At 38.4% G+C, this 288,358-nt stretch overlaps 1 protein-coding gene and 1 pseudogene across 2 annotated transcripts; one reads left to right on the top strand and one right to left on the bottom strand.

Moving 5' to 3' along the window:
• Positions 1-162,411: 162,411 nt before the first annotated feature.
• Positions 162,412-162,561, bottom strand: LOC117677358 (U1 spliceosomal RNA; annotated as a pseudogene).
• A 1,360-nt stretch (positions 162,562-163,921) lies between these two features.
• Positions 163,922-282,655, top strand: NR5A2 (nuclear receptor subfamily 5 group A member 2). Of its 2 annotated transcripts, none has more exons than XM_034437438.3 (7): positions 163,922-164,137; positions 184,717-184,835; positions 186,585-186,726; positions 191,536-192,185; positions 246,357-246,476; positions 257,819-257,966; positions 277,812-282,655. In XM_034437438.3, the coding sequence occupies exons 1-7, from the start codon at positions 164,074-164,076 to the stop codon at positions 278,057-278,059; spliced, it is 1,491 nt and encodes a 496-aa protein (XP_034293329.1). In that variant the 5' UTR covers positions 163,922-164,073; the 3' UTR covers positions 278,060-282,655. The 2 variants fall into 2 exon arrangements, with proteins under 2 accessions (XP_034293329.1, XP_034293331.1); XM_034437440.3 differs by lacking the exon at positions 163,922-164,137 and adding an exon at positions 177,586-178,251.
• Positions 282,656-288,358: the final 5,703 nt, after the last annotated feature.

Raw genomic sequence — 288,358 nt, 5'->3', positions numbered from 1 at the left:
CTATCCCAGTTCTCTTTGCTGGCAGCAACAGCAAATTCCACAATGAAGGTGGAATCCTGTTGCCGCGCAAAGGAAAGTATAGGGGTGCTTTGCTCCCACACTAAGGCTCCACCCATCACCACCACCACGATAGGCCAACAGCTCTTTCATCCCTGTGCCACGACAGGACCACAGGGAACCGCAGCAGAGGGGTGAAAGAGCCGCATGGGTTGCATTATGGCTCCGCATCGCAATGGGCTTCAGGAAGAGGATGGGACTACTCCTCCCGCATTGTGAAACGCACAAGTGAAAAAGTTCACTCAATCAATTCCAACTTCGCAAGATCTTTTTCTTTCATGAGAAGTTGGAATAGATTGAGTGAAACGCAATGGAGAAAGGTGATTGGAGCTGGGCTGGGGCGACTGCGCATGTGCCCACAGAGAGAACCGGTTGTTAACTTTCTGAGCAGTTTGGCACACTGGTTGCTGGAAGAAATCATTAGGGCAGAGAACCAGTTGTTAAATTGCCTGAATCCCACCACCAGGAGGATTCATAGAGCATTTTTATATGCTGAGAAAGCATTTCTGGAAATGTAAAACATTAAAAATCAATGATTGACTAATCATTTAATAAAATAAATAAGAATAGCAAGAATAACTTACTAAAGGAAGCTTATTACTAGGACATTTGAATATTTATTTAGTTGAGAATGACCTTCTGTTTCTTCTTACCAAAGACTCCTATCAGTGGACATTTATTTCCTCCTTCTCCTCCTTCAGCAAGAATATCACCTTGCTATATTCAGCAATGATTTTGACAGGAACATAAGCAAGTCTAATGAACTTAAGCCTTTTATATGCATTACAGTTGCTATGTGTCAGAAACAATGCTTGATATCTGAAACGGAATCACAAGGAACAAAAAAGAGAGAGCTTTTTAACTGTATAAACCACTTGATCCTTACCTCAAAAGCCTGTCATGAGTAGGGAGCTTTCAAATGCAGATTTAATCCACGGAAATTTTATGTTGTGCATAACATGTAAACACACAGCAGACTTCCTTTGGTACAGCGATTTTTCTCATTTCTTATTTACTACAGAAATGCCAGATTCTTGTATGTTTATGGGCCATATGCAAGGCCTTCAGCTACTGATCTCTGTGTATTACCTGATCATTTAAAATCTCTTTTTTCCATTCATGAAAATAAAACATTTCTATTTAATACTCGTTATTCTTATTTTGCTGATTTGTTACAAAGTGTTTTTGATTCATATTTCATATTAGGAATTTGAATTTTCATTTCATTAGAAGCTGTTCTGATGGTTGAAAAAATCCAAGAAGCAACCAAGGAAATTCTTTTTGGCAATAAAAAAAGTTAAAATATTTTTCTGCTAGGCTTTAAACCCCGGTGGTACTGTAAAAAATCTCAGATTGTTGAGGAGAGAAGTTTCCAACTAAGATGAAGCCAATGTGCCACTGGACACTACTTCCCAAGTCTACTTGAAGTCAAGAATAACTAGGGAAGAATTTACATCAAAACCATGAACTTCCTTTCACCAGGGTGGCAGAGCAAATAAAGTGATCTCTAAAAAAACTTCCAGATCATGCTTATTTAATAATCCGAAAGTTAAGTAACGTTGCTGCTGTTCTGAGAGTACCTAACACATTGTGCCTTGCCTTGAGCCATTGATGTCTATCTAAAGATTATAATTGACAAGAATTTGGGACCTCACTTCAAGACTGTCTCTTAGGAATGATTAGAATTTTGTTATGCTAGGTCAGACTTTCCAACCAATAAATATGTTGGATTCAAATTCCCATAATCCCCCATCAAACTGGCTGGGGCTGATGATGGTATCTGAAGGTCCCAAGCAGTGGGGGGATTCAAATTCTTTTACTACTGGTTCTGTGGGCGTGGCTTGGTGGGCATGGCGTGGCTTGGTGGATGTGGCTTGGTGGGCGTGGCAGGGGAAGGTTACTGCAAAATCCCCATTTCCTCCCGATCAGTTGGGACTCCAGAGGCAGAGAATAGACGGGGCGGGGCCAGTCAGAGATGGTATTTACCGGTTCTCCGAACTACTCAAAATTTCCTCTACTGGTTCTCCAGAACTGGTCAGAACCTGCTGAATACCACCTCTGGTCCCAAGGTTAAGGCTGCATTAGATATTTTCTGCCATCAAGTTTAATCCTGCAGTGCCACAATTCGCTGAGCTTCAGTGTCCTAGTCTAGCTTTTCATGGTCTCACAATTTCGCCTTTCAATGATTTTGGTATGTCTGCTTCAATATATTACCTCATGGCAAGTTCATAGATGACTTTCTCTTTTGTTTGTCAGATGTAACTACTTCCCCATAACTGTAGTAACCTCTTTAGCATTTGGAGAAGATTAAACTAAATACATCTTGCCAACGGCAAACAGTCAAAGGGTAACTTTCATTTTAATTACTGCAGACAAGGAGAAAAGAAGCTCTCTGAGAAGTCTGTCAATTTGGAGCTATATATAACTCTTTGAGGAATTCCTTAGTGATTTCCTTGCTTAAACAGATTTCCGTTAAAATACATTTGTTTTCTGTGCAGGCTGGAATTATTGTAAAATCAAATGTTCACTTTTATTTTCCAAAGGTCTCTTCAGAATTAGAAATGCTGGCACAGTATGTAGCATGCATGCACTGGTCCTTGTAATGCTCAAGTTTTATTGAATTGCATTGAGGGCAGGAAAAGGGAGAGGTTAAAGCAAAAAAAGATTGACTTTGCATTATAGAGCTAATGCTCTTTTCCCCCTTTGCAAAACCTAATTACTGCAAAGTAGAGTCAATAGCCAAGTGGGCATTCTGTCTGCACCAATTCTAAAAAGCATAAGAAGTCATGAAGAACCCAGATCTGGTCTCCATTCTGTTTCCAGTAGTGATCAGATGTATACTTCTAGGAAAGAGGGCAGAAAGATCTGCCTCCTTGTTTCTTCCCTAAGACAGATAAACAATGAAAACACTTAGTAATTTAATGATAGCCTTTATGACCTTTCTGGGAACACCTGATTAGTTATCTAGATTATGTAGTACTACTACTTCAATAAGCTCTGTGTAACCAATATCAGTAATATCCAATGATAGCCAGAGAATTACAAATTCTCAGGCCCTGAAATAAGTCATGGGTAAGAAGGCAGGCAGGAAGGAAGGAAGGAAGGAAGGAGAAAAGGTCTAGAACAAAACAAAAAGAAATAGAAGCTTCTGACTTCTGCAGCAAATATTAATAGAATTACGATATTGGCTCTTACTCCATGATTTTTTTTAAAAAAGCTGACTTTTTTCTAATATCCGTTTCTTTCTAATCATCAAATCAGGAGTACATTCTTTTCTGTTTCATGGAAAAAGTCAGTAACCAGTATCCAGAAAGCCATAAATACAAATATTGTTTCTTTCTTTAATCAAAGAAAAGAAGATTCAAAGTACCTTTATATATTTTAGATAATTTCTCTTGACAAATATCAATGATAATTTTATAGAAATTCTCTTGAGGGCTAGAACTTAACATGAATTTCAGTCCTTTCACCCACATTTTCCCATTTATATATTATAACCAAAGTGTTTAGCTGATTTTATCATACATACCATACCTTCTTCGGCTTCATATTTCACAAACATTTAGCAATAACATGATCAATATTAGTGCAGAATTCTATTTCAAACTCAATCTTATTTTGTTCAAAACCATAAATTTTTTTATCCGCTTTATACCTTTCTGATAATGCACATTAAAAAAATTGACATGGATGTCCGTCTGTTATCAAATCTGTTGATTTCATTTTTCAATTCCCTTGAGATAATTCTAGTATATAAGGTAAGTTAACCATTTATATTCACTTATCATTTCGCCTCTATAAATGCTTCTTGCTGTGAAAAATCACAAAATAATTTTTGGACAAAACCTAAGTGTATATTCATTCCATATTGTATAGTCATTCTAGCATAATAATTTTTAAAGCCTACGTTCACTTTAGCTTTATCATATTCTTGGAAAAAATATCCATCTGGTTCCAGGAGAAAAGCACTGGAGGCAAAATGGAGCTGGGGGCTGATTGGAAAGATGGTTTAATGAAGCAGAACCACCAAGCACGTGTGATTCTGGTGCAGCTGACCACATGGAGTTGAGAGTGAGGGGTTTTATACCTTCTCTTGGGCTTTGCATTTGAGCTTCCTGTTCCTGTGCAAGAGCATGTATTCTATTGGCTGTTGTAGGGGGTAATAGCTGGCTCTATAGTTGTCTGAGCTAAGTTTGGTTGAAGTTTGGATGCTGATGCAATGTCCTTAGGAGATTGTGCAATATAGTGAGCTCTACTGCTAGATGGTAGTGGGCTAATCCTATTATGTCCTGAAGGGTCATGTCTTAATCCCATCATCTTGGAACTGAAAGTCTTTTGTTTTGTAGATAGGATGGCCCAGTCTTTCTTAATGGGCATAAAATATCTACTGGGGGCAGGGAGCTGGGGCTCTAAGTTTCTGTCTCCCTTAATATTTTTACTTCTCTTTTAGGGAAATATTTTATCCTGCCTTTTTTACTATTTCTCAAAATATTTCATTCTTCTAAGAGCAGACTGGGTGTTAACTTTCTACAATACCATAAATATTCATGCTATTCAAATCTCATATCATGACATCTACTACATAACAACATCCACTTCAACATCTACTTCATCCAAGATAAGCAACAAGAAACAAAATATAGTTTCAAATCTGGTAGGCCCAATCCTCCTCTTTCCTTCACATCTTGTAGCACCTTATTAACTCATTAATAAATTAACTTGTGGGGTTTTTTTCTCTTGCCATATAAATGTAGATATGTCCTTCAGGCATTGTTTAAACAATACATCAATCATCAAAACAGATATTGTCTGAAACATAAATAGAATTCTAGGTAAAACATTCACCCTAATCACAGAAAGTCTACCTAACAATGACATTGTAATTCATCCCATCTTGACACATCTTTTTTAATTTCATTCCATGTCAATTCATATTTATCATAGTTATACCCATGTTCTTCTCTTTCTTCTCAATCTTAAAGCCCATTTTATTCAGCAATTCTGTTTGATCTTGTGTCTTCATATTTTTTGCTAACATTTTTGTATTCTTCCTATGGAAATTCTCTGTCATCCAGATCATGGTTGTCCCAAGGGTGCTTTTTCAAGAGGCAACTGGACTTTCTGGTGTTTTTTTTAAAAGACGTTTCGCTTCTCATCCAAGAAATTTCTTCAGCGCTGAAGAAGCTTCTTGGATGAGAACTAAAACGTCTTCAAAGAAAAAGTAGAAAGTCCAGTTGCCTCTTGAAAAAGCACCTTTAGGACAATCTTTGTATTCTGTTTATTAATCTTGAAACCTGCCAAGGTCCCACGTTTTTTTAAATTTACTCATTAAAAACTGAACTCCCATTAAGGTGTCATCCAAAACCAAAACCAAATCATCTTCAAAAATTCTTAACTTATATGACTTTAAAATCTTTATGCCCATGGCCCACTCCTCTTTTCTAATGATCTCATTTAATATATCAAGAACTAAAAGAAACAAAAGAGGAGACAATGGAAACATTGTCTTGTACTTTTTTGAATCTCACATGGTTTGGTTAACACCCCATGAAAATTATTTGTGCCACCTGTGAAGTATAAATTAATTTTATCAATTTTATAAAATTCTTCCCAAAATTTATATCTTCCAAAGCCTTAAACAAAAGAATAATAAAGGTAAAGGTAAAGGTTCCCCTCGCATATACGTGCTAGTCGTTCCCGACTCTAGGGGGCGGTGTTCATCTCTGTTTCAAAGCCGAAGAGCCAGTGCTGTCCGAAGACGTCTCCGTGATCATGTGGCTGGCATGACTAAATGCCAAAGGCACACAGAATGCTGTACCTTCTCACCAAAGGTCGTCCCTATTTTTCTACTTGCATTTTTATGTGCTTTCAAACTGCTAGGTTGGCAAAAGCTGGGACAAGTAACGGGAGGTCACCCCGTTACGCGGCACTAGGGATTCAAACTGCTGAACTGCCGACCTTTCGATCAACAAACTCAGTATCTTAGTCACTGAGCCACCGCATCCCAAAAGAATAATATCAAGTATTATATTAGCTCTTTCCAGGTTTCTGGCATTTTTCCACTTGTCAAATAGCATTATTTATTTGTTTGTTTGTTTGTTTGTTTGTTTATTACATTTGTATACCGCCCTTCTCCTTTCGGACTCAGGGCGGTGAACAGCCAAAATAAAAACATTTGTATACAAAAGTTAAAATAATTATTAAAACTAATTTAAATGAAATTTGGCCCATAATTTAAAACATATCAATTAAAATCAGTATCAAACGTTAAAACCAACATGGAATCAGGCCAGCCCAGCTAGCTGAAAAAAGTAAGTTTTTAGGGCCCGACAAAAAGTCTGGAGGTCTGGGATCACTCATATCTCTGGAGGTAGATCATTCCAGAGGGTAGGTGCCACCACAGAGAAGGCTCTCCCCCTGGGGGTCTCCAGCTGACATTGTCTGGCTGACGGCACCCTGAGGAGGCCCTCTCTGTGGGAGCGAACCGGCCGGTGGGAGGCAATTGGTGACAGAAGGCGGTCCCGTAAGTACCCTGGCCCTAAGCCATGGAACGCTTTAAAGGTGGTCACCAACACCTTGAAGCGCACCCGGAAGTCCACCGGAAGCCAATGCAGCTCGCGCAGGAGAGGTGTCACGTGGGAGCGCCCCGTCGCTCCCATAATCCCCCGCGCGGCCGCATTTTGCACCAGTTGGAGCCTCCGGGTGCACCCCAAAGGGAGCTCCATGTAGAGAGCGTTACAATAGTCCAGACAAGTCCAGACTTATTAGTTGTTAGAATTAGAATTAGAATGTTATTCTGTAAAGGTTGTAAAAGTTCATCCTCAAAACGTTTGTAGTATAGCCTTGATATACTACTGGCCTGCTCCTCTTTCCTGGCTCCTCTTTTTAATTGCTTCTGAAACTTCCCTTATCATTATAACCCATTCATAATTTTTCAATGTTCTTCTCTAATCCTCAGTATATTTTGTTTTCTCAGATATGCATCTATTTTTTTTTCCAATGGGATATCCTTCTTCATACAAATTAGAATAATATTATTAGAATATTATAATACAGTGTCACCCGTTTTACTATTAATATCATTCTGTTGATTGATTGATTGATTGATTCGATTGATTGCATATGCCAAATATTTCCCTGGTTTATTTGCAACTTCAAAATAATTTTTTCTCTTATTGTTAACATGGTTAACTTGTAAAATCTAAATACATTATGTGAGATTTTAAGAACAGAAAAGCATAATGATAGTAGGTTTATCCATACTGCTCAATTGCTCCACTGCCAGAACAGGCTGGAAGAAACAAATGATGTCACTGTGTTAATCCCTTGCTCTCCATCAAAGGAATCTCACAGTATATTTCTTGGCTCTGCTTCATTTTTCCCTTTCCACTGCCTCAAGTGCTCCTATTCCATATCAGACTGGCACCTGTTAATCTCAACCATTCATTGGATTGCATCTTCAACTGAGCAATTGCTTATGATGCATACTATTAAGTTCAACATTCTCTCTTACCATCATTGCTGAATAGCATTGCGATTAAGATGTGCACTTAACATAAATAAGGTTGCCATTTCAAAACCTCATGTCATTCTGTGTGTAAGAAAGACAGCAAGAGTGAAAACAATACATACATCATGATATGTGTGCCTGAGTGTCTGTTGTTTGTTGTCTGTCTGTCTGTCTCTGTCTGTCTCTGTCTATCTGTCTGTCTGTCTGTCTGTCTCTCTCTCTCTCTCTCTCTCTCTCTCTGTAGCAATCAGTTTACAAGAAGGAAAGTAATTATCAACCATTTTTCTGATTTTCTCAATCAGGTGAGAGGACAATGGGAATTGTAGTAGTTTATAGTCTGGACTAAATTCTTAGCAAGCTGTTGCCAATTTGCCAGGCAGGATTTTCATAAACTGACTTAAAGTTAAGATGGGATGAGGATAGGACAAGAGCAGTTTAAAAGGTAATACAGATACACCTAAAGATATTCCTGAGCTGCAGTAGCTCTTACCATTTATGCCAAGAGCTTCTGACAAGATAAAACATATTATACAGATCTCATGATGAACAAATCCATTCCCCATAGCTTACTAAATCTATTCAAGTTCTAGCCCAGTTTGCTGTTAGACAGAATTTCTCCCCAATACCACAGGCTAGCTTCCCCAAATTTAATATACCATAAATATTTTGGGACTGCTACTCCAGATTCCTGGAAGTTGCCATCCCAATGTATTTGCCCTGCCTTCAGCAGACATTTGATGGTCTCATTGACTTGATTATGCATTAAAATTTGAAATAAAGCTTCAGAATGACTAGATCTGCAATCCAAACCACAATAGTGAAGAATTGGCCATCAGAAGATTTTCTGTTTTTAAATCTCTTTTTAAATCGTTAGTGGCAGTGAGGCATGTTCTAAATCATAAAGTTTGCCATCTGAATTTCCTTTGCTGATTGCAATGAACTCTGAAGGAAGCCAGTTTCTGAAAATCACTCAGGAGCAGATTTCAAAACTGGTGCAGCTCATGTTTAAACACAGAGTTTAAATACCAGATTTTCAGAATTGTTGAGGTTAAATCTGCCTTTCTTCCGAATCATTTGAGAATCTCCAGATGTTTCCAAAAGCCCAAACAGCTGAATAAATGAGTAATAAGTTGTTTCTGAAGATTGTAGATGAAGTCAAGAATTTCCAGAGGAAGTTCAAATTGGAACATAATGGTAGGCCCAATAAATTTTTAAGTAAGTGATGCTCATGGATGAGGAAGTATCATGGTAAAACAATTATTAAATGTTGGGTAGAAATAATTTTCATGATTGAGAAAAAACAAGCTAAAATAGTTCCAAAACAACTGGTTAACATATCTGCTATATTAATTGAACATAGAAGCCGAGACTATAGATGGTTCTAAAACACAAGCCAGCAACTATACTTTGTCTTAACAAGGTGTGGGAACCTAGTTTGCATGTTCATTATATTTATTATATGTATATGATGTCTGAACAGATACTAGCAAGCAAGGGAGAACTTTTTTCATTATATGGAAAAGTATATTTGCACACAAAAAATTAACAAAAGCCATTACATTTCACAGCTGGAAGGAAGATTAATTTTTTTTACAGAATGGCCATTTGTTATAGTAATAGTTATTACAATACATCCCCCTTCTTCAATCCTCTCACCCTAATTACATCTACCTAGCCCAGGAAGCACTATAAAGTCTAACAGTGATGGAAGACACTTGACATATGTTATCTTAACTTCTTAACTGCTGCTATTTGCAATTAGTTTGGGTTTCAATATAGTCAGAGTGGGCATTAATCTATGAGATCTATTACTGTCATCTCCTCAACGAACATCATACCATAATTTGTCATTATCACTTGAGAAGAGGATCTTAATTTAAATGTTTGACTTCTTTCCAAGTTCTCATAACCTTCAACAACTTTAGTGGACCATAGGTATGAACCTAAAAGCACTTAAGCATTTAATCCTGTAAATAGTTACTAACTCAATGTGGATTTATTGAAGATGGAACATTAATATCATAGTAAGTTATATCAGCTCCAGAGGGAAGCTTAAGAAATTTTATGATGGATCCGATTACTGTTAGAGCACTCCCATTATCCTGGAAAGTGACAGTCCTGAGCCAAATTCATTATGGTATACTTGGGAAATATCAACTTGTAGGTTAGTACAGGATTTCAAGGAACTTGAAATGGATTAGATGGTAATACAAATATGTGCCCTAGAAGAGATAAAATAAAAAATGAATCACTCTGCAAAATTGCTGGAATGATAATCAATAAGCATTTGTACAAAATATTCCATTTGTAGTTTCTCATTTGGCTCTTTTCATATGTTGAACATAGAGCCCTAAGTTTTTCATTCCCGAAACCAAACCTCAAATTTTGGTTGCATGTAAATATTTACCCTGCCTCGGTGTTTTTATGTAAATAGAAAATTATGTCTCAAGCATTAGAACTAATGGTATATGAGGTTTCACAGATTCTGTACTCATACTTTATGCCACTAGCACTCCCAGCTTTATAAAAGATATCACGGATTTCCTAACAATATTCAAATCCATAGGCAATCTCCTTAACACCATCATTTTAGCCACTATAGATGTACTATATGATGTCTCAGAAACATAGATTTAAAGCTATCAAGGACATTTTCATTGATGCCAAAAAGTATACTTCCCACTAGATTCTGTGATTTTGTCCTCACCGATAACTATTTCATCTTTGGCAATACACACTTGCAAATATGTGGCACCGCCACATATGTCCAGAGCTTCATGGATGATCTAAAACAATTCTTACCTACTGAAGCCCCTCCTTTACTTGAGATTCACTGATCATATTTTTATCATAAGGACTCATGAACCTCTCATCAAATTCCATCATGACTTCAACAACTTCTATATAAATTTGATTAATAAACAAATGAATAAAATAAACTTCCACTCCATCATCAATCTCAGGTAGACCTTTCCACAAGAACAAATCTTCTTCCTTGATGTTTCTGTGAAACTATACAGTGGATACATAACATACATAAACATTATATTATCCAGATTGCAGTGACTAGATAAATACTTCAAGCTTCTAACCAAAACACACCAATGAAACTATTATCTATTGGCAAATTCTGTGTTACAGCTGCATTTGCTCTTATCAACTTGAAGGAGATGCTCAAGTCATGGAATTAAATCAGGCATTTAGGGGAACTACCCATCTAATGAGATCAATAGACAAATCAATACAACTAGATCAATCCCCAGGAAGTTTAAACTACATAACCAAACCACAGACCATCCATGGTTGCCATCAACATCTCACTATTCAAACCACTCAAGCATATTACTGTATGAGTAAACTATAGCCCATACTGGAAAATGACACTATACATTCTCAGTCACTAGGTGGCAGGCCCATACAACCAACCACCTAACCTAAAACAAATTCTTATAAGCAACAAGAAACAATAGGACAATAGGACAAACAATGGGAACACAGTCAGATGACTATTTTAACCATATATTTACTCCAATAGCACTATATTAGCCCCAAGAATTTTGCACATACTGTAAGATTACAGATGTACTTTCTCTAATGTGGTATTTGTAATCATCTACCAGAATTGCCCTTAGGATTCTGACATAGGACAAACTAGACAAACGGAAGAATTGCATGGAAGAATTAAGGGACAGAGGTTTGACATCAACCTTAAAACAATATCAGAGCATTTCAACCTTCCAAAAAACTCTATGGCAGACTTCATAGACAGACCCACTGTTTTGGAAAATCTAGATTTTAACAATACTCTTGAGCAAAAGATTGCTGAACTCACTTACTTCAAAAGATTTCAGGCAACCTCAGGTCTCAACAAACACAATGGATTTTAACCCTTTATAATTGCTAAGGAATAAAGCACTTGTAATCTCTCTCAACCTGCATCTGCATAATCAACCAATATTTCCCTCTCTACTCCAATATAAATCCTATTAGATTTACAGTTGATCTGGCCACTCTATGCATTTGAAGTTAGCTGCAGCCAGAGGTAGGTTTCAGCAGGTTCTGACCAGTTCTGGAGAACCGGTAGCAGAACTTTTGAGTAGTTCGGAGAACCGGTAGTAAAAATTCTGACTGGCCCCACCCTCATCTATTCTCTGCCTCCCGAGGCCCAGCTGATTGGGAGGAAATGGAGATTTTACAGTAACCTTCCCCGGAGTAGGGTGGGAATGGAGATTTTACACTATCCTTCCCCTGTCACACCCACCAAGCCATGCCCACCAAGCCATGCCATGCCCACAGAACTGGTAGTAAAAAAATTTGAAACCCACCACTGGCTGCAGCTCATGAAAGCTTAGTCCTTTTAATTAAATTTCTTAGCCAGAAAACCTCTTTTTCTAATAAACTCTTGATTTCTTTTTTGCCACCATAAACTAATATGGCTCCAACTATATTGAAATAATTCTTCCACCTTCTAGAGGTGGAAGTAACAGGGCCAACTAAAAGTTCTTTAATCTAAAATCCATAATTTAAACCCACAAGTGAGATAACGCCATCCTTTTGCTGGCCAAGCACAGTTCTAAGGAGTAAGAGTTGAGCAGAATCTTAAACACTAAGCGCTAAGTACATAAGCAGGCCCATGCAAGAGAAATATTTGCCAGACAAACCTTGTGAAATTTTGTACAACATTTAAGAAAATTACTAAAAAGCCAAAACAAGGTCATTGGAAGGCCTAGTCAAAATAAAAGAGCTTGGAACCCCACCAAATTATCGGAACAGATATGTTGGGTCACAAAATATCCATTTATCAGAAGTTAAATTAAGGACCTAGCACTTCCCCAAATGATGACTGTCAACCAGTCTACTTTTCTTTGTGGGGGAGGGACTCAAGCTCAGACTTTGAGCAGCCCATCATTCCCTCCAGTCTGGCTATGAATGCCTTGGTGGTGTCTCTGATATTTGTTTTGCAGCATACTGATTTCTGATTTTTTTTTAAATAAAAAGAATAAGGTAAAATAAGGTTGGGTATGGAGTCTGGGAGAATCAAATAGAGATAGAAGAGAGCTTATGAGCATCTCTAGGCGGAGGACTGTGATGAGCGTGCAAGGAATTCATGTCAAGTTGAAGTACGTTTAGTCCTCATTTGGTGATTATCTCGTTTAATGACCATTCACAGTTATCATCACAAGATGATGAAAAAGTAACTTTTACAATCAGTCCTCACATTTCTGACCTTTGCCGGTCTGCAAATAATGGAAAATTGAAACAAGTTCATAAGCATAATCAGGATTTCTCCTAGTGGCCATTTTCCTTAGTGACTAAGTTGCCAGTCCTAATTTCAGTCACTAAATGTGGACTGCCAGAGTCTCTCACAATAACCATTTTTCTGCCTCGTTTGCAGTCTATTTTGGTAATGTTTTGAGTTCCCCCTCTTCATAGCACACGAGGGGGCTATTTGTGTGTGTGTTTGTGTGTGTGTGTATCTATGCTCTTAACCTGAAAAGGTCTTGTGAGAGAAATTATTTCATAATTTAATTGGATGACAGGAAGCCAAGGAGGCAGCAGAGAGACGGACAGATTATTGCATGCAGTCAAGTGAGTTAAATGCAATTTCACCCACGAGCATTTCACTAAATGTTCCTTCCTTAGGGTGGGGGGAGAATCAAATATTTCCATCAAGTTGAATGGAAAGAACTTATAAAGAAGAAAAATTGCAGCCACCATGCATGAGAACTAAATGATAGGACTCGTTCCTCATCACCAAAAATGAATGATGGAAAATTAAATTTTAAAAATTAATCAGTTAAAAGAGTTAAAATAGACAGGCTTGAGAAGATAACATACCGGTACTTCATGTATCTGCAACATAGGAGTCCTATCAACAATTGTGTTTCTTTTTTTTCCAAGTACCTTTCTGTTTCTCCTCACATTGAGATTTTATTACTCCAGTGACGCTGATAGACTTTAAAGTGAATATTTTAATACCAGTCACAGGGCCCTTGAAAAGAGTTCGTTGCTTGTCTAGTTCCCTCTTTTTATGCTCATAAGCCCATTGTTTTAACAAACTTCCAGAGATACTTTGAAGGGAAATTATGTAAGGGAAAGGACTTTGTTTAAATACAGTATATAAACAAATGTGTTGAAAACTGTAAAAAAAAAAAAAAAACCAACTTCTAGTTGTTATGGCAATAAACTTTTGTTACTCCTTTTAGATCCTTGCACTTTTCAGGGTCAAATATGAACATTTTTGCTTTCCTTTCTGAACTGGAAAGTGGCTGAATGAATAGCCTGATACATAATCAGGAGCTAGGAGGCAGGGTAGGACAAAAATTATCTCCCCATTTCCACTGAAAATCACCTGGCCAACTTAAGGTCCCCTGTGGTCCTCTGGAAAGATGGAAGGTGGAGCTATGACCTCTGACCTTTTAAAACAACCAATCCTTTATTTGTGTATGTATGTATTTATTTTAATTTATTTATTTATTTAATTAGCTACCCAATTCCAATGGCCTCTGAACATCCCCATCAAAACAAAATAGAGGATGTGATCTCACAATGGAATGTCAAAACCTCAAAATATACTGAAAATGTAATTTAAAAAGTGTTATTTATTTAATGTTATTTATTTGATGCATGGACTAGCAATATATATATTAACATTTAATCTACGTTAGTAGAACACAATAATTATATAAATGTTAAAAAGGTCTATATTCAAATACCATCTATTAATTGAAGTGCAGCATCGTTTACATTAAAAAAAAAATCAGATACTGGAGCAGTATATGCGCCTTAGCTCACAGCTAGTTATGACGTGTTACTACTCACTCCTGCTGACCTTCCTCATTTATCAGCAGGAAGACTCAACTCCAGGAATCCCCCACTGCACTTGTGCAACATCTGCCCAATAACTTTAACATTGATTCCCAATGGAAAGCCAAATGGGTCACTGAACGCCTAGTCATAGGAAGACATATAAATGTCCCCACAAAAAAAGGGGGGGGCAGGCTTTGAAGTACCATGTCAGCAATAGACAATCCTGGATAGGATTCGTATCTCATACGGCATCACCAGGACTCTCTGTATAAATGGGGCTTAGTATCCTCCCTTCAGTGTGACTCCAGAGTCCCATGTCAAACTGTAGATAAAAAACAGTGTATTATATTATTATGTTGTATATCATGTGACCGCAAAATGCACAAAAACTCTTAGGCAAAATATAATGCAGAGATTTTGGGATCAGTGGTGGAATTCAAATTTTTTACTACCGGTTCTGTGGGTGTGGCTTGGTGGGTTTGGTGTGACTTGGTAGGTTAGGCTTGGTGGACGTGACAGGGGAAGGATACTGCAAAATCCCCATTCCCTCCCCACTCCTGGGGGAAGGATATTGCAAAATCTCCATTCCCACCCCACTCTGGGGCCAGCCAGAGGTGGTATTTGCCGGTTCTCCGAACTACTCAAAATTTCTGCTATCGATTCTCCAGAACCTGTCAGCACCTGCTGAATAACACCCCTGGTTGGGATACTAAATATAATTTCTTTTTCCTCATCTCTCCCTTTTCTCTGCCCACCCCCCAACTTTTTCTCTCTTGCACACATATACAGGTTCCAAAACACTTACATAGTCCATAATGTAAGTGTTTTGTAAGTATTCTGTAGCAATCATAGGAATTTACAGCCCTGGTCTTAAATTATCTCAGTGTGAGTTATTATTGTTTTGGAAGAAGCTGGATATATAATTTCTGACTCTTTGCTCAAGCATATTTTGGGAAAACAACAAAATGTCTTGTTTTGTCAGCTCTGGCATCATGTTCTGCTTATTGTGGGTACACAATTACATGTTCACTTCCTTAAGCACTGTTTAGGGCTTACCCATATACTAAAAGATAGATGAGAGATCCTCATTGTAATCTGCTTTTAACCTCTCCTCTCCTTTACCATGACGGCAGAGCATTACAGTAAATGATGGCTACCTTGTCTATAAGATGGACAATTGATTTGACCTGACGGCCGCTGATGCACTAATGGACTTGTGGTTGAATCCCTGGAGATATAAAATATGTCCAAGTGAATTGGGGCAGGTTAAAGAACAGACCCGTTTTCTCTCTCCCTTGGCTGATTCAAGGGATAATAGATCTTCCAGTTGTTCAGAAAAGAAGATTAAAAGTGATCAATACCCAAATCATTTTTAAAACTGTTGACTCCGGTATGCTCACTTTTTACTTTGAAGGAAAATGGATCTTCAAACTGGTGAAAAAAGTATTTGGAGGGAGGAAGGGGATCTTGAATAAGGTTGGGCATAAATTTTCAGCAGCTTTTTACAATAGAATAGAATAGAATAGAATAGAATAGAATAGAATAGAATAGAATAGAATAGAATAGAATAGAATAGAATAGAATAGAACAGAACAGAATTCTTTATTGGCCAAATGTGACTGGACACACAAGTGTGATTGGACATATTTAGTTATAGTCAAGGTTACTAATAAGCTATCAAATCGTACTAGGAAACAAATAAAAACAATATAATTGAAAGATACAAGCAACACGGTTATAGTAATAAGTGGGAAGAGATAGATACTAGTAAGGAAGAGAAGAATAATAGTAATACAGTCTTAGTAAATTATTTGACAGTGTTTTAGGAATTAGTTGTTAAGCAGAGTGATGGCATCTGGGAAAAAACTGTCCTTGTGTCTAGTTGTTTTGCAGTGCCGTATAGCGTCTTTATTTTCATGAGATTTTCTGTCAATATCAAAAATTGTATTCTTATTCCGAGAACCCTTTCTTTTAATTGCAAAAAAACAAAAACAAAAAATGAAAATATTGGGGATATAGAGGAGTATCAAAACACAGTAGAAAAATGATAGTTAACCTAATTGTTCAAAAAAATTGTTGCTGGTTATGCAGTGATAGGTGCATGGCATGTAAACCTTTCTTACAATCTGAAGATAAAATTTTACTAGAATGATTGGCAGAACTTCTCCTTACCATGGTGTAGGGTTTCTTGCTTGAGCAGGGGTTAGATTAGAAGATCTCCAAGGCCCCTTCCAACTCTGTTGTTCTGATATAGATTACCATAGCCATGGAATAAGGGAACAGATAAAATGAGAAAGTTGGGCAGTAATATAATTTTTATTTAACCAAAGTTCATTTCAATGGTTGCTCTTCAGGAAAAAAGCCATATTGTCTCTCAGTTTAGTTCTTTTCTCCCAACCCTCTCTGGTGTCATCTCTCTTCTTAATTGTAATTTTTTTTAGTCACAACCTCCCAAAATTATACATGTACAACCAGTTGGAGTCAATTACCATCAATTGTCTTGATGATAAGACACTTTCAGCATAATGCGATTACGGGGCCTCCCGACAGACTATCCAACATATAGTGAGGGAATGCTCTAACAGAAGGTATCCAGGAGATTTTAGGGACTTCCTCTGCGTAACAATGACAGCTACTGAATGGATCTCCAAACTCGACATTAAACTCTGAAATGTTATTTCTGTTTTCCTCTTAGGTTTTCTTACTGCTCTTTTTTAAATTGTTTTAATTGTTTTGACCTGTAAAAATGAAGTGTTTTAATATTGTGTGTGACCAGCCATACACTAAATAAATAACCATCAATTGTTCGCACCGGCCTGGTTTCTGAGATTACTCTTCAAAAAACTATTGTCGAGATACTCTGCTTCAGAACAGAAAATGGAAGCAAGTGGGTTTTCTAGAGCAAAGAGAGCTGGGTTGGGGGAGGGGGGGAGAGAACATCATGAAATATAGTCCAGGCAGAAGACCAGTTCCCTCTATTCAGTTTTTAATTTAACATAGAAAGAAATTGAGGGGCTTCTTTCTGAAGTTCCTAGCAAATGTTGCCTGCTCTGTTGACATTGTTAAGGTATTACATTCCAAAATTCATTCAAAGTCTCATTATCATCTCTATTTATCATGTCTACTTCAGTACTGTAGATATTAATTGAAAGAAATGTTATGCTACCTGGTGATGCCTTGGTTTCAATCTGAGCACTTTTAAATGTGAATCATGATTCACATTTAGTCTAGAACTAGCTCTATAACTCAGTGAATCTAGAACTTAGCTAGGTCCTTGCTGTGAACATTCTTGGATATTTCTTTTTTCTTTATCATATAATTTGTAGACATTCTTCACATTGCACTAACATTTAGCAAGGGTCCATGCGCAAATCAGTAAAAATCATTTTAAGAACCAAATACAGTCCAAGAGCTGCTGTTGGCGATCTCCTAATTTGATCTACATTGACCAATTAGAGGCACCACGTGATTAGTTTCATCCTTTCTTCAAATATGGGTAGCCAGAAGTTATTTTTTGGGGTTCAAATGCTCTACATGAAATTGAAGTCACTGATCAACACAGTTTAGATGATTATACACAGTGCAGAAGTTTTAGGACCTACTCACATCCTGGTGCTCAATGGTGTAGAAAGGAATATCCTGAAACTAGTCATATAGGCCTCTATATAGGTAGTCAGTGTAACTGAAAATATCCTCTCCTCCAAAAAGGGGGTATGGAATACATAGGGACATCACATTATGTAACACTGCCCAGTATTGCTGGAAGTCAAATGGCATATAAATAATCATAACAAAATTACCATCAGTCAATTGCAAAAGGCAGCTTTATTGGAACAACATACGTTCTGTGAGGATACCTTTAACAACATCAAACAACAACATTTTGCCTATCCCAGGTCCTTGGTAAGGACACAAGAGGTTGACAAAAATGCCAAATCCAGTCTAAATATTTGGCTGACTCTATGACCAACCATAATAACTACAACACCATCACTCTCTTCTCTGAGATCTTAAGGGAAGGTGGACCATTCTGACAGTACATCTAGTCTAGAATAGAATAGAATTCTTTATTGGCCAAGTGTGATTCGACACACAAGGAATTTGTCTTTGGTGTATATGCTCTCAGTATACATAAGGAGAATAAAATAAATTCATTGGGAATAAAAAGATACAACACTTAGTGATAGTCACGGTTACTAATAAATTATCAAATTGTACTAGGAAACAAATAAAAACAATATAAATTGAAAGATACAAGCAACATGGTTATAGTAATAAGTGGGTAGATACTAGTAAGGAAGAGAAGAAAAATAGTAATACAGTCTTAGTAAATTTTTTGACAGTGTTGTGGGAATTAGTTGTTAAGCTAATTGATGGCATTTGGGGAAAAACTGTCCTTGTGTCTAGTTGTTCTGGTGTGCAGTACTCTATAGTGTCATTTTGAGGGTAGAAGTTGAAACAATTTATGTCCAGGATATGAGGGTCTGTTCGCAGCCCTCTTTTTGGCTCGTGCAGTATACAGGTCCTCAATGGAAGGCAGGTTGGTAGCAATTGTTTTTTCTGCAGTCTAAGTTAAAGATATTTACATAAATATTTTTCTGTAATAGTTGCTTCCTATTGGGAGCTGCACAACACAAAATCAAATTCCTTCTAGATAACAATACAGAGGAAAAGTGATGACCTTTTTACAGCACCCAATCTTGTATTTGGAAGTAGAGTCAAGTGGCAGAAACACCAAGGTATGTGAAAGGCCAAAGTTGAACACTACATTATCTGAATCGGTGACACCTTATTCTTATTCCTACCCAATTTCAACCACTCTGTCTCTTCTCAACCTCTTTATGAACACAGATGTCATTTTAATGGGGGTCTAGCTGAAAGTGACAAGAAAGTGACCTGCGGGTGAACTCATGAGCAGGTGAGGCCTATCAGTTTCTAATTCGAAACTGTTGTCAGTCTTGAGGAATGGCTGCTATAATGCTATTTGTAACTGATATATACTGCAAACACCACAATCATTCAGCGTGTGTCTGCTATGGGCTATATGAAATTAACAATTCATGTTTATCACTATGGATACCAAACTAAATCAAGTAGATTAAGTTATCTATATCATCTCAGGAATATCTGTTGGTGTGTGTTGGTCTGAAAAAAGATTACTTTGGCACAATGATCTGTTAAAGCTTCATTTGTATTAAGATATGTATTGTTTTAAAATTCTGTCAATATAAAATGTCATACACCTAGAATAAGTGTGTGTGTGTTTCCTTTGTCCTGAAATTTCTCCCTCAAGTTCATAGGTCTCCCCAGGGGTGAAATCTACTTACCTTCCCAACCGGTTCGGAAGTGCACGCGCTGCGTGTCACATGCGCGCTTAGACCCTCTGTGCATGTGCAAACCCTTCTGCTCATGTGCAGAGGGTAAAAAACAGGTTACTTCCTGGTTAACGACTGGGCAGGTGGGCGGAGCCTTGCACCACCATCACTACCAGTTCTCCGAACCAGCGGCCACCATCGCTATCAGTTCAGCCAGGAGCATTTCACCCCTGGGTCTCTCTCTCTCTTAATCTCTTTCTCCCTTCCCCACCCACTCTTTCCTTATAAATTTGCCAATATCTGCTATCCAAATCACCACACCTCACCCTCAGAGTTAGAACTGTCAACTAACATTTGAGCTTCCCCTGATCTCCCATGTTTGGATAGCATTTCTACTGAATAATAATAAAGAGAGGGAGGGAGGGAGGGAAGGAGAGGGGGGGAGGGAGAGAGATCCCAAATCATAGAAGACTTGATATATTTTCACTGTAGTTAGAAATCAACAGATTAATCCTTGAAACTGCAGGAAATGGTCCAATGGTTCTTTTCTTAGGAGAAAGGTGGTTAGAAGCTGGATCTGTCCTTAAAAGCAATGGGAAAATCTTCCTGGAAATGGTAGCAGAGTTCATAATAGGTTTGGTTCCAGTTGCTCTTTAAGGGTGGTAAAAACTTCCAATTTTTTTTTTGGGGGGGGGGGGGGGAAATAGAAATGGATAAAGTTGGGAAAGTATTTAATAATAGTAATGAGTAATGAATGATAACTATATATAGTTACTATACATAGTCAGACAATGAATAGAGGCATCAACTAGCTTATTATAAGTGAACTCAATCATAGGAAAAAGTTCAGAGTTGTGTCTTGCTAATAATTTTCATAACAATGAAGGTAACAGGTATGCCTCCAGATGCTGATGTCTCCTCTGTTCTTCTTTCAACGGGCCATGGACTGACATCAGGTAATGCCTACTGCCTAATAGTTGAGATGGTACCTTCGAAAAAATATCTCATGAATTCTGGAAGTCTACCTAAAGAAAAATCCTTTTTACCTCAAGGAAAACCTTCTCTTTTTAAGTCAAGTTAGCAATGTCCTATGTGGAGCACATTAGGAAGAAATATGAAATGAAAATGAAAATGGGAAATACATGCTCCAGTTAATGTGATTGCAGGTGTCACTGTCATAATCAGGGATGGGTTCAGCCAGTTCGGACCAGTTTGGGCGAACCGGATGTTAATTTTAATCTGGTTCACTGAACCGGTAGTTGCAAGGACTGGCTGACCACGCTCACCCTGCCCCGCCCCTCCCAGGAGTCTCCATGTGGCCCATTTTGGATGCCAGGTAAATGCAGCGCCTGCATGGAGGCTCTGGGAGGGCGAAAAACGGGCCTACTGGAAGTACCGTAAGTCCAGAAATGGGCTTGTTTCCGGCCTCCAGAGGGCCTCCATAGCCCAGGGGAGGCTGTTTTTGCCTCCCTGAAGGCTTGAGGAAAGCCTCTGGAGCCTGGGGAGGGTGAAAAACGGGCCTACCGGAAGTACTGGAAGTCCAGAAACGGGCCCGTTTCTGGCCTCTGCAGCCCAGGGGAGGCCATTTTCACCCTCACGGAGGCTCAAGAAAAGACCCTGGAGTCTGGGGAGGATGAAAAATGGAAGTACCAGAAGTCCAGAAATGGGCCCATTTCCAGCCTCCGGAGGGCCTGTCCGGGGGGAGGCCATTTTTGTCCTCCTGGAGGCTCGAGGAAAGCCTCTGGAGCCTGGGGAGGGCAAAACCATGTGTCTCCCCCCCCCGCCATGGTGCAGGAGCAACTGGGCAGCAAACCGGTTGCTAAAAATTTTCAATCCCACCCCTGGTCATAATCTATTTCTTTCAAGGAAATAGAGTAACCCAAAGTATTCAAGGCAAACAGATCAAAGGCACAATTCTCTATCTCAGCTTAAGGCTGTATCTTGAAGTCACTGAAGATCTGCCTAAATTTGTTAGGTGTGGATAACAGAATCCTTAGAGTAGATCAGCAAAACATCCAACTACAGATAGTCCTCGACTTACAACCACAATTGAGCCCAAAATTTATGTTGCTAAGTGAGCTTTGCCCAATTTTATGACCTTTCTTACCACATGTGCCACATGTGTTAAGAGAATCGCTGCAGTGGCTAAGTTAGTGACAGGGTTAAGTGAATCTGGCTTCCCCATGGATTTTGCTTCTCAGAAGGTCACAAAGGTGACCCCGGGACACTGCAACCGTCAAAAATGTGAATCAGTTTTCAAGCATCTGAATGTAAATCATGTAACCATGGGGATGCTGCAACGGTCATAAGTGTGAAAAATGGTATTTCTATACTACTTTCAGTATTGAAAGTAGTATTGTAACTTTGAACGGTCATTAAACAAACTGTTGTAAGTCGAGGATTACCTGTAAACTACTATCCAGTTCCTCCCAAGGTTCTTGATTTCTTCTGTGAGTGAAGAATAGCATAACTGCTTCATAATATAAGGATATATTGCTCAGCTTTAGTGTTGCAAAGCAAGGGGCAAATTTGTTCCCGTACACTTACTATCAATGTCAAATGCTAACCTCAACACAGAGGAGGTGGAACTGTATCAAGCTAAGCCATTGGGCCACTGCTTTGTCTGAATAAAGGGGGAAGTCTGGTCCAGGAAATTTATCTATCTATCTATCTATCTATCTATCTATCTATCTATCTATCTATCTATCTATCTATCTATTTGTCGTCAAGTACAAGGAAACAAGTAACAGTATAGACATAGACATGGACACATGAAAAAAAATTGGCACAAATAAAAGGACATAAATAGGCAAAACATAGCCATAAACACATAGAATGATTACATATAAATGGGGAGAGTAGGACAGGGATGGTAGGCATGCTGGTGCACTTATGCACACTCCCTTAGGGACCTCTTAAGAAAAATGAAAGGTCCACGGTAGACAGTTTAAGGTAAAAGGTATGGGGATTAGCGAGACTAACAACAGGATAAGGTAGAGTGTTCCAGACATTTACTACTCTATTGCAGAAGTCATATTTCCTACAATGAAGATTAGAGCGAATTACATTGAGTTTGAATCTATTGATTACCCTTGTGTTATTACAGTTGAAATTAAAGAAATTAAATTAAATTTGGAGGATTTCCACTCCTCCTTCCAAAATTGAAGGAGTGTGGCAGTCACTGTGTAGATCCAGTTAATCCATCTGCCATATGAACTATGGAAATTTACTTGATGTTCCTCTATATCTATTCTATGATTCATTATATTCAATAAATATCCACATCCTAGGCACAAAATTTGTTTCAGTGAAGTTGATTTGTCACATATAAAAAAGTTAGAAACTTTAAAAATCTGCTAAGAGATACTAGATCAGCGGTCCCCAACCTTTCCAGCTTTGTGGGCCAGTGGCTGGGAGGGGGAAGGGTAGAGGGGATGGTTCCATGAAAGTGGGGGGCAAGCACAGAGCTTCGCACATAAGCATGTGCACCCACCATTTGCACAAGTGGAGCTTCACACTTGCCTGTTGCTTGTGCAGCCTGGTTCCAAATGGGCCACAGCCTGATTCCGGGCCACAGCCTGGGGGTTGGCGACCTCTGTACTAAATAGTATCACAGTGAAGTTGTGAGAATTATAAAGGTTTGGACACAAACCTGCAGTATGATTTGAGGAGGGAAAATACCACAATTTTTAATCCTGTATGTGATCTAAATATTAATTTGGTATATATCCTACTAGAATGCTATGTTAAGTACTGTGGATACGGATCTGAACACTATCAAGTATATACAGGTGTGATGACTATGGTGGAGGCGTTTATTTTAAATTATATAAAAAGAAATCACAGTGAAGCAGAATTGTTTGATATTTGAAAAAGGGAGAGCAATACAGAAAACTGAATCAGAACAGGCTCTTTTGCAGTCACTCATCTTTCCCAAATCAGTAAAACTTATATTCTGTTTTTCTTATATTCAACATATGTTTTAAATAGAGGGCCTACCTCAGCCAAGTTAAACAACATATGTTCTACACAGTTCAAATCAATATGGAAGTATTGGCAGCTATGCAGGGAAATGTTTTATATCGCTCACCAGTGTCTATCTTTTATCCATAAGAAGGAGACCCAATTTGGTGTAATGGTTAAAAGTGCCAAATTGGAGGCTATGATTTCTTGTTCAGACATAGGTATGAATGCCACATGGGTGATTTGGTCACTCTCTCGGGCTTAGGAAGGAGATCCTGGTAGGTAAATTCTGAAAATGTTGCCAGGAAAACTGCATGGACTTGTTCCTGCAGTTCTGCTCTCCCTAGGGTCCAATCAGTTAAAATATAACAGCTACAATCTACAAAGCCATAATCAGTCAGAGTTATCTATAGTTGTTGTGGTCCGCCAGCAGCCTGCGGAGTTGGCAGCGGAGTTGGACAGTGAGGAGGCTGAGGAAGAACATGGGCCAGTCCCGGAGGCTGGGGAAGGCCCGGAACAAGGCTCTGTGTCAGAGGCAGTGATGGGGCCAGGGCCATCTGGGAGTGATGTGCAGACTCCGGAGCCTCCAGAGGCCGACAGCAGAGAGGCAGAGGAACAGGAGGAGCCTGTTCCTAGTCCATGCATGAGAAGAGCTTCCAGAAGAGCAGCTAAAGCAAAAAGGACAATTTGGGAGTAGGGCCAAGAGATGATTGGCCCCTCCCATAAGGCTTAAAACACCAGCAATGGCTCTTGGGCTCTTTGTCGGAAAACAACGTTGATAGATTTGTTTCTTGTCTTGCTGCATTTATTTCATGTCGGCGTCTTCTGCTTCTGAACTTTGGCAGGTTGCCTAATTACACCAAGGTTGGTTATAAGGCTGAAGAATTGTGTTATGAAGAATTTGTTTTGAATTAGTTTGGACTATGCTGAGAATGAGTTAATTCTCAGCTGTTCGGATAAAATCTGTTTGTTTCGAACTGTTTGCGTCTGATAATACCTACTTGGGCCTGGGTCACAACAGTAGTATGTGAGGGGATGCAGATAAACTAGTTGTCATCTTTTATCAGGAGCTGTGGTGGCGCTGTGATTAGAATGCAGGCAAATTCTGCTCACTGTCTGGAGTTGAATCCTGACCTGCTCAAGGTTGACTCAGCCTTCCATCCTTCTGAAGTCAGTAAAATGAGAACCCAGATTGTTGGGGGCAATATGCTGACTCTCTAAACCTCTTGGAGAGGGCTGTAAAGCACTGTGAATATAAGCCTATATAAATATAGACTTATAAGTGTATAAGTCTAAGTACTATTGCTATTCTCTCTCTAGTGAGTGGATTTATCCAGTGGCAACAGGATTCTAATAAATCAGGCAACTGAGCAACTGCTACCTGAACTTGAGGGCCAGGTAAAACTCCATTCCCGATTGGCCTTGCAAGAAGGTAGAAACTCAGGATGCAGCCCCACATGACAACTAGCTTCCAGTGCTACCTGAGAAAATTGCAGTTTCCCTGGTGACACTTTAACACCAGAGAAACTGCAATTTGCTTGGAATGCGGGATGCTATTCAGACTACCATAAAAAGAAAAATAGAATTGACAGGTTTTGCCCCTGCTGATTTCATGGAGCTAAGGGCCAAACTAGATATGCTGTTAAACATGTGTAAGCACTTAACAAGTCTGATTTCTGTACTTTAAATAGCAGCCACAGGGGGAACATCAGGATCAAGACCACAGAGTGGAAGGAAAAGTGCTGATATGTAAGACTGTACCCAGAGTTTAAGAAATCCAATGTCATATGAGTCTTGCAATTACACAGACTTCCTGAAGAACTGTTCCTATGAGAAACGGTTGAAGGGGGTAGTGACTCAGTATCTAAATGAAGCTGATGGAAAGGAGCATGCGTGGATTTGGAGCTAGTTACCACCAATTACAGAGATGATGCCATCAATACAATGGTAATAGAGTCATCTTTAAGGGGGCTGAGATGGCTCAGCTTGTTGCTGAGCTTGTCAGCTAGAAAGCTGACGGCCCAGAATCAAGACCATCTAGCAGTTCAAAAGCATGCAAATAGGAGTAGATAAATAGGTGCCACTTTGGTGGGGAAGGTAAGAGCACTCTGTGAATCTCAGCGTATAGTCGTGCTGGCCATATAACCATCGAAATGTCTTCAGGCAACGCTGGCTCCCTTGGCTAAGAAAGGTAGATGAGCATCAGTGATGTGATTCAAAATTTTTTACTACTGGTTCTGTGGGCGTGGCTTGGTGGGCATGGCAGGGGAAGGATACTGTAAAATCTCCATTTCCTCCCGATCAGCTGGGACTCGGGAGGCAGAGAATAGATGGGGGCAGGGTCAGTCAGAGGTGGTAATTACCGGTTTTCTGAACTACTCAAAATTTCCGCTACCGGTTCTCCAGAACTGGTCAGAATCTGCTGAATACCACCTCTGGAGCATGGCCTCCTAAAGTAGGACATGACAGGAAATCTTTACTTTTTTCTTTATTTTTAGAGTCAGTTTGGATAGGGAGTTGAGTGGCATATAAAATACATATGTACATACATACATACATATATACATACATACATACTTACATACATGCATATTCAGATATATTTCTGTCTTGTAGGCATAGGCTTGAAAGTTTTCAGAGCCTTTGTATATTCAGGAAGAGAACAAACTGAAGACAAATTTGGACAAGATGGAGTTCTTGCTGATTAAAGGGGTGAGATTCCAGGAAGCGAGTGAGCTGCTGTTTGGGGGGAGGCACTTATTTTAAGAATACCTTTCACTACCTTTAAAGAATAAGATTCATCTTGCATGCTGGACAATGAAAATGGGAAAGGGAAGGGTATTAATTAGCTTCAGTTGATCAGCTAATGGCACCTTTAGTTAGAGGATAGAATCATGGTGTCAATGAGACATGCATTGGACTACAGCAAACTGCTACTCTTGGGGCAATCCTGCAAGATGGTTCATTGTGGGACAAGTTGCCACTGGAATTGAGGCAAGCTTCCTTCTTAGTACTTCTAAGTTTTGACTTAATCCTTTTAGAACTTCAAAGATTTAATGCTGCTGTTTTATTTATATTTATGTCTCTTTAAGATTGATTTACTGGTGATTTAAACCAGCAATAGCATTTGCAACAGGCAACATCCAAAACTGTAAGCATAACTAAATTAAATGATACATTTAATTAGGTAATAGGCTAACCCTAAGAAGCTTCTTGGGTGGAACAGACTGCAGTGGAAAGTGATGGATTGTCCTTTGTTAGGGATTTCTAAGCAGATGCTGGATGTCCCTCTGACATGGATGTTCTAGAAATGGAGTTCTTGCATCTGCAGGGTGTCAGACTTCAAAATCTAGTGAGTCCCTAGAGCAGGGCTGTCAGACTCGCAGCCTGCAGGCAGGATGCGTCACACACTGGTTTAGCAAAGGGGGGAAAAGTCACGATACGTCACATGATGCTCTCGTGATGGCGCGAGTTTGACACCCTAGAGGAAATCCATATCATTCTATGATCCATCCTGCACTGCCCCAGTAAGGGGGGGGGATGGGATTGAGAGAGGGTGCAGTCAAAGTCTCTACCAATTCTATTTTTGTAAATAAGAAATACTGTAGCAGAATTTTGATTTTAGTATTTAACTCCTGGGTCTTAGTGTCTTTTTTCTGTTGCTGTTGCTGCTGTTAAAAGCCACTATTTAAGTGAGAGTCCATAATTGTTAACAGCAACTCTGGCAAACATCCACTAGATGTCAGTCATGCAGCTTTACATCAATTTACATCCATAATAAAAGTGGACATGCAGCACTTTCATATCTCAAAACACAATAAACAAAATTCCCTTGTAATGCATTTTAATTTGCCCTGCATGTGACAAGGCCACCAAGAATTCAGCATTCCCTCTGCCCCAAATTGTGTTCTTAGACAACAGGAAGGTAGCTGATTTTATTTTATTTTATTTTTTAATCTCCCAGTAAGCTTTCTTCTTTCCCTTAAAGAGTTGTTTGCCTTAATAAGCATGGAGGAAGACTAACTTTTGAAGTATATTATACTCTGTCCAGACTAATTAAACTGAGAAAGGATGAAATAAATGCAACCGGTAAAGGGATTTAAAACAAAAACAAAACAAAAAGCACTTTAAAATCAAGTCTCTGCATCAGCCATTTTGAATCAATATCTCACCAAATGATTGTGAGAGTAACAGCTTCATGAACTACCTTCTCCAACAAAAGTCACACATTCTGCCTATTGTCCAATTTGATATTTTGTTACAGATGAAAAATAATAAAGCAAAAAGACGCATGTGTGTGTGTTTATGCAATGGGTTTCATTCTGAACTTAATGTATTTATTATAATATCTTCAATTATGATAAACTCCCTTTCCTTTTGTTGAAGTATAACCCAACAGCCATTGACGGTTGCGTTGAACTGAATGCAGATGTAGTTCTGCTTTTCTCTGGTCTCAGCTAACCCCAAAATCCAAGTTCAGTCCCCAAGGCTTTCCAACTCAGCATTCTGGCATGCAGTTAACCAGAAGAACCTGGGAAATAATCATAATCAATATCCCGTACCATCTTGCTTCCAAGCAACTCACGATTAGGGTATTCTGCCATTGGGCCTGAGCTATTGAGACCAATCTCCATATGTCCCATGAATTGGTCTACTTTTAAAACATTGAAATATGAGTTGTGTAAATAAGTATTTCCTTTTTATCACTCTTAAATCTTCCCACATTCAGCTATCAACACTTCAGTAACACATCAACACTTCAGTAGAAATGACAGCACTGCCAAAAGATGGAGGACACGGAAGAAGAAGGGGCCTTGTATTTATACTGGTAAAGAGTAGGTGTATTTCCTAGGGCATTTCTTCAGCTAAATAAATTCAAGAACTCCTTCTAGTATGAAATACCTGAGTGATCTAATGATGGAGGGGATTTGAAGAGATTTTGATAAGATATTTAAAGTGTAATGAAGACAGGAGACCTTCATACATTGCTAAATTTTCCTCAGCTGTTCATGTTAAGAAAGTTTGAAGCAAGCCTAAAATTTCTCCTTCAACCAAAACACCTGAACATATAGAAAAAGTCAGAAGTTCCAATAAGACTGCATAACTTTGTCAAGTGGAGATTTATGTAAGATAACTACATCCATTCATATTGGATGTACAATAAAAGGATTGTTTCTGCATGGCTCTGTGATATTCTCCCTCAGAATGTCTATGGAGATTCTCAGTCATCCAAGTCATGGTTGTCCCAAAAGTGCTTTTTTCAAAAGGCAACTGGACTTCCTTTATTTTTCCTTGAAGATGTTTCACTTCTCATCCAAAAAGCTTCTTCAGTTCTTCAGTTCCTGTTTCCTTGACAACTGATGTACAATGGCAAAAGGATATATGTAGATTTGTGTGGCAGGGGAAAAATACCCATGAGTTAAATATAAGGTGATACACAATGCAAAGGAAAAAGAAAAACTGAGTCTCCCTGATTTCAAATTGTATTTTGTATTAATTTTTACCTTTTTAAAAAAATCTTTAATAAAAATCACACAAACACACAGACACCCTCTAGGATAATCACACTAGTGATGTTACCGCTTCTAACAGTAGAGCCAATTTCTAGAACAGTTTTTCCAAAACTGTTCACATCCTGCCCAATTTTTTAATTTCTGGTTAAAACTATTTTACATGAGCCCCAAACTTCTAATATACTGTATTTTTTATGTTTATTGCTTCTACTTTTTATTTAGTTCTCATATCCTGCCTGTATTTTATGTTTACTTTAATGCCATTGCGATAAGTTTAATATTATTTCTAAACTGCCTTGAGGGTTTAAAAATACCTTTAAATTGAAACATGGAGATTAAAAAAAAATCTTTAAATAAATAATTAAACTTTCCCCTCATGTTTGCTTATAAGGGAAGCAAATTATGTTTGGATTACTCCCATCCCCATCAGCAATTTAATTCATGAAACTGCAAATGTCAATATTTCTGTTATGAAAAGTTTACAAGTCAATTACAATGAACAGCAAGTGATCTGACTTTTTTTCTGTTCAATCTTACATACAGAAAACCAAGCATCTATCTTTAGTGTTGAATATTCATTTACTGAAGTAAATTGAAAGTCTTTAAATGTGTCCTTTTCTAGAGGCTATTCATTATGTCTCCATTTAAAGAACCCAATTTGAAAAAAAAATAAAAGTCTGGAAACCCACCCACCCCCTTTTAATACTACACAAGCACAATTGTCATGTTTAACACAATTACAATTGTGCTATTATTTCCAAAATAGCTATATTATTAAATTTAATAACATGGAAATTCTGATTCTTCTGACACAAGATTTCTCATACTTATATCTAACAAGCTACCATGATAACAGAAAATACTCACCTGAAGCTGCACGTATGTTCCAAAATGTACAATGGAACTGCTCCACTAACAAATCAAATATATGAGCAAAAAGAACTTTCTGCTTAAATCTCTTTTGTCTTAAAAACCAATTGATGCTTTCTTCTGAGTTTAAAACTTCCAGAAACTCAACCAGATTCCTTGAGCAAGATATCCAACCCAATGTTCTTAGGTTTATAGTAAAGAGGGATTGCATCTGTAATTTTATATGTATATGGGAATGTGTGCTAGTTATTAGTTATTTGGGTTTATGGATTTATTTTTCCTTTATTTTGAATTATTGAGATGTATTCTGTATTTTGGGAGGGGCGCACCAAGGGTGGCTTGTTCAATCTCATTGTACACATGTTGTGCATTGTGCATTGACAATAAAGGTTTGATTTGATTTGATTTCCAAGCCTCCTATGCATCTAAGCTAAGATATTTGCTTCTATGCTTTCCCAGAGTTTGCTTTTGCTTTTATGCTTAGATGGGGTTAACTAAAATGTTGAATAGTAAAAGCTGAGAGTGAAACAAAAACTGAAAAGTAAGAGCTCATATCAGGATAGATTCAGAAAGGTGAATGAAACCTTTGTGGAACAGATACATTGGATATTCATTCATTCATTCATTCATTCATTCATTCATTCATTCATTCATTCATTCCCCATCTTTGTTATTTTTATGATCAACTCAAAGCAGTGAATATACCAGTACTTAATAATTCTCCCTCCTCCTATATTCCCCACAAGAAGAATCTTGTGATGAGGTTTGGTCTATGAGAGTACTGGGCCAAAAGCACACATCCAGCTTTCATTATGTGGATGGAAACTCCTGCAAAAATCATTTCCATATTGCTGCCAAGAAACAGGAGTAAAATTGAATAAGAGGAAGATTTAGCTATAATTCTGTTGGCTAGCAGCTGATAACAACAATTCTATGTTGCTAACTAGGACATATAGATACCTATTATGCTGAGATACATCTCTGACCGTATTAGGATCCTGCCTACAAGCAGCATCCAATAAAAAAAAGGGGACCAAGGAAGTTCTCACGTAAAATGATGAAAATTATATTTGGAGCTGAAGCCTCCTACTCCACTATCCCTTGTCAATACAGCTATGGATCATAATGATTATGTATCAAAAATGCTATATTTCTAAGGGACAAGCAGGTGAAAGACATCACAATGAGTTAACTTATGATACTTTAATTTACTGATCTGTCTGAAATGAAGAACATTCCAAGACTGTTATTTCTTGCCAAGACACTAACTTGTGGGCTATTCAACCCAACATGAATGTCAGAAAGGCATTTTTATTTATCCAAGTCTCTGCTGTCATTCTCTCATTCTATAAAACACACACACACACATATACAAAGACACACACACATACACACTTATATATTTTGATCCAGATGGACAATGCATGGGTTGTAAACTTTAAAGATACTAGAGGTAACTTAGTTTGCCTTGGTTGCCTTTACCTGCTTCCTTATGTAACCTTTCTGGGACAATATATCATACGTACAATAGAATGCATGATGAGTAAAAATCCTGCCTAAACCTCTCAGTAATGTGTTGTTAAATACTTGCTTCTAATTTTCTTTTCTCATCCAAAGATCAGGAAAAGCCTTCTGCTTGCAAAGGATGGAATAGAAATTGTTTTGGATCCAATCCATTTTGTTTACTTGATCTATTATTGTAGACAAACTTGGAAATTACAAATCATGTTGCACCGTGGCTTTTCCCTTGATTGAGACATAATGCAAATCTCCAGGTTGAGAAATCTGATGGAAGGTTTGTTTTTATGTTTTTTGAACCCTTGAACATCCGACCATAATTGGTAATGCGGGAGCTGCTGAGTGCTGGTCCCACTAGAATGCCTGGCACTGAGCTCTTTTGCAAATCTGACCTCACTCCTCTAAATTGTTATCCCAAGGAAGCTTTGATGTCTTCAGCATAATCATTAAGTTACAACAATTTGTAGCAGCAAAGGGTGAGACAACTTGACATTCTGTACCATCTATGATATCCTAAAACAACATGGACAATTGTCATCTAGGGCCTGGTTGAGGGGGAAGGAGAGAATCACCAAGCTGGTCTGCATTTAAATGTGTTTAAGCTAACAATGCATATCTGTTGGATGGTGTTTTCTATATTTTATATACACTACCAAAACATCCAGAAAAATTCCAAAAGAAAAAGCTATTTTAGGGAAAGAAGTAACAATTATTGGGGTTCAAGAATGTAATCCACGCTATTTAAGACAGTGCTTTGATCATCCAAGGACAAGGGCCAATCACAGATAACATCCAGGTTCCCCAAAACCTCTCACTGACTGTTGTTTACGTAAACTAATATGTTTAAAGCATCATATTACTAAATGTAGGTTTTAAATTTAGTCATTTATGGAAAATTAGTTTCTGTATAAATTTTAAAATTCACTTGGCATATTGCAATATAAGATGCTTAGTTCAAAACAGCTGTGTAGCTTTGATTTAGGTTTTAGTAGATTATGACAGAAAGCTGCAAATATTGGGAAAGTAGATATATTAGGAAAGTCCTCACTACTATTTCTAATCATCTCTAATGGTAGCATAACTTCACAGAACTCACCCCAAAATTATACTTTACTATTGTTATGCTAAAAATTCCTGCTTCATATTTTTTTACCAAATTCCCTTTAATATGACCATTCATTCATTCATTCATTCATTCATTCTTGTTATATGGGCATCTATGTCAAATACATGACTCTGGATGGCAAACAATATTTAAAATAAGATAAAAACCAGTATAATACAATTATAAATACCATATTGACATATTATTTATAATTTGACTGGAAAATAGTCAAATTTCAATTTTTTTAAAAAAAAAAGGAGTTGAACAGTTCACTGAAATTCTGAATGCTGTACATGTGATTGCTTGTCCAAGATAGTCCTCCTATAATTTTTTTCCTAACTAGGAATAAAGCCCACTAAGGAATTCACAAGGTTATGAAAAGATTTGTAATTAGAAGCAAAGAAAACTCAGTGATCACCTGGTAAAGCACAGCAAACCCAAACAGATCACCAAAAGTAATGAGATTGTAAAATGCCAAGAAATTAAAACAGAAAAGCCAAAGCTGATTTTTTAAAATTTTAGTTTAGTTTTTGAGGGTGGAGAAAACATCCAAGAAATTACAGGGCAGAATACATTCTACTTCTACCCTGTTTCCCTGAATATAAGACATCCCCTGATAATAAGCCCAATCGGGCTTTTGAGCTCATGCGCTAAAATAAGCCTCTCCTGAAAGTAAGCCCTCCCTGAAAATATTTAAAAACATGTGCAGCAACTCCCCGCCATTTCCTCTGGTTAGGATTAGGGAGACAGAGCTGGAAATCAGATAAGATGGCAAGAGGAGCCCCGTCTTGCGCCACGTGCCCCAAAATAATAAGGCCTCCCCGAAAAAAAGGCCAAGTTCTTATTTCAAGGTTCAAAAAAATATAAGACAGGGTCTTATTTTCGGGGAAACACAGTATTTTGCAACTGCTTGCACCTGGGGATGTATATTTCTCATTGCTGTAAAGACTGAGCATCTCCACACTTTAACAATCATGTCTAAAAGCCTTTATCTATATATTTTATATTGGCATGAATGGTGAATGATATAAACATGACCTACAGCCTTCAACAATTCTTGCCACATGTCATATGCTCCATCAAAATCTCCAATACACATCAGCACAGGATGTTGCCGTGAAGTTGGCCGCTAAGGATCTTCCATCTTAAGGGATGCATAAAAAATGTGTAGCAGTGAAAAAGAAAAAAAAATGCTTAGGCCATTATATGGCTTATTCTTACTAGATGCCTTGGTTCTTCTAGTGCAACCTTGAGACCTTTTTAAAAAATGAATTTAAATAATGAAAGATGATATTGTTGTGGTTTCAGAGGTGCCTGCTAACTGTGCAAAAATGTCCTGAGCCATCCACAAACTGTATCATAACTATCTATACCCTCAAGCATTTAATGGATTTTCTATCCACTTCTATTTGTTTGAATGCATCAGTTTCCTTCCGAGTGTCAGCGGAAAATAGCAGAGGCGCAGAAGGAATCTTTAGATCACATATCACCGATATGGGAAAACCTCATACATGTACGAGATAGAAAAGCAGTGATTTGATTTTTTTCAAAACCTCATCAAACATATACATAGAAGTGGTTCTCAACTTATATCCACAATTGGGACCAGAACTTCTGTCACTAAGCAACATGGTTATTAAGTGAGCTGGAGCCAATTTTACAACCATTTTTGCCAAGTTATGGGGTGGTTAAACAAATCCTGATTTCCCCATTGATTTTCCTTATCGGAAGCCCCCTGGGAAAGTCATGAATCATGTGATCCTAGGATGCTTCAACCATCATAAATATATACTGATTGCCAAGTGCCTGAATTTTTATCATGGAGCCCCAGGAATGCTGAGACAATTGTAAGTGTGAGGACTGGTCATAACTCAAAAGTTCATTAAACAAATGGTCATAAGTCAAGGACTACCTGTATGTCTATGAAACAGCTGTAAATTCTCCATTTCTGGAGATTTCAAGAAGATGCTAAACTATCACATCTTAATCATGAATGAATTGGTGTTAACTGAGGGTTCTTGTAGTGCCTCCCATCTCTGTAATTCAACCATTTGATTTTATGAACCTATACTCATGCTAATTTTGCCAAATTAAAATATATAAATGTCTGCATGTATATACATTGGAGTATATGTACGTGTGCATGTGTATCTCTGTTTGTGTATGTGTGTTTGTGGATATATATCCAGTTATTTTTATATATACCTCACTAAAATAATTCTGTTTATTTTCATTGCCTAGCCCTTTGTCCTTACTGTTTTTTTTAAAAAAGCAAATAATTAGCATCCTAGTTTTGATTCATTGGGCTAACTACAGAACCAGTCATTTTAGATCCATTTCACTTGTTTCTCACAATCTCTTCATATATTCAACAGTGGTGAGTTCTGCTCAGGGGTGGGTTCTACTTACCTTTACTACCAGCTCGCAATAGGGCTGCGCACACGCGCTTGCTTCGCTTGCATGCATGCACGTTCTTCTGCGCTGAAGCATTCTGATGACATCGGGGTCGGTGGGCGGAGCCTCCCGCCAGTTTTACTACCAGTTCTATAGAAGCGGTGCGAACCGGGGGCAACCCACCACTGGTTCTGCTGTAAATTGCAACAAAGCAAATGGGACCAGAATATCAAGAAAGAGATTAACATAGATACATATATACGTTAAGGGAAAAAATAATATATAGGGAGTCCTCAATTTATAACCACAAGTGAGCCTAAAATTTTCATTGCCAAGCAAGATAGTTATTCAGGAATTTTGTCCCATGTTACAACCTTTCTTGACACAGTTGCTAAGTGAATCACTGCAGTTGTTAAACAGTCGTTAAGTGAATCTGGGTCCCCCATTAACTTTGAAGTTCGCAAAAGCTGATCACATGACCCCGGGGATGCTGCAGTTTCCAAGCCAGTTTCCAAGCATGTGAATTTTGATCTCATGACCAAGGGGATGCTGCAACAGTCATAAGTGTGAAAAACCTTCAGGGCCATTGTAACTTCGATCGGTCACTAAACAAATGATTGTAAGTTGAGGACTACCTGTATTTGAAAAAATGATGAAAATCATTTGCCACTTTATTTGATTTAAATCACTTGCATCTTTACCTAATATAGCCCTTATTTTGACCGTTTCAGGGCTCAAATCTTAAATAACAGAGGTGGGGGGGAAACATATCGTGTCTTTGTGTTATCTTGTTATCAATTCCATATTCTTGAGATAGAAAAAGATTTCAGTCTACAAATGGCATGTAGCTGGCTGGTTTCTCATTCAATATAAAGACTTTTAGTATGTGTTATTTTAATTGTGAGACTTCTGACACGAATAAACAATAGCTTTTTAATTCTTGTTACTGGGAGGAAAAACTGAAAAAGAATATTGCATATTTTAACTTGTATACTTTTTCCAGCTATTTGCACAATCTGCATGTTCAAAGACAGATTAGCATTCAGAGAGTAACTTTGAAAACAATTTCAGAGATCTATGTTTCCAGCCAAAAATCCTTTAGGCATATCAGTGACTTATTTAGCCAGTGTGGCTTAGTGATTAAGACACCAGATAGAAACCAGGAAATTGTGAGTTCTAATCCTCTCTTAGGCATAAAAGCCAGCCAGGTGACTTTGGGCCAGTTACTTTTTCTCAGTCCAGCCCACCTCACGGGGTTGTTGTTGTAGGAAAATAGGAGGAAGGAGTATCAGTAACAGTAACAGAGTTGGAAGGGACTTGGAGGTCATCTAGTCCAACCCTCCCTGCTCATGCAGGAGACCAATATGAGGGATTCGAACCGCCGACCATTCTGATCGGCAAGCTCAGCGTCTTAGCCACTGAGCCATCAGATATCCTTTAAATTATTTTTAAAAGTAAAATAACAAAAGTAAAATAAAGTAATAAAATAATAAAATGAAATATAAAAAATAAAATAAGATAAAACAAAACAAAATATCAGCAGAGGAAAGACCTGCCCGGATAACCCTTCAGTCTGCAGTACTTAATCTATGGCTCATTGGGTCCTGGCCTTATTTTTCTTTTGCTGATGTTTCCCTTTTTCATTTGCCTTACAGTTCAGAATCTGTCAGGTTGTCCTTCCTTCTCTATCAGGCAATTGGCTGTATCCGATTTACCTCAATGGCTCAGCAGGCTGGTGATTCTATTGCCATGAAAGGCAGCACATCTGATGCTTCATAGCGCTGTGCTCGCTCTTTTATAGGCTATTGATCACAAGTCATTGCTTTCTCCATATCTTCTGTGTGTGTGTGTGTGTGTGTGTGTGTGTGTGTGAGAGAGAGAGAGAGAGAGAGAGAGAGAGAGAGAGAGAGAGAGAGAGAGAGAGAGAGACTCATTCATGTGATTTAACTGTTATTCTGAACTCTGTTAGGATAGGAACAAATTATAAATTCTCTTTTTAGACCTGTGTTTCTCAATCTTAGCAAGTTTAATGTATGTAAATTTCAACTCCCAGCAGCCAGCATGTTGGATGAGAATTCTGAAGTTCAACTTTTTATTTTCAAGTTCCTGAGGTAGAGAAGCACTGGTCTAAAAAGAGAAGCAAAATTATTATGTAATAATAATAATTCCCCTCCCGAGATGTTGGCTGCAGAATACTGGGAGTTGAAGTTCTTACATCTCAACATTGCTAAGGTGGAGAAACACTGATCGTAGATGCAGCTTGCAAGAAAAGATATTGTGGCTATTTGTAATGTGTAACGTCAGTCCATTTTGCTGATTTGCAAAGCCTTCTCTTATTTCACTAGAATTCAAAATCTCATGAGGTGATAATGGGGCAGATGTTTAGCCCAGAAAGGAAAATCTCTGATATGTCACTTCAATAGCTTGATAATCTATCATCATTCCTTGCAAAGAGATTACTACATCAACGGTTAATGCAAGCTTTAATTGCTTTTTATTTAGGCCTTGCTTTCACCCACCATTCCCTATCAAGGATAAAACAAGGCAAGTACGCTGAAATAATATGAACTTGTATGTATTGACATGTGATCAGTGCCAAGCAAGAATAGAAGTGGGTGTAGGGACAGGTAGTCCTCAATTTATGACATAATGGAGCCTGGATTTTCCATTGTGAGTCATGACAATGTTACGCTGAGGCACTCGCATGACCAACCCAATCTTATGACCTTTTTTTACAGTGGTTCTAAAGCAAATGCAGCAGTCATAAACTGAATCCATTCATTCCTATGGGTTTTTTTTTTGCCACGAACAGGCTGAAAAAAACAGAAACAGGCAAATTACATTGTAAATAGTGATCATATGATGGCAGCATGATGCAACAGGCCATAAAAGTAAGCGAGTTGCCAAGTGGCCGAAATGTAATCATGTGGCCATAAGGGATGCCGTCATTAGAATTCCAGAACCAGGGAGTAAGTAGATTTTGATGGGTCAATTTTAACTTCAAATGGTCCCTAAGTGGACCAGTTGTTAAGTGAGGGCTACCTATAGTATATTAAACCATTGGTTTTTCTACTTTCTTGTTATCCAAAACTTGGCATATTGATAATGATTGTCCTGGATGATGTGCTCGGAGCTTTTTCCTGGATAGTCCCTTTGGTTTATGTTAATATGAGATAGTCCTCAACTTACGGCCATAATTGAACCCAAAATGTATGTTGTTAAGTGAGTTTTGTCCCATTTTACGACTTTTCTCACCACATTTGTTCAGTGAATCACTGCCACTCTTAAGTTAGTAACACGGTTAAGTGAATCTGGCTTTTCCCGTGGACTTTGCTTGTCAGAAGTTCGCAAAAGGGGACCACATGACTCTGGGACACTGCAACCATCATAAATATGAGTCAGTTGTGAAGCATCTGGATGTAAATCATGTAACCATAGGGATGCTGCAACGGTCATAAGTGTGAAAAATGGTTATAAGTCACTTTTTTCAGTGCCATTGTAACTTCGAACGGTCACTAAGTGAATTGTTGTAAGTCGAGGACTATCCTTAATGACAACACTTGCCTGGCTATTTTCTGAACTGGTCTTGTGCAAAATCCTTATTAACACATTTACTATGGTTCTAAAGCAGCTCCAGGTTTTTTCAAAGCACAGCTTCAGCACTCTTGTTGGAAAGCAAAAGCTGGACCATTCATTCATTCATTCATTCCAGTGGTGGGTTTCAAATTTTTTGACTACCGGTTCTGTGGGCATGGCTTGGTGGGCGTGGTATTGCTTGGTGGGCATGGCTTGGTGGGCTTGGCAGGGGAAGGATACTGTAAAATCTCCATTCCCACCCCACTCCAGGAAAAGGTTACTGCAAAAACACCATTTCCTCCTGATCAGCTGGGACTCTGGAGGCAGAGAATAGATGGGGGCGGGGCCAGTTTTACTACCGGTTCTCCGAACTACTCAAAATTTCCGCTACCGGTTCTCCAGAACTGGTCAGAACCTGCTGAAACCCACCTCTGATTCATTTGTTTATTCATTCGAAAAACCCCAAGACTTCTAATATAGCTAGTTCTTTGCATGGAAAGTTGATTTGACTAGGAAAGAATTTCTGTTACTGGAGTTGCTCACTGCTTCTACTGACAAGAGGGTTGGCTTTATAGTTTTTCACTTGGGGGGGGAGTCTCTTGTCTGCTCCATTTATTCAATATTCATCCACTGCTTGGCCTTTCACACAGTGCATTTCCATTCCTGTGAGCACCTTTATTTTTTCTCTCAGAAATCCTACTGAGAAATTACAGGAACTTTTACAGATGGCTTCCACTGCAACCATTCTGGAAGCATTATTCAGGAAATGTGTCATTCCTTCAGCTGCAGTTTGCGTTTTGTCTTGTACCTTTTATTGTACCACCAGCCTATCAGTCTATTTCTAGTTTGGGAGGGATAGCAATAACGCTTAGACTTATATACCACTTCACAGTGCTTTACAGCCCTCACTAAGCAGTTTACAGAATCAGCATATTGCCCCCAACAATCTGGGTCTTCATTTTACTGACCTCGGAAGGATGGAAGGCCGAGTCAATTTTGAGCTGGGCAGGATCGAACTCCTGGCTGTAGGCAGAGTTAGCCTGCAATACTGCCTTCCAACCACTTTGCCACCACAGATACTACTTTCCCAGATAATACTAGTCATGTGTTCATAACAATGTGGCAGCCCATTATCGTAGAGCACCACCATGCTAGCAGGCTACCATTTGAAAGGTGGCTTATTTTGATGTAAATATAATTGACCAGATCCTCATTTAACATCTTGTGATGAAAGAAGGGTGCCAGATCTCTACCCTGTTTCCCCCAAAATAAGACATCCCCTGATAATAAGCCCAATCAGGCTTTTCAGTGCATGGCAATAAGGCCAAGCACTTATTTCAGAGTTTTAAAAAAATATAAGACAGGGTCTTATTTTCGGGGAAACATGGTAATCCCTAGTTTCCTATCATGTAATCCCACCTTATCACAATGCTAAGCAAAAACTGGTTGTTTTTGCTGTTTGGCAGACAGTAATCGAAATGTTGTTGGAAGAGAAACATGCAGAAACCTGCAAACAAATATCAAACACTGATCTTTATTTATTCCACATTAAAATGATAAGGATAACATTATTCAGCTACCTTGTCACTGAGGCTAAATAGAGATGGCTTGTGAGGCCAGACATATTATGTTGACATAGTTTCCCCCATTTGCTCTACCTTGAGCAGCCAGAGAAATGAAATAATTAAAATACAATTGATATCTATTTGCTAGTGTGGCTGAGTGTACTACAGTGTTTTAATTTACAAAATGAGATGTGTTGTTAAATCCATCTGTCCATTAATGTGACCCGCCAGCCAAATCTAGCAAGCAAGAGAAAAGACTGGACGCAAATACATTTTGCAAGTCAGCTCTATTCTGAATGTTTGCTCCATTAATTATTATGCTTAGGAAATTATGCTTGTTTCCATTTCTGCTTGCCGGTGTGTGGTTTGCTTTGTTCTTATCTTAATGAGATACTGAATATGTGCTAAACATTTGCACTTTAAAGACCACTGTCTTCCAGCATGAAGGGACGGATACATCCAAGAAGCACTCATAACATGCTGGGATTCTCAAGATTTCAGTAGATTAAGCTGGCATCTATTCAACTTGATTGAAACACAGGGATGAAAATAATGCAGGTGAATTATTTCATAACATTTATGTAGTGGGAACAAAAGCTTGTAGGTCTTTCAAAACTCAATTGGTGAAAAAGAGGGGAAAGATACAGATAGTCCTCGACTTACAATAGTTCATTTAGTGACTGTTCAAAGTTACAAAGTCACTGAAAAAGTGATATGACCGTTTTTCACATTTACAACCATTGCAGCATCCCTATCCCCATCCCACAATACAAACTATCTTGCGTCAATTGGTAAGTGAATCACTGCAGTTGATAAATTAATAATCCATTTGCTAGGTGAACCTGGCTTCCCCATTGACTTTGCTTGTCAGACGGTTGCAAAAGGTGATCACAGGATCTTGGGACATAGCAACAATCATAAATATGAACCAGTTGCCAAATGTCTGAATTTTGGTCACATGATCATGATGATACTGGAAAGGTCTTAACCATGAAAAGGTGTCATAAGTCACTTTTTTCAGTGCCGTTGTAACTTTAAATGGTCACTAAACAAACTGTTGTAAATCGAGGACTACCTGTAATAAAAATATTTTCCCAAATATTCACAGAGAGTTCGACACACAAATACATTTGATTTCAGCTGCAATATTTGGAAAATTGATCTCTGACAGTGTTTGACTGATGATCCGTAATGGTATCCTTGACTTTCCACAATACCTGAAAGACAGTTGTGTTTCGTATTGGGCTTGATAGTTGATCTGCAGTGGTGTGTAACCCTTGAGTAAGCTGTTAACTAACATTGCAGGTGGGGGCTTTATAGGGTTTCATCCTAGTTTATCATTATGGACAAGTAACTGAAAATCATGTTGTCAATGTGAAGATGGTACAAATTAATTTCAGCAGAGTTGATTTACTGAGAATAATTTAGAAGTAGGGTGAGAGAGTTATCTGTAATCAACTCAGATATAAATAAACCATTATGGAGCAACATAAACATCTTCGGTTTTATTACTTATGAATAGGACTCTTAAATTGAATGTTGCAACTCAGTTCTCTTTTGGAGAATCAGTAGAATTTTTCATGTTTTCAATAACCAAACCCATCAAACAACCTCACAGAGAGTTCAAAAGTTCAGAATTAAGCCTGCAACTATGACCTACTACCATTTCCTGACACTCAAAAAGAAATATCTATATGTCTAGGGAGATGTTAGAATTTGAACTGAGCAATATTGGGAAGCTTGAACTGTGAACATGTTGTGGTACTTTGCAAAGTGAAATGGTAGGTTTATCTGACCTTATTTAAGATATGTTTTGGTAAAGGTGATTGTGTTATCAGGAAACTGTGACCACGTTTAGTTAGAGCATAACATGTTCTGGGCATATCTGAAATTATTTCTCTCCTAGGAAATAAGTCCTAGGATAACTTGAATGTTTGATGGTAATTAGCTTCTGCTACTGTATATATTCTGCCAAAGATTAAAATGTCTACCTGAAGAGCTTGTCCCTCAAAATACACAGGAGAACATCTTTATTTTCATTAGTAATATGTTTGTATTGTTAATAATATTAGTAGAAATATTTTAGTACCGATTATTAGTAATAATACTAATAGTAATATTATACATTATCCTTCCTCTTAGAAAAACTCAAGTGGTATAGAAAGCAATAAAAGTACATAATCACTGTATAGCAAATAAACATTAATTGAAAAATTAAGAACGCACAGTATATTATGTATGTATGTGTATGGGTATACTGTGTATATATGTACAATGACAATAAACTTTATACATATTAAAAAAACAGAATTCACATCTACTTAAAATATAGTTCAGTAGTCATATATGAAGGCCTTCTCAGAGCAGAGAGAAGCAGATAGAACATTACATTTGAACAGATTATGCCATTTTACTGGAGAAAGAAATCTGGTTCCATAAGCATTGAACTGTGGCCCAACCCTACCCATAGCCTTTCCAGACTGCTATCGACAATAGTTGTTTCATTACAAACTAAGATTCATGGCTGTCCAGAGTTCAATTGCTATCTAGACAACCATTCTGCGTCATTATTCTGGAGGGATCCTCATCTTGTAAAGTACAGCATTCAGTAGGAAAGGCAGCTGCTATAGCTATTTCACAATGTCTTGTTTGTTTGTTTTTGTTTGTTTGTTTGTTTGTTTATTGAATTTATATTGCTGCCTATTCGTCCATGGTGACTCAAGGCGGCTTACAGAATAAAAAAACCACATTTAAAACAATAAAACTAATAAAAAGAATCAAATAAACTAAAATAATAAAATATAATAAAATCATAATAAAATCACATACACACACCCCACTTCCCGTCCCAGCAACAGCAAATCACACGAGCCATTTAATGGGCTCCATCCCACTCTGGGTTCCCCAGGCCCGCTGGCAGAATCAGTTCTTCAGCACCTTCCGGAAGAGTATTAGAGTGGGGGCCATTCTAATATCTGGGGGAATGATGTTCCAGAGAGAGGGAGCCTCCTCTTCCTCTACAGGTCCCTTCAGATCAGTCTTCCTGAGACTGTATGGACTTTAGCTCCTAGAATATTCAGCTACAGGTTTGCTGGCTAGTGAAATCTGAGAGTTGAACTATACACTGCTTGAAGGTAGCTAGGCTAGAAGAGACAGATTCTGACTGATATTTGCAAGGTAGCTAGCTGGTTGGGTAACCAGAGCCTGAATGTGGCACAGCTGCCACTGGGGAGAACTGCATAGGAGGTGTCAGGCCCCAAAACCAAGAAAAAACATGTGGTGATTCTTCCAAGCTGAGTTCTTTATTGTTCCACATCTATAGACAGAACCTTGCAAAACCGAAGCATTCTAGTATCTGCACCTACCAGTACCACATACACTGAAAACTATTAAGGAGAAGTTGTCTTCACCTTCTTTCTCTCACACAAACTATCTAAACTGAGTTGCCTCTTATTCCTCTGGAATGCAGCCCCTCTCTCCTGGTAATCCAGCCTACTATATTCCATCACAGGAGGATCTTCATGGAGGATAGTAGTGGGGAAGCACTAATTGTCTTCTCTTGGAGCATTTCTAGTTTTCCAGTTATTATTCTATTTCAGGTAGTAAAACATCCTAGGTTAGCCCTACAAGAAAGAACCATGGGTCATCATCAACCCTCCTCCGCCTCCCCGTAATTTATTAATCTCCAAAGCATTTTGGAAGAAATACCCTGCAAGAGGCTCGGGGGATGTTTGAGTCTATGAGGAGATATATAATATTGCTATTGGCCCCTACCGTATTTGCAATTTGTTCAATCCGTACTTTGAAGGTTCTTCTTTTTTTTCCTCCAGAAATGTAAAGTATTCATAAAAGCTAACAACTGAGTAAATTAGCATTGATGGAAGTTTTCTTGCTCTCCATCAGGAAATGGTGTACTTGAAACTCATTACAGATATTCACAGAATGTCTGTCGATTGTGCCTTGGGCTTTGTGTGAATCAGCACACTCTGCTTTTGCTGCATAATTCATATCTCTTGTGTCATGTTTAATGTCTAACATGCATTCCTTGTTAATTAACAAAACAAAAATTGCCCCCCTTCCTTACTCTGAAATAGAACCAGAGGATTGCTGTAAACATCAAGAAGAACATAGATTTTATTTTTCACACTATATATATTTTAATGGCTATTCTATATCACTTTTTTAAATGGAATATGAAAGGATTGGACTAATTCTGGAAGGCTTACCTCTCTGGGTTTTGTCTGGCATTTATTTATGACTTGATTTGATTTGTAAGGCCAGCCATAAACTTAAGTGACTCTAAGTGGCCATAGAAATCAAATAAATAAAAAATACAAATGAGATTGAAATTAGAGCCTCCTGTTCTGTTTTATTTAGCTTACTACATCTAACAAATGGAACTTACTAAATTACTGTGAGTTTCATGAGACTGTAAATTTCCTTCCTCCTGCCCTTCCTTCCTTCCTTCCTTCCTTTCTTCCTTCCTTCCTTCCTTCCTTCCTTCCTTCCTTCCTTCCGCTGTAAAGCATCAGGTTTCAATTATGGTAATGCTTTAAACAACATAAATATTGAATCCAAACTGTACACATTTTTCTCTTATTCTCTGATCTTCAATCTTGTTAAAAGCTTATCAATCTTCATTTGTACTTGATCTACAGAATTTTGGGTCAGCTCAGTCTTAATCATAAGATTATAGTCCAATTGAGATATTACAGGATCCCAAATAATTTGAAAGTAATTTGAAGTATTATTAGCGCTCCTTAATAACTCTTCTGATGCTGTCTCGAGTTCTGTCTGGTTCCTGCTTCAAAACAAAGGAATGGGCTTGATAAGAAAGACAGAATCACTGAAGAAACTAAAGAAATGGAAGGAAGATTCTACCCAGGAAGAGATAGAATTTCAAGCAGTGATCATGAGGACCAGGAAAGAACAGAATCTGGAACTCTGAACTTGGATTATTTAATAACTTCATAGAACTCATGGATATTCTTCTTTTCTTAGTGGTTCAGTTCCTGCTCTAGTCTTGACCCTCCTTGATCCAACCCCAAGATTCCCTAGATCTACTCCTGCTAAACTCTAAACCATACTTATTGTACATCTATACCAGAAATAGGACATCAAGGAATACATCTGAAGGGAAAGTATTTTTAATGATTTTTCCATCATTTGAAAAAAAAAGCATTCTGTATTATTTGAGGAAATGGTGAAAGATATTCACCACAATTGCATGGTGAAAGTTGTCTTCCTCTCTTGTCCAGTGGGAGCCTTTACTGGATCTCAGTCCTTTCTGTAACCACAAGGATCCTTCCAATAGCACAAGGGCGATCCAAGATCCAACTAATTCTCACTGTTGAGTTGAGCATAAACAAATAGTTTTTCCTGATGTAATATATGCACTGTGCTGATTGTGTTTGCATGGAGAAACATTCAAAATTATGAACTCTTGTCTCTAACCACTTGCAGTGTAAATAATGTAGTCCTGATTGCCCAATTTGATATTTTTTGATCTATGATTTCATTATTGTTTAGGCCATCTATTACCAATTATGAAATATATGTAAAGCAGGGAGATGGGCAGAATGAAGAAAACAGTATTGGACACAATGAGCAAACATTGACTGGTGAAATATTCTTTCATTTATGAACTATAGCATTTTTGTATGCAGTAGTTCATTTATAATAAAGGTTTTTTCCATCACTTTAGCATTTCACCCCAAGGCAAAAAGGGAAAAAAAACTTTCATCCCAAGTATTGATTCTTTGTTCTGTCCTAAATGAGAAATAGGGATTAATTTTTCTTCCTCAAATCTAGCTCTGTTTTTGAAAGGTATTGTCTTGGCTCAGCTGAGTCCAGCATTTTGAGCTGAACTATATCACATTTAACCTCCTTGTGAGGATTTCACTGTTAAAAATGTTTAATTTCTTTTGACACAAATCTTACCATTTTGAATATTGGTTAAAGGTGAAAGAAAAGCAATAGAATTATTAATAAATTGAGGTGAAGAATATTCCTCAAGGAAAGAGCGTGCACATTGTTAGCCTAGAGCTCTCTAATAATTTGAGATGATAAATTAGTTTCCGTTCCTTTTCTGAATATAGGCAGAAAATCTAAACAATATTTAGAACTGTGTACTTACGCAATTCCTAGAAAGTAATCCAGTTGATCTCAATATGCATTGATTGACTTTAAATATACATATTATTATATACTTCTGCAGTGGTTTAGCTAAATAGTAGTATATCAAGGATATATAATCCATACTTTGCATACTTGTGAGAACTTTTGTGTGTATGTGCCTTCTAATCAATGTTAACTCCTGGAGTCTACCTAGATAAATTCCTGCAGTTTTCTTGGCAAGTATTTTCAGAAATGGTTTGCCACTTCAAATACTGTGATAATTTCATCTGAATTACTAACATACTTTGTGGCTTATAATTAAAATATAAACAGTACCAAAAACACAGAATAAAACAACCATGCAGACAATACTAAACATTAAAAACAATTAAAACCATGTAATACAGCCACCAAGAGAATATAATTCATAAACACGGCAACCATTTTCATGGACTTTGCTCCACACTCAGGCCAGATATGGCAAAGTCATCTATGAACCCCCTAACAATTCTACATGCATTTATCCAGAGGGAAGTTCAATTGAGTTCCATTGGCCTTATTTCTGGATTATTTAATTGGTGGTTCATTTACTCTGGATTCTTTCCTTCCTGCTCCTATTCAATGGCTGCCAAAGGCTTTTGAGAAACCTAAGGATCAAATTCCTTCTGTCCAATTTTCTTTTAAAAAGAAGAAAATGCATAAACCACCTTTTAGTCAAAGCGCAGGGAACAACATATCCTTAAAAATATTTTTAAAAATAAATTCAGCAAAGCAGAAGTACCAAATCAATTCAGCAGTCAGTAGTGTTGATAAAATTCACAATGACTCAGCTTTACATCGGGCAATTAAAAAAATGCTAATATTGATGCTAGGTGAAAATCAATGGACAGGAACCTATTTGATTTCAGGACAAAGAAGATTCAAAGACAGATCTCTATGGAGGATCATAATACTCAGGAACATATATGCAGTAGAACAGCAGAAAGCCAGAGATTATATTATGTAAAAAAACTTTTTGTTGGCATTTTCCACAAGTTTTCCAATATTACCTAAAAGTGACTAAACAAAGCTGAATTGTCAAAAGATATTAAGACTCTAGAAAGAGTGCAGAGAAGAGCAACAAAAATGATTAGGGGCCTGGAGACTAAAACATATGAAGAATGGTTGTAGGAACCGGGTTTGTCTAGTAGTTTAATGAAAAGAAGGACAAGGGGTGATATGATAGCAAGTGTTCCACTATCTAAGGCAGTGGTCCACAACCTTTCCGGCTTGGTAGTCCAGCAGGGGAGAAGAGGGGATAGTTCCATGTGAGTGGCAGGTGTGCATGCTCACACGCAAAGCTCACACAAATAAAGCTTTCCGAATGAACTTGTGTGTCTGCCATTCACATAAATGGAACTGTGCACACACATTGCTCGCCCGATACTTGTACGCCATGGTTCTGAAAAGGCTGCGGGGCCTGATCCAAGCAGCCCCTTAGATCTGCTTGATCCAAGGGGCTGCTACAAAGAAGAGAGGATCAACTTATTCTCCAAAGCACCTGAAGGTAGTACAGGAAGCAATGGGCGGAAACTAATCAAAGAGAGATCCAACCTAAAACTAAGGAGAAATTAGAGTTAGAACAAGTTAGAACAATTAATCAGTGGAACGGCTTGCCTTCAGAAGTTGTGGGTGCTCCATCACTGGAGGTTTTTAAGAAGAGATTGGACAACCATTGGTCTGAAATAGTATAAGGGGGTTGGATTAGAAGACCTCCAAGCTCCTTTCCAACTCTGTTATTCTGTTATTCTTATTACCTCTTGCTCATCTTCCTAACATACTCTACTTCCTTTACATCATTACGCCACAATTACAATATTCACTGACATTTCATCTTCCATTATTTTCCCCACCACAAGAAGCAATGTTTCTCTAAGGATGATTACAGAACTCCCAAATGAGAACTTCCTATGTGTGATTTGGTGATCAACTTGAAAAAGAATGAAATGGTTACTGATCCCAAAACTCCCTTCTCTTTTTCTGGGTTGGAGAAAGGGGCTTCCTGTATCGATACAAAATTCTGCAATCCTTCATTCAACTTCTGTGCACTGAATGATAGCAGGGACTATCAGCCTGAGATTCACTTCACTTTTAGGAGCTAAATATGGAAAGCAAAGTTGTCCAACATACAGTACATATTCTCCTGATAAGAGAGCGACTTCATACACTGTCAGAAGAGCTCCTCCTGCTGATGCGATGAAACATTGCAGATATTAAATACTGACTATAAGCAGTGAAGTCCATATATTTAGACCTGTGCTCCAAAACACATATGCAAATAATATGCCAAAAATTCACATTTCCACACCTATAGTTAAAGGCAAAAGCAATAGGCTACAAGTAAAATATTTTAATAAAGTATAATTGAGTCATCTTCCTTTTGTATAAAATCATTTAAAATATTCCAAGATGAAATAAAAATAGCACATTGCTTATAAATAATGTATATTCCATTACAGGTAGTCCTCAACTTACAATTATTCATTTGGTGAACATTACAACAGCACTGAAAAAAAGTGGTTTATGACTGATTTTCCCAGTTACAACCTTTGCAGTATCCCCAAGGTCACATCTTCAAAATTCAGGCACTTGGCAACTGGATTGTATTTATAACAGTTATTGTAGGAGATGACCAGGCTGATCCTGAGGGAGGGGTCAAATGTGTCACCAGTCTCGAGCCCTTTCGCAGTCACAAGGGATCCAAGTCCAACCCACCTTGAATTCCGTTGACTCTTATCTACCACCGGTTTGCTCTGACCATTAGTAATTTAGATTCTTGCAGAGAACTTACGCTTGCAGTAAACTTATATATTCATTTCAACTGCCTAGACTCTTGATTTCCTGCGCTTGACATTAATCTAACTACTCACTTCTACACCAAAAATTTTCAAGGATCCTGGAATACCCAAGCCATGGCTTCAGATCCCAGAACTGCAGCTACAGCAGACGAGCCAGATGTATGCTCTGTCAGCAGCCATCAAGAAGGAATAGAAGATTAAGTAAGGAATTTAGCAGCCAGTGTTCATCAATTAATCCAGCAAGTACAGATCCTGGTGGCGCGGCAGACTAAAGCACTGTTATTAACAGTTATTAACATCAGCTGCCTGCAATTACTGCAAGTTCAAATCTCACCAGGCTCAAGGTTGACTCAGCCTTCCATCCTTTCTAAGGTAGGTAAAATGAGGACCCAGATTATGGGGGCAATAAGCTGACTTTATATAAAAATATACAAAAGTATGAAGGCTATTGCTTAACGCATTGTAAGCCGTCCTGAGTCTCCGGAGAAGGGCGGCATATAAATTAAATTATTTTTTTTAAAAAAAGGACTGCAGCAACTGGCCTCACTCATCCAGACACAACTGCCAGTTTTCCCCATGTTTATCCTCAAGACTCACCCAGCAGCCTACCACAGAGATTCACCAGAGAGTCTGAAAAGATGAGACAATTCCTAGCCCAGTGCAAAGTATTCATCAGTACCCAACCAGAGGAGTTTTCAACAGCCAGATCGAGAGTTATCCTCTTTCCTTCAGTCTTTTAATCAACACCCTCCTGTGATGGGCCTTCCACATCTGGCCTTCAACTCCCGGGCAGGGGAGGCAGGGGTGAAATCTAAAATTTGTTACTACAAATTTTTGCTACCATTTCTCCGAACCACCTGCCTCCATCGCTACCGGATCGGGCAATCTGATCCGAACTGGGAGCATTTCATCCCTGAGGGGAAGGGAGGGAACCTCTAACTATGTTTTTGTGTTGCAGCAACAACCATCTGGCTCACCAGCGCCTTCAGACGAAGGGAAGGTGGATTCCTTTGAGACTGTTTCCCTTCTGTCTTTGCAAGTTCCCATGAGAATGCGGTCTTCAAAGACACAATGCAGGAGGGGGCAAGCAGCCAAGAAGAACCCATGGAAAAGGAGGGGGGCCAAGGTGGAGGGGTGGGTGATGTAGGAGATGACCAGGCTGAGCCCAAAAGAGGAGTCAAATGGGTCATCAGCCTCAAGTTCCTTCACACCTACAAGAGATCTAAGTCCAGCCCACCTTGAATTCCCTTGACTTTTACCTACTGCCGGTTTGCTTTGACCATTAATAGTTCAGATTCTTGCAAAGACTTTAAGCTTGCAATAAAGCTTTATATTCATTTGAATTGCCTGGACTCCTGATTTCCCATGCTTAATAGTTACACCAGGGGTCCCCAACCCCTGGTCTGTGCACTGCCATCAGTCCCACAGTATGCCAGCAACCAGGCCGCACAAACAAGCGAATCCCCATCTGCTGGATGTAGGCAGCATGCAAAACTACACCCCCTCTGGTCCACAGAAAAGCTTCTGTCCACAGAACCGGTCCCTGGTGCCCAAAAGGTTGGGGGCCTCTGAGTTACACTGTCTAGGAGTCATTTGATCACCATTTGTAATCTTCCCAGCTGGCTTACCACAAGCAAAGTCCATGAGGGAAGCTAGATTCACTTATTGACCACATGATTCATTTAATAATTGCAGTTTAATAATTTAATAATAATTAAAAATTTAATAATTTGCTTAACAACTGTGGCCAAAAAAGATTTTTAAAATGGGGTAAAATAATAAAAGAATTCAATGGTAAATTCTAAATGTTACTAAATCTGAATCCAAACCTGTAAATTAAGATTATTATTTTTGTATTCTTTCAACCTTCTTCCCGATATCTTCTTTAATCCTTTTTGTCTTGTCTTTTCTATTAATTAACACTGGCACATTTTAATTTAATTTAAGTATTGATGATAGCACTAATATCTTGGTTCAAAAACAACTGCTTTGTCACAGTCATAGAGATCTCACAGATTTTTCAAAACACACCTGGAATGTTTGACTTAATAATTCTAATAAGAAGAAAGGGATTTAACTTCAAACTAGTTTCTAGAAATTCAACTCAATTACTCCCAAAGGATTTGACCTCTGTTTCCACAAAGTCTGTTTCTTCTGTAGTTTTCTACACTTGAAAGTCTCTGGTATTTCCTCTAGAGAATGGGATTTTTTTCCCCTCCTACTTCTACTGCTATAGCAATGTCAACTGTGCTGGCAGCCCAGCTATCATTTTACATCTGACACTATGCACCAGGATTACTACTAAAGGGAAATGACATTTGCCATACAAAATGTGATGGAAAGTATTCAGGAAACTTTCAGGAAAATGGCTCAATGGAGAGAAAAAAAGAAGAGCCATAAAATATATATTGTGAGAAGTGAGAACATAAGAAACAAGAAATGTAAAGATCTGATATCTTAAGAGGGTGCAACTAACGCAATATCTAAAAAAGACATCACACTAGCTATATGTTAAACATCAGGGCCTATCTCGAAAGTTGGCTGTTCCACTCTCCTTTGAGAATAAACCTATTCTATTTTGCAAATATTTCTAAAAATTTATGAATCGTGCTTATAGAGAAATGAATGAGTATACCCCAGAGCACTCTTGTAATAACATTTTCAACTTCTCTTAAGAGTAATAGCTACAACTGCACTCTGAAAGCAGATTTTTTTACACTCCCAAAGATAGACCTGAATAAAATTTCTTTCTCTCTCCTCTCTCTCTCCCTCCCTCCCTCCCTTTCCAGTAAATTCAGTGAAGGACCAATAAAGGAGAATATTTGTAGCTCGGGGTTGAAATGATGATGTGGCACTGATGATGTTACCTACCTTGGATAATGAAACATATGCAAGAAAACAACTAAGCTCAGAGATCACCAAGGACCCCTCACCACAATATTTGCAAAACTCATGTCCAAAAAGGAATACATGTTACCAAATATTTGGAACCAAAAAAGATAGTTTTATCATTTTATAATTAAATTCTATTGAATGGTACATAAAAATGATATCATGAGACGTTAATTTTTAAACTTCAGGGAATTTATCTTCAAAAACTTTATACGTTATAGGAAAACTCATGCAAGGCTAAGACACTTGTAAAAACTCATAAAACACAGATTATTTAGATCTTTTTAGAACTAAGGTCCAGAGAACTGTCCTAGTAATGCAGGTAACAGATATGACTTCATTGATATTGAACTCCAATATCTCAGACTGCGATGCATCTGTCCTCAATCTCACTAGCAAAATGGGTAGCCAATATAAATTAGGATACCAAAGATCCAAAAAAAGCAGATGGAGGTCCATATGCAGCATAGACATTGGAAATGAAGGAGTCATACGACTGCTCCTTTACATCCTGCTTCCCTTCTGTAACTCCTGTCTTTAGCTTTTTTCTTTTCTTTTCTTTTCTTTTTCCTAACTTCAGCTCCTGGGTGTGCAGAAAAATGGTTGCAGAAGATTTAAATTGTTCTCATCTGCCTATTGCTTCTTGTCATTAACTTGGGGGGCTTCCACTAATTCGTGGTGAGGATCAGATCAGATGTGGTGTGAAAAATCAGTTTAATACTTTTATTGTTTCTTCCAACAGGTAAATAGCAGGTTTAGGGAGAAGTGAACAGAAAGCACAAAGAAATTAAGGAACTGCAAGAGAAAATGGTTTCTTCCCCTCCCCCCCCCCCCCACTTTCATTGACATTCAATGTGCCCAGATTTCTCGGAGGGCAGTTTTCCATATCTCAAATTGCAAGCAAACTAACAATCAAGATAAGACACTCTGCAGCCTGTGTTAAGCAGAATGGATCAGTTCCTGTGTTTTTTTTTACTGAAAAACAATCTCCACTCATGTGTTTAAGATGCATTGTTAGAAATAAATGAATATTTCAAGGGCAAAATTGCCCCTTGCACATTGTAAGCCGCCCTGAGTCTCCGGAGCAGGGCGGCATATAAATCAAATTAAAAAAAAAAAGTGTAGTATCTCTCTGGCAGAACAAAAAAAGAGTTTTCTTTTACAGTTTAACTCAGTGAACTGAAGCTGACTGTGAGGCCAATTGTCACTGGGTTTTCAATGGCCTTTTATGAATAATATACAGGAGGAAGAATAAGCTGGCCTTGAGCTCACTACAGTAAATGTTTTATGAATGATACCCCATTTTGGGGATGGGTGGATGCAGGAATGATAGAAATATGTTTTCCAGATCTTTTTTCCGGTTCTTTCCTACTTTCCTTCAGGCTTCCTTTGGTACCAAATGCTTTTCAATCTGATCAAGATGCTTGTTAAAGAGATGGTTGGGGAAACAAAAGGCATCATGTTAATAATAAATTGAATACTTGGAAAATACAAGAAATTGATGCTCTGGGAGTCATGGTGACTGGAGTTTCCTCAAAGGGTACTGAGAAGGGTCCAGTTGCAGTAACTAAAGATGGAACCCTGCCACATCACACTACTGCAAAAAGATAATTTATTTTCAAAGAAATAGCCCTCCGCAGAGCTTAATCATTCATAAATACATAGAGGGACATAAATCAATCTGGAGCCAAAGCTGTACTTTAAATAAAAGTTATTTAAATATGTCAGAGGCAAGCAACATGGTTCTGATGTGTCTAGCATAGGCCTTTTCACAGGATCCCTTATTTGTTTTCATTAATAAGTTTATTCAATTTTATCCCAATGGTGTAGAGTTGCTGTCATGTTTTGTTTAATTTTATTTTTAAACAGGAGAGAGAGAGAGATGTAGAAACTTAGGTCAGGAACCACAAAGTCCCAGAGGAACTTTCTAGGCCCCTTTTGGTACATCAAACTCTTTTTTCCATGTTTTAGAAACACTCTTTAATTTTGAGAACCGTTTACCATATGGAAGAGGAGCTGATTTTTCTTTTGTTTTTTCTTTTTTCATTTGTAAGGGAGAAAAAACACTTTGAGTTTATTTCAAAGGCTTCCTAACATTCTGTTTGAGATTTTTTAAAAATCCCAGGTTCTCTTTGTTTCACTTCCTTTTAAGCAGCAATAAACTGTCCAAAACTGGGGAGAGAGGGAGGCAATCATGTCACATTATAAATTAAAACAACGTCCATAAATCAGACTCTTGTTAAATCAACACATCTTGAATAAGCTTCTGGCTTAGGCCAGGCTTCATTATTATTTTTTTTACAAAAGACAACAAAATGGTGCACGATCTAGAATAACAGTGAATTTACCTCAGCCAGGCAAACCTGACTTCCAATATAGAATCTGAAACAATTATTTATTTATTGTAACCCGTCTTTGCTTCCCCCCCCCTCTTCTTTCAGTGGTTAACATGATCAAAAGCTACTTGTTGCACTGACTTGCTTTGCTATGTAACTTTCTCAGAAACAGGGTAGAAAGAGGATTTTTAGGAACTACTTTATGAAGAAAGTTTTCCTGTTTGCTTCTATTAATCTATACCAATGCAGCAGATAAAGAGAAGTGGTTCCAGGGGTGGGCTTCATGGGATTTGGGAGAACCTCTAGCTAAGATTCTGTGCAGTTCAGAGAACCCCCAAATCCCATTCCTGGCTGGCCGCACCCTGCCCCTACCCAGGAGTCCCCCTGTGGCCTGTTTTGGATGCAGGTAAGTGCAGTGCCTGTGCGGAGGCTTGAGGAGGGTGAAAAATGGGCCTACTGGAAGTTCGGGAAGAACAGAAACGGGGCCATTTCTGGCCTCCAGAGGGCCTCTGGAGCCTGGGGAGGCCTTTTTCACCCTCCCAGAGGCTCAAGAAAAGCCTTCAGAACTCGGGGAGGGCAAATCCCCCCCGCCATGGTGCAGAAGGCTGACTAGGCCATGCCCACCATGGCCAAGCCCACCCAACAACCGGGCAGAGAACCTCTTGCTAAAATTTTTGAAGCCCACCCCTGAGTGGTTCTGCATAAAAACATTACTCTCTATCTTTTCTACTGGAAAGATAATCTAAGTAGTATCTTTTTATGCTGTACTAATATTTTGAGCCTCCGTTTAGGGGATGGAGGATCCCTTCAATGGGTTTTTCTACCTATAGTAGCTTGCGCTGCTGCATTCCCATTTAGTATCTCTATCTGGGGTCATATTACATTACTCTGAGAGGGACCTGAGAAAAGTACAGCTTGCAGCTCCTTCTCTTTGATCCTATAACTGCCCAGTCAGTTAGAAAGCACAGATGAACTGACAATGGTGGTTAAGAGCTAATGTTCATATTGCCAATGAATCCCTGGCAGTTTTCTATTCTATTTTACTTGATTCGGTATAATCTACGCTCCTTGGTGCCAACAGTCTGATCCACCTATGTTATCATTGCACAGAGGGAACAATTCAAGGTAAGGATTCCTTTTTTGAATTGATAAATTTAGTAAGAGCCAGCTTCCAGATTAGGCCAGATGAAGAGACACCTGTTGGATAGGAAATTTGAATTAGGAAAGAACTATCTTTGGGTCATTCTTGACTTCCAGTTCTCTCAGAAAAAAAATCGTACCAGTTTGATTTAAAAATATTACACCTTTTCTTCAAACTTCTCCATTTTTGTTGGAGTTGGGCCAAGAGATGTTGCTGTCTAAAGCAGGGGTCTCCAACCTTAGTAACTTTAAGACTTGTGGATTTCAACTCCCTGGGAGTTGATACACTCTTTTGTTCTTCAAGTAGCAGAATGAGAGAACCAAACTTGGCCTGAGAGTTGAGGGGTTTTTTCCTCACTACTGATAGTGATTCCTTCATCCCATCTCTGAGAAAGGGTAATTAGGGAGGCTCAAAAGACATTATGAGGAAAGCACAGTTATTTTCCCCTGAGAAAAGAATACTTGGAAAAGCTCAGAAGGACTCTGCCAATTGATGAAACTGCTGCATTCTTCTTAACAGAAGAAAGTCCCACATTTGGTTCATGGTATACTATAAACAAATATTTAAACTATCTAGAAGAATATTAGAGAATATGTTCCACTCCTGAAGCCATTGTCTTGTTCAATTTGTTTCTTTTCCTTATAAACTGTCCATGTTTTGACTCCACAAAGTTTTGTTCTATGCAAAATGTCTGTACTACCACAATTCTACTTTCATGAAATGAAGAGAACTTCTGTCACTAAGTACCATAGCTACAGGGACCCAGGGAAACTGGAAGTCTCCACTTCAAATCCTACTTGAACCATGAAATCATAATATAGCCTTAAACAAACCACTCTGCCATCTTCAATATGAAGATATTGATGTTGTTTGACCCAATTTCCAGATCATTGTGTGTTTTATCAAGATAATATAGATAAAACATTTGCTCTTATGTGTTTATCAATATGCCCAATATCATACTGCACAATATGCAGTATGTTTTAACTATTTAATATTTTAATATTAACTATAGTATTAGTATTATTATGAGTAACACATAATACTTTGTGAAGCTTCCCCTTTTCACTGAGGTTTATGGAGGCATCCCAAAGGGATTGTGACCTCTTTCCATTTCCCTTCAAGTTCAGGAGTTCAATTTGTTCTATTTAGAAAGTCTCCTAGGCCATTTCATTATTTGTTCAATTATTAGGGCTTGTATGAACTGCTTTAAAAAATGAACAGCCTCAGCTGGTTACTGGATGTGGAGCTATATTTTAGTAATACAGTGCTAAGAGAATTTAGATTGTCTGTATCGTGGAAAACAATCAGATGAGACATCTTGACCCAAGATTTCCATTACCCATTTTAATTGAAAGCTTTTATTTTTTTTTCTGAGGGATAAAAAAAAAAAAAGACAAGAAAACAATTGTTCAAAAAATGTTGAAAAAATAATCTTCTGCTGGTCCATTCTGAGCACCCCTGCCTTGTTCCTGCTTTGTAAGCACTGAAACATCCTTGCTGAGGTTGCTGCATAGATGTTTCGGTCTTAATGTCCCTGTTTGGGGACTGTATTTTCTCTCTTTCATGACGCAGGGAATCTCTGTGCCTTGATTCTCAAGTGCTGTTGTGTTTATCCTGGAGAAGCATACCAAGTTCTGTTTATAGAACAAAAAGTAGTTTGCTAATTTTGCTTGCTCGAAAAAGTGCTCACCCTCCATATCTGCTCCCTTCTTGCTCCTAATTGGACACAATATGCGGTAAGAATGTGTCACCATAGCCTTGATTGTTGTGGTAACTCTTATCATATAAACACTCTTTGTTGCCAATAGGGCAGTCACAACCCACTTTCCACACCGGGCATTGATGCAGGGAAACTTGAAACTCCGTTCTTATCTTCTGACACACCTACAAGACAACTACATGCTCCATTAGAAAAACACTGTTCGCCTAGGGTTGAGCTGCTTCTTAAAATATCATGATGTTTTCAGGTAAGAGTGTTTTGGCTTACATTTCCAGCAGAGGGAGTGCACCATAGACCTCTGATAACAAGCTGAACATCCTTGCCCTAATTATTTGATTCCCCTCCCCTACTGCTGGGCTTTGCTTTACATATTTCTTGAATTGGGCAGGTGCTATCCGTGACAAGTTCTGAGGATAGAACTGACTTCCCCTACCTTTGAGGCTGACAGATGCAATTGAAGAATGAAATGCATTTGTGTGTGATTTCCTCTGCTCTGTAAGATAATAGTAATGTAGTGTGGAATCTTCTTTAGAGCATTACTTGGCATGGGGTTGGGGAGCTGGAGGCTGGCATTGCACAAAATTTTATTCTAGACAATATTAGTTGGGATGTCCTCTGGACACTAGCATGGCTTTTCAAACATGGGGCTGGTATTATAGTTTGCTGTGTTAGCAACAGCCTGTCCATGTCTAGTGGAAACAGGACTATAGCTTTATAAATTCTGGAATAGTTTTAACCCATTTTCTATTCTATTTGAGTTATAAAATTAATTATGCCACCTATGGAGCTTCTATTTGGATGGAGGAGCTGCATAAAGCTGATGTTGACTGCATTGAGAATGTAGAGCCAAAGAACTCTTTGTTTTATTTTTTTCTGGCATTCTTTGAGCTCTGCAGATTCAATCCTACCTAATATTTAATCAGAATAGAGCTGGAAGGGACCTTCGAGGTCTTCTAGTCCAACCCCCTGCTCAAGGAGGAGACACTATACCAGTGTTGGCGAACCTTTTTGGCACCGAGTGCCGAAACGGGAGCGTGCTCATGTGCGTGTGCATGGAGGAGCACTGGAAACCGGAATAGCAACTTTGTGGTATGCCCACGAGGGAGCACCGGAAACAAGAAGAACAGTTCCCCAGCATGCCTGTGCATGCCGGGAAGCTGAACTCCCAGTTTCTAGTGCATATGCGCGCACAAAGACTACCTGGCCAGTGTGCATGCACATACCGGAAACCAGAAGCTCAGCTTCCCGGCACGCGCATGTGCCCCAGGGAGCTATTTTTCCGGTTTCTGGCACTCCCCCGCATGTGAAGACCAGCTGACCGGAAAAGCAATGGGCAATGGCTGGTGTGCCCAGAGAGATGGCTCTGCGTGCCACTTCCGGCATGCATGCCATAGGTTCGCCATCACGGCCCTATACTATTTCAGACAAGTGGCTGTCCAGTCTCTTCTTAAAAACCTCCAGTGATGAAGCACCAACAATTTCTGATGGCAAGCTCTTCCATGGTTAATTGCTTTCACTGTAAGGACGTTTCTCCTTAATTCCAGGTTGCCTAGTTTCCATCCATTGTTTCTTGTCTTGCCCTCTGGTGCTTTTAAAATAAGTTGACTCCTCCTCTTTGTGGCAACCTCTCAAATACTGGAATGCTGCTATCATGTCCCCACTTCTTTTCTCTAGACTAGCCAAACCCAAATCCTGCAACCGTTCTTCATATGTTTTTGTCTCCAAGCCTTTAATCATCTTCATTGCTCTTCTTTGCACTTTTTCCAAAGTCTCAACATTCTGGGCTTCTCTGTCAGTCTATTTGAACTATACAAAAAACTGATAGTACAGATGTTACCTAGTTAGCTTTTCTCAAGTTATCCTTGTCTTTCCAAGGGGCCTTGTTCAATGTTAAGAACTAAAGTTCGCTACATACTTCTCTGAAGGTAATTCCTCCTGGATGTAGCAGAACAAATAACTACATAAAACGTACTTGTCATGTGCCCCCTTTCTATACTTTATCTTTTCCTTTTCTTGAATTTCTACATCAATACTTTTTAGCACTAGGTATTTAGTTACAGTACATCAAATGTTCTCTATGATTTCCAGAATTTGGAGGCTCTTTATCTCCTGGAATCCCCAAGAATATTTAGAATGTCTTGCCCCTTTTGATGTGTTTCTCTAGTGAGCGTATTAGCAACTCCTACAAGTAAAACCCAAATTCCAGGATAATTATGTAGCCACTCATCAATGGGAGTTCAGAATCATCTTTCCATAGATAAGCCACGGTGACCAAGGATGATGCCTGCTGAGTTTTAACAAATATTCAAAGCAACATTTTATTGAAAAATCATTAGGATAGTTTTGAAAAGAATCTGGAGCAAATAAGAGTTCCAGTGACTCTTAATTGCCTCTGTGTCATTAACAATCAAGTAACACCTATATTTTAATGCATAAAACTTTTTTGAATTTGTCATTTAATGCTATTGTGTATATAAACTATGATTTGCGATGCACAGATGTACCCACATACCTCTTCGTATGTTTATATACAGAACACATACAATGATACCTGGAGAGCCAGTTTGGTCTAGTGGTTAAGGCACCAGGCTAGAAAGCAGGAGACTGTGACATCTTAGCCACGAAAGGCAGCTGGATGACCTTGGGCCAGTCACTCCCTCTTGCCCAATTCATCTCACTGGATTGTTTCTTATGGGAAAAATAGGAGGAGGAGGTTGTGTTGCCTTGAGTTATTTGTAAGTAAAATAAAAAGGCAGGAAATAAATAAATAAATAAATAAATAAATAAATAAATAAATAAATAAATAAATAAGTAAGTAAGTAAGTAAGTAAGTAAGTAAGTAAGTAAGTAAGTAAGTAAGTAAGTGAATGAATGAATGAATGAATGAATGAATGAATGACAGCCTGAATGAATGAATGAATGAATGAATGAATGAATGAATGAATGAATGAATGAATGAATGAATGAATACATACATACATACATACATACATAAATATATAAATAAATACATAAATAGTTTTTGCTAAAACACAGAATATTACTAATTGGATGAAATACCAAATGGGAATTTGCACTGCCTCCCCAACCAACTTGCTTACTTCTGCTGGACTTTTCAGCCAATGGATCTTTGTAGATGCACTGTCCTTCAAGGCAATCTGTGGGGAGTAGGACACAAAGTAAAACAGATTATTTTGTTTATGTAGTCACAGGCACCATCTTGACTTTTTTTTTTGGCATCCCTCCCACAGCAATTGCCCTTGCTGTCTTATCTGTAATGAAAATTGGAAGTAGGATCAGCTTTCTCAGCCTAGTGGATTAAAATAGAGCATAGATTTGAAATGTTAAGTCAGCTGCTCTCAGTGTTGGGTGCCTTTCTGCTGTCCAGGGCACATGGAAGATCTTCTATAGCTAAGTATTCCTCCTAACCTCCCAGTGGTAATCTTAATGCTAATGATCAAGCAAAGTACCATTGGCTCACCACCTAAGTACCTAGAGGATCTGTAGAAGTCATCTACAGGAAATAATGAATCTATAACTGTTGGTTTTGAGAAACCATAGAACCTGGATGAGGTGCAAAATAATCGGAGTGGGGCAAACATTATCCATATCTTCAAAAAGGGAGGAAGAGAAGATTCATAAGACGATATGACATCAATTCTTGAAAAGATTTTAGAGCAGATCATAATGGGATTGATCCATAAGCACTTTGAAAACAATGCAGTGCTTATCAGAGATTGGCACAGATTTGATGACAAGAAGTCTTTTCAGGCTACTGTAGCCTTATTTCATATTTTGTTTAGATAATTAGGGGTATAATATATATTGTGACAATGATTTGATTGCTTATTTGCACCCTATGACTATCATTAAGTGTTGTACCTTATGATTCTTGATGAATGTATCTTTTCTTTTTTATGTACACTGAGAGCATATGCACCAAAGACAAATTCCTTGTGTATCCAATCACACTTGGCCAATAAAGAATTCTATTCTATTCTATTCTATTCTATTCTATTCTATTCTATTCTATTCTATTCTATTCTATTCTATTCTATTCTATGCAGCAAAGCATAACATTTTGTCAATGGATAAATATCTTCTGAGATTATGATTAGCAAGTGTGGGTATGGGTTGGATGCTAATCTGTGATGGATTCACCTATTATCTATTAGGTGAATCTTTCACAGATTTGAAAATTAGACTCCATCAATCTTCATCAAAAATTCCTTCAAACTGGAAAGAAAGATCAAAATATGTGGACAAGATCCATGTCGATAATTATCTTACCTGCACATAACAAAAAGCTGGGAGAGTTAACTAATACTTGAAAGACAGGAAGAATCACCTAATCTTAATACGTACATAGAAGGAAGTTGAAAATAATAGAATGAAATTTATTTGGTACAAAGACATAGTTCTTCATTTACCTAAAATGTAAGATGGAGGTTGATTTGTATTGCTAATAATATTGGTGGGAAAGGTTTTTAGAACTGTGGTTGAGTCACACGCATAATATAACTACAAATATGACAAATGCAAGCATAGATAGCATAAGAAGTATAGTTACAAATTTCAGAAGGTAGTAGTTTTACTATATTCTGCATTGGTCAAATCCTACCTTGAATATTGTGTTTATTTTAGAACATCAGATTTTTAAAAAGTTTCAGCGAAACTGGAACAAACGCATAGAAGAGCAAGAAAAAAAATCTGGTGACTAAGTGTTAGGTTGTGACTGAGGGAGGTTGATATGTTTAATATTGAGTGGGAAAATGACTAAGGGAATATTTACTGCTTTGGGGGTATTTGAAAAATGTATGTGATAAAAGTCTGAGATTTATTATCTATCATCTCAGAGTACAAAACATGGAATTATGGCTGTAAACTACAAGAAACCATAGTTGACTAAAATGTTTTATTATTATTATTAATCCTATCTGAGAACAAATTGGCAGTGGAATCAGTTACCAAAAGAGGTGGTGGTTTCCCCTTTACCAATTGTGTTGAAGGAAATTTTTGCATGGAACAACAGTGGATTCTTGCATTGGCAAGCTGGACTAATAGCACTTACTTGGAGAAAACAAAAACTGCAGACCGAATCATCCCAGGTATTTAAAGACTTAATTTTTTTTAAAAAAAAGTCTTTTGAAATCATTTTTTTTTTTTAATTTGATTTATATGCCGCCCTTCTCCGGAGACTCAGGGCGGCTTACAATGCGTTAAGCAATAGCCTTCATTCTTTTGTATATTTTATACAAAGTCAGCTTATTGCCCCCACAAACTGGGTCCTCATTTTACCTACCTTAGAAAGGATGGAAGGCTGAGTCAACCTTGAGCCTTGGAGAGATTCGAACCAGCAGAAATTGCAGGCAGCTGTGTTAATGACAGGATGCACTAAACCACTGTACTATCAAGGCTCTTTTTTAACAGACTAAATCATGGTATCACTTGTCAATCTTCTTTAGGAACATGCTTTCATCTGTAGATATAGAGCACTTGAGAAAGCTTTTTCTAACTATGGATGCTGAACAATTCCTTGTGAGAAAATCCCACAAGCTGAATATATGATATATGGTGAACAGTCACTGAAAGCATGTTGAATCTGGCCCCTTTGGCTCTGACAAAAGCAAGTACTGTCCCTTGCTCTGGAAAGACTTGTTATTTTGATGTTGTTTCAAAGAAAGGAAATATAGGGAAAGGTTCAGGGGTGAAATTCAGCAGGTTCTGACAGGTTCTGGAGAACCAGTAGCAGAAATTTTGAGTAGTTCAGAGAACCGGCAAATACCACCTCTGGCTGGCCCCAGAGTGGAGTGGGAATGGAGATTTTGCAGTATCCTTCCCCCAGGAGTAAGGAGGGAATGGGGATTTTGCAGTATCCTTTTCCTGCCATGTCCACCAAACCACACCACGCCCACCAAGCCACACCACGCCCACCAAGCCACGTCCACAGAACGGGTAGTAAAAAATTTTTGATTTCACCACTGGAAAGGTTCTACCACATCCAGGCTTGGATACATTCCTCTAGAAATTACTAATAATGTTTCAGACTGTTTTTGACGTTGTGCTTGAGATGGAAAAAAAATGAAATTTTGAAACTTGGATTTTGGATTTTGCTGATTAGACAGGTTTGTTGTTATAGAAATGGCTAATATATATTATTATACAAAAGTAAAATATTGAGGTTCTACATTACCACCTTATTCTACACTTTTTTCTCTTCCCTTTTTTCTCTTTCTTGCCCTATTTTCCCATTATTTTCATTTTTCTTTGTTCTTCTGTATTTTACATTTTGATAAACTAATAAAATATTTGAAGTAGAAATTACCAATAATGTTTCAAGTAATTAATCTAAGTGTAAGGAATTAAATGTTGTGTGCTACCTACCTCTTTATTGATGGTTACTTACATATTTATCACAGTTACAGGTATCAATGCACACAATTTAATAGCATAAATGTGTAATACAAAATTGGATTGTGTTAATACTGCTGATTTTCCTAAGGTTTAATTAGTTATGGTGTATATCAGGACAGTTTATCTGATCCTGAATACTAATTCTGATGGATCCTGATAGGTTCCAGATGGAGCTTGGGCCATTTCCTGAGGCTCTGACTCATGACTCAGCCGAGGAACTGGTGGCCGCTTGGGATAGGGCGGCCGCTGGCACTTTGGACCGAGTCGTGCCTTTGCGGCCTTTGACCCGTCGCTGAGTTTACTTGGCTCCTTGGTTCTCTGAGGAGCTGAGGGAGATGAAGCGCCGGAAAAGACGCCTAGAGAGCAGTTGAAGGTCTAGTCGGTCCAAATCTGACCGAACATGGGTAAGAGCTCATATTAAGACCTACCTAGTGGCGAAACCCCCCCCCCCCCATTTTTGAGATATTAGATTTTTAATTGTTTAATGGGTTTTAGTCGTAAGGTTCTTAATTTTTGGCCAAAGGGTATAATTCTTTTAAATTTTTAAATTTTGTATTGGATGTTTTTTACTTGGCTGTGCACCGCCGTGAGTCCACCAGGAGAAGGGCGGTATACAAATTTAAATAAAATAAAATAAATAAATAAATAAATAATTCGTGGATATATTAGATTAATAACAAGTAAAATAAAGAAATAACAGTGCAGGGGTCAATACTGAAGCTGACCTGACTGAAGCCATTTTGACTACTTCAGTGGTGCCACACTGGAACTGGAAGGATAGGAAGTGGGGAATTGAGATAGAGGGGAACTTATAGCCAAAACAACATATTTTCTCTTGGGAACCAAGAACCAAGGATTTATTACTTGGAACCCTGACAGCAGGGTTTTTTTTAGTTAAAGTTTTCATGTGTGAAGTTTTTTTCTCATGTTTTACCTCCATTCAGTTATCACATGGAGGAGAACAGAGAAATAAGCAAAGATGGCCACTAACACCGCCAACACCCTGCCAATGCCCAATCTTTACAATGCTAAGCTAATTTTAAGAGCAATTGACATTATACAGAGATAAAAGCAGAATACACAGTCAGGAACTCCTTACGCACGGTCACTCATGCCCTCGTCACCTCCCGCCTGGACTATTGTAACACTCTCTACATGGAGCTCCCCTTGAGGAGCACCCGGAGGTTCCAACTGGCGCAGAGTGCGGCCGCGTGGATGGTAATGGGAGCAACATGGCGCTCCCATGTAACACCCCTCCTGCGTGAGCTGCACTGGCTCCCGGTGGTCTTCCGGGTGCGCTTCAAGGTTTTGGTTACCACCTTTAAAGCGCTCCATGGCTCAGGACCTGGGTACTTGCGGGACTGCCTACTACTACCAATAGCCTCCCACCGGCCGGTACGCTCTCATAGAGAGGGGCTCCTCCAGGTGCCGTCGGCCAAACAATGTCGACTGGCGGCCCCCAGGGGGAGAACCTTCTCTGTGGGGACACCTACTATCTGGAACGAGCTCCCCCCGGAGATACGGAGGATCCCGGATCTGCGCACCTTCCGCCGCACTCTAAAGACCTTTTTATTTCACCAGGCGGGCCTGGCCTAACTTTCTCCCTCTTTTTGAACAATTTTAATATTTTTAATATCTTAAATACTCAAAGTTTAAATTTGTTTTAAATTGATTGGAGTTTTAATCTGTCTGGGCCAAACTATTTAATTTGATTTTATTTCTGCTTTTTAAATTTTGTATGTATGTATTTTATTATTGGCTGTTCACCACCCTGAGTCCTTCGGGAGTAGGGCGGTATATAAATCAAATAAAAGTAAAGTAAAGTAAAAGGAAGCCTAGAAACATGAAAAAAGGACTATGAGTGAATCACACCAAGGGCTTTCAGGAGCTTCATGCATATCTGAACCCTCAGGTTGTACATTTCTGACTTAAGGGAATAATTATCCATATGTAAGTAGAGTGTAGAAAGGGACACTGTGGCTCAGTGTTTAAGACGTTGAGCTTGTCGATCGAAAGGTCAGCAGTTCAGTGGTTCGAATCCCCAGTGCCGAGTAATGGGGTGAGCTCCTGTTACTTGTCCCAGCGTCTGCCAACCTAGCAGTTTGAAAGCACGTAAAAAATGCAAGTAGAAAAATAGGGACCACCTTTGGTGGGAAGGTAATAGTGCCCCTTTGGTGTTTATTGTTTTATTGTTTTATTTGATTTGTTTAGTCATGCTGGCCACATTTTAATTTGTTCTTAACCTGGGGTTTTAAATTTGTCTTGGGCTAAATTGATTTAATTCGATTTTACTTTTGCTCTTAATTTTTGTATTCTATGTGTTTTATTCTGTGCCTGTTCACCGCCCTGAGTCCTTCGGGAGTAGGGCAGTATACAAATTAAATAAAGTGAAATGAAATGAATGAAATGACCATGGAAACGTCTTTGGACAGCGCTGGCTCTTCGGCTTTGAAATGGAGATGAGCACCGCCCCCTAGAGTCAGGAACGACTAGCACATATGTGCGAGAAGAACCTTTATCTTTACCTTTATTTTTTTAAAAAAGTTTTTTATTTTAAGCACATTAAAAACCAAACATAGACATACAACATTTATAGAGTAATAAAAAAAAAAAAAAAGATTAACATCACTTTTCTTTTCAATTGGTTGCAGCGGTCCATTCTTTCTATACATCAATATTTACAGATATTTTAGTAATAACTTATTTGACGTTCATTTTCTGCTTTCTATCATTCCTTCTATCCTATAAATTGATCGTACACATTTTCCCCCTCCTTTCTTCATTCATTTATCTTGTTTCCTTATTTTTCAACCATTCATACCATCTACTCCATACCTTATAGTACTTTGATTCTTCTTTCCCCTTAATTTCTTTAATTAATTTATCTAATTCTGTGCATTCCAGAATTTTCTTAATTAAATCCTCTTCAGATGGTAAGTTTTCTCTCTTCCAATATTGCGCGTATACAACATGCTGCAGTCAGTATATGCAATATGAGGTACTGTATTCCTTTGGTATAATTTTCTATCGAGATTCCTAACAAAAACTGTTCCGGTTTTCTCTCTATTGAATTCTGAGTTATTTCTTCTATCCAGGTTTTAATTTTCATCCAGAATTCCTGCGCAATCGGACAAGTCCACCATTGATGGTAGTATGTTCCATAACTAGTCTTGCACTTCCAACATTTTGGGGAATTACTAGGGAACATTTTCGCAATTCTGGCTGGTGGGAGGTGCCATCTATGAAACATTTTCATCTGGTTTTCCTTGTATGCCATTGCAATTGTCTATTTCATGTTCGTTCTCCACATCTCCCACTTCTCTAATTCTATCACATGATTAACAATTTTTGCTCATTTGATCATCGTGTCTTTCACTGTTTCCTCTTCATTTTATACTGTAATAGAAATTTGTATAATCTGCTGATTAGTTTTCATTCATTCCCTAATAGAATTTTGTCTAGTTCAGTTTGTTCTAGTCGGAGTTGGTCCTTTTTTATCTCTTCTGTATACTTTGAACTTATCTGTAGATATGTCCACCATTGCATTTCCCTACCTAAATCCTGTTCCAGTTCGTTTTTGGTTTTTAGTGTTCCCCTCTCATTTATTACATCGCTATATCTAATTATTTTAGTCCAATTTACTAAATTTGGGTGTGTTAGAGTTTCTTCTGGGGAAATCCAAAACGGTACTTGTATATAATGTTGTTTTTTAATTTTATTCCAAATTATTAATAATGAATTCCTAATTGTATGTCTTTTAAAGTATCCATTGGTATTTTGTTTTCCCCCCCACAGAAATACATGTCACCCTATAGATAAATCATGTCCTTTTAATATTAGCAATCTTTTATTTTCTAACTCTATCCAATCCTTTATCCAGACTAATCCTGCTGCTTGATAATAAGACTCCCAATCTGGGAAGGCAGCCCTCCCTCTGTCTCTAGTGTCTCGTAGTACTTTTAGTCTAATTCTAGGCTTCTTCCCTTGCCAAATAAATTTTGTTGTCAATCTATTTAATAGGTCAAATTTTTTTTCTATTTTACCTTTAAGTAGAGTGTTGTATACTCACAGAATGGCAAGGCAAGGAAGGGGGCCATCAGTTGAAGGAAGGTGGCAGGAAGGAGAGGAAAAGAGAAAATCTTGTTTTCTTGGTTTGTTATAGATGCCAAATATTCAGATTTGGGCTGGTTGCCAGTTTTGAATGTGGACACCTTAAATCTACAATTACTTGGGGTACAGTCACCTATATGCTATGCAAAGACTAATTGTAGCCTTTGGCCAAGAGTTTATATTGAATACGTTATGAGGAAGCTTAAAATATTTGGAGAACTGGCAGGGGTATAAATAAACTAAAGACAAAAATGTTGGTAAAGAATATGAATGAAGAAGACCAAAGAAAATTGGAAAATAAAATGAGATTTAAGGTTGTGAAAAAGGTGATTCTTTGTAATAAAAGCTGATTCTTTGTAATATTACAGAGGTTATTCTTTATAATAAAAATTCTAAGTTGTATAAAAATAACTAAAACATGGAGTGAGACAAAAATTGGATTTGCACAGATGGGAAAAACTAGATTTGTCACTGATGGGAAGAATTTCTGTTGCTAAAATATCTTTTACCCGTCTTGGAGGAGAATTTTAAAAATCCGAGGCATCCCTATTTCTAACCCCTTCTTCTGTCATGGTGCCATCATATCTTACTGAAGAAACCCAAACTGAAGGTCTGTTTTAGTTGACAGCCTTCCACATGGTGAAGGATCTGCAAAATCCTCCATGAAATATTGAAAGATCTAAGTATGAACTGCCAGACTAGCCTATAAATTATTTTCAAACGTGGAAAGGGGTTTGTAGATTTATTTATGGAAGAGAAAGTGTTGTTCATAGCCTTTGGGGGCAATAACCATGCAAGCCCTTAGATTCCAGTGGGAGGTGGTTGGGCTCCTTGGTTTTGTTTTTTAATCCTGTCTTCTACAATGACCAAGGCAATAGCTTCCACAGAACATAATTGCTTTAACACAATGACTTGTAGCTTAAACACTGAAAGGTAACTGGGAGTTTTGCTCTGCTAAAATTTACTAATGTATCCATCAGTCTGGTGCTCTCATGTGTAAAAAACTTCAACTCCCAACCTCTCCATTCATCATCCCTATCAGGCTGGCCATGCTGTCTGAGAATTATGGAAGTTGGTATCCAGCACATTTGAAAGGCACCAAGCTGTGGAAGATCCTAAGATAACATCAGGATAACAAGTCACATTCCATTTCATACAGTCAGTATCATTTTGGGAATTTATTTGGGAAATACACCTAAAATAGTTAAAGCGTCTCATGTGTATTTCTCCTGCTATATAAAGTTTAATATACACTTTACCTAATATGTATTGCAAACATTTTATCTAATATAATTCCTTTTGGTGCCCTGCAGTGCACATTATTGCACTATATCTAATGTAAACCATATGTCAAAACTGAAGAAAGATCTTAGCATGTAATTATATTCTTTTTTTAATGTAAAGTTGCAGGAAGTATAAATTGGCTAAGGTCACATTAAAATGATAATCAAACTTTTTTTTTTCATTCTGTCTTCCCTAAATGCCTATCTTAGCAGATGGGAAAAATCATCTACTATATATACATAGTCACCAGTTTTAATAAAAACTGGATTATAATCAGTTCACTATTACATTTATTAATAATTTTAACATCTCTTCCATGACTTTTAATGTGAAATGTTCTCAAGGAGGTTGCAAATTTTAAAATTTTAACTGGGAATAGATTTCACTGAATTTGGTAGGATTTAATTCAATAGAATCTCCTCTGTAGAAATATATATTAATTGCCTTTCTCTGAGACACTGATGTATTTGATTTGAATACCAGACATTTGAGAATATCAAATATTTGTAAATATCAGTTGCAAAATAAATTCAGTGCATTGGATAATAACAACATGATACTAAAAGAGTTATGGGAATACATGAAGAAAGTTAGGGTTGAATAAAGTGAAAAATATTTCATTGAATAAACTCTTAGAATCGTTCAGAAATGTAGACAAGCAAAAAATCAGAGGAGCAAGAAAAGCAGCTGGAGAAGTGAACTAAAATTTCCAATATTTTGAACAAAAAGAATCACCATCACAATAGAATAGTAGAGGAAGAACAAAGTCACTTTCCAAATACTACAAGAATTAAAGAGACTTGAAACCTACCAGGGATTTTCTGGAGATAAAGCAAGCGCATTTACGAGGTCAAATTTGTTATTTAAAAATAACCAAATTTGAAAATTTTGCATTTCTTTATTTTTAGTGTCTCACATTTGGGAACATCTCCAGTCTTTTGATGATACTTTTGTGGGCATGGTCCTTAAAGATAGTGATAATAATTTTATCGATAAGCCTTTCAGCAAGACAATCAAATCTTTAGCATTTGATTTCCTAAAACTGTGCATGCTTGCACTAGCTGGTTTCGCCTCTCATAAAATGGTCTCTCATCAATAGGGAAACAGCTCTTGATTCATGTCCATCAGAATTTTCATCATGATAATGACACCCATTCCCTCATATTTTATTCATTAAATAATATTTGTCAATGCATTGGACTATTTTAAACGCTTACTGTAAAGCACACCATTATCACCTTTATATCTTGAGCATTTGTCAATATGATTCAGACAACCTGTGTATTTAGAATTATATACATTTTCTCCCCCTTTCTAAGAGCCAGCAATGTTTCAATCAAGCTTAGTTCAAGTATCCTTATTTAGCGACTTTGTCCTTCAGGGTATAGATTATTTTTTTAAAAAAGAGAGAGAGAGAGATTGGGAAACAATTAAGTTGTTTTATTCTGTCACACTTAAAATAAGAGGTCGTCAAAACCATGAAATCAATTTGGCTTTTTATTCCTGCAGAACAGAAGCATGGTTTTGTTCTTCACCCAAAGAGTTAATGTGTTGTAAATTAATTATCTACAATTAACTCAGAGCTACAAAATCTGGGAATGATGAAGATGTAATGTTTAAGCATTGTACTTCCTACCACCAATTCCCAATTCTTGTTCTGAGGTTTTAATATACTGGGCAGTAAGGCCTACTTTTGTAGTGGGTGTTGTTAAGGATTCTTAATGTTCCTCTAAGGAGTGATAGATAACTAAAGCAGGCCAGAGCATAAATTTCTTCCCAGTGTTTTTAAGCTGTCCAATGAAATGAGTTTTGTCAAGAATCTTTGCTTGAGGAGTTCTTGATGTTTGAAATATAGCACTGCTATGTTATTCCTAAAAAGTGCAAAGGCAAATACATCACCAATACATCACAATTGCCATCCATAGACTGATCACACTTTTTGCACACACATGCATTGCATACAGCTTCAGTCAGGTACTTAAATAATGTTAATCTCCTATTTCTTAGAGAGGAAGGACAAAAGATGGGATTGAATCTAGGACTCTATTCCTCATCCTGAATTTATTAAATAACTTTTTGTTTGTTTGTTTATATGAATAATTTGCTTTTACAATAAATAACTTTATTCGATTTTTAAACAGGAAAATTAAAAGTTAACAGAAACTAATATTTAAGATAAAGAAAAGAAAGAAATGAACAAAGCCAAAGGTATATGAAAAAAAAGAAAGAAAAAAATACAAAGAAGTGACTTCCAATTTTCTTTTACAGCAGTTATAGACATACATTTAAATTACACTCATTGTTACAACATAACTTGCATTTTTCTATCATCTATTATTTCTTCCAGTCATCAAACCGATATATCATAATTTCATTTTTTTTCCCGTTTCATGTAAAAAGTCCAAAATGGACTTACAATGCATTTTATCTAATCAACGCCATCTATGCAAGCTCCTTCATCTTCACAATCCACTTCCACTGTGGGATAATATTAGATCTTTCCACCATTGTGCATATAATTTGGTTCTGTAACCCAACAAGACAAACACAGATTTCAGAGGAAAATTAGAACTGCAGAAAAAACAATTACTACCAACCTGCCTTCCATTTAGGACCTGTATAGTGCACGAGTCAAAAAGAGGACTGTGAAAATATTTACAGACCCCTCGCATCCTGGACATAAACTGTTTCAACTCCTACCCTCAAAACGATGCTATAGGGCACTGCACACCAGAACAACTAGACACAAGAACAGTTTTTTCCTGAACGCCATCACTCTGCTAAGCAAATAATTCCCTCAATACTGTCAAACTAGTTATTAAGTCTGTATTACTATTACTCTTCTCATTGTTCCTATCACCCATCTCCTTCCACTTATGACTGTATGACTGTAACCTTGTTGCTGGTATCCTTAAGATTTATATTGACTGTTTCCTAATATGATTTGATTGCTTATTTGTTCTCTATGACTATCATTAAGTGTTGTACCTTTTGATTCTTGACGAATGTATCTTTTCTTTTATGTACACCGAGAGCATATGCAGTAAGACAAATTCCTTGTGTGTCCAATCACGCTTGGCCAATAAAGAATTCTATTCTATTCTATTCTATTCTATAAGGGTCTTGCTGCAATTATATATAAAAACAAAGTCCTGTCAGTTTTTTCCAAGTTTTTGTCAGTCCCCAAAGAAACATCTCTGAGTTCATTTTACATTGTACATTTATCTTCAAATTTTTCTGAAATAATGTATTTGAATCCAATTTTGTACCTTTTTAAATATCCACCAAGAATGATAAAAAGTGCCCTCTTTTTGTTAACATTTCCATTTTATTTCGCTTTTCCATACAGAGCATTCATTCCTCCATTTTTTTTCTCACAACAAAACCCCAATGGGATAGGTTACATAGAGGGAGACTGATTGGTCCAAAGTCACCAAATGAGACATGAACCTATGTTTCTCACATCCTAATCCAGTGATGACAAACCTAGGACATGTGTGTTAAAAGTGGCATGCTATAACTTTTTGGAGTAGCACACCAACATTCATCCACATCTGACAACTATTCTCAAAAGCAAATTTCATTCTTGGGCAATTTTCAGAGGATGCAGAGTGAGTATGCTCTTGTGCATCCTCCAGAAGCTGTGTGAGAGGGCCGTGCTCTCAACGTGTCCTCTGGAGCCTCCAAAATTTGCACAAGAATGGAGGAGGTGCTTTTGCATGGGTTTTGGAGGCTGCAGAGGCCCTGAAACAGCATTTTATTTATTTATTTATTTATGCAATTTATATGCCACCCTATCTCCAAGGACTCAGGGCGGCTCACAATGGTAAAATGCATAATTCCTTATTAAAACAATATAAAATTAAAACCCAATTTAAAACAGTTTAAAATTCATTAAACCCCCCCCCCCCCCATCAGTTCAGGCTATGGAACAACCAGGTCTTCAACTCGCGGCGGAACGAGCGAAGGTCAGGGGCTATCCGGAGCTCCAACGGAAGTTGGTTCCAGAGGGTGGGTGCGCCCACAGAGAAAGCTCTCCCCCGGGGGTCGCCAGACGACACTGTCTGGCTGACCGCACCCTGAGGAGGCCCTGTCTCTGGGAATGCACCGGGCAATTGGGGATTGTCACTGGCTGCAGGGGGTCTGACAGGTATCCCAGGCCTAGGCCATTAAGGGCTTTATAGGTGATAACCAGCACCTTGAACCTCACCCGAAGGGCAACCGGTAACCAATGCAAGCCGCGCAGGAAGGGTGTAACATGGGAGTGTCGGGACGCTCCCATCACAACCCGCGCGGCTGCATTCTGCACCAGCTGAAGCCTTCGAGTGGTTTTCAAGAGCAGCCCTAGGTAGAGAGCGTTGCAGTAGTCAAGACGGGAGGTGACCAGCACATGAGTAATGGTGTGTAGGGCATCTTGGTCCAAGTAAGGGCGCAACTGTCGCACAAGACGAACCTGGGCAAATGCCCTCCTGGTCACGGTTGTCACATGGTCTTCCAGAGACAACCGTGAATCCAGGAGGACTCCCAAGTTGTGGGCCCTATCCACAGGGGGTAACACCTCACCCCTGATGGTCAACAATGGAACATCTCTATTGGAACAAGATGCCGGTACCCACAGCCATTCGGTCTTGGCAGGGTTGAGTCGAAGCCTGTTCCTCCCCATCCAGGTCCGTACCGCTTCCAGGCAACAGGACATCACGTCAAGGGCATCACCCTAAACAGGGCAGCCAGGCGATTATCTGCGGACATGATGAAGGCGGAGAAGTATGCTTGCTTCGCCGCCTCCATCGCCACCAGATAGGATCGTGTAAACGATCTCAACTGGGAACGGTCGGATTTGGAATGGCTGGCTCTCCAACCACTCTCTAGGCCTCTCGTATGGCGCTTCATCTCCCGGAGCTCCTTGGTAAACCAAGGAGCCAACCAGGATCTGCGTCGAGTCAGAGGCCGCAAAGGCACGACACGGTCGAGTGCGCCAGAGGCTGCCTTTTCCCAGGCATCCACCAGAGCTTCGACTGGGGCGTGGGAGAGGGAGAGAGGTATTGTCCCAAGCTCCGTCTGGAACCTCTCCGGGTCCATCAGGCACCTGGGGTGGAACCAGCAGGGGGAGTGGCATTCAGGAAGCCTAGCTGCAGGAGATGATGATCGGTCCATGGCAGGGGATGGATAACTGTACTCCTCCACCGAAGTCATCATGCACTGTTCCGAGATAAAAACAAGATCGGGGGTGTGCCCCCCCTCATGAGTCGGGCCCTGAATTATCTGGGTCAGGCCCATGACTGCCATGGAAGCCATGAACTCCTGGGCTGCCCCCGACGCTCCACCCAGGGATGGCAGATTAAAGTCCCCCAGAACAATAAGTTTAGGGAACTCAACCATCAACCCCGAGAGAGCATCGAGCAGCCCAGGCAGGGCCGTTGATACTCAGCTGGAAGATAGGGACGTAATCAACAGGCCCAACTGCCCTTGTGGACCCCATCTCATAAGGAGGGACTCACATTCGTCTATCTGAGGAAAAGCGATCTCCCGTGGGCCAAGGGATTCCCTAATAACAACCGCCACCTCCTCACCTCTACCCTGGGCCCTCGGCTGGTGTAGCACCCGAAAACCTGGTTGGCAAAGTTCAGTCAGAGGGACCCCTCCCTCCGAGCCCAACCAGGTTTCCATAATGCAAGCCAGGTCTGTGTTCTCCTCCTCAATTAACTCGCGGATGAGGGGAGCTTTGTTGACCACAGACCTGGCATTAAAATAAACCAGCCTAAGCCCAGGGACCCTCTCTCTCAAACCCCCAGGAGTCAGACAGAATCAAAAGGGTCGGATTTTCTGAAACACATTCAAGAATGTAGGCCTTGTGAAACCAGGGGTGGCCTTCGGTAGGCTGCAGGAGCCTGTCAACAGAAAAAGAATATCTCTTGAAGTGGCATGCAGCAGCTCCTCAGGTGTGGGAGGCAATGGTAATAATTGTGCCTCTCAGAATTATGCTGCTACTCAAAAAGGCCAACCTTTTTGAGGGCCAGCAGTGGTACTAGGACTGAAGTTGAGATCCAGGTCTCTACTAGGCCCAGCCTTGATACTGCCTCTAAGTGATGTTGTCCAGAGTTAGCTAGATGGTGGAGATGTAGAAAAATATCTTTTGTTCAGAGAGGGAGAGAGGGTTGTGACATGTCTGCAGAGTCAAATTAGATGTTTTCTGAATTTTTGGTATGCCAAGCCCAAAAGGCTTGCCACCATTGTCTTTATCTAACATCTGAAATAATACACCACACTTGTTCTCAACCTGGGACACAATGGGTAAGTTCTCCAATCTATATTAGGTTTCAAACAACACCCTAACAAATACATTTTGTTCTTGAACTTGGCTATACAAAATTCATTGCCTGCTAGATATACAATTTCTAACTGGATCTATGCCTGTCTGTGTGTCTTCCTCAAGTCTTGTAATGGAGACAGAGGTTGAGATAGAGTGTGTGTGTGTGTGTGTGTGTGTGTGTGTAATAGTTCCACACGAGAATTAGGATGCTGAAGTCACCTTTAATTCATGGAGTAAAATTATTTTATTTAAGCTTTTGGTTCTACTTCATATGTACACTTGTAATTTGTACAGTGAGAAAGGGGCACACTTTATAAAGGATGGATAGAGTTTTATAATATGAAAAACTGCTATCAAGAATGATGGACTCTTGGCTGTGAACACTTCAGTTTAAAAGCTTGAGATATCTTCTCCTTTTAACAAATAAAAAAAATGGGAGGGAGACTTATTATTTCTCCAGAATTGCATTGCTATTAATAGCTATAGAAACAAGATTAGTAGATGAGGTGGTCCAGTTCTCCATACAACATAATGGTCCACATGTTTAAGAAAAAGGATAAGAAAAAAGTTGTTTTAGGAGAGGAGAGGAGAGGAGAGGGGAGGGGAGGGGATGGGAGAGGAGAGGAGAGGAGAGGGGAGGGGAGGGGAGGGGAGGGGAGGGGAGGGGAGAGGAGAGGAGAGGAGAGGAGAGGAGAGGAGAGGAGAAGAGAAGAGAAGAGAAGAGAAGAGAAGAGAAGAGAAGAGAAGAGAAGAGAAGAGAAGAGAAGAGAAGAGAAGAGAAGAGAAGAGATAATTGTGCTACAACTGAATACCATGCACATGGTATTAGGGTCAACTGACATCTGGGGTCTATTTCAGTTCAGTGTTGAATGATGTTGTCTTCTTTCGGACAGAGCCTCAAGCCTACTTCACTTCCCTTGACAAAAAGGTCCTGCCACTTATAAATCTGTTCTCTCCCAGTGCAGTTGTTAGTGTCAAAGTATGTCAGCTCAGCAGGACATAAAAGTTACACAACGTCAGGAAAATGCAAGTGTCTGTACTGTACCCTGCTCATATGCTCTGCTTCCCAAATCTTTGATTTTTTTTTTTACCAAACATTTCTTAAGTAGAACTCTTAATAATCTAATCTTAATGGTTTGTCTTTAGACAGAATATCATTGTGAGGATTATTTCAGTTCCAGCAAAATACCTGTTCTATAAATGTGGGATTTAAATGTGCAAATAGAGAAAAAGGAAGAAGCAAATGATTGGTCCATAAGTTTCTGATCTCACAATAGTCTTTAAATTATTGTTCCTAAACAGTTGGGAAGCATGTATCTTTCTTTCAAATGATTCACCAGAGCAGTCACATATAGATGACTTCTATTGCCCTTATTTTCTTCTTTGTTTTACTTCTGGTTTCACCAATGACTTTGCTTAGGAATAAAATATGTTTATATTCTTCTCCTAAGCACTTGAAAAACTGTTCTTGAAGTTAGACATGTCTCATTTTTAAAAGCAATGTGCAACAATTTTTGCAGACATTGGAAATCACCAGCATGAAAATTAGTAGTAAAACACTGAAAAATAGTAGCTCAATTTCTGTTGTAAATTATGCAAATAGAGGTATTAAGACCCTAATAAAGTGAACGCATCCTTAGTAACTCAGTCAAGAATCACAACCCTGTCTCTTTCCAGGGACATAATTACATTACAGCTCTTGGCCACCAAAAATAATAATTCTTATCCACATTTTAAAACTTATTTGCACTGCTCCCAACTAACTCTTTTGGTTATTTCAGTTTGAACTTGTTTTATTCATTCTATGTTGAGTCTGTGAGATTGTGCTACCATGAACAAGAGAGTGGAGTCTTGGCAAGAGAATGAGATTTAAACATTAATCCCAATCTAATTATGGCAATAGTAATAGCACTTAAATTTATTTACTGCTTCATAGTGTGTTACAGCCTTCTTTAAGTGGTTTACAGAGTCAGCATATCGCCCCCAACCATCTGAGTCCTTATTTTACCAACTTCGGAAGGATGGAAGGCTGAGTCAACCTTGAGCCGGTCATGTCTAAACCATGAAACATGGAACTTCTAGGATGATAAAGGCTTTTTTTCTGCACATCACAAAATGAGTATCCATTTCAAAGGGATTTAACTGAATATTCCAATATAAAATTCCCAGCTTTCCTCACTATGGACTTTGTTGCCTAGGATGCTAGGAGTTGTTGTTGTTTTTAACTTCTAGCAGATTTCAGGTTCATCATGCCTGATATAAGGCATTTCCATTTATAGAGGCTATAGTCACATGGACCATAGATCTTTTGTGCTGGCACATAAACTACTATCATGTGTTCCTCAAGAAGGAAGAACATCACTGGAGGCTTTTAAGAAGAAACTGTACAGATACTTGTCTGGAATGCTTATGCAGGGGATTGGACTAGAAGACCTGCAAGGTCCTTTCCAACTCTGTTATTCTGCTATAACTGAAGATACCTTAGAATGGAAGAGTCCATACTGTATCAGTCTAGCATTCTGGGTTTCTTCTTTTTTTTTAGGTGGTAGATAGCCAGATGTCTATGAGAAGTTCCAAAACAGGACATAAGGTCCATAACTCCTTTTGGCATAGTTTACTAGCAATTAATGTTCAAAGGCATGCTACCTCTGATCTTGGGAGTAGCATATATGTATATGAGTAGTAGTCACTTTTAACTTTATTGTGAATTTAATAATAAAAAAATAATCCCTACTATAATAATCCCTATTGTAATTGAATTTGGTGGCACTTAGTTCTGTTTATGCTAGAGAAATCCAAAGCTAAAGTGTGGATTATGTCAAAATATACTTGGTTTCATAAAGAAAAATATTATTGAGGAAGTCCCTTTTTTTCTTCTTTTATAGTATGTTTTATGTTGGGATCGAATAGTTCAAAGCAGCATACTATAATGTAATTTTCGTTTTAAACAGTTTACACATTCCAAAATAATGAATGTTCATGATCTGTCCTAAGCAGCTGAACCACTAAATTCAATATTAGTTTTAATCATTTATTGAATGATTGAAATTGATACATCAAAGTAAAGACGTTTTATCATCCAAAGGTTTCACACTAGTCCCATAACTGTGGTTTACAGGAGGCCTATAATAAATAAGGAACAGCAGGGCGCCAGTGGTAGAAATTTCATGCTGATAATGATCAATTGCATCATACAGGGTGTTTGAAGCCTCCATACCGTACAGGAGATGAGTGTCAGCTTTTAGGGTAGATCATTTCCCTAATGTCCTGTGCAGTTGAACTCTTCCATGTGGCAAACTTGTCTGCATCAAATACCGTAGATTGCATCTACCTAACCAGCAAGGACTTTGCATTATTTATTTGTTTGTCTACTTACTTACATTTGTTATAGCCACCCAACTCCGATGAACTCCGGGTGGTGTATAAAACCAAATGATCAGGAAGTTTCAGTAAGATTGAAAATGAATTCGTTTTGCTATCCTCCGTATGGTTCAAGAGGCCAACTAAATACATGGCACCTATGCAACCAACAGCATTTTTCTGATTTAAGAAAATCAGAACATATTGATTTCAATTAGCTTAGAAAAGGATTAGTACTGAATGGGACCTATTTATAAGTGATATTACAATAGAATGTTTGTGGTGGGTTATGGTTTTGCTGGTTATATAAATGTATTCTAACCCTTGTTGAATCTTTCATTTTCATTTCATTGCAGCTGATTGACAACAATCTGGATAGCTCAACACACTAAAAAGATTTCTTTGGAAGCCCTCCTAGCAGGCCTTCGGCACAATTTATGGACAGGAGTAACTCACATGTACATAAAAGCCAATTCTCAGTACAATTTTCAGTTTTTGATGGAAATTGTTTTGATCAAAGAGAACTCTAACTGACACAAAGGCATCTACAGTACCATGGGATGTAATTCTCCTTTTGCTTTCGACATCCTACACAAAAAATAGTGGAGGTAGAGAGGGAAGGTTTTTGTGCAGAAAACCCTCAAATACACTGGATTATATCCCAGAATGCAATATATAAATTTATAATTAATGGAGTAGAACCACTGGAATTCAGTATTCCTATTCCTGTAATTTTCATTACCCTTAATACTGCCTTAAGGCTAATGAGATTTTAGGTCCAATTATATATAGAAAGAAGAGGGTTCATCATCCCGCAAAGTTTTGCTGTGCCAAACATGGGTCTATCTAAGCATTTTTTTTCCAAGTTATGATCCAGGATTATTTCTTTTTGTTAGTTTCACCATCCCAAAAGTCAAGATTGAGGTAAACATGACATTCCAATCTTGCTGGAAAAAAATTTCAAATGTTTCCAAGGCAGAAAGACAAATAGGAGCTGTAGCGTCTGGAAGATCATTGACTCTCCGTCCATCCTAAGTCCTCACAAAAGAAAACAGACAAAATACAATTTAGTGCAGGTGTCCTCAAACTTTTTAAACAGGAGGCCAATTCACAGTCCCTCAGACTGTTGGGGGGCAGACCAGCTAGGTGGGCATGACTAGGTGGGCATGTGACTGGGTGGGCATGGCCAATTTAGCAGTCCATTAAACAATACACACAAATTAAACTTTAAATTAAATTAAATTAAATTTAAATTAATTTTCTACATGTGGGTGGAAAGCAGGTTAGTTGAAGGGATATGGCTGCCTTGGGGTGGATGAGGGACTTCTGTTTGTGTGTGTGTGTGTGTGTCCCTCCACCCTGTCTCTCTCTCCCTCCCTCCCTCCCGCCCTTTCTCTCTCTTTGGAAGCTGGGGAGGGTAACAGTACCACTCCAATATCACTCTGCCACCCAAAAACAGGCCCGTTTTTGGCCTCCTGAGGCCTCCACACGTCCCATTTTTGGCCTCAGCTTCCAGAAGGCAGGTACTGATATGTCTCCACAATTATCTATTTCCCCAAAATTGGCCTCATTTTGTTTTGAACCATGTTCAGTTTTACATTTTTTAAAAAATTTCCTGTCAAAACTATTTCTTTTTCTCAATCTACTGGTCCCACTTTTTTTCACTCAGCATTTGGGATAAAGACATTCTTGCCGGCTAATCATCAAAATATTCAGCAAAAACTGTTGATATTCACAGATTTTTGAAATCTACAAATGAATGGTCTGGAAAAGCATTCTCTGGAAAATAAAACACTATAATCAACTACAGATTGGAGCAAGAAGATTGGTGTTACAGTAGTGGCCAAAATTATGGAAACTTTTTGGGAAAAGTGTATTTTTGAGATTTGATGACTAATAACATCACTTTTTTGGAGTTTCAAGATAATCATATTCCACTGCTGGAATGGCCTGGGAATAACCCAGACCTTAACCCAATTGAAAATCTATGGAGCCAACTGAAGAAACTTGTTAGTCAGAAGAGACCCAGCAATAAAACCCAGTTAATAGAAGCAATCATTCAATCTTGGTTTCACATTATAACAGCTGCAGAACTAAAAGATTGGGTTCACTCCATGGGAAGGCTGTAAGGCTGTAATTCATGCTAAAGGTTACCCAACTAAGTATTAACCAATGTGATTATTTTTGTATATCTCATTTTTTCTATGGTGATAATTTTTGTATATCTCATTTTTTCTATGTGTTTCACTTTTCTTCTTTATACTATAACTGCTATTCTAATAGTAAATCCTTCATAAAAGCTATTGCATTACATTCTTGATTAAATTATCTTTCCATTGATATATAATTTTATGATACTATTCCAAAAAACAGTTTTTCCCAAAAGGTTTCCACAATTTTGGCCACTACTATATATATAAATATATATGGAATTTTTTTCCAGGGAAGAAGGAATTGCTTTCAATAAACAGGAAGGAAGATTGTGAATTCCTTTGATTTATATGTCTTTGGAGATTCTCAGTCATCCAACTATGGTTGTCCCAAAGGTACTTTTTCAAAAGGCAACTGGACTTTGTTTTTTTTGAAAACATATTGCTTCTCAGGACTGACAAAGCTTCTTGGATGAGAAGTAAAGCATCTTCAAGGAAAAACAAAATATACACTTACAATTAAGTTATAGAAGCAGTACAAGAAAAGTGAAAATCTAATGTTCAAAATAAAGGCATGATGCATTAAATCTTTTTATATAGAGAGACGGGGGGGGGGGGGCTCAGTCACTTCTGTAGAGGATTGTGGTAGAGTAAGCCACTATGGATACAGAATAATTTCCAAGGCACCATTCTGTAACCAAAACACTTATATCAGTGTGCATGAATGAACTCAAAGTTCAAGTTAGTCTATTCCAGAATAACCAGCTATGCATATTGCATATATTTTTTAAAAATCTATGGAATTCATGGATCATTATTCTTTGTAGTGTTTTCTCTCCATCTTTTAAGATAGTGAAACAAAGACCGCACAGAAAAATTACATACACAAATGTTGGGAAAATGGAGTGTTTGAAATCAATTTTAATGTTAAATGCAAAGGACATCCTCGGCTCATTAAGTAAAAATATCTCATTTAATGAGCAGGAAAGCACTGGAGCACACTGAACCTTGACACAAAGCAAATTATTTAAGTGATAAATTATATTTTATGGGGAATGTAAAAGTTAATAATACTCCGGAGTAAGGTAATAAATGCAGAGGTGTAACTAACATCACTGGCAGCTTTACTTACAAACATGCCATATGTACTCAGTTACTTACAAATGTAATAAAAAGGGAAGCCACAAATTCTTGAGGGAAAAACTCACGTCTTCCAAAGTAACTTCCATTTCTGTTCTGTAATTTCATATCTCTCTCTCCCTCTCCCTCCCTCCCTCCCTCCCTCCCTCCCTCTCTCCTTCCCTCCCTCTCTTCCCCAGACTGTTTATATCTCAGTACATTCTATGAAGCTCTTCACTTTCTGAATTCTATCTCTTTTATTGTGCTCCTTTTGCTAACCGACTAGGTGACTTTTCCCCAATTACTTTCTCTCAGCCCAACACACCTCACGGGGTTGTTGTTGTGGGGAAAATAGGAGGAGGAAGGAGTATTAAGTGTTCACCACCTTGAGTTATTTATAAAAGTAATAAATGTGGATAAAAAGTATCCAATAATCTTATCTAATCTAACAAAAAAATTCTAGACATACAAGGGACCAGAGGTGGGTTTCAGCAAGTTCTGACCAGTTCTGGAGAACCGGTAGCGGAAATTTTGAGTAGTTCGGAGAACCGGTAGTAAAAATTCTGACTGGCCCCACCCCCATCTATTCTCTGCCTTTCAAGTCCCAGCTGATCGGGAGGAAATGGGGATTTTGCAGTAACCTTCCCCTGGATTGGGGAGGGAATGGAGATTCTGCAGTATCCTTCCTCTGGAGTGGGTTGGGAATGGAGATTTTGCAGTATCCTTCCCCTGCCATGCCCACCAAGCTACGCCCACCAAGCCATGCCACGCCCACCAAGCCACACCCATAGAACCAGTAGTAAAAAAAATTTGAAACCCACCACTGCAAGGGACCCTTTGGACTTAATAATATTACATGAAGTTAATATTCACTACAGTCACACAAAACATAAGTATTGTAAATAGAAGGATAAGATGCAGAAATGTTTGCATTTAAAGAAGCCAGGACTTATCCTTAGCCTATCAGACGAAATCAACAACTCCTTGCTTATATCTTGTGGAAGACACTAAAAACCATGATGGCTAGAAAGCAATTCTTCGAAAACAAAGGATGATCAGGATGTGACATATTGTTAGGTCAGGCATGGCATGACATTTTCTTTCTAGACCTCTTCCCATCAATACCACCTCCCCTTCTTCCAGAAATGGTGATTTATTAAATTCCAAGTCTTACTGTATGAATAAAATATGGAATTGTACTCTAAAACTCCCAATTCTCCCCAAGAAAGAATTGCTTTATGCAGTGGCCACTTAAAAGTATCTTGCAGGGATGGTCATCCCAAAAGCTGGCATGAGATAGAAAACTAGAAGGCACGTGTACTATTGTACATGTAAATTATAGCTTTCCCCCAGCAAAGATTCAGAACGATAACGCAACCTATTCCGAAAGCATTATTGCCTTCCTTCATGATTTAAATTAATGAAGGCAGGCATTAATGCCTCCAGAAGAGGTTGTATTACCATTCTGAATCTTTGCTGGGGGAAAGCTATAATTTACATGTACAATATCCTTTCCCATTGCCTATTCATTATAGGCATAGTGTGTCTCTTTACAAGCAATCCATTCGAAAACATATGCTGCAATAATTAAAATGTTATTATGCTGACAATGCCTTTCTTGGAGGAACTTGTAACATCTGTATTGACCGTGATAAGCATTGATTATCTTGAGCGATATAAATATTTGGGAGCTAATAACAATCAGGTAGGAATTCAGCCCATGCCATAAGCAGCAGGAATAAATTACAGGAAGCCTGCATCAAAGCCTAATGCACAAGTTTGTTTTTATACTTAATGGCTCCTAATAAAGCGCGCAGAGAGAAAACTCTTCAGAGATTTAACGCGTGAGGAAGTGCCGTCAAGACACTTCCCATCCTGTTGGCATCCAGCATTTCGGAACATCTGTAGAGACTTAGAAAAAAATGGTGAAATTAGAAAATCAGAATGGAAAAAAATATATATGCCCAATGCAACACTGCGGATAAAGCCAATACAATTCTGTATAGACTAAGCAGATTGTGTTTGGAAGAAGAGATAATAGGGCTACCGAGACCTTCTGGAAGTATGTACAGCATAGAGGAATCTACTTCGCATCCATCGGCCCCCACAGCCACCTATAAGGCCTGTTTTATATACTCCGCATATTAAATTGGATGCCTGCCTTTCAGGTGGAAAGACTCAATATGTATCCAGTTTATGCCAGCATACAGTTGGTGGGGAAGATTGCCAAGTAGAGTGGTAAGAAGGAATTACCTCTGCTATCTCTGCCTCTCCCAATTGTGGCCATTTCATCAGGCCCAGGCTTTTCAAAAATCCATTCATTTCTAAAATAATGTTATATCAGCTGTTTATATCAACTCTAACAACCTCAAAGCTGTTTGTCACAAAAATATGTTGATATGGATAACAATGCACGCAGAATCAAAATAATACTGTTTGAGCCTGTTTGTATTTGTTTGTTTGTTTGTTTTGTTTTGTTTAATCAACTTCTATAGCCACCCATCAATACCAGTGACTCTGGGAAGCTTACAGTTCTAAAACTATAAAAACAGTTAAGGCAATAAAAAATGTTATATGTAGCCAATCAATCCAAAGGTTCCTTTTAAAGTAGCTTTCAAGGTTAAGTTTAATAAAATTAATAATAATACAGAAATGGTAAAGCAATGAACCAAACCAAACAAAAGCCTGAAATCAAACATAAATATCAAAGTGAAACACACTAGAACACTTTCCTTCAGACTGCCAAAGAGAGGACCCTAATTCCCAGCAGCAATGATCTATTAATGGGGTGCTGCAACTAATTTATTTATTTATTTATTTGTCAAGCATATATAAGATAACAGATAAAAGTATAAACATGATTATGAATACATGGAATGGATACGAATAAAAAGGGACATTAGGACAGGGACGGTAGGCACTTTGGTATGCTTATGCACGCCCCTTACAGACCTCTTAGAAATGGGGTGAGATCAACAGTAGATAGTCTAAGGTTAAAGATTTGCGGGATTGGAGAAGAAACCACTGAGTCAGGTAGTGCATTCCAGGCATTGACCGCTCTTTTGCTGAAGTCATATTTTCTGCAATCAAGTGTGGAGCAGTTTACCTTAAGTTTGTATCTATTGTGTGCTCATGTATTGTTGTGGTTGAAGAGGAAGTAGTCATTGACAGGTAGGAAATTGTAGCAGTTAATTTTATGTACTACGCTTAGGTCAGACTGAAGGCGGCATAGTTCTAAATTGTCTAAGCCTAAAATTTTAAGTCTGGTGGCATAAGGTATTATATTGCGAGCAGAGGAGTGGAGGACTCTTTTCATGAAATATCTCTGGACTCTCTCAATTGTATTAATGTCCGATATGCAGTGCGGGTTCCAGACAGATGAGCTGTATTTGAGAATTGGTCTAGCAAATGTTTTGTATGCTCTAGTTAGTAGTACAATATTACCAGATTAATAATTAAGAACTTTGCTAGAAACTGGTTGAAACAGCAAACCGCTTAAGGTTTTGCAGAACAGAATTTTTAAACTAGGCACAGGGAGATGCTGGCAAACTGTTACACTGACTACCAGAAAAATACTGGAAATACCACGCAGGATATACTCTGTATAAAAATACAGAAATTCACTCCCCTCCAAGAGGAGAGGGCAGATGTCATGTAAAACATGTGGGCATGACAATGTAACATCTGTATATCTCTTTGAGAGATTAAGGGAAACTAAACTGTATATAATATTCTAATAGGCAGCTGCTGGCAATCTGTGCTGATTGTGTCACATAGTTTAGCCCACATTCATCAACATGCCAACAGCTCAGTCCTATAGCAGTTGATGTTTCTGTATCACTGTTCAAGACAACCACAGACAAAACATGTAGCAGCAATTCAATTCTGTGTGCACTGTAGCGAAAATGCTATCTTGTAGTTGTTAATTATTCAACAATAACATTAACTGAGCGTATGGCCACTGTGAACATGATAAATTCCATACTGAGTACCATTAGAGTGGAGTAGAAAATAAAACTGCTTATACTGTAAGTGCAAACCATGGACTTCAATTTCCATTAACCTTAGTCAGGATACCTAGGGTCAAGAGATTGTGAGAGTTGCATATATGTTACATGCCAAGTTGCTCACTTGTAACACACACTTAAGAATATATAAACAGTTCTGATCATCATGTGCCTTAAACAGGACATTAAAAAGTTGAAGAAAGAGCATAAAAAGTGAAGTACGGTGATCAATGGATTGGAAGGAACAATTCTCATATAAGAAAAAGACGGCATCTAATTTCAGTTCATGCTTTCATTAATAACTAATCACCACCTCACAGTCCTACCTTCTTCTCAAAATTGCTAGGAATTGTGTCTGAAATGTTACAGTTTGTCTGAAATGTTATAGGTTTCCTGCTTGAACAGGGAGTTGGACTAGAAGATCTCTGAGCTGTCTTCCAACTCTGCTATGCTATTATTCTGTTATTCTTTGTCTGCAGAGATGGAGACAGAGTTATGCTGAGTTGCTTCTAGTGTGAAATACAATCAGTAAGTACAGTAAGTAGTGTACTGTACATACTGTATATAGGGCTTTCTTTTGTGTATTGTGTCATGTTTTATTCCATCAAAGAAGTCATTCCCATCAAAGCCAAAGGCCACAATTCAGCCTCCCACATTTTCAGTCATTTACAAGAGACAGTCCAAAATGATGTGTGGGTATGGCCATTTTCGGGGGGAGGGATTTAAAGCCAAGATTGGGATAACCCTCAATTTGGCAAATATTGTCAAATTGGGCCATTTCTGTAATTTTGCTGTTAAATTTCAGTGACATCAACAGTTGGAGGCCTACAAAATGCCTTTCAGACTGAACTTCATATTGAAGCAGACATGTTCTGCAACCAAAGATGGTACCAAGCCAATACAAGCTTCATTTTTTTGTAACTATCTTCTAGGTTAGTTAGGTCAAACAAAGGTTTTCTTCATATTTCATGTTGTGACCCCGACTCTCGAGCCTGTCCTAACAGAGGAAGAGGACTCCAAAGGTGATGGGGAGGAACTGATAAGGACTCCCTCTCCAGGACCCTCCTCTCTGGCAATGCCTCAAGTTCCATCCGAAAGCCAAGAGGAACAGCCTGGGATATGCCAGGAGGAAAGCATATCGGAACAACAACAGATAGGGAGCGAGGATGATGAATCCTGGCTTGATCCCAGGCAGCGTCGGAGGGAGAAGCGTGCGCAGCAACGAAAGAGGCGTGGGAGGGCCAGAGAAAGGAATAAAAGTGGGAGTGATTGCTCTTCAGGCTTTGTGACCATTAAAGTTAAAAACCTGAGAGTCACATCGCATTACCTGAAATCTGGCTTGGGCATATTTGGATTGGACCTTGGCGAACTATTGCTTCGTGGATTACTTTTTGCTACTGAATCAGACTGAGGATAAACTCTCTCTTGCTTACTGTGAGTAAAAACTGACTTGGCAGGCATTTCGCAATTTACTGCCAAAGCTCTTATCTGCAAGGGTTTCTAGTCTGATTGCTTAATAAAATCTTGGCAGGCGTGCCTGGTTGTGTGTTTGCCTGTGTGGGGAAGGGGGACAGAACATTTCATGTAAAAATGTTACATGGCATATATACGCTCTGAGTTCCTTCCTTTATTCTTTAACAAACAAACTGAAAGAGTTCTAATGAGCCTGGCTAATGAAATTTGTCACTGAATAGGCGTTATCTTGTTTCCTTATAACCTCTGACAGTTTTTCTATGATTGCTGTTAACAGAAATGCACAGATTAATTATTTCCCACTATCATCATTTCCCTGTGTCTTTTTTTTTAATCCCTTTCTAAGAAAAATTTAAACACTCACAGAGACATTGTAGCTACTTTGAACATAAGTTAAAGCTTCCTAGACACAGCCCCTTATTGTTGTTTATATAAACCTTGCTTTAAAAAATATTATACTCAATCGTTTATAGCTGCAGAAACATCAAGTGACTTTTACAGCACACTGCACTGGGGTACAAGACAGTATTTAAAAAACCGTAGGAAAGTGTGGTAATGAAAACTGCATTTTAAAAAATGAAATAATCCTATTTTGTTGAAAGTTTGTCCATCGACCATTTCAGATAGCCCATAAATTAAATAGAACTTTGTATTTAAATACTTACAGGTTTTCATTATTCCATTGAATGAATAGCAGCCTTTCCTGTCACATATAAATAGTACACTGAAAAGATGTCTATGTTTTAACATTTTAAAAAATGGATGCGGTTTTCATGGACAGTAATGTAATTCCATTGATAGACATAATATGCCAACAGCATTGCATGCTGTGTTTTTAGCTCAGAAGTCAAACAGGTAGTTGTGACTTTGGTTAATTGGAGAAAACGCTGACCCAGATTGCTTTGGAAAAAAATGTCCTGTTGGTTTATTATGCCTGGGGATTGAGAATTTTCCCCCTTTCACAGTGGTTTATGCAGAATTTTTGATGTAATGTCCTGCTTTATACCAGTGGCTTTAAGTATGTCAGTGAGTATATTAGTGTGGTTTGATAACATTCTCTAGCCATGCTACTAACCTTCCTCACAAACTTATTTATTGTAGCAAATGCAACAGTGGTATCTCCTAGTCTTTACTTACATGGTATCCTGGAAAATTGGCAGTTGCCTCATTTTATGACTTTTCTTGCCACAGTGGTTAAGTCAATCGATGCAATTGTTAACTTAGTAACATGGTTGTTAAGTGAATCTCACTCCCTCATTGATTTTGCTTGTCAGAAGATCACAAAAGACGATCACATGACCTCAACACACTGCAATCATCATAAATACAAGCCAGTTACTAAATGTCTATGGAGACTCTCAGTCGTCCAGGTCATAGTTGTCCCAAAGGTGCTTTTTCAAGAGGCAATTGGACTTTCTGGTTTTTCTTTGAAGACGTTTCTTCAAAGAAAGACACTTCTAGGATGAGAAGCAAAACATCTTCAAAGAAAAACCAGAACGTCTGGTTGCCTCTTGAAAAAGAACCTTTGGGACAACCATGACCTGAACAACTGAGAGTCTCCATAGACATCTTGAAAAAGCACCTTTGGGATAAGTCAGTTACCAAGTGTCCAAATTTTGATCCATGACAATGGGGATGCTGCAATGGTTGTAAGTGTGGCAAATGGTCATAAGTATTTTTTTTCAGGGTTGCTATAATTTCAAACAATCACTAAACAAATGGTTGTAAGTTGAGGACTATCTGTACTGAAGAAAGAGAGAGTACACTTGAATATCCGAAATAAAAGAATTATGGACTTGAGAGTGAAAACATAATTAACACCCTCCTCTGTAATCTTTGTGGACCTACATTCCCAACAGACATTTCCTGTGATTGTTGGGGTAGGGGAATTCCATGACTTCACATTATATTTGGTTTGAACTTTGCAATGTCATGGGTCAGGTATCTTCATTCGACTATTGCTAAAAAAAAAAAATTTTTTTCTTCAGATATTTCTCAGTTCTAGCAGTGAATCTGGACAATATGAGATCAGAACTGGAATTGCCCACCTCATAACCCATACTCTGAACTCCTATGTTTGTCTGCTTAGCAACTTGGCTTTAGTCCTGGTGTTTAGAGGTGTCACAGCTCATAATAATGTTTAAAGTAAATAGTTATATATCTAGCATATTCTTAATGAGGTTACCACTTTATCAGAATTGTGTTTGTGTGATCTTTTGCTAAAATTAGAAGATATCACATGGGAAGATTAACTCAGGCATGGTGATGTTGCTGATGGTGGCATGGTGATGTTGCTGATGTTGGTGATGTTGTTAACTCAGGCATGGTGATGTTGCTGATGGTGGGGACCTGAGAAGGACTTGCACACAAACTGGTCCACCTCCATCCCATTGTGCTACATAGCACTGGTTGGCAGCTATCAAGTAGAACATTGTATTTGCTATTCCAACAAACCTGATGTCTGGTTAACTATTAGATTACAACTCCCATCATTCCCAGACAACAAAGCAATTGATGGAAGGGATAGCTTGGCATATTTGGTGGGTCAGTGGATTAATAGGAACGATTTGAATAGAACAGTCTTGAGAATTAGACAATTAATCATCCTATAGATCCAAGAAATTGCTTTTTAAAAAAGCACTGGTTTAGTTCTGATTTCCAGATCCAGAATGAGCAAGCTGTGCAATTGGTGGCTTCAAGTTCCCTTGTTGTAGCTCCTTATCTCTTCTGTTGTAGCTCATTGTCTCTTCACATCTTTATCACAGTCCGCTCCATTTCTCTCTCTCTCTCTCTCTCTTCTTCCTCCCATTTCTTAGCTGTCATTCAACTATTCCATACATCTTGCAAAATCACACAGTGTTGTCTAGCCATTTGGGGGAGTTTTGGCATTTTTTAAAAAAAAATAGTTACAAAGTTAGAGACTTTTGCATTCCTTGTCGATATCATATCAACTAAGATACTTTATCCAAAGAAAAGCTACCTTGAGACATAAGGTCATTTTGTCTTTGAATCCTTAAAGAATGTTGCTCTTTTTGAAGTGAAATAATATTTCATCTCAGCAGAAGCTTCCACCCAAGAAAAAAATCTCATGGATACAAAATATTGGCAATCTTAACTCTTATAAACCGTTATGAAGATAATTCAGAATTCTATGTGGATGGAAGAGTATGTATATCAACAGTATGATCTGTGCCCTTTCGGATTTTGTTGAACAGCTGTTTTCCTCTATTGGCTGGTGCTTGGGGGAATTATGGTTCAAAACATTTGAAGAAACACAAGTTATTTATCCCTTTAGGACTCCAGAGCTTTGCACCTTCAAATGTGTTCAAACTGCAACTCCCAGAATTTATGGATCAATAAAGACAATATGTTGACTGGGAATTCTTTCTTGCATGTTAGAATTCAGCATCTGGAAGACACTAAATTGTGGAAAACTGGGTTGCAGTGTTTTAAAATAAAAAATGTAATATATTAACATTTAAATTTATTAAGGTTTCCTCTTGTTTGTGCTCCATAAAAGCCACACTTTCATGCTAGAGATTTGTAGGCCAATTTTACTGATTATTACTTTCATTAGGAAAATTGGTGCAACTTCTTAAACATTACATGCACCAAATTATTGAAAATGTTTGGCCATAAACAAAAGGAGAAAGATTGTGATGAGTCAGTGCTGAATCAAAAATAAATGGGGAATGAATGTGAATGAAAATTAAAAAGAAAACAAAATGTATATAGCCTATTCTTTGAGATCTTGGTGTGGACCGAATTATTTAACTGAAGCTATGTGTGGTAGAAGGCCATTTATGAAAATAGTATAATTTCTTTTGCCTCCTTCTATAATAATAGAAGTAGCCATAGTAATAATCATAATTAGTCCACCAAATATAAATACATCATGAGTTATAGTATAACTGAAGAAAAAAATGTAATTTGTAGACGAAGATAAATTTTTCATGCCTCTATCAAACATAGATAATAAAGGTTTTAATATTTATTGTTACCTATGGCCAAAGTCAGACTTTCTGTTCCAAGAGGGTCAACACATTTAAATAAGGGATTGCCTATGGTTATAGTTGATTGGGAGGCTGTTGTTGTTAAGGATTCCCCCCTGGAATTTCACACTGGTCCTCAGTGCTGCTTAATCTCCTTCATATTCATACTTACATATTCATCTGTACTGAATTATAATGTATTCTCAATTTATTTTGCCTCTTTCTTTTAACAATGGCAGGAAGCACCCTTGAGGTATTCCCATTAAGATCAGCAGGCTCCAGCTTCATATTCAAAACCAATTGTCTCCTGCATTAATTCTGCAGAGGCGATTCGCAAAGCAGTAAGCAAAATTTCATTTCATCATGGTTCACACTAAATGGTTTATCAGGCTACTCATGGCTTTATTAGTTTTTTTAAAAAAAGAATGATTTTTATTAAAGAAGCACATAGGCTTCAGTCCATGAAGCAATTGCTCCAAAATGCATGCTTTTCCACAATGCCAAAGTAAATGTTCAAAGAAATGGTAAGAAACAGTGCTGGCGAGAGAGAAGATGGCTCCAGGGAGTTACAATAGGTTGTGACTTTGACCCCTAGGTCATTGTTATGAATATGACCCAGGAAATGGAAAGATCAAAACTGACCCCTACCTCACAACTGGTGAGCTAGTTAAAATATTTTTCTATGTTTTGCAGAATGCTGTGGTATGTTTTTGACGCTTTTTACTTTTTAAATATTCTATGGGAAAGTAACCATCAAATATCAAGAAGTGGCAGAATGTGTACTTTAATTCAAACTGAAGAGCTTTATCATCTGTATTTTACTGTGCGATTATATGACAGCTGTATTTAAAGATCCAGTACCCAAATGCATGTGTGAATTGGCCATTAACGAGAATAGGATCAACTCTTCTGTCTCATTCATCATTTCTATTATTTCCTCCTTACACTTTTTGTACTGCAATTTGTCTGTATTAATACTAATCAACTTTTCATCTTCCTTCCTTCCTTCCTTCCTTCCTTCCTTCCTTCCTTCCTTCCTTCCTTCCTTCTACAGCAATCACTAGCTGTCAACTGTAGCAAATGTTATATCAATGACTTTAAAAAGTGTTTGTATGTCTTCTTTTAGGATTCACTGAACTCATGAATACCGTAAGTGTTTACTACACGTCTAAGTCCAAAGCAAAAAATCTGCTGTTTGTTCTTTTCTATAGAATAGGTTCTTCATACATAGGATGGGCACTTTGTCCATGCAACATGTTTACAATTGCCTATTGAGATGAGTGATACATTAGTTGCTCAGTATTATTTTATGACATTTGATTACATAATTTAACTTGGAGGAAATATAGAATAGAGTGGAAATAAATATTTATCACTGTATTACTGATAGGTACAGTGAATTTAGAAAGTATCCAAAAGCAGCTTGGGAAACAAATTAATCCCATGTGAGTTATTCAGAACAAATCCTATTTATATACATGTGTATCCTCTGAGATAAGTAGTTGTAATGTCAAATAATTATGAAGTTTATATCTCCTACTACTGCAAACAATTAAAACCTAATCTTAATATGATGCTTCAGAAAGCTAACACTGGATTATGTGCTGTGATATAAATTCCATAAAATTATAATTAGTAATAAATTAATACAAAAGGCCTGGTGGCTCAGCAGACTGATAGCATTGTGATTAACACCAGCTGTCTGCAATTACTGTAAGTTCGAATCTCACCAGGCTCAAGGTTGACTCAGCCTTCCATCCTTTCTAAGGTAGGTAAATTGAGGACCCAGTTTGTGGGGGCAATAAGCTGACTTTGTATAAATATACAAAAGTATGAAGGCTATTGCTTAACGCATTGTAAGTCACCCTGAGTCTCTGGAGAAGGGCGGCATATAAATCAATTTTTTTAAAAAAAACCTGCATCATCATTGGCCAGAAGAAAAATCCAGGAATTCATTCTGGAACAGTACTTGTATTTCACCAAAAATGTCATAGATACTGTATGTCAAAAGGTTTGTTGAAAGCTATATATTGCTATTTTAACCTCCCATCATTAACACTATTAGTAATTCTAACAGTATTAGTAATTCTCCAAATCAGTTCTAATGGGATAATAACTATAATCTACACAATGGTAAGCCTTCCAAAAAAATTTATCTGTATAATTTTCTATCCCATCTTGATTTCATTTGTAATTAAATCTAAAACTCTCAATTAATGAAACACATCTAAGGTTACTCAAATGTTTACTTAATGGCCTATTAAGTTTCTTGCTTCTCTGTTATGTTAAAGCAGGACAGGTGCTCAGTCCTCTGAAAAGTCACATCAAAGAAGCCAACAGGAAGTTTCAGAAATGATCCAACAGAGGGTTAAGTTTTATCTGCCACTCTTTAGCCGATGCCTTGTAGAAAATGTGATTGCAATAGTCTTCAGTTTTTACACGGTGGAACCAGGGGTGCTATTCAGTAGGTTCTGACAAGTTCTGGAGAACCGGTAGCAGAAAATTTGAGTAGTTTGGAGAACCCGCAAATACCACCTCTGGCTGGCCCCAGAGTGGGGTGGGAATGGAGATTTTGCAATATCTTTCTCCCAGGAGTGGGGAGGGAATGGGGATTTTGCAGTATCCTTCCCCTGCCATGCCCACCAAGCCACGCCCACAGAACCAGTAGTAAAAAAAAAATCGAATTCCATTGGAACTGTTGGAACTGTTATTGTAAATCTCTATTCAAAGTGGTGTCTCTGCTTATTCTAAAGCAGACAACATGATTGTTTGGGAACAGGACAATTCTGAGCTTTTATATTTGAAATATTTTCAATTTTTCCTTAGAATAAAATATCCAACCGGAAATTTCCCTTTTAGAGCAATATTTATTTAGGACAAGACTTGTATATATTATATACAGTATATTAATGATACAGATTTTCTAGATTTTACATATTAAATTAAATGTGTATTTATACATATTTATACAATTTATATATATATAATGTATGTATAAAGAAATGTGTAAAGAAATTTATATTTAATATTATTATTATTCTTACTAATTGCTTGTGGGGGGGTTCAGGTGCTTTTTTATTCAACTACAAGGAATTTTCCAAAATATAACATGCAGCTTATCAATCGGGCTATGGGTCAAATTGGTCTCCTGAGATAAAGATTGCTAAAAGAGAGAGGGAGGGAGGCAGGCAGAGAGACAGAGATAGAGAGAGTTCTATGGAAGTTCATAAACATGCTTGATAACTATCACATCCACTTAAAAAGTCTAATAGCAGATAATGTGAAAAATCTCTGTTTTATTTATTTTATCCCTATTATATGGTTTAGAACGGGCAGGTTTGATTGCTCCACTAAGGATCTTGACCTGGCCTGAGAAAATCTCACTTAATGGTTGCAAAAACCCTGACTTTTCTATTTATTTTCAATAGTTATCTAGGTTATCTGCAGGCCACATCTGACAGCTGTAGCTCTTCCAATATTCAGTGGTTTATTGGGCAAATTGAAAATGGAGGGAGATGGGAAAAAGCAGGTAAATTTTTTCCTGAAGGGTATATGATTTTTTTAACCGGAGGCAGCTTCTTCTCCTTCTCCCCCTTCTCCTCCTCCTCTTTTTCTCCTCCTCCTCCTCTTCCTTCTTTTTTCTCCTTCATTTTCCTCCTTCCTCCTTCTTTAGGCAAGCTTTCTTCCTCAGCAGCTGTCTGACTAAAAACTACCCTTAGCTTTTTTATACTAACCCAAGGTCTCAGAACTGCACTATGCAAGCTTTCAAGTTTTCCAAAATGAAACAAAAGGAGGCAGGGGCAGGGATAACCAAAAAAAAGTAACTGTTATTACAGTCATGGCATCTCCATCCAGTTACAGAGCGTGGGAGGAATTCTGGATGATTTGGAAGTGACTTTGTGGCCACTTTCTGAATAGCAAATTGTGAGAGGTACAAAGATAAAGTTTTGTTGTTCACTTATTACCATCTGAAGACAATTATAGCTTTAGAGAAATGGAAAGATGCCATATATCAGGAGCATCTGGTGAGCCCAAGTCACAGAAGATATAAACCCAGGGGGAGCGAGGAAAAAGGGAGAGAAAGAAAGTATACACACATGCTGGACATTTTAGTGATGGATGCCAGGAAGGATCAAGGGGAAATATTACTCCTCCATATACTTGGAAAGGTAAAACAGCAAAGAAAGATGTCCTAGTTTAAAAAAACCTTGACCTTGGTGATAAATAAGGTATTCCTAGGCTGTAGATACTTAGCTCTCAATTATAGTAGAAAAGGTAAATTAATTTTGAGAGGTCTTATCGATATGTGAGTTTGTCACAGATGCACCTTGTATCACTCCCTTGATAGAGTTATTATCTTTGTAAGACGCCTTAGACAGGCTGCACAAACTTCTCATGAGAGGAAGAAACCAGGAAAGATATGAGCCATGGAAGGAGACGGAAGATAGAAGGTAGAGGCAATGGGAGTTGCTTAAGAGTACAATGGCATCAATAATGTAAATAAATAAAACTGATTACCTGGGTATTTTTTATAGTTTCAATTGATTCAGCATTAATAACAGAGAAATTCTTCAGGTGTTTCTCCTCCGTGCATACCATGTGCCTTCCTCTTTTCCTGCATTGGTTTAATAAGCGATGGCAAAAAAGAGAATTCATTTGAATGAAGATTGGCAATGCTTAGAAGCTATAGGATGTTGAATGTCAAATGCAGAAGAAAAAGTTGAAAATTGGAAGGAAGAAGAAAGAGTGTAAGAAAAAATTAGAACAGTCCTAATAAAAAGTTACTCATGATTTCTCCATGTAAGTGTATACTGTTACGGACAAAGATGAGATCATCTTATGAGGTCACCTGTGACTTGTTTGAGTCTGTGACACTTAAAGAAGTAAACCAGAATGAATTCAGCCTTCTATAATTTAAATCTGTGCCATCACCCAAGGTGTCTGAAGTGCACCTACAGAAGACCTTGGATGAATTATCTGGATCCCTTCCAACTCTTGTTCAAGCCTAATCATGGTATAGAAACTGCACTGGTTGTTCTTTTGGTACCTCATGCAAACAGAAAAGGTGGCGGGAATCATAACCTGGTGTAAGAGACTGTGAAGTCTGATTTGAGGGGAACAGACTTCAATAAATCTCCTTGTTGGTACTTAACTCCTCTAGTTTCATATCATTTTATCTATCACACTTGAAAGAAATGCACTGTTCTTGAAGGAGCAGCTTTTCAATCAGGTATTGTTGTTTTGAACTCACAGTTCCTGCTAGAGCAGCAAGTAAAAAACATGGCCAAAAGACCCTTTGGTCATTTCAGCTGGCCCACCAGTTCCAACCTTTCCCAGATCAGAAAGCACTCAAGACAATGATTCATACCCTTCTCAAATATCAGTTAGACTACTAGTCTTCTATTTGCTGTACATGGGCCTGTCCTTGAGGACAATCCAGAAGCTGCAGCTGGCTCACAAGACATCTGCTGTTTGCTGGCAATGGCAGCTCTCTCTAAAGCCTCACAAAATATAACTGGGTTCCTTTTTACCTTAGGGACTGTCTACTCCAAGCACAATCTGTCAAGCCTACATAGTTTAGCTGGAGGGAACTATCCTGAGTGGTTTGTCCCCTCCCTACCAAAAGGGCTTTGGGCAGGTGCTCGTCCCCAGGATGGCCTCCACCTTATTATTATTTAGGAAGAGGGTGAAAATGATGCTCCCTCACAGAGCTGTTGGAAAGAAAAAAAAATCTCACTATGCAACACCAGGGATAGAAGATAATTGAATTTTGCATTTTATATGGTTTTGTCATGGTAAACTCCAAAGGCTGGTAAGTATGACATATTGCTAGCAATCCTGCAGTTATGGGCATGTGAGGGGCAGGGAGGAAAGAAAGGGGGAAGTTCTGGAATGTGCATTATGACATTGTGAAACAAATCCTGTGACATGTGTCCAATATCAGGACTCAAGCACAAAGGCCACAGTTTGTATTGTGATATCATGGTGCAGGTTGCATTGTTTGGGATGGGGTGGGTTTTTTTTTTTTTATTTGTTTGTTTTGTTTTGTCTTTATGGCCTGTAGTGCTTATCTGTGCCTGCATTTAAATCAAGAAAGGTGCTTTCTTCAGTGGCCTGGAATCATATACTCACATTTAGATGTGCAGCCCCATTGCATCCACATATAAAATGCTAATTTACATTATTTTATGGGTGTTCCACTTCTAATAGTTTTATGGAATTGCCTGAAGTGTTTGGACAACAACATCACAGTGTTAATAAGGATAGATTTTTTTTTTCTTCAATTTAATGCTCTTCAACATGTTAGAGAGCTTGGAGACAATGCAGGGCAGTGGTTAAATATTTGGTTTAGAATTGGAGGAAACCAAGTTCAGATCTACTTACAGCTATAGAAACTCAGCAGTGGCTCTGGACCACACAGTTTCTCTAATGGCATCCCACTTTCCAGGGTTGTTGTTGCACAGATACTATTTATTTATACTGTTTGTTTGTTTGTTTGTTTGTTTGTTTGTTTGTTTGTTTGTTTGTTTATGAAAATTTATATGGCTGCCCAACTCACTCTCAGGGACTCCAGGTGGCTTACAAAAATAAAAACCCAATATAAAAACAATAACAAGTGATAAACCCCCATTCCCTTGGAGACAGCAATCAATCAATCAATCAATCAATCAAAAAAGCCAGTTGATGGGCTTCATCCCACTCTGAGCTCCCCAGGCCCATTGGCTGAAGCAGGTCTTCAAGACCTTGTGAAAGAATGTCAAAGTGGGGACAAATCTTATCTTCATGGGGATAATGTTTCACAGGGAGGGAGCCACCACATTGAAGGCCCTTCTTCTTGGTCCCGCAAGATGAACCTCCTTAGGCGAGGGGACCCGCAGCATTCCCTGCCTCCCCACGGGTAGATATGACCAGGAAAAGCTGGTCTACAATAAATCTGCAATAGATTCCCGTGTATGTCAATTTATAAGTGTCAAGAGGATAAGAAGAAGAAGCAATGTAACAAATAAATAAGGAAAAAATTATTGCAATAATTTTCTTTCCCTGACCACTAAGATGTTAGGGTCACAACAGATGTTATACAACCCTCCAGTCAGAATTCCTTATACTCTGCATACTTTAATTGAGGGGAAATAAATTTTATAGGTGTCTCTGTACTAACCAAACATCTGGTTTTCTTTCGTGTTTTAAATAACCAACAGATTCGCCAGCATTTCACTTCCAGTGTGCCGGAAGTCTCAATCAGGGAGTGAAGAATTTGTGGGATATCTTCTATCAATGAAGTATAGATAGTCCTTCACTTACCATCACAATTTGAATCAGAATTTTGTTCATTAAGCAATGCAGTTGTTAAAAAAGTCTTCACATGACTACACCCAATTTTAAGAGCATTTTTATTGCAATCATTAGTGAATCACATGGTAGCTAAGTGAATCCAGCTTCCCTGTATTGTTAGAAGAACACAAATTGTGACTGTATGATTGCAGGCATATTATGACAGTCATAACTTTGAGAATGGGTAATGCTTTATCTTTTGGGTTATGCTTATCACTTTTCAGTGACATCGTAACTTTGAACCATCATTAAACAAGTGATCATAAGTTGAGTACTACCCATAAGTGGTTAGTATTCACATTCACGTGCATATAATTATATTAGCAGTAGTTAAATATGGGACCCAGGGTTTACTAAAGGGTTGCATAAACATTTTACTAGAAATGTGGATCAACCCAAAGTAATTAATATATAAATCCCATTAACTATTCCCAGTGTGTATTTGGTGACAAACGTGTATATTTGGATAGGTGTAAAATGACCTCTAAGTATTAGCTGAACTTCCCACCTTTTCAATAAAATGAAAATATTGTATATATGATGGCAATAGGAGTTTTCTGTGGCAAAAGAGCATACAGAACAAACAAACCCCAATGAAATAAAATAACAAGTATATGCCAACAATTTAAAAATTGTATATAAAAGCCTGCAAATAATTATATTAGGGTCAGTTGTTTATTATAACAGCATCTGTTCTTATGGATGTTTATTGCTGCTCTTCAAAATTTGGTGTTCTAGAGAGTGACTGAAATTATTCTGAGAGGAAAAGATAAACGTAAAAATCATCAAAGCAGACCGGGGTATGTAGTACCAAGGGAGAAATAAGAGGTTGAGAGGTTTTTTTTTTAAAAAAAAAAATCTGTCACCATAAAAGGAACAGTATAGCAACACCTGGAAAATAGGTTTAGAAACATCAGAGCTGTAGGAACTCTATTAAACTTCCCTTAGAGAACTGTAATTAGTTCTAAAAAGAATCTTTGTAGGGATGGCAAAAGAGGTTTAAGTGGTATTTTTCTCTTTGTTTCCTTTGAGGTCTCTAACCTCATTTTGATGTTTAGTAGCTTTTATTTTCTTAGCATGGCTGAATTCTAAAAGATGTAAGAATTATATCAAAAGGCCACATGATAAAGTTTTTCTCATAATTGCCTAGGACCATGAGGCTCATGTATTTGTATGGGGAGAAAATAAGTAAAGTTGGATGAAATAGTGGTTTAGAAGAAACAAAACAGAAACAATCCAGCTCTCCACCCTGATACAGATGAGATGACCATAACTGATCCTGATGATAGAAATCCAGCTGAGATTTCCCAGGCCACCATTCCAGTGATTCTATCAGATTTGAGGAACTGTAGATAAGGTGCCCTTAAGCCACCTTCACAATCAGTTGCCTACATAAGTTCCTCTCCTCCTAAGCAGAGCAGTCTAGAACACAGGTATCAAATTCACGTTATCACAGCGGCATCACGTGACGTATCGGGACCTTTTTCCTTCACTAAACTGGTTGTGGGCGTGGCCAGTGCATGACGCATCTGGCCCGTGAGCCGGGAGTTTGACAGCCCTGATCTAGAAGATTTAAATTTTTATTGCTTCCTCCAGTTAAACATATAAAGTAAAAGCTGTGGCTTTGCTGAAATTAATCAGTTAGGAATTTTAGTTTCCTAGAAAAGACAACATAAGGGGGAACCTGTATAAGTTCAGAATATAATTAGCAAACAAAAGTATGTTTGTTTGTTTGTGGTTTTAAAATTTTCCAGTAACTTTCCTAAAATGGGAAGAACAAGTTTATATAAATAAAATAGGAATAAGCTTTTCAGTAATAAACACTATATTTACATCAACCAATGTAGTTTTACTCACTCATTTTGTACAGTAATGTAAAAATATTCCATTCTGTAAATGAGCGAATAGAAAATAGGTCTCTGCAGAGTCTTTAGCTGACCCTTTGAGGAATAAAAAATGCTTCTGTCTAGGAACTGAACAGTCAACACTTGCTGTAGCGCAGAAATGACTCTCCCCTTTCACATGCACAGCCCCTCTGCAACCTAGCCGACCTGCTCTGTGAGACTAATTAGTATTCTCTGAAAATGTCTAGGATATTGATCTGAGATTTGAAGACTCTATTGATGTACAGTCGGCAGTTACAGTTGAATGAAAATTACTTTTAAGGGGAATTCAGAAGGCGAAAACATACATCACAGATTCTGTGACTTCTATTGTTATGTAAACTGGCAGCTCAGCTAAGAAATGAAATGCATATCCTTTCAAATTCTTTAAACTTTTTTTTTTATAACCCCCAGAAGATCAGAAATAATCAGGAATACAGAGTTTTTTTACAGGATATACTTTGCCATTCCTTTCCTGTTTTTTTCAGACCCGTGAATATCTTGAGGATGTAATAGCCCAATAGTCTTCTTTGTTTATCAAGAGATATTTTGTTCCTTCTAATGTGATCTACCTTATATAATAGTCACACAGAAACAAAATTATACATTAATTGCAATCGTCATTAATTGTAATTCGTTCATCCTAAAGCCAGAGATGAGTTTATGAAGTCCTACATATTAAACCTTGATCTATTCTCACAAGAATACCAGACATGATAAGAACTCTGCTTCGTGACACCCAAAGCTGGACATGTTCTCCCTTCTGGATCTCATGGTGGCCAGTCATAAGTAAGAGTTTCAGCTTTCTGAACAAAATGGGACTGAGAACAGTACTGAAGAGGTGCTATGGGATTTCAAAGACCAAAGAAAGGAGGGGATATGCAAATGAAATGGGGATATTAATTTTAAGTCAATTTGCTTAACACATTTAGTCAGTTGGTCCTATCACCTCAACCTTTATCTTCAGTTGTCTGTAAGAGAGTAAGTAAAGGTAAAGGTTCCCCTCGCACATATGTGCTAGTTGTTCCTGACCTGTCCGAAGACGTCTCCGTGGTCATGTGGCTGGCATAACTAAACGCCAGAGGCGCACAGAACACTGTTACCTTCCCACCAAAGGTGGTCCCTATTTTTCTACTTGCATTTTTTACGTGCTTTCGAACTGCTAGGTTGGCAGAAGCTGGGACAAGTAACAGGAGCTAACCTCATTACATGGCACTAGGGATTCGAACCGCTGAACTGCCAACCTTTCGATCGACAAGCTCAGCGTCTTATCCACTGAGCCACCACGTCACTGTAAGAGAGTAGATGGGAGCAAACAGGCTGATGTTAAAATCAGACAAGAAGGAATATTCTTTGTTGCAGAACCTCTATCGACACTGGTGTTATCTTTGAATCCACAAGTGTCACTCTTGAAAGAGCAAGTTTCCTTCTGGACTCACAACTCCTGCTTGAGAGCAGGTAAAAGCCATAACTAAGGCAATCTTCACCCAGTTTCAACCAGTACACCAATTGTGACTTTGCCTCTTGTAGGAGGATCTGACTATACTAATTCATGTTCTCATTACTATCTGGTGGAACTACAGCAATGCTACCCTTCTCCCCTACAAGGTGAAGATTATTTGTTGTTCCAGAATGAGATGTTCCTTGGATTGACAAGCAGCTAATTTTAGAAGCATACAGTAATTTGGGCATTGTTTATCAAGCAGGTTTCCAGTTCAAATTAAAGACCTACAAAGTCCTTTATGATTTGATATCTGGGTCTCTGCAGAAGCATCTATTCTTGCCTGAATTGGTTCAATTTATAAGATCACCCATTGTGAGACACAAGGAATCAGAATGATGCCATGAGCTGATCAGGGAAGTTTCATTATTGTTAGTGACTTATTTACAAGAATCTACCAGATTAACTGCACTCTCTTGGGAACAATCTGATAAAGGCTCCAGGGATTTTGGAGGAAGGGAGGTTGGGTCACCCCACCCAGGTTACAAATCCCCCCCCACTTGGGGAGAAACTCCTCTTGGTCCTGCAATTTTAGGATGTACAGGGAGCCAAAGTTAGGCAGTACAACTTCATAGTGGCAACACCATGCCTTTAAAAAGGTGAGGTTAGCCCCTTTCTTGAAAGCTTTCTGGAGAATGCCCAAAACTAAGCTGGTTCAGACAATATCCCAACTACATTCATGAGCAATTCCATATTTATTTTTATCTTCACTTTTATGTTGTTTATTTGGTTTGTTTTAATTTGGAGTTTTGATTTTATAATTCAGCCATTTGAACACACGACCAACCATGACTATTTCAATGTTCTCATATTGTATAAACCGCCGAGCGTTGTCAGATAGCAAGAGAATATAAATTTATTAAATCAATAAACAAAGAAATCCAATTATGGGCCTGTTGGCATAAAAAGAGCACTCTAACAGCAAAACTGAAGAAAGCTTATCAGAAGAGGCAATGAGAAGCAAAGACAGGGAAACCGTTGTAAATTTTGGTGTTTGCATCCCACCTGAGCTCTCATTTTTCATATTCAGACCAGGTACAGATATAATACATGACATTCTGATATTTTAATGTGTCTAAGATTTAATCTGATGTCTTCTTAGAATCCAAAAGAGGATTCAAGCCACTGGAATGTTTGCAGTCAGATAAAACTATCCTCATATCTAACTGAAGCCAAGTGATGCAAATTTGTCTTACGAAATGCTGAAGAGAATGATCCTATTCTCAGAATTGGATGACCTGGCACTAGGGATCTTCAGCTTCTTCCACTGGTGGGATTCAGCCGGTTCTGTAGCGGCGACTACGGGAGGCTCCGCCCACCCACCTGGACATAATGCGCAACTACTGCACATGTGCAGAAGGCTGTGCGCATGTGCAGAGGTGGTACATGCAAGCGAAGCGAGCGCACACGTGCGCACACTCACATTTCCAAAGCAGTAGGGAAGGTAAGTGAATCCCACCTCTGGCTTCTTCATATTATTCTTAATCAGCCACTGGAAATGCTATCAGTTAAAATAGTTAAGCAGGCCTTGAAGCAACACTTTCTCAAGAAAGTATGTATGTATTCCAGTGCTCTGCATTTCTAAATGATGCTAACATCAGCTCAAAAAACTGGGCCCTTTTCTTTCTTTCTTTCTTTCTTTCTTTCTTTCTTTCTTTCTTTCTTTCTTTCTTTCTTTCTTTCCTTCCTTCCTTCCTTCCTTCCTTCCTTCCTTCCCCTCTTCCTTCCTTCCTTCTTTCTTTATTCTTCTTTCTTTCTTTTTCTTCCTTCCTTCCTTCCTTCTTTCCTTCCTGTCTAGTCCTTTTTTATTTTTGAAGGTGTGAAAGGAAGTAAATAGGTGTTTGCCCTCATTTTCAAATATTACTTTGAAAGGAAGTAGTCCTTGACTTATGACAATTCATTTAGTGACTGTTCAAAATTACAACAGCCCTGAAAAAAGTGACTTATGACCGTTTTTCACACTTCTGACCATTGCAGAAACCTGATGGTCACATAATTAAATTCAGATGCTTGGCAACTGACTCATATTTATGACGGTTGCACTGTCCAGGGGTCATGTGATCACCTTTTGAGACCTTCTGACAAGCAAAGTCAATGGGGAAGCCAAATTCACTTAACAACCATGTTACTAACTTAACAACTGCAATTTGATCCAGAGGTAGAAGTTTACCTACATTTTTATCAGAATTTTCCACAGATAAGTACTGGTTTTTAATCTTACTCTGACTTTTTAGCAAAAAAAAAAAACCTCTAGTGCAATCTTTTTGACTTTCTGGGAAGTTTCCTGATTCTAAATTGATTGCTAATGACCTGTCTGTCTGTATTGCTGTGTCAATAGAAAAGATAGCATTGCTGATGGAATACCTCAATACAATTGATATTTGTTTTAAACACTGGCTGTTACATTGTTGTCTTTACAAACATCTTTATGACAGAAATGGACAAAACCATATTGGAAGCAAAAACTAATATTCAGCAAGTATTCATAGAGTCTCGACAAATACCATTCTCAGTATTGTCATAAATTATTTCAGTGTTTGACACAGGTCTGGTTCAAGAATACCCAACATAAGCTTCACTAACTAACTAATCAACTAGAGTTTGTTAATAAACAATGTAATAAACAAGGGAGCCAGTGAATATCATCTACTTAGATTTTCAAAACACCTTTGACAAAGTCCCACATCAAAGACTTCACAATCAGCTTAATGGTCATGGAATAAAAGAGCAAGAACTCTTGTGGATAAGCAACTGGGTAAAGAAAGAAAAACAAAGAATATTTGTGCACAAATTCTCTACGCAAGTTACTTGTGGATTCAGGATGTCACTGAAGTCAAAGCAAAAGGTAGGTTTTATAAGGAATGGAAATACAGGTAATCCTTGACTTACAACCACAATTGAGCCCAACATTTCTGTTGCTAAATGAGACCTTTGTTAAGTGCGTTTTCTCCCATTTTACCACTTTTCTTGCCCCAATTGTTAACTGAACCCCTGTAGTTGTTGAGTTAGTAACACAGCTGTTAAGTGAATCTGTCTTCCCCACTGATTTTGCTTGTGAGAAAGTCACAAAAGAGGATCCCTGGGAGCCTGCAATGGTCATAAATATGAGTCAGTTGCCAAGCATCTGGATTTGGATCACGTGACCATGGGGATGCTGCAATGGTCTTAAGTATGAAGAAGGGTCATAAGTTGCTTTTTTCAGTGTCGTCGTAACTTTGAGCAGTCACTAAATGAACTGTTGTAAGTCGAAGACTATCTGTAACGGCAGGTTCAAAAAAATGCTGAGATAACTGGAAATTATTAAATATCGGCCACATGATTTTATTGATTGCATAATGTCTGTGATACTGAAAATATTCAAAGCTTAGATGACTCGGAAGCAATGTTTCCCAAAGACCATCACCATATTCCATAGGGATCAAATTTAGTATGTCTTGAATTGTCTCAGAAGTCCCATTTCAACTTTCCTCGTATTGGAGGTACATGTAGTTCTTGACTTACAACAATTCATTTAGTGACCGTTTGAAGTTACAAGGGCACTGAAAAAAGACTTACGACCATTTTTCACCCTTATGACCATTGCAGCATCCCCATGGTCACCTGATCAAAATTTGAACTCTTGGCAACTGGCTCAGATTTATGACGTTTGCAGTGTCCCAGGGTCATGCCTGGTCAACTTTTGTGACCTTCTGACTAGCAAAGTCGACAGGGAAGCCAGATTCAATTAACAACTGTGTTACTAACTTAACAGCTGCAGTGATTCGCTTAACAACTGTGGCAAGAAAGGTTGTAGAATGGGACAAAACTCTGTTAACAACTGTCTCACTTAGCAACAGACATTTGGGGCTCAATTGTGTTCGTAAGTCAAGCACGCCCCATAAATATTCATGGAGACAGAGTCTTTCCTGTAATGGCACCCCAGCCTTTTAATTTTCTCTCCACTAAATTGTGTTTAGCAGCAAGGTGTTTTTTTTCTCCTTTAGTTCTGGGGAGGGGTTATTCTCCATTGTTTTTCTTGGCTTTTAGCCTTCTGCTTTTAACTGAGATTCTATTTACTGTAATCATTTTTCATTTTCACTCATTGTTTTTGCTTTCGTACTGCAATCTGCTCTAGTCATTTACTCTAAAAAGCCAAATATGAAGCATTTAAAGGAATGGATTAAAGTGTAACAAAACATCGAGAACAGAGCTGGACACATTTTCATATACCTGGGCAATTAAAAATAAAATAAAATTAGCTTCCTTTTTTGTTTATCTACCAGCTGTATGCTGCTGAATGTTTTCCTTTCAGTTCTGTTCTGTGAAGGGATCAAATGCCTACATTCTCCACACATTTCCTTACTGATTACTGTAAAAGATTGAGATCATTCTTCCCCTCCTCTTTTTCTCTCTTACACACACACACACGCACACACGCACACACATGTTCTTTTGTTAAGTGCACTGTTTACATATCCGAACAATAGAAAGTTAATATAGTGAGTTTGTTTAACAGGAAATATCCTTTTTTTATGAAGAAAGCTGAAATTTCTCCAGCTCCTCTAGCATTTCCGATGATTCTGCAGGAAAGGCCTGTAATTTTGCACCCCAGTCCTGTACGTTATCTCTTTAAATACGTACAGATGGGAATGGAATACTCTTAGGAAAGTGGGTATAGCATTTTAATATTGTACTGGATTTAATTTTAATTGTCTTGATTTTACAGTCATGTCTGAGAGTTTGTTGTTTTTGTATTAAGCAAATATATATAGCTGCCCACTCACACAGTGACACCTGACCTTTTATGAATTAATGACAGGTAGTCCTTGACTTACGACAGTTCATTTAGTGACCATTGGAAGTTACAAGGGCACTGAAAAAAATGACACATAACCGTTTTTCACACTGATGACCATTGCAGCATCCCCATGGTCATGTGATCAAAAATTTGGATGCTCGGCAACTGACTCATGTTCATAACGGTTGCAGTTTCCTGGAGTCAGGTGATCATCTTTTGTGACCTTTTGCTAAGCAAAGTCAATGAGGAAGTCAGATTCACTTGACTTTGGGACACAGCAATGTGTCATAAATATGAAAAAGTTGCCAAGCATCTGAATTTTGATCACATGATCATGGGGATGCTGCAAAGGTCCCAACTGTGAAAAACAGTCATAAGTCACATTTTCCAGTGCCGTTGTAACTTTGAACTGTGACTAAACAAACTTGTATATCGAGGACTATCTGTATGATGTTCAAAAGAATTGTTTTGGTTTATAAACTACGGTCTATGTATTAGCAGTAATATGTGAACCAGGGCATTCTGTTTAGCAAATCATGATTAAAATAAGCTACCATGTGGTATGACGTAAGAGCCATGGTGCAATATTATTTTAATCATTTATTGACATACTTACTTATTTCTCCCCAGGATCCAAGGATGTGACTTCAGAGTTCCAATCTTACTGAGAAACATAGTAAGGAATCACTCAGCTAAAAATATCATTGAAAAAATCTGCAGAGAATGTGATGTGATACTCACACGCATGGCTGGGTTGGACTGAGGCATTGTCCTGCTTCAGAAATAAAGAAAAAAAATAAATAAACGAACAAACTTCTCCACAAATCTATTTTGTCTCCCTAAGATCGTTAAACCTTCTGGAAATGAGCCCCTTCTTTTAAATATTGGCAGATATATTGTTGTGGACTGCCTGCTTTAAGGAAAATATCTCAATTGATAAATCCTAGCTGCACCATTTGTTTTCAAGGTCCCTGCAACATTATCAATATTTGGCACTGTTTTACATCCCTTGATCCTATACAGAACAGAAGAGTGCTGTAATACTATATTAGCTACTTCTAAGAAGATTCCCCAGTCACCCAGTAAGCTTAGAACTGCATTTAAATTAAAATACTAGAGGGGTTTTTATTATTATTATTTTTGCTTGTCTTGGTCATTTTTGTTCCATAATGAACACTAATGAGAAAAGAAAGGCTGAAACACACATATTTCATATGATTGTTCTGGATGAAGATCATTAGCCTCAGTTTATTGCCTAAAATGAAAGTAAATCTATTCAATGAAATTTGTTGAACTTACTTCAGCAATGAAATAATCTCCACTACGTGAGACTCTAGGATAAATTGCATGGAATGCATACACATGGGCATGCAACCTCTGCAAAACATCCATCAAAGCAGGAATGTCAAACTGGCGGCCCACAGGCCGGATGTGTCACGCATAGGCCACGCCCACCCCAGGTCCGCAAAGGCAAAAAATGTGACGATACATCACGTGATACGTCACGTGATCAAATTTGACACCCGTGTATCTTGGTGTCCTAACGCAAACTTCTGTGCTGTGATGTCACAGAAGGCACATTTTGTCACTTACCTCAAATGGATGGCTCTTTCCTGAAAATGTTTAAAATGCTTATAAAAGGTTTCATAATGTTTCTGTTTTGAAGAGCCTTTAGGAAATGCTTGGCGATGTTTGCATTATTGATGGCTGGTGGCTTTCAGGAATATATAGAGTTTTTATTTCATTTCATTTTATATTTTATTTTATTTATCTTATTTTATTGTTGTTACTCAACTCCAGCTTCTGACATTCAGTTTCTAATGATATCTTATTGTATTATTATGTTGTTTTGTTTGTTGAAGTAATTGAGATCTGAGGTAATTGTAAACCAGCTAGGGCTGGTCTGACTGAAGCAGCACAGAAGTTAAAATATGCATATTTAAAATTTGCATGCACTCTTCAATTTATGATTCTTCACTTAACGATGGTTCAAAGGTACAACAGCCTGTACTCATCCTTATAACCATCTCACCATCCCTGGGTCACATGATCAGAATTCGGGCTCTTGGAAACCAGCTTGCATTTATGACCAGTTGCAGAGTCCTATGGTTCACACATGATCATGATTTGAAACCTTTTTTGGCTGATTTCTAGGGGAAAAAAAACACCCATGGGAAAGCTGGATTTGCTTAATGGCCATGTGATTTGCTTAACCACTGCATGATTCACTTAATGGCCACAGTAATTTGCTTAACAACCATAATAAAAATTGTCATAACATTGGGTAAGACTCAACTTATGACTGCAACGGCTTACAATGGAAATTGCAGTCCCAATTGTGGTTATATATCAAGCACTCTGCACCCTTTCTAGAGTCTCAACATCTTTCTTGTATCATGGTGACCAGAACTGGATGCAGTATTCCAATCAATCCATTTACTTTGCATACCTTGAAAGCAACACATAAGAGCTACTCTGAGTTAAGTGTGGTCATTCCATTTCTCATGTAGTCCTTTCCATCTTTCCGACGTAATAGGGTTTCTGGAGTGATTTCCAAAACACTCTAAAAAGTTAGTTTAGGACATGCTGTGCCCCAAAGTAATGGAAGCAGCTCATCCTTGCATTATGCTTTCAAAGGAACATTTGCCTGTTTTGTAGATTTTCACCACAAAGAGAAAAATAAAAGAGAAACATTTGTTTCTCCAAAATTGGAATCTGCAGGAAAGCACAACCAGTAAAGATAAACAGGAACACCCCGCACACCTGACATCAATGAGGAATCCTGGCTCCAAGAACTACACAATTAGCTGACAATTTTTATGGGATGACAGCTGCATGACTCACTTATATATGGAAGGGTGGGCGGTTTTGTTTTTTGTATTAGGTGGGTATTTTGCCTGCCTTAGCACTAAGAGGACTGTGTAAATAGGAAGTGATGCGGGAAATCAATTCAGAGCGAACACAGTCTTTTTATTATTATTTTTTTCCTCAAGGATCAAACAGGAAGAGATAGGAAACTCAGAAAGATACTTGACAGATATTTAGTTCAGTGAGAGAGAAAGGAAGTCAGCATGTTGAAGAGCCCGGGTGGTTATTTTTGAGTTGTTGAACGGAAATGGGATGCTGTGGAGAAAGGATATGGATTGGATGCCTGTGGTGGCATAGCAATGCAAAGGAACAGCAGAGCTTGGGCAAAGAGAAGACCATCTGTGGACCTGAACAGGCAAGGAGGAACTTGTAGGTCAAGAGGCAGAAAAAGAAGAAATGCAATGCTCCTTGAAGCACTGCCCTCAAGTATTTATTGATAAATGATATCCAATCGGACCCATTTTGCCATGAAATGTTGCCATGTTTAGAATCTTCCACTTTTACCTCCTCTGGGCTTTCCATAGCTTTCCAATTTCCAAATAACTCTCAGTAAGCATGGCAAATGAAGACTATTCTTTCTGTTCCTCTAAAGCTGAGGTGTCCAATCTTGGCAACCTTAAGACTTGTGGACTTCAACTTCCATGCTGGCTGGGGAATTCTGGGAGTTGAAGTCCAGGAGGGGGTGCTTTCTAAAGAATTGTTATATTTCTCTAATACGTGAGCTTCTCTGCAGGCCTGCCTAATATGCCCTTTTACATGAGAGGGTGATTGACTAGATAAAGAACAGGTAGTGCTCAGCTTACAACCATTTGTTTAGTAACCGTTCAAAGTTACAACGGTACTGAAAAAGGTGACTTATGACCAGTCCTTGAGCATTACAACCATTGTAACAGCCTGATGGTCATGTGATCAAACTTTGGGCATTTGACAACCAGCATGTATTTACAACAGTTGTAATGTCCCAGAGTCATGTGATCAACCACTTCCCAGATGGCGTCTGACAATCAAAGTTAATGAGGGAAGTTGGATTCACGTAACAACCATGACAAAAGAGGTCATAAAATCAGACACAACTCACTTAACAACCACCTTGCTCGGCAACAGACATTCTGGTTCCAATTATAGTTGTAAGTCAAGAACTATCTGCATGCAATGGCAGTCTCAGTCTGGCCATGGAAAATAGAAGGAGTTTAGATCTAACACCAGGATTTCAGTACACACATACTGCAGACCATGCTGGGAAGATGCTGGCTACAACAACCTTCTGTATTCATTGCATGTGATTTGATTTCCCTAAGAGAACTACCCTACTTAAAAAATTGTGAGAAATGGTAAAGAGAAATTGAAAACACCAACTTCTTCTGTATTCATTTATCCTCCAACCATTGCAAAGAAGGTTACCTTCTTCTAATTCCCATCCTTGTGGGATTGTCACTCAATAGGCAAGTGGAGGTGGGTATTTTTGGTAGCGATCCCCATTCTTGGGAACGTCATCCCAATGAGAATTCTCATCCTTTTTTGCTTTAAAGTAAACCTTTAAGACCTATGTGTTCCATTTTGCAGAGTGGAAGGGAGGTCTTTGACTGGAAGATGTGGTTGCTTGTGTGTGGTATTTATATTTGCTGGTACTTTCTGAACTTTTTTTATTTTTTTTATTTTTATGTATATGGGGTTCCCTGATGTTATTTCATATAACATCAGGGTGTCCTCCTAGACTCACAGCTAAGATTAGAGCAACATCTGTTAGCTGTGGCTAGGGGGAACTTTGCACAGGTTCACCTGGTGCACCAATTGTGACCCTACTTGGATCAGGAGGCTCTCCTCACAGTCACCTCACAGTCATGCCCTTGTCACCTCACGGTTAGATTATTGCAATGCGCTCTACATGGGGCTACCCTTGAAAAGTATTCGGAGACTACAGTTGGTCCAGAACGCAGCCGCACGTGCTGTCGTGGGTGCATCTAGGTACACCCACATTACACCAATTCTCCGCGAGCTGCATTGGCTCCCTATTGGTCTCCAGTCACAATTAAAGGTGTTGGTTATTACCTTTAAAGTCCTACATGGCTCAGGGCCAGGTTATCTTCGAGACCGCCTTCTACCGCATAGCTCCCAGCGACCGGTAGGATCCCACAAAGTTGGTCTCCTCCGGGTCCCGTCAGCTAAACAGTGCTGGCTGGTGGGCCCGCGGGGAGGGCCTTCTCTGTGGCTGTCCCAGCTCTCTGGAACCAGTTACCTCCTGAGGTCCGGATCATCCCCACCCTATTGGCCTTCCGAAAGGTGGTGAAGACCTGGCTTTTCCGGCAGGCCTGGGACCGTTGATCTCGCTGTTGCAATCTGACGAGATCCAGCCATGAATGGTGTGAATGGGTTTTAACTGTTTTTAATGTTTTAATTTTTAATGTTTTTATATATGGTTTTTAAATGCATTGTAAGCTGCCTTGAGTCTTCGGAGAAAGGCGGCATACAAGTTGAACAAATAAATAAATATGATAATGTTAAGTTGGGTGAATGAGGACGCAGCAAGCCAGGCAGTGAGTGACAACAGCTCTTTATTGTAGGGTGAGAACCCAGCAACTGACCAGGGGAAACAGCTCCCTTTATATACCTTGCAGCTGTGGTGGTCAGCCTATCAGCTGACAGTCAGTTAATTCAAACTGCCCACCCAAAATCTACATACATAACACTTAATATTATTAGTCAGCTAGATTCTCCAGGAATGGGCAGCATACACATAACTAAAAGTTTCTGCAAACCCAAAATGTGTCTTCTGTCCAAGAAGAAGGACCACACTTTTCCTGTTAATCATTCACTGCTCTGGTTTAGCTTCTTCTGGAAAGTTACTAATTCTGATGAACAGACCTCTTGGCAGCGTAAAGGCTTCAGTAATCACAATAGAAAAATGGAATAGAATAATCTGCCACAAATTTCAGTCCTTCCCGGATCACTCTTCATCTTTAATTCCTTCAGTAAGCACTTCCTATGAACATGACTCTGTGATTTCATGTTCATGACATGATCCCTGATTGACAGGAAATACTCTAAGGAAGAACAAAGGTAGCACCCAAAAAAATGTAGCACCCCAAAAAAATGTAGAACAAAGGTAGCACCCAACTTCCCAAAGTTTGAAAACAGAAGTAGCAATGTTATTCAAGGGGTAGCCTTTCCCAAGTATATTTAGAATGTTGCATAGCAAGATATCATTTAAAACATTTTTCCCAAGGAAACTAGAGTCACTCTAGACCAGATTGACAGCCCATAAATCCAATACACAAACAAACAAATATGTATTTTGTTATGGAGTTTGAGAGTATCATAGGTTGTACCAGGCACTTTTTTTTTATTTTGTTCTTCAACAAAAAACAATTCTTTGAACTGAGGGGTCCTTGGTGCTACTCTGAGCATGCTTGTTTTCTTGCAGATGTTTCATTGCCCAAAGTAGGTAACCTGATGAGTGCTAGTGATGATGCTAGTGATAATTCTTTGAACGTTTTCTGTTTTAGAGCCCTTGCAAAAGCTACTGTTTGAAATCCATAGTAACACCTTGTGAATGCTCCTAATTTGAATGCACCAATTTTCTAGCCTTTCAAAGAAAGGAGAGGAAAGTGTTGAGGGTAATCAATGTAAATTAAAAGGAGGATTCAGTTTAAGCCTCCCAGGTCAAAACAAAAGCATTGATACCACTATGGCAAAGATATGAATAGCTGAACCCATCCTCGGGCTGCAAAAAAGAAGACAGTGACTCACTGATGGTTAAGTCTCTGTTTAAAAAACAGTTTCTCCAGAGGTTTACCAGGAATCAGCTGCCTCCTCCTCACCACCATTTTCCCCTCCTGTAGTTCTAAGTGTTCTCTAACTAAAATAACATTGCTTTGATAAGATTTCAACAATCAGACAATACTATATGTGTATAGGAAAAGCCTTTTTTCCCCAAAGGCATAGGCCTGAGAACTATTCTTAGGAATAGGCGAGGGACAATTCAGTGCATAAACAATTCAGGCACTTGTTGAATGAAAAGAAATGGCCAAAGTTTCCAAGCCAAATTTTTCCACCTGGAATCCCTATAGTTAGAAAATAAAAACATACCTGGCACCAGCACAGAGAATCAAAGCCGCAGTGTTGTAAACTTTTTCTAGGTTTTGGATTCAAGTGGAGGACGGGGTATCTTAAGGTAAACTGCTCCAAACTCAATTGCAAAAAATTCGACTTCAGCAACAGAGTGGTCAATGCCTGGAATGCACTACCTGACTCTGTGGTTACTTCCCCAAACCCCCAAAACTTTAACCTTAGACTATCTACTATTGACCTCACCCCATTCCTAAGAGATCTGTAAGGGGCAGGCATAAGCGCACCAATGTGTCTACCGTCCCTATCCTACTGTCCCTATTTTATTTGTATCCTTATCCTGTATTCATAATCATGTTTATACTTATATCTGTTATCTTATACATGTTTGACAAATAAATAAATTAAATAAATAAATAAATAAATTTAGATTTCTTTTTCCTCTGACATCTACAAAAATAGATATCAGAAAAACAAATTGAAGATATAAAAGCAAATGTTTGATTTAAACAGCCTCACATTACTGTTAATATGTAAAAAGAGTCTTCATACTTATGGCTACAATGCTTAGCTCTGTAAGCAGAAATTGTCATGTCACATTATTTTAGCCTATTCTGATTGGGTGCTCTGAATATTTATATATAGAGAGGGAGGAGATATAATACTGCAAAATAGCATTCATATCATTCTGATTTTTAAAAATGCTTTGGGGTCCTACAAAGAGCTCAGTGGAACCCAGTGGTGGGTTGCCCCCGGTTCGGACCGGTTCGAAAGAACAGTAGTAAAACTGATGGGAAGCCCTGCCCACTGCCCCGGATGTTGTCATCGGCGATCTGCACATGCGCAGAAGCAAGGCGTGCATGCGAGCGAAGCAATCCCATTGCGAACCGGTAGTAAAGGTAAGTAGAACCCACTCCTGATGGAACCCCATAGGTTTGGTAGCCGTGTCCTAAGGTTGTTAAGAAAGTCTACCTGCCAAAAGTATTGCACATCCATTCTCAAGTGTCCAGTATGAATGAATAAACTTCTTTAGTCACCATGTTTCCTAGAAAGTGAGGAAAGAGTCCAACTCATTTTTGGAATCACAGTTGTAAATGAAATTTAGAATCTGTATGCATTGGTTAAGACTCCATTTTATGCAAACAGAAATAATCTTAGATTATTGATTATTGGATTATTATTGAGGAGCATGATGGCCTAGTAGTGAAAATGCTCGCCTCCCACTCGAAAGGTTGAGAGTTCAATCCTAGGTAGCGGAAATTGTTTCTCTCCTAAGGCACAAAGAAAGAATATCTGCTGTGAACTCCACCTGCCATCAGAAAAGGCATCTGGCCAGTAAATGCTCAGCTCCATCCAGTCTCCCTGACTCTACCCTGAATTAAGGGATTAGAGTTGTAAAATGATCTTAGATTACAGAATCCACAAATTTTATCTCCTTCATTTAATGAACTGTGATTCTCAGAAAGATTGAGTTGTCGTTCATGATCTGGGGAATGTTTTCTTTGTAAATTATTTTTTATGCTGTCATTTATCATAGAATGACCTATTATATACCTAATAATTATAAGAAATTGATTAAATTTTAGGTGAGTAGCCAGCTGAAGGAGGAAGAGGAGCAGGGAGGAGACTTCTTCAATCATTATGCTGCAATAGAAGGTCAGTTTGCGTTGAGTTTTTGTGCCAAGGTTTACTTTTGAAGTGAGCATTCAGCTTGTTTTAAATGCTGGTGCTTATTATTACCGCTATTTTTAGCTATTTTTAAAAAATGTCTCTGATGTTATAATTGGTTGTGGAAATGTTTTTATTCTGAAACATACCTAGGGAATTCAGTTTTCAGGTGGTACCTCTTTAGCCTATACCGCAAGAGCAGAGCAGAGAAAATGAAGATAAAAATTCATACAGATATGGAACATATTGATCCAGATAAAGATTGAATTGGCTGAGGAAGAGGTAGAATATCCCAGAACATGCCCACCCCCCCTCAAAAAAAACCAAATATAGAGAAAGGTTGATTTGAAAATTTTTTGAAGCTTTTGTTTTTATTTTGAGAAGCTGCAAAAAATTGGAAAGAAAGATGGTGGGGACAGGGAGGAGGGAGGCAAAGAAAATAAAATCCACCTTGTGGAAAATCTTATCCTGACTCCAAAATTTCATCTCTCTTTTCCTTCCCTTGTTGCATTCTTGAAGGTGAAATCAAGCCAAATGTCCACCTCTCACCCCTTCCTCCACACCCTCCCCATTTCTTATAAAACAATTTCCAATGAGTGTACCGCTAAGCATAACCAGCCAGTATGCAATTGTTGAACAGATAACAGTAATAAATGTCCCTGCAAATTTATAGCTGCCCATTGTGTTGCACTGAATGGCTCGTAGGTTACACTAACCAAGTTCCCTCTGATAGCTTTCTTCATCAGACTGTAATGCAACATGAGCAAGGGGCGAAGCTTATCAGACTGATATGTGACACATGCTGCGTCAAGCTCTCCAAGAGCTGTCATTTTTCTATCTTCCTGGGTTTCCATCAGGCAAGTTTAATCAACATAAATTGAGTTCTTCTTTAGCTGTAAAGGGTGCTTTTTGTGTTAGGTAAACAGTGTGCTCACATGCATGACAATAGTTGTAGACAAAGGCTATCCATAGCACTTTTAGTTTATCATGGCTTCACATGACTTACAGTAAGATGTTGCTGGATCAGCACATTTTGATCTAGTTAGTACAAACAAAGCCTAGGCTTTGGCTCTCCTTCCTTCTACTGCAGAGAAACAATTCCATGTCTGAATCTTTTCCTTTCCATGACTAAACGCCAAAGGTGCATGGAACACTGTTACCTTCCCACAAAAGGTGGTCCCTATTTTTTCTACTTGCATTTTTTACGTGCTTTCGAACTGCTAGGTTGGCAGAAACCGGGACAAGTAACGGGAGCTCACCCCATTACACGGCACTAGGGATTCGAACTGCTGAACTGCCGACGTTTCGATCGACAAGCTCAGCGTCTTATCCACTGAGCCACCACATCCCTTTGAATATACATACACACCTCTATAAAGCAATGTGACATGTTAAATAACTGAGAATACTTCTCTGTTAATTTTCACTTGCCGTATTAAGACATTTGTTTTCTTTTTAATAAAAACATTCAATTATATCACCCTTCCCCTTGGCATCCAAGTGACAGATTTGAGGAAGAATCTGTGTTCTGCTTCTCCTATCGACCTTAACAAAGGGATGGGCATGAGACCATAATAAAGCTCCACTGAAATTAATCCAAGGTGGATTTTCCCCATCTACTTCCTTCATCTGGAGCTTTGTGTTCTCTTACACATCATTCATAATCTCTAGTCTTTGGACTCTAATCATAAAACAAGCAGATTAGAACAATAAATATCAGATTAAGAACTTTAAAGGGATAGCATTAACAATATTTAATCTTGGTCTTTTAACATTTACAGAAATTCCACTGAAATAGTCATCTGGAAGTTCAAGTATCTCATTGTGCCCTACAGTGTGTTCTGTTTTGTTGCTGCTGATGTGGAACCTACGGAGCTACTTTAGATTGAATGAGGAAGTAGTAAGTTCCAACTCTGTTATTCTATATTCAATATTTCATGCTACTAATCCTGTCCATCATTAGAATGTACAAGATAATTTTTTTAAAAAATCAGATCTGCAACAAGATCCCAATAGGGAGAAACGCGGCTCAAGGATTCCAACCACCTCTTTCAACAAGGACATTCATTCCCCCTCTATCAATTCAAAATTCTCAATTTTTCTTTTTCCAAGTTGCAGTCCATATTCTTTGGCTGCTGCCCAATATTCTTCATTGGACATTATTGCTATTGTTATTGGTTCCTTGAAAAAGAAAAAGAATACAGGTAGGCCTCAACTTACAGCAGTTCATTTAGTGACCATTCAAAGTTACAACAGAACTGAAAAAAGTGACTTATGACCATTTTCAGACTTATGACCATTGCAGCATCCCATAGTCATGTGATTAAAATTCGCATGCTTGATAACTGACTCATATTTATGACGGTTGTAGCATTCTGGAGTCATGTGATCAGCTTTTGCAAACTTCTGAAAAGCAAAGACAATGGAGAAACCAGATTCACCTAACAACCTAACTTTGCAGTGATTCACTTAACAACTATGGCAAGAAAAGTTGTAAAATGGGGCAAAACTCACTAAACAAATGTTTCACTTATCAACTGAAATTTTGGGCTCAGTTTTGTGGTCGTAAGTCGAGGACTATCTTATAGCACCACAAATATCAAGATCTCTCAGCCTTACCAATACCTCCTTGCTTCTCAGGTTTTGCTATTTTGAGTTTGCTCTTAGACAGAACTGCATTAAAGGAATTCTACAACAATTCGTGCAATTACTAGCTGGGGAAGGTAAAGAATATATATTTCAGAAACAAAAACAGTGATAATATGGAGAAAAGGAAGGAATAAAGAATGCATGTTTTTCCAATCCTACTGTGACAGTATAATATCTAAAGTTATTTTAAATCTCAACCAAATGGGTTGGTTGTACACATGTTTTTTGATGTGCTACTGATTTGTTGCCTTGGCCTAAAGGAAGCATTTTACATTAAAACATACATATATAATTTCTCCATCCTATGTCTGCAATGGGACTTTAAATTACCCAGTACTTAAACATAGCTGATGTGTGTCTGGTAGAAAAAATCACTCTGATCTATGTAAGTAGCAACACCTGTAAATGTACCAGAATATTAAAATGGAAGTGGTTGGATTTCCAGCTGTGTAAACAAGTATAATCTGATCTGATTGGCATGAGAGACTTTTTTTTCCCTTCCCACAATCTTCAATTATAACCTCAGAATCATTCTCCATGATCTCTCATTCCAAACCATATGGTTAATTTCCATGGTCACAATAGTATATGTAACTGATTCTTTGTCGGGCTCCCTCTACTTTCTCCACAACAACAACCCTGTGAGGTGATTGGACTGAGACAGAGTGACTGGCCCAAAGTCATCCAGTTGACTTTCATGGCTAAGGTAGGACTTAAACTAGTGGTCACCTGCTTTCTATCCCAGTGCTTTAACCATTAGGCCGAACATGTTCTCCTCCATATATTACCTGTATTACAGAATTACATCTTGGCTCAGTTTTCTGCATATCACCCTAACAGTGCTCTAGCTGTGGAAGAAAGTTGCTTTTAGCAAGATTTAACTCATTATTTGTCAATTTGGACTGCCTTAAGCCTGAAATTTTTTGTGTACTGCTCCAACTGGCAAAATTAATCTTCTCTCTTTTGCAATAAGGTAAAGGTTCCCCTCACATATATGTACTAGTCATTCCTAACTGTAGGGGGTGGTGCTCATCTCCATTTCAAAGCCGAAGAACCAGCACTGTCTGCAGACGTCTCCATGGTCATGTGGCCGGCATGACTAAACGTCAAAGGCACACGGAACGCTGTTACCTTCCCACCAAAGGTGGTCCCTATTTTTCTACTTGCACTTTTTACGTGCTTTCGAACTGCTAGGTTGGCAGAAGCTGGGACAAGTAACGGGAGCTCACCTCATTATGCGGCACTAGGGATTCAAACCGCTGAACTGCCGACCTTTCGATCGTCAAGCTCAGCATCTTAGCCACTGAGCCACCGCGTCCCTAATCTTTTGCAATAGCTTATTTTAATTATTTCATTTCCAGATTTTCTGTTATATTTACAGGTATTACTTGCATATACTGTATATATTTTTGCTGCTTCTTGTTTAATGTTGCAAATCAGTGCCACCATGCTTCATACCTTATGTGTTAAATTACAATTCCCCATATTCCTGGGGCTTAAAAGAATGCTAACCCACTGTAATTAGAAGGTAGATCTGTGGATGCTGGTTTAAAACAACAAACAACATAAATAATCTTGTTGATGACCAGGGCTGTTAAACTAACACTCCTGGAAGACGTTGGATGACTTAGGTTCTTTCTAATATTGATCACTTTGAACTTTTAAGGAAAGTCACAGAACAAATAAGCAAACTAGTAAATATATAACTAAAGAGATAACCAGCAATACCAATCTGGGAACATTCCCAAAGCAGGGACTATCCCCAAAAGAAGGCTATTATCCAAATCCGCAGCATGAAAGGAAAGTTTAAACTTCACATGGTTAAACTAAAGCATGGAAGAATGGGTTAATCATAATATTTAATGGGTTAAACATAATATTTATTCACTTCCCCAAAGGATCCTCCCCCTTCATCCCCACAGACTCACAACTAATAGCTTTAGGGAGAAGAACAAATTGGTTCAAATGAAGATTGCAGTTAGAGAATGAAAAAAGCAGTAATCACCCTTCAGATAACGTTGAATTTAAAAATATACTTCAGCTCCCAGCATCCCTTACCATTAGCCGAAGCTGACAGGAACTACTGGGAATTGTAATTCAGTGACTTTGTATGGCTTTTCTGTCTTCTGATTTAAAAATAGGACTCAACTCTATTTCTCAGTTATTAATTCACACATTCATCGTCTAAGCAACCCTGCAATGAATTCAGCAACAACAAAAATTAGATAGGTGTATTAGAGCTACCAATTTGGGCTTCAGAAATCTGGTTAACCACCAGATGGCAAGAAAAACACACCTTTTTACCATCTAGTGCCAGGATGGGGAACTGTGGCCCTTTCATGACTTGTGAACTCCCAGAATTCCTGAGTCAGCTCTCCCAGGAATTCTGGGAGTTGAAGTCCACAAGTCATAAAAGGGCCACAGTTCCCCACCCCTGATCTAGTGGATATCTGAATTATTTCAACCCAGGGAAGAAGTGGTATATTTTTATCCTTCATATTAATGCAGAACTTGGCACAAAATTTGAAATCTTAAGTATCTTAGCTTTGCTTTAAAAAATTAGACTCTGGTCCTCGTGGCTGAAGAGAGATTTAAGCCTAAGAGCTGAAACAAGTTAATTACTGCAGCCCCACAACAGGGCTCAGCAGGGAAATTGACTGCTGCTGGCAAAACTAAAGAGGTGTTGTCTATGTGTGTTTGTGTAAAAGGAGCTGGAAAGATATGAGAATGAGTTATAGCTCTTCACTTCAGAGTACAAATTGTAGCTGTCTGCAAATCATAACATTAGACAAGATTTTAAAGACAAAACATGACCCTACAGTTAAGAAAAACAAACAAACCACTATCTATATGTCTGTAAGATGTGCTATACATCCTTAACCTATATCGATGATTTGAAGTGTTATCTGATCATTACAATCTATTCCATTCATTAGCAGCGTCTCATCCAATCTGAAAGTCAGATCAGTCTTTCAAGAAGAAAAATCTGGAAGAAAAATCACCCATTTGTTTTCTATAACAATATAAAAAACATTATGCTTGGAAATTCCTTCTCCTATTAAATGCCCTGAAATGGAGTAGAAATAGGATAAATATGTTATTTTATCATTATTGAGCGTAATTATTAAAATAGTCATAAAGAAATACTTCAGTTATTCTTTTCCCCCCATCTTTCCCATCTTCTCCTACTATGTATTTTGATCTTCTGGGCTCATAACAGTACTTGTAATTTATTTTACCCATCCCTTGGGTGATTATGATTGTGTGATTATATTGTTCATTATATCCCAGCCTATAAGTATTTTATTGTTTACTATGTATGCTATTGTTACCTGCTTTAATAACATGAAAAGTAGTCAATAGCCAAGAACAGGTAATGTAAATATATTATAGGGTAGAGCATGTACTGATTTGCACTGCTAGAAACAAAATGTTGGACTAATCAATATTTATTAGATCATCTCCCGGTTACTATTTTCTCTTGTGCATAACTCAAATCACAAACAATCAGAGGAAATTGGTAAATAGATGATAAAAGACAGAATTAAAAAGAAGAAAAGAGATCAGACTTACAATGAAAAAGCATGAACATGTTGCAGATTTATATCTTTTATAAATATGCTAATCAATAGTTATATGGAATGTATTACTATGCTGATCCATATTATATAGATATATTAACATGCTGGTCTATACTAGCACAACAAAAGAAGAAATGAACAGTTGATGAATAATGGGATTTATTGACAGATTTATACAATTTTTGCAATTAGTTCCACCACCTCAATGCAAAATAGACTCAAGGATTACCAACTGACCATTATTAATAATGCAGAAAATAATGATTCATTATAGAAATGCATTTTTTTTTATTTTATGGAGCAGGAAAAAAATAGAATAAACATCTTAAAAGAAGTCACCATTCTTAAGGAGACTGAAGACTAAAAGTTCCCCATGAATTTTGATTCGTACTAATTATGATTAAAACTCATAGCTCATTCCAACTCTGCAGTTATAAATGATTGTGTGATTCCATCCTCAAGGGAATGAGCAGTGTGATGTTGAGAATTTTGTAATTCCTACCTTCCCATAGGAACAAGGAATACATTTTTCCTGAGTAAAAATATTAGCATTTACATTAAATTTTAAGTCTTGAAAATTCACTTATGCCAAGTTTTCATTCCGGCATCCTTCTTCACAGCCCAGTTAAAATTTGGGCAGTGGACTTATTTTCCTTGTGTACGAAATCTCAAAAATACTCAAATCAGAGAAAAAGCTGTTTGGAGAGAAGTGATTTCACCAGTAGATGGTTTTGAATCCCAGCACAGAAGAAAGATTTGTGACTGAAGATAGAGAACATATATAGAGAATATATTTCATTGACAAGTATTTGGATAAGCCCAAACAAATTGCTGTTGCCCACTAACTATGGACCTAAAATTAATTATATCAAATATTGGGATCAACAAGTCATTTCTTTTCTCTCATGAGAATATGACTATAAATGTCTTAATACAAGAGTTAAAAAAACATGTGGCACAAATCTGGGAAACCTCACATGCTCTGCCAATTTTGCAATACATATCAATACATGTCTGCCTGGAATCCACACCGTATGTCGGCATTAATACAGTTGAGCGAGTCCAGAGGTATATCACGAGAAGAGTACTCCACTCCTCTGCTCACAATAGAATACCTTATGCCACCAGGCTTGAAATTTTGGGCTTGGACAACCTAGAACTATGCCGCCTACGGTCTGACCTAAGCGTAGTACATAAAATTGTCTGCTACAACATCCTATCTGTCAATGACTACTTCCGCTTCAACCGCAATAATACATGGGCAAACAATAGATACAAACTTAAGGTAAACCGCTCCAAACTCGATTGCAGAAAATACGACTTCAGCAACAGAGTGGTCAATGCCTGGAATGCACCAGCTGACTCTACTGTTACATCCTCAAACCCCCAAAACTTTAACCTTAAACTGTCTACCGTGGACCTCACCCCACTCCTAAGAGGTGTGTAGGGGGCGTAGGTAAGCACACCAGCATGCCTCCCGTCCCTGTCCTACTGTCCCCATTTATTCGTACTCATTTCCTGTGTTTATGTCCATGTTTATACTTATACCTGTTTTCTCGTACATGTTTGACAAACTAAAAGTCAGTACATGGTTGCCATGTAAAAACTAAATTAAGCAAGATAAAATAGGAAACGGCCTACAAAAAAAATTATCAGATTTTTGCGTATGTTTAGACAGCTACAGTAGCCAAATTTACCAAGTAGAGGTAACTGTTAAAAGCAAAGTAACTTTTTTTATTTTAAACATGAATGTTACCACCTGAATTCACTATACATTTCAGGTGACTTAATGTTGACATGGAAGAACGGCTAGTCAATGATTTAAAATTATTTCAGATCAATAGATGAACTTTGCTTTCTTTTTCTCCTGCTTTTTCCCTCCCTTCCATTCACTTCTACTTTTTTCCCTCTCCCTTCTAGCTATCTCTAACTTTATATTTCATCTGAATTATTCCCAAAGTTTCTTTTCCTAAACCCATTTAGCATGATTTACCTTCCCAAATTCTTATATTCAACTTTCAAATGTCCCTATTTTTTTGTGTTCCATCCTCTCCATTTTTTCTAAAATAGCAATAGCAATAGCACTTAGACTTATATACTGCTTTACAGTGCTTTTCTCTAAGTGGTTTACAGATTCAGCATATTTCCACCAACAATTTGGGTCCTCATTTTACCCACCTCAGAAGGATGGAAGGCTGAGTTAACCTTGAGTCTGGTGGGATTTGAACAGCCAAATTGCAAGCAGCCAGCAGAAATAGCCTGCAGTACTGCACTCTAACCACTGCACCACTGTGCCTCAATCTTATATCTTATATCACCACTGTCTAAAATCTGGTGTCTCGAATTACCACTCTCAGTCAGAAAAATCCAATTGACTGATATTATAATAACTCAGCCAATCATAATCATCTCCATCACATTTAATGTTTCACAATCAAAATCTTTAGATGTTCACCATATGATTTATATGGGGCATATGAATTAAACTTGGGAAATAATGATCTTGTTGGGGAGACAAGATCTTTTTAAATCAGTTAATGAGTATTACTATGTGTGTTTAGGAATTTGTTTAGGAATTTGTCTCGCTCATTCTGACGAGTTCCTAAGTTCATTTCTACTGGCTCTTTAGACTTCCTACTCTATAATTTTTACCAAAGAAAAGAAAATTCTAATGACCTTGTTAAATGCCACAAACTGATTTTAATCTCATCAAGAGGTAATACATATACTTCCCTGTGCAAAGAGCAAGAACAGAGGAGAAAGTATAGACTTCATAATGCTTTCTCATGCACTAACAAAGCTAGGTGGAACTCATCCCAAACAAACTTGAAGTACAGATGTAATCATACAGTTGATTGATGGTTTTAAAGGAAATAATGCTTTGCCTTCATGGCTTGGTTGTAAAAACATTATTTAGCCACAAATATTCTTAAAGCACCATAAAAAACAATCTACTTGTGTAAATCAAAGAGTAAACCTTGCAGAGCAATAACACTGATGTCTATTATCCCAAAATGATTGAGTATTCGCTTATCCAAAGCTCATCTAAACGCCAGTCTCCAGTGCACAGTGCAAGCAGAGCTGTTTCTATAAATAAATGGAAAATAACTTGACTTGGCTGAATTTAGTACCCAGGATGCACTTCAAAAATACATAGTGGAACTAGAAAGCATTTTATTTATATAGTAGACAAGCAGGTTCATATTTAACTATGTTTCTTTAAAAATCAATAATCCCCTTGCCAAAAAACAAAAGAACAGATCAAGGAAAAGAAGTTAAGTCTCACTGAAAACCAGCAGGACAATTTCAGCTATTACAACAGAATTTCCCAGCCAAGCAGACAATTAAGGCAGCCTGATTGTTTGCTTGTCTGACCTATCTGCATACCACTACAATCAAAAGTGAATCTCAGTGGCTCACATAGAAAAATGTAAAGCAAAGTTTTCAGTCCAATATATCAAGAGGGTCCCAAGTTATGGAAGGTTGTTTTCAGAAATACAACTTATGCAAACCTGTCGGTCATGCTTGCATCCTTTCAGCCACTCATACCCTGATCCTCTCTTGGATGGACTACTTCAATGCACTTTACATGGGGCTACCTCAGTGGTGGGATTCAAATAATTTAATAACTGGTTCTCTGACCTAATGACCGGCTGGGTGGGCGTGGCCAAGGGGCACGACAGCATTCAGCCTCCTGCAGCACTCTGCCAGTCAAAACGGGGCGCGGGGTTAATTACAAAATGTGGGCTTTGCTTTGTGACATCCAGATCCAGTGAACAAGGGGTGTGAACTACACAGAAAAGACACTTTTGTTTGGTTATGAAGAAATATCCCCAAAGTCAGATGTACACTAAATGTAGACTGACTTTTAGCTACACATCTTCCCAGCAAACAGCAAATTTTGAAGCTCCAGGTAAAGAGGATTCATTTTAGGATGAGTAACCACAGTTTGAATGTTGGAGGTTCCTAAAGGAATGCTGGGAAACTTTGTATTTTAAAGAACATTTGAGGGAGGGGCACAGAATAGCCCTTCTCTGCCTGAGGTTGTTGAGACCTGGCACCAATCAAAAAACTGTTTAGGAAGCAACTGATCAAACTGACGGGGTAAGCCACTAGTATATGAAAATAAGAGCAAACTCTACTCCCTTCTAGTATTGATGATGTTACCTAGTTTGGTAATGAAACATCTGTAGGAAAACCATCAAGCTCAAAGAGCACCAAGGACCCCACAGCTACAAATATTCTCTTCTATCAATAAACACTTTTTGATTAGAGGGACTCAGAGCCTGCCTTATATGAGATGGCTCCCAGTGGATTTCATTCTAAATGTTGATATGATTTCTGTAAATAAGGAACGTAGGATTATAATGGCTGAGTATTTGAGCCTTCATACATCAAAAAAATACAAAGCTAAGGGATAAACAAATAAAAACAGATTTGAAAAAAGAAAAGGCTCAGGAAAGAAAAAGAGTGAAAGTGTAAGAAAGAGGAAAGGAAGGAAAAATGAAAAAGAATGACTTCCAATTTTCTTTGGTAGAGATATAAGTAAAAAATATATCAAACTCTTACTCTAAGATTAACATTTGTCTACATTATTTCCATAATCCCATATCTAATCATCAAAACCCAGATCAACTTTTAATTTCAGTTTCTCACAAAAAGTCCAGGAATGGTTCATATCACTTTAATCACTATTTGTTAAGGAAACCACAACTTATTTATTTAATTGCACCAAACACTAAATAAAACAGGAATGGAAAATACTAAGCTCTACTGTAGACCCATGCTTCTCAACTTTGGCAACTTTAGGGTGCATGGACTTCAATTCCCAATGCTGATCTACAGATAGGGATTTTTCCATTCCTCTTTTATCAATTCTTACTTACTTATAAGCAATCATAATGCAAAATCCTCACTTCCACCCCATCCCAGAGCAAATATAATGCAAAATCCTCACTTCCACCACATCCCAAAGAAATGATAATGCAAAATCCTCACTTCCATGTGACTACCAGTTTAAGAAAAATTCAATCAGACCTTCCACCTTCTGGGTGGGGGGAGAGAAGTTGGAAGGTCTGAATGAACTGACCAATCAGCCTCCCAGCTGATCGGCCCCACTGGTCCTTTGCCGCCTCCCAGGTGATCAGCGCAGCTCCCAGTCCTGCCCCTGCAGCCTCCCCACCCTGAATGGCAATCCCGGTGGGCAGGGCAGGGCCAGCCAGTGGTGGGAACAACCAGTTCGCCTAACTATGCAAAAAATTAACAACTGGTTCGGCTGAACTGGGGTGAACTGGCTGAATCCCACCACTGGGCTACCTTTAAAGACTATCTGGAAGCTGCAACTGGTGCAGAATGCAGTGGCGCGAGCAGTTCTGGGTTACATGTAGGGTTGCACATGTAACACTTCTGCTTCACAAACTGCACTGGGTGCCAGTGTGTTTCTGGATCCAATTCAAGGTGTTGGTTATCACTTTTAAAGACCTTCATAGCATTAAAAAATTGTTCATTTTTAACCCCCAAAGCCTTACAGTGTCAGATTACTTAAGTTAATCTTGACAATTATTCAGACACATCTTGGGCCTTTTCTGAGACATGGAGAAATAGTTAAATCACGTTTAAAAATTGTGGCATTCCAGTATTAAATTTCAAAATGAACGCTTGGAGTAAACCAGGGGTGAAATCCAGCAGGTTTTGACGGGTTCTAGAGAACCACTGGTGGAAATTTTGAGCAGTTCAGAGAACCGGTAGCAGAAATTTTGAGTAGTTTGGAGAACCAGCAAATACCACCTCTGGCTGGCCCCAGATTGGGGTGGGAATGGAGATTTTGCAATATTCTTCCCCCTTTTGTGGCCCGTCAGCAGCCTGTGCAGTTAGTAGCTGATTCCAACAGCGAGGAGGCTGGTGTGGTGCTGCGCCAGCAGCCTGTGTAGTTGGCAGTCGAGTCAGACAATGAGGAGGCTGGAGAAGATGTGGTGCCAGAGGCGGGGATTCAGCCAGGGCCTTCAGAACCTCCAGAAGCTCCCATAAGTGAAGAGGAAGAAAAGAAGGAGCCTCTTCTCGATGCACGAGCATGCAGAGCTGCGCAAAGGCAGGAGTTGCTCCTCGAGAGTAAGGCTTGGGGCTAATTGGCCACTCCCCTAGCCCATTTAAGGAAGGACGACGACTGATGCAATTTGCAGGAAACAACTTCGTTCACATTCCTTCGAGTCTTGTTTCTGAACCCTTGTTCAGAAACGACTGATTTATTGGGGACTTCCAGTTTGCTTCCTGCCGACGAAAGACGGTCCCGTTTTTGGACCGCCAGCCCCGCTGCCTGTTAGAGCCGCTTCGATCCAGAGAAGCGGCTCGGAAGTTCCCAAATCCAAAGGATTTGTGGAAGAGAGTGGGCGAGGAGCAGGTTGAGCCCCTGTGAGCCCCCAGACAACTGTTACTGGGGAGGAAACAGGTGCGGCTCCCTTTCAGCTCGCCGAGACTCCGGACGGCGTGGGACGAGTCTGCCCAGTGCAGAGCAAGGCGGCAGGAGCAACCTTTCCATTTAAACAAAGTTAACTCAAATAACCAGGGGGAGACAACAACTTGAACCTCGAAACCTCGAAAATGCAAGTATTACTACCCCTGTGATTCAAAGTAGAAGCGTGAGTGAATGAAAGTTGCTTGAAAATGGCGCCCGGCTTCAGCGTTAACAAGCTGAAAGTGAGAGTGGATTAGCAACGTTACTTCAACTAGCTACAAAGTTGCGCTGTCTGTAACAAGGAAGAAAAGAAAGGAAAAATTCTTTTAAAACAAGCCTGATCTTGCTTCAATCTTAATCTCATCCCCAATTTGATTAAACCTGGGGGAATTTTTTAGAGGACTTTGTGGTGGTGGAAAAGGAAAAAGGATCTCCTTTTTTGGAAAAGCTAGCCTACGTGGCAGAATGGCTTCCAAGCAATCCAAACAGGAAGGGAAGGCGGCAGTGGGGGGATCCCCCACACGTAAATCTGAACAGCAGCCTCCCAGCCAGCAGAGCCAGAAAAAAGAGTTTGATTTTGAAAGTTTAAAGGATTTTATTACTCAGGCTCTGGATGAGAAATTTGAAAAGTCACAACAGGAAATTAAGCAGGAGATTAATGAAATTAAAGAGGTGGTGCAAGAGAAATATGACAAGGTGACTAAAAAATTAATGACAGTGGTGTATGGTTTGTCAGAAGCAATTATTAAAACGGATGCTAAGGTGGAAGAATTTAAATCAGAAATGAATGTTAAAATGAAGGAAACTGATTATAAAATTTTTGATGCTGATAACAAAATGCAGAGAGTTGAAAATGAAATTACAATGATGCAGTTCAGGTCCATGGAATTCGCTATAAGACTGAGAGGCATAAAAGAGAACGATAGACAAGATTTGAGACAGATTTGTGCTGATGCTCTAGCTGTGTTGTTAAAGATTAGCCCTGAAGAGATTTTTTACAAAATGGATAAAATTTACAGAATGAATTCGTGGGTGGCCAGACAAAGACAATTGCCTAGAGATGTGGTGATATATTTCACAGACAGAAGAATGAGAAATGATATTTTGCAAAAGTCTTTTCTCTCTGCTGTGCAAGTGGAGGGAACTCAGATTGGAGTCTATAAAGAGCTACCACCTAAGATGTTAAAAGATAGAAAAGATTTTGGATTTTTAGTGAATGAATTAAAAAAACAACAAATTCCATTTCGGTGGGACGCTCCAACTGGCATAATTTTGAGGTATAATGGAGAAAGATATCGATTAAACACTGTTGAGAAGGCAGAACAATTTTATTCTAATGTTTTTAAAGAGAGTTTACCATCCCCATGTACATCTACTGTGTTGGAGATAAAGGAGAGTGACAAGGAGAAGCAACTTCAGCAAGAGATGGAAGAGCAGCTTAAGCAGGTGGAACCAGAGGCAGCGGAAATGCAGGGAGCTACAGGAGGTTTTCTGGAGGAGCCCCTGCTAGACCCCTCTCCGATTGTGATTGACTCACCTAAAACCACAAGAGATGTGGCTTTGGACCTAGCCCGGATGGCTGAAGCTAAAGACCAGCGCGTAACTCGAGCAATTTCTAAGCATCTTAAAGAAAAGCAACAACAGGAAAGGCCCAAGCCACAACAATACAAGAAGGGAGTCAAGAGTAATATACAAGAATGTGAAGCCATGGGGGGAGCAAAGCCGAAGACTATCGATTCGGAAGTAATTGACTCTAAAATAGATAAAAAGAGTTTGGCGAAGTCAAGGATTAGACTACCACAGACTTTTTTTGATATGAAAGAAGATTTGGAATTAAAAGATATTTGGAGAATACATAATCCAAAAGAATTGGACTTTACTTTTTTCTCAGATAGACACAGATCCTTTTCTAGGATTGATTTTATTTTACTATCAGCTGATTTACTTGTTAAAACAAAAAGAACAAAGATTTTTCCAAGGACTTTAACTGACCATAGCCCAGTATGGATAGAAATTGAGATGGGAAAGACTGAGAGAAGATCATGGAGATTAAATGAAAACTTGTTTAGATATGAAAAAAATATAACAGAACTTAAAAAGCAGATGAAAGAATTTTTTGAAATGAATTTGAATAAGGGTACCCCTATTGAAATCGTGTGGGATGCGAGTAAAGCGTATATGAGAGGGGTACTCATTCATATGAACTCTAAACATAAATTGAATCGACAAAAGAAAAGATCTGAAATGGAAGTAGAAATAAAGAACAAAGAACAGTTACTTATAAAAAACCCAACAGATGAAAGAATACGTGGTGCTATAAAACTTCTGAAAGATCAATTTCAAATGCTTATGCAGAACAAATAGCAACAAATTTACAATATGCGAAACATAATACATTTTGTAACGCTAACAAACCAGGCAGATGGTTGGCTTACACACTAAGGAAGAAGCAGAGTACACGGACTATTGATAGTATTGATATTGGAGGGAAGGAAATTTCTCAACAAAAATTAATTAAAGAAGTTTTTGTAGATTATTACACTAAATTATATGCTAAAGATGACACGCAGAATGGACTTATAGAAAAATATTTAGAAAACAAAAGAGTTACAAAAATTACCAATCAACAAAAGGAGAGAATGAATTATCCTATAACAGCTGAAGAGATTATTGCCGCAATTAAACAATTGAAAACAGCTAAAGCTCCTGGGACGGATGGTTTAACTGCGGTGTACTATAAAACTTTACAAGCAGAAATGATTGAGCATCTTAAAGATTTATTTTGTAGTATACAACAAGGGGGTAAAATACCCCCATCATGGAAAACAGCTTATATTTCATTGATACCGAAAGAGCAAATAGGTCCTAAAAAACCTGAGAATTTTAGACCAATATCTCTTCTGAATAATGATTATAAAATATTTGCAAAAGTATTAGCCAACAGGTTGATGCCAGTTATTCAAGAGGTGATTCATTGTGACCAAGCGGGATTTATAGAAGGCAGATACATGAAGGACAATGTAAGGCAAGTTATAGATTTACTGGAATATCTTGAGAAGAATAAACAGATCCCTGCAGTGCTGGTCTTCTTGGATGCGGAGAAGGCCTTTGATAGAGTGGATTGGAATTTTCTATTAAAGACTCTAAAAAAGATGGACTTTGGGGATCAATTTATACAGGCGGTTTCAGCAATTTATCAAGAACAAAAGGCACAGATTATTATTAATGGAAGTTTGACAACAGACTTTAATATTGAAAAAGGAGCAAGACAAGGTTGTCCGTTATCCCCATTGTTATTTATTTTAACATTAGAAGTCTTGTTGAATACAATACGGGACTCAAGTATCTTGAAAGGAATAGTGATAAGGCAAGAGGATTACAGAATAAGGGCATTTGCAGATGATCTGGTTGTTACCCTAACACAGCCAATGGAATCAATAATCCAGATGAAAGACATTATAAAAGACTATGGTACAGTATCAGGATTTAGATTGAACCAGAAAAAAACTAAGATGATAGTTAAAAATATGACACAAGATCGAAAACACGAACTTGAAAGCAAGGCAGGTTTTGAGATAGTACCAAAGGTTAAATATCTAGGAGTTCAGGTTGCAGAATCAAATATGTAACTGTTTCAAAATAATTATGAGGTGTTGTGGCGAGATGTACAGAAAGATATGGAGACTTGGAAAAAACTGCAGCTGTCTTTACTTGGAAGAATAGCAGCAGTTAAGATGAACATTTTGCCAAGATTTCTTTTTTTGTTTCAAATGATTCCGGTGCTTAAAAGTGATAAACAATTGAAAGAATGGCAAAGTGGACTGAATAAGTTTGTCTGGAACGAGAAAAAACCGAGAGTGAAACTGAAAATTATGCAAGATGTTCCAGAAAGGGGAGGTCTTAAACTTCCAAACCTACAATTATATTATGAAGCAGCAGCTTTGACCCAAGCAAGTGATTGGTTTGGAAGGAAAAAGACTGGAATATTGAATATAGAAAGTTTTGATCTTGAATTTGGTTGGCATGCCTACTTATTTTATGAGAACGAAGTGGATAAAGTATTTAAAAGCCACATACTTAGAGACTCCTTGATGAGAGTTTGGAAGAAGCACCAACTCAAATGGGATTACAAAATACCGCTATGGCTGGATCTTGGTCATATTATGTGGAATACAAATATAATGTCACTCGGGGGGGGGGGTTTATATAAAGAAGTTCTTTTTGCAGGTGCGGGCAGATGGCAACTGAAGACTTTAGAAACGCTGTTGGCAGAAGGGATTAATTTAACTTGGTTACAGTATAATCAACTTCAATTGAGATGGAAAGAGGACCAAAAAATTGGTATAATGATGCATGAGGAAGAATTGGTTAGACATATAAAAGAGAAAGGTCCAATGCATATTAAAAGGCTTTATAATGTTTTGTTAGAAAGGGATTCAGAAACTGAATTGGTTAAAGACTGCATGATTAAGTGGGCACAAAATTTTGCAGAACCAGTGATGTTGGAAACATGGGAAAAAATATGGGTTCAGAATGTTAAATTTACACAGTCGCAGAATTTGAGGGAAAATTTTTAAAAAATGTTTTATAGATGGCATTTAGATCCTAAGAAATTGTCGTGCATGTACCCTAATGTTCAACCAAAATGTTGGAGATGTGATTGCTTAGATGCCACATATTATCATGTGTGGTGGACTTGTAAGAAAGTGAAGGCTTTTTGGATAAAAATTTGGTGGGTTATACAGAATGTTTTGAAGAAAAAAATTCAGTTTTTTCCACAATTGTTTTTATTGGGTATAGTTAAGGGTTTTACATTGGGTGAAACAAAGTTGATATTGTATATGATAACAGCAGCAAGATTACTGATAGGTCAATATTGGAAAAATGAAGCTATGCCCACTATTGAGGAATGGACTTTGAAGATGGCCAGCCTTGCAGAGATGGCGAAGATTTCAGCATATCTAAAAGATCGCTCACAAGAGACTTATGAATGGGAGTGGAAAAAGTGGATAGATTATGTGCAGAATAAATATCAAACTAGGAAGTATCAGATAGCTTTTAACTGAAAGTATTATATAAAGATAGAAATATTTGAATTTTGTGAAGATGTGAAAAATATATAGGGGGTTCAAGTTTTATAAAAAGGGGATTTTGATTTGGATTATATTCTGTGGAAGTCTGGGGGGGAGGGGTGGGTTAGGGGGGGTTAGGGAGGGTTAGGGAGGTTAGGGAGGGTTGGGGGGGGAAATGGGGAGAAAATGTAATTGTAAAACTTTTCCAATAAAAAAAAAAAAAGAAACGACTGATTTATTGTACTTGTGTTTGAACAACTATTAAGAAAGCTCATTAGTAGTCTTTAATTAGTAAATTAAGGTTTGTACGGACTTTGTGTGTGCTGCATTCTTTGGGGTCCATAGCTGGGGCAGACACCCCCAGGAATGGGGGGGGAATGGAGATTTTCAAGTATCCTTCCCCTGGAGTGGGGTGGAAATGGAGATTTTGCAGTATCCTTCCCTTGCTATGCCCACCAAGCCACGCCCACAGAACTGGTAGTAAAAAAAATTGGATTTCACCACTGAAGTAAACCATTAAGATTATATATCTTACCTACTGTTAACTTAATATAAGTAAGCATATTCCATTAAAATCCTTTTTAACCTTATTTAAAATGAAAAATGGAAGAAGTTAGGCATGATTAACTAAATTTACTGGGAGCTTATAATGCAATCCTAGGCATATTAACACAAATAAAAATATATTTTATTCTTATGAGGTTTACTCCTAGCCAGTGGTGAAATGTAAATTTTTTTGCTACCAGTTCTGTGGGCATGGCTTGGTGGGCATGGCTTGGTGGGGTTCATGTAACTGGGTGGGTGTGGCCAACTTTTTTTTTTTACTTTTTAAAGCATTTTTTACTATCTATTTCCCCGAACCAGTAGTAAAAAAAATGCTTTAAAAAAGTAAAAAAAAAAGGTTATGACCATCGCGTGGCACAACTGATTGACAATCAGCTGTGCCACGCGATCATCGGAACCTCTTTTTTTACTTTTTTAAAGCATTTTTTTAACTACCAGTTCAGGTGAATAGGTAGTAAAAAAATGCTTTAAAAAAGTTTTTTTTAAAAAGGTTCCAACGATTACAGCTGTGCCATGCATTGTCGGTATCTCTCTTTCTTTTTTTTTTTTTACTTTTTTAAAACATTTTTTTACTACCAGTTTGGGCAAATAGGTAGTTAAAAATGCTTTAAGAAAGTTAAAAAAAGTTTCCGACAATCGCACGGCACAGCTGATTGAGAATCAGCCTCCCAACCATCAACTGTTTCAGGCTGCAGGGATTGCCGTTGCCTATTGTCCATTCCGTTCCCTGCCTCCCAGAACAGGTGGAAAATGGGGCACATGGAGGCTGAAAACGGAGGCGGCAATAGGCTATGACAATCCCTGCAGCCTGAAACAGCTGATCCTTGGGAGGCCAATTCAACCGACAATCAGCTGCTTGTGCTAATCAGGCTGTACTGAAGCTGAAACTGAAATGAGCTGTTTGCTGTTTGCTGCAAGGAGGCAAATTGCTAGGAGGCAGAGGCCATTTTTTTTTCTTGTGCTAATCAGGCTGTGCTGAAAATGAAACTGAAACTGAAACAGGCTGTTTGCTTGCAAGGAGGCAAAGTGCTGGGTGGCAGAGGCAGATTTTTTTTCTTGTTTTCCTCCCCAAAAAAGGTAGGTGCGTCTTATAGTCCAGAGCGTTTTATACTCTGAAAAATACGGTAGATATTAGAGGTTCATGATACACAGGCTAGAAGATATCAAAGAAATGATAATGCACCCAACAATGGCCCACCCACAGAATTTAATTAAAATTAAACACTTTTAATTTTAACCCATTTAAAAAGCCAAAATTTCACTACATTGTCAAAATTTCAGCCATCTCATGAATTCTCACACAAGAATGCCTACATCTTATGAGATCTTGCCCAATACTGCACTCTTATTTGAGATTTCACTAGATTGTGGGGTAAGATCACCAAAAATCTCATGAGATTCAAGGGAATATTTAAACACTAGATTTCACGATGTTAGCCAGACTGTGAAAATGTTGCCATACCTTGGAATGTACAAATATTTCTTATCTGGAACAGTTATTAAACAACCAAGTCATCAGTTGACTTAACCAAAATATTTGGTTGACTAAGGTTGACATCTCATATCTAACCTTGGCAGGACTACAGTTTCAGAACCAGGTTTCTCATACAGCAGCAGAGACTGTTGCCACAGGGAATAAATCAAAGGAGTGGTTAATCAGAACAAGTACACTACACAGATCACTACAATCCTTCCCTCCCTCCCTGCATCATCATCATCATCCCACTTTCTCCATGCATTTTTCTTGCAACTAGACTGTTAGAACATAATTCATAATTACATTACTGTTAAGTCAAAATTATAATGATTTATTGAAAAACAAGTAACTGCTATATTCCTTCCCATAAAGCAGTTGCCGATAATGACATCCAGAATTCCTATCCTGCTAAATATCTTGCTCAGAGACAGAGATCTTTCACCAGAGGAACTATTAATGGGCAAGGTGACCCACCTATCTCATGCTATTATAGGAACAACATCTGAACAAAACAACAACAGGAATGCAGAGAACAGGAAGATAAAAAGAGAGATGCGTTAAGAATATACAGTATCTCACATCAGTAGGACTACACTGAATACAGAGTCAGAATGCATAGATTTTCTACGTAACAAACAATATTTGTGCAATCGTACACAAAATTTCATATGAGAAAATCCCATATGTCATAAACCAACATTTTGAAATCTGTAACTGCTCTTCGGAGAACATAAGCTGTCTGAATTGCTTTTTTTGATAGTCGGCCATTTTGTCGATGTTCAAAAAAAAATAAAATCTTACTTTGACCAACGGTCTTCCCCAGATCTAGAATCCAGCACTTTCTAAGCCTTCCTCATACTTGTCTTAGAATAGCTGCAGCTGATAGGAACCTGAAGGCTTTTCTGCCTTAAGTGAAGAAGCGGGTCAGAGAACAACAAACAAAAAACAACAGAAACTTGTCATAGTTAAACACACAATTGATTAGATTGACAGATTATACAAGCATACCCTAAATAACAATGGCTAGGCTTTATTTGCACTCTGTTAATTCCTCAAATTGTTCCAGATTAGATTAAACAGAAACATTAGGGTGGATATTAAGATGGAATCTTCTACCTTAGAAGGTTTTCATTTCTGATCATCCTTATCCTGATTTTTTTTTTTGCCCATACATCAATGCTTGCTAATGTAAAGGAAAGGGAATTTGGGGGAGCTTCTCAGCACAGTGGAAATTAACATCTCTATGTGGATCATCATCACACCAAATGGCTGTCATGAAGGAGCATATCTCTTCCCAATACAACATGGCTTCCACAGAGGCTCAAAAGCCCAAGAGTCATCCATACTAACCAACTACCTATAGGTAATGATGCTCATTACCTATAAGTAATGAGCTGAGGTGGCGCAGTGGTTAGAGTGCAGTGCAGTACTGCAGCAACTTCAGCTGACTGCTAGTTCAGCAGATCAGCGGATCAAATCTCACCAGCTCAAGGTTGACTCAGCCTTCCATCCTTCCGAGGTGGGTAAAATGAGGACCAAGATTGTTGGGGGCAATATGCTATTTAGTATACTGTCTTTGGTGTAAGCCGCCCAGAGTCCTCGGAGACTGGGCGGCATAGAAATATGAATAATAAAATAAATAAAATAAAAATGATTTAATGGCATTTAAATTGTTGTCGAGCTCTGTTTACACATGCATATGCATCAGGGGTGGGTTCTACTTACCTTTACTACCGGTTCACAACAGGATCGCGCGAGCGCGCTCATTTCGCATGCGCAGATCGCCGATGATGACATCCAGGGCAGTGGGCGGGGCCTCCCACTGGTTTTACTACCGGTTCTTGCGAACCAGTCCGAACCGGGGGCAACCCACCACTGATATGCATGCATACACAACAGACATTGGTCCCCAGCTGTCAACACTCAACTTGCTTTTTTCTCATTAATGCAAGGTGGGTTCCCCTTTCTTTTCACAGGAGTTATACAAGGGTGAGGAATTTCATAGGTTTAAATATATACATGCTTTACATATTTCATAAGAATTGCCTGCCTAGGAGTGTCCAGCTTTCTTAAGAGCTGCTTATCTTTATTGATTCACAGTGAAGTCTTTCTCTAAGATGCTTTCAGGACTGTTGAAAGAAATAGCCTCTCTCTCTCTCTCTCTCTCTCTCTCTCTCTCTCTCTCTCTCTCTCTCTCTCCCCATTCTTTGCAAGAAAAGAATATAAGATTGGTGATCATTAGCCAGTTTTTATGTTATTGACCAAGATAAGGTTTACAGCTCTGCAATAAGTCCCACAAACCCCACCCCTCCTAAGTCCTGCTAAAACAACTTTTTAACACAGGGCTGCAGATACCAAAATGCAAAAGGATGATGTCATTTCAGCAAAAGATTCTGCTATTGTTCAGAAATGAAATTGGACAGATGACAAAAGAAAATGTCTGACTTGCCTCTCTTAGGCACCTTCACATGACTGGACACAGGCTGATGAGACAGAGTGATTCATGATATTTTCAGTGAGTTTGTCATTGCTCCTTCCATTGCACATATGGGAACCTCACTGTACATAGTCAGGAAGCTAGGAGTAACAATTTAAAAAGGATTTCTGTGAAATACAGTGGCAGGCAGCCCAATCTCATGGAGACCCTCCCTAGGTGGGCTCATCTGCATAAAATATGTATTTAGTTGAAGTCAGGCCCCATAAACCAAGAACAAGTGGAGTTATTTCTGAGTAGTTTATTGTTGTTCGCCTACAGAAAGAAATCTTGTCAGGCTAAAGCAGCTATCTGCATAACTATCAATATATTCTGTGAACTGCTAGGGAGGGTCCATCCTTGCCCTCTTCCTGCCTGTCAGACATTTCAGGCTCTTCTGCTCCTTTGCCCCCTGGAAAGCAACCCCTCCCTCCTGGGTCTCCAGAGTACATTCCTCCATACCTGCACATGCTTATCTATGCTCACAATGTGGTCCCAAACTGGATACCAGAAACACATAGACAGACCATTGCAATAGGTGTCAGAGGGCTCGGGACAGGGGTTGCTCCTCTGTTCTGGTCCTGTTAGACCTCTCAGCGGCTTTTGATACCATCGACCATGGTATCATGCTGCGCCGGCTGGAGGGACTGGGGGTGGGAGGCACCGTGTTGCGGTGGTTCTCCTCCTATCTCTCTGACCGGTCGCAGTCTGTGTTGGCAGGGGGGCAGAGGTCGACCTCGAGGCGCCTTGCTTGCGGGGTGCCGCAAGGGTCGGTCCTCTCACCGCTCCTGTTCAACATTTATGTGAAGCCGCTGGGTGAGATCATCCGTGGTTTTGGGGTGCGATGCCATCTGTACGCTGATGATACTCAGCTGTACATTTCCACCCCAGACCACCCCAATGATGCCCTCGAAGTGATGTCCCAGTGTCTGGAGGCCGTGCGGGTCTGGATGGGGAGGAACAGGCTTTGGCTCAACCCTTCCAAGACCGAGTGGCTGTGAATGCCGGCGTCCCGGTATAGCCAGCTGGTGCCATCGCTGGCTATTGGGGGCGAGTCACTGACCCCCACAGAGGGGGCTCGCAACTTGGGCGTCCTCCTGGACACACGGCTGTCTTTAGAAGAGCATATGACAGCCATGGCCAGGGAGGGTTTTTATCAGGTTCGCCTGATACGCCAGTTGCGCCCCTTTCTGGATCGGGACTCCTTGTGCACAGTCACTCATGCCTTGGTTACGTCACGCCTGGACTACTGTAACGCTCTCTACATGGGGCTCCCCCTGAGGAGCACCCGGAGGCTCCAGCTGGTGCAGAATGCGGCCGCGCGGGTGATTATGGGAGCGACGTGGCGCTCCCACGTAACACCTCTCCTGCGCGAGCTGCATTGGCTCCCGGTGGTCTTCTGGGTGCGCTTTAAGGTGTTGGTTCTCATCTTTAAAGCGCTCCATGGCTTAGGGCCAGGGTATTTGCGAGACCGCCTGCTGCTACCGATAACCTCCCACCGGCCAATACACTCTCACAGAGAGGGCCTCCTCGGGGTGCCGTCGGTCAGGCAATGTCGGCTGGCGGCCCCCAGGGGAAGAGCCTTCTCTGTGGGGGCACCCGCCCTGTGGAATGAGCTGCCTCCTGGAATACGATTGATCCCGGACCTCCGGACCTTCCGTAAAGCCCTGAAGACGTTTTTATTTCATCAAGCCGGCCTAGCCTAAATGGTTTTTAATTGGGATTTTAAATTTTATGGATTTGGGGTTTTAAATTTGGGTAGCCAATGATTTAATTCTTTTAATTATCTTAACTTTTGCATTTGTATGTTTTTTAATTTTGGCTGTTCACCGCCCTGAGTCCCTTCTGGGAGAAGGGCGGTATACAAATTAAATTAATAAAATAAATAAATAAATAAGACTTAGGATATAATTTCAATCAAGCATGCACCAAAGCAATTTGTGATAATTTTTTATATTCACGTTAGATGAGACCAATACCTCTAAATTGTTTTGACTTGATTCAAAAAAAAGCTCTACCTACAATTTGTCATTTGGGAGTTCAACTCCGCTGCAAATGATTAGTGCTCTCGTATATGTATCCAAATGGAGTGAGAAGAGAATAAAAACTGAAAGCATTTGCTTGGATATAATAAGGGGGGCAGGAGTATTGAACTCTTGCTCCTATTTATTATTATTTAATTTGCACCCCACTCTCCTGTTTATATCAATACTCAAAGCAGCTTTGAATGACAAATTACAGAATATAAAACAGAAGAGTAAAACTGATGCAATTAACATCAAAACCAGGAAAGTCAAACCAATTTTATTAAAATAATTAACAATTAAAGCCTTGGCAAAAAAAAAAAAAAAAAACCCACCACCACCACTTTTGCCATTTTTCTGTATAGAAAGAAAATGAGATGCTTTCAACATTTTGGTGAGTCTTCCATATTGTGGAAGCTACAAAAAGGGCCCTGATCTTGCATTCCAGATTGCCAACCTTCTGTTGGGAGAGCAGGGGGGGGGGATCTTAGAAGGGCCTGTCTTGTTGGTCTAAGAAACAAAAAGGTTCCTATCAGAAGAGATAGTCCTGCAAATGATCAGACTCTAGGCCTAGCTATTCCATTTCTTGCTCCTCTGTGTTCAATTGCACTGCCTCAAAAAGAGAGGGAGAAGGTCTATCTCTTGTTTCTAGCATCTTGTCATTGTCACTCTGGGGAGTACATGAAGCCAGGGATCATCCAAAGGTTTAAAGACTTCAGGCTTGGCAATAGGGCCACTATTGGAATATGAACTTCTTGATGAACATATCTTTTATTTTATGTACATTGAGAGCATATGCACCAAGACAAATTCGTTGTGTGTCCAATCATACTTGGCCAATAAAAATTCTATTCTGTTCTGTTCTGTTCTGTTCTATATCAACCTCTAATCCATGCATAGACTGCCTTCATAGTATAAATTCTCATACAAAAATACAGTTAACGGAGGTATGAGATAATGTATGTGCCCCTTTGAGCAGCCCTTGATTCACATTCAGACATGCAAAAATGTCTGCAGAATTAAAGATTTCCAATCCACTTACAACTCTGGTTAATTTAAGATTGGCTTTTGCCAGAAACAAGAGTCACAACTTAAAATATTTAATGAAATGGGGATGTCAGCGAGAAAGATCTGCGTTTGCATAAAATTTTCATCCTGGGAAATCTTAATGCAGTTTCTCCCTCAGATCAAGTTTACCTCAAAAAGAGTATGGTAAGGATACAATTGGGGGGGGGATACTTTATTCCATCCCAAGTCCATTTCCGATGAAGATGGGATGCAAAATGCAATAATAAATTTCAGAAAGGGAGGGGAGCAACTGACAAATATAATAAAATGTTAGTATTTATCGCTTTGTCATTAGGCAGAAGCTGCTCTCCCTTAGGCAAAACTAGGGAAAGAAATTCCAGTTTGACAAATGTCCAGTTGATCGATCAGGTGAGAAATGTCGAGATCAATAGGAAGCCTCTGATGTCATGAACTAGCTGATGGGATTCCAGTGGAGCTTCCACTGAAATCAATACAGTCATGATGACTTTTTGCCCATAACACTAATGTTCCTCTCTAACGTCAGCTGGCCACTTCTAACAGTTAGAATTTGTCCATCCCAGTCTAATGTAACCACAGACCTGTACCTTGTTGTGGGAAACACCAACTTTCCTTTGCACTTTTGACAATGCAGTTATTAGGACAACATGTAATGAGCCTGAGATCGCTACATTCTGACCCCTTTCTGAAAATTATTGATTAGAATAAAGTCAAATGAATGATATGTAACAAGCAGAGAGATAAAGTGGGAGATGGGATTATAAAAGAAACCCATGCCAAATTTATGTTCATGTGAAATAAGTAATCTGTAAAAAACAGAATTCACCACAATACAGGTGCCTACAGTGGGTGGTGTTTATTTATAATTATTTATCTTGGTACACACACAAAAAAAGTTGATTTTTAATTGCAAGTTCATTCATGCAAGAACTATGAACTTTCAGCTACTATCTAAATACAATAATGGGAAAGTAAGCCATATTAGACAGCCAGTTTGATGTAGTGATTAAGGCATCAGGAATCTGGGACTTTTAGACCCACCTTAGACACAAAGCCAGCTGGGTGACCTTTAGCCAATCACCTTCTCTCAACTCTAGGAAGGAAGCAATGACAAGCCACAGTTATGAAAAACTTACTAAGAAAATTGTCGAGGAACTTGTCCAGGCAGTCTCTAAGAATCAGACAGGACTAAGCAGAAGAAAACAATCTATTGGGATTCATGGTATCACTTCTAGAGAGACAGGCTTAAGTTAGTTTTACCCATTGGCAGAATGGATATCAACCTTTTTTTTTTTCCATTCACTAATTCCATGGAGCTAAGACAAATTTTGATCCAAGAAAATTAATGATACATTATAGTTTTGTAAATAGGGATGCGGTGACTCAGTAGCTAAGACGCTGAGCTTGTCGATCGAAAGGTCGGCAGTTCAGCGGTTCAAATCCCTAGTGCCGCGTAACGGGATGAGCTCTCATTACTTGTCCCAGCTTCTGCCAACCTAGCAGTTTGAAAGCACGTAAAAAATGCAAGTAGAAAAATAGGGACCACCTTTGGTGGGAAGGTAACAGCATTCCGTGGGCCTTTGGCGTTGAGTCATGCTGGCCACATGACCAAGGATATGTCTTTGGACAGCACTGGCTCTTCGGCTTTGAAATGGAGATGAACACGGCCACCAAGAGTCAGGAACAACTAGCACATATGTGTGAGGGGAACCTTTACCTTTACAGTTTTGTAAAGGTGTTCTTATTTGGTTGTGTTGACCTAACAGTCAATTAATTTTATTTGTAGTTACATTTATCATTCATATGTTGCCTTTCAAATATACACCACTACAAACTAAAGTAAGCAATATTCTCCTTGCTGAAGCCGATACACTGGGGACTTGTTAATAAGCAAATTAACCAGATGTAATTGATCAATTGATCTATCAAATACACTCCAGAGATTAATCAATTACAAATCTTTAATGAGTTACAATTTTGTTAAATATCAAGCCAGGCAAGTAAATTAACATATTAAGAAAATGACACGTTTATTCTCTTTATGGTTTCTTTTTAAATTTTTCTCTATGAACTTTATAGGTTCATTTTGTATTTTTAAACTTATTTTTTCATAAAAGAAAGAATAAATTGGCATTTCAGATTTACAGAGTTCATGCACTTGTGAAATGCTAAGTGATATATTTTATTTCTTTCTCTCTTGGAACTACCATTGCTAACTTTATATGCCTAGTTGTCTAATTTATATGCCAAATTCATTTGAAAATGATTGAATATGTTACATTTTTCTGAACGTTTTCATTTATGTTATATAACTTACATTCTCTGACTGGGAAATTCCATATAATTGGCTTCTAAGGGTTTTCAAATTATAAGAGTTGTTACTAACTTGAAATAAAAAATACATCGTATATTAAAACCTCCATTTGAAAAATTAAACTTTTTTTCAGTAGTTGGAGCTTCTCGAGTAAAAAGTGAGGGCAAGAATTTTTCTAAGTAAACCTCCGAAATACTGTGATGCATTTCTGAAAATATATTATAGGATTATACAAAGTAGTAGTACATACAGTATGATATATTTTATCTGTGACTCCTATTTAAGTGTTTTATTTCACCTATCATCTGATTGCAGCCCATCTATCCAAAGGATCATTGTTCAAAACAGATGGAGTGAACCAAGCATTTATCCAGTGTTTTCCTCTCCTTCACTCAGAGGTGGAAATAACTAGTGATCTTATAACACTTCTCCATGAGAGCACCAGTGAAAACATCAGTGCCTCCTACAATGATCTTAGTGTCAGCACTTCAAGCTGTACTCTGTACTCCTCCATTTCAGTACTATCTTGTACCATCAGATAACCAATGCATCTGATGCTGACAAAATGAGTTGGAGTGAGACCTGTCTAAAGCAAGCTGGTTCTGCTGTCCATTACCATGGAGCCATATTTAAGACCGTGAGTACTAAGTCATGGTATTATGGTCACTCTCATGATATCTGTCATATGAACGAGATTCAGCAGCTTGATGTGAAACATCATCCAGTTATGCCTGGCTCCTCTGTCACATGCGCACTACTTTGATTGGACTGTCTAAGATAAATAAATTCTTGTGTCAGCCTCATAATTTCCATGTTGCACTACTGATACAGGAAGACATCACCTCTCTGCTGAAGGTGTCACCAAAGCAATCAAGGCAATCAGATGAAGAAGGTGCCAAAATCCAACCATTTCCATCATGTTGAAAGGTTCATCATCCAAAAGTTGTGTCAAGTCTTTGGACTGCTGTACCTCTTATTCTTGACAGAGGGTTGAATCACTTTAGCAGGATCTTGCTTTGTTCAAGTGTGGGTTCTTTGCCTCCAGCTAGAATATGGATTGCATATTCTATCAGCAGTAGGAAGGATGCCAGACTGATGCCTAAGCCGGTGCTTAAATATTTCTGAGACCAAAAAATAATCAGAGTACTTCCCTCCTTGCTGATCTGTGCCTTGCAGTGGTTTTTACATGGCGTAGCATTGGTGTTAAAGTTTGAAGGGTTTGCATCTTCTTTAACCCTCAGGACTTAATATGGACACCTTCTTGGCAATGGGAGTATTTTGGTGACGTTGGGCACTAGTATCAAGCATGGATTCAAGAGTAACTCTTCATTTGGACTCTGCCCTCAGATCCCCGACATTGATGAAGGGAGGTGAGGAGATGACTACATGAAGAATTTGCATTTCCACCTCTTCTGCTTGTGCAGAGAAGAACCCTTTCTCCTCTTCACTCACCACAATTCTAGGTTCATTGCTGAAACAGGAACAGCAGGCTTTTCTTGTTGGGGAAAGCTGTCACATAGTCCCTTGACCAACAGAACTTTGTAGGATCCAATCTGAGTCGTCACTGGGACCAGAAATTTTGTCTTCATGGTCTCCATTGGCTCCAGCATGAATCTGAAAGCTCGGAAAATAAAACCTCTCATCCCAGTGACTGACCCAGATTGGATTCTATAACATTATCCTGGAACACATATATTCACCTTCATACTTAACAGATTTTTGCTTGGCCTTCTGCCTCCATCTTTTGCATTTGTGATTTGGGAGAGTGGACTATTTTACAGTGGAAGTAGACAGATGCAACTATTCAGCTGGCTCTGAACTGGTAAAGTTTGAAGGAAAGTCTTAAGAGCAAATTTCTATTTAAAAGGGAAATAATAGTTGTATTCTCTCTCTCTCTTTCTCCCCCCCCTCTCTCTCTGTATTCGTGTGTGTGTTTGTATGTGTATCTAGCAAGTAAGATAGAAATGCTGCCACTATTGCACACATAAGACACTTAGCTAGAAAAAATAAATTTCCTAAATAACCAAGGAAAATTAGGGCATGGGGGTGTGGAATGGAAAATGTACTTTTAGATTTAAAGGGGCAAAACAGAAATGCAGTGGGTGGGAGTGAGAATCCTTCTTCTCCTTAATCATCAGTCAAACCTTATTTTAAAAGCAGAACACAAAGCAAAAAATCAGCCACTGAACTGAAATGGGATGAGGGGAATGAGAAGCAGACACTCATCCAGCAGAATTCTGCCAATTCCAGCAGAAGCAAAGATGGCATTACTAACCAGCTGCAGAAAGTCTCTTTGTAGGGCCATGCGCTGTTTCAATGGCTGTTGCTGGGCACTTAGCCCACCTCCCAGATCATACCACCAAACCTAAGGAAAAGTAGCAGCCACACGATTAGTGGCCCAAGACATAAGAAAACACTACTGAGATTGTCCAGAACAACGTAGAGCATCTTAAACACCAGCACTCAAAATAGCTGTGTTTGGTTCTGAATAAAATTCTCAAATTAGCATTTTGATCCAAGTAAAGAACTTTAGGAGAAGGGAAAGCAGAAGGGGCAGAGTGAAAAGGGGGCTCACAACCCAGAATCCCTACATAGCCACAAAAGAACTAAATCCAATCCCACCTTGAGTGCTGTTGACCCTTATCTAATTGAGAAGGTTCCTGTGCATAGGCTTTTAGCAGTGGTGGGTTTCAAAATTTTTTACTACCGGTTCTGTGGGTGTGACTTGGTGGGCGTGACATGGCTTGATGGGCGTGGCTTGGTGGGTGTGGCAGGGAAAGGATACTGCAAAATCCCCATTTCCTCCCGATCAGCTGGGACTTGGGAGAATAGATGGGGGCGGGGCCAGTCAGAATTTTTACTACCAGTTCTCCGAACTACTCAAAATTTCTGCTACCAGTTCTCCAGAACTGGTCAGAACCTGCTGAAACCCACCTCTAGCTTTTAGTAATGAAGCAGCTTAATTTAACCTTTACATGTGGACCTGGTGTTTCACATCAAGAACAGGCATTCATGCTTCTTTTTATACAGCTTCATTGTTATCTATCCAAAGGTCCTTGATACTCTGAACAGCTCTACCATTTCTTCCTTCTTGGCCCAGTTCTCCAGAACCTGTCAGAACCTGCTGGATTTCACGCCTGGGTTGGGCTGAGTACATATCAATGTTATTCATTATTTCCCTCTAAAAATGGTTGCTGGCTTGTTCAGAAGGAAGGGTAACCAGGCAGCGTTATTAACACCTAAGAAGTTCAGATGCCACACTAAGTCACAATTTGTCAGTTCTTTGAACTATTCATGCATTATTTGAATAACTGTACCAATTTTAACCATGATTTCACCATTACTAAGGTCAGGTTCAGCCTGATCACAATCAGCTAGAATTTCTTTAACCATGATTTTATTGAATATATCATAATTGTGCATGATTTGTACATTGTGATGGCTATTTGGCACATTGTATTAAACCCAAACCAAGAACTTGCAACTAACTTTCTGCCAGATGTGAACCCAGCCTAAGTCTGAATCAAATCTTAAACAATTCTTTAAAGTTGATTATTTAAAGAAAAACATGAACTATATTACACAGCAATAGTGCAGAAGGAGAACTGAAGTTCACATAATCCTTTCCTTTCCTTTCCTTTCCCCCTATTCCCCTTTTCCCATTCTTTTCACCAGGGTCCTTATTTTCACACTTAAGTGAACTGAACCACAGCTTTGGTATCCCACATTTTTTTTTCCAGAACAAGCCTGGATGAATCTAAAGTGTTGCTAAGTATGAACTGTGTCCCTCTATTTATATTTTATTTGTGATTTAACATGTGATTGAGGCTGGAAGGCCAAAGTCTATTTGGATGGGTAGAATCTGCAATGGTACTTTCATGGAAAATGGTGAGTTCAGCCTAGGACGTCCTTCTCTAGGCCAAGTCTTCTGAGAACTGCAGTTCCAGTTTATCTGGAGAGATCAAACTTAGAGGAAATTTGTTATAGATTTTTTTTTCTCTCATTGTGTATAATGGGACATTAGGATGCCACTTTCTTCCCTTTATGTGTGCACTGATTATACTAAATGAATACACCACCATATACTTCTCTAAGATATTCAGACATGGTTCCAGTTCACTTCTACAATATTACAAAAATGCAGGTTTTAATTTGGTTCAGTTCTGATTCTACAAGTAAATCAAAGCTACACTTTATATTCCCTGAGTTGGAGGCTACCTTCAGAATAATCTTGCATAAAATGGCATTTAACAGTTCAATCATTATTTACTCAAAAGTATTTTTACCCTAATCATCAAACAAAATGCAGTAGCTCCTAGTAGTTATAACTCAATACAAAAAGCAAAGCAAAATAAGATAACCCCTGCATCCCAGCCTTTCAGCCTAAGAGACTTGGAGTTCAACACGCAGTGCTAACCAGGAAGAAGGGGAATTGAAGTCTGCAGAGGTGCCATGTTGGGTAACGAAAGCTGTTTTAAAAAAAACAAAAAAAAAACCCCACCTTTGTCGTACAATTAATTATTGGTGGGGTAGGTTTTCTTTTCTGAGGTCCAAACTGTTTTTGCCAGACAGAATCCAGATAATTCTGTTGAATCATATTAGGCAGATAAACCAAAAATACCACTTTCCCATCTTTATGCAATCAGATGGCATGCATGCAATTTATGCATTATTTGTATTACCTATCTGTTCTATGGTCTCCATAAAGTTTCCATGTTTCTATATTATTTGTATGCGTTGTACCTTCTTGTCAAGGGGTTACTTCTTGAGATGATCGTACTAGACAACTGCCCTGCCCAATCTGTACTAATCATACTACTGGATTAATTTTGGGCCGTGAAAGGAGGGAGTGTGCCCCTTTAGCTCCTTTTAGCCTCTTTAAACTTTTTCAGTACCATTGAACATGGTATCCTTCTGGACCAGCAACTGAGGCTTGAGGAATGGGCATTTTTATTATAATTATTCCCACTATTTTTAATACCATCACTCAAAGTGGCATAAATACCTAATACTTCCATCTCCTATTTTCCCCACAACCATGGGGAAAACCATGGTTGGTTTGTGCTGAGAGACTGACTGGCCCAAAGTGCCCCAACTGGCTTCATGCCTAAGGGAAATCTAGAACCTCGAAGAACAGATGGGGGTTGTGGCCAGGAGGGCTTTGTGCAATTGCAGGTTGTGTGCCAGTTACACCCTTTCCTGGACCAACAATCCCTACTCACAGTCACTCATGCCCTAGTCATTTCCCATCTTGACTATTGCAATGTGTTCTACATGGGGCTGCCCTTGAAGAGCATCCGGAAGCTCCAGTTGGTGCAAAATGCAGTAGCCTGCATGGTTTTGTGCAGACCACTGTACACATGTATGACCTCTCCTGCGGGAGCTGCATTGGCTGCTGATTTGCTTCCGGTTGCAATTCAAGGTGCTGGTTGTCACCTTCAAAGCCCTTCATGGCCTGGGACCAGGTTATCTGAGGGATCATCTCTTGCCGGTTACATCTACCCGACCCATCAGAGCAGGGAGGCAGGGAATGCTGCGGGTCCCATTCCTGAGGGTGATACACCAGGTAGGACCCAGAAGAAGGGCTTTCTCACTGGTAGCTCCCTCTCTCTGGAACATCATTCCCCCAGAGATTAGAATGGCTCCCACTCTAATAGTCTTCTGGAAGGTGCTGAAGACCTGGTCCTGCCAGCGGGCCTGGGGAACCCAGAGTGGGATGGAACCCATTAAATGGCTTGTGTGATCTGCTGTCGCCGAGACAGGGGATGAGGGGTGAGGAGTGATTTTATTATCATTTTATTACTATATTAATTTATTTGATTTTTAATTAGTTTTATTGTTTTAAAATGCAGTTTTTATATTCTGTAAGCCGCCTTGAGTCTCCATGGGTGAGTAGGCAGCAATATAAATTTAATAATAAATAAATAAAATAAAAACTTCCCGTCTCCTGGTTTCTAGACCACTATACCAAACTGTCTCTCATTCTCAGGTATTTTCTCTCCTTCCAAAATAGGTGGTTCCAGGCAATAGTTTGTGGCAGGGTAAATGACATGTCAAGCTAATAGTTAGGAGATGAGCAGTAGATGAATAAATATATTTTAAGAAATTATTTACATGCACAGGCATTTACGCATACAGTTGCATACAGGTAGTTCTTAACTCCCAAGAGTCCCTTGGGAGTTGGGCGGCATAGAAATGCAATAAATTAAATTAAATTAAATTAAACTCACAACTACAACTGAACCCAATTTTTTTTGTTGCTAAGTGAAACATTTGTTAAGTGAATTTTGCCTCATTTTAGGACCCTTTGTGCCACAGTTGTTAAATGAATCACTGCAATTGCTAAAATGGCTGTTAAGTGAATCTGGCTTCCCTATTGACTTTGCTTATCACAAAAAGTGATCCCATGGCCCCGGGACACTGCAACCGTCATAAAGAGGAGTCAGTTGCCAAGCATCCAAATTTTGATCACATGACTATGGGGAGGAATACTAGCTGAACAGTTCATGTCTGCTTGGCTATTTGGTAGAGTGTAGCCACTGCTGAAAGCTTTATATGTTTCAGTTTCTCTGACTAATATGATGAAATAGCCATCGATGTAAACGCAGGTGCTCAGGAAACCCTGCTGCCAGCTGGTTCCTCCACAGCAAGATTAAATGAGCTCAGTGTCTCCATATCTTGTTTAATAAAAGCAGGAGAAAATAGTTGACAAAAGTTACAATCCAAAGGCAAAAATAATTCACACTTAAACTCCGTGGAGATGTTGGCTATTCATAGGGGGGTGGAGGGAGAACTAAGGAAGTCACATATTGAGAAGATATCAGGGTTCTTCTGGATATAAATAATTCTCATTTCCATCACACTAGACTTATTATGAATACATCTCCTTCAGAGAAAGATAAGGAAATGCTTACAAATGGATCTATTCTCTTAATTCTGGTTTTATAGTCCTGAAATTAGACCTGGCCAAGTTGTTGGTCTTCCCAGGCAGCTAAATTGCTCAACATAATAATTACATTTCAAGTATTTTACAGATGGATTTGAGAGTAAAAACTCTATATGCTGCTTCATTTGCACTGGTTCTGAAAGGGTAAAGAACTTGAAAATTTCCAGATGCTGTTGAACTGCGTTTTCCAGCATACCTCATCTTTGGCCATAAGGACTTGGGCAGTAAGGACTATGACCTCTATTGATCAAAAGTTCCCAATCCCTAAAGCTATTTGCCCAAATGGTAAATGTAACAGTGAATATCCAGCTTTTAAAATATCAGTCAGCCTTCCAGATAAACCGGACAGGAAACATGACCAGATGAGCTAATTCAACTCTATTGTAAGGCTACACTAACCAATTCTTGCAAGCCTGAAAGGACAAACTTCCCACCTTCCTAAATTTCTTCCTCTGACAGTTAAGCCACTGGGGAGCCCCCCCTCTCTTATATGATTATTTCCTAGGCAGCATCTCTTCCCCTCCTCTCTCAAGGTCATTCTCGCACACCATTAGTAATAACGTCTCTTGAAAAATATAAATATCTAAAGATAAAGTACCATAGGGTTCCTTTCCGCCGTGCCCTCAAGACTTTTTTATTCCAACAAGCGGGGCTGGCCTAACTCTTTTTAATTGCTTAATTTTAATTTTAATTTGTTTTTAAAAACAGGGGTGTTTTAATTAGTATGGGCCAAATTTATTTAATATGTTTTTAAATTGTTTTTTAAATTTTATATTGTATCTGTTTTATTTTTGGCTGTTCACCTTCGGAAGTAGGGCGGTATATAAATCTAAATAAATTCAAACTCAAACTCAAACTGTTGCAAAAAACAGTCGGATAAAGCTAAAATAGAACGTGAAGGGCAAGTAACAGCTCTTGCTCCAATCCATATATGTAATTGATTCGAGCCCTCCCACAGTGGCAGGCCTATCTGATTTGGGTGATAGAAATCAAGGTAACAGGTTTTCCATACTGTATCTCTTTGTTGCCATCTGATGGCCAATCAGATTTATGCAGCTCAGATCTGGCTGCCCTTAATATTACCAGTGGAATGGAAACCTCCACATCTGAAGAGCAGGTTAAATTTAGGGAGTCCAGAACAGCTGGTGATGCCACCCTCCAGTAGAAGATAGTTGATAAGGGCAGAAGGATAAGGAAGAGCATGCCATCAGTATTTGCTGCCTGAGACAGCAGCCATGCTCTGAAAAATTAGCTGAGAAACGTACTTGAGATTTCATTTGTAGCCTGCTAGCCAGTTGAAGAAACAGAGGGATATTCATTCATGCATACCCCGTAAAAATATATCCCCTTAGTATGTACTTTTAAATGATGCACAATCACATTTTAATGGGTCCCAATGGAAAAATAACACCAACATTTTTTGGTAAAGCAACGGTACAGCACATTTGGATATGGCTGTATTTATGAATGACCCCCAAAGTCCAAGGCCTTGTCGGTTACAATTTCCCATGTCTTATCTCCATATAGGTAAGGAAGGGTGGAATCTTAAAGCAGTCCATTGTCAACCATTGGAAAGCTGTAGGGAATGAGGCCATTAGCAGCATCCACTGGTGAACATGTGTTTTTTATGGGAAGGGATCAGGGGTGGGTTCTACTTACCTTTACCACCAGTTTGAAACGGGATCGTGTGCGCGCCTTGCTTCGGCACATGCGCCTTGCTTCTGCACATGCGCAGATTGCTGATGATGACATCCAGGGCGGTGGACGGGGCCTCCCACCGGTTTTACTACCGGTTCTTGCGAACCGGTCCAAACTGGGGGCAACCCACCACTGGAAGGGATGCATTTTGGTACTGTTTTATAGATCTAGTACAGCATTTAAAAAGCTGTAAATTAGACTACCCCCCCCCAATGTTCCCCTATAAGGACAATAAGCGATTTGTGTATTTTAGGTCTGTAAGATTACCTTATGCCATCAGTGCATCTCAAAAACACCCTAAACAGCTTATCAAAACAATGGTGTCGAAGTGATAGAGGCTTAAGCCAAAGTACAAAGTACCATCACGTAGCAGCTACTTTCAACATTGTTGGTGATCAAATTAAACAAGATAAAGCAAAGAACACCTAAGTCATTATCATATCACAGCACAGCCCTATTCTTTCAGGGAGATTCCCTAAACCTTTCCTCACTTTTTGCAAACTGAACCCTCCATCATGATCCTGGAGGATGAACGTTCAGATTTCGTGCGCTCCAAAGTGTTGCAGAAAAGGTTTGAGACTCACAGTGGACTGGCTACAGAGCAAGATCGCATTGCAACTATCTCTCTGACAGAAACACACCCACCCACACATGATTAATATCCCACTGTGGGAACGTTACTGTCTGTGGCATAAATGTATGCATTTAGGATTAATCTTTAGTAGCACAGAGGTATCAGTATATGACTCTTTTGGAAATGGTGGTTAGCTTCCTTTTTTAAAAAATTAAAAGGGCAAATGAATATGTTTAATGGGGTTCGGCACTCTTTAAACTTATGGTGTTCACAAAACTCACCCAAGAATTGAACTTGTTTGAAATATTTAATTAAATGTTTACAGAAATTGGGTATTTAATTAAATTGGGTAACATTTGATTAAACTGTTATAGGAATTGGGTATGACTAGTCTAATGAAAAGGACTAACAGGGGACATGATAGCACTGTTCCAATATTTGAAGGACTCATACAGAGACGAGAGGGTCAAATTATTTTTCAGCGCACCAATAGGCTAGACAAGAAACAATGGTTGGAAACTAACCAAGGAGAGAAGCAACCTATAAATAAGAAGAAATTTCCTAACAGTGAGAGCAATAAACCAGTGGAATAGCTTGTCTTGAGAAGTTGTGGGTGCTCCATCACTGGAGGTTTCCAAAAAGAGACTGGACAACCATTTGTCTGAAATGGCATAAGGTTTCCTGCAGGGGATTGGACTAGAAGACATTTGACTTTCTATGTTCTAAATATTTGAACATATATTACATTTTTTAATATATAAAAAAAAGATGATCGTTCATCATTTGCATAGAGTCTCTGATGTTTATTTTAAATTACAGCATCTTAAGTATCTCTTAAGGTATGTACAGACCCTTCTCCTTCCAACCTCAGAAAAGAAGAGTTTTCCAATCTCAAAGGAATCCTGGGAATTTGAGTTCTATGAAATCATATGACAGTTTACTAAGTAAATTATCAGACTCATCCAAAATCCCTGGGGCCTTTTACTGATTACACAAATTACTCAGCTGCAATATGTCTAAGTCCCAAATTTGAAATGACTAGGGCAAGGCACAAGCATATAAAATGTGCCTGATTGAGCCGAGGGATTTTAGTAAAAGCTGTTGGGATATGAAAACTTATGAATTCTTCATTTCTGCTTCCAACCATCTTACCTCTATGTACTGACAAGGGGATACATGTTGGATGATTGTAAGCAATCACTGTTTGAAAGATTAGAAGGATCTAAGACAGTGATTTTCCTGCCACTCTTTTCTTTGAACCAAAATATGATTCTTTTTAGACAAAGTCTCTTGATTCATGAATCTGCACAGTAAAGCTGGAATTTCTTCTCTCCCCACCCCACCCTCCCATCAAGCATTGCTATGAAAAAATGAACAGCGAGAGAACTCAACATTGTGAAGCTGACGTGACAGTAACCCTACCTACAGTATCCTGAAAGTGCTTTGGTGGATAATTTTTATCTATTTGCTGAATTTATATGGACCTCCATCTCACTTGCATCTGGGCAGCATATGTGATTAAAACAATCAATGTATCTCTACCTCATTATCCCTTATAGAAATTACCTGTGAGAAACTATGGCTAAGATTATACCGTTAATTTGCAATCACATACTACATGACACAGTAAAACTTATTGCAAGGAAACTTGTAGAGAATCTATCTGTGCAACTGCAATTTTGAATACTAATTAGTTGTCTGTTTTATTGAATCTTAAACCTGGTCAAGATTAAGGTGCTTATCTCATAGAAAATACAGATCTTAAGTTGCAATCTGGTAAATATTCCAAAGTGTATTTACTCAGATATAAGTTGGGTTTGTTTGTCTTTGAGTCATTCTTGATTCCTGGTCTGGAAATGTCCCTGCAATTTTACTGGGAAGATTTTTTCAGAAGTTGTTCACTATTGCCTTCTTTGTAGGGTTGAGAGAGAGTGACCGGCCCAGGTCACCCAGCTGACTTGTGAACAAGGCAGGTCTACAACTCAGAATGCCCTGGTTTCTAACCTGGTACTAAACACTACACCAAAATGAATCTTGACAGTTTTACTCTATTCATATTACATTAGATGGATTTCCTAACAAAACTGTGCTGTGTTGTATCTTTTTTTTTTCTTGGTGATTACAACAATATGCAATTAACTGTTTCTTTCTATTCCATCATCTTTTAGAGCAGGAATGCGTAACTTCAGTTGCTATGCTGGATCTGCAGCTTAGAAAAGGCCAGGTAAAAATATATCAGGAAAGCCAGAATAATGACTAAATCTGATTCCATGTCATTTAAATAAAAATTAATTTAACACTATTAACTTATTTAAGTTTGCATTCAAACCAGGGGTGAAATCCAGCAGGTTCTGACAGGTTCTGGAGAACCAGTAGCAGAAATTTTGAGAAGTTTGGAGAACCAGCAAATACCACCTAAGGGGTGCGAATGGAGAATACCAGAGTGGGGTGCGAATAGAGATTTTGCAATATCCTTCCCCCAGGAGTGGGGTGGGAATGGAGATTTTGCAGTATCCTTCCCCTGGAGTGGGGTGGGAATGAGGATTTTGCAGTATCCATCTCCTGGAGTGGGGTGGGAATGGAGATTTTGCAGTATCCTTCCCCTGCCACGCTCACCAAGCCATGCTCACAGAACCGGTAGTAAAAAAGTTTGGATTTCACCACTGATTCAAACTTCCAATTTAGTGTTCACCGTCAATAGCCAGAACTTCCAAGGGCAGCATGTGTTCTCAAGTTGTACACTTCATGTAGAACATTACATGATGCATAGTGTCCTTCATATCCATAAATGTTCTATGTGATCTTCTATAGTAAACAATGTGCTTTTAAACATGCTATCATTAATTTAGTGGTAAGACTCTTTCTGATGCCAAGTGAAGTTCATTCAATGGGGTAGTGGAACTAAGGATTCATAGAAATAAGAGACGGAAGATATAAAAGTCAGCTGGCTTCTTATATCTATTTGTGTGCTGCATATTAATAGATCCTTACCCAAAGGAAGAATTGGAATAAAGGGGAGGTGTGTTTCCATCACTTTCCTTCTGATACTATCATAACCTATAAACCTATTTTTAAAAGTAATGAAATCATAGCCATTTAATGAGCCGCAGTGGTGCAGTGGTTAGAAATGCAGTACTGCTAAAATGCAGTACTGCTGACTGCCAGCTGCCTGGGGTTTGACAGTTCGATTCTCATCAGCTCAAGGTTGACTCAGCCTTCCATCCTTCTGAGGTCGGTAAAATGAGGATCCAGATAGTTGGGGCCAATATGCTCACTCTGTAAATTGCTTAGAGGGGGCTATAAAGCACTGTAAAATGGTATATAAGTGTAAGTGCTATTGCTATTGCTACTTCACCTTTGTTTTTACTTGGGAAGGGGAAAAACATATGTTTCACTGGGTGAAAATGGAATGTCAGCTACCAACCCAGAGAGAATGTCAAGAATGAGAATAAAACAAACTCCCACTGGAGAAGCTCATTAGCTCAGTGCTAAAAGCTCATGCAAGCCCAAGTATATACACTTTGCCTTCATTAAACCTACAGCTATTGATTGTACTAAAAAAAGCAGAGGTGCAATCTCACGAAGCCTTCAGCAGAGTCTTCAGTAAAGGCAGAGGTGTTAAATGAAGGCATCAGGAAAATGAATGAGGTGTTGAGTCTGCAATGTAGCAGAGCCACATTCAGCCTACAATTCCTCTTGCAACTTCCAGAGGAACACCCTCTAAGATTAAGCTGCCAAAAGAGTGGCAAAGTGGCAATATTTGGTCACAGGATTAACTGTACCAAACAACTCAATATCTTTCCATTTTCAAAAGGAAGGACAACAACAGTGGGGAGCAAGGTATGTTTGGGGTATGTGTTGCTTGTCATTATGATCTCATCACTGTTCTAGTGTCAGAGCCTGTTAAACCTCACAGGGTTGTTGTCTGAGAAGAAATTGACCCCAGGGGAAAGTGTGCCATTCGGAGTTCTTCATTGAAAACTGGGATGTATATCTAATAAACAGCACAAATGCTTACCTGAGAGTTAACAATTTAACTACAGAACCTTGAAACCATTTCCTATTTTGTAATGCTTGTCTCAGTAACACTGGTGATATAGAATTTTTTTCTGTTATTAAAAAAAAACATTTCAACGAGAGGCAGCAAAAGATGTAAGTCTTTGAAATCTACAATCTAGAAAAGTACAGGTAGTCCTTGACTTATAACAATTCATTTAGTGACCCGTTCAAAGTTACCACAGCACTGAAAAAATGACTTATGTCCATTTTTCACACCTATATCCATTGCAGCATCTCCGGGGTCATGTGATCAAAATTCAGATGCGTGGCAACCGGTTCATATTTAAGATGGTTGCAGTGACCTAAGGTCATGTGATCAGCTTTTGGGACCTTCTGACAAGCAAAGTCAATGGGGAAGCCAGATTCACTTAACAACCCTGTTACTAGCTTAACACCTGCAATGATTCACTTAATCACAGTGGGAAGCAATGTCATAAAATGGGGCAAAACTCACTTAACAAATGTTTCACTTAGGAACATAAATTTTGGGTTCAATTGTGGTTATAAGTTGGGGAATACCTATACTGTATATGATTATTTTCTTTCCCTGGCAATTCTTGATCCTTCATAACAAATCATCGAAGGGATAAGTTTTTCAGCTATCAGTGACCTGCCTCTGATGGCAAATCGATGATATTCTATAGTTGCTTCTCAACTTTGGCACTTCAATTCAAGAGTTGACAGCAATGCAATGTGCTTCAGGATTTAAAAAGAACACCTTCAAAATAGGACCAATCTGCCTTGACTAACCCCTCTAACTTCTGTGGATGCCAGAGTAAGTCGAGGTGAGGCAGAACAGCCAAAGGGAAGAAATCTCTTTGAATAAAATAAAATAAAATAAAATAAAATAAAATAAAATAAAATAAAATAAAATAAATTAAATTAAATTAAATTAAATTAAATTAAATTAAATTAAATTAAATTAAATTAAAAAATAAAATAAAATAAAATAAAATAAAATAAAATAAAATAAAATAAAATAAAATATGGCTCCATTTCTCTGAACAGATCTGCTTTGATTAGACACATTCCTAATATCAAGTGTACAACCATAGAATGATAGCATTAGAATGAGTTTTATATCAAATCACATATAAAGCTCCTATTGTTTATATTCTTGTTCCGTGCAGGAAATCTGAGTTAGAACATTTATAATTAATGCCCATCAGCCTCTAGTTAACAATTTTCAGAAAACAGGAGCTAAATTATTCTTCTGATAGGCTGCTTAAATCTGCTATCCAACAATTTAATTTCTTAGCTCAAGGTTGGGCATCCTGCAGATACCAATTTTTGGATGGTGTGACTGTTCCCTGTTTTCTAGTTTTCTCACTAAAATAAGGATCAACTATGGTTGTGTAAATTCCTTTGTGGAGTTTTCATATATCCATTTTACTCCTGATCAACTCTTACATAAGCCCACCTCTCCCTTCCCCCAAAAAAACTTTTTAAAAGCAGTACATTATTATTATTCTGCTTAATGATCCGTATTTTCCAGTTTTTTCCTGACCAAGATTAGAACTTTGCACAATTGATTATCTTCCATGCCAGGTGCTGAATTTCTCACCATTTCAGGTAAGATGCTCATAACTCTAATTGACATAACTTTCAGGTTACTTACACCTCCTCAATATTAGCTGGTCTGACATCTCTTCTTGAACATACTGTTTCCTCGTCTGCTCTTCACCAACTATTTTCTGCTATCCCCTTATTCAAATAAACAGTACTATGGCAATAAACCTAACTCACTGGTTAGTGGTAACTCATTAGGTATTGGTTACCAATAGGCTTCCAAGCACATTTCATGGTGCAGCATTTAACATTTTGCATGGTTTGGCACTAAGCAGGATTATTTCTTCTAACCAGAATCAAATTGGCCTGTACATTTAACTTAAGAGGGGGTACCCAAATTCCCACCTCAAATGAGATAAAAGAGGTGGGAACTCAGAGATGTTCCTTCTTTTTGGTGACCTGATTTGATGGAATACTTTTCTCCAAAGTTACTAGACGCTTCCGTCACACTTGCATTTCACAAAGCTATGAAATCAGGGGTGAAATGTTACCGGTTCGGACCGGTTCGGCCGAACCAGTAGTGATGGTGGCAGGCGGTTCAGAGAACCGGTAGCGACGGCATCACGAGGCTCTGCCCACTCACCCGGTTATCATTACTTCCTGGTTTTAACCAGGAAGTAACCTGTTTTTTACCCTCTGCCCATGTGCAGAAGGGTTTGCACATGCATAGAGGGTCCATGCAAACAGCGTGCACTTCCGAACCAGTAGGGAAGGTAAATAGATTTCACCTCTGTATGAAATCCATTATGTTCTGATAGGCTTTTCTGATAGGCCCCGACAGACCTGGGCTGCTTCTATTCAGTTATGATTATGTTTTATTGTATAAATCATCTTGAGTTAAAAAGCAGAGCACTATAAAAAGGTTATAATAAATAACTATTTTCCTGCAGCCACAAAGATATCATAGTCTTACAGTGTGCGATGCCCATCAACACAGACCTTCTCTCTTCCCAGCTCACTCTCTGATTGTTCTTCTCTGGTTAGTTCACAAATAAATATGCTTTTAATATCCTTCCTTTCATTTCTAACCAGTTGGTAACTCATCCCTTGACAATGGATAACTCTATATGAGTGTGACAGGGGTGGGTTCTAACCAGCTTTACTACCAGTTCTCTTTGTGCGCGCGCTTTGCACGCGATTGCCTCTTCAGTCACTCATTTTGTGCGCGATCACCACGCACATGCTCACTTCGCTGGCATGCACGCCAAACTTGCACTTTGCGCAAGCGCGTTGCAAATCTGCCCAGCTGAGGTGTGGCAATCTGCTCTGCCGCACCTCTCAGCTGGGCGAAAAAAGAAGAAATCTAAGGTTGGAATAACGTGGGGGCGGGCGGGAGGGCCCAGCTCCCGAAGAAAGAGAACCGGTTCGGTGACGTAATAGCGTCACCGTTACCAGCTCGGCCAAATCGGGCCGAACCGGGAGCAACCCACTACTGGTGTGTGAGAGAGAAAGACAGACATCTAGAGCTTTTGGAATGGCTGGCATATGAATTTATAAATAAATACACACACACACCCCACACAGACACTATATACAGGTAATCCTCAATTTACGACCACAATTGAGCCCAGAATTTATGTTGCTAAGTGAGAAATTTGTTAAGTGAGTTTTGCCCCATTTGACGACTTTTCTTGCCACATTTTTTAAGTGAACCATTGCAGTTGTTAAATTAGTAACACAGTTGTTAAGTGAATCTGGCTTCCTCATTGACTTTGCTTGTCAGAAGATTGCAAAATATGATCACATGATCCCTGGGACACTGTAACCATCATAAATATGAACCATTTGTCAAGCATCTGAATATAAATTACGTGACCATGTGGATGTTGCAATGGTCATAAGTGTGAAAAATGGTCATAAGTCACTTTTTTCAGTGCTGTTATAACTTTGAATGGTCACTAAATCAACTGCTGTAAGTCGAGGACTACCTGTAACCATATGAATCAAATGCAATCCCAGTAAATGTATAACACCATTGACTTTTTCAGCTGTTACCCTTAAATTCATGAAATACCAATACGATGTTAGATGCCAGAGTTCTAAAAGAGGTAGAGAGAGACTGTATTGCCCCCAGATGTTACTGTAGGATAAACCTCAGAAAACTGACCACAGCCATCATTGTATTACAAATGTTCAAGAACATCTAGAAGATTGTCATTTTTCTCCAACCTAGTTTTAAAATATGATCAGAAAAAGATGCATTATTACAATGCCTGTTCTGTTTTTTATCATTCTAGGTAGAGCTGCATTTTATTTTTGGCTGAATATGCTCCTTCATTTCAAAGCATTAAAGGCAAGCATCTGTGACTTGTTCCAGAAATACAGGTTCTTTCCCACCCCCCTGCCTGTTTAATGACTAAAAAAATCTGGCATTTTCTCACAGCATGATCTGCAACACTATCATCTCTAGCAAATGAGCCTCCCAGATAAGCCTAATGTAGCTAATGTAACTCATTAATATCATTTTTCTTAGCATGCCAATAAGTTAGACGGAGGAGTGGTTGAAAAGGCTTTAGAAGCCGAGGACAGGGGTGCTTGTTGCAAGCTATTTGAGCAATCTTTGTCTGCTCAAATTGTCCATTTTCTGACTAGCTATACAGGACATTAAACCTGTTCACCGCCAAAAGCCGCCAATACTCTTATAATTAATTACAGGATAAGTCCTCCCTTTATGAATGGAAAACTTAATAGAAATACCAGTTAAGCTTAAGAATTTCTTTCCTAGAAAGATCACATGGGTTTTCCTGATATTGTTGAAATCCACCAGCTAAAGCCAACATGGATGGGAATGATGGAAAATGTAATTCTACAAATTCTGGAGAGATTCAGACTGTCCATCTCTAGTCTATGTGGCTAATATTACCAGCTCCATCAAATAATAGCCTATAGGCTATAGCTGGCTCAGCAGAAGATAGATTACCACCTAGTAGATGATTTCCATGATGATTCTGACTTCCAGTTTGTCTAACAATAGCAAGAAATATTTCCCCTTCCCAACAGCAGCTTGGTGTCTGCCATTGTGTGTTTAATCTAAGTACCACTGTGCTCGATGGGACCTAATCTCAGACAAAAGTGCACTTAGGATGCTCAAATTTAGAGGTTGAAGAAAAAAATCAGAAATGGATAAGTGTGTGACAAAAGTTTGAGTATAGTTCTAGTCCTGAAAACAGCTCCAGCCAAGCATGCACTCAAAAACATTTTTCCTCCGTATTTCTCAGGGCATTTAAGGGATTTAACTCATTTAATTATTTCTTAGAGTATCTTTTTAAATCTGTTAATATCATATCATTACCTCATGCAATAAGGCTCCTAAAACACCATTTAAAGATTAGAGAGACCCCTGATACAATGAAATTGTGTAGTTCAAACACACTCCACTTATTCATAACCATACATAAGAATATGATTTCACCCACTGAACTTCATCTCACCACTAAAAATGTGACTGAGATGTTCTTCTATGGAAAAACCAAAAATGTCTATGGAGATTCTCAGTCATCCAGGTCATGGTTATCCCAAAGGTGCTTTTTTCAAGAAGCAGAAGCTTCTTGGATGAGAAGTGAAATGTCTTCAAAGAAAAACCAGAAAGTCCAGTTGCCTCTTGAAAAAAGCACCTTTGGGACAAAAAGCCAAAAACAATCTCTTTTTCCCTCACAATAAATATGATTAAAAACAATGCAGAAGATGTATGAATCTTCCCTGGCCAACATGCAGCTACAGGAGAGGCCTTCAGTTTGTTGAACCTCCTTCCCAATCCATCTATGCTGATAGTGGGATTAAGTAGACTCAACCTGTAGCCTACTCAAGAAAAAGCACTAGAGATGAGCAGTTTCTTCATAGATGAGTCAGCGTCAAAACACCTCAAGAGATGGAAAATATAAAAAACACTGACAGATATTATTGCAGTATTGTAATAAAAGAAAATGCCACAAAAGAGAGAAGAAAGCCACAGTGGGCCAGATAAATATTAATTGAGAATTATTAAATAGTAATTAATTTAATTAATATTAATAATTAATTAAAGCATCCGAAGAAATTCACACTGCATGTCATATTTCTGAAGGTTTCTCAAAATATGTTGCTTTCCCCCAACAAATATGAACAGATCATGTGCAATGTGATTTACTTACTATATGCGGAATACTTATAAAAGAATGCCTTTAAAGGTATTACTTTCCATCTGCTCCAGAAGTGACTCAAATGGTATCTACCTTACCCTATCATTCTTGGCACCAATGGCAGTTTTTCTAAATGAAAATTTGCTCACTTGGAGGAAAGAAAGTGTAGGATTAAATCTCTCCTTCCAGGAACTATGCTCCTAATCAATTTGAGGATGGTACTTGTTGTTGTTTTTTTTAAATGGAGCTACATCCTGCACATCAAATGTCAGTCGAGTTTCCTGCATTTGGAGAAATTGCAGGGGTCAGCACACCCGGAGTGCAATGGATGAGCCTCTCCCTGGGAAAACCTCCTTCGTGATCAAGGAATCTCCCCTGCCAGGCACATCAAATGTCAAAAGTAGACTGAATGTCATTTGGCTTCTAAAATATCATAAATAATGCTAAATGTTGTGAACAGCATTCTAATATCACACATTCTAGCTTCAATTAAAATATTAAATTGTAGTTATTATTATCCCTGTTTTTTATTATTTTTATTATTATGATTTCCTGACATGTTAAAATTACAGTTGATTGGTGATAAGCGACAAGCAGTCCGTGGATGTATTGCTTTATTGGCAGCAATGAATCTGATTTCCTGGTAATTTAGGAAAGAAGGATCACTTCATAAGATTCTGCCTTACAGACTTGAAAACTCTTGTTTATCCAACCCAGTTTTGTCCGTGTGAGCAGAACAGAACAGAATGGGAAGGGACCTTGGAGGTCTTCTAGTCCAATCCCCTGCACAAGCAAGTGACCCTCTACCATTTCAGACAAATGGTTGTCCAATCTCTTCTTAAAAACCTTCAGTGTAGGAGAACCCACAACCCACAAATGCTGTTGCTGGGACCTCAATATAATGTTTAAGGTTTGTGGAATCTGGAAAAATGTTTCGTTCAGCTCAGGTAATCAAACTAAGAGCAGGAACTCAGTGCAACTGTGCAGATGCCATTATTTTCTCCTGGAAAATTATATTCGAGCATGCAATAAAGGTTTTTAAGTTATTGGGGGAGTGAGGAGGAGAGAGTTTATACATTTAACTGCTGGCTAACAGACAAACAAGCTGGGATTAGTCTCCTGTCTAATGAATAGGTACAATAAAATGTTTGTGTCAGACAGAAAATCACCATAGGTTTACTCCACAGTGTAGCTTTGGAATACAGAGCAATAAATGTTGTAGGCCCAAGTTAAGGCAGGAATGTTTGCTTGCTCTGCCTTCCCCAGATATTTACAGAAGCCCAAAAAGCTCAGCGTTGTTGTCCACTCTGTAAAGAAATGATGACATCAAGAGGCAAGTCACCAACATGAGTTTATAGGTGTTGCCATTTAGAATGGGATGGAAGCTGGTGGGGGGAGGTTATCCATTTGGTATGATCTTCTGACCCCCACAGGTTTACAGCCTTCCTCTCTCTGCTTCACAGCACCTCTGCAACACAGAGTTAATCATTTCTCTGTTGCTATCTGCCAAGAGTTCTTATCTCTTTTTTTGCTGTCACTTTATAACAGGGTCTGCTTATCAACCTGTTGGGGGTCATGTGATCAAGCCCAGCCTATCCCAGCTCCTGATTTTCCTGATTAGAGACCATCACGAAATGGGATGGCTGGTTTACAGAGGGTCACTAATGCTGGAAAAAGTACAGAGTCCATTGAAAGCCCGGCCTGTTACTTTCTGAATTATTGGATTTTTCGTTTGCATGTGTGTGTTTGTGTGTGCGCACCGTTGATGGACTGCTTCCTGACTTTCACTGAAGGTTACTGTAGCCGCTGTCCCAAGGCCAGAGAAGTTTACAAGCCTCACCTTTCGCTGTGTTCAATGCTGTATACCTGCAACCCAAGGGCACTATATATTTGCGCTTAATTATGTCTTCTAGTTCGGATACCAGCAACACTCAGGAACCTATAAAACATGGGCTTCTTCCAGGTGGTAAGTCAGACTTTTTCCAACTCTTTTGATAAACTGTTTCAGACAGAATTGAATCCAAGCCTTCCTGGGCATTCCATAATGGAGAATAATCATTGTAGAATCTCTTCATAGTTAATAAATTGATTCTTCAAAAGTATTCAGTTGCAATAAATATATTGAAAAGGACGCCGCCATTATACTGATGATTAAATTAGCCTGTTTTTCTTCAAATGCAACAGATTTATCAAAAACAACTTGAAGGTCCCGTTATTTCAGCAAAGCAGCTGAACATATGCTGAAATCTCTTGTCATTTAGAAAATAGATACACATGTTTTAATCCGAAGTTCAGAGATTTTTACTGAAATAAAGTAGAAAGGAAAGCATGTATGCACTAGGTATGCCACATTTATATGTAAAGTTCTAAGCCTATAGCAAAATAGTTTCATGACAGTTGAAAGTCAAGCAGACCTTTGAAAAACTGCATTATACAAAATCTAAGTCTGAATGATTTTATCTTTAAAATACAGCATTGTAAAATAACATTTTAAACAAATCAAATACTAAATCGAAATGAGAAACCACTCCCAAAAGACTGTACACTATTTTAGTTTGTGATATTGTCATATGTTATTTTTTATCTTTCATGTAAAATTTTCAGCCCATATTTGTTTCTTGCTAAACGTTCTATTAGGATTCATTTATCGGTTTAATCAAGAGGAAAGTTCTGGATACTTTCAATTCAAGTTGGATATTTGAAAGGAACATGGATTAATATTTTCTAGATTCATTTCACTGAAGTGAAATATTACTTTTATGTAGTGACAGCTTATCATATCATGGTCTTTGGCTGGAAGTGTGTGTGTTGTGTGTTATGTTGTGTGTTATGTTGTATGTGTATTTGATTGCAATGCTTTTAGGTTTGTGGTCCAAACATTTGCCTTGTGTCACTTTCCTATATATGTAAATACAGATGAGCTGCAATGTAACAAAATTAAGGGCAATAGATTTATCCTCAGATATTTATTCCACTCAAAGAATGTAAGATACTGAACATGCTTTCTGTAACACATAAAGAATTGCATTCATTGTCAGCAAATGCAAGGTATTTCATTCTTATTGATTTGTATACCAGTACAGGATTAATCTTAGATTTACACAGTTGGATTTACTTCTGAGTAAACAAGCATAATACTGCTCTGATGGGGAGACTGTTTAAAACGTAGTTTTTCTTTTTGCGATGAAAATCAAGGCACATAATTGTTCAATATAACATTGTTCAATATACATATACACATAAACACACACATACATATACACATAGATTATATATATACATATATACATATAAACATACATACATATGCAGCAAACCAAACAAATGGGATCTTTCTCTTTTATTTCAATGAAAAACAAATATTTAGGATTTATTTTGGACATGGATATTTATAAAAGTATTATTACACCCCTTATCAGGCCCAATCTTCCAAGTTTTAAAACTGAAGTTCCAATCTCCCTAAGCTTGTTTTAAAAGTCTTTTTTTAATCACATCTTTTTACCATTCGCATTTTTATTCACCAGTCTTTTGTACCAACCTCTAACAGACTTGCAAGTGATTGTCCTAACAGTACCATATACTTATCGGGGGGCACCTTATGTTTAATTTCTACAAAGGATCCACCATCAGTGTTGCATCAGCTGGAGAGTTATTCTAATGAAATGCACTGTAGTTGAATTTACATATATAGATTTGACTAATGATCTATTACAAATAACGGCTATTTGTAAATTATGTCAGCGTACCTTATTTACAAATTTGACACTACTCTGGGAAGTTCTGACGTGCTCCCTAGCCACGTTTTTGATGGTAGCTGAAATGCACAATACTCTTGACCAACTTGATACAAATTGGATACCTTTCAGGTTTGATCTATGGAGATTCTCAGTCATCCAGGTCATAGTTGTCCCAAAGGTGCATTTTTCAAGAGGCTACTGGACTTTCTGGTTTGTTTGTTTGTTTGTTTGAAGACGTTTTGCTTCTTATCCAAGAAGCTTCTTCAGCTTTGAAAAACCAGAAAGTCCAGTTGCCGCTTGAAAAAAGTACCTTTGGGACTTTCAGGTTTGGCTTTTAATCTTATGGAATCTTAGCAAAAGTCATGCCAGGGAATTCTGGGACTCAGACATCCATAGGCCCCACAGGCTGGGAGGTTGCTCTTAATTGTCAGTTTATTTAGCTACCTGTTTTTTGAATACAGATCAGATTGTCAGTGGGATGTAGGTGAGGTTGTGGATGTGTGTATTGTACTACAGTAATAATGTAGCCATGGAGATATTTCACCTCCATCCAAATATCTTCATTGGAATCTGAAAAAGTTCTCCAAATGTTGTTGATAAATTGTTATTTTAAATGAGTCAGGATGGGACAATTGAATAGAAGCATAGATTAATTTTAGTTGATTTATTAGGATATATCACATTTAGCTTTCATCACCATTGTGCCCACTTTCTGGGTTGTTATTCACCAATTAATGGGAGATTAAGTGTAAACTTTGGACCAAACCAAGATTTGACATTTCATTCTAGATTTAGAAAATAGTTCAGCAATTTGTTTGGGGGCAGAGTGAGGCAAGTGAAGAAAATACAGCTTGAAATATTTTCTCATTACCCTTGAAGTGATAAATTTAGTTAAATTAAATTCTATATTAAATCAACTGATATAAAAGTTTGATTTTCTTTTATCGCAATAAAAGAAATAGAAGAAAATATGGAGTAAATAGAATGATTTTGATTTTAATTGTCTTAATATACATTATCATAATTATATAGCAATAGAACTTAGACTTATATTCTGCTTCACTGTGCTTTACAGCACTGTCTAGGTGGTTTATAGAGTCAGCATATTGCCCCCAACAATATGTGTCCAAATTTCACTGACCTCGGAAAGATGGCTGGGTCAACCTTGAGCCCTGTCAGGATTGAATGCAAGGCTGTGGGCAGAGTTTGACTGCAATACTGCATTCTCAACCACTGTGCACCAGGACTCCTAATATTTATATATCGCTACAATGTCATTTTTAATTAGATTTAGACCTTCGTAGAAAGTGATGTTGGAATTAACTAGTGGAGTTTTTGCACTTTCAAATATAATTGCTTTTGCCATTACTTAACATATATCTAATTCCCATGATATGCAAGATGTGGCAAAAATTCATAATCAACCTACAAACTGCATTTGGTTGCTGTTGTTCAACGAATTTATTTTCAGTGTGAGGTACATGAAAATTATATGATTTTGTTTATGGGATAAGAATTTAGGAGTGCTTTTCAATTGGATCGAAGTCCATATAATTTAGAATTCCAGTTCTAATACTGAGCTCTAAAACAATAGAACAAGTTTCCCAACCTTTGACAACTTTAAGACACATGGACTTCCAACTCCTGGAATTATCCAGCAATATAACTCTAGTATGAATTTCTTAAAACATCATGTCTATTATTTCTTCTTTTATTTCCTCAACCCTTATAAAATCACACGCTCTCTGGTAAAGTATTTGTAATATTAAGGAATGCTGACTGTTTGGCTAAAAGGATAAAGCCGAGCACTGTCAAAGGAGGAGGAAAGAAAGTCAGCTAAGGTGGGGAGAGAAAACAAACAACGTCACTTTTCCTGTGAAATTCTACAGCTTGTAAAAAGTTTATGGCCATCCAGTCAATAGAAATGGCCGCCTAAAGCATTTCCCTGTTGCCGGGAGACTTTCCAAATAGGTCCACTTAAGCACCACCATCGAGAGGTAGTGCTTGAGCAAGGATTTGACTTCATTTATGTGTTTGCTTTAAACTGCATATATTGCATTTCTCCCAGAAATGATTTAAAGTATGGCTGTATATGTAGACAGGTGCAACATTTTTTTTTTAATCCTAAAGACTGCATGCCACTGATATAGGCAGGTTCTAGGCTAGCTGTGTAAACAAAGGTTGGTGATTAGCAATAAATACAATCCAGTCATATAAATAAAGAAAATTATTAATTATACTAATAAATGTCAGGTCTTGCTAAAGTTGTGGACATGTCAAAACTTGTCTAAATCAATGACAGGATTCGTGCTCCATGCTGAACTCTAATGTGGCTTGCATGCAGTATTAAAATCATAAACTTTCCTACCAAGATAAAGGCTGTATTAATCCCAAATTAGTGGATGTTGTCGTTCAAATAAGTATGATGTAAAAGAGGTGCAAAAGATGTTTCCCAAACTTCTTGTTCATAGTTATTGCCCATGTATACTGCTTCATTGCAGCAATTTGAGAATAGATAGGTTAAAATTCCTTACAATCCCAGTCTCATCCAGGCATATTGTATCTGGGTTGTAAAAATTCATATAACCAACAGAGAGCAGGAAAGAGATAGAGGAAACTGATCTTTATTGCCATCTCATCTTATGAAAAGCCCAATCCTATGTATAAAGGTGCTTTTTCAATGAGACTTCCTTGCAGATAAAAATGCACAGGTTTGTTGGGCATTTACACGTGAAGTGTTTGGCTGCTTCCAAATCAACTTCACACAGGTTACCCTTTCTTTATATTATCCCTTTTCAGAAGTCAAGCTAATTTACTTTTAGAAAGCACAATGAAAGCATAAACTCTTATGGATGCTAGAGCAGTGGGAACTCAAGAGTTTGGAGATGGTTAGTTTGCCATTGAAGAAAGGTTTCTTTTCTCCCCAGGTCCTAATTCTAGCAGGTCTTTTTAAGGGGGCTACTCTCCTAATTGCTGGCATCTCCCACCAGTGACCCAAAGAGACCTGATTGACAAGATTCCTTCTTTTGAGGAAAGCCTTCCCTTCCCATCACATTATACAATTCCACCTCGATCCCCACAATGGATGAATGGCTGCAAAAATTGATGGAGTTGGCAGAGATGGCTAAATTGACTGTTTTGATGAAAGAAAAAATATAAATATTTTTATTTCTACTTGGAAACCACTTCTGGACTTTGTGCTTGAGATGGAAAAAAATATAACTTTGATTTTGGGTTTTACCTATTAGATTTGTTGTTATAGAAATGGCTAGTTTATACTATTATGTAAAAGTAAAAAGTCGGGGTTTGATGTTAATGCCTTATTCTACTGCACCAAAGGGAGTGGGAAGTCAATGCCTTTTTTTTTTCTTTTTCCCCTTTTCCTTCCCTCACTTTTCCCTTCCCTATTTTCCCTACTATTTACTTTTGTATTTTCTTTGTATGCTATATTATAAACTAATAAAAACTGTTTAAAAGACATTATACAACTCGAGTGATTTTCACAGCTTGTTTAATCACAAGTCGTTTTCATATTGCTTTTAAGAATTACACTGGAAATAACTTTAGCTGCAGGGAGAGAGAACTTTAAAATACCGTAGTTGCAAAGCGAGCTCTAACTCGCACTCCTAAAATGTTTAACTGCTTTTAAACTCCAGGTTTTAAGCGCCCTGACTCTTCCCAAACGCGTGTACCACCGTTTGCACCTCAGCCGGACAGCCATGGGGGCTCAGTCTCATTTCTGAGGAGATACATCCTCATTTTAGGACCGTTTACAGAGTTTGCCCCGCGCGTGCACATTTGGGGGGTGGGGGTGGGGCTGTTGGAAGCAGAGAACAGAATACAGGCTCGGATGCAATTTAAACGCCAGTTGCAAAGGGCCAAACGGTTTTTGCATTTGTACCGGATAAGCATTTGCACTGGGCAACCGGGCAGGTGCGGTGCAGGATTTTAGGCATGGCGGGAAACTTTAGTTAATAGAACGAAGTATCGGCGGGAGCGATTGCATTTGTGTCTCTCCTCCGCTTTGTTTTGCTTTCTTAAGGCCAAGGCGTTTTTTAACGCGCCTTGGAAGTTTCGCTTCGTGCCGGCGTTTACGTGGCCGCTCGGAGTGGGTCAGTTCTGAGTGGATTTTTTTTTTTTTTAATTTTCTTTTTGAGAGAGGCGGACTTTTACAGACATTCCTACAGTAAGGAAAAGGGGAGGGGTGGAAAGGAGGGGAAAAAAAACTTCCACAGTCGGAGGCGGGGCTTGAGGAGCCGAAGTTACTCGGAGCTCCTCGTTTTTCCTGGGTTGCCGTGCGCTTCTCCGAGTTCGAGCCGAGCGCCGGCTTATATGGAAGGAGCGCCGGGGGAATTTTTGGACTGAGCCACGGAGTGTAGCTTCCCCGCACGCGCCTGGCGGGAATAAAAAGCGATCTTTTCAACTCCACTCCCCCGTTCCCGCCGCCCTCTTCCCTCCCCACCCCCCTCGCGTGTTTTGTGTGCTGAGGTGATCTTTGAGTCTTTTTCGGGGAAAGTTACCGAACGCAGATAAACTTGGCAAGCAGGTTGTTTGCTGTGTGCCCAAATGCCCAATGGGGGGAAAAAAACGCCTTGTGGTGACTCAGGAATGAATGGGGTGGGGGGATGCCTGGTAATTCAGGACAGAAGGAAGGAAGGAAGACATTTTAATTGTACTGGGAAAGGTGAATAAGGCTGCAGTCCTGAGTATTTTACCCCCATATATGATTATTCAATTCTGTAGTGGAACATTGAAGTAAATAATAGATATGCATTTTTGCTTATTTAAAGAGAATAGATAGATGGCTTAGCCTTATCAACTGTTTAACAGCCACTGCTGCACTTCTTTCTGTTTTAAATGTTGTGCTTATAATGTGCCTCCTTTTTTTTTTTTTTTTTACAAAAACCCTGGGAAGACAAGTCACCAGGATCCAGCCTGACAGCAGAGGCTTGAGAGATAAGTGACATATTCAAGACTGGTTAGTAAATCCAGAACTGGAAAATGCTAGGATGCCATCACAGATCTAAGTATGCTTGTTTGGAATTCCAGTGAAACTCACCAAACTTTCTTTCTGAGAACTGTTTACTATTTTTGATTAAATAAAATGTCTCCCTTCCACTTTGCAGTAATGCTCTACTCAGAAGGCAAAATGCTGTCACCTGCAGTTTCTCATGCCCATTTTTGTGTGATGTAATAGAGAAACTAGGGGAAATGTTTGCTTATTTCACATCTGAGCATTATCAAAGCTGATCAGTTGATGAAACAAACTCATGGGTGGAAGCCAAACGTGGCACTATTCAAAGTTGACCATTGAATTCAGTGGAACTTGATCTAAGTGAATTTATAGACAATTAAGCCAAATGAGGATTATAAACTACTTGGGAGCAGAGAATAAAATGTAGACATTACCTGGATGGAGTATATCAAGATCATTGAAGTATTCAGTCTTTTAATAGGCTACTTTCCATAGAATTATCTAGTTTTCATCATCCTGCCCATCTTCTCTGTGTTTACTCAGAAGTAAGGCACACACTGTGCAAATCCAGTCATGTTTCTTTTCATGGAAACACTATGTGCTCAGGAGCAGTGGTTTAGCCAGGAAATTGCCCTCCCTGGACTTAATGATTTTACAACACTTCTTCTCTGAGCATATAGTACATATCAAACTCGCTTCAGTCACCTCAGGCAGAAAGAAAACAAAACAAAAACATGATTTGGCAGTTCTTCCCTGATGCTGAACCCATGTACTTGGGAATTGCCTGACATTCAATGTAAGCCTAATTTAATTTAAAGATTAAAACAATAAATTGAGTATTTGTCAGCCTAAATAGGCCAATGTGGGAGGAGGCATCTTGCTACCCCCCTCTCCACAGTGTTTCTAAAATAAGAGAAATAAAACAATGATATACTGAGTAGAGTCCTGATGTGCCACACCAACCTGGTGTTAATGCTGGCAGTGCCCCTTCTTGCTGAAATTTGGGGTGTGGAGAAGAAAGGTTTGTTTGGGGCCATCTTAGGCTCTGATCTACTAAAATCTAGTAATGGCAGTGCTTGAGCATGGACATCAGTTCCATAATTCTTATTGAATGTAGTGGGACATTGCTGATTAATTATATAGGAGGGGGATTTGCTGAGCTACAAAGGCTGGTGGCCAGTTGGTGATTGAATCACAATTTCTACAATAGCTGGACAGCAAACTCTAACAAAACATTTGGAGGCATAAGGATGCTCCTGCAACAGCCCAAATCAGATGAATGGGGTAGAGAGTGAGCCTGAAACTGGATCACTCCACATATGGTTGGGCAACTGTTTTCTAATGCAGATGGCATGATCAGGTTTAAGTGTTTCAGGACTTTGGAAAATAACAAGATTTGGAAACTCTTAGGAGGTGGAAGTGTTTTATAAGTTAAATGCTTCCACTGAAAGGCACACCAAAGCAAGAAGACTCAGTTTACAAGTAGAATGCATTTTATTCACTTCAAGAAGGATCTTTACTTTTAAATTGGGTTTTTCTGCCTAGAAAAGAAAGGAAAATAGATCTCTACTTTCCCCTCCTGGTAAAAAGCTTTCCAATATTCATTTTTTAATCTGCCATACAACATTTTTTGATCAGTCAGGAGTCAACCAACCAAGAAAAAGATGCACCATAACAGGAAGAAAAGTTTGGAGAAATGAGTGAGGAAAGAAACGCCTCTGCAAGAATAATAATCAAAATTGCTTGAGTTGTAGAAGTTGTGGAGTTGTGAAAAAGTTCTGGGTTTCAGTTAAGGCAGCTTTGAAAGACCTTTGTTCTGTAAAACATGGGTTTCCAACCTTGGCAACTTTAAGAAGCTGGCTGAGAAATTCTGGGAGTTGAAGTCCACAGGTCTTAAAGTTGCCAAGGTTGGAGACTCCTACTGTAAAACATCTTTGCACTAATGCAGCTGGATAAGCTGCTGCATAAAGTTTGTGGTCTCTCTTCCTTTGAGGCCTGAAAGTTGAATAGCTATCCCTCTCCTCCTCTTTCTCCTCCTCTTCCTCACTGCAAGTTAGTTAGCTATTGGATTAAGAAAGGTGCCCCAGATAAGTACTTTGAAAATATTAGCAATGATATTGGAGTTCAGTTATCATAATCTCTTGCCATTGGACATGCCAGGTTTATGGATTAGGAGTTCACAATATTTGGAGGGGTCACACCTTATCCATTCTTGCCTCTTCTGTTCAAGCTAAAGAAACTCTGCCTATTTCTTAAATACAATGCCTTAAGCATGGGGTGTGTGTGAACAGATAGTCCGAGTTGCAGCTCACTGCAAACGTGGAGAAAAGTTGAAAAAATGATTTTAGTCATGAGTGAAACCCATATGCTGTGGACCTTAATTCAAAGCTCTTTAGAGTGGCAGCCATCCAAAAAGAGGCCAAAGCTACTCAGCCACCCTTATTTTTTTTTCTAAAATCTTAATCTGTGCAGAAGATGCCATTGTTAACTGTGTTAAACGTAGCTCATCAATGCAAATCCCTCTGTGCCTACTGATGCAAATTTGCAGGTGAGCACGCATGGGGCTGTTCGCTGAGAAACTCAGTGCTCTTCTTTCTTGGCACTGGGCACAAAGGTTTTAGGAAATTATTAGCATTTCCTTGGGAAGGTAAGAGACAGGTAGTAACTGTGGGCGTGAAATCCGCACCAGAGGTTTAGAAGATTAAAGTCTCCACCAACCTGTGTCCTTGTCTGTGACTTTCTGGTTGTTTAGAGCTATGCTGCTGGCTAGAATCCTGCAGATTTTGCCTGCTTACAGAAAGTCTTTGAGACCTCTGTTCTAGAGCCTCTCTTCAGGAGCAGAGAAACATCTCCTATTGGATGGCTTAGAAAGAAGGTTGACTGTCAAATATATTCACAGAGGGGTGGTTAGAAGAGTGTCACTGCCCCTTTCTGAAGGGAGAGGAGGTAACAGGCCCACTGCCTTTTCTCCAAGCAGATCTAGGATTTAGCATCTTAGAACCTCTGCGCACAAGTTCTGATGATTCCTTGTAATATTTAGAAGCTGACCAATTGCCATAGTTCAAGCCTGATGGACTGTTTTCCATGTTCCTCTCTTGGTAGTACTAGAGCATGTGGTGATCACCAGCCATAGTTTCAAAGGTGAGGATTTAAAACTTTTGGATTCAGGTCAGGTGTTTCTCTATGCAAAGTTTGATAACATCTTGTTGGTGTAGCATGCAAGTGTATTTTCCAGTTGGTGTATCCACAGCCCACTGTGGCACTTTTTCTGCGGTGACCCATTTTTTAAAGATTATTTGAAGCAAGGTGGGGTAGGATGTTATTAACTGGTCCATGCTTGTTAGCACTGAAATGGCTAAAGAAAAAACTGTCTTTAAGGAAGAAAGGCCATTTAACACAAATACACAGGAAGTACACAGGAAGATGCTGAATAGTATTAATCTATATGTACTTACTCTATCACAATAGCCAGTTGGCCTAGTAGTTAAAGTGCTGATCTAGAAAGCAGGAAACAATGAGTTCAAGTCCTGCCTTAGGCATGAAAGTCAGGTGGGTGACTTTCGGCCAGTCAGTCTCTCAGCCCAGCCAACCTCACAGGGTTGTTGTTGTGGAGAAATAGGAGGAGGAAGGAGTATTATAAAAGAACCGTGGTGGCACAGTGGTTAGAATGCCAGTGGTTAGTATTGCAGTCTAACTCTGCCAACTGCCAGCAGTTTGATCCTGACCATCTCAGGGAGGACTCAGCCTTCCATCCTTCTGAGGTCAGTAAAAGGAAGACTATATTGTTGAGGGCAATATGCTGACTCTGTAAACTGCTTAGAGAGGGCTGTAAAGCAATATGAAGTGGTATATAAGTGCTATTGCTATTATGTATGCTGCCTTCAGTTATTTATAAAGTAATAAAGGCAGAATAAAAATCTAATAAATAAATGCATAAACAAATAAATAATGCACAATGCCAGATATAACCACAAGACATAGGGGGTTAGATTTACACAACATGCTGGACCAAGACAAAATGCAACTGGCTAACTTGTCATTCAGTCCAGTCTTTAACTTAGCATGTTGTGTGAACCAAGCCATCACTCAAACCATTAAAGGTTTGGGGCATAGCATAACATATAATGGGGAGGTATTTGAATTTGAATTTGAATCTGAGTGTATAATAATGGACTTGAGAGCAGGCCTCCCCAGAGGAAGACGCTTCTCTGTCCTTTGGCAGCATCACTAAGAGTCTAAGAGATCCACTGATCACAGTAGGAAAACAAGGAAAGAAGGAAGGGGGAGTCTTTGAAGAAAAGACTGAGCAGGGTTTTTGCTAATTGGCGGTCTTTAATTTGCCCTTAATTTGCCAACCTTAATTTGCTGCATGAGCTACCCGGAGGTCTGTTGCATGGTTGGTTCCTCTCCCTTCTAGGAAAGCAACAAGACGAAAGAAAAAGAGAAAGATCCTTTATGGAAAGCAGTCTCTTCCCACTGAGTAAAGAATCAAAGATCAGGACCTTAAGTGAATTTCTTTGTAGAAGCCAAGGAAGTTGTTCTGACGAGTATGAAAAATTCATACTTAGAGGAACTATTGGAAAGTTGCAGAGACATAAAACAATGACAATGTTTTAAACAGTCACAATATTCTGTATAAACATCCCCCCATCCCCACCCCCGGAGGCTCTTTTCAAAGAAGATGAGGATGGAGCTTAGAAGCCATGAAGTTTAGGCATAGTCAGCTACTTTTCTGCCTCTCCTTCCTTCCTTTTTTTTTTTTTTTATCTTTCAGCTAAGAAAGAGCTCTGGAGAAGAACCCCAAAGTTTGCAAGCAGTTTTGAGTCCTATAATTTGTTTGTTTGTTTTGCCCAATGTCCCTTCATTGCATCAGCACCTACAAAATTAGCTATGACCCTTATAACAGCCAGTAGAATATAGGTTCTTGCACAGGAACAGGAATTGAATACATACAAATAAAGAGGACATTAGGACAGGGACAATAGGCATGCCTCTATAGTTCTTTATAGTTCTTTATAGTTATTCTATAGTTATTAATCCACAAAACCTGCTCTCTATAGTTTTTTATAGTTCTCTATAGTTATTCTATAGTTATTAATCCACAAAACCTGCCAGATCAGGTTTTCTGGATTTTATCAGTATATGAGAATATCAGCACCTGCTTGGCTGATATTTAGAAATACCATGATAAGAAGACTGCTTTTTTTGAAGGGGTATTTCTGTTCAGCAGAATTGATTTTATTTGCATACTCTTGTGGTCTGTTGGTAAAGATTCATTCAAAATTCTCCAGCACAGTTCAGTTTTGTAGAGTGTGGTGTGTTATTGTTTCAGATCTGAATAGTGAGGGAAGTCAGTGAGGGAAATAGTGAAATAGTGAGGGAACTTTTAAGTGTTGGTGGGGGGAGAGAAAATAAGAATAACAACCAAACGTTGGAAGCTGCTCGGAGCCTCCAAATGTTGGGTCACAAATGAGAATGAATGTTTTCCTCACCCAAAGAAAATGCGCATACTAACTAGGAGTGCGGAATATAAAAGCTAAACGGTGATTCTTTGGTGATCAGAGAGATTTCAGGAGAACCTAGCAGAGTTTTGCTTTGGCTGGAGAAGAGTTGGTGCTCTTCTCCTATTGCTTTTGTGTTGTTGCAGCTTATGGGGCAAGGAAGCGCTAACATCTTTAAGTCTCACTGATTTCATTAGAAGCTTCACACGGTTTGCCCATTTGGAAGCTATCGAAAGTAAAAACGCGTTTCACTCGGGCTATGTTGAAATAATTCTAGAGGAGGATGCCCTGGGACCGAACTCCTACGTTTTTTTAAAAACACTGAGTCCTGGAAACATTAAGAGGTGGATAAGGAGAATGTGGGAACAAAAATCTTTGGGCGCGTTAAGATCAGTTTTGCAGCATACAGGAACGTAGCGAGAATGTAAAAGTTGCGCGTCAGTGTTAGAACCCAAAAGAGAGTGTGTGTAAGTGTGTGTGTGAGAGAGGCGGGTTTTGAGAAAGAGGAGGGAGGAAAGGGGAGAGAGAGATAGAGAGTTAACTTTTGCACCGAGTGCAATCATGCGCCCATTTTCAATCTATAAATGGGCACTGGTCTCCATGCCTGTAGTTGGGGGTTCGAAGACGATTCTCTGCCTCAAAGTCCATTACTCTCGGAGCAATGGATAACCGCCTCTCTCTCTCTCCTCCCACCACACCCCCTCCCCCCGCGTCTCTTGGAGGTGGTCGAAGTAGACGGCAGTAGGCTTCTTCCGAACGAAACCGAGTCTCTAAATTCGCGTTCGGGAACGCCTTCCCAGCAAACGCGGATCCAGGGCCAGAGGTCCAGCAGCCTTTCCCTCCTTACTCGGAACTTACTCCTTCCGTTGGTTAGGATTGATAGGACCTACTCCTGGATGCGGGCGTGTGTGTGAAATCAATGAAACAGTCACCCCTGATCCTTGTTTGCCGGGGGAAGGACCTGTTCACGTTCCGGACGGACTTTTACCCCTACACAGAGCTAGCAGAGTAAGAGGAGCGGAAATGCTGCGGAAGGGAGGGGGGAGGGGAATGGACCTTAGGAAAGAAAAAAAAAAAGAAACTCCGTAGTCGGCGGGACCGGGCAGAATACCGGCGTGCGCGCGTTTCTCCCCATTCCCTGGGAAGCGGAGACGGTTCGTCCGCCAGGTTTAACAACCTTGTCTGATTGGGCGCCTTTCTCATTGGCTGCACGGGCAGTGTCAGCGCTCCCCTTCCTCTCCCTCCCCACCCCCCCTCCCCACCCCTGGACATACAAACGCTCACGTTCACACGCTCGGCCCGGACTCAACCCAACCCAACCCCCCCCGCCTCCTCTTGCCTGGGCTGGGAAGTGCCCCCTTCCTTTTTTGTCCAAAGCGGAGCCCATCCGCCAAGCAGAACTGACTGACTCCGGAGTAGGGAAGCTTGGAAGTTCGCGATGCCCCTGCTGCGCTCGGGACAGGGAGAGGTGGCCGGGCTGGGCAGGTCGCGCCTCTCCCCGCTCGCTTCCGCCCGCTCCTCCCAACCTCTTTAAGGCGATCCGAGGGAAAGCTTGAGGGGGGTCGAGAGAGCGCTCCTTTCCCGTTTGGGATCGGAGCGCTCCGAGACGCCACTCCGAGGTTTGCCGAGCGATCAGCTGCGAGGGCAAGAGAGGCAACGGCCGAGCGGACTCTCGCTCACTTCCAGCTTCCCCGGCTCGCCGCTCCAATCAGCTTCCAGGTGCTGCTCAGCCTCCGGACTGACCGAGCCGGCGCGCCGCCTAGCCCTGCCCGCGGCCGCCTTGACATGCTGCCCAAAGTGGAGACGGAAGCCCTGGGATTGGTCCGATCGAATGGGGAACGGGGGCACATGCCGGAAAACATGCAAGGTAAGGGGAGAGAGGACCGCCGGGCGCCCGGACAGACGGACGGCTGGGCGGCGAGGGAGCTTGGATGTGCCTATAAGTCAAAAGGCGGGATAGGACAAGCCAAGCCCAGCCCAGCCGCCTCTTTCTCCTGCATGCCGGGTTAGGGCTCGCTAGCTCGCAGCAAGCGGCTCCTGGGACCGGCGGTTTTGAGCGCGTCGCTACAGACAGCCCTGCTTTCAGGCGCTTCGGGTTGCGACCCACGGCTCGGGGAAAGCCCTCGCTCCCCACGTGGGACTCGCTTCGCTCTCGGCTGCCTTGATCGCAGCGTCTTATTGGCCGGGGGGGGCGGATGGGGGGAGGCTGCTGTCAAAACCTCCCGCTACTCACCCCCGAGCTCCCCTTTTAAGTACTGCAAAGTAAAGGAAAGTAAAAAAAAAATGCCCCCCGAAAAGTCAGGCTGAGGGACTTTCAAGTCTGACGCGCCGATGGTGCAGCGGCCGCCGGAGGCGCACTTGGAAAGAAGTTCCTCCCTGGAAAACGCCAGGGGATTTCTCTCCTGGGAGGTAGGGCGGGGGAGGAAGGGAACCGGAGCTGGCGGCCCAGAGAAAAGGGCTCGGGAGCCGGCTTTCTTGTAAGGAAGGCTGAGAGCGGTTGGCCTCTCTTGGCGGGGGCGACAAGAAACAAACGCGCGGGATCCGGGCGAGGCTGGACTCCGGGGTCGGCGTCCTTCAAGGAGCTATAAAAATCAATGAACTGGCACACTGCAGACTAATTCGTGGGACTGGTTTTCCTAGTTACGGAGGGGTTTAAATCGTTTCGGGGGAGGGGGGGGAGATTCGGCTTTCAACACAAAATTAGAAGGGTCGGCCATCCCAACAGAGTTGCTCCCGAACCGTTCGCTTTAGTATGATTGATAGGAAGAAAGGGGGGAGGGGGGTGGAAGGAAGGAAGAAAGATGGGGGGTGGGAGGCAGACGAAGAAACGTCTAAACATTTATGGAGAAATTCTCCTGCCCTCCGAGGGCAGGGGTGTTTTTTTGTTTTTGTTTTTTAATGGGAGTTTGACTGATTAAACTAGGAAACAGAAAGCAAGAAGGTGGGTGTGCGCGTACACGTTTTCCGAGACGGTGCCTGAATGCTGCTAACTAACCGCGTCCCCTGAAGCATCAGAAGGTAGAGATTGTAGCTTTAGCAAACCCCGGCTTAAGGGCCAGGCGAAGTTCTTTAGCGGACCTTACAAGGATCAGACGAGGCGAAGATTCCGAAGGAGGAAATCACAAAAAGAATCCTAAACTTGTGAAGGGTAGAAAAAGAGACGTCAAGTTCGGGAGGGATCTAGTTGATCCCGCGCCGCCCTTCTCCGATCCCAGTGATCACTGGGGCGAGGGAAGCAAGCAGGGAATGGAAGGGCGGAAAAACATCGCACGGAATCTTTCTAAATTTCTTTCCTCCAGAGCAAAACTCCCCTAGCTAGCAGATGGCGGGGGACGGACCTGGAGTGCACCGCGCAGTGATGCAAGGCTCTTAACCCCTTTCCGTCTTCTCCCGTCCCCCATCCCCACCCCCGTGACTTGGGATTTGAGCCTATTGCTGTGCTGAAGCCACAGTTACTTTCCGCCGGGACCGCGGGAAGCTTAGCTCGCTGTCCCGGGGGTCCCTGAACGCGGGGAATATAAAACCTTGGGGGGGAGACTGGATTGGCTTCCACTTTTAATACCTGTGAGGAATCCTTAAGTACTAACGCCTTAAGAGACTTCGCTTCTTTCAGAAAGCGCGCAGGATTTGCAATAGTCTCTGGGAAACTTTACAAAAGACAGGACAGGAAAGAATTGCTAAGGTGCTTTTTGTTACAGCTGGGCCGGGGAGAAAGAAAGTAGGGATGTGGGGGAGGGGAGCTGCTTGAGCCTAATTGCTACGGGAAATCCAGCAGCGCCTCTGTTCACTTTGTGAGCCGGCAATCTCTTCCAGGCACACCGCCCCCTTCGTGCCCCTTAGCTTCCCTTCAATGAAAATTCAAAAGGCGAATTTGAGTTATATTTTAACATCTTCCCCAGTTCTTATCGAGGACGGCTGATCAATTAAAATGTAGGGGTCTTTGGCCAGGGGGAAGGGAGGGAAAAATCCCTTGACTGCCGATACTTAGGAAGGCTCTTGGGGCAAAAACCCCATGATGTTAACTCTGTATTCAGGATGGAAGCTTCGTTCCGTTGTTTTCAATCGGGTTTTCTCCTAACTTGAACCCGAAGTCATATCAGGCGTAGGCTCTTAATTGTATTTATTTAATTCGAAAGTGGGGGGGACAAAAACCCTGGAAGTTCCCAGTAGTGGCGTCGACAAAAGAATCGGCGTGTTTCTGAAGGCTGTGGGGCGACATTGCGCGTAGCTCCTCAAAACGTCGCTCCATCTGGAAGGGCTTGGCCAAGTAATTCGCGGAAGCCTCTGAATGGCATGGAAGCCATGCAAGTTTCAAATCGGATGGAGGCGGGGTGGGGGGGAAAGCTCCCATTATGCAAAGCGAAGACTGACTAGTGGGGATCGGAATAGGGCGGAAAACCGTGATCACCATTTATCAGCCAGGAGTAGTGAAATGGGATTAAAACCAACCAACCAGCCCTTCAAGTCTCAAAATAACTTGGTGCCACGGCTTTTGACTGGGGGAGGAGGAGGAGGGAAGAGAGATAATGTGATTTGCTGCTGAGGAAGATAACATAGTGGCTGTATTCTCTCTCCCACCCCTACCCCCACCCCCATTAAGCGCTAGAAGCTGAGGGAGAGATTTAGTGCGTGCGTTCGCAGAACGTGCCAAATTTGGTATTCGGTCTGGTTGGTTAAACTTTCTTGGGAAGGGGTCCATAAGTACCAGCCCTTTAGGTTTGCTTCTGCTTCAAGGGCCGAACCCAGAACGCGAGTTAATTTAGAAATAAGGTGAAGCGGGCGGGTGCCTTGTGTAAATGAAGTCGTGTGCTGGAATGCCCGTTCCTGAGCATCTCTATCACTTTAGGAAACGCAATTTTTTTTTTTTTTTTTTTTTTAATTTGATTTATATGCCGCCCTTCTCCGAAGACTCAGGGCGGCTTACAATGTGCTCAGCAATATTGTCCGATCCCAGAGTGTAGTAAGGAGATGTCAGCAGGAATTGCCAATGGTGCTTTGAATTCGGCATAAGAAGGACACGGATAGTTGGGTCAGCGTGGGTAGGAGAGTGATGGGGCGGGTCAGGTTTTTTTTTTTTTTTCCCTGCGAAAGTCTGACCGAAAATACAACAAGGCAATTATAAACCCTGGCCTGGGTCTCCAATAATTGCTTATGGCGTCTTCTAGAGGCATCCAGCCAGCCTGGTGCGGGTTCATTTCGACGAGGGCTGGAGAGGATGCCAGAAGAAGCTCTAAGAGATTCGCAGGTAAATGAGCTAAAACTGTAATACAGCCTCCTTTTACTTCACCGACGGCAAGCCTTACGGGAGGTCCTGCTCAGTTCTCCGGGGTCGTTGACAGTTGAAGTTCTGCCTTGACGGCTCTGCCGGGAAAACTCCAGTCGGCTTAAAAGCTTCTTCCTGGTTGAGATGCTGCCCATCAGCTCAGAATGGCCTTACATGATGGAGCAAACAGAATTGGAGGCGCCCATCCCGGACGGAGAGGCGAAACCCTTTGGCCTCTCGGTTCTTGACGGTTCCTTCGCCGCTTCTGCCCAGATCCGTCCGTCCATCCCTCGATTCAGCCCTTTATCCCGTTTCGGGAACTCCAGAAGGCGGCGCGGGGCTGTCCTCGGGGATTCGGGCGCACACAGCGGCAAACGGGGAGGGCAGGTGGGCAGTTTTTTAGATTTCGAAACGTGCTTTTCTTAAGGCGTTTTCCCCCCTTCGTGGCTTCCCCCACAACGAAGCGATTTGGAGATGCGGCTTTCGGATCTTTTTTTTTTTTTTTTTTTGGCTTCGGTCCTTTATCCTCTCGAGTTGAAGCCCCTCTGGGAACCGGCCTCTGAAAGAATCTCAATTTGCAGTCGAGATCCAAAACTACCTCAGTTCCAAGTTACAAATCGGGCAATATCTGTGTGCGAGAAAGAGTTTCTCCAACTCTTTTATCTGAATAGATCCGAAACCAAAACTGGGTCGTTGCTAACCCATCCAACCGCATCTTTACTGCTAACTACATTTGGGGTACCGAACAATTTGGGGTTGCGCCGCTGCTCCGTCTAAAAGAGAAAAATGAAAGACTTCGAAAGACTTCCGTCTATTAGTGGAAGGACCCACGGGGTCTTCCTAGTTCCTACCTAAAATTCCCACCCAAAAGTCCACTGCCAGTCAGCGCCTCCAATAGTAGGCAGATCAACGGTCAATGGTCTGCCTGCTGTGTGCCTTAAAAATCCGGGAAAGGGCTTTCGGAGGGCACGATTCTGTATATTTCCCACTTCTCCCGTTTTCTTCGCACCTTTGAAATTAGGTCTCAACGTTCCCATTTCTCAACGCTTCGGCGGAGGTGGGCGAGGGATCCGGGTTCAGGTTGCAGCTTCTTCCTTCCCTGGTCAAAAGTCTTCCTGGAAGTTCCCTCCCCTCCCCCACACACTGCCATCTCTCTCACTCTCTCTCCTCTTCCATTTTGTACCCCTCGGTTTGGGGACGCTTCGATAGACTTTCTCCTTTTCCTGCTTCTTCTCCGAAGCTCCCTTTCGACTGGTTCTGAGAAAGTTTGACCAACTATTGAAGCTTTTGACTTGAATGGAAGCTCCCACCCAATGGAGGAGTAGGGAAGACTTAGGTCATTTCTCTCTTCTCCCTTCCCTCCCACCCACCCACTACCCTCACCCCTTCCCCGTAGACATTCGCGATCATTCTTTCCTGGGATTCTGGTCACCTGGGGAAGGAAGAATCGCTTCCTCAATGGAGCAAATCGGTGGAAAACGAAGTGGAGTTGTAGACAGGGGAAGGAACGGTAGGTCAGCAGCTGGCGAAGTTTCTTCGGGGTGGGGTGAAGATCCTTCTCTGCCCCGTCTGGCCCCAGTTGCTTACCTTGGATACATCTGGCCTCCCTTGAATCTGGCTCGCTACTCCGACTCGGACCAAACATACCTTTTTCTACCAGAAGAAGGCTCGTCTACATTCCCGCAGGCGAGCGATCCCTTCTTCTCTTAAAGAGATCAGCCCACTTTTCCCCTTAGAATAGTCTGAGGCGGGGGGGGGGGGCGACGAGAAACGAAAGAGTGGGGAACTCAAACTAGCAGATTTTCTGGTTCTCCCCCGCCCCCCTTGAGTCGGTGGAACACCGATTCCCTCGGTCCCCCGACAGGAATCGGATTCTTTCATGAGGATCTCGCTCCTAAATCAGTTGGGTCTTTCCATTTCATTGAATTAATTCTTAGGAGTTTTCCTAATGCTTAGGAATTCTTCTTCCTCTGCTAAGAATTAATTCTTAGCAGAGTTAAGAATTAACTCTTAATTCTTAAGAGTTAAGAATTAATTCTTAGCAGAGTTTTCTCGCTGCTGTCTGAAGTAAAAGATCTGTGTTCCTAGGAAGGAAGGAAAGAAGGATGGATGGATGGATGGATGGATGGATGGAAGGAAGGAAGGAAGGAAGGAAGGAAGGAAGGAAGGAAGGAAGATTGCCGTAAAACTTTCTTCTTTGTTTTGTACAATTTACCAGCATTTGAAGAAGTTTGCAAGAGAAATCCAAAGGGTCTCTCTAAATCTTTGAACAGTTTATGTATTTTCTCTGGTGGGTTAAGACAGTAAGGAAAAAGAGTTAAGGCAGAAGAATGTTTTTTTCTAAAGACAAGTTTGATGGATATGTAAAAATTACAATTCCTTCTACAGTTTCCCCCTTCCCTTCATCTCGCTTCTAAAATACTGTTGTAAGCTGTCGATTTTTTCCCCACTCAGACTACTAGTTTTGTGAATTTGAAATGGGGGTTAGGTAAACATTTTTTTAAGGTGACTTGTTATAGCCGAACTTTCAAAGTACAGAGAAAAGTTACTTTTCCACTTAGTCATCTGATTTTTAATTTTTAAATGCAATTACAGTTTAAATATAGTACAAATAAATGGCGATCTTTATCCCAAGAACAATAAACTGAAGAAAAGTAAGACTGCAGCCTCAGGCATGTAAACTTCAGAGTAGGATGTCTTGAACTAGTCCTGCCTACTTCTGTGTAAGCACAAATAGGAGTGAACTAAGAATTTAATATTTTGGAAAACCAGTTTTGGGAATTAGTAAAATAAAATGCTTGCTGGGTGTTTAGAACTGTGGGTAGTTTTAACAGGTTTTATTCTGCTAAATTGAATTTGGAGAGAATATTTTTGGTTGCTAAAAAAAAAAATCTGCTGTTTCAAAATTGTGTTTTCCTGTTTTGAGGATTTAAAGGGAAATAAAAACCCATGGATGTCCTGGAATTGTTTCCCCAGTGAGGAAATAAATAATGCATCAAATGTTTTGTGTACATTCTCATAGAGTTTAATTCCTCCTACTACTTTTCTTCCTTTTTTCCCCCCTCCCAGTGTCTCAGTTTAAAATGGTGAATTACTCTTATGATGAAGATCTTGAAGAACTGTGTCCAGTCTGTGGAGATAAAGTCTCTGGGTATCACTATGGACTCCTTACCTGTGAAAGTTGCAAGGTTTTGTACAATTTATTTTCATGGGGAAAGTGGGGGAGGGAGCTGAAAATCAGATCAAGAAAAAAGGCTAGGCAATCATACTTCTATTATTTTTAATGGAAAAAAAGAATATTGAGAAGAAGGCAGAAGTTGTGTAAAGAGTAATAAGGGTCTATTTTTAAGCCAATGGAAAGAAAACCTTGCCCACGGTGTTCACTATAGAGTGGCTATATTTACTGCCTTTAAATATTTGGTTGTCGTGAAGTGATGTAGTTGTAGAGAGACTTTCATTCCTAGCTGTCCTCAATATTGATTTTAGTTGATTTATATACATTGAGTATTATTGTTGCTGCATCTTGTTCCTGATAAATTTCAGGGCTACAATATTGAAGGCAACTGTTTCAAGTTTTTCATCTTTCAGGATGCAAATGTAAATTTCTTTTGACATTCTTTTTATGCTTGCACATATTTATAAATGTGCATACATGCTCATACATACACAGCATTTTATGTCCATATTTATCTGCAAGGTGATTAAGTGGAAATCAATTAAATGGTTTTAAAATGCCATTCATCACTATGAATATTTTTTTTTTTTTTTTGCTCATGCATTTCATTTTATGCGTACCAGCTGGAGTCTCAAAATTATAGGCCAGTGCCATGTATCCAGCTAATAAAACCTTAGATTGCCTTGAACCGTGCCTGAGATCTGGACTAAATTGCAATTCTGTAAAATAATTCTGGATTAGTATAGAAACCGAGCAAATTGTTTACTTCATAGTACTAAAGCAACATCATTTTAGCACGGCTTTCTGGAGTAACACATATATAATTTTAGGACTCTATAGAAATATTTACATAGCCAGAACCTGTATCTGCTAAAGTTACTTGAGTCACATTTGGTTAAGGGAACTTTTGAGCAAGTCAGTATTCATGCTGAATCAAAAGTTAATCACACTACAATACCACCCCCATGTAATTATACTTATCATCCACTATTCCCAGACCATAAAGAGATATGAGAACCAGAATATTCCTTACTTAGTACATGATTTTAATCATCATGGCCACCGGAAGCAATTTATGCAGCTGTACTTAGTGTTGGGGGAAGGGGGAAGAAAAATAGTCTTGCAACTAACTTTTTTAAAATCCCAAAGAGTTTAATAGGCAGCTTAAAATTCAGTTTTAAATATCAGAGAATTAAGGTGATATCAGTAATGATGGATGATAAAGTGAAGAATAGTATACTAGCAGAGGCAGGAGAAACCAGAGTAACAAGCGGTAGATTGGGGAAACTTCCTTGCATTTGGGATTTAGAATTGAGTTAGGATTCATATTAGTGAAATCTTTAAAAATGAATAAAAATAGGCAAGGTTTTGTTTTGTTTTTTACACCATAGGGAAGATTTGTCTTAAAATTCGGCATTAGGTGATTTTGAAAGGCCACTTTAAAAAATTGGAATCATTTGAAAATAATTTTAATTCATTCAAGTTGCTACTGGTAGATGATGACTAGGGAAGCAATAAAGATGCATTGCTAGGATCTGATGTAAATCAACACCAGCGTAGACTATCCTCAGAAAAAGTGTGCCTGTGGCCTAGTGGGTTTCCTCCAAGGAAATGTGGGACCAAACCAGCCATTTCATAAATGCTGAATTAGCAAGATGACAGTAGAAGAGAGGAATTGGGTGAATGTTTTCATAATCTGAAGTCAATTCCTGGTTCAAGCCATTTGTGCCCAATTTGTAAATATGTACTATCTATTTTACAGGGCTTCTTTAAGCGAACAGTCCAGAACAACAAAAGGTACACATGTATAGAAAATCAAAGCTGCCAAATTGACAAAACTCAAAGAAAACGCTGCCCTTATTGTCGGTTTCAAAAATGTCTAAGTGTTGGGATGAAGTTGGAAGGTAAGGTCTGCAATTGTTGCTGCATAAGTATATATATATAAAAAATTACATATTAAATACAAGTCCTTCTGTGTGGATTATTTAAACTGTTGTCATTTGAGGTGTTATTTCAAAGAATGATTGCTTATGATGGACCAAAAACAATGGAAGCTTATGATTCACTACTACAACTTAATCTCAAAGAGTTTTGAAGGCTCCCTTGTCCCATTTGCTGCTTTTGGTACTTAGAGGCTCATTTCAGATGTAAGCATTAGAAAAATATGTATAATTGTACAATTATATTGTACAGTAAATTGTACAATATAATTTTCAAAGAGTGCACACTATCCAGAATTAATCACAAATACTTAGAACAAATGACACTGATTTCTTTAGGCAAACAAAATTCAATCAGGGCAGGCAAAATAATAAGTTGAGGGAAAAACTGATACTGTAGTGATTTCTAAAATGAAATCATTTCAGGTATATCTGAAAGTTATAAATACAGTACAATATAGAATATTGGACATGTTTTCCCTCTCGGAGACAATTGATCATTCTTGTTTATCAGTGGAATTGCTTGTATGCAGGGATTATGCAGCTGGGCTAATCATTGACTAAACAATGATTTAGCACTTCATAGAAAGAGATCTTGGTTTTCTTAAAACAACAACAACAAAACCCTCATTACTCATCCAATAGAAATAGTTTTCAGTTTTTATGAAATTATTCAGGTATATTATAATCCTCCGTAGGCCATTGATAATATATGAGCTACATCTTGTCACATTATTGTGTTCAGAGTAAATTACTGTAACAGAATCTGAAACAAGAAAACAAAAGTTAGCTCAAAAAATATATATTGTAACAATGAATCTTGCTGTCAAAAAGTTTTGAAACTTTTCTGATAAATATTTGCCTAATGTAGGCTAGTAGTATATTTGCTATTTTTAGTAGTATTTTTTTAACAATGAATATTGATGGAATTCACTTTTGTCTTTTTTTTTTTTTTTTTTTTTTTTTGGTAACTACAAATTCAACAGTCTACATGGTTCCACCTCTGTTAGGTTAAATCATTGCTAGTTTGAAAGTAATGCTGTATGACATTTTCATTGGTTTGTAAGAATTCAATGACGGGAAAGAAAAATTTCATGCCAAATATTTGTATTTATATATATATGACTCTAGTTATGGGGACTGGTTTATTCTTCATTTCTTCTCTTCATTGATATTTAATAGTCCAGTTAAAAACACAATATTGGGAACATCCCACTGATAACAATTTATCTTCCTTCTAACATTTAATACTGTGGTTTATTGGTTTTAATGTTCATATATTTTCAAAGATGTGGAACTATAATTTAATTATTAATAATTTCAATCTTTAGTCAACTAATGAATAACTTAAATTTTATTGGTAGGGATTTCATTATTTTTTTGAAGTTGCTTTGATTCTGAGATAATGCAAAATATTTTTTATCTGAAAAAGGAGGTAGTGATTAATATTTATTTATAAATTATAAACATTTATAATAATGTTTATTATTTATAAACATTCTCATGGTTTAATTGTATTTCAAAAAGTCACCAGCATTGGTTCAGTTCCTAAATTCTCATGCTAAAGACTGCAAATCAGCTAATTTTCTCATTAGAAGTTCACTATTTTCTTATGGACAGACGTAGAACTTGTGAACAGTTTAGCCCACAGGGATTGCGATCCACAAACTTCTCATTCCAGAATAATTTAATTATGCCAATTAAACCTAACTTTGGAGCTGTTCGGACTCCTTGAACTACAGCAATCTAGATTGGAATTAACAGATAATATCAGGGCGGAGTTAAGAGTCATTGCATCAAATGTATGTTTTGAAATCTGCAGTTCCCAGAATAACGATAATACAATAAATGGAGATTGGGTAGGAAGTAGGAAACAATTCTCAAGTGATTGTATACTTTGTACTCCTCTTTTGCAAATGCACTTTACAAGGTCAGTCTCACAAACACATCCAAGACAAGTTTGCTTCTTGTTTAGGAGCAAAAAATATTTAGAAGGTTTAGAAGGGGAGCAAGAACACAAGATGTAAGCACTTATATGCAAATTCTTTTCAAAAATGCTTTCACTGTCTATATCAGCATTACCTAGAAATGTTTTGCTACTTTGTACCTCTGTCTTATCCAGAGAAGCTATGATGTCTACTACTGGCTTAATAGTCTCTACATTAAAAAAAAAAATCAATAAGGAACACAAGAGTATGACAAAAGGGTGTAACAGATTATTTCACCAAAAATATGAATATTGTGGAACAAAGTTAGAAACATTAGGAGGCTGCATGTGCATAAAGTGTTCTGTGAATGTGGGGTCCTTGGTGCTCTCTGAGCTTGGTTATATTTCTTGCAGCTGTTTCATTACCCAAACTAGGTACCACCATCACTGCTATCCCAAAGGTGCTTTTTCAAAAGGCAATTGGACTTTGGTTTTCCTTGAAGACCTTTCACTTTTCATCCAAGAAGCTTCTTCAACTACTTCTTCTTCTTCAACTGAAGACACTTCTTGGATAAGAAGTGAAAATCTTCAAGATAAAGCAACATCCAGTTGCTTTTTGAAAAAGCATCTTTGGGACAGATTACTGAGAATCTCCATAGACATTGTCAGTGATAGTCATTAGCATTGGTGATATTATCTAGGTTGTCTAGATGTCTGCAAAAAAACAGCCTACTCAGAGAGCACCAAGAACCCCTCAGTTCAACCCTCAACTATTCTCCTTTATTCTTCTGTAAATACACTGAAAAATCCCATTTATCGTTTTACAAAGAGCCCTAATCTTTCAGAAATTGTTCAATGAGATATACCGAGATGAAGCATACCAAATGCTCCACAGAGACCTTGAATGCTAGTTTCCAAAAGAAACATGACTTGACTTCTTTGCAGAAGTTACAGCTCTTGGATAGAGATGATAATTAAGAAAAGAAGTCCGTGTATCTTGTTTGAATGTGCTACATACCTTTTATATCTTGGAAAATCCATAATCGGAGGAGGCTGAATTCACCTCTTTTCTTTTTTAAAAAAAAGTAATCAAAAATTAATGCCAGAATGTGGCATTGTTGAGTAGAGTAGATAAAACTATTTAACTATAATTTGTTAGGCATTTCTGTTTACCTTTTCTTTGCCAGTAAGAAAATACAAGTAGATGTGTTTCTGACCAATATTTGTTTACTTATTCATTTATTAAAGATTACTTAGCAATATTCTCCTGTATGAACAGACTTCCTCTTTGTTATCAGCAGAATGGGAAGGAACTCCTGCTTTCAGCTATAAACATTTTTAATATTTATATGCATGTTCCCTTGATTATGATACATAGTCTTGCATTCTAGTTCATAAATTACATTTTAGGATCAAATCATTAATTGTTAACATCTTTATGATAGTTTTATAGGTCTCTGTATACCTAGGATTTCTAATACATTTTTAATGGCATGCTAATCTATAAGATAAAAGCTTAGTAACGTAACCTCCAGCTATCTCAGCATGTCACCCAGCTGTCAAAGGCCCTTCTTATTGTCTGAATACCTTTGGGAAGGTTAGTCTTGGTAAAATATTGCTGCTTTCAAAACATGTTCTAGCGACATAGTACTGTAACCCAGACCAACAATTTTTCTCCACAACCCTAATTCCGATATGATTTGAATGGCATTGGAAGTTGCAAAATCCTTTTATTTCTAGTCTGGGTGACACTTTGCTCTTTATCATAGGCAGTCAACGTGAGGAAATAACAATAGTGCAATTTATTACCTCTCTCCAAAATTGGTGAGATTCCTCTTTTCAGAATAAGGGCCAATGTGAAGAGCATTACATGCCTTTAAATAACATCTACTCAAGGGGTTAAGTTAAAAGAATATAAACATTGGAAAAAATAAATGATAAGCATTTTGAAAAGCTGTTATTAAAATGTCTTGCACTGCTCCCAAATGCAATTTTGAGACCTTTGTGCTTAGCAGAAGAATTTATTAGCCCTCTCCTGTTAGATTTACTAGAAAATTTAATACACTAATCTTGAATTATACTTTTTTAGATTATTCACCAGTATGCTTTCATACAGTAATGTAACAAGAAAGTAATAAATGCTTGCAAATTAATACAATACTTTTATTCACCATGTTAGAACTTCTCAGGTGATTCATCAAAAGTGAAATTACAATAAATAACAATAACAATAGCACTTAGACTAATATACCACTTCATATTGCCTTATAGCACTCTCTGAGTGGTTTACAGAATAAGCATATTGCTCCCAACAATCTAGTTCCTCATTTTATGACTTAGGAAAGATGGAAGGCTGAGTCAACCTTGAGCCGATCGAGATTGAACTCCTGGCAGTAGGCAGAGTTAGACTGCAATACTGCATTATAACCACTGCACCACCGCAGCACACTAAAATAAAATAAAAACCCTTAAACAGGTACCCTGTTTCCCTGAAAATAAGACCCAACCAGAAAATAAGTCCTAGCATAAGTTTTCAGGATGCTCGTAATATAAGCCCTACCCCCAAAATAAGCCCCAGTTAAGATTGTCAGCCAGATGGATGCATTTAGTACCGTATTTCCCCCAAAATAAGACCTAACCAGAAAATAAGCCCTAATGCGTCTTTTGGAGCAAAAATTAATATAAAACCCGGTCTTATTTTGGGGAAAACACGGTATACTCAACATAAACTTGTGCTATAGGTTGATCGAAGACTAAAAATCATGAGATTCTTATCAGTATTTGTATTTGTATCATGTCTGCAATGTGATACCTATAACTTTTTTTTTCACCGCTACATTCAACAGCTGTGAGAGCTGACCGAATGCGTGGAGGTCGGAACAAATTTGGACCCATGTACAAGAGGGACAGGGCACTGAAGCAGCAGAAGAAAGCTCTCATCCGAGCAAATGGACTCAAATTAGAAGCCATGACTCAGGTGATTCAAGCAATGCCCACTGATCTCACAATATCTTCTGCAATCCAGAACATCCATTCTGCCTCCAAGGGCCTACCTCTGAACCATACAGCCTTGCCTCCCACAGACTATGACCGAAGTCCTTTTGTAACCTCTCCAATTAGCATGACAATGCCACCACATGGTAGCCTACAAGGTTATCAGAGCTACAGTCACTTTCCAAGCCGTGCTATCAAGTCTGAGTACCCTGACCCTTATACTAGCTCTCCAGAGTCAATAATGGGCTACTCTTACATGGATGGTTACCATCAGACCAGCTCACCAGCAAGTATTCCTCATCTGATTTTGGAACTCTTGAAGTGTGAGCCAGATGAGCCGCAAGTCCAAGCTAAGATTATGGCCTACTTGCAACAAGAGCAGGCCAACAGAAGCAAGCATGAAAAGCTCAACACTTTTGGGCTTATGTGCAAAATGGCTGACCAAACCCTCTTCTCAATTGTCGAGTGGGCTAGGAGTAGCATATTCTTCAGAGAACTTAAGGTATGTCATGCAATTCTTTCATGGGATGTGGTCACTCTGAGAGTGAGATGGGTGGTACCTAAATTGGACAAATAAATGAACAAACAAAACAAGAGTTTTGGTATAAGAAAATGTGGTTAGCATTTGATTGATACAACTCATATTTGTGTATTGTTCTTTGAGGAAAAAGCTGTTGAGAGACACATTTCAAAATATTATGACTATTTTGATCTCACTAATTATCTGTTGAAAAGATGAATTGGATGTTTAAATCAAGATTTTTTTTCTAAAGCTAAGAAATCTGGGGAGGGGGGACTCTGGGATCTTGCCTGGCTAACTTAATTATGATTATAGGCTACTGTTGAATAACAGCATTAATAGATATAGACCAGAACAGTTGTAGCAGTGAGTAAAAAAACTCATGCCTTTGCTGCCCTATTGCCCATTGGTTTGTTTCTTGGAAGGTAGAAAAAGAAGGCTATTGATAGATAAACAGACAAAAAAATCCCTTGTAAAATATTTTGGAAGCAACATTAGGAGAAAAATATTCATAGGTCCTAGTGTACGACTCCGGAAAGAAAGGATTAAAAGTATGAACTAGAATGGAGAATTTATGGTCTCCAGATGTTGCTAGAGTTTCACTGGCCAACCCAACTTGAGTTTCCAGAAGTTGAAGTTCAGAATATTTGGAGATTTTCCAAGTTCCCTCTCCTATTAATCAATCCTTTAAACTATTATCAATGAGTCATAAAACCAGGAAAAAATTGATACGGATCCATGAACATTCAACTATACTGCAAAATAGATTATGTATACATGTTATATAAAGTAACAAATGTCTAAGACTAAGCCTAGTTCTGTGATCAGATATATTATGAAATCAGAGTTATTCTTCTGCTAGCTGGATTCACTGAGCAAGACACTCTAGAAAAAAACAACTGTTCGACAGGAAAATAGTAATAATTATATTACTGAAAATAATCGTGTACTTTGAGGGGTCCATATGTGCAGTATATTCAAGATGAAATTCAGGATCGACAAATATTATATATGTGTTTGATATATAAACATGTATCCTGTTAGCTTGTAGCAACTCCAGAGTCTTTTTAAAAATGTTGCAAAAACAAGTCTCTGGACAACTTGCTGAATCCCAACAAAAATCCATATTCTGGAGTAGCAGGCTAATGAATGGTGAGCAAACTGAGGAGAAGAATCAGAACAAAATCATTACTGAATTTTTCTGACCAGTATAAGAAAGAATGTCAGGTGAGAAGATGGATTGTTTTAAAGAAGACAACAGTAGGGAAGTGGGGAAACAGAATTGCAATCCATTGATGATAGGGCAAAGGAAAATGGGATTAAATAGTAGGAAAATATTTTTATTTGTGGAAAACAGTGCTGTGTAAGCCCTGCTTACCCATAAAAAAAGTAAGCATTGGAAGTCACTAGGAATGTGCTTTCTCAGTGCTTTTAAGTGATATTTGGAAAAGGATCTCAGTTTTCACAGGTCTTATAACAACCTTTCCTAGGGTAAAGAATTAGAACAGGCAGCCTTTTTTTGAACCTTTCATTTTTAAAAGTCTTTTGCTCCAAAAGGCTACATGGAAGAAAAGATAGAGGCAGACAAACCTCGATCAGTATCTGAGGGAGGTGGCAGTTTAGAAATATGAAATATAAATAAATAAAAATAAATAAAAGTAGTTAAATTCAGAGATTCACTTTTGTAGCATCATCTTTTTACTTAGTACACTGTTGCCTATTGCTGAGAGGCTTACTTTCTCTTTTTCCTAAAATTTATAACATTCTCTGTCCCAAAAGTTTATTTTCCGCTATGTGTGTCGCATTTTGTGTGCATATTTATTTTATTTATTATAGTTATTTTTGCTACCTAAAAAGAGCTTAAGAGGATTTTAAAAATACATGTAAAGTGCAGTTGAATAATTCGAATGGAAGCATATGGGAAAAGAAACCAAGATAAAAACCAGGTTATACTGAGAACTTAAAAGGCTACATTAAAGCTGTGGAAAATATAAAGAGCCAGCAGTTTTTGGAAACAGTATTTTGTAACAGGGATTACCACTATAGAAGATTCTCTCCATTTACCTGGGGTATAGGATAACTATTGAAATGCATATTCCTTTGGCAGAAACAATGTAGACGCAGATTACGATCAGAATATCCAATGTGCATAATTTACCCATTCAATTTTGATTTAGCTAATTTTTTGAAAACTATTTTTAAGGAAATCTTCCCAAAACATTTGTGGTCATCTAACCCAGAAATTCCCAATGTATGGTTACCGAAGTTATGGCTATCTATGTCACATCCTTTTGGAAAATATCTCTGAAGGTCTAAAGTTTTGCATAATCAGAAGTTCCTGTGTTGATAATAAATTACTACATTATGGAGTACAGCTATATATTTTTTCCTCTTATTAGCCTTCTATGCACTTGGAAGGTTTGCAGATAAATCTTTTAGTTTTTATATGAAAGAATGTTAGAGTTGATTAAAGCCATAGACACCATTCATGAAGAAATATTCAAGAGGTAGGACCCAAATATTGATGGAAAATAGCGAGGATGGAGTATTCAAATTTCACTGTATGCATTGGATAGAGGCCATAATGTCACATGCGTTCATTGTGACTTCATCAAACAAATAATGCAGATGATTTAATTTGCATCAATTGCATCAGGATGTGAATGAAATACCATGCATTGTTTGCATAACGTACTCAGTGCTTTCATGCATTATGTTAATCCTCTCATTACTTTGTCTACAAAGAAACACCATAGGTGTCTTCACAGGAGCAAACACCTAAGCATGCACTACAAGGTTGAGAGAGAAACTCTGCCCCTTATGTACCAGTATGTGACACCATGACACAAGTATGGAAATGGCTGGTGTTGCATTGTGACATTGCAATACATGTTTAGAATAGAATAGAATAGAATTTTTTATTGGCCAAGTGTGATTGGACACACAAGCAATTTATCTTGGTTCATATGCTCTCAGTGTACATAAAAGAAAAGATACATTCATCAAAAATCATAAGGTACAACACTTAATGATAGTCATAGGGTACAAATAAGCAATCAGGAAACAATCATTGGGGTTAGGAACAGACCCTGTGAGCATGTCTTTACATTTATTTTGGAAATGGGCATAGAAGATATCCTGAATCCAAATGTTCCAAGTGGGAACATTTTTTTAGAGAATGCTCCCTTGTTTATTTTTTATTCCCTGTCATCAATTAAATTCAAAGCAGCACATACATGATCTAGAGCAGTGATGGCTAACCTTTTTCAGACTGAGTGCCCAAAGCATGCATATACATTTGTGAATGCACGCATGTGTGCCTGACCCCCAAAATGCGATGTGCGTATGGCCCCGCGCATGCACGCCCCCATGCCCGCACATGCTTGCGTGCTCCACGCATGCCCCCCCATGCATGCATGGCAGAGACCCGACAACCAGCTGGCCACATGCCCCCACATACACATGCATGGCAGAGCTGAACTGGGGTGACGGCTCGCATGCCCACAGAGAGGGTGCTGGGTGCCACTTGTGGCACACATGCCATATGTTTGTCATCATGGATCTAGAGAGATCACTGGGCAAATTTGCTTAGTTGCAGCATGATTATGGTATCATGTACTCCCAAACCACATGTCAAGGACATTCCTAAATCTCGCACCTTTCTGTGCTATTATTTTCCACTGGTTTCCCCATCTATTTATGTTAACCAAGGTAATAGATTTTGTAAGAGATTGTTCTTGAAACACCATCTTCTTTTATGGAAATGTTAAATGCCGTGGAAAATTTTGAAGCCGCTGTTCCAGACAGACCTTCAGTTTCCTTCCTTAATTTTAGGAAAGCTACTTTTTTTAGATTAATGAGCAGATTTGGAACATTAAGGGCCCAACAATAATTAATTGTCATGGAAAGAATTTTCATATTCACAAAATAACTTCTATAATGGGTATGGCCGGTCATAAAACATCCCTTTATGATGAGATTGCGTATCCCTGCTTTATAATTAAATCAATATTTTAAAAATATTAAAATCTGGAAGGTGCTTTGCAGTGTGTGTATAACTATAATGGTATCCCTGACTACCACACTGTATATTCCACCTTAACTAATGAGGAGATAATGATAACCACAGTACTATGCAATCAGGCCTGAAGAGGCAGAGAGGGATTTCACTGGTTTTTCCTTTAAATGGTGATGACAATAACAAGTTTTCAAATTACAGGTAGTCCTCAACTTATGACCACAATCGAGCCCAAAATTTATGTTGCTAAGTGAGAAATTTGTTAAGAGAGTTTTGCCCTAATTTTGTGACTTTTCTCATCAGATTTGTTAAGTGAATTACTGCAGTTCTTAAATTAGTAACACGGTTGTTAAGTGAATCTGGTTTTCCCCATTGACTTTGCTTATCAGAAGGTTGCAACGTGACTCTGGGACACTGCAACCATCATAAATGTGAGTCAGTTGTCAAATTTCCGACTGTAAATCACATGGCAATGGGGATGCTACAACGGTCATAAGTGTGAAAAATGGTCATAAGTCACTTTTTTTAGTGCCACTGTAACTTTGAATGGTCACTAAATGAACTGTTGTAAGTCAAGGACTACCTGTACATAGCCATGCTCTCCCTGTATGAGCTGTCTGGGCCAATTTTGGCCAGACTTTAAAGCAAAGTGTCAATCTCTCTCTTCTATACATTATGAACAATAAAATAATAAATTCAGATGTGGTATAAAAAAAAATCTATCCTGCTTATTCTTAAGTTTAGTCATGGTCAGCTAGATGCTGCCAGAATATATATTTGCACATTTCTACCAATAGCATTTTTAAGACTAACAATACTTCGTTTTTGTTGAGGTAGGCATTGTTGGGTTTTTTTAGCATTTTGCCCATATTAAATGGTTGATGCCAGGGGACAGAAGAAAGCAATAGCCCAATTCCTTCTGTCTCTTGAATTACTTTTACAAAAGACCAGCTTTGTAAGTTGGTAGAATTACAAATTTTAGGTTTCTTTTAGGGGCAGCTTCAGCCGTTATTGTTCCCTGAGGTAACCTGCAAATGGGATTCAGTGATAATAAATACATATTAACCTGTCTGCCAAATGAGGTAGGTAGGACTTCTCATTCTGTTTAATAGCAGGATGATTATTTCTGTGGTGTATGGACAGTAATCCTAACCACAGAGTCCCATTTATGATGTTGATTTGATTGTTGCATCACACCAAGCTTGTTTTTTCCAGTATAATGTGAAATGTGAATGTAGCCCTGGACTGCAAAAGAGTACATTTATGATTCAACCAAGTTTTTAAGGACTTAGAGCAGGATTTACCAACCTTAACAGAATCACAGAGTTGGAAGAAATTTTGGGCGTCTTCTAGTCCAACCCCCTGCTCAAGCAGAAGATCTTATGCCATTTCAGACAAATGGTTGTCCAATCTCTTCTTAAAAACATCCAGTGATGGAGTACCCACAATTTCTGAAGGCAAGCCATTCCCCTGTTTAATTGTTCTAAATGTCAGGAAATTTCTTCTTTGATCTATGATGATTAGTTTCCATTCATTGCTTCTTGTTCTGCCTTCAGGTGCTTTGGAGAATAGCTTGACTCCCTCTTCTTTGTGGCAGCCCCTGAGATATTGGAACACTGCTGTCATGTCACCTCTGGTCCTTCTTTTCATTAAACTAGACATACCCAATTCCAGCAACTGTTCTTTATATGTTTTAGCCTCTAGTCCCCTAATCATCTTTGTTGCTCTTCTCTGCCCTGTTTCTAGAGTTTTTTTTTATATTGTGTCAACCAAAACCGCATGCAATATTCTAAGTGTGGCCTTACCAAGGCATTATGAAGTGGTATTAACATTTCACGTGATCTTGATTCTAAAATTTTCAAGATTAGGAAACCCTGTCTTAGAGTGAAGTGCTTTGGATTTTGACTGCTTTGCTTTTTTTTTGCCGTGCCACCATTTAAGATTGTGTCAGTAAAATAGGAATCAAGTAGCATAATGTAGCAAACGATAGCATTTATGGAAATAATCTGGAAGGATTATTTTCGAAAAAGTTGGCGAGGTGGACAAAAAGCTTTTAGCAAAACTCTTTCCTTGTTGCCTCAAGTTCTAGTTCTGCTTTCAGCAACTGGCAAGGAACAGAAAGCTCTCTTCCTTGACATGAAAGTGATATCCACATTTTATTCCTCAGTCCACAGGGGACATTGTAACAAAACATGTATAGGTTGTGTCTACCCGAGAGTGAAGTTAAAGGCTTTGACCGAATCTGGCTTGCTTGCTCGTTGGAAAACGGGAAGCTCTCTGTGAAAATTAGTTGCTAAATAAAAATCTTGGATCAGAAACATCTTAATTATGATTTTAAAAAAGCGTTGAGGTAACAATAAACAAAGGAAATATGCATGAATAAAGTGTTCTGAAAAGGCAGGCAACAAGTCTTTAAAGGCTAAAAATACCATCTAAGCTAGGTCACTATTATTAGCAAAGGTTGAACAAAAGAAGACATCCAGAAATAGATACGGTGGCCTGAGTAAGGGATAGCATAAAATGTCTTGTTTAACCTTACGCAGATATTGTTGCCATAGCATAGGAAATGGTTTTAGCTGGCTCATGAGTTCTGTGGGGTTGAAGGATGTTTCCATGTTGTCCGTTTGCCAAGGAAATTCCTTAACAGGCCTGTTTGCTAAACAGAGGAAATATCAGCCTCCGGGAGTGTCATTGGATGAGATGGCAACATCCATCTTCATTCTGTGGCTGCTGCATTGTTGATTTGCTGGCTTGGAAGGGTCTTCTAAAATTTATAGGGCTATTTCATCTTGATGTTGCACTTTTTGAGTGCCGAAAGATAGTAGTTTTAAATAGTAGAAGGATTGGTTGCAAAAATCATAATACAGTATAGCAAAAAGCTCCTTCCGATTTGGTCTTGTCAGATTCTTCTGTGATTGTCACATGTTGTGTCACAATAACACAACATTTGTAGCCATGTTGCTGTTGTCTTCAGATTGCATTATGTGATACGGTAAAGATGGGTTGGAGAGCAGGTAGTTCTCGACTTACGGCCAAAATTGTTGCTAAGTGAGAAATTTGTTAAGTGAGTTTTGTCCCATTTTACGACTTTTCTTGCCACATTTGTTAAGCGAATCACTGCAGTTGTTAAATTAGTAACATGGTTGTTAGTGAATCTGGCTTCCCCATTGACTTTGCTTGTCAGAATGTCGCAAAAGATGATCACTTGACCCCGGGACATTGTACCTGTCATAAATATGAACCCGTTGTCAAGCATCCGTATGTAAATCATGTGACCATAGAGATGCTGCAACGGTCATGTGTGAAAAATGATCATAAGTCACTTTTTTTTCAGTATCGCTTTACTGTCAGTCACTAAATGAGCTGCTGAAAGTCGAAGTCAATTTTTGCCAGTGTAAAAATTAGGTGGTGTGATAACTAATGTAAAATAATGGATATCCAAATCCGTTCAAGGATGGATGGATGGATGGCACAAGGAGCTGGTTTTTTTTCCATATTTCCACTAGAAACAATCTTCCAGTAGGCAAACATGCTTAATATAACCCCAGCTCTTAGTCTTTGAGAAAGATACAGAACATCCCAGCACGCTGATAAAGCTTTCCTGTGTTCCAATAATAAAACCAGTCTCTTCTGTACCAGCAGTTTCCAGTTCCTTTGTAGCTGGACATCTTGTGAAGACAAAGTCACTCCTCAGTAACCAACCTGCAGTATCAGTGAGGCAGCCGGGAAACAGATGTTCACCAGGCTAAACAATTTGTTGTCACTGTCAATATTACATGGCCCTGTTCCCAACGGAAATTGTTTGTGGATGGGAAAGAATGTGAGAGGTGGGGGCAAGGGTAAAGGGGGGGGGAATCATATCTCAAAGGGGTTTATGTTTCTTTCTCTGGGTGCAGAGCCCATTCTGAGGAAGTAATTGTGACACCGGAGCAGCCTCAGCAAATTATAATGAAGTGTATTGGCAGCTTAGATTTGATTAGCGTATAATAAATATATTTTGCCAAGTTTACCTGTGTGTGTTTGTTCTCTGTCCCCAGAATTCTTAGGAAACTGAATAATCCATCCAAATTTCAACATTCTTTATTCTAGTTGATTTTAGTTGGGGAGGTGTGGACATACAGGGGAAGATTTAGCAAGCCCATAGAGGGATTTCATTTAAAAGCAAAAAAGGCTTAAAAAAAAAAAGGTTGTGATTTAAATGTTGGCTATGGTAGAAAATAATTTATCTTGTTCAGTCACAATGAAGTAAAAAGTTTGTATTGAGAAATCAATACAGTTTGTGTACGTTCTTTTAAAGTTCTTTTTTTTTTTCCTCTCCACATAACATCACTCTCAGAAACTCGTTGTTGTATTTGGCTCTGGAGAAAATGCAGAAAACATTCTCAAAATCTGGCATAATTTTCCCTATCCATAAGTATTTTATTTTTAAAAGATATACAATGTAATTTACAATATACATGTTAGGCACAGTTTTTATTTCATTTGGAGAATCAAGTTATAATTCTCATTTTATGTGATTCTTTTTGTACAACAGAATATATAAACTTTAATTTAAAAAAAATGATTTAAAATACTAATCAGCTGATAAAAGATAAACGCCAAGCAATCACAAAACTCACTTTGATATAGAGGTAGTCCTCAACTTATGACCAGAATTGAACCCAATATTTATGTTGCTGTGACAAATTTGTTAAGTGAGTTTTGCCCCATTTTATGACTTTTCTTGTCACATTTATTAAGTGAATCACTGCAGTTATTAAGTTAGTAACATGGTCGTTAAGTGAATCTGGCTTTTCCATTGATTTTGCTTGTCAGAAGGTTGCAAAAGGTGATCACATGACCCTGAGATTCTGTAACCGTCATAAATATGAGTGAGTTGCCAAGCACCTGAATTTTGATCATGTGACCATGAGGATGCTGCAATGCTCATAAGTGTGAAAAATGGTCAAAAGCCACTTTTTTCAGTGCTGTTGTAATTTTGAGTGGTCACTAAATAAACTGTTGTAAATCAAGGACTACCTGTACACAATCGATATTTTGAACTAACATTCATCTATCGTTACAAAGCTCAAATATGGGTAGAAATTATACTGCCATGAAAATAAGAATTTGCTCTAGTTTCTTTTATTAAAAAGGGCATTTACCAGTATGTTTATTGGTTTTGTGGAAGCATTTTAAGACAAATAGATTAATGTATATCATTTAGTAATGTTTGCCACAGAATACAAGAAATGCTTTTTGTCGGAAGAAAGTGAACTTCAGAATGTATTTATCTGCCACATCATCCTTTTCAAAGATTTCCAGAAATCTTGATAATGATAGACATAATCTCAGAATGTATTGTTGACAGTAAACGATGGTTTCATTAAATGATTTCCGTTAGATGGGCAGTTTCCCTCCTTCACTTTCTATTTTCATGTGTAGTAAGAACAGAATAAATAAACACATGACTTAGATAATGGAAAGGATAGATCGGAAAGGATATCTTTTAAATTTATTATGTCTGCCCACTCCAAAAGACTCCTTAAGAGTAACTTAGATTTTAAGCTGGAGCCAACCTTAGCTCCCACTGTTATTTCTTATTTCTACTGTAGTTGAACAAATAGTATAATGAGAAATAGTATCAGCATATTAGTCAGATTTCTTGGGTCATGCAAATAGCAAAAAAACAAACAAACTCTAATGTAGGTATATGTACATCTTTCTTTTACATTTCAGCTGACTATTCAGTCCTTCCGTACCTCCCATTTCTATTTTACTGATAATCTTGTTCTTAAAAAGTGTTTTTGGCAAGATATTATTATTATTATATAATTTTCTATGCTGCTGAATCTTTAAGAATCATGGCAAAGTATGATGGCATATTAAAGATAGAATAATGAGAGGCAATTTTGTCTAGTGTTAAGGCTAGAAACCAGGAGACTATGAGTTCTAGTCCTGCCTTGGGCATGAAAAGTGGCTGGGTGATTTGGGGCCAGTAATTCTCTCTCAAGCTCCTGTGACAAGACAGCCAATTAATATCTGTCACAACCAGTGAATCAACACTCATTTGATCCTAAAAAATATGGACCCTGAATTTGTAGAACAACAGTACAAATAATAAAAAATTAAAGATAGAATAACAATTTAGAATAAGAAGTAACAGCACACAAACAGAAGGAAAAAAATAGCTATCAGCCAATCGCTTCTCAGCTTTTTGGCTAAGATCAAGTGTAATTTATCAGCCTGATAATGAGTGAACAATCCCGTCATAGTGGCAAAAATTACCCACTAATGTTCCTCTGGAAAATTTTCAGCTGTAAAGGATACCACAATGCTCTCACTGAGCCAAGAGCAGTCTATAAAGAAGAAGGAGAAAATGTTAAATAGAACAAGATTTATGTAAGAGGAAAGAAACATGAATTCAGGCACATGAGCATATTTTGACTGCAATGGTTTCACAATTTAAACTAAAACAAATTCCCGAATTGTGTTAATTCCCAAGAAAACGGGATAGAAAGAGATTTGAAATATTGCCTTGTGAATAGGGAAGGTACATTCTTTCAATTCTTTTCTTTTCTTTTTCCTCTTTAAAGCCATTTTTCTCACAGGAGAGTTAATTCTAATGGAACCCACAACAGAAGAAAACAACAAGAGGGAAATTAATACAAATTAATTTTCTCTCCCAAATCCCCAGTTTACTATATCAGTCCAATCCCTGTTGTACTTTATATTTCCTTCCCATCTGATAACATAGCTTTGACTTTTAGAAATGCTTTTGTCGTATATAAATGTTGCTGTTCAGGTTTTAAGGTCAGTCTTCTTCAGCAATGACACTTTGAGGAAGGTTTAGACTAAACCTTCCCTTAGCCCAATTTATCATAGACCAGTGGTTCTGAACCTGTGGTGCACGGACCTCTGGAGGCCTGTGATGAGGTCCGTGTGATATTTGAAGACATATTATGATTTAAGTTTTGGGGATCCATGGTCGTGGTCTGTGGTGACAAAAGGTATTTAAAGAGGTCCATGTTGAAGAAAAAGTTGAGAACCACTGTCATAGACCAATGTTTCACACTTTAAGATGTAGAGACTGCAATACAGGTAGTCCTTGACTTACAACATGTTCTGCCCCAGTTCCAGATTCCCAAGGATTGTGACACACACCAACGGTCCTTATCAAAGTTATAACGTACCAAGAATAAATAAAGTCCGGCAAAGGTTGGCAACCGGCCCATAAAACAAGATACGATAAGACACTCACTATCCAAACTGCTCTTTAATAATTACACGTTGTTTCCAGCAAGAAATTACTAACTACGTGCGACTTAGATAGGCTAAGGGAGTGGCCAATTATCCTCAAACCTTACTCTTGAGGAGACCTTCTCCTTCTTAGTAGCCACTCCTGCCTTTTGGCAGCCCTGCATGCCCGAGCATTGAGGAGAGGCTCCTCCACTTCGCTCTCTCCACTTGAAAGAGCCTCTGGAGGTTCTGAAGGCCCTGGCTGAGTCTCTGCCTCTGGCACCACATCTTCTTCAGCCTCCTCGCTGTCCGACGTGAGCGCCAGCTGCGCACACTGCTGGCGCGACTCCACACCAGCCTCCTCATCATCGGGATCAGCCACAATCCACGCAGGCCGCTGGTGGGCCACAACACAACAGTTCACTTGGTGACCAGTCGAAATTACAATGGCACTGAAAAAAAGTGACTTATGACCAGTGGTGAAATCCAAATATTTTTACTATCAGTTCTGTGGATGTGGCTTGGTGGGCATGGTGTGGCTTGGTGGGCTTGGCTTGCTGGGCATGGCAGGGGAAGGATACTGCAAAATCTCCATTCCCACCCCACTCCAGGGGAAGGATACTGCAAAATCCACATTCCCTTCCTACCCCTGGGAGAAGGATATTGCAAAATCTCCATTCCCATCCCACTCTGGGGCCAGCCAGAGATGGTATTTGCCAGTTCTCCGAACTACTCAAAATTTCCACTATCGGTTCTCCAAACTGCTCAAAATGTCCGCTACCTGTTCTCCAGAACCTGTCAGAACCTGCTGGATTTCACCCCTACTTATGACAATTTTTCCACGCTTATCATTGTTGCAGCATCCCCATGATCATGTGATATACATTTGGATGCTTGACACCTGGTTCATATGTATGACAGTTGCAGTGTCCTGAGTCATGTGATCACCTTTTACAACATTTTGTCAAGCAAAGTCAATGGTATTAACAATGGTATTATTAATTTAACAACTGCAGTGATTCACTTAACAAATGTGGCAAGAAAAGTCATAAAATGGGGCAAAATTCACTTAACAAATTTCTCACTTAGCAACATAAATTTTGCGTTTAATTGTGGTCATAAGTTGAGGACTACCTGTACTCTTTCTCGAAGTGAAAGTCCATGAATCTTAGACATGTCAAAGTTGAGCAACATTGCCAGAAACCAATGACAGGAGAGATACTGAGAAGAGATGATGGCCACAACCATCTCAAACCATTCAGATATCTGTGCTGGATGCCCCAAACTTCGGTGTGAATTTTTCACCCATTTTATCAACCAATTTATCTCTATCACTTCTTAGAAAAAGAATGAAATCCCATCATTACCATGGAGAGAAATTGGCCTTTAATATTTCACTTTAGGCACATTTTCTAGAATATAATAAATACATAATTTTATGCAGAAATAAGAACAATCCAAAAATGGGCCACATCAGTGCATCATAGATGTGCTGTTGTTAAAAGCCACAGCAAAAGAGACATCAGGCAGTGGTGGAAGGGTTGATTAAGTATTTTATTAAATTACTATGTCAATGAAGATTCTCAGTCATTCAGTTGTCTAGAGTTGCCTAGAAGCTGAGTCATAGCAACTAAACATTTCTTTTTTCTTTTTCTTTTAATTGAAAATGTTTTGTGGCTTATCCCAGTAGCTTCTTCAGTCCGAGCAAGTTGGTTAAAGGGACCCCATAAATGTCCTCCAGGATAAATGTCTATGGAGATTCTCAGTCATCCAAGCCATAGTTGTCCCAAAGGTGCCTTTTCAAAAGGCAACTGGACTTTGTTTTACCTTGAAGAATGTTTCGCTTCTCATCTAAGAAACTTCTTCAGTTCTGACTTCTTCACTCCTGCTTGAGCAGAGTGGGGTTGGACTAGAAGATTTCCAAGGTCTCTTCCAACTCCGTTATTCTGTTAAACAATTCTGCCCAGGTACCCCAGCCCTCTAACCCAAAGCCTGGGACAACAGCTAGGTCTTCCTGGCTTTTCAGAATGCTGTCAGGTTAGGAGCCACATGGATATCAGGAAGATCCTTATTTCAGAGGATAGTCATTATAACAGAGAAGGCATGCATCCTGAGTCCCAATAGATAATATTGCTTAACTGAAAGGATCTGGAGTATGGATACCCTATTGCAGTGATGGCTAACCTTTTTGCCGTCACGTGCCAAAAGTGGGGGGAGGTTGCACGCATGGGTGCCCACACCCATAATTCAATGCCTCCCCACCTGCGACCCACCCACTCCCCACACTTTTGGCAAGCAATGGCATAGTGGGTCCAGTAGGCCCATTTTTCAGTCTCCCCAGGCTCCAGAGGCTTTCTAGACATCTGGGGAGGGCGAAAACAGCCTTCCCCACCCCTCCGGAGGCCTTCCGGAGGCTGGAAATGGCCTGTTTGCTGACTTCCGGTGGGACCGGAAGTCGGGAAACGGGATGTTTCCAGCTACCGGAGAGCCTTCGGGAGTGGGAAGGCTGTTTTCGTCCTCCCCAGACTTCTAGAAAGCCTCTGGAGCCTAGGGAGACCGAAAAACAGGCCTTCCCCACCCACACCCACCCCCACCCCCCGGAGGCCCTCCAGAGGCCGGAAACAGTCTGTTTCCCAACTTTCGGTGGGCCCAGAAGGCCTGAAAATCAGCTGGCCGGCGTGCACATGTGTGCCGGAACTGAGCTAGGGCAACACTCGCGTGCCCACCGATATCGCTCTGCGTGCCACCTGTGGCACGCGTGCCATAGGTTCGCCATCACGGCCCTATTGGATTGAATCAGCCAACTGCTACCACAGGAGACAGAAAGTCCTTCAAGTATCTAGGTTTGATGCCATGTAGGGCATTATAGGTCATAACCAGCATCTGGAAACATAACAGAAACTAGGGCAGCTTGCAAAGCAGAAGTATTACATAGACACACCAAGGCTTGCCCATCACTGCCCATGCCACTGTTTCTGGATTAATTCAAGCTTCCAAGTGGTCAGGTTGTGAGGTGACCAGGATATGAGTCACTATGATAATGGGAAATTGAAGCTTCAACAGTGTGTATGAATCTCCCCCAGACAACCTTTTGGTGGCTGTCCATTAACCCTGGGTTTAATGACTCCATTAGGAGAATAAAGCGGATGACTCCATTAGGAGAACAAATGTGGTGGCCCAAAATGGCAGTAGGACCAGTTTACTTTTTTTGGAAGTTAAATGCATTGATGTAAATCGTCATCTAAAGTGTCTACCACTACAGCCACGAAACAAATCCTCCATCATTTAAGATTCTATGAATTAATTCCAGATTCAAGGCTGTTCTAAAACTGTTTTTCTGGTTGAGCCTCTGCGTCAAGAGAGAAAGGAGGGTGTTGGTTTTAACTAATTGAATAACAGAATAAGAACATTCAACACTGAAAGCACTTTTATTGACAGAATTAGGCCTGTCAGAAAGAGTTACTTTTTGTTATCTGCCAGGGTGTAGATCATTTACACCTAAAATAAGTTTTTCTCTTCCTTTTAAGAGTAGACCTGTAGAACTGTAGAATTTAGAGTAGTGTGATCTGTAAAATAAATTGTAATATGAGCAATAATAACAGTAATAGGTAAGTTTGCCTGATTAGACAAGATGTAGATAACTGTGATGAAGTCTTTTAACACATTAATATTTAAATCTAAATTTTAAAAGTCTACAATTTAGAAAGGCCTAAAGGAATATTCTAATAATTGACATCTTCCTTATCTAAATTCTTCCAACTTCTGGAATTTCTGTTTGTTCCAATAGAGAAAATGTATAAGTACAGTTCAGTACACATTTCCTAACGTTTTATTTTGTGAAAAGGCAAATTAAATAGAGAATCAAACAATTTTTGCAATGCCACAGTCCCATTTCCGACTGACGATGCACCATTTAAAAGAAAAAAAAATAGGCATTTTATTTCTCTGATATCTAATCTGATTGGACTTTAGAAGGAACTGCAATAACATTTATATTTAGAATGTAAATTTCATCACCACCATATCTGGGATCATAATGGCAGATAATAATTTATGAAAAAGGAAAAAAAAATAAATGTCCATACCAGACAAGCCATTAAAGTCACAGCAGGGGTGAAGGAAGGTTGTATAAAAACTTTCCTTTCAACTTTATCCAGCAGAGAAATCTTCGATGTACAAAACAGCTGGAAAATTTCATATATTGTACAACTTGAATTGTTGAATTGAAAGTGGAAATTAATTTTGATTAAGCCTTGTTCCTTTCTGGATAACCATTTTCTGAAATTTAGGGTCATAACTTTGCTTGGCATACATGCATAAAACAGGATTTTGTTCCAATTAAGTCTTTCGGGGGCATGAATATAATTTCTGTCGTCTGCAAATCCCTTTGTAAAATATTCCTTGAATGCCTTTAACTTAATCTTAAGAATGCACGTGTTGTGGGTGGGTGTTGGTGTGTGTAGATCCGCACACATACACATACACACAAATACTCTGACAGATTTATAAGGTTGAGAACATTTTGAAAATAAGATCATACCGATTCATAATTCAAAATACTTCATAATTATGGTTATATTGTCATTTGCCAAAACACAAACTCATATACACAGAGAGAATCTGTATACCTACTTTTCCAGCTCTGTATATATAATTTTAAAATTATGTATTGATGTAGCACTGATGATGTTACCTAGTTAGGCAATAAAACGTCTACAAGAAAACAACCAAGCTCAGAGATCACCTTGGACCCCATAATTTTATACTTGAATTTCCATTAAAAAAAATGCTAATGGTTGTAAGGATGGCAAACCATGCATTGTGAATTTATTAGTTAATTAACTCTTTCCTTCTTCATCAGACTAGCTGCATTATATTTGTAATAAAAGATGCACTATTCTGTAATTGTAATTTTAATTTTAAAATTAAAAGCAATAGTCACTTATTTTTGTTTTCCTAAACATATTGATAAAGTGTGTCGCTAATCAGAATTCAAACAATTTTAGAGCAAGTTCCTAAGTGGCTCCTGTACCACCACACTATAGGTAGACTTACTACATTTCACAAAACAGAAAAAGGAAGGAAATCTGGTTCATGGCCCATTTTGCACATTTGTGTATATGTATGCACATATCTGTAAGTGTGGTGTTATTGTTATCAGCCTGAATCAATCCACTGCAAGATGAAGGCCACTTCACTGAAAATGATGGATTATCTAACATACTAGTCCAGAGAGGGTTGTTATTTCTATCTCCCAGTTCAGGGCTAACAGAGTGACTGCTCTAAAATCATCCAGCTAGTTTCTATGCCTAAAGAAGGAGTAGAACTAGGGTTTCTCCAGTCCTAATCCAGTACTTTAGCATTATACTACACTACCCTGTTTGTCACGTAGGGTGTGTGTGTGTAAGTATTTTCCTTACTGTTCTCTGAGAGCCATCCCTTCTCTTTGCCTCTTGGAGCATTTATGGTGGCACTACTTTTTCAAACCATCATCAGGCTTAGTTTCTGTCTGGTTACACCTCCTGGTCTCTAGAAATACAAAACTCCAAATAGCAATAGAAACAGCATTTAGACTTATATACCACTTCACAGTGCTTTCCAGTCCTCTCTAAGTGGTTTACAGAGTCAGCCTATTGCCCTCAATCTGGGTCCTCATTTTACCCACCTCAGAAGGATGGAAGGCTGAGTCAATCTTGAGCCTGGTGAGATTCAGTCTGCCAAATTGCAAGCAGCTCGCAGTCAGCAGAATTAGCCTTCAGTACTGCATTCTAACCACTGCGCCACCACGGCACATGATGAGAAACATCTTGAGAAACAGAGCTCCACCTAGCACATATTCATAGAACTGTGTCTAGGTGGTCCTAGATTTATGATTGGTTGCTTAGCCACCATTCAAAGTTATGACAGACCTTCCTGGGCATACTTACAACTTAGTTCCAATAGCTGTTTCCCAGCATGGTCACTTGAATTGGCCCACAGTTACAATTGGCCATTTACAATGTCCAGTGGTTACCTAACCACGTTTTTTGATGTTTTTGCCTGAAACCAGCATTTACTTTCAGTTTTTAGCAAAACTGGCCCAATGACCTCGGCATTCCCTTAACAACTGCTGCAAAAAAATGGGTGACCTGTTTTATGTCCATCACAACTCACTATTCTGATGAGCAGTCTCTATTGTGGTCGTAAGTCTAGGACTACCTGTATATGCATTGACTCATAATACCAACATGCTCCTTCCTTCTTACTCTTATATTCAGTATAGTAAAAGCTACTGGCTGTATTTCTGATGTGTTGGAACTATAGGCAGGTCCATTACATTGAGATTTAATATTGTAGGAAACTCGAATGACCCAGGCTGCTCCAGAGAGGCTATTAGCAACAGCAGTAGGCTATTGCTGTATAAAACACACACACACACACACACACACACACACACCGCACAGAGAGAGAGGGGGGGATCTATAATGCTGCCTATTTCTATAAGCATATATATGTTCCTCAGGTAATGATCTTTGTTATAATAATATGAAGATATTAAGAAGTAGTATAAATAAGATTTCCACTTGTAAATTGTTGCAGGAATATGAGATTGGATTGGGGGGACGGACGGACAGGGAGAATCACCCTAAATATTTGGACAAGTCATTTTCTCCCTCTCCAAATAGAAAAATATCTGTGGTTAAGGGCACTTTTGCTTCCCTTATCAAGGAAGGGAGGGGGAGTTTTCAGAAAAGGGGACAATTCATATATTGTTTAATATCACTTTGCAAACCACCACCACCCCTCCCAAAGTTAGCTCCGTGTCTCCTTTTTTGATCTCTGGCCATATTTTTCTCTGTTATGTCATAGAGGTCACCTGGCTCATGTGTGACAAACTGCCTGCATAAGTCACAGTGCCAGTGGCAGAGATTTGTAACCATGTCCCTGGTCCATTGCCTTTGAATTATTTCGCAGGCCCTTTGCTTTACATTTGCACTCTGTCGGAAGATGAACAAGGGAAGGGAGTAAAATCAAGGGCAGGGTCTCCTCCTGAAGGACAAGGGGAAACAGGTGGAAGGTTAATGGCCGTAGAGCGTATCCACAAGCCTCTCTGGCTTGATATATGGGCCACGGGCCTAAAACAGGCATTGGCTTTCAAAGATATATTATTTCATTTGAGGAGAGACATTCTGGAGATCCTGCATTTGTCTGCTGATAGATGATACTCTGTCCACAATTGGTTATGGCGTGTGAGTTTTCCTTGGGCCGGCTCCCGTACATAAAAATTTCGCTGAGCTCTTCAACCTTTCACATGCCTTAAGGATGGGACGTGTGCGGGTTCTTCTGGCAGGCTGTAGGGCTGGATTTTTGTCGATGCTATTTTAGTCATTCCTTTTGAAACACCAAGGCAAGTTTGCGTGAGGGGGAGGGGGGGAATGAAAGGCCCTTCTGTTCATTCATACATAACTTGATAAGGGGTGGCCTTGCAAAAGGAAAACAGAAACAATGTTAGGAATCAATTGTGCCTGCGTCTCTGTGTGCCGGGAGGAAGGGATCTTTCACAAAAGGCTTTATAGTGGCCGTTGCCTGCATCTAAATGCTTGGAAGAAACATTTTAGACTTCTAAGAATAAGACCAACCTTCTGTATTTTTGACAATTACTGTGGCTTCTGTGTGAGATCTTATTTCCTTGTTTTTCAGCGTGATGGAACAAATGATCCTGATCCAGAAATCAGTTAATAGGAAGTATCATTCCTTTTCCTTTTTTTTTTTTTTCCTCCTTTAAAAGCTTATTAAAACTTGCATGTTTGGAAACAAATCTTACTGATTCTAAATACATTTTAGCACTGTGATATCCACCCTCTGGTTCGTTGTCCCCTTTGTAATATTAAGCAATAACTCCCTGCATAACCTCATGACTAGAAAAAAAAATTGTTATTGTTTTTTAAATGTTTAATGTTCCTGGGTTTTTAAAAGTCCTGTATAATGAAATAATAGTTCTGATAACAAAACTGCAAGAGAGAAATATGATTCAGATTGAATAACGTAATGAGACAACTCTGCTCAATTATCTGCATTTTGTTTCATCAGTTTCTAACGTTCCTTCAAGGCAATTCCAGCATGCTTATTTTTAAGAAAGAGTTTTAAAACAATTCATGGAGTCATTACAGTTAGACCATGTTTTGTGACCATAATGGAGAATTGGAATTATGATCAAAAGTTATTAAGGCCATAAGTCATGGCATCACATGACTGGACCCAATGTTTCAATGTTTTTGTAGTGGTAGTTAAGTGAACACCATGGTGATTAAGCAAATCCATTTTCTCCAATGGGTGTTTTTTTGCCAGAATCTGTGGAAATAAATGCTGGAAACCAGCAAACACGTCGCAAACCCAGTCACATGGCCATGGGATGTTACAAATGGCCATAAAGGTGAGTCAGTTCACAAGCACCCAAAATGTGGTCACGTGACTAGAGGGGTATGGCTGTCTTATCTTAGAAAACAGGTCATAAGTAGCTCTGGGGAGGTCCATTATACCTTCCGTCAGTCATTAAGCAACCAGGCGTGAGTCATGGTGTATCTGTAGTTAACATTTGAGCAGAGCCCAATGAATTTAACTACCTATCAATTTACCAGACAGAATCCAAACTTAGTGATATAAGAGCAGACCCAGTATAATCAATGACATTTAAGGAAGTCATCCTGATAATTTCAGTGAATTTAATCACAGTATAATTAAATCCACTAATTCCTAAACCATTTCCTTCAGGATTCAAATCCAGCCACCACTCGTGCAGTAGCAAAATTTTCTGCTGTTTCCTAATAAGGAAAAAACATCCAAAGAACCAAAGATCATTATTTATATTAATGCTTTGCTTAGTTATTTTCCAATAATTTGTAGAGAACGTATATGTGGTTGCATACTTTCATTGTATTGATTTTGTTGACATTGGCTGGGTGGACAGCGTATTGTTTGATTTATTTTGTAGTTCCTTGTCTGTGGCTGCATCAGCTCCTCCTTTTTGATCCTGGCTGTGTTTCCTGCTTTTTATCACTCGTTTTGCCATTTGAGGTTGCTGGTGTTTGACCAAATAAATAAATAAATTTCAAACTTATTTCATGCATTCAGAATTAGAGGCAGATTAGTCTTAGAGTACATACTAGGAAAATATATTTAGATTGAATCTGGTCTCTGGACAGATCACAGCCTAGAGATACCTAGAGTATCAAGATTGGTTTGAAATTGTGGACTGGGCAGATAACTGAGTTAGAATAGTTTTTTGCACAGTTTTCACCTTCTATTATCAAAGGACACTTGACAGTGAATAACTTGTATAAAGGGAAATTCATGAGCTCTTCTTGAAGCACGGACATTACCCTAGCAATATTCTGGTTCTCAAAGGCCACACCATTGATTTCATGGTACTGCATGGGCTTCTCTTTTGAGACCAGTGTTCCATTTTAGAAATGAAAAAATTCCTGAAAAGCAGATATATGAGCATGAAAAGGGGTAGACAAAATGTCTGCCTCTTCAGGTTTCAAAAATTGATGGGTTTCCATGGTGTACAGGAAGCTATCTTTTTAGGATCCTTGTGCAGGGAAACATCCAGCACAATCCCTGGGACAGATCAAATTAGTAAGATGCTATACAAAGGGTTACCATGCACAGCTCTTTTGCAGCCATATTTCATACAAGTTTAAAAGGAGTGGGCTTGCATGACAACCCCTCATCTACCACTTGGTCAAAAGTTTGACAGAACCTCCCTTCTTCATAGAAGTTGGGAGAATTGCATCTTAATGACTGCATCATACTTCCTTTAGGAAATTAGATGCATAGTTTATTCTATACCAAGATTATTGAACATCCACTGAACCAAGATTGACACACAATATAGAATTCCACTTTGTACTGTGGAAAGCTTTGTGTACCACACTGATATAGCTTGCATCTCTATGCTGGTCATATCTGCCATCTGTCAGGCTGCAAGCTAGTGAAATTCCTTAACAGGACCTATATCAGGGATGTCAAACTCCTGATTCGGCCCGCGGGGTGCTTAGATCTGGCCCACGAGGCCACCCTGGAAACAGTGAAGGACCAGCCTGTGGTGCCTCTACCAGTGAAAAGAAGCTTGGGTGGGCAGCATACGGCCCTCCCAGGCTCTTTTTTCAGCAGCGATGGCCTCCTGCAACACTCTGCCAGAGAAAATGGAGCTCCCAGAGGATTGCAGGAGACCGTCACAGCCAAAAACAAGGACTGGCAGGTGACACATGCCTCACCAGCTGCGTTTTCACTGACAGAGGGCTTCAGGAGGCCATAGCAGCTGAAAACAGAGCTTGGGAGCCCATTTTGCTGGGAGAGCACTTGGGTCACCACAGGCGCCACCAACACGAGTGACGTCAAGCTGGCCACACCCACTCTGGCCCCCCAAGGTCAGTCACAACCCTGATACGGCCCTCAATGAAATCGAGTTTGACACTCCTGACCTATATGATTCCCTATACGCCAGCTCCATGGAACACTCAGTGTATGTATGTTATTGTGGGATTGGGTTTAGAACCAGGTCATATATCACTAAAATTGGCTTGGATTATTTTATATTAACAAAACTGTGTTTGAAGAAAATCCAGCTGATGTGCAGATAGTCCTCAATTTATGGCCACAATTGAGCCCAAAATCTATGTTGCTAAGTTAAATGAATTTTGCCCCATTTTACAACCTTTCTTGCGGTTGTTAAGAGAATCATTGCAGTTGTTAAGTTCGTAACAAGGTTGTTAAGTGAATCTGGCTTCCCCATTGACTTTGCTTGTCAGAAGATCACAAAAGGTGATCACATGACCCTGGGACACTGCAACTGTCATAAATATGAACCAGTTGCCTAGCTATGCTACAATGGTCGTAAGTATGAAAAGCGGTCATAAATCACTTTTTTCATTGCCGTTGTAACTTTGAATGGTCACTAAATGAACTGTTGTAAGTCAAGGACTACCTGTACAGAGTTTTAGAATGGATGACAGAGGGAGGGAGAGGGAAATATCACAACCACACTCATAGCATTTTTTCACATTCAAACATAGCCTAGGCCAGTGATGGCTAATCTTTTTGCCATCGGGTGCCAAAAGCAGGGGTCACATGTGGGAGGGTTGCGCGCGCGTGCCCACACCCATAATTCAATACACCCCAACCCCCTGTGCATGCACGCATGACCCACCCATGCTCCCACCCACTTTTGGCATGCGATGGCACGGTGGGCCCGGTAGGCCCGTTTTTCGCCCTCCCCAGGCTCCAGAGGCTTTCTTGGAGCCCGGGGAGGGTGAAAACAGCCTTCCTCACCCCCTGAAGGCCCTCCAGAGACTGGAAATGGCCTGTTTCCCGACTTCTAGTGGGACCAGAAGGCGTGGTTTTTGCTCTCCCCAGGTTTCAGAGGTTTTCTAGGAGGCTGGGAAGGGCGAAAACAGCCTTCCCCACTCCTACCGGAGGCCCTCTGGAGGCCAGAAACGGCTCATTTCCCGACTTCCGGTGGGTCCAGAAGGCCCCAAAATCAGTTGGCCAGCGTGCACATGCATGCTGGAGCTGAGCTAGGACAATGCTCGCGTGCCCACAGATATGGCTCCCTGTGCACCTATGGCATGCGTGCCATAGGTTCGCCATTGTTAAGGATATTGTTGTGTTACCAACCAGCAGAGTGTAGAGCACAGAGGAACATTGCTGGGAGCAATGAATAAGAGATGTGCAAACTGGTTTATCAAAAGTTTACTTTATAGTGAAAAAACAATCTCATAGTCTTTAAATCAATCCAAGTCTTTGCCAGTTAAATCAGTCCAGTGATACAGATATCTTCTTACCATACAAATAGTAGTTGGTTAGAATGACAAACTCACTCTGGTTCACAAACCATTATGGTAGCAGATCCATCCAACGATGATAGCACAATGGATAGCACTCCTCACACAATGGTAGCTTATCATCAACTGAATACGTTACAGTACCTTTCTTAAATACGTTCACAACATGACTCAGAATTACAATGAATCAGCAGTAAAACTTTAAAGTCACACAATACATATTCATATTAAAGCCACAGAACACATATATTGCCTGGACAACTTGTTAGGCTCAAACCATATCCTAACATTCTCCCCTTTGGACAGGTCAATATATACAGTTTGGACTCTTAATCTATAGCTTTCACAACACGTTTTATGTTTGATAGCACCTTGTGCTTTGGTAAAATTATCAGCAATATTGTCTTCAAGACATACAATATTCCAACTTAACCATGTTGCTTTGGATACACTGCCGAACATTCAGATACTGAATGTCAGTATACTTACATCTAGTTTTAACTGCTAAATTTGTTGCCATTTTTATAGCAGTTTGGTTGTCCTCATGTATTACAATTGGATAATCCATCTTTAAACCAATATCCATCATTAGTTGTTTGTAATAAATCAGATTCAGTACAAACTAGTGACAAAGATGAGAATTCTGCCTCCATAGTAGATAGACTAATATGTTTTTAACGAATCGATTTCCAGCCAATCAAACAATTGTCTAACATGATAGCTATACCCGATGTGGACTTTCTGGTGGTCAAATCAGTAGCAAAACTGGCATCAGCATATGCGCTCAATACTAAATCATTGTTAGGTTCTAGATACAATGCATAATGCATCATCATTTTCAGATATCTTAATATACACTTTGCGGCCTGCCAATGCCTATCAGTTGGCTCTGCATTATATCTCACTAATTGATTTACTCCAAATGAAATATCAGGTCTCGACCAATTGCTTATATAAGATAGACTACCTATAAGAGACTGGTAGATCTCCTTACTAAATTTAGGACTTTGGATTTCTCCTTGTTGAAAATCCTGTGCCATAGGATACATAGCTCCATGCCATAACGTTTCAACATTTGGCTTATTTTGCTAGATTGAGATATTTTATAACCTCCAGTCCTTCACTGTTTCCAGGGCAGCCCCGTGGGCCAGTTCCAAGCATCCCACGGGCTGGATCTGGCTCCCAGGTCTTGAGTTTGACACCCCTGATGTAGGTTGTTTACAAAGAGCAACAATTATTCAAACAGCAAATTGAGGGTGGCAACACCTATTTTTAGGGTTAATATGAAGCAGTTGTCCAAAAAGCTCCATAGGACAGCTCACTTGCTCTCACCCTATCTCCCTTTTTGGCTAATATTGCTTTCCAGCTACTTACTTTTAAACCTAGGCAAACAGTTCCCAATTTTCCGATATATATCCCTGATAGTTATTGATTCATACTGTAGATATATTTTAGAAAGACTTTAAAAGAATAATTTTTCAATGCAGTAATATATAATGTTGCCATTCTTCAGCCTCCTCCTTTGTACCTTCTGAATGGGCAATAGATGTTTTTGATACTTTGATCATTTGCAAATCAGCACATGGAGAAAATAGAAATTCACGCTGTATTAATTTTTTTGCCTCCTACATTAGAACATATTATCCTAATTATAGTGGCTATGAAATATATTTCAGTGCAGCATTTTGGTACTTACTTACAAGAATAGCTGCTGTAAAAATAACTGTTCACCGTTCTTAATATAAGTAAAACATGATGACCCATGACGACACCCACCGAAAATGTGAGAATTGTTGTTTATGTTGTTTATGCTGCAACAAATATGCCCTTGAGCAAGCTTCTTAATGCAAACATCACAACAAGCCGCCTTGAATCTCCATGTGTGAATAGGAGGCAATGTAAATTCCCTAAATAAAATAAAAATAAACAGTTGGAAATTGTTGCCTTCAGAAATATTTTATTATTTTATTTCATTTGTTAATTTGCCCAATAACAGGAGTTCCCTGAATGACTTGCAAGCCAACTTAAAAAATTAAAAACAGAAAAATCTTAAAAACATAAAACATTTTAATAAGCGAAGATTGAATACAAATGCGTAATAAGTACTGCTGCCAGTATATAAAATAAATTATCCCAGTTGCAACGAGAGTTGTTGAATCGAAGCTCCATTATTGCAACTTAGGAAAACAAGGCAAAGTTGGGGCAATGCCACAGGAAAACCTTATGAGTATAAATTTTGGTGCATTGTTTTTCTTTCTACCAACTTCATTGCTATATTTCTCAAAACAGTAAATTGAAAATACATGACTTAAAATTCCTGTTCAGTGCAGCTTATAAAGACTTTCCAAAGTTGTCACGAACTCTTATTTCTAATGGGACAGGGAAAAATGATTAAGCAGACGAAGACCATCATACTAAATATATTTAATTAATGTAATCTCGCTTTCATTTAATTTCATTTAATTAATTTATTAGACTTGGGGTTTTTTTCTTGGCCCCTATGACTTTTTGAGTATAGCCCCCATCAAACCCGCAAATGCAGACAGTAGTCCAAACAGGTTGCGTACTGTTGAACTAAAAAAACACTGAATAATTCATACGGCTCAAAGCTGTTCCATAATGAATATAACCAGATACCCTCTGAGTGTGAATTAAAGATGTTCTGAATTATAATGGTCAGTTCACTAACATGCTTCTGTTCGGAATTAAGAGAATGGGAAGTTGTGGCATTTGTAGCCTTGTCAGTTTAGCACTACAGCATCTAACCAATAGTACAGCAACCTCTCCTAGACTGATGCCCTTTCTGTTCTCTGGATATTTTCTGTTTGGTCAGTTCTTCATTGGTTGTTAAGAGATATTAAAGTCTGATAAGATGAGGCCAGCACAGCCATAAACTTCAAAGAGATATACTGCTATGTACAATTTTACCTAACCTCATTTCAGGGTATACGCCTCTTTCTGCTACAAGCATTGGGAAAAAAACACCACAGTTTCAGGAGGGGCAGGATGATCTCTTACTATTCCCTTTCCCAATCCCTCTTTCTAGATAATATACAGTTGTAAAAACAAATGATCCTCCATTCCCATGGTATTCTGCTGCATTTAGGTTAGACAAGCAAGCCAAAGACTAGAGAGAATCTTTAGAGCAGATAGCAGCACAGAAGGAGATCCGAGGGCTTGTTAACAGGAAGGTACAGCGTCCGACTCTGTAGAGAAACCCGAAGAGAGCGAGCATTAGAGATCAGGAGAATTTGCTTTTCTACTTGTTGCTTTGATAATGGATAAAAGGCTGTCGTGAAATATAAGCTACCAGCTGGGAATGGATAGTATAATCTCAGCAGAAAAGCTGGTTGCTCAGTACTATAAAAAACAACTTTCATATCAACCTTATCTATTGTGGAGAATACAAAGGAGTTGTTTATATCACAGACATCCTCCCTAATTGAAGAAGAGGACGGGAGGAAACCATCTTCCCTTCCCGTAGAGGAAGCCTTACAGGTTTTCTTTCAATTAATTTTTCATTGACCCTCCTTTGCTCTTTGACCAAGCACTCCACTGAACGAAGATTCCCATAATTCTACAGCATCAGGTGAAACGTAGAGTCATCTTTGATGGATTTCAGGAGGTTGATCTGAACAGAATGATAAAGGGCCAGAATGCTTAAGGAATTATAACTGCAACGGAGTCTCCTGGGCATTTGTTTGTTTGATTCTTAATTTTGGCAAATGGTTCTCACTCCACAATAACGTCAGGTTGACTTCCTCCCCCCACCCCAAAAAAACCCCATAAGAAATACCATACTATACAATAGAGCAAACAACAATAAAATAATGATAAGAAACTGCTGATAAAACAATAATCATAAGCCAGGTCAAGAGGTGGGACTCCTATTTAAAAGCTATCACAACTTCATAAGAACACAACAGAGTTGAAAGATTACGATACATTAGTGGGTATAAGGAAAATATGCCTAGATATGTAAGACAGTGACTGGAAAAGGTCCTCTCTAGGATTTCTCTAATTTCCAAACATAGAAGTTATTAGAGAAGGACAGATCTTAATTGGCAGACTGGTTCATGTCAGAGAAGGAATAATAATAACAATAACAACAGTAGCCTATTTTGTAACAGCAGATCTCTTTATTTCTAAAGACAGCAATGGTATCTGCTGCCCCATTTAATGAACTAATCACCACGCACTGCATCTGATGAAGTTTCTGAGCATTTTTTATAGTCTATGTATAATACATTACAACCATCTAGCAAAGGCTTATTAATATATTCAGCCCCGCCTCCTCTTTTATTTATTGATTTAGGTGATGTATATGGATGACCATCACTCAGCAGTGATTCTTCAACTAGTGAAGCCATTTGTGAGCAAGTAAAATTGGTGAAAGGCTATTAAAGTTAACGGCACATCCAGTAGCTCTGATGAATCTTAGAGCTTTCTGTAGGTTCCTTAAACTGAAGGGCAGTGTGGAAATACCACGTTATTGGTCTGGCTATATAACAGCATCTCTTGATGCCTAGAACAAGCTGCAATTTATTCATCTTCTAGCATTTCTTGCTGAATTCAAGAAATATTTCAAGACTTTTACAGTGGCAATGTAAAACAGAGATATTTCCTTCCACTGGGTAACGACAAACAACTAAAGGGAACACAAAACTACTGTATGTAATGAACAAAGTATTTAATAAGGCTATTTCATTCATTCAGATCTCGGATGTCTTCTGCTTGTGTTCCCTTTATTTTTTTGAGCAGTGTATATTTTCCTTTGAAAAAGTGGGAAAAGAGAGAAGCTGGAAAAGTTGCACAAGACTTTTTGATCAATAGCATACATCCAGGGATTATAACAGCTGAAATCCATCAAGAACTAGACAAATGTAAAGAGTACTCTGCCTTACATGGCAACTAAAACAGGTTAGATATAAGAATATCTGATATAAATCCGATATATTTTGCAGATAAGGCCTAGGAAAGCAGGGTTACTCAAATTTGTAGAATGACATGAGAGTTAATATGCAAGGCCAGTCCAAATTTACTCTACTGGTTCATCATCCAGTTCTATGATTGGTCCAATGACATAATTTATTCCCATTCTGGCCTGTAAAATATTGCTTTGTTTGGCTCCCTTCAGATTACAGACATTTCAAAGATAAAATCATGTTAGAATTTAGAACCCATATTTAGATGCTGCTTGAGTTTAGTTTGCTGCACTAAACCTGTGAAAATAAGAAGTATTGCTTTCCCCGTGCTACTATATATGTGTACCATTTTTATATGTCTATGGCAGAGGTCTTCAAACTTGGCAGCTTTAAGACTTGTGGACATAGCTGGCTAGAGAATTCTGGGAGTTGAAGTCCACAAGTCTTAAAGCTGCCACGTTTGAAGACCTTTGGTCTATGGTGACTCTTTACTACTACAGAAAGCTGCAGTAGATGTTTATATGACTTGAATATTCTTCCATACTAAAATGAGTTGAACATCAAAACAAAGAGTTTAAGACTGATTTATTTATTTATTTATTTATTTTAGTGAATGCGAGATACTAGCTTTCCATGTATTAAGAATTTCCCCTCAATAATGGAGTAGACTCGTGTGATCTTGCTATGATGATAGAGAAAATGCAGGTTTTCTCATCTACTCTTTGTAAGAACTGGGCTAAAGTAAGCATTCGATGAAGCTATGATTGATTGTGATTCTCTTTTGAATTTAATTGTATATTGGAAGAAATTTGCTACCATACCAAAGTCTACTGAAATGTCAATGTCCTTACAACATAACTGATTTGTAAAATACGAATGAGCTTTCCCTGTGAGATCTTACATAAATTGATAATTCTAATCAATCTCATAGGATTGGTATGCCCATAAAATGAGTTTGGGCGGGGATTAGAAATAAAAATCTGATGAATTGTTAAATCGGTTCATACCTTACTTGAACATTCAAATCCCTGTAGTGTGAATATTTAAAATAGCAATGGCCACTGTGGTTATTAAATTAGATTAGAGATCCTCGTTTCCATAGTGCAACATGAAGATCCTTGGGATAAAGTAGTTCTGGCTGCACTTTATAGTATACCAGCCTAAATGTATCAAAACTGAACCATAAATTGTTACCAATTTTCATTTGCTTCATGTGGCACTAGGATAGTTACCTAAGCCATACATTCCCTATTTTAGTGAAAGTGTTATGTGAAACCTTCAGAATTCACCTCACCTGTCAACTGCCATTTACCAAGGAGAGCCGAGGGTTAGAAGAGCAATAGTAGCACATTTTCTGAAAGGTGTGTGCCTATCTCTCTTGAAAATAAAGTATATAAACATCGTAAAATTGTTAAAATCCTAACAATTGCTCATCAACATTGGCATTTACCAAGTTCATATCATGAAGAGCATACAACAACATTTTTAACATTGAAACTTTCTATGTTCCGTTCGTATAATAACAATGTGCTTTATGGTTAGAAACAAGTTGATAAAGATACACTCCAGATTCTCTTTGGGAAAATTCTCAGAGAAACTGAATGAATTTTAATCTTGAAATGGCTACAAAACTAGCTGGCTGGAAAGGGAAATGCTTTGTGAAAACTGGGCCACTAGAAACTTGCATTCTTCATTTTAATGACATATTTAGAGCCTTGCCTTGCTTTATATTCTTAGGTGTAATTACCCATATTAAAAAGAAAGAGAACCACTCATTAGTGTTCTGTTCCACTGACTTAATTATATCCTTAATTAAATCTTGACAAACTGGGGGTCATGGTTGTGTCAGTGGAATTTGTCACCGTACATCAGCAGGTGGCTAGTCATGTCTATTTCTGATGTCCTTTTAAAAGCTTTTTGTACAGATTGCAGGATAAATGACAAACAAATGCAGATAGCTCTTTCTTCAAAATTTCTCTCTTTCTGGTAAGTGCCAAAAAGAAGCCCCAGACTTGATTGGAAGTATTACTCAAGTAGTTAACATACATTGTGTGTATAGATCTTATCTCCTGTTCTTCCTTTGAACAGGTTATCAGCCTTCTCTATGCTTGATGAAATCAGAACTGATTGCAGGGACACATGCGAGAGTTAATCTAGATTGGATGGCAATAATGCTTTACTTGGGGCCACATTTTAAAAGTCTTGGGGAAATACAATTAGTCCAGATGCATGATTGGAAACTTTGATCAAGATGCACATTGCAAGCTCTTCACCTCTCTTAGAGGCATAACTTATCACAATATATCTACACAGAGTGTATGGCAGGACACTATCTTCTTCGTATTCATTATTCACACATAAATACATGCTCCGTAATGCAGCTGCAAGAATGTCAGTGATACTCCCTCTCAGAACCGTAATAACTCATTCCTGTAAGGGCTGCACTGGTTACTAGTTTGTTTCTGGTACAATTCAAATTGTGGATCCTTATTTTTATAGCCTTAAAACAATTTAGGTCTCAGATTCATCTAGAACTGCCTCCTCCCGTATGGGCGACATTGCTTCCTAAATTCTGATGGAGATGTCTCTTCTTTTGTCTTAACTGCAGTAAAATGATGTTTGATTTGGGGTAGAAAAAGATTGTCAAACAGCCCGGCTGGAATCTGTGAAATTGTTTTTCAAGAAGGCATTCTTTTCCCAAGTAATTTAAATGCTACCTCCTTTACTCTGTTTCTTTAGAAACTTCTATTCTTGTTTTTAATGTAAGTTTTTAGCTCATCTCTGGGATTATTTTTCTGACTTTTTAATAGTTAAAAATCTGCATCGTTTTTAAATACTTTAAGCCCCCCAAGCACTCCAAGTAAGGCATATGCACAAGAAAAGCAAGATATGTACATGCTGCCCACTGTATTATTCCTCTCACAGAAAGCAGTGTTATGCTGAACTCAGAAAATAAGCAAGAAACAGCGGAGCAAAAAAAAAATGATGTCTGAGGTTTTTTTTAAAAAAGGAAAATAAATTTGGTTTACTAGATGGGCATTATAGAAGAATACCTCTGCTGCCTATCATGGCTTTGGTCAATCAAGGTTTATAGGATCCAATCTGGGTCGGTCACTGGGACCAGAGGTTTAATCTTCCAAGCTTTTGGACTTGTGCCGGAGTTCATCCTCAGGAAACTTCTGGCCAGGAGTTTAGCAGTTCGAATCCCTAGTGCCGTGTAATGGGGTGAGCTCCTGTTACTTGTCCCAGCTTCTGCCAACCTAGCAGTTTGAAAGCATGTAAAAAATGCAAGTAGAAAAATAAGGACCACCTTTGGTGGGAAGGTAACAGCATTCCGTGCGCCTTTGGCATTTAGTCATGCCAGCCACATGCCATGGCAGGGGTGAAATCCAGCAGGTTCTAACAGGTTCTGGAAAACTGGTAGCGGAAATTTTGAGTAGTTCGGAGAACCAGCAAATACTACCTCTGGCTGGCCCCAGAGTGGGGTGGGAATGGAGATTTGCAATATCCTCCCCCCAGGAGTGGGGAGGGAATGGGAATTTTGCAGTATCCTTCCCCTGAAGTGGGGTAGGAATGGAGATTTTTTTAATATCCTTCCCCTGGAGTGGGGTGGGAATGGAGATTTTGCAGTATCCTTCCCCTGCCATGTCCACCACACCCACAGAACTGGTAGGGAAAAATTTTGGATTTCACTCCCTGATTACAGAGATGTCTTCGGACAGCGCTGGCTCTTCGGCTTTGAAACGGAGATGAGAACTGCCCCCTAGAGTCGGGAACGACTAGCACATATATGCGAGGGGAACCTTTACCTTTACCTTACAGCATATGACTCAGTCTATCAGATACATGTTCTGGCAGGCTAAGTGTACTTCCAATGACACCAGTTTGAATGACAATCTTAGGCTACCAGTATAATCTGAGGATTATTGGGTTCTTGTAGACAGGTGGGCAATGTTTACTTGCTCTCTGACATCAGGTTTGCCCTTCTTACGCATGTGATAGTATGGAACTCTAGTGCTGACACCATCTGCTTTTTCCCGAGACTCATTCACCCCTTGCTGGGTCTAGGACATACCCAATCCCTTGGGGACAAATGTCTATTATCAAAATGAATACATTTCTAGTAGAAAAAGAAAAGAAATATCCATTTAAATAAGTATTTTAATTCATATTTTTAATGTTTTCGTCTAGTTTTGTCTTGTCTCTGTTTAACATTTTTTTCTTTGGGATTTTATATTTTAATCTTTTGAATAAAATAAAAAATTGTAAAAAAAAAACCTCACAAGAAACATAGAACTCACAAAACAATTCTTAATAACACCCTAATCATTTATAAAGCCTATTTCAAAATACTAGCATAACAGACCTATATGTCTTACGGTGGGGGAAACTAATAACCTTTTCATCTCACACTGTCATTATATTAAAGTTGCTAGAAGAAGCCCATCTTCACATTTGTACTCCAAGAGATCTTCCTGAGGGATGGCATGCTTGATCCTCTCACCTTATAATTTTCAGCACCAAGTTCACTCTTTCTTATTTGCCCAGGCATATTAAATGCAGACATTTTCAGTGGAATGAATTATTACTCCTTTCAGTTTTACTGCATTGTTATGCATTGTTTTAGGTACTGCTGTTTAATTGTAGTGCTGATGTTTGTTGTCATTGCTATACAGTATATAAAGTTTTATACTGTAATTCTTTTGTTTATACTAAGGTTATAAACTGTGTGTGAGAGAGAGGGGGGTTTACAACAGTAGCAGTTTTAATGCAGAATATTATGTAATATTAAATTGACTATTTTTAAGTTAAGTGACAGGAAATCCAAACAGATACAGTACCATGGCTGATTGTTTTATATAGAAAGGCAAATTGTAATTCACTGTTTATATTCGAGCAAACTATGGACAGAAAAATTATAAATCAGTTTTGTGGAGTGCACTATTTCCTGTTTCAATCAAATCACAGGCTTCCATACAGCTGAACTGGCAAATTATTATTGTTGTATCCATCTCAGCACTGTAACCTGAGATGAGATTTTCGTTATCTCTCAGCTTCTAACAAATGTATTACAGAAAGAATTTGAATGATTCATAAATGTCATCATAGGTTGGTTGGTTGGCTGACTGGTTGGCTAGTTCATTGGTGGAATCAGTATGATCTCCCAGTCAATATGAAACTCAAGGTAGTAGATAAATGAAAAATATAATAATAATATTAAAAATAATAAATGATTTTGTACCTGAGGTGACTCATCCAACCAAGGAGAATTCAAAAACAATCAAGATAGGCATAAAATCTCTGACCTGTTACTTAGATGGATCTGAAAGGTGGCCAGAGTTGGGACCATTCAACTCTCTGAAGGAATGTTGCTCCAAAGGCCAGGCACAAAAAAAGAGAAGGCTCATCTCCTGAGTCACAGCTGATGACCCTGCTTAACTAATGTTATCCATGTTATCCAATAACATGGAACATGTTATTGGATAGGCAGAAGTATGGTAGGCAGACAGGTAATCCCTTAAATAAGCAGTCCTTGTGCAATGAATGTCTTTGTAGGCCACAACAGTCATCATAGTTATCATCTTCACCATAGTAAAATTATAAACACCATAGTAATAGTTGGCTACAGTATTCTGATCTCCAAGGCTTGCATTAGTCAGCTATATGAAAAGAAAGTGATTTCTATTGACTATGTCAAGGCAATGAGGAATCAGAATCCTGCACAAATTGAAATATTTTTCATTGTTACTGCACATTATCTTAGGTAATATAACCCCAAAGAGCTGGTACAAATCCCTATGGTGTGGTCTGAGCATTTCAGCATTTACATCCTGTTTCTGTAAGAATATCTTAAAATGCATATTATTAAAGGGAATCAATAACGTATATTTATTAAACAAATTTTCATCTCTTTGTTTAGGCTTCTGAACTGGTTACAAGATAGAAGGAAACTCATATAAATAAACAATGAATCGGAAAGTAAATGGGATGTCTACAGCTCCTTCTCTCTACCCCCTCGCCCCCAGTTACGGCTAAATGAGAGCCATTATGAAGCTTTCAGATAAACCTACCCAGCTCTTATCTGTACAAACCTGATAGATCTGCCATTATTCTTAGTGAATAACAGAAGTTATATCATTTTCTATCATTAAAAATGCATTAATCCTTTTTTTTTTAGTAACCTTCCTCTAATTCATTGATTCAATTATACTCTGAAGGGTAAAGTATAGTAAAAACAGAGTATTAAAAACGATGTTTTAGAAACATTAGATGTCTTTTTAGAGATATTAATGGAATATTTTTTGAGAGAAACTATATTAAATCACAGTTCAATCAACATTCATAAAAGTTTGTATCAACGCAATTCTATGGTGAGTTTTAAATTTGGGGTTATATTAGTGAGGATTCTGTCCATAATCCACAATCATTGTTCTCACTAGAGTCAGAAAAATCATAAAAGCCAAGAAAATTCCTTGCACCAATTAGTCATAAAATTTAAATAATATCCTGTACTGTCCATATTCATTTCTGACACACATTTATTTACCAATAAAAGGCCCTAAAAGGCAGAGTCACACCTGTTGGGTGCAAAATACTGTTATTTCCAAATGTATAAATCAGTGGTGAAATCCAATTTTTTTTTACTACCGGTTCTGTGGGCGTGGCTTGGTGGGTGTGGTGTGGCTCGGTAGGCATGGCTTGGTGGGCATGGCTTGGTGGGTGTGGCAGGGGAAGGATACTGCAAAATCCCTATTCCCTCCCCGCTCCAGGGGAAGGATACTGCGAAATTCCCATTCCCTCCCCACTCCTGGGGCAAGGATATTGCAAAATCTCCATTCCCACCTCACTCTGGGACCAGCCATTTGCTGGTTCTCAGAACTGCTCAAAATTTTCGCTACCGGTTCTCCAGTACCTGTCAGAACCTGCTGGATTTCACTCCTGGTATAAATGTATCTAATAAATTCATGATGACTAGGAAATGAAAGCTGGTTTTCAAAAAAAATTGCTTAATTTTAGATGAATTGCAACTCACAATTTTGAAGGGCGGATCCACGTTCCCCCTTAAACAAATTATTAATCTATTTAAAGTTTTATGAGACATTGTATAATGCAGGGGTGAAATGCTCCCGGTTCGGACCGGATCGCCCGGTCTAGTAGTGATGGCGGCGGGTGGTTCGGAGAACCGGTAGAAAAAATCCCTGCTCCCCCCATACCCAGCTGAGCCGCGCGATCATCAGAGGCTTTTTTTTTACTTTTAAAAGCATTTTTTCTTTGGTCAAAAAAATGCTTTTAAAAGTAAAAAAAAAGCCTCTGATGATCACGCGGCTCAGCTGGGATCACCAAAGCCTTTTAAATCATTTTTAAATGCTGAAGAGGTTGTAGAAAAAATGCTTTTAAAAGGCTCTGACGATCCCAGCTCAGTTGCCTGTTCATCAGAGCCTTTGGTAGAAAAAATGCTTTTAAAAGGCTCTGAGGAGCCCAGCTGAGTTGCCTGACCGTCAGAGCCTTTTAAAAGCATTTTTTTATAACCTCTTCAGCCAAAAAGGTTGTAAAAAAATGCTTTTAAAAGTAAAAAAAAAAAAAGTTGGCCACGCCCATCCAGTCACATTACCCCCCACCAAGCCACGCCCACAGAACTGGTAGTAACAAATTTTACATTTCACCACTGGTATAATGGTTATTAACTGCTGCAATTGTTTAATTACAGGAAAAGAAGCTGTGAATGAATATATGCAGGGTTTTAGCTATCAGTCTGCAATAAAAGCCGTATTTACAATGAAGCAGGCTGTTTTCCTGTCCAAAACAACTTAAAAGGGAGTTGGTTCTATGTTTTGCTGCCAGTTTAGATCAGGACTCATTAGAAAGCTAAACCTGTATACAGGTAGTCCTCGACGTATGACCACAAGTGAGATCAGAATTTCTGTTGCTAGCAAGATGGACATTGAGTGAGTCACTCCTGATTATATTAACTTTTTGGTCGTTGTTGTTAAGCAAACCACTGCAGCTGTAATGATCACATGATGCTGTAAGTGTCAGAAATACATCCTGGTTGCCAAGTGGTCAAATTCTTATCACGTGACTGCGTCAGTTGTAACTGTGAGGACTGGGTCGTTAAGTAACTTTTTTCAATGCCATTGTAACTTCAAACGGTCCCTAAATGAATGTTGAAGATTACCTATGCCAGTTGACATGATTCTCCAAGAATCAGGAATTTGGGGGTGTCTTCCTTATGTGAGCTCAGTGGAGTCAAAGAAAAAGCACTCATTATTTGACATCACAGTTGTAGCCACCTAGGACTTGGGTGGAGATTTTCTTTTCAATTCCCTCTTTCAGTATGTGATTTCTCCTCATTAATAGTAGGACTGTAGAGTAGCAAGTATGTTGCACTAGTTATGTAGAAAACCTTGAGATTCACCCACACGTAAATTCATTTATGGGTAAAATTGAGTGTCCAGGTCTAGTAAATACTCTCTCTGAGACCCACTTATTTTGCTCTTAACTCTGACTTTAGTTATATCACCTAACAATGAAACGTATTTATTAAAAGTACAATACTCAGAGGCCTTTGTTCAGATATGCGGTTTGCAAAACTGAAGATAATTTGCAGTGCAGGTGAGAGGTCATTCTCTTACTGGTCTGTTAATGGAGTTGGGTTGGGATAAGATCAATTTCCATGCTTCTTCATATTGATCTAATACCTCATTGGCACTTCGCTTCATGGATTGGTTAGCTCAAGTGTGAAAAATGATTGATAGATCTCTGACCCGGAGGATTTTGTTTCGGATGAGATTTTGATAAGACTTTTACTCTTGCATGTGAATGACGTGTAAGATATGGCACCCCTGGAATTCATTTAATTTGCTTAAACTGGATCCAGTTAAGCTAAGGTATCTCATGTTTTAAAATTTAAATTCCGATTAATTCTGCAAGAACTAACAATCTCTGAAGCAGAAGGTTTACGAACAGTAGTTATTCGGTGTCAATAAATAAATAAATAAATAAATAAATAAATAAATAAATAAGTCAAAGTTAATTGTTTTAATTACAAACCAATTTAAAAATTTACACCTAAGGCTGCCTTTGGTTGTTTTCTCAGTGTACAGGAAGGATAGAAGTTCAGATAATACTAACAGCAGCAGTAGCAGAAACATTGTGGTTTTCCTTAACATTACCATAACGGTACTGGTGATATTCCTGATATTCATGCACATCTTCTGGTTTCCCACACATAAATTTCCCAGAATGCTTACTATCGGAGATAAATTGTATTTTAAGTGGCCATTCAAGTTCCCAAGGAAACACTGAATTAGGGATCTATTTGCACTTTGATTTCCTACCTATTTTGAAGCTGTATGCTTACATTTATTTCTATGTCCAAAACTACACACTATAGCCACTGCTGGTATGAATACTGTAGTTATTTTGTGCAGTTTACTCTGCTGCTACAGACCGTTCCAATTCAGAATACAGGAAGAACCACTACATACCATGAAGATGAAAGTCCTATATAAATAGGACTTAAAACAATTCATTTACCAACCGTTCAAAGTTACAACACCATTGAAGAAAGAGACTCACACTTACAACAGTCGCACATCCCCAAGGTCACGTGATCAAAATTTGGACACTTTGGCAACATGATGACCATTGCAGTATCCTGGGGTCAGCCAGTGGCCATTGCAACCTTCCCAGCTGGCTTCCAACAGCAAAGTCAATGAAGAAAGCTGGATTTACTTAACGACCCCATGATTTACTTAACAATTGCAGTTAACAATTGTGGCAAAAAAGATCATAAAATCAGGAGTGACTCACATAACAACTGCCCTGCTTAGCAACGGCTAAATCAAGGGCTACCTGTAGTCCAACGTCTACTCACTCTTTTAAAAACAATGTATGGGTGATACTTTGTAATCTATTCTTAAATGGATGTAGTTTTGTTTAGATATTACATTACATAGTGGTTATTTTGATGGGGTTAAATGAGGTCTTTCTCTTAAGTCTGTCTTCTAGTGTATTTCATCTTTAAAGCTTCTTTGGTCTTCTGAACCCAGCCAATTGGTTAACATTAATAATGACTTTTATTGAAACAAAAGGATTCTTAAAAATGTTAAATGTTAAAAAGTCTCTACAGGTGGAAACCTGAAGATAGCAGGGAGTTCTAGACAGTGGTGGGATTCAGCCAGTTCGCACCAGTTCGGGAGAACCGGTTGTTAACTTTCTGAGCAGTTTGGTGAACTGGTTGTTGGAAGAAATCATTAGGGCAGAGAACCGGTTGTTAAATTACTTGAATCCCACCACTGGTTCTAGAGTGTTTACATGTGTGACCTCTTAGGCTTTCCTGGATTTATAATCCCTTTTTCTAAACAGGGAAATTCTCCTAGATCAGGAACAGAACAGCCCTTATGAAAGTAGACCAGGTACCAAAGGATACAAATGTGATCTTTTTTATGTCTGCATATCAGAGGTGGGTTTCAGCAGGTTCTGACCAGTTCTGGAGAACCGGTAGTGGAAATTTTGAGTCGTTTGGAGAACCGGTAGTAAAAATTCTGACTGCCCCCCTCCCCCATCTATTCTCTGCCTCCCAAGTCCCAGCTAATCAGGAGGAAGTGGGGATTTTGCAGTAACCTTCCCCTGGATTGGGGAGGGAATGGATATTTTACAGTATCCTTCCCCTGGAGTGGGGTGGGAATGGCGATTTTACAGTATCCGTCCCCTGCTACTCCCACCAAGCCATGCCACGCCCACCAAGCCACACCCACAGAACTGGTAGTAAAAACTTTTGAAACCCACCACTGCTGCATATGTACCAACATGTTTTTCAAATTCTTAATCATTCACACAAATTCCATAGTATCAAACATGTTCCACAAACATCATTCACCTTTTTCTCAACAAACCTTATATAAGTAACACCCTAAGCAATCACAATACAAAATACCTAAATTCCACAAAGATTCTGACAGCCTGTTTTTAAATGGAGAAGCGATGCAAGAAACAATTGAGCATTGTTTCCTTTTTAACAGGGGCCAAAATCAATACAGTCAGCTGATAAAAAAATGAAACAACTTGGTTATCCTAGGCATTCATTTATAAACCTGCTATAATGCTTCATATATAATGTATTGATTATATTTAAGCAAATAAACATTACATATGCAGTATCATGATTTAATTATGGAAATCCACATATAATAAACATTTTATTAAACATTAAATATATTTTTTTCCCACAATGTGAATAACTGCTGCTGTGCTTATCATTCACCATACTTTTGCTTCGTCAGAGATAAGCATGTAATGTGTAAAAGATGGGATAGTGTGCAGAAGGTAGCATTCATATACAATAACTTTAAAGGAACTTCACATGATGCTTTCTGACTTCTAAAATAAAGTAACATTCTCTGCTGAGAAAAAACACCTGAATTTTACAATTGGTTTCAGTTATTTGATTTGAGGTTTTATTAATTATTTATTTTGTATAATTGGCTCCTAAGCACGATCTGTCTGCTTTTTACTAGCTTTTTGGAAAGGCAATGTGGGTTAATGTCTAAAGGCTCAGATTAGAAACTGGGAGACTGTGAATTGTAGTTTTGCCTTAGCCATAAAGCCAGTTGGATAAACTGGGGCCACTCATTCTCTCTCAGCCCTCAGAAAGCAATGGCAAATCACTTCTGTCCTCTAAAACTGTCCAGGCACTATCATCAGGACAGAGTCAGCACTGACTCTAAAACAAGAAAATAACAACAACAACAAAAATAAACATCAAAGTTTTCTTCCCGTCACCCAGATTTGATTAAACTTTACTTTACTTTTACTTTATTCAAATTTCTATACCGCCCTTCTCCTTTCGGACTCAGGGCGGTGAACAGCCAAGATAAAAACATCTATACAAAACATCACAGTTAAAAAATAAAGTTAAAATAATTTATAAATTTGGCCCATAATTTAAAACTTGTCAATTTAAAATCAATATTAAAATTTTAAAACTAACCCTAAAATCAAGACAGACCGGCTAACTGGAAAAAATAAGTTTTTAGGGCCCGACGAAAAATCCGAAGGTCGGAGATCACTCGTATCTCTGGGGGTAGATTGTTCCATAGGGTAGGTGCCACCACAGAGAAGGCTCTCCTCCTGGGGGTCGTCAGCCGGCATTGTCTGGCCGACGGCACCCTGAGGAGGCCCTCTCTGTGGGAGCGAACCGGCCGGTGGGAGGCTATTGGTGGCAGAAGGCGGTCCCGTAAGTACCCTGGCCCTAACCAGGATATTTCAGCAAATATGTTTTAGATATTATCTTCTGAATTATAAGGGGATAAACATATTCTTTAAAATAATAACGACATTGAGAAATCACAAGAAGTTGAATTTCTCATGGTGTGTTGGTTAGAACACAGCATTGCAGGCAAACTCTGACCACAGGCTGGAGTTCAATCCTGATGGGGGACTCAAGGTTGATACAGCCTTCCATCCTTCAGAGGTCAACAAAATGAGGACCCAAATTGTTGGGGGCAATATGCTGACATTGTAATCCACCCACAGAATGCTGTAAAGCACTATGGGGCAATATAGAAGTCTAAGTGCTATTGCTATTATGTCTAGTTCAATCTTAGACACAAAACAAAGACATATTTTGCCAAAGGATGACTTGCTTTAGGCTACGTTATGCATGTCTTTGGTTTGGTTAAAAATTTCAAAAAAGTACTGGAACATTTTTATGTTTTTGGAGGGATGACATAACCTTTGAAAGAATGCAATGCTTAATTACTAAAAATAGTACTTTACTAAATGACACACACGGATTATGTATTTGTTCTGTTAAAACTATTTCTCCTGTGCTCCTCATTACAAAGAAACTAAAGTAACGAAAATTGTATCACCTCCAGGGATGTCACAGGCGCTAAACAATAGTGCCCTTATCACTCAGGCAACCTTTATACAAACTAGGGCAGTGCATTGGTTCAGCTTGAAAAGCAAAAAAAGGGTTCTTACAACAGATATGCCACTTCAAACAGGTACTAACATTTTGCCACTGCAATTTATTATGAGAGACCTGTAATTCATCCTCAGTAGGTGGGCTAGTTAGAAATGAAGAGATGTTGAAAAGTTTGGAATTGCTACTCTCAGAAAAAGTGCCATTTGTTTTACCCAATAAATCATTTCGTTTAGAAAAGCTGTAAAATTTTGGTTGCTTTGTTTTCTAAAATACAGTACGTGATGGAAAGCTTTGCATATAATTTATTGAAACCTATTCCACTTGAAAAATGGTTGTGGAGAACAGTGAGAGCATTACATTGAAAAACAGGAGAAAAACTGAAAAAGTCAGAAGCATTTATAATGTGGTCTGTTGCTAATTTTGATCCACAATACACTTAAATATATATTCACTACTGGTTTTTTAAAATTTCCGTTCATTTCTAGCCTGTTTTCTTGTATCCATTTGTAGAATTTATTCTAACCTGGAGCTCTTCAGATTATTTGCAATTATTAGACGGCATGCCAGCAACTAGAATTCTGGACGTTCTTCTATAACTGGAGGCTGGAAGGTTAGCAAAGGTTTTTTCCAATCTGTTACCCTTCTGGCAGGGGTGGGCTGCTGGGGGTTCGCAGGGGTTCAGGAGAAACTCTAGCTAAGATTCTGTGCAATTTGGAGAACCCCCAAATCCCACTCCTGGCTGGCTCCGCCCACCCCACCCCACCCCTCCCAGGAATCCCCATGCAGCCTGTTTTGGAGGGTGTAAGTGCAGGATGCGCCCGGAAGCTCGCGGAAGGCGAAAAACAGACCTATCGAAGTTCAGGAAGGCTGGAAACATGCCCATTTCTGGCCTCCAGAGGGCCTCCAGAGCCTGGGGAGGTCATTTTTGCCCTTCCTCAGGCTCGAGGAATGCCTAAGGAGCCCAGGGAGGACAAAAACGCCCCTCCCCCCGCCATGGTGCAGGAAGCCAACTAGGCCATGCCCACCATGGCCATGGCCATCCAGGAACTGGGCAGAGAATTTTTGAAGCCCAACCCTGCCCTCTGGTATTACTCCCTTTTTCCTGAGCAGCACAGCTAAACCAATCTATTCTGGCTGAAGTTGCTAGATCTAAAGAAGAAGAGACTAAGTTAAGAAAGCATTATGGGGAAAGTTCACCATGAAGGATTTTTCTTTAGTTGGGAGCATTACAGGTGAGAGAGCCATGGAGAATGCACATGCTATCAAGCAGAGGCAATGCCCAGGGTTACCTTAGAGCAGTGGCCCCCAACCTTTTGAGCATCAGGGACCAGTGCCATCAAGAACGGTTTTTCCACCGACTGGAGGGGTGTGTGGTTTTGCCTGCTGCCTGCATCCTGCCAATGGGGTTTCAGTTGTTTGTGCGGCCCAGTTTCTGGCATGCGGCGGCCCAGTGCTGGTCTGCGGATGGGGGTTAAGGACCCCTGCCTTAGAGGATAGCACTGGTATAATTTGTCTCTTTGGAGGGCCTCTCTAGGCCTTATTCTGAGGGATATTCTACAGTCCAGAAATTTGCCTTGTTCTGGGGATTAATCAATGGTTAGTGTCAGTGGCAACATAATCTGGTAGATAAATGGCAGCAGCCACAATGGAGAAATGCAGTGGTTGTAGAGATCTGTTACTACAACTCACTCATGCTTCACAAGTTCCTCAAGAGAAGAAGCAGTCAATATGATTCATAATAATTCTTAGCACTCTGTCCTTCATTAACTATTTGTTGATTATGCCATCAACTGGACGCTGCACCAGCTTTGCAAACATCTCAAGAAATAGAATGTGGATTTATCTACTGATGAAGGCACCAGGCTAGAAACCAAGAGACTGTGAGTTCTAGTCCCACATTAGCTGTGAAAGCTGACTAGGTGATTTTGAGACAGTCAACAGTCCCTCTGTGCTAGCCCAACCCACCTCCCAGGATTGTTATTGTACAGAAAATAGGAGGAGAAAGACATTACATTTTCTTTTTTAAATTCTGCCTCTTTTTTAAAAAAAAGAAAAAAAAGAAAAAATTATATTTATAATTCATCATAAGTAATGGTGAATGTCATACACGAATAACCTATATTTGATCTAGCAAACAAAGTATAAACAAATGAAAAAGCCCACAAAAGCACTTCTTAAATTTCAGGAGCCATATCTGATACTTTGCTTAATCAAAATTCCTGCTGATGGATGGAAGATAGATAGATAGATAGATAGATAGATAGATAGATAGATAGATAGATAGATAGATAGATAGATAGATATAACATACATATGCACATATATACACACATAGAAACATACATACATTTAAAAAATCTATGGCCATCTATGCTCAAAAGCTATATTTGTCTGAACTTCTATTGAAAACCAGCTTCACATAAAGAAGAACACGGAAAGAGAAGCAAGCTATATTGGTATAAGATTGTTTTACTCAGTGTTTCTCCAAACGTTTAGAGGGATGTTTAGTACTCATGTGCAATCCATCAGCCTGGAAGCAAATCTCCATATAGATTAGCTTTTCTCAAACAGACCCTTTTTAATGTGCATATATTACAATTCCTATTACAATTCCCCAAACAACAGGGTCATTATTTGCAGAAGAACATTTAGATGAATCTGGATCAAATGTTGGATGGTCTCCTCTGGCCAGCTTAACTTAAATGCCATAGTACTTTCTGTTGCTTTGATGATGGCTAGGATTATTTTAATAAACCTCTGGAGACTTCCATACTAGAGATCCTGGCTGCCATTGACTGGTTATTGCACAAACTAGGAACCTAGTTTCTGTTTTTTCTTTGGTTTTGTTCCTGCTGAAGCTAACTCTGATATGTAGGTCTTGGCCAAAAGGAATGATTCACATGGAACTGGTAAATGAGCTCCTGGCCATAAAGAAATAGACAGTGACACTCAAAAGAATATGCATCAGATTGCTGAATGACATGCTTTGTTATAGGCCTGATTGGTGCACTGCAACATAGGGTCCAGGTCAGCCATCTCCCATCTAACACGGTTTGATTCAATTCTCTGTTGTTTTTCTATTGCTTTAGGCTTTCGAAATCATATTTCAAAGCATCAATTTCTGGTAGCCTAGTGACTGCTACAACAAGGCCTTCTGTGATTCATTGAGGGTGTCAAGTATCCATTTGGAATAAATTGCCTGAGTACATTCAGAATGCACCGAGTACATCCAATATGTTCCCAATCATATTAGGAAATTTGAAGAGTAAGGCTTTGTCTTCTGGTATTTTCTTCCCCTCTTTTTTTTTTAAAAAAAATCACACGACTCTTGACATGTGGCAATTGGATTGATAGGGATGATTGTTTTGCTTCCAATGGGCCAACCAGACTTTTAGCAAATCTGCCAAATCACACATAACATGATTAAATAACATCTTAGTGTTAATAAGAGCTGAAAGGTAATCTCTATCAGCTGCACAGCACTGGAAGAGAAGAAATAACTTTCCCTCAAGAGTTTTCCAAATGCTATTTGTCCCAAAGGGGAAAATAAACAAAAAGATCCATTTGCCTAAAATGATTTGATCTACAAGGCAAAGAAGTATATACTGTATATATACTTCAGAAGTATATTATTAATTGTGAAAGTAATATAGGAGATTTAAAACATTTTATATATATATTTAATGTTCCTTTGATATTTTTTCACCATGGAGTTAATATGCCCTATATTTGTGCATAATCAACACATGTGAATGGTATTGATTTATTATTATTATTATTATTATTATTATTATTATTATTATAACATAATATAACAATACAGGACATATAACATATATGTGAATACTATTTTTACAGCTATTTTGTGATACTTTCTTTGTTACTCACAATTTCCCCTTATTTCTCTTTGTATTATTCCAATTTACTACTTGTAAATGGTATTGATTTTATTAAAAAAATATTGACATGAATCTTTAATACATTAGTTTGTGATGGTTTCAGAGCTGACATCATGTGAAGCAAGAGACAGAGCATTTTTCTTTTCTAGTGTCTTCAGCCTCCTGAATTTTTTGTTAACCTGTACTATGTAACTCCTTCCTTCCTTCCTTCCTTCCTTCCTTCCAAACTAAACATCACCAGGAAGTACTGATTGCCACCATTATTGTAATGTGTTCTCTACCCAAGTTGGAGAAAAGGGGCTGGTAAATTCTGTTGGCTTATGCTAGAAACACACATAATCAAGCAGTCCCTCACTTCAGTATTTGCTCTAAAATGCTTTTCAATTTGCTAAGCATTCCTTTCAGTGGCATCACCCATCCTTGGCTACAGTTAACTTCTGATTGTCCTGGACGAAAGGGCCATCTACACTAAGTTTTAAGAATATAGGATATTCTGGATCTGGCCAAGAGTCTATCAAATACCGCTGGTAAACCAAATGCAAGTAAAAAGCTCACAAAAAGTATGGAAAGGAATCGATAGCTATTGGCAACTGCATCTAAGATATGTCGCCTTGAAACCAGAGACAGCTATCAAAACCAACAGCCATTAACAGAGACTAATAGCCAATGATCTCTAATACATGTGGAAGGAGGAACCTTTCATAGATAGCCCATTTATTTATATCTATCTGTCTGTCTGTCTGTCTGTCTGTCTGTCTGTCTGTCTACCTTCTATCCAATATTATCTGTCTGTCTGTCTGTCTATATCTATCATCTATCATCTGTCTATCATCATCGGGCCTAGCTATCTTCGAGACCGCCTGCTGCTACCAACGACCTCCCATCGTCCCGTGCGCTCCCACAGAGAGGGCCTCCTCAGGGTGCCATCAGCCAATCAATGCAGGCTGGTGACCCCCAGGGGGAGGGCCTTCTCTGTGGGGGCACCTACCCTCTGGAATCAGTTGCCCCCAGAGATAAGGAGAATCCAAGACCTTAGCGCCTTCCGCCGTGCCCTTAAAACCCACTTTTTCCAGCAAGCCGGGCTGGCTTAAGAAGAAATTTTAAATGTTTTAATTGGTTTGTATTTTTAATTTTGGGCCAAATTTATATATATTTTAATTGTTTTTAATATTTGTATTCCATGTTTTTTAATTCTGGCTGTACACCGCCCTGAGTCCTCAGGGAGAAGGGCGGTATATAAATTTAAAATAAAATAAAATAAATAAATAAAAATCTCAATATGCATACACACACTACTAAAACTATCATGTATGTTTGTTTGAAATGGAAACTGCATGTCAGAGCAACAATTTTTGAAGTAAGGCATCTCAAATGAGCTAACATACAGAATGCATCCAAACTCTGGGACGCATTCTTGAAATTTGGCAAAGTTGTGGCAGCTGAATGACTTTGAGCCTATCACTCTCTCTCAGTTCACCTCACCTCATAGGGTTGTTGCTATGGTGGAAAATAGGAAGAGGGAGGAGTATTATGCATGTTTACCACCATGAGGTAATTATAAAGTAGTAAAGATGGAATAAAAATACAATAAATAAATATTGAATGCTCTTATTAAATTATAACTTGAAAACCTGAATTTCTGTCTCCATCTCCCTCCACAGTGAATTCATTGTCATGGTCAAGGGGTATACTTTCATTGTAATACAATGCACACTTCTGTATTAAAATAGGATCTGTTGAATAAAAATAAAAGTTAATGTCAAGTAGGTGGAAATCCTGTTAACTTGACAACTTTGCTTATATTCTGTGCTTGGTTTTCTTGACTTTTCAATGTTTAGCTTGTCTTACCAGTACAAGTAAATATTCAATATCTAATCCAATCATTAGACTTTTAACTACTTTTATGACATACTGTAAAATCTGTAAAAGAAAACTACTAATAAAACTTCCTGCTTTCATACAGCAGTTAGCAGCTAGACTAAAATGGCTGGGATGATTGACATAGAAAAGAAATGGCAACCTTAATCTAAATATAATCTAGTTATTTTTATACAATGTTACTGCATTTTTATAGTGCCGTGAAACATTATCAGGCCTTTTAAGCAGAAAGACATAACAGAAAAAGAAAAAAGAAATAATGGTCGTAACTGAAGCCTCAAATTATTCTGGAATAATAATTTTCTGGAATATTTCTCCCTAGGAAAAGTGGAAGTGCCACTGTATTTTGTAAAATGAGTGTGTATTTCTGGAAATATCCCAAAAGTATCCTCATTTGAAATTCTATAAAAGGCACCTGTAAGAAGACATAATGATGTCAGCATGACACATCCATCTTATCATCATCATCATATCAATGACATGTTTCTGTCATTTGTGTCACTCATATAACATTTGACACGGATCTAGGAGAAATCACCGTAGCCAACTTCCTGCGGCAACTCAGCACAGCCAACTCACTGCTGCCAATTTCCCACAGTCAACTTGGCACAGGACAACTTGCCCCCAACTCACCATGGAACAACTCACATGGGACAAATTAACAAAAAATAACTGTACTCAAGACCAGGGGTCCCCAACTGCTGATCCATGGCCAGTGGGCAAGCAAAATTATGTGTGCATGGGAAATGGTGTTGCGCATTCCCCCTGCCTACCCAGTCCACAGAAAAATCGTCTTCGAGGAAACCGGTGCCAAAAAGGTTGGGGACTACTGCTGTAGACTCATTCTTCTGTTAATATTATTATTAATTTTTATTATTATTATAATCATCATCATCATCACAGTTATCTTGTGTTGAGTTGTCTCACAGCGAGTTGTCCCTTGGTGAATTGGCTGTGGCGAGTTGGCCATGACAAGTTGGCCCATTCCATTTGATACAAACTACTTGCCCTCATCCATGAACTCCAGTGCCTGGAAGAGTCCTCTCATTTCAATCTCCCAGCAACAACACTGGGAGGAAGGTTGACCTGAGAGTGTGATCGAACTCTAGTGAGCATTTAGTGAGCATTATGACCGATGAACTAAAAGTAGGTCATCTCAAACCTAATGCAACACTTTAACTACGACATGGTTCAGTAAAAACACCTGGAGGACAATCTCTTCCTATCCCAAATCTACACTGATTGAAGCCGATATCTCCGCTTGATACAACTCAGGTTGATGGTTATCCTTGGGAGCACTTGGATGGGAACCACAAATGAGCAAGTTTCTCTTCTCTGAACCATCTTGCAAAGGAGAGGCAGAAGAAAGGCAGAAATTTGAATAGAAAGTAGGTAGTAAACAAGAAAATTGAATCACTTCCCTTTCAAGACCGCAAAAGCGGTGGCATTTTAAAAATATAATAAACAGGGTACATGCTCCTACAGAATAATCAGCTGGGGTAGGCTTACAGCACTACAGGAGAGAAAGCAATAGCTGTCTCAGTCTTTATTGCATAAGAGTCTGATCATACTTCACAATTTGTTAATGTCAAAGTTCATTTTGGAATAAAAGTTTTCTCAATTGATAAGAAGTTATTTAGGTTGCCAGATTTTATTTGTTAATTAATGAAATGTATATTCTGTGCTTACTCACACATTTAATCCATGTAACTAGATATTTAAAAGAACAGTTGTCTTCCTCTGTCCAAATCCACAAGTTAGAGTTACTGTTCATCAATAAATAGCACTAAAATAAATAATTTGATGTCTATCCAACTATGTCTGAATTTCTCTGTTCACTCCCTGACTCTTTTTCATCTATTAATCTGCTGCTTTAATCAACTTCCAATGCTTTCTCTACCTACATTTCCCCAGAAAAAGAAATCCATCATGCTAAGAAACTGTTTAATATTGGCCTATATTACAGGGAAGTCATATGCTACTTTAACTATGGTTAAATACCATAGGTACTGTATAGTTATGAAACAGCCCAATTCCTACCTTACTAATAGGTGTTCTTCAGATATGCTACACTATAATCTTCCATAATTCACACTCATCCCCAGTTTTTACAAAGATAAAGTGAGGGAGAAGAAGAAACACATTTAGATTCTGTGACTGACTGTTTTAATAAAAGTACTCCTAACTAGTGGTGGGTTTTTTACTACCGGTTCTGTGGGTGTGGCTTGGTGGGCATGGCATGGCTTGGTGGGCATGGCAGGGGAAGGTTACTGCAAAATCCCCATTTTCTTCTGATTAGCTGGGACTCAGGAGGCAGAGTATAGATGGTGGTGGGGCCAGTCAGAGGTGGTATTTACCAGTTCTCCGAACTACTCAAAATTTCCGCTACCGGTTCTCCAGAACTGGTCAGAACCTGCTGAAACCCACCTCTGCTCCTAACCAATATGGCATAGGTTTCTTAGTCTTAACTATGTGTAGGAATGACATTAGCCTAGTAATATTGATTACTGAGATTTGAAGAAGAGAGAGGGGAGAGCTGCAATGGTCCGAATACGGTCCGAATAGGGTTATGAAGCTAACCTTCACAACTGACACACAATCCTAGGAAACACATTTTGTTTTAGGTGTTCCCAACAGGCAATAATCAAATACCAGGCTGTTGTGATCATATTTTACCCTTTAAGTTGAGATTGCTGCACAGCACACATACACACACACACACACTCTGTGTGTGTGTGTGTGTGTGTGTGTGCAGCATGCACTGCATTTTGTTGCAAGATATATTTTGGAACATGCTGTAGATAGACAGCTCTGTTTATTCCTAACCTGTCAACTATCAGTCTTAAATATAGTTATAATTTATCTTCAACCTTCAATAAAAAGGCACAGAAAAGTGTTCTAAACTAAAATTGAGAGGACATTTGGGGAAGAGAGGTTGAGGACCTGGGATTCATCCTTTTTTGACAAGGCCTGATTGCAGTCTTCTCTTCCAGATAGCTGGTGGCTTTGTTAAGACAGGCACAAGAGATAGAGAGAGACCAAAAAAATGCAACTGGACAGAGCAAAACAAATGTTGTCTTTGAAAAATATAGGTTCAACCTTGTTCTGTTCTCTATGTAGAAATGAATTATTATTATATTCCTATAGTATGGGGGAAGACCAAGGTTGTTCCTGTGATAACACAGGCTACACTTTGACTTATCATGGATCCATCTTGCTATCTCCCACTCTTCTTTCTTTCATCCAACTGTATTGTCAAAGTGGGATATGACTGGTATGCCACAGTGGAGGGTAAAGTAATGAAAATAAATTTCTGTGCTGGAGACTATACTACATGCTGTTGAAAACTCACATGATCCTTTGACAGTTAGACTGCGTGGTGCTGCTAAACCCAGTGTGATAATTTATAGTTACTTTATCTTTATTTTTCCATTCAATCATGTCCAGACAAATGACTATGGAGATTCTCAGTCATCCAGGTCATGGTTGTCCTTTGGAACAACCAAAGCAACTGGACTTTCTTTGTTTTCCTTCAAGACATTTCGCTTCTCATCCAAGAAGCTTCTTAAGTTCTGAAGGTCTTCAAGGAAAATAAAGAAAGTCTAGTTGCCTTTTGAAAATGCACCTTTGGGACATATCCAGACAAGAAGTCCTTGGAGTTTTCTTGGCAAGATTTTTCAGAAGTAATTTGCCATTGCCTCCTTCCTAGGGCTAAGAGAAAGTGACTGGCTCAAGGTTATCCAGTTGGCTTTGTGCCTAAAGCTGAACTACTTTCCCGGTTTCTAATATTGTAATCACTACACCAAATGGATTGTTCTTTACTTAGGTTAAATTAAATAATAATTTTCCGAGTTTTAATCGTTCTGTATCTTCTGCCAGAAGGCAACAGTCCAAAAAGATTGTAAGCAGGATGGGAAGAGTCTCTGAGAATGTTATGCAACTTTCTCAAACAGCGAGATTCAAAGATGTCGTACAGGGCTGGTAGCTGGAGTCCGATGATATTCTGGGCAGTTTTAATGATTCTCTGTAGAGCTTTTTTGTCTGCTGCAGAGCTGCTCCCACACCATGTAAGAATGCTGTATGTCAGGACACTCTCAATGGTGCTGCAATAGTAAGACAGAAGTAGATGCTGAGATAGATTTATCTAGCCAACAGTACCATTTAGATGTGCCAATGTAAAAGCCAGAATGAATAAATAGTATAAATATTAGGGAATAATGATTCTATCTCTTTATTAAATGATAATTCTTTGTCTGAGCATTCTCCTGGCTTTATTCAAGCCTAGCACAGATACTGACTGGAGTGCCAATGAGCCAGGTTATCCATTATTTGTTTCTTTCAGGGAGGCTGTATCTGCTTACAAAAACTAATAAAACAGATTCAGCACAGACTGGCCCAAGTTTGTTTAAGCCTATACTTCAGCCAGCAGGGTAATAATTCAGCCTCCACTGAAAAGCAGCTGAGTTCAAGCTGAAGAATTGCATTTGCTACAATGCAGGGAGCTCGAAGTAGAGACCTGAAGAATTTAGTCTGAACAGCTTCCAACATATAAGTAGCCTTGTAGGCATAACATTACACAGCATACAGCAACCAGCATGAGAAGGCAGTGCAGAGAGTGGTGAGGATGGCAGAAAAGATTATTGGTAGTTCACTTCCTTCTATCCAGGACATGGCACATAAGTGATGCTTGAACAGGGTCCACAGGATTGTTTGGGACACGACACATCCTCTTCACGACCTGTTTTCCTTGTTACCTTCTGGGAGGAGGCTTCGTAGTATCTGAAGCAGAACAACTAGATTCAGTCAGTTTTGTTCCATATAGCATCAACCTTGTGAATTCTTAAATTACCTCTTTCTGCTACATATTCAAAATGGACAGTGATTAATGTGTGTGTGTGTGTGTGTGTGTGTACATATATGTATGTCTATATGTATGTATATGTCTGTATGTCTCTCTGTGTGTATTAATGTATATAGCATGTGTATACATGTGTTATGTATGGGTATGTATACTTTCATTCGAGAGCAGATAACAGAATATCATTTTTAATGTATGCCAGTGTGTTCACGGTAAAAAAAAAATGGCAGTAAAGGTCATCTTATCTTATCTCTTATCTTACAGCAAGATCCTTGGCATTTTAGCTTTAAAAGTTTTAAATGCTATGGACACAAAATTGTTCCTTGTACAATTGATTGGATGGTTCAAGAAAGAATTCCAGCAAAAGAAGAAGCTAGCTTCAGATCACAGTTTTCCATCATTTACCAATGTATCACTTTGCACCACCTCTCTTCAAAGTGTACTAAGTCTCCTGGAAGTGCCTTTTACTCGTTTTTAAAGATCGAGAAACAGTGTTTGATTCAATCTCTCAATAGAGGCTATGGCAGCTTCCTCTACTGGCTGCCACCTCTTGCAATTAATTATGATGTTGCATTAAAGTGCCACAAGGCAGATCCAGTGCTTAAATGGTGTCGAGTTGACTGATCCTATTCTGAAGTTTAAGTTTACTGTTATAGTAAGCATTCCTAAAACTCTACTTAAAGCTACCAGGTGATAGTTCTGCACTTCATAAAAAAAAATACACATTCCACCAGGATAAATATGCATATTCAAATACCAATAGGAATATTTATAATAGATGTTCTATATGTCTGTGAAAAAATCATATTCCCAATGTTTAATAAATTCCCTTGGGAAAAGGTTTGTTGATTCTGTGAATCTCTAAAATAGTAAATAACATTATGGCTCCCTTCTCTGAAAATACACACACACACACACACACACACACACAAAGATAATACTACAACTTTAGAAATTGAAGTACTGAGCTTCAGTACTATGTAAATAAATGCACAAATGACTAAATAAATAAATGACTAATATTTATTTATTAAATTGTTCAATTTCAGCAGTTTCCCACTTGTACAAGCCTCTGTGCTTCTTACAAAGATTAAGTCTAATGATAAAAACAGTTTAAAACAGCAATAAAGATGTCTATGACATTTTTAATCAATGTATTTTAATCATTTTGGAAAGTAGATACTTTATACGTTATAAAACACATTACAAAATAACAATTTATAGTTAAATTTTTAAAAATAAAATATTAGTGGTATTTTTGTGTCACTACTAAAAATTTTATATGTCTGACAAATATTGTTGCTTTTTATCAAGCATATTTTTATGTTACTTGTGTTTTAATTGTTTTGTCTTTTCACTTTGTTCTCTTATTTCATTGATTCGGCCAAACCAACACATTCACAAAGTGCCAAACAGTAATTCACTTTTAAGGTTCATTGTTCCTTAAGTTCTCTTTTTTTTATTATACAAAGTTTATTCTGACTTTTTTTTTAACACGGCATTTTACTGAAATCAATTCTTAAAGAGGTTTACAAAACTATGAAATACTGTTAATTAAATAGATCATTCCTTGAACCATAAATTACGTTATATACAAACCTAGAACAAAAGTACATTAGTAAAACAAGTTGGGTTTTTTTCTGAAATTAATACTTAATTGACATAACTTGTTTACATTTATCAAGAATGCAAGAATAATTGATTCATTAAAGGAAATTCAACTTATCCGGTCTGTTATGAAATGTTACTGGTTGGCAAAGTCTATTTCTTTTTCAGGATGGTCTTTGATTTGTGAGATAAAAAGCTGAAGCTTGTAATGAAAATGCTGGGGATTTATTGATGCTATTTTATATTGGTCTTTTGAGATATTAATTTACATTAATTCTTCCTTTCAATGTCATTTTTACAGTATATCGTTTATTTCTGTTTTATGCTGTGTCCCTCCGCAATTGAATCATTTTTGTGGTTTTCATTATTGATCTTATTAGCTACCTTGAACTAGTTCTAAGATAGATTTATTTTCAGAGAAAAGAGATAATTCCTTCTCCTACTTGGCTATCAGTGGCATTGCTTCCATAGTACATCCTTGCATAAGAGCGAGACTAAGCAGACTCAGCTGAATGCCAAAGTTTGTTCAGTAGGGGAAAATACAAAAATAACCCACTGAAAATTGGTAAAATACCTGGAGGCTGTAGACTGGAAATATGAACTCTCACGAAAATTTAGTATCCATTCATTTCATGATACTGCAATAGAAGTCTGTATCTTCTCAGGGGGGTGGGGGGGACCTATAAAACTCAATAGGACTTATCCCAATTGGGAAAATGATTTCACCTTTAAAGTCTTACCTCAACTTCAGTGCCCTTTTGTAGAAAATAAATGCTTTCACAGAATGGGCGGTTGCAGTAAAAACTTACTAATACAGTTGCAAGGTATTACAGCAGCAGCATGAGGGAGTTTATGTGAAAGTATCTCCCAATGAGTTTTTTGTACTCTTTAAATGGTGGCCAAAGTGCATGATTTTAAAAAAAAAAATCAAAAGAGAGCAACAGCAATAACCCCAAGGTATTCTTTTGTTTGTTTCTTTGTTTTGGCACATAGGTTGATGACCAAATGAAGCTCCTTCAGAACTGTTGGAGTGAACTCTTAATTCTAGATCATATTTATCGGCAAGTGGTACATGGGAAGGAAGGCTCCATCCTTCTAGTCACTGGGCAACAAGTAAGTTTGCATATAAAATTGCTGAGTTTTTTTTATTATTATTAATGACTTTGCAAATAGACAGATTTTAAACAGATCAGAAAGACTGCTGGGTCACACTGAAAGCATTTTCCACTGAACGGAGATATAGGTTCCAGCAGAGTATTAGTGAAATGGAAAGTGTTCTCTGTGCCTGTCCCAATGATAAATTTTACACATAAAATAAATAAATATATATATATATATATATATATATATATATATATATATATATATATATATATATATATATATATATATATATTATTTTTAACTGTTTTCATATGAAAGATAAAGAGGATGAAATTTGTTAGCAAAAGCCTGGAGCTAGAAGAAACAAAACTGAGATAAATGGTAATTTCCCTTTATTTCTATGAATTTATGTCAAGTAAGTCATGGATCAGGCTAACCCTTTGCTAATTGTACATCTCTTAAAGAAAAAAAATTAGTTTAGCTGAATTTAAAGCAGATAATATGCTCTCCTGGGAAAACAACGTTCAGGGCAGACAAGGCTAGATTAGATCATTTGTGATAATAAGTACTGAAGGAAAATCTTGTGGAAGTGTTTAATTTATATAACTTACAGCTTAGGAATCTTTATATTTTCTTCAAGATCCCTTCTCGTATCCCCGCTCAACAAATACAGAATTTTGAATGGAATACAGAGTTCCGTTCAAGTACATTACAGGCAAAAATTTCTAAAGCATAAAGAGAGCGAAAACACGCTGAAAATCAAACATGCAGCGCTGACACAAATCTTACAATTAGAGATGAGACTGAGCAGAAGGTCTGGTGGTCAGAAGAAAGCTGTCAGCACCACGGACGGCTCTTCTCCACGGCTATCAAAAGACTGGATAAATTAGGAGAAGTTAAGAATATTTACCCATCTGTTCAGTGTGCACAACTCGTTTAGGTAAGATCAATCATAGAGCGTTCACAGAATTTCTTATTCACTTACCTAATTGCTTCAAATGTGGGGTGCACCCAACCCATCTACATTATTCTACTCTATGGTACCATTGTCTCAAGCACCTCAAATGAAGCGTAGTCGGGTGCTCAAACAATGGGATAAAGTTAGGACATTTGTGTTATCAGAAATCGAAGGCTTGTTTGAGTATGCGAGAGAAAGGCAGACCCAATTAGGGAATCAGAAACAGCTTTAAAAGTGAAAACAAATGTCCTCTAGAATCCATTTCTTCAGGAAGTTCCCTTCTACCGTCCTGAATAAAATGAATGCAGCCCGCTTCAGAGCACTACAGAGCTTGATAGGTTGTCACAAGAGAACATCCTTGTGTCGTGGCCATACTCATTTGTAATTTTCAAGTAAAATAAATGAGAGTGACAAGGCAAATTAAATCAAAACCTTACCCTTTGAACATTTATTATAACTCTAATGGAAAAGAATGTACAGTGTCATGGGAAGGCAGAGTGCATTTTGTGCATTTTATTTCTGATTCAAAGTGAAACCAAATGATGGTCCACTGGCATTTAAGTAGCTGAAACCTAAACTGCCTCAATTTAAATACATACGAGGAAACAGTTGCTTGTTTTGACTGCAATCCACATTATTCAATTGCTCTCCAAAATTTACATAGAGAGTCTTAGCCCTAATTTAAACCATGTAAGCCATTTGTTTGCATTTATATGGATTGTTGTATGTGCTCTACATTAGGTAAAGGAGACATACGTTATATATGAAGCAGGTGAGTTCAACCCTTTGATCGCAGCTTCATTAACTATGGCCATGGTCAAAATTAAGCTGTTTAAAAACTCATTGATGTCAATAAACAATATGCTTCAGTGCGCCCCCGAAAATGTGGGCCCTTTTGTGGAGGGAGGGGAATTGAAGGGATAAGAGAGTCAGTAGGTCTAGTGGTTAAGGCACCAGGCTAGAAGCCAGGAGACTATGAATTCTAGTCCCATCTTAGACATGAGTCACTTGGGCCACTTATTCTCTCTCTCCATTGTTTTTTAGAGAATTACTCACAGTCATTCTGTTTGTCTGTTTCTGTAAGAAAACGTGTCTGAAAGGACAACCCAATGGGGCAAGGATTGTCTAGTCAAAGTTCTAAAGTTCAGATGCAATAAGAAATATTGATATAATGCAATAAAGCTCAGAAACTACCAGGTGGGAAAGAAAAGCAAGAGAGGAAGACATGGACACAAAATTTGCTTGTGTTTTATAAACCATGATTAATAATATCCAAAAAATAATAAATTAAATTAGGCCTTTCTGTCCTTACACTCGTTATGCTCATTAGAGCCTGGATTGAAGGGGGAAATGGCCCAAATTGATAGCCAGGTTTTGAATTGTTTTATTCAATTAAGATTCTGCAGCAACTTTACCCAGTGAGTCCCGCATCCTCTTTTGAAATATGAAAACAAAACTTAATTGACTAGAGAAATGACTATTTCAAAAGTTTGTCCATAGAGAGCCTGTCTGGTGTAGTGGTGAAGGTGTCAGCCTAGAAACCAGGAGACTGTGAGTTCTAGTCCTGCCTTAGTTATGAAAGCCAGCTGGATGACCTGGGCCATTCACACTATTTCAGCTTAATCCACCTAACAGAGTTATTGTTGTGAGGAAAATAGGATGAGGAAGAAATATTAGGTATGTTCGCTGCCTTGGGTTATTTATAAAAATAATAAAGATGTGATAAAAAAATATTTTAAATTGAAATGGGTCTTTTGATCCTTGAAAAGCTTAAGGCAGCATGTCACCCCCTAAAACTCATGAAGCCCTTTCCCAAAATGGGATGTAATTTTTGGAGTTTTGGAGTGCAACCCCCAATGTGGCATGCAAAGCAAGCTATGGTTCTTGAGCTGGTGGAAGCTGAACACCTCTTTTTTTTAGGAAAGATTTATTTATTTATTTATTTATTTATTCAATTTCTATAGCCGCCCATCTCAGCAAACGATTCTCGGTGTCTATAGAAATCAAATCAATCAATCAATAAAGTTTTATAACTTTCCCAAACCAAATACTCTCTAGACATGATGCAATTACAGTGCCTCAAATTCCCAACCAGTTCTGGTTGGGAACTCTGGGAGATGTTGTCCCAACCCAGCTGTAATCTATAAAACCAAAAATGATGGCCTCAGAAATTGTACTGTATGGGACAATTTTCCAAGAGCTATGAAGTTTTTTATTCAAATAAAATACACTGCCAGGTAGTTCCACACATCACTTTCAAAACCATTAATAAAGGAATATGGATTTCTACAACATCATACAGCATTTAGTCACATTTAAATAATAGGCACAAGCACTGACTGTAAACTCAAGGAATCTTTAGAAATGTTTGTTTTTTTTATTCCTAGGCAGAGATACAGTCTCCAGTTAAATCAAAATCATGTCTAGATTGGACTAGCTTCACTTTTGGCCCTGCCTTGTCAAGCTATTTTCAACCCAACATCACATATGTTTCTGATGGCATTCATCACAGTAACCTTGAAGGCTGCGCAGATTTCATTTTCAATTTTAGTCATCCTATAATCTCTTTCATAAACTTAAAATTTAATTATAAATACAAATGGAAAGAAGGATGGGAATGGAAGAGGAAATAAGCAAATTTAATATACTAATTTTAACATTAAGAATTATGACCTTTCAGGTGTTCCTTGAAATCAAATTTTGCATCCCTTACCCCACCCGATCTGATATTAAATTAGGGACAGGCAACATTTACACAGTGACATGGATTTTTAAAACCTTTTTTTGGAGTGGGGGAATAAAAACACATTGGATTTGTGATAGTGACAGATGTTGTTTTCACCAAATGCGCAAGACCAAAATGATTAAAGTCCCACTTTTCATTTTGCTGCTTGTATTTCAGAGTTTTAATAGGAATATCCATTTTATTTGTTTAAAGATTTCGTTAAAAATACATTTTAATTTTTTTTCTTTAAAGATAGTTTTGGCAATGCAATCTTGAGAAACTTCCAGGGATTGATGAACAGGAATGTGGGTCAACACATAGACCACTCTCCCTCATTACCACTGCTACAATAAACACTGCCATTTGCAGTGACCATTTCTGAATTTCAAAAAGGGGTTCTGTTCTTTGTGAAATGCACATTCCACATTCATACTGGAGCGAGCTTTCAACTATCATGGGCCCTTCAAAACTCTTCTCCAAATTGCAGAGTATAATGCCAGTGCAGTTGTCAGAATGGCAATCTTCTATTAGCATTTCCCTATTATCAGCTATGGGCGTCCCGGAAAGGTTGAATCAGCAGATGCCACATTTACTACACAGTTGCTACTCTTATTACTCTGAGAGGAATCCCAGCTCAACTTGGTTTGTTTTCATCCCTGTTATTTCTTTATCAAAATGTGCAAGGAATCTGGGAATAAAGATCCTTGCTCTTTATAAATGCCTAGCATTCCTCTAACTTAATAATCAGACCTTCCAATATACACACAAAATCACATACACACAATCCAATCTTCAAAGAATACATTATAAAACTTCGCCATGTTTCACCTTTTCTTTACACCATTCTAGGTTGTTGGAAGATCTACAGAATGCTTTACTGTGCATTAGACCAGATCTTACCTCTTAAATTTTGTTCCCGGGCCAATCCATAAATAAACGCATGCACGACAGGTCTCTTTAGTCAAACTGGATGGTAAATTGGCCCATATGCCATGGCGAGTGTGTAAATGTTTTTTTCTTCTTGCAAAATGGTGCCAGCTGACATTGTGCTGGTATAGCAGCTTTCATATCCTTTGCCAGTGTCTTATGGCGATAAATCTCTTCAGACTATAGTGCATGTAACATGCTTGACTTGTTGATTAACTTTAGTAAGATAGATCTTACACAGGTCCCATAGTAAAGTTATGCTTCACGGCATAACTTAGTTCAACCACTGTTATTCTTGTAGAGGTATACAACCACTGTTGTAGTTTTGAGAATAAAACTCCTCCTTTTCCCACCTCTGGCAGGGCCAGCCTTCGAACAAATGGTCCCCCAAGAGAGAAGCGATTTTCTTCCTTTTGTTTCATTCTGAAATAGCTGATTTCTTACTACCCTTGTACCCCATGTTTCTAGGCATGCAAGATTTATCTCTGCCATATGATTTGGTATGCATGGATCTGATCACATGTGTGCCATTTTGGAATAGCCACCGACACTCTCAATATCCCCAAAGGTTACATGCATACCAACAAATGTTCACACGAGGCTGACCATACATTGCTGCCAACTTTCGAAATAATGATGAACTGTTCACACTGTTTGTTTCAGCTGTCGAGCCCATAATCAAGCAGATAAGAAGAACAGAAAAGCCCCCCCCCCCCCAAGTCCTGTTTCATGGGACTGCTATCTCTAAATCTAGTCCTAGCACCTGGCAAGAACTATCATAGGCACTCTTTGCAATGGCAAGCTTTATTTTGTTTAGATAATAGAACTGAGTTGCAGGATGAACCCACTGTGCTTGGTATCTGCATCTGAGGGATTTTTTTGCCATCAGTTTTCTTACGTGGCTAGTGTGATGCTGTTTGCTTTACCAAATTGACACTATAGACAAAACAGCTTTATGTAAAGAATTGGGGTTAATTTTAATGATCCATTTTAATGAGCCAGACTCAAATCTACCCTTCATCATAGAGGTATACTAGATAACTTTGAATTAGTCACATTTCCTCAGCTCAGTTGTCCTTGTGCAGCTGAAATGAAGAAAGTTCTCTCTGAAAAGGAGAGATTTAAAATTGTTAAATAAAATAAAAATTATCAAAACAGGAGCTATGGATATATCCATCTAGTTACGTATAAACAAAGGAAGCCTACATACAGATTAACAATTTTATACCAACCTTCATTTCATGAGGTGGAATACAAGTGTATAGTAGGGGCTAGGTTGTTTTTTTTTTTTAATTTCTCTCTTGATATAGTCACAGTCCATAAACATACTAGATGTTTTATATCACTTTGAAGAGTTATCAGTTTTACTATTTGCATATTAGAACTAATTAGCAACCTCTCTAACATCATCCAGAGGGAGAGGTCTGCGCAGAACTTAATTCATTATCTTCTGTTATTGGCATATCATGTTAAAATGACAGGCATCGTATATTGTACAAGTCATCAAAATTTTAATTAATTTAATGAAAGCTGATTTCATTCTGCCTGCTGTCTCTGTGTAGGATGTATCCCTATATAGACTGAACTCTTTTTCACAAAAAAGGTTTGAAAAGACTTTGCTTTGTTCCCACAAACTATTTGCTGGAAATATTTTTGTAAATTAAAATGTAATTTTTTTAAAAAAAATATTTCTTGGAAAAAAATTTTTGTATAATTTAAATAATTTGCATAATATATTCTTGAAATGCAGACTTGACTTTATGGAATAATGAATTAATTTTTTCTGAATTGAAATTATTTGTCAAAAGGAGAAAGCCTCCAAAAATACTATATTCCAAACTGCTTTGGGGTAAAAGAGAAAAACTGCACAACTTTAAAATGAACCAAAAATACATTAAGTAATCAAACACATGAAATTATTTATGAAATAGTCCTATTCCAAACCCAGGTATTGGTCAAAGTGTCAAGAAGCTGATTATTTTATAAATGTGCAACCATAAGAAACCAAATCACAGATAAAAACAATGAAATAAGCACAAATATGGATTTGTCTCAAGTTAGTTCTTATTTTTATTACAAGAAATATATGGAGAGTGATATATAGATTGATTCAAGAAATAATTAAATAAAGTACTACTTTCTCATTAACTACATGGATCATTAATTTTAACTTCCAATTCCCACTTCGGTTTATTCTAGGGAAATAATTTTCTAACAACGTATCAGTATAATCATTATCATCCTTCAATTAAACTATTAACAATTAGAAGCACACTTCTACTGTCCATAGCAACTTTATAAACCCTTCCTTGATGGAATTTGGAAAGGGGTAAGATAGGTGAAGTTTGTAATTACCCGTTCCTTGCCTATCTGATATCATACTCCTTTGATATTTTCTTAATACATCCTAACAACTGGGAGCTAGTATCTTATAAGATGAATGCATCTTATAAGATAGTAAGATGAATTGTAGTAAGATGAAAACAGGTAGTTCTTGACTTATGACCACAATTGAGCCCAACATTTTTGTTGCTAAGCGAGACATTTGTTAAGTGAGTTTTGTCCCAATCTACGACCTTTGTTGTCACATTTGTTATATGAATCACTGCAGTTGTTAAATTAGCAACATAGTTGTTACATGAATCTGGCTTCTCCATTGACTTTGCTTGTCAGAAGGTCGCAAAAGGTGATCACATGATCCCAAGACACTGCAACCATCTAAAATATGAGTTAGTTGCCAAGTGTCTGAATTTTGATAACATCACCATGAGGATGATGCAATGGTTGCAAGTGTGAAAAACAGTCATAAGTTACTTTTCTCAGTGCTGTTGTAACTTTGAATGTTCACTAAATGAACTGTTGTAAGTCAAAGACTACCTGTACAATTTTTCCAGCCAGTGACAGTCCAGATATATTGTTCTGCAACTCCTATAAATCCCAACTATTTTTAGTGTTGCATTTCCACTCTGAGGTTGTCATTCCTCTTAGATCTCAAAGGGAAAATCTGAATTATCCTCTAACTTCTACAACATTGTCTCTTGGGGTCCCAGAACAACAATCCAAATCTCTTTTTCTGTTAATGACCATTTTATAACATACAAATCATCTCACAGAAGTTGTTCTAGAAGGAATTGTTCGACGAGTACAGTCAAGGATAAATCTTAAATAGCTGAGTAAAATTCCTCTCTGGATCAACATCAGGATTCAGCCTGCATTCCCTCCCCTCCATGATTTTCAATTGTACATTCTGAGTTAAGTATTCACTCCAAAGGATTTGTTTCTTTCATAGACAAATAGGCCATTGACTAGGTAGCAGAAATAATATTCTCTTTAACAGGAACTCCAGCCCCCTACCCCCACTCTAAGAGACATTAACCGGGGCTTTTCATGCACTGTTGAGTTTATATAAACTGATTGACACCTTTGGGGGTCATCTTTCCATTGAGTCATAATTTTGCTCACTCGTGAAAAAAGGGTTTTCTTGGCTCTCCGTATTCTCCAGCTAAAGCTGAAAATTCAACTCATCATATTTACACAATAAAAAAAATCCATTCTGCCTTGTTTTTAATTGCAAATCTGACTCAGGGGACCAATTCTCCTGCTTAGGAGGCATCCCCGTGCCTTCTACCAGGGAACCAAGCGCAGTCAATTATGGTAATGAAATGTCAATAAATATAAAAATTTAATACAGTCGGCTCTGGCTGAGTGGCAGATGAAGACTTGCCTCCCAGACAAATTTGCTGGTTCGGCAAATATTAAATGCATCTGAAAGAGGAGTTAGAGCCTAAGAGTCCACCAGAAGCAGCGGGTAAAAGAATCTATCTATTGGGGTTTCCCTTTACATTGGAAGGATACAGCTCCAGTATTCATGAGTTTCATTGGAAAATCTTGATTTATTATTAGAAAGAGAAGATGATATTTTTTCTAAAAGCTAGCTGGTTGGTGTTAGGCTAGTCACTGTCTCTTACCCCAACCCCCCTCACAGGGTTATTGTGGAGGGGAAAATAGGAAGAGGAAGGAGTATTAGATATTTTACCCAAAGGTGTTTTTTTCAAAAGGCAACTGGACTTTCTTTGTTTTTCCTTGAAGACATTTCCCTTCTCATCCAAGAAGCTTCTTCTATTATCAAAGAAATTATGTTCTAGCTACATTATTAAGACTTGCAGCATAAGTTATGATGTTGTTACATCCAGAAGAAACTTCTTGGATGAGAAATGAAACATCTTCAAGGAAAAACCAGAAAATGCAGTTGCCTCTTAAATAAGCATCCAGAAGGACAACCATGGTCTGGATGATTGAGAATCTAAATAGACAACTACCACCTTGGAGTTATTTATAAAAATAATAAAGATGCAATATAAATAAACTAAGTAAGAAAGTATACCGTATTTTTCGGAGTATAAGACGCACCTTTTTCCCCCCAAAAGCGGGTGAAATTTCGGTCTTATACACCGAATGTAGCCCCACCTACCCACTGGCCCCCACCCTTTGGCCTCTGCCTCACAGCAGTTACCTCCTTGCAAGCAAACAGCAAGAAAAAACAGCTCCTTTCAGCTTCAGCACAGCCTAATTAGCACAAGTTGATTGGATGGTCCTCCCAACTCTCAGCTGATTTGCTCTCAGCTGTTTTCTGCAGGGCTCTGCTGCTTGCTGCAAGGAAGAAAATTGCTGGAGCAGTTTTGTTTTTTCCCCTTGTGCTAATCAAGCTATGCTGAAAACGAAAATGAAAGTAAAGCAGACTGTTTGCTCTTTGCTGCAACAAGGCAAAATTGCTCAGAGGCAGAGGGAAATTTCTTTTTCTTCTTTTCCTCACTAAAAAAGGTAGGTGTTTCTTATAGTCCGGTGTGTCTTATACTCCAAAAAATACGATAATTGGTCACCATATCAAGGGACAATCTCTTTCCAATATATTTTCCCAACAAATTGCAGAGAGGAAATTGGCAGCATATAAGCCTGTCTTTGCAGCAATTCCATGTTAGTTACAGGTGACAAATAGGGTATTAAATGGCCATAGTATTTAGGATCATTTATTTATGCTGGAAATGAATTTGTGAACCTTTATATATTCAGATGTGATTTCATCCATAGTTCGTGAACAAGAACAAGGGAGAAGAAAGGTACCTCAACATAAACTTAATTTAAAACATTGAGTTTGCTTTCATTCCCCAAGATAAATGCAATTATCTTGGTTTTCTAACTTGAAAAAAATACCACACTTTCTATTGTCTTAAGATAAGACAGACAATCACATTGAAGCCTGATAGATTTGAACAGTAGCTTTAAGAACTGTCATGAAGATAATTTAAGTAGAACATCCAAATAAATATATCTCCAGTTAATATACAATTATTTATTTCTGGAAGTTGAACTCCAGCACATTTGTTACTCATTAAGTTGTAGAAGGTTGATTTAAATAACTCATTCTGCAATAAAATGTTGTAGTTCAAAATACTCCCGTTCACTACCTGGTCATTCAGCTATGCATTTCTCTTAAAAATATCTCAAAAATACACTTTCCTGTTGATTTTACGATTACCAAATCCTTATTGTTGTTTTTTTTTTCTGTTTATTGATTTTTAATATTTGTTCAAGCCTTAGGATATTCCCTAACTTGTTCATATTTTGCTTTTGAGTTGGGATGATATAATCTGGTTACATAAGCAATAGTATTCATGTCATAGTTTTACAAATAGAGGACTTAATCTCAGAGTGGTGTACACAAATGAGACAATATATTAACAGATGAAATGTGGAGTTAAAAAAAAATGTATGATAGTAAGAGGCATGTATATGTGTACACAGTATGTTTAACTAGAAATTATCTAAGATTTTATTTCAGCCTGCCTCTTGAGAACAAAAAGTATAGATAAGATAGGATGAGATACATATTTAATTCTTCTTATCCTCACAATAACGTCACAAAACCAAGCCAAGTGTTATCTAGCCAATTTGATCCTTTTTCTCAGAAATGATGATTACATTTTGGGAAGCCAACTAAATGATAGATAGAGGATAGGTAGATAGATAGATAGATAGATAGATAGATAGATAGATAGATAGATAGACAGACAGACAGACAGACAGACAGACAGACAGACAGACAGACAAATTAGGGGTGACATGATAGCAGGATTCCAGTATTTGAGGGGCTGCCACAAAGAAGAGGGGGCCAAATTGTTCTCCAAAGCACCAGAGGGCAGGGCAAAAAACAATGGTTGGAAACTAATCAAAGAGAGAAGCAACCTGGAATTAAGGAGAAACTTCCTAACAGTGAGGACAATTAACCAGCTTGCTGGAACAACTTGCTTCCAGAAATCGTGGACGCTGTATCACTGGATGTTTTTAAGAAGAGTCTAGACAGTCACTTATCTGAAATGGTATAGGTTCTTCTGCTTGAGCAGGGGGCTGGACTAGAAGACCTCCAAGATCCCTTCCAGCTCATTCTAGTCTATTCTATAGATAGATATAGAGATAGATATGATAGATCTAGGTATATATTACTGTCTCAGTACTCAGAACATCACACACTGAATGTGTGATGACAATTCTCATCAAAATTGAAGGGTGTGATTCAGAGTTCTTCAGGTAAGGAACTGGTCAGAACTGAAAACGATATGCAGATGTATATATTTATCCTTGTCCTCCTTGTGTCCCAGCACTGCAACCCATTTACAAATGCATGAACTAAAAAAGATGTACCTGGTTAAGTTCAGTCAACAAAATTCTGGTGCTCTTTTACAGGTGGATTATTCCGTAATCGCATCTCAAGCAGGGGCCACTCTCAACAGCCTCATGAGCCATGCACAGGAGCTGGTAGCTAAACTACGATCTCTGCAGTTTGATCTACGAGAATTTGTGTGTCTCAAATTTTTGGTGCTATTCAGTTTAGGTATGTATCCTTATTATCTGATTTTTATTTAAATAAAAATAGATTGACTTTGTTCTGCTGTTTAATCCTTTCCCAACTGTATATGCAGGTTGGTTTTATTCTTTCCAGCTCAGCAAAATATTAGAAATTTTATAAAATTGCTCAGAACTCTGTCCATCTTTCTTATTCTTTCTCTCCCATTCTCTCCCTCTCACTCTACCCATCAACAAGATTACTCCCTGAAAATTGAACAGATCAGGACCATGTCTTTTTCCTTTGGACATATATTATCTCTCAGTAACAGCATGAGTCAATATATTATGAAGTTTTCCATTATGCAATGGAATGAGATGAGAATAGAAATATAACATCTGAAGAGAGAATTCTAGTTCATTCCTTAAGTTCGTGGCCTTAAAATGACTTGCTGACTGTTGATGTTTTATTTTATAGGATTATATAGGAGAGGATATAATGTGCCACTCAACTTTCATCCACAGATGAGGCACACTCAAAGCTCATCTACAGATCTTTCTAACTGTGCTTGAAAATACCTAATGTTAAAATGTTTTTAAGGACATGGCCTTAAAATGACTCTCTTGAGAACAAAAAGAATAGATAAGATAGGATGAGATACGTGTTTAATTCTCCTTATCCTCACAATAACCTCACAACTGCATACAATTTTGTTTTTATAATTTTGCTTTTTATTCTTTCCCTTGATGAAATGACAGCTTGTTTATATATTTGAAAGAAAGGTAGGATTTAAACAACTTTTAAAGTAAAAAAAGCTCCTAAATTAAATTAATGTATTTTTTTAAAGTATGTGATTGATTATATACACCATTTGATCTATTCTTTGTTTAGTATGATGATACATAATCAATATCCATTTTGATGAGTTCTTCCAAAAGAGAGGAAAACCCATATCAAATGTTGGATGAACATCTGATAGGCATTCTTACAAAATGCCAATATTTGCTTATTGGAAAGCAAGCTTGCGGTGTTCCTTCCTAACCTTCGCCCCCATCATGCCAGCGTGCTTCCACTTCATTTTCCCAAAAGCATAGATTCATTGCTGGAACTTCAGACTATGCCTGAGGCTGCTGCTCTGCTTTGCGATGTCTGAAGTTCTTTTTTTTTAAGCAATAAAAAATAAAACTTAAGTTCCTGTAGGCAATCTATATATGGAAACAGAATGGTGGCATACAAAACTGCCATGTTTGAGATTCAGGTTTTATACAGATAGGTTATATAGGTTTATAGGTTATGCACAAAATTAGTTGAAAGTTGAGGAATGGCTTGTTTGTTTGTTTGTTTGTTTGTTCATCTTGTGCATTGCTGTGACAAACAAGGCAACTAAGCTTTATTTGCTGCTGGTCAAGGGAACTTCCACAGCAAAGCTCTCTCATTGTGGGTGCTTTTCTAACTACCAAAAACCATAGCGTCTTGGAATTCTGCGATCTTCTCCAAGTAACATGAGACTGCACTGATTAAAATTTGTATCCACATTAGTCTACTGCAACTAACAAAGCTAATATAGCTACATAGCTACATAGCTAGATAATAGATAGATATAAGGATCAGGAGGGAGGGAGAGGAAGGAGAGATGGAGAGATGGATAGATAGATGATAGATAGATAGATAGATAGATAGATAGATAGATAGATAGATAGATAGATAGATGATAGATGATAGATGATAGATGATAGATAGATAGATAGATAGATAGATAGATAGATAGATAGATAGATAGATAGATAGATAGATAGATAGATAGATAGATAGATAGATGATAAAGAGAGAGAGACAGACAGACAGATGAGAGAGGGGGAGAAAGAGAGAGAGATGATAGGAAAACATACACATTTTAATTTTATCTAGTTTGGTGGCTAAGAAAGGACTTGGTTTGGTTAGAAATTATTACAAGAAACAGAATTAAATGGCATATTCTATTGAAAATACCATATGGTTGAAAATTGTTATTGTATACTTTTTTTGTATACAAAAAAAATAAATAAATACAAAAAAATTAAATGCAAAAATAACTTTCTAGCCATTGAAAGCAACTGCGGGCCAATGATGTATGCGATGCATTTTGTCCTGCTTTCAAAAGTCTGGCCTCAAAAGACTCACTTAGGCTTTTATTTATTTTTAATCCTGCCTGAAATACAATGACATCCTTTTCTGCCAAAACTCTGGCTTACTCGTCAGACTTTCATATCTCATTTTTCCTTGTGGCAGGCATGACCAAATAAATATGTTGCCTGTGTTCCTTTTATAAACCATGGTGGGCGGATTCACCCGAGATGTTGTTGGACTACATCTCCCTGCATCCCTTGTCAGGATCCTTTATGGCTGGGCCTGCTGGAAATAAAGTTCAGCAACTTCTGAAAAGCCATGTCTTGCGTGCCTCTGATTTAGCCAAGAGCATTTAAATCAAAATGCACAGAGAGATACATCAGTTTAAAACACAAACATAAGGGGGAAATATATGTTTTTATATCCTTCTGGAAGTATATGCAATGCTATACTCATAGAAGCATGCTGATGTATGTACTGTATAACCTGTGCTGATAGTTTATTTATTTTATTATTTTATTAATTTATTTATTAATTCAACTTATATACCGCCCTTCTCCCCAGGGGGACTCACCTTTATTATGTTTATAAATAACTCAAGGCAGCAAACATACCCTCCTCTTATTTTCACAACAACAAGAAACCTATGAGATGAATTGGGCTGAGAGAGAGTGACCATTCCAATGTCACCCAGCTGGCTTTTATATCTAAGAAAGGACTAGAACTCACAATCTCTTGATTTCTAGCTTGGTGGATTAACCACTAGGCCAAACTATTTACTATTTACAAGAAATCAAGACCAGTGGTGAAATCCCCCCAGTCCTATCCGGCTCACCGAACCGGTAGTACCAGTGGCAGGAGGTTCCGCCCACCCGCCGGGACGTCATTACGTCCCATTTTTTAACCATCTGCGCATGTGCAGAAGGTTCTGTGCGTGCGCAGAAGAGGCCCTAAACCAGCGAAGGTAAGTGGATTTCACCTCTGATCAAGACCATTACTAGGTATAAAAGAATCTTCACATTTAATCAATAGATAAAACTGTGGTTCTATCCTTTGTTGAAAGGTGGTGACAAGTAATCAGATAAGGCCGATCTTGCTAAAATTGTCCTCACTTCCTTCTGCTCACCTCTCTAGGAATGGAATTAATTTTTTCCATTTTAAAAGCAGTGTAATTTCAATCCAGAGAATTTAGGAATCCTGAAAAATCTGTTGGGTATTTTTAATGTTGCATCTATATTGTTAAATATAATACCATATAGATCTATTTTAAAAATCTGTTTTGTTAATTATATGCATCAACTTTGTAGAACTACAAATCTTTAAAAAAAATAAAACAAAGTTAAGCATCAGCTAATCTTAAAGCTCTGAACTGGAGGTTGCTGACTCTTTCCAGATGTTGATGACTAGGGAATAAAAAACACTACTGTTATAGAGGAATTATTATTTTCTTATAAATTAACTACTAGCTGAATAGCACAACACCTCTTGCCATAGTTTTGCACGTAAGATATTTTCACACATGTTAGGCAATGCAGCAGAAATGTCTCAGGAGTTATGTAGCTTGCTCTGTGATGAAATATTTAAAGCAAGTCTTCATACTTCAGTGATATTCTAAACAGCTGAACAGCTGAATTATATCTGAAAAATGCTCACATTTATTTTAAATAATTATTATGTGTTGTCATTTTCATCAGCCACTTCAAGTATGTTCGTTCATTTAGTATGTCTGGTATTATTCATAGCTCTTATTTTTTGAACTACTTGGCTTCATGTTAATGGAGGAACAAATTGTAAATCATACAGTGCAACTTTGTTCTCTGAACTCAGATGTTTGTTTTTCTAAAATATATTTTTTATAAAGGTTAAAGAAAATAATCTGAAAACAATATAAAACAAAACAAAACAGAATAAAACAATAACAATATGATTGTTAAAAACACTGTATATACTCATAGATAAGCCAAGAATTTTAGGAGCCAAAATACACCTCCAAAAGTGGGTTTGTCTTATCTACAGATGGGACTATATGTAATAATAATTTTTTTAAAGTACCAGTATATCCCCTATATACTTGTGGATAAGCCCATCTGTGGATAAGCAGGCTCTCGCATATTTAACAAAAATATTATGAGAAATATGGATAAGCTAATTATGAAAATTAAAACATACAAAATTTTTGAAGGTCAGTTTATCCACAGATGGTTTATACATGCAAGTATATACAATATAACTGTTACCTACACCTTAATAGAGTAGCTATTTTTTTTCCCATGTTTGCACAAAAACCTGAAAACATTGTGTGCGGTATTCAAATTTCTCCTAAATCATTTCAAAAGCATAGACACCCCTAGGGAACAAATCTGGGAGACACAATCATTCAGTCACTGCAAAGCTATACAGGTAGTCCTTGACTTATGACCACAATTGAGCCCAAAATTTATTTGGCTAAGTGAGAACTGTTAAGTGAATTTTGCTCCATTTTACAACCTGTCTTGCCACACTTGTTAAGTGAATCACTGCAGTTGTTAAGTTAATAACACAGTTGTTAAATGAATCTGCCTTCCCCATTGACTTTGCTCGTCAGAAGGTTGCAAAAGGCAATCACATGACCCCGGGACACTGCAACCGTCATAGATATGAGTCAGTTGCCAAGCATCAGAATTTTGATCACATGACCATGGGGATGCTCCAGTGGTCATAAGTGTGAGAAACTGTCATACAAATCACTTTGTTCAGTGCCGTTGTCACTTCAAACGGTCACTAAATGAACTGTTGTGAGTCGAGGACTACCTGTAATGTGTTCTTTTAAACAGTTAACAAAAAATAAGAACTTTTTTTTTCCTTTGGGCTGTTCTTGCTTAAGCATGCCTGACCTTTTCTCTTATTTAGCGTATCCTCTTTCTGGCAGCCACAGCCACATCCACAGGAATCCAGTCCTTGTTTTCTTTTCCCCCAAATTTTCCATTTGTCCTTCTAGCTTTCCTTACTTGAAGTCAGCCTGGATGATTTGTCAGAGCCTCCATCGGAACAGCTTGTAAAGTGAAATGCCAATACAAGGAAAGTTAGACATTTTTTGACCCATGTCCAGTCACTTAATGCTAGGATAGGCAACCAACTGATGTGTACTGTTTTCTTATCCCTGTCAAGACTACAGATAAATGTACTTCATTTAAGAAATGAAGGCTTTATCAATGAGCAAATAATTGCAGAGCAACTATTGATCCACGTCTCACTTAACAAGAGACAACTGGAACTTGTACAGATGATAAACATTTAATCATTATGTATGGTAAACAACAAGCTCTTACTGAACACAGAAAAAGCCGCAGTTTTCACATAGCAAAACATGTAGGTAGATTGTGCAAACAAAAAAAAAAAATTTAAATCACTATCACCTACACTGTCTGAATATTGTGAATACAGAATTCTACCACTTGTTAAATTATGCAGTTGAACCAAACTCAGATGAGATTGTTATCTTTTTTTCTCTCTCTCGCTCTTTCTCTATTTGTCTAAAAAGACGTTGCAATTCTTCTGTGTGGCTTCATTTTGTGTTGCTTTTATTCTGAATGGTTTATCCCCTTTTGTGTTTATTCCCATTCCATAATTAGAAAATCTTCTCTCTTGCAACGTAATGATTTCTTCTCAAAACTCATTGATTTTTCTGCTATTATATGATAGTGAGGCTAATCTGGTTAGCTAATTTTTTTTTATTTTGAGGTGGGAAATGGTTCACATAATTAATTGCCATAAAGTAGTTCAAACTTTTTTTGCTGATTGTATTTTATATAAGTTTTTAATGGCAACAAAGTTAAAACAATGTCAGATTTAAAAAACAAATTATGGCAAACTGAACTTTTTCTTGTTCTGTGTTATCCACAGTAAATAACACTATTTTTTCTAAATTATTACTACATGAGTAAATTTGATATTCTAATCAGTAATACCATTCTTGCTAGTCATACGCACTGTCAATTCCATTTGTATGTATGTTTTTTTTGGTTTAAAATAAATAAATAAATCCATGAGATCATTGGCAGATTTCCAATGAATTTTTAGTAAAGAATCCAAGACAGTCTTTTGTAAGCAAGGTTTAATTCCTGTTAAACTCCAGATTTCCAGCCTAACTCTCCGTGGGCAGGTTTGGTACATGAAATGACACGTAGGACAAACACAGAAAATTGAAACCCTTTAAGCATTTTTAATATAGCATGGATTACCTAGGTAAATTTTTTAATGCTGTGGGTTAGAAATACTTTAGTCTGCTTTAAGTGTTCATTTATTACGAATAGGAGATATGCAATTCTACTGCACATTGACTGCCATTCTGTATATTTACCTACTAACTGCATGAAAGTCTTGGAAGGCAAACAGTGAATTAGAACAAACCAGGAGATAAAACACTGATAAATGAAAAGTTCCACATTTCATTTGTTTAGAAGATTTCTCAGCAACATTCACTGGTTTCTAATGAGCAACATAATCTCTTATCATCAGATTTTTTTTTTCAAGCTTTGCCTAGAAGTAAAGCTTCTAAAAACAAGAGATCAGCTCTGGCTTGTAGTATACAGTATACAATATACAGATATGGCAGGAAGTGAGCTTCTAATTCTTGTTACCCAGAGATCAGCTCCCCCCCCCATTCCTACTCACTTGCTGCCATATCAGAATTAAGAAGGGATCAAATATTCTGTATCGGGTTACTCAAACTGGGAGAAGCTCTGTTAGCATGTGCCCACGTAGAAAAGCTATTGTGGTTAGAAAATTATGGTTAGTGATTTCTAATAGCTCTTCAGATACCTGCAAGCTGCTGTGAATAAATGAATGAATGAATGAATGAATGAATGAATGAATGAATGAATGAATTTTGTTGCCTTAAAGATCTTAAAATCTCTTTTAATTTGCACCAATACTTAAGGGGGGAAAATGGATATTTTTTAAAGAGATTGAACATTCTTGTCACGTATGACTCACTTTTTATCAGCTTTTGCTTTCTAAAATTTTTGAATTTATTAGATTTAAATTCTGTTGACTTCAGTAGGTCAATTCACACAAAAAGGAGATATAGTAAACAGTAAAATAGTAAATAATAAACTCATCAATGCTTTTGAATAGTCTTGGAACTTTCCTAATTATATACCATAATTAAGCCACAATGCTTTAAGCTTTGATATACACATATTCAAAAATATTCTGACTTTTAAATACCAACTAATATAACAAATATAATATAATTAATATCAATTAATATAACTCCTTGTATTGCTTAATAGCTGCCATATTAATAAATTAGAAGTCAAACTCAACAACACTATGAGAATTATAAGTGGAACACAAAATTATATTAGTGTTAAATGGACCACTGTTAATGATTTTATCTTGTACTAATTAATTATTAGAGGGGGCTTCAATACATTTTAAGGATTATTGAAATTCTAACTTTAGGCCACATGTTTTTTGAACTAAACTGCTATAGAGAGTCGTAATCTAGATTACCACCCTAGTAAGAAACTCTGCTTTTTAACTGCAGAAATCAGTTCAATAGATTTATGTATCCATAGATTTGCACCCATAGACCTATCTTCTCTGTTGAATCAAAACGTATTTCTTTATATGCAAGGCATATATATGCCTTTAATTTAAAAAAAGATTCTGTCTGTAACATATACTTTACAGCACACTGATTAGATTTAAAAAGTACAATTCAGGTCACAATCAAATTCTTAGTAAAATAAATAAATAAAACAAAATAACTTAATCCCCAATAATCTTCAGGTTTCATTAATAATTTCATATCATCCCCAGAAGCCAATGAGCCACATCTCAATGAGCCATCCTTATGTCTGGGATACCTTTGAATATTTAGAGTTCTATGTCAACTTCCTATATGGACTGGGATCCACAGCAAATCTCCTCTACTCGGTTTTACTGGCTAGGCGGATACCACCCAGAGAGCCAATTCTGTACATACCCAGGCCCTGAGCTATAAATAATTTTCAAAATAATAACCAGTACCTTAATTGCACTCAGAAGCCTCCTGGCACAACTCCCAAAAAGTGGTGTCATGAGCAAACAGCCTCTTCCCGGTTACTACTTGGACTGTTGTATTCTAGATAAAGACAGGTGCGTCATGTAGAGTATATTGCAAAGCCATGAGTGACCATCCAAAAAGTTTTCCAATCCAAGAAAGGCTATCGTTGGCATAACCTGTAGAGCTAGGCCAAGGCTCTTTTGCTTCCTTTGGCCTTGGAACAAGAGTCATGGGTCCCAGAGAATCCCTATATTGTGGACCACCTGTGTTCAGGGAACAGAACTCTGCTCCTGATGAAAGCTGTAAGAGTAGTAGAATCTATAACTTTATCAACCTATAATTACTCCATCTTGCCCATTTTGCTGTGTGGAGAAAATTATCTTCTAAATTAATGCCTTTAAACAGGACGTGTCATTCAGAATCAAGAAGAAACATCCAGATCTAAACAAATTCGTAAATTTCAGGAACAGTTAATCCACCAATAATTTCTTCTAATTAATTTAATTTTGCCTTCCTATTTGGACTGCAAGATAATAAAACCACCATGAGTTGATTTTTCTTATATAAAGTAGACAAAGTTTGGCAATCTAAACACCCGCACGCACACGCAATGAATGATTGTGTGATGTCCTTTAGTGCTATTATGGGCACTCAGTCTGTTAGGACATATTGGGTGATTATAGGCCAGTCTTTTCAGAAAAAGCCATGGGTTTCAAGTTAGCAGTAACCATCTATCAATTCTAGAGATTATGGCATGATTTACAGTCCCAGCATGGTATATCCTCTGATTTTCTGCCTCCCTATGAAACATTGTGCTTTCCTTTTCTATTGATGTATCAACTATAATAGTTACAAGCAGCTACAGAAAAATCAATAGTGGACTTTCATTACTGAGAACATAAAGTAAAAGAGGGCCACGCTGTGAGAGTCTCGCTGTTAAATAGTCACTGACTGCAAGGTACACAATAAATGTCTGTTATTTTGGTGTAAATGAAAGATGTCTGAATTTGAAACATCAACCATCTCCAATTCTGGAGACAACCAAAGCTAGGTCAGGTTAGCTTAGCTAGCAGTTCTTCCCTGAGGCAAGGAGCAAGACTGATCTGTCTTTCCAACAATGAAACTTGGATTAAAGACAAAAAAAAAAAAAAAAAGCCAAATAAGAACTGCGGGTGGCGTTTTTCTGTAAATTGCGTTGCAATCTTTCTGGCATGCTTACCTGACCTGAACTGGACATTTTAATTGTAGGGAGGTTCACTATGTCTCAAAAGGGTGCTTTACTCTAGAATAAGCAGAGCAATCACGTGAGTTTTGTGTACTTTGACAAGCAAGAGTTAGGAGAAACTACGTCAAAGATTCATTTAAGATGACTTAAGGTAAGGTTGGAAATTGCATTTGGCATCAGTAATGGAATCCCTTGGAAAAGACTTAGGGCTACCAACACTATCTGAGGGTGTTTTATCTGATTTCAATATTTCCTGGTCATGGAATTTGGGAATGATGGACTTAATACGTTTTAATCAGTGGTGGGTTTCCAAATTTTTTACTACCGGTTCTGTGGGTGTGGCTTGGTGGGAGTGGCATGGCTTGGTGGGCATGGCTTGGTGGGCATGGCAGGGGAAGGATACTATAAAATCTCCATTCCTTCCCCAATCCAGGGGAAGGTTACTGCAAAATCCCCATTTCCTCCCAATCAGCTGGGACTTGGGGGGCAGAGAATAGATGGGGGCGGGGCCAGTCAGAATTTTTACTACCGGTTCTCCGGACTACTCAAAATTTCCGCTACCGGTTCTCCAGAACTGATCAGAACCTGCTGAAACCCACCTCTGGTTTTAATATATTTTGTAGGACAGCATGTAGGGAAAGATTACTTTGTCTCTGTGGTGATTGCTGAATGTTTATTAATTTCCATCCATGTTTCAGAATTACTCCAGGCCTATTGAGATAACAATATTCAAAAATACCTTATCATTCCTAAAGGCTTTAAGCAGTTGGAGGCACCAGGGAAATTTCTCTTGCTATTTCAGTGTTCAAAGTCAGATCATTCCTTAGGAATCAGCATCTGTACAGAGATTTGTCTTTCTATGATTAATATTTTAAAGCAATAACATCACTTCAAGGGGCCAGTCTGTCCATTAATTTTTATGTGGTGACTCATTCATAAAATTAAAATGTAAGAATGTGAAGCTCTATCTTTGGTATTAACCCTGCCCCATAAATCCTTGATAGTGGCAGTGTCGCAGTAGTTACAATAATATCAAAGGCAACAACAATACCAAAGCCTCTTCAGTTCCTTGTTGTTGCTCAGTCTTTCAGATGCCTCCAACATTTTGTGAGCTGATGGACATGTAGATGCTAAATGTAGACATCTCATTATTTAGGACACCTGAACTGGTATTGCTCTGCTAACATCAGTCATTTGATGGAAGTGAGAGAAAAATTATGTTGTGTATCTTACAATGTCATGAGGAGTGTGGCAGAATTTCTGAATTTGGAATAGGATATGGAAAAAACTAGTTATTTCTAACTCTTTTTTTTAAATGACTCATTTTGTTGAATCCAGTCCCAAATAACCCACCATTTAAGTGTCAGTTTTCTGTGGTTAGTCCACATGTTCTGCTGTGTACAGGGCAAATTTATGTATTTCCCATGGCAATTAGATATATTTTTAATTTACATAGGCCGAGATCCAAGGGCTTGTATGTGTTCTACCCATATTATGAGCCTCTTCCAGCCTACAGACTCCTCGCTGGGGCCTCTTTCTGCTTTAGAAAATCAGACAACCTTCTGCAAAAGCTATTGATGTATCAGAAAGGGATGGAGTAACAAAATTGGTGACCCTCTGTATGCCCTACTTGCACACATGCACATACACAAAAACAAACACAATAAGCATTCTTTTTGCTCATAATAGGGTTCTTTGGATTATATCCGTCCGGTCACAAAATTCTAAACATATGCTTAGTGTTAATGGCTTCTTTAGGATATCAAGACAATAGCTGAATTCATCCCCTTGTAGCTATTTGCTTAGAATGAAAATGATAGTCAATCCCCAAATTGCCTTTCCTTTCTTATTCCTTCAGAGAAGAGAACATAGATCATAGAATAGCAGAGTTGGAAGGTACCTTGGATGGCATCTAAACAGCACCATCTGTTCAAGCAGTAGACCCTACGCCATTTTAAACAATTGGCTGTCCAGTCTCTGTTTGAAAGCCTCCAGGGTTGGAGAAACCAGTGAGAGCAATTAACTAAGAAAGGAAGAAGTTGTTGGAGAACCCATAACTTCTTCCCTCCTTGGTTGATTGCTCTCACTGCTCAGAAACTTCTCCTTCATTTTAGGTTGCTTCTCTCCTTGTTTAGTTTCAATCCATTGTTTCTTATTTTGCCTTCTGGTGCTTTGGAAAATAGCTTGACCCCCTCATCTTTATAGGAACCCCTCCAATATTTTAACAGTGATATCATGTCACCCTTAGTCCTTCTTTTCACTATAATGAATATACCCAATTCCTGCAACTCTTCCCTCGTAGAAAGCACAAAATAATTTCTAAAGCTTAATCATTCTTGGCTTAATGCAAACTGGGGTTACAAATGATGAAACATTTTTTCCCAATGTTGTAACAAGATCACAGATAGTTTAGGCAACTGATGGATAAAAGACCATTGGCCAGAACCAGACAATTTTCATAGAGTTTATTGAATCCTGGAAGAAACTGGGGCAACAATAAATTATTTTTTATCTGCTGATGTTGTTTTGTTTATCATCTTGATATCACTGTAGTGTAATATGGATGAGCATCCTTTCTTAATCTTCCTAATCTTCTCCAAGATGTTTTAAAAGTATAAATGCTGTTTGAAACTCTTTTTAAAAAGCTATGTGAATGCTTTAGCAGGAATGTTTTCTTTCCTCGTCATCCTCTTTGAAGCAGATCTTATATGTGAGAAAAGGGTTAAAATAATAATTTCCAAACAAATGGTCAAGGAGAGACATAAGAGTTTCAAAACAAATCCAAGACAGGCAAAAGAAACCAGCATGCAATTTCCATCTGAGAAAGAAATGGGTACTGGCTTTCCTTTCACTTTTGACATGTCCTGTATTGTGCATGTTACACATTTCTCTTCACCTGTGGCTTTTCAAATTTGTCTAATGAAGCATCTTGTATTGTTTGGTAGGGTCACAAGCAGGCTAGAATTCCCACTCCCATGAAATCATTATCTAAGCCAGTGTATTTAGCCAAGTTCCTAAAAGCTTGAATGCCGTAATGACATGCAAATATCATTCTCTTCCCAAGAACCAGAAGAATGCCTTTAAGCTAATATTTATAACAAGAAGCGTTTGACTGAAAACTCTTGTAATTTTTATCATACCGGAGGCTGTTTTCCTCATTCAATTAGCTGAATTTATCCCGAGGCAAGCCAGATATCTAGTACCAGCTAAATTCAAAGACTAGAGTTTGTGTTTTGGCTTAATATATCCCCACTTGGACCTGCTTATTTAATTCTCTTTTATAAGAGGATGTTTTCATAGTCTGGACTATTTGAACAAACAAAAGTATCTTATTCCAAGGACATAAGAAAATTTGGGGGGGCGGGGCAGAGGGAAAGAGAGAGAAAAGAGAAATAAACAAGAGTTCATCAATGAAAATGAAAGGAAAATTGATGTTTGGTTTATTTTCTAATCTGCTGAAATTTTTCATCTTTAGGAAAACCTGTTTCTGTGTTCTTCAGTTCCACCCCTCCCCCAATTCAATAGATATAGATTTATTTTATGAATGCGTATACCAGAGGTCTTCAAACTTGGCAGCTTTAAGACTTGTGGACTTCAACTCCCCGAATTCTCCAGCCAGCATAGCTAATTCTAGCTATTATCTCCCAGCATATTTCTGGGAGTTGAAGTCCACAAGTCTTAAAGCTGCCAAGTTTGAAGACCTCTGGCATATACTAAAAAGAGGCTTTGCTTTAATGTAAGAAAAATGCATCTAGAGAAATGTCTTCAGAAAGCAAATGAAAATCCTTGTTTTTCTTTTTATATATTCATCAGTATAATTCAAAATAGTTAAGTTACAAATTTAGTTAAATTTAGTTTAGTAACTACAGCAGAGGTAAAAAAATAAATAAATCAGGATGGCATTTGCAATTTCACAATCATTGCCATGCCCCTTTTTCTTACTGCTGTTCAGTTGTACAATCCAGACAAGCCCCAATGGGTTCTTTAAACCAGGGGTTTCCAATCTTGGTAACTTTTAAGTTGTGTGGACTTCAACTCCCAGAATTCCTCAGCCAGATTGGATGACTGAGAAATTCTGGGAGCTGAAATCCAGGTGTCTTAAAATTGCCAAGATTGGGATCCCCTGTTCTAAGCAACCTAGAGAAAACCTGCAACCTGGTTTCCTCAGAATATCCTGGACAGGAGGTTCCCAGGGTTCATACTGCAGAACTGGATAGGATGCAAATGCAGTAAATGGTATATGGAGGATTCCATAAAAATGGATAGATCTGGAGTGCAAATAGAATGATTGTTTTTAAGACGCCTGTTTATATGAGGAAGCTATCAGATAGCAAAGAGTGCAGAAACTGTTGTGAGAGGATGACAATTTTGGAAAAGTAAACAATTGTAGAAATGGGAGTCGTTCTGCATTAGCTTAGCCATATTTGCCATTTAGGTCTTTATAAGACAAAAGGGGCAAAGGCTCCATGTTTTCTTTAGGGAACACTATTCTGCCAGAGGAAGAGAAAATATATATATATATATATATATATATATATATATATATATTGCATATTATTCATTACTTCAATCTATCCTTTAAAAGGCAAATGCTATCAGACAGATCTAAGAGGCTTGTCAAACAAGGAAGACAGGATGATGAGGGAGGAGGAAAATAAAACTCAAATATAGTTTCCAGTCCTATTTTCCAATCCTACCAACTATTGAAAATAGTTTCACTAACACTCTGGGTAGAGAGGACAATGAAATCCTCCCCATTTATTTTCTCTCCTTTATATCCTCTCTGACCACATTCAAAATGCTGCTACGGGAAGCATATTCTAGGGGTGAACAAAAGAGAAACTCTCTTCCTTTGACCTCAAAAGACATTTTCCTGGTTCATAGCATTTCCAATTTAGCAAAGGAAAGGTGGCGTGGCTGATCTGTTGTGTAGAAAAGTACCATTTTCCATGCTTTTTTAAAAAAAAAAAGAAGAAGAAGAAGAAGAAAGAAGGAAAGAAAAATGAAAGATAATTTTAAATAATACACCTGGCAGCTTGATGCCATAAAGTGTTGTAAAGGGTGCTTTTTATTTGACTTGTGAAGTGGTCTGTAACAAATTGGGGTTCTAACTATCCTTAATAGTGAGAAGTTAAATAGGATTCAGCCCAATAATTCCCGTATTTCCTTACTATGTAAGCATCTTATTCTGCATCTCAGAGAAAGTATCATTGAATCCAGCCTATTATTTCTGCTTGAATGGAAACTCATGAGTGGTTGTAAAGCACTTTAAAAAGGCAAAAACTCCAAAAACAATTTAAGTATTATTTAACATGTCATTGAACTTCAAAAATATTTTATGGCCACAATAAAGAGATAGTGTCCAAAGCTTACTCAGGCAGGTAATAAACATATTAAGTATCTGTACTTTCTTTGGCCAGCTTGTTCACCTTGTGTGTTCGCTCCTCTTGGTGAGTGACTGAATAAATGTTAAAGGCCACCATCCTTGTTTCTTAGCATAACTCCGTGGTTCTCAATCTTTTCTTTACCATGGACTCCCTTTAGTTTCCTTTTGTGACCACAGACACCCCCCCCAAAAAAAAAACGTAAGAAGAACAGTTGCAGGAATTGGGTATGGCTAATCTAGAGAAAAGGAGGACTGGGGTGACATGACAGCAGTATCCCAGTATTTGAGGGAATTAATCAAGGAGAGAAGCAACCTGGAATTAAAGAGAAACTTCCTAACAATGAAAACAATTATCCAGTGGAAAAGTTTGCCCTCAGAGGTTTTGGGTGCTTCATCTCTGGGGGGTTTTAAGAAAAGACTAGACCAGCGGTGGGCAAATGTGGCTCTTTTACAACCTGTGGACTTCAACTCCCAGAATTCCTGAGCCAGCTTCAAAACCACTGGCATAACTTATAAATTGTGCATTGGTCAACGCTTCCTGTTCATTTGCTGGGAGTTTGATTCTTTTTTCCTCTTGAAATATAAGTAATGCATTTACATTGATGTTACACTTTTCATAAAGAATATCATAAAAGATGACTGTACTTCCCTCATCATATCAGTGGTTTAGAACAATGTATCATCATAACATCATAATCATGTCTTTTTCATCGATCCTTTCCTGAAGAGCTACTAATAGTTTTCTGGATATTCTGTTATGTACCATGTCCATTGCTCCACTCTTTCTACCTTACGTTGTCTGTGAAATGTTATTGTCTGTAGTTCCCACTGTGCTTTTATTTTACCTTTTTAAGTTATGCCAATCTTTTAAGAAGATAGTGCCAGTCTTCTAAATAATGATATAGAACAAGACATCAATTTCTTAGAGGCCACTAGCATTTCAACTATAAACCAATATAACTGAGTATGGAAAACCTTAAGTTCCTTGAGAATAGCAGTCAGTTGCCTAAGTTCTGCTGTAAATATAGCTATTTTTCTTTGGAAACTACTTACCCAACTTTTGCACAGCAGCCACTTTTCAAAATATAACTTGCTATTCACTTTTAATTTCCCTTTTCAGAATTTGCAAACTACATGAGTTTTCTATCAATTAATTCTGCACTGAATTTCAGCGCTTCAAATATGAGGAAAGGAAGCTTCTGTGAAACCTAAATATTTTGCTTCTCTGAAGGCTAAGACCCATTGTGTTTTTACTGGGGAAAAAAGAGATCATACTCTTTTCTATTCGTATTTAATATGCAGACTTTGAGCTAAGCATCTTTATTTTGTGATGAAGGGATAAACTGTCAGAAATAGGAATTTTAAGAAGTTGCTGGCAGACTTTTAGAGCGACTGCATAATGGAGAATGGCATTTTAATTTTCTTTTTTAAAAAACTGATCTTTAGAAGTAAATTATAGAAAGGATATATTCTGTGTTTGACAAAAATACTATTGCAAGAGCTTGCAAAAATACAATATATTGTACAACACTTCAGGGTTTACTCTCCTGTAAGGATGGGAAAAGAGATGGGTCCCACTGTGAACATTCAGTAAGACTGTTTCATATTTAAAAATTGGTAATTAGTCCCTGAGTGAATAAAGTGGAAGAGATAAGAGGTTGATACTGTTTTTCCCTTTCTTGTACTTTGAATTGAAAGAGCATACAGCAGGAAAGCCTTTTTTGGCACAAGCCTTTCAGAACTTGAAAATGCTGATTTCTTAGATTATGCATAACTCATGAATTCTCAGTTCTCTGCCTCCATTTACCAAGAACTTGGACACTGGGAGAAAAAAAAAGAGCTTTAAATTCCAAAGATTACTTTGTTAAAGTAACAGATTTGATTTCCTGGCAGTGCTGATACCAAAAGAGTCCTGCTGGCAATGCATTGTATTTCCCCAAGACTGCCATTATGTTTTCACAGAGGTTTTTTTCTTCCAGAAGGTGAATCATTTTCTGTAAATAAATCAAACTGCTTTGCAGCAGTAAGTGTACCTAAAAGACATTTTAAAGCAGGGGTGTCAAACTCACAGCATTACGTTGTCGTCATGTGACATATTGTGACTTTTTTTCCCCTTCACTAAACTGGGGTGAGCGTGGCCGGCGCATGACACATGCGGCCCATAGGCCACGAGTTTGACACCCCCTGACACCCTGTTTTAAAGGATGTCAGTTAAACAAGGGGTTTTTTTGTTTGTGGGTAACCAAATTTCTAACCTTTATCATTTAATTATCCAATTTAATTAAGATTAGTTAATCAACAATTTAAGGCATTGCAGAGAGTGAAGGTATGCAAGTAGTTTAATAACTCATTTTAGAATGAGTTTTGGGTTAAAGGTAATCTGGGTAAGAGCCACAAACCAAATGATCTTTCAGAAACACCATTTATTTAATATTTTCCTTTCAGTCAGCCTTACCAAACTTGTTTTCATTACAATGTTTTGTTTTTTAAAAAAGCAGAAGTTATTTTTAGAAAAAGAAAAGTTGCATATTTTCAGTGCAAAATTATCAATAAATTCCAATATCAATTAGGATCATGGGACATTACAACTGAATGCTCATTGAGCATTTGAGTGCATGATCAGTCTAGTCTAGGATAAGAGATTACTTTTTTTCTTAAGAATTGTCTTTATTACCAATAGCTATAGAGCAAACGTGTTTTGCCTGAAGTCTAGTAAAATGACCTTCAAGGCCGGGAATACTTTACAAATGAAGGACCCTTCCAGATGTGAAAAATCTGTCATATGTCCAGTGCCATCTTTATAATGCACATTTCATTGTTTTGAAGGATTTTGCTGTGGGCTGAAGCACATATAGGGAATGGCTGTCAAATTTATGAATGCATCACGTAGTACAATCGGCCACATAATGAAAGAAATATGGTTTTATTGATTCAAATGGAAGAAACTGGGGAACATTCACAAGAATTCACATGCAATGGAAAAATATTTGATTTCCTTTTTGCTAATTACAACACCCAAATAGGGAGATTTGTCCAAAGTGACTTTCTTTAGCACACAGTCAAGAAATATATACTGTGTATATTTTTACATGGACCTTTTTATGCAGATGCATAAAAATGTTTCAATTGTATACTATATGTCTTTTTTATTTTATGCATTCAAGTTAGCATTGTCTAATCCTGGAAGATTTCTTAACATTTTCAAAAGTGGTTTGTCATTGCCTCCATTCTAGGGCTAAGAGAGAGTGATTGGACCAAAATTACCTAGCTGACTTCCATGTCTAAAACAGAGCTAGAACTCACAGTCTCCTGGTTTCTAGCCCGGTGCATAAACCGCTACATCAAATAAACTCTTGCTTTACCTCTAATGAAATGTTATTAAAGGATGGATGTACTTGTCATTTCATAGCCAGAGACAGTAAAGGAGACGGTATTGAGTCTAAAAGGAAAACTGAAAGAGGTGCATTTGTATAGCACCATAGATTTGTGTCCCAAAGAAATTAAACATGTAGAGAATCCACTTGTACATAAGACTAGCCAGCATAGCTTGTATTAAACAAAGATTATGCCTGAGTGAATTCCAGAATCGTATTTCAGGTTATTACATGGCCTAAGAAATCCTGGACTGAAGACAGTCTAGAAGAGTCATAAGGGAAATGCTTTGTGGGCATCATTTGTACCAGGAATTTAGAGTAGCCGATAGTGAATTTAGAGTAGTTGATAGAGGAATAAATATAATAAATGAAAATATTTGCAAACTGTGTCTATAGTTTGTAAATTCTGTTTCTCAGTCATCCAGGGCATGGTTGTCCCAACGCTGCTTTTTTCAAGAGACAACTGGACTTTCTGGTTTTTCTTTGAAGACGTTTCGCTTCTCATCCAAGAAGCTTCTTCAGTTCTGAGCTGAAGAAACTTGGATGAGAAGCGAAACGTCTTCAAAGAAAAAAAAAAGTCCAGTTGCCTCTTGAAAAAAGCACCTTTGGGGTTTGCAAACTATTTTACACCCCGAGTTTAAAGTTTTTAAAACCATCCAATAGGAAGAAGATCTTTATCAATATTTAAAAAAACACTAAAAATTCCTTTCTGTTTGTCTAAAGGGCAATATTTGTGGAATTCAGAAACAGACACATGCACACACATTTGGCATGTTAGTTTGGCAGTCACTGGAACGTTCCAGATGGCTCATTAGCATCAGGATGGACAAGTCAAAGTCTTTCAGAATAATTTAGAAAAATGTCAAAAAAGAAACAAGCCTGTCATTTTTTATTAGAATTAACTACAGAGATTTCACCTTGGATCAGAAGAATTAATACAGAATTATATGAATTGTGTAATATATCGGGTTAAAGGTACGCCTTCTTCTCCGGGGACTCATTTGCCGACTATATATTACAATTCTGAATGTGAGGCATTCTTCAACCTTTTTCTCCACAAGATACATGGAGAAGAAAGAGATGACCTTGTACAAAATCCATTGATATCTCAATGATCTAATTTTTATGCAGAATTTCAGCATGACATTCTAAAGTTAGGCCGTCGTGGGGTTTTTTGTTTTGGGGGTGTTGTTTAGTTTTTGTTTTGGTCTTCAAGAAACTTGGCAGAGAGATTCAACTAATATCCAGGAGCATGAAAACCATTTGTTTATGCTGAGGAAAACATATTAATGAAATACCATTTTAATAATTAAATACAGGTAGTCCTCAATTTACCACTGCAACTGAGCCCAACATTTGTTAAGTTAAACATTTGTTAAGTGAATGTTGACCCGGCTTATGACCTTTCTTGCCACAGGTGTTAGGTGAATCAATGCAGTTGTTAAGTTAGTGACACGGTTGTTAAGCGAATCTGGCTTCCCCATTGACTTTCCTTGTCAGAAGGTCGCAAAAGGTGATCACGTGACACTGGGACACTGCAACCGTCATAAATATGAGTCAGTTGCCAAGCACCTGAATTTTGATCACGTGACCACGGGAATGCTGCAATGGTCATAAAGTGTGAAAAATGGTCACAAGTCACTTTTTTCCAGTGCCATTGTAACTTTCAATGGTCACTAAATGAACTGCTGTAAGTCGAGAGCTACCTGTATAAACACCACGATTAAAGCCATGATCATAATCTTTTTTATTATTATTTTTTATTATTCAGATGTCAAAAACCTAGAGAACTTCCAGCTGGTAGAAGGTGTTCAAGAGCAAGTGAATGCTGCTTTGCTGGACTACACCATGTGCAACTATCCACAGCAGACAGACAAATTTGGGCAGCTTCTCCTGCGACTCCCTGAAATCCGGGCGATCAGCATGCAGGCTGAAGAGTACCTTTACTATAAACACCTAAATGGGGATGTGCCATGTAATAACCTTCTCATTGAAATGCTGCATGCAAAGAGAGCATAAATTGTAGCCTTTGATACAACTTCTGCTTTTCCGAAAAGAAAAGAAAAATACTCTATAAAAGTTCTCCGAGTGACACCAGTTGAAATAACTTGGTTTAAAGAAACTTTGCAAAAAAAAAAAAAAGAGTAATGTTATAATAATCAAATACTAATAGTGAATCAGTGATGTATCAGGGTATTTGCATTGCCAACTGTGAATGAAATGCTACACAATCTCCCCAAAGGAACTTGTATAGGACTTTAATCACTCGAATAAAAGGAGTTTTACAAGCGGAAAGGCTACCGACATCAATATCAATAAAGGCAAAAAAAAAAAAATGGAAAAGAAAGAACAATGCTTATACATTTTTTTAAAAAAAACTTTGCCAGTTACCACTATGAATAAATTTAGGAGCGAGTTTTATCTGTGTTATTCAGCTAACAGATCAAAGGGATCTGCATGCACTACAACCCTTCACTGGTTAGCAGGACTGAAAACACCTCTAATGGATGCAACACTGCAGTTTTCCCTGTGTCGTCTTTCCAAAGACTGAATTCTTATTTCTCCTTCTGAAAGGAATCTGTATATCTACATTATATTAAAAAATCTGGAGTGAACCACACACTCACACGTGTACACACATACAGAATAGTGTCACAAGCAAGCAAATAAATACAGCCTGGATTTTCGTCTGTCTGAGTCCAACCTGCAAATAACAAACATGAGAAAAATTATGATGATGATGATGACGAGAAAATAATTTTATTCATAAAGATCAGCGTGACATTCTTAATGTTTTCTATGGTTACTTTTGTCATTGGGTTCATGTTGTTCAGCCAGGCAGTATCTCTCCTCTACCACGGGCCAAATTTTGGAAAAAAGCTGCTCCAAAGCAATTGATAGTGGACTTTAATTCCAGGTTCAAATTAAACATTACTGGAATCACTTCTCAAAGCTTTTAGTGCCAGATCAGCTTGTGTCTACTATTTAACCTCCACCTAAAATAAAACATCAAGCAGTAGCATCTCTTTACTTGTCACACTTGAACTCCAGTCTGGATTCGGAGAGAATTCAGATTAATGGATTCAATTAATATCCCACTGTCTGTCTTCACTGTGATTTCTTTCTTTTCCCACATATAGCTCAGTTGGGGTTCTTCATGAACCATTTGCACATGCAGTTCAAGAGTAGGATAGCATAACTTTGGAGTCTTCAGGTCAGGCACAATCACTATTGTAGGTTTAGCATCCTGGTTTTCCTACTTGGCCTACAGAGCAAAGGATTAAAGGTGACTAGATGGCCATGCTAGACAGTTGGCTGAATTCACTGTCTGTCTAATAAAATCAGCTATCGGAGCTGTGGGGTGGGGGACGAATGTCAGATAAAGGTACTGTCAGATTTAAGGAAACCATCTTCAGATTGTTTTCCTGGGACTCTTATTTTAGCAGGCCCTTGGCTCAAAGCTTAACTCATGGCAATGAGTTAAGGGGCATGATATTAAATTTCAGTGAACTTTTGTGGGAGGAATAGGAGACATTGTGAGAAATTTAAAATACCCAGAACCTTCCTAGACAAGTTGATTAAGGATGCTAGGTGCAGAAGATAGTCATGGACTTCTGAGCTGGCACAACCAATGTTTGGTTTTAATATGCTTTTGTCAGAATTTGGTCCTAACAGCTATCCATTTATGACCTCACTATAAACTCATTTCTTCATTCTGCTTTGATTGCCTGTCCAGATCTCTACGTCTCCTTTTTAATCTCACATTCTTGATGTATTTTTGAAAGGTCCAGAACTTCTCTTATGCAAGGAGGCACAATACACCAAGTAATATTCTCTTGTCCTCAAAGGTCCTTGTTTTTTTGAAAGGCAACTGGACTGTGTTTTCCTTGAGGAGGAAGAAGAAAATGTTTTGCTTCTTATCCAAAAAAATTTTTTTTCTTCTTCCTCAAGGAAAAAACAACCCAGTTGCCTTTTGAAGAAAAAACAATACCTTTGAAACAACTATGACCTGGATGACTGAGAATCTCCACAATATTCTCTTGTCTGTTTCACCTTATCCATTCAGAAAACCAAGTTCTTCAGCTTTATCTTACTTTGGGGTCAAATATTTTTGAAAGTAACAAGTTAGTCCTATTGATACAAATAGATAAACTGATGAAATCCAGCAGTTGGTTCTTATTAGTGGTAGTTTGAAAAATCTGCATCCTTTTTGTATATCCTTTGGAACCAAAAACACATTTTAAAAACAAGAATTAAAGCAAAAAATCTTTGGTGTGCTAAATGAAGAGTGATACTGCCAAATCTATGTAAAGCCAAAGTCCGCTGCAGAACAAATATCAGAGAAGGACAAATAATTCTATCCAAAATGAAGTTATCAGTATTATGAAATTTGCCACCGTAATGAAAGCTTTGCCTTATTTCAGAATTTTGAATGGTAACTGTACAAATGTGGATCTAATATGTTTAGGGTGGAAGTATTAATACTTTACAGTTTTGAAGAAAATAAAGTTTATTGTGTTTACATTTGTGAGGTCCTGGGGGGAGGGGAAAAACCCATGATAATATTGCAAAACCATGGTTTCCTTAATGTTGCTTTCTAGCTTGGTAACTAGCTTTACCAGTACTTAATTACTGTATGTCGTGAGACACTAAAATCAAAAGGAGAATCTCATGTATGTGTTAATTACTTTATTTTTCTGTTTGGGTTATTGGCTGTACAATCATTTGTAGAAATTGTATCAAACTTCTAATCCACAAGCCTTGTTTATTTGTCCATTTGTTTTCATGAAGATTGCTGGCTTTTAAATAGTTTATTTATATTGTATAACACCATTTTCATTGTAGACAATTGTGATGCTAATTTATTGTTCCTCGGTTTCATCTTTATATAAAAATATAGGCAGAATAAAGAAACCAAATATATATGTTTATTACAGCATGTCTTCAACTCGTAGTTCATAGTTCAGGGACATTCAAGGGACATTTCAGTTTAAAATCAGGTTTTTGATTAAATGTTTATACATTTTCATAATCCTAAATGTTGTTTATTTAAAATCTATTGTAAATTTTGTGATTAGCACTTCTCTTTGTTTTATGTGAACAGAGAGAGGTGCACTCTTATCTGGACATTTTTTTAAGCAGTGGACATTGTATACCAAAGACAATACTTAGGTCTGTAGTATTAGCATTAGACTACTTTATCACCATGTGAATTTGGTTGTTTTTAAATGCCAGACTTTTAATGGAGAGGGGGCAGAAGAGACAAAGGATAAATCATCTTTGCTTATATAAAAGGATATTTCTTTGACTACAAATAGTTACTCCTATCTTATTTCTGCAATTGCCTGCTATTAATAACATGGATAATTCAGTTGTACTGGGAGGCAACATCAGTAGAAGTAGAAATCAAAGTAGCAGCCTAATAGTTAAGTCCCAGCTCATTCAGTTCACTTTACAGATGTGAATGGGTTGGACTTCTGCATATTCATGCAAAATTAGAAACGTATAATATGGTGAAATGGGCTTCAAGATAAAATTGAGAATGTACTATTAAAAGAGAAAGCAAACTCAGAAGTTTCACAAAGTAAGCTAAGCTATTGTCTGCATACAACATACCTCTTAGTATCTAGGCCCACAGTATATTAAATAAACTTTATTTAAACTTGGTACCAAAAAGTCAAATGTGCTCACCTTATCGAATGTTTTAAATATCTCCATCTTCGATGCCCTGCATATGTTAATATGGTTGAAGTAGTATTGACAATTATTTTCTAATTTCTCTAGAACGAGTCTAGAATTCTTGTACATGCCATCATAGTGGGGATGTGAAGCTGAGAAATTTGATGAAGCCCAATACTCTGGAATTCTCCCATGATTCTCCAGTGGCAACTACTAACAGCTCTATCTTAGGGAACTTATGTTGAAAGTTCACTTTATATTTCCTATAAAAACAATATGATTGCTTTAAAAATTCAAATCATCATCTGTGGTATTTAAGGTTAATTGGAAAATTATTGAATTCAGACTTTTCACATGGGTGTCTTGTAAAATCCTTATTTTTTTTTATTGAAGCACCATGGCAGATGTCATTTTAAAGCTGAAAACCACTCACAGAGCACAATTTTCAGTAGACACAACCAGATCATTCACGTGGATATTAAGAGCCAAGAATGATTATTGGACAAAGTCACCTACAATTATCACACACATTAGCCAATATCTGAGATTCCAGGAATTCATCTGATTGCCCAAGTTTGCAAAATAAATGTTAATTGTTAACCACTTTGTAACAAAACAGTTAACTTACAATTGCTTTATTGATTACATATTAGTAAAAGCAGACTAAAATGCAAAGGTTTTGGCTTTGGCTGGTTTCTTATTGTTGTTTCAGTGTTTGTAATCAGACAACTGTAGTGTCTGAATATTTGTATTACCATTATGTTCTGCAGCAACCTGGCATTTGAATCCATGCAACTCTTTAAACTGTGCAGTTAGTTACTTGTTCTCTGAATGTATCTGTGAAGTTCATGTTGTCTCATGTCAGTCCTTGCCAGGAATTTTCTCAACACTAATGGATTTTTATTTCCAGAATTTCAATAAATATTGATATGGCCATTCTGATTACTTTAAAATTGTTTTTCTGATATCACTAAAACATTAATAACTATTAGTATTTTAAAACACCATTCAAGAGTAGAAAAGCAAGATACATGGTAAAACATTCTCTCCAAAGCTTTAGGTGATGTCATTACAATGATATTATATATATTGCAAAAGTCCCAGTGAACTCTGCCAATAATGTGGTATGCACATAGCCTGAAGGTAAGTCCCTAACATTTTTAATTAAAAAGATGGCAGAACTGACAAAAGTCCTGAGACAGAAGATCTGAGATCACTACTGTTAGGCAGAGTAGCAACAAATTTGACTAAGTAGACCAATACTCTGGGGCTGATTTATTATAAAGCAGTTGAAGAAGGAGAAGCTGGATTAGAGTTCTCAGAGGAGAAATGTGTTGCTGATTTGATTCCTGGCAATATCCTCTTGGTGCCTGTGTACCAGACCGTTGCAAGCTTTGGTCAATCAAGCAATGCCAGGCATCAATTAGACATTTTAGATCGGAAGGCAAATTTTTATTCACTTGTCTTTTGATTCTTGGCAGCAAAGCACACTTGACCAAAACCAGGAGAGGAGCTGAGAAATGAAAGCTGGATTGCATATGACTCAAGTAGTTCTAATTTACTGGTTTTCTCACACTGATCAACATGTTTGTTCTTGAACCGTAAATAAATTTTGATTGACTGATATTGATCAACCTTATAACATTGACTGCTTCTAGTAGGGTCTTTTATGTCCAAGGACACTATCCTACTTATGGACCCTTAAAGTCCAGATGTGGTGTTATAACTTGCTTGTGTTGATTCCACTGCCCCTTATATTTTCTCTCTTTCTAGGAAATAAGAAAATAAATTCATTGAAGGAAGAAAAATGTAATAGCTTTTTATGCCATATTTTAATTGATTGAGCTAGGAGCCTTCCATCTGGTAACCAAGCCCTTGCCAGTAGTCACTAGAACAGAGACAATGAATCATTACTGTTTAAACCAGTGGTTCCCAACCTTTTTTTGGCCATGCCCCATCTAAGCATCTTTAAAATCCTGATGCACCCCCACCCCCGGTGACATATAATTCTTACTATTCAAAAAGTGAACTCCTACTCACATGGAGGAAGCCTAAAATGTCATTAATTTGGTTTAAACAAGGTTCCAAATTTCCCCCATTAAAAATCAAATTGCCCCTGTGGAGCGTAGGCCCCATGTTGGGAACCACTGGTTTAGACCTTTTGGGGCAATAAGGACTTATAAATGTTACCAAAAAATTAATTCTTGGGTAGGAAATAGTTTCAACAATCCAACTTGGTAGTAATTAGCAACCATGGAATTGTATCAGCATATGGAGAGCTACATATTCCTCCTCATCCAATGTTAAGCAAGGTAATAATAGAACTAGAACAACTGTAGCAAAAGAAAGAAAAGTTAGTACCAATAGAAATAGGCATTTTATTAGGGTGCAATTAATAGGATGCAATCTCAAATCATCTGAAGCACCATTTGAACACTATTGACACTAACAAAATCACAATAAGTCCCATCAGTCAAATGCAAAAGGCAGCTTTGCTTGAAACAACTAACATCCCATGATGATACCTAACAGCTGCCTATCCCAGGTCCTTGGGAAGGACTCAATAAGTGAATAAACATGCTAAATCCAGTCTAAATCTCTGGCTGACTGGACAATGAACCATAATAATAATGTAGATACCATGTTTCTCCAAAAAGACGACCCACCTTGAAAAGAAGCCCTATCACATTTTTGAGCACATGCAATCAAATTAAGCCCCACCCACAAAATTAGCCCTAATTAAGATCCTGCCCACCCTGGGGTGCAGTGAGTGGGGCAAGACACACAGGTGAAAAATAAGCTAGGGTGGGGATGGGGAATGGAGCTGCCCTATTTAGCAGGCCTTGCACACCCCAACACTTGGTGTGAGAGGGCTTTCCAGAAGAGGGCTTTCCGGAAGGCATTTGTAGCCGATAACAGTGCTCCGGATTGATCTGGAAGTCTGTTATCGGGTGCAGATGCCTTCCGGCAGGCATCTAAAGGCAAAACAGAGGCCGGGGCGATGCGTGCGAGTCAGGGGTGGGTTCTACTTACCTTTACTACCAGTTCACAATGGGGCCATGCGTGCATGCGTAGAAGCATTTTGATGACGTCGGGGTCAGTGGGCAGGGCCTCCCGCCGGTTTTACTACTGGTTCTATAGAACCAGTGCGAACCGGGGGCAACCCAACACTGGTGCGAGTGGTGGCAAGTGACCGTAGAAGTGGGCCAGCAGCGGGCTACTGCTGGGTAGGGCTGTCGGTGCCACCAGGTGAGTCAATAATTAGAACCCTCCAAACAGAAGACCTAGCCGTTTTTTGGGGAGTCAAAAGAAAATAAGACCCTGCCTTCTTTTTGGAGAAACATGGTACATTACAACATCCTAAATTCCTGAGAAGAACTCAGATGCATATGAAGACCAACAACAGCTAAGGAATGGGGAGCTCCCTACTAGCACTGATATTACCTAGTTTGCATAATGAAACGTCTGCAAGAAAACAACCAAGCCCAGAGAGAACCAAGGACTCCTCATTTCGCCCCTGAACTACAAATATTCTCCTTTATCAGAGATAAATATTGTGTCTATGGATTATGCAGCTCACCTTTCATAACTGTCACCACTTCAGTTATACTAAATAAATTCTGGTTGCATATCTAATTTTTATAGAAGATTTTTACATGAATAAAAGATAAATATAAAAACATATTACAAATAGTTAAGAAAAAATGTGAAAGGTAGTACAAATAAAAATAAAATTAAAATATAAAATAGTTACTTCTAATTTTCTTTACTGTAGCTACAAACTAATTTAATACTCCTCCTTCCTCTCTATGAGTACATCATGTTGTACACATATTAAACCCTTTTAATCAACAAATGCAAAAATCACCATTTAATTTCTTTTCCACTTTCAGCAAAAAGTCCATTAAAGTTTTCCAGTCTATGATAAAGTGTTCCAGTCTTTTATCCCTGATCAAATAAATCAACGTTGCCATTTCTGCCAATTCCACCATCTTCAAAATCCATTCCTCCATTGTAGGTCCAAGTAAACTCTGGATTACAAATAAGACTGAACTCACACCATATTTACACGGAGGCTTCCCTTGCTGTTCTCTCCAAATTCCTAGCTCCCTAGATCTATTCCTGAGCTCTTCTATGTAAGCAAACCACACAGTCCATATTTGTAAAACAGGCCTGTTTAATTTCTAATTTTGTCAGATTAAGAAGTATGCCTTGGAATCTTTCCTGGTAAGAAGAGATTGCTGCCTTTAAAAGAAAAACAAGGCAAAAATGCAAAAATCTGAATTAAGGGTAATTATTACTGTCTATGGACAATCTCTGGAGAAAATCTATGTGGTTACTAAATGTTGACACCAACTTGTTGCCATTTTAATCAATCAAATCAAAATCAATCAACGATTTGGTGTGTTTACCAGAAAACAAACAAAAACCAGTGACAAAGGTAGGAATCTATGCTATATTATACTATTTATAATTCAGATTGGGCTAAAATCTACTTACCTTCCCTACCGGTCTGGAAGTGCGTATTCCACCTGTGTGCGTGTGTCACGTGCTATTTTGGACCCACTGTGCTTGCGCAGAGGGTAAAAAACAGATTACTTCTTGGTTAAAACAGGAAGTAACGATGTCCGGGCGGATGGGTGGAGCCTTGTGCTGCCGCTACTACCGGTTCTCCGAACCACCCGCTGCCACCGCTACCGGTTCAGCCAAACCAGTCTGAACCGGTAGCATTTCACCTCTGATTCAGATCTTTAAAAAATCTTGTATTTGAATTCAGACCTTTAAAAAATGCTGACTGTTCTGCTACTAAACATTTTTTAAATGGTTGCGAAGAGTCCACAGGTCCTCATGGTTACACACGCACCCTGCAAACCCCCCCCCCCAAAAAAAACAGTCACTAAAAGACCCATGTTGTGTCATTCCTACAACATAAACCAAATTCTGGAGAGCAGCTGTCAATGTAGTTACATTGCATGAACTAATGGTCTAAAGCAATTTCCTATGTTCCTATTTTAGAAGCCTTTTCCTGGTACATCATGTGAAGCTGTCAAAAAATTGGAACCAGAGGATGCGGAAGCCAGAATAGAGTCACATTTTACACTAAGCCGACCCAGAACATTTCTAAAGACTCTGTGAACCACACAACATTATCATTAAAAAAATATAGCCATGTTGTAATAATTCAGTATGCCAGCTCACAAACAGGCTACAGTTCAAAGAATATTATATTATGCTGGGATATTTGTAAAGCTAACTGCAGTGTGAATAATAATGTAATAATGTTGCTCATGATGCATAAGCGGTACATGAGCTGATATTGTGTTATCTTCCACTAGTCTAGGGATGGCCTGCAGTCTGCTTATGAAACACAGGCCATAGGTTAGGGACCATTAAACTGAACCATAATATAGTTTGTTTAGTTTGGGCTTTGGATGGTTTATGAATCAGATCATAATGGTTTGTAAAGCCATAGTTTCTGAATTACCATATGGTGCATTTATTAAAGGTTGATTAAACAATTCATGCCTAATGCAGTCTAATGCTTGGAATCCACTTATCTGAGAAAGAACTCCGGGAGGGATTACTTTGGTGTGGGTGTGTTTGTGGGTGTGGGTGGGTGTTATACATGCCTAGGGTTCCACTGTAACCATAACTCAAAAGACTGTTCTCAGTTTTCTCTATGGGACTTAGGGAGCAGTGGTGGGTTTCAAATTTTTTTACTACTGGTTCTGTGGGTGTGGCTTGGTGGGCATGGCATGGCTTGGCGGATATGGTTTGGTGGGCGTGGCAGGGGAAGGAGACTGTAAAATCATTCCCTCCCCATTCCAGGGTAAGTATACTATAAGTATACTGTAAGTATACCATTTCCTCCCTATCAGCTGGGACTTCGGAGGCAGAGAATAGATGGGGACGGGCCAGTAAGAATTTTTACTACCGGTTCTCCAAACGACTCAAAATTTCTGCTACCGGTTCTCCAGAACTGGTCAGAACCTGCTGAAACCCACCTCTGGTAGGGAGGAGCTAGAAATGACTAGATAAATGAATAGTGGTAGCAATCTCAGAAGTTTCAAATAACCTGCTAGCAATATGAATCCCTGGCAGAGCCAGGGACAATTCCTGTGTTTTTGTAACAATTGTCCAGAGAGACTACTAGGTAAATGGATGGGGCTGGTACCGGGAACCCCAACTTGCTATCTGAATCTAAACCCCCAGAAACAATGTATCTGCCAGTAATCAGAATCACATCTCTGTGGGTCTCTGAGCAGGAAGCTTTCTGAATGGTCTTCTGATTGCAAGTTTTAAGATGTATCTCAAAATGTAGGTCGGACTAGGATAAGGAAATAAGAGGTGCAGGGCAAAAAAAAAAATCATATTTAATGTTGGAGTTATTAAATATGTATATCAATTGCTTTTTTTGACCTCACAACTATGTTCATAACTTCATTGAAGGAACTGGACTAGAGGAGAAAATGGTCCAAAAAACAACCAGTACCAATATCCCAGATTAAAAGGATTCATCCGGATGGCCTAAACTTTCCAATCATCTTATCGGTTACTCTATTTTAACATAACATGGAGAAAGACAAAGAAAATTTACAAAATCATCAAGCATAATAGTTATTACATGCATTAACATTA

The sequence above is a fragment of the Pantherophis guttatus genome, chromosome 3 (assembly GCF_059756535.1).
Source record: "Pantherophis guttatus breed Tessera chromosome 3, ASM5975653v1, whole genome shotgun sequence".
Lineage (NCBI taxonomy): Eukaryota > Metazoa > Chordata > Lepidosauria > Squamata > Colubridae > Pantherophis > Pantherophis guttatus.
Note: the sequence above shows the minus strand (reverse complement) of the source record. Positions and strands in the feature narration are given on the sequence as shown.

Excerpts from the sequence above, each read along its gene's own strand:
- NR5A2 (XM_034437440.3), top strand. The coding sequence starts at position 178,170 with ATGCTGCCCAAAGTGGAGACGGAAGCCCTGGGATTGGTCCGATCGAAT. Across the intron at positions 178,252-184,716 it reads CATGCCGGAAAACATGCAAG|TGTCTCAGTTTAAAATGGTG; the intron begins GTAAGGGGAGAG and ends CCCCCCTCCCAG. Across the intron at positions 192,186-246,356 it reads TATTCTTCAGAGAACTTAAG|GTTGATGACCAAATGAAGCT; the intron begins GTATGTCATGCA and ends TTTGGCACATAG.